Raw genomic sequence first — 246,419 nt, 5'->3', positions numbered from 1 at the left:
TTAACTCGTAAAATTGAACTTTGAGAAAAGTTATGCTTTTTATAGTCTCTGTGTTATTTTCTTTTGTGCTTTTGAGGGTGTACTTTGGAATGCTTCTCTCAGCCTCAAGAGGCCCTAAGCATTGAACCATAGCTGTACTGTAATATCTTCAGCCATAATATATGAATAACAGAATCGGAGCCCTACTGAGGCGAAGAAAATGATCAACATTAACACTGAAAAAAACTCAACCCAGACATGCTCATTGTAACACATCCTATATTTTAGAGGTTGGAGTTGGATTGCTATGAGTTAGAGACAGATTTGTTGGCAGAGGGATTTATGTACATAGGCCATCTTCTATTTTTGGACAATGCCTTTGTTTCCATGGACAGTTTGAGAGTTGATTGAACTAATGAAGTAGTTATTCTTTTAATAACTGCTCTCCTTTAATTTTAAGCTATGTCTTTGAGCTTTGCTTAAAACTGCATAACCGTATAACTCTAAAAGCAGTCACTAAATAACATAGAAATCTTATTTCTTTTGAGAGGGACTCAAAGTTCCAAGGCTTCATGGCTTTCTTGCTGCTCTAAACTTTGTTCTCTTGACACGCTGAACTGGTAGAAAAAAGTCCTGAAGGAACAACTTGCAGCCATCAAAAAAAGCACAAAATCAGCCCAAAGAGTAATGTCTGAGTGTTGAGACTTGTTGGCTCACTGGCTAATGGCAAGCTTCCTTTCCCTCTGCTTCTCTCATGACTTGCTCCTTCCTAAGCTGTCTCTGTAGCAGCAACTTACTCCTCAGATAGGGCTGTACTGGATATGGCCTAATACGGTGCCAGCAATAGTCAAAACATCTTGATACTTTAAAAACTTAATGGCTTTAACTTGCTGTTTTCTACAAATTGTCCTATTTCTTTCTTTTTTTTTTTTCCTCTCAGCATGTAAAAAATGGATTATGTACAAACACTCATAGAGTGCTTTTAAAAAAACGTTAAAATAGTTTAAGCAACAAGTAATTTATATATTGATAATTATATCTATTTCAATGAGGAAAAAAAGGAGGTGTGATTAACAGATATAGAGAATACGGAAAATACTGAAATCTGTATACAATTAATAGCTCTAAATTAAAGAGTGGGCTCAACTAATCTCCACAGTGATTGTTTTACATCTGATGAGTTTCACCAACTACAATATTTGCTTTATTGTACCTTGGAATAGTGAAATCCCATCCAGATCTGCAACTGCACTTAACATATACGCAGCACCGTGCAAACGTCAGTTTATGTCTGAAAGTGTCTGCTGAGGCCTGTGTGAGGTCTCTATGCAACAGTTCTGTTCACAGTTTATTGTTTATATCTACCATCAAGCGGATCAAACTCCAGAAAATCTACATTTTAACAATTATTTTAATCCTAACTTGAAATGGAATAAATATGGAAATGGTGATTCATTTTAATTTTATTGGCAAACAAAAAACTGCTCTGGAAAGTATATTTTGGCACAGGTTTTTCATTGTTTTAAACTGTATTTGTCTGGACCACTATCTTCTCTCTTTCTTTCTCCCCTTTTTTATTAAAGTTTAAATGTTCCTGTTCTTATTTTCATACATGAATCAAATTAGGTTTTCCATCTCTCTGAGGAGATAGGGGAAACCTTTGGTATAAATAGGCATAAAGTATATAGACTTTGACTATAGATAGATAGCTAATTACTTGTAGAAGAACTATATAGCTGGTATGCATGACCCTGTGCAGGAAATGAAATAATTACTGTCTATAATAAATGAGTTTAAATTAGAAGTGAGCTGAGTTCCCAACATTGGCATGCAATGATACTCCAGAGACATGTGTTGGTGAAATAAAAGGATATAGCCTTTGCACATTCTTGGTTTAGTGAATTAAAGAATGATACATTTGAGGATAGCAAATCATTGACAGCTCTGTGTTTCTTGTCAGTTTAATGTTCTCTTGTTTTTCAGATTTACTGAAATACATCAAATTCTGGAATAATTTTTAAGGGATACTTTAAGAATCAAACAATCTTTTAAAATCTGTGATACAATTCAGTTCCAAAAAAAGAAGAAACCACATCTTCTATGCGAATGTATTTTTAGAATTTGTGCCAGGCTTTTTATTGCTTGATCATTTTTTTCTGATTAAAGTGTTCTGTTAGAAATAGAGAGTACTTTTGGCATTAGAAAAATGAGGTTTTGGGGATTAGACATTCAGGATATTGTATGTAAATTTGTAGTCATATTCAGGATGCTATTTCATTTCTAATATGAAGATTTTTTACATAATTTCAGTGTGAGATGTGGTTACCATAATGTATAAAGAAACCTTTAAGAAACCTTTTAGCATCAATATTCAAATTAGAATCCCTTTCCCAATTGAAAGATGAGGCCCATATTGTGGTGTTGTTATTGCTGGAAGAATGATACTAGGAGATAAAACATTTACTTTGTAAAACTGATTTTTTGTGTTGGGCAAATAAGTGCTTCATTTATTTATGCTATGTGTTTTCTTCCCAGGGAATTCCTACTGAGCTAATTTGCTGTTTGCGGAAGTAAAATATTTCTCTCATATTTAAAAAGAGCAATGAATAGATGTGTTCTTGATATTTGATTCAAAGAGAAGATGCTCATTTCTTTGATGTTGAATTTCACATTTGTATTGTTTCAGTCTGAAACTTTTGGGATCCTCATTTTTATCACTACCTGTTTTTCTTGAGGCTAATGCTTTTGTTTGTTTGTTTGTTTGTTTTTTCCTGTTTTCCTGTAATTACAAATTTCAGTTATAGCTTTTCCTTTTTGGACAGTCTTTTCCACTGTGTTAAGACATTTGTGATACTTATAAACATTATGTAAAAAATAATAATAATCTATTATACAGATCTTTTGGGGCTTGGTTGTTCTGAAATAAATGTTGGTATTGATTGATGTGCTTGGATTGATCAAGTATATACTGGTACTGAGGATGAGGAAAAAATGCACTAGTAAATATTCTTCACACTTAGACTACTTGGACGTTAATGACCAAAAAGCTCCAGAGCTTTTGCAGCAATTTAAGAATATATACATATATATACTTCTTTTTATGGCCTAGGTCTTCAAAAATTCATTTCCTTTTAAAATGTTGTGGATGTAAGCCACAGCAAGTTTCAATCTATCTGACATAGCTTACTCCATTTTACAATTTTGGCATCCTCTGAGAACTTATCTTTCAGGTCGTTGCTCCTGGTGTTAGATTGAAAAAGTCTCCAGACTCCTCAGTAATGGATGTTTTATTAAAATAGATCTGTTTCACAGTATTTCACTGGTTTCTTGTTTGCATTCAACTCTGAGCTTAACATCTGGCTGCCAGATGCTAGGAAAGAATCAGTAGTTACAGGTTACATTTTGTTGTATGTATCAACTACCTTTAAAGTGAGAAGCAAATTGGTCATTAGTGTGTTAAGATTATTTACTTCAATGTGTAAAAACATCAGTTTTAAGTGCAAAATTCATCCACAAAGTAACATACTCATTTAATCTCTGAGTGTATTTACAAGAACGTATTGGAAGGGTCCACCATGCATCTTGACTTCTGCTGTCCGAGGGCACTGAACATACTGGGAAATCCTACCTACATAAAAGGTGCAAAACTGGTTTAATGATTAGTTCCTAAAAATAATGTTGACAGTATTATTTTGCTGGATATTACAGGTGGGGAGAAGCAAAGTCTTATTTATTCTTTTTCATTTACTTATTTATTAACAAATTCTGTTTAAATAAAACTAGAGTTCATTTTCCATTTGAAAACTGTTTACAGTCATACACTGTTGTACTTTCCATACACTGTTGTACTTTCCCGTTTTCTTTTATTTTTTGGATTGCTGTGAAGTCTGCCTCTCCAGCTTGTGAATGGTCCCTCTGTTCTGTGAGATGTTTACATTATTTTTCTTGCTGGTTTTTAAAATTTGTTTGTTTGTTCTTTGGGGGGAGGGAAGGTTTATTGTGCCTGTCTTTTTCTGAAAATGGGTTTCTAATCCATTATTGTATAGAAAATGATTTTGACTGGTTTCCAGGATTTGAGCAATCATGCTTTTTAAAGAGATTAAAGATCCTTTAGGTTAGTATTGAATAGTATTAAATCTTAGAGTCATAGAATCATTAAGATTGAAAAAGACCTCTAAGATCATCTGGTTCAACCACCAACCTGTCACCACTAGATGCCCACTAACCATGTCCCTCAGTATTCTTCTGTTTAAAGTAATTTTAATTTGATCATTGGACTGAGTGGAAGAAGAGTTACATGTGTCTTGATTGTTTTACAAATCCTGTTTTTAATGCCTTAAGTCTGATGCTATTTGATACCAACAAAGCCTAACCTGAAAGCATAAAGAGTAAGCAGTAATGCATTCAGCTGCTGTAGGATCTGCAAAAAAAAAAAAAAAAAAAAAAAAAAAGCAAAAGGCTGACTTCTCTTCCATACATTTAATTGTATAATCACATTTCTTATTACCACTCACTTTTTTGTCTTCTAACTACAGAAGCTTAGAATAGGTGACCTGAAGACATTTAATGTTCTCTGAAAACAGGAAGTGCCAAAGAGCCTCTGTGCTCTTTTTATTTCCACCCTTCCTTTGTCCCAGAACCTTGCTTCTCCCTCACTACTTTGTAACTACTTAAGAGGAAATCATAAATCCCTGTATTCAGTTCAGCTGTTACCCAAAGCTGAAGACTGATAAATAAGCACTTCCCTCAGTAGGCTATAATTCTCAGAATAGATGAACTCTAGGTAAGTTTCAAACTCAAATGTATTTGTCAGATAACTACCAGTCACTGATTAACCACATATTATACCTGAACACCTACATTATTGAGTCTTTGAGGCAAAATAACTTCTGCATTTTAACTGAGTGCATCAGTGTTACCCAGAAGTACCAATTTCTCCTTCTCCATATTTTAAGATATTGCTTCTTAGAAATTTACAGCTAGAACTTTTGTTGCGTGTGGTGGAGAGATTTGCTAGCAGTCTCAAAATTATCCTTTAAATGAGCTCTGGTATAGTTGTTCTGTTGCTAAAACAGACACATGTGAGTAGAAGAAATGCCTGTTAGAATGAAGTGGAGGAAATGTTTGTTACTATTGAGCAATAACAAAATAAGTTTGCTCCAGGAGGTCCTAGCTCTCATAGAGTACGTCTCTGTCAATTAGCCTATTGGAGAGTGTCCTCTGGAGCTGCATTTGTTCTTTAGTCTTTTAATAGTGAAGGAGAAAATAAACTGAAGTGGCTAAAATGTTTTTGTTAGCTCTGAGTGTATGAATGTGCTTTGGGGAGATTTTGGAGGCTGGTAAGTGGTAAAGGCAGGCAGATGAGCAGTTTTTCTCAGGTCCTTGTTTGTACTGTCTGAGGTTTACCTGCTTGAGGTTTACTTGCTCTCTGGCCAGGACTTGCATCTGATGTTTTTGGAAGTGCAGTTATCTGTTCAATTGCAGCATTTTCCATTGTTTTGCTGTTCTCTTTTTATCACTTTTTATATGTGCGCAGACAGGGCTGTGCGTGGAGTCATCTTCCTGTGATTGTATCAGCTGGAAAGGCTGCTCTGTCCTTTCACATGCCTCTAGTTCATGGGTGTTGAAAGCATTTTTTTCTCAATAACTAAAATTTCTCTGCTGTCTCCCCAGCACTCTTTTGTCTTGTTTTTAAGATGCTTTTCTATTATATTTTTTGATTTCTTTGTCCTCCCTGCTTGAGATTCTTTTCCCCTTAAACTTATCTTTTGCATCATTAGAGATTAAATTGATTGGATTTCTTTTTCAGATTAGGCAAAACAATCAACATGATCTTTCTGAGATGGAATAAGCTCGTAAGATTGATAGCATTTCCTGTTCTTTGGGTTCTTCCAGATATTTCATAAATGCACAGGGTGCCATAGGGATTCTACAGTATGTAATACCTAGTACCACTTTCATAGCTCTCAGGTGTACTAATTAGGCCTAGAGCATGAGTAGAAATACAATGGCCATGACTGATACAGTTATACTGCATCCACTATGTGTCGTCTTACGTGTAAAGCAAGCGAGTATCAATTGAATCCTGCTTAGTAAGCTTCTGTTTTTAAAGCTGTAATAAGCCTCTACTCTGGCTGTACAAGTACATAGATTGCTCCAAAAGTAATGCTGCCTATTTATTTCCATGGAAACGACAATGGACACAAAGGGCTCAATGACACTCTCTGATAGAACAAATTCTCAGGTACAAAATGCTATATGAAAATTGCACTGATTGTTCAATTACATGAGTCCAGAGCAGCAGTTTCTGTAACACTAAAATGCAAACAGATAGATGTTGGTAGTCTTGCCATTTATGATGCAAGTTCAAAAGATTGAATTGTGCAGGGAACCTGTGTGTAGGATGGGAGAAATGCAATTAAAAATTTTTAAAGGACACTGTCCACCTATGAATTTCTTTTAAGAATGTTTATCTTGAAATGAATAGGCTATAAAAATGCAAGATACAGTTTATAAAAAATACTTAGCACACAAAAAAACTTTTACATAAAAAAATTGATTTGTCTTTGATAGTTTAATCAATCTAAAGTTATGCACATGAAATCTGCTAAGTAACAGTTCTATAATGCTTGACTGGTTTTCCCTAGAATTACTTTCCCTTGGATGGGAAGTGTAAGTTGGTGGTTGGTATCTCTTGAGCTTTTATTCTTCTCTCAATTAAATAGATGAAAGCCTTCAAATGCTAACTTCATGAGTCTAAAATGAGTTAAACTACAATTCTCAAGTGAAATATTTTTGATGAGCTCATAATCTATTTGATTCAAAATTACTTCCATTTGTGATCCCCTTTTGGCACAGGTTTTTGACATCAGCCTCAAGTTCTTTTTGGTGAACATAAGTAAGAAATTTTGCTGTATTTTCTGAAAATCCTCTTCCATTTGTAACAAGCACATTGTATTCATAAGCAACAAATGAGTATTGTGTTCATTTGTTATTAGGACAGTTTGTTTTCCTTGTTACGTAATGGTTTGCTTTCCCATTTTATGATTAAAAAAAGTTTACTTTGCTGTATTTGTGCTTCCCTTCTCTGAAGACATTTACATGAAAGTCACAGTAGGTTCTGTATTCTATTTAAGCCTTCATCACTGCTTTTCTGTGAATTTCCTATAGAAAGCACCGATTTCATTTATTAAAGCTGCTTTATACTACCCATTGCTTGATATATAATGCTATAACCTTTTATCCAGATTTTCTCAGAAATATCTGAAAATTTCTCTTTCAGTTAAAAATGTTTGTTAATACTGAAACTACTTTTAGGAAAGGATGGCATAGATTAATTTAACTTCAGAAAAGTAAGAAGTAACTCGAAACTATGCATCTGTATATTTCATAGAAATATTTATTAATATTTTAATGTGCTCTAATGAAAATTACATTGGACTCATCAGTATTTCTGTTGCTTGAAATGGTCATTTTGTGATTTTTCTTATTTATTTAAATGATACACTCTTAGACTACCACTTCAGCTTTCTTTGAGTTGGCTTATTCACTCTGACCCCTGAAAGACAAAAGTGCCTTATCTGAAAACAACACCATTCTTTTTGCTTATATTCTCAAACAGTTCACTTTCTGTTGTTAGCTTTGTTGAATACTTCCTAGCCTTCTGCTTGGGCAGATAGGTCAGCTACTTCCTATTCATTTATTTCTTTCCACCATGATTTATCTATCTTTAGTGTATTAGCATCCAGTGTCAGTTTTCTTTTTCAGGGGTGAAAGGTCTTAGTTTTTAAGTATTTCTAATGTAGAATTCAATTTGTACCTTAAATGAAATTGATTTTTTTTTTCTTTACCTTTTCAGTTTTGCCTTTTCTTTTGAGATGGGAATGTGGCATTAAGAATTGATAAGGTTGTTTCATTATGCTCTGAAGTTCTTTCCTAATCTTGATTACTCATTCAACCCTTATTTTTCCTGATTTGCATAATTAAGTCATCAAAAGGCTTGTTGCATTGCTCTCTTTTTTTCCAAACTTATTTATGCATATATTAGCAGCACAGAAAGAAGCACTTTCTGAAGAACAGAAAGCAGAAGGTTAATTACTTCCTTCCACTAGAAGAAATACCATCATTTGTTCCCCCACCACATTTTTTTTTTTTTTTTGGCAGAAGGATGGTTCTAGTTTCCTTAGCCTCCTTGAAAAGACAGATACCTGGATGCTTAACTTGGGAAAATGTGGGTAGGCTTCTGCAAGTAAAAATTCTCTAAGTAGATAAAAGTGGGTGTTGATGTATTCAATATTCTTGTTTGGTATCAACAGACTTCAGCTTCATCTTATGTATTTAAATTTCTAATCCAGTTAGTGTAATTCTCTTCTGTCGTAAGTCTTGCATCCCGGTCTAAGACAAAAAATTAGTAGTAAATATGCTCTTTTTAAAAACAGTTTAAAAGTTCAAGTGGGTGGTGCCTTTTTGGGAATCAGCACTTTGGCATGCTCTGAAGGGAAGTGGTGTTTGAGGAAGCTGGGAGCCTTTGAACACAGTGTACTATGTCAGTAAGTGTGTGGCCTGAGGCACACTGCACATGCCTCTGGGAACTGGTGATATTTTCATTCGTAGTAATAGTTCAGATTGCACACTATTGTGACTGTGAACCAGGGTAAGGCAAGCTGGACGATGACCACAGAGTTAGCACAGAGGTTGGCCAGAAGAGACAACTGAGTTGTTGTTAGCTGGCTTCATGTGATCAGCTTTAAACTAAAATGTGAATGATATTTCCCAAAGTATGTCCAAGTTGGTTTCAGAATAGCTGGTGCACTGCATACCTGTGATTTGATGAAGAAATGAAGTCCAAAAAGTTAGTGCCAAAAAATTGATTAATGTTTATCAAACTCTATATTTTGGTAGGGACGTGTCTGCTCCTTGCCTGCTAAGTTGGTAGGGCAAAGGCCATACTTCTGAATTTCAGAAGCTGCTATGTTTTTTTTTATACTGACAGTCACGTAGACTGGTGTGTTGGGTGGAGAGGAACCTGATGAAGTTCAACAGGAATAAATGTAGGATTCTACACCTAGGAAGGAATAACCAAATGTGTCAGTACAGGTTAGGGGCTGACTCACTGTAGAGGAGTTCTGCAGAAAAGGACCTGGGTGTTATGATGGGCAACAGATTGGCCATGAGCCAGCAGCATGCCCTTGTGGCCAAGAAGGCTGATGGTATCCTGGGGTATATAAAAAGAGTGTGGCCAGCAGGTAGGGGGAGGTGATATCTGGAGTACTGTATCCAGTTTGAGGCTCCTTGGTTTAAGAAATATTTCTGGAGAGTGTCCAGTGGAGAGCCACGAAGATGATGAGGGGCTTAAAGCCATCTCCCTTGTGAGGAAAGGCTAAGAGACCTGGGTCTGTTCAGCCTGGATAAGACTGAGAGGGAATATCTAAAGCATGGGAATCAAGTATGTGGGGCCAGGCTCTTTTCAGTGCTGCGCAGCAATAGAACAAGGGGCAAAGGGCACAAACTGAAACACAGGAATTTCCATCTTAACATGGGGGAGAACATTTTTACTTTGAGGGTGACTAAGCACTGGCACAGGCTGCCCAGAGAGGTGGTGGATTCTCTTTCTCTGGAGATATTCAAAACCCAACTGTATGCTTTCCTGTGTAGCCTGCAGTAGGGAACCTGCTTTAGCAGGGTGTTGGACTAGATGATATCCAGAGGTCCCTTCCAACTTCTATGATTCTGCGTGTCCGTGATTTTTAGTTAATGATAGTAAGGAAATAGTTCTATGGCTTGAATAAAGGAATTGCTTGAAATTGGTAAACTCTCCATCACCAACCAGTTTTTTCACAACAGCAGGCTGGGAAGAGGGTATTCAGTACCCCCTTTACCACCACAGGGTGTTCTGAGAATATAAATTCAACATTGTCAGATTTCTGCTGTGCTTGCCCTCACCACAGATTTCTGCCATTGATTATGCTAACATTTTTTCTGTTTTGGTAACTTTGAATTAATCAAAGAAGACCTGGCTTACCTCAAAGCAGTGTCAGCTGCTCTGTGAGTAACAGAGTTTTTTATTCCCAAGTCTATTATGCTATGACCCATAAATTGCATTGCAGCTTCAATTTATTCCTTAAAATTTTAGTTTGTTCTGGAGTAGCATGCATATAAGCCTATGAAAGAAGCGTGTTTCATATTTGTCCTGTATACTCTTACATAGTATACTAGGTAGATTAATTCAAATAAATGTTCAGAATTGACATATAATATTGCTTATGATTTTTCATTCAGAATTGTAGTTTATTGCTCTGTGGCTAGAAGATTTCACCATAGTTTATGGAACAGTTAGAGGTTTTGTCTAACAAACTGTAACCACTTGCACGTCTGTCAATTGCTTTTCCTTGTTGTAAACAGTTTAAATCTTACTAGCTTATGTACATGCAGAAGTTTATAGATGTACAGTATACTCAAAAAGTTTGAAGTGTGTGTCTTTACAGACACACACTTTAAAGAGTCCTCTTTACATCAGATTGCGAAGAGCAATGGGAGTCCTGGCTGCCTTACTTTCCTTGTCCCTCCTTTGTAGAAAGAAGTAGTCTTAAATTAAATTGCTTTTATTTTTTTCCTCTTTTTCTTATAAAGTACTGGTTGAAGTCCTAGACAGTATCAAGTCAGACAAAAATGCAAGGTATCTGTGTGCATTCTGGATGCTTTCAGCACTCACTACCATTCAGCTGAAAGGCAAAAAACCAGTTAACAGTTTTGCGCCTGTGTTTTTCCTTGAAGAGAGGTTGGATTCTTTTGGAACTATGTGACTCTCATCCATTTAATTTATTCAGGATGTATATGAAAATAAAGACGTATAAAGTGGAAATATTTAAATTATGTAAGGAAGTCATTGCTGTATCTCCCAACATAAAATAATTGAAATGGAGAGGTTGAAAACGTAAATGGAGATATTATAGGCACTGTCTGTTAAATGTGAACTTACTCTGTCCTGACATTTCTTTAAGGAAGTGACTTTAAATGATGTAAATTTTATGCTGGATCTGGGCCTGACTTCAGGCTTGTTTTCTTTTACTGAAGGGCATATTTATTTAAAGGACAGTAAGGTTAGGAAAATTGTTGGACTGCTGAAACCTTGTTGCAATGGAAAAAGTATAAATCATTGAAAAACCTCTCAGCCTAATTCAGCAAAATGTGACATTAGCTCATATTCTTTTGCCAGTAAAAGCTATGTTCAGGTCAGGATTTTTTGCAAGTACGGTTACGCCAAATATTGTGTGTCTCAGCCACGGCAGAAAAAGAGTTTCGTATTTTCTCCTCTAGCTGACCTCCTGGAGGAAGACAAAGGTTCAGTTAAGTAGAAAAACCTCAAACAATCAACTGCAGAAATAGGCAGTTGTGCTTTATGCAGAAAATCAACTGTTGCTGTGGTATCACAAGTGGATCTGGACGTGTGTTGAAGCACCCCCTGCTTGCCTTGGGCTGAGTAAACCACCAGGCACTTGTCCAAGCATAGCAGGCTTGGTAACCCTGCCTAGAATTGAAAGAAGAGAACTAAATGATGAAACTTTTACTCTGGAAAGTACTTGAGCTCTGCCAAAAGTTTCTTTCCTTCCCCATGTGGAAGTAGTATAGCAATGGAATTATGTTGTCAGTGTTTGAGTCTCTGAATGGTGGGATTACTCTAGCAATTGACCCTTCTTAGTTGAGGGCTGAAGCTGTGGGCATTGTCAGGAAATATTAAAGGAGATTTGTGGCTCGCTGCTAACAGTACTGAACAGCATGAAAAACGTTTGGGCATGCTGCAGTGTGGGTTTGTGGGCCATGCCAGTGGCTGCAGTGGTGATGGGGAAAAAGAACTCAGGTGCTGCTATGTGTACTTAACAAAAGTAGAGATGTCTGGTTGGATACAATTAGCACGAATAATTCAAATTAAATAAAAGAGTTCAAACAACATTCTTATTGCAAACGTGTTGCTTTGTGTAACTTATTACAGAAGATAAAACTGTTAGAAGCTTTGAGACAAGCCAAAGAGGGAGAAACACTGTTGATGTGACCATAAAACTGAAGGGAAACCATTCTAAAAAAAGTGGTTGTCATTTTATATGCATTTTATGCATGAGAAAATTATGTTAATTTTATATTTTTCAATATCATCATTGTTGCATATATGTCACAGACTCTCTCAACCAATGTTTGTGATTTTCTGGATAAGCATGTGAAATGTGCGTAATAAAATGGTGGCCAAATCCTTTGGCAGATATGATCTCCCACAGTTTAACTTCTGCCTGAACATTCTGATTTGGCAGGATAGTGGGGCCAGTTCTAGAACTTCCCACTTCATTTTGGGTGTTCAGACTGTTCCTGCAGATACTTTCATTTGTGGAAATGTTGCGTAGGTTGGTTCAGATACGTAGCTTTCTCCCAAAACAGCTGAATCCAGTAGACTCTAGAACATTCTACAGCATAGAAACGATGCTGATTTTCACAACTGGTACTACCTGTGTAACTGGCAGGGCAAGTACTGTGATGTTTTGAATTCATTTTATATACAGTTGTGGACTTCCAATATATTATTTCTAATATCGCTCCCTCTCTATTTAGACAAGCCACACTAGCAAGTTTCCCAAAGCAAAATATCATTTCACTCATAAAAGGATGTAGAGATGAAAATAACTCTGAATTTATTATAAGCTGTTTCATTTTTGCCCTACGTCTTCAGAACTATGAAAACCTTGGACTTGCCGGGCTTTTGCAACTTAAAAGTCATCGTAAAATAGAAACCAACAAATGCCTAAACTGTGTGGGCTGTCCCAGTGGAAAAAGAACTGATGTCCAAGTAAAGCAGATTTACAGGAGACAGATAAATTTAATCATTTTTCCTTAAACTTATTCTGTCAAAACACAGATTTCCCATATTTGTCATAGAAGGTTATTAAATATGAAATAAACATCTTTTTCATGTTATCTGAAGATTTTGGCTCTGTATCTCACAGTTTTGTGTGTGTGTGTGCTATTTTTCCCTAACATTTTTGCAGCTAGCAGCCCTGAAAAAAAATTGTGAAACAACAAATATTCTTTTATATCCACACTTATCTTGAAGTAGCCCAACCTTGAAGACAGAAATGCTTGCCACAGTGACCACCAATTATTTAAGGTCATTATCTCAACCTTTGTTAATTTGGCAGTATGTTGTTCTCTATGCATATCCCTGTACTGGCTAACGTCCCATAACAATCAGAATTCCAGTTCCCAAAGTGTCAGTGAAAATGTGGGCCTTCCAAAGCCTAGTTTCTTTTCATCCTTTTCTTCAGCAATTTTGAGTTCAGCTTTCAGTAGACTTGACCAAAACCAAATTATCTTTTAACGTATGTGAAACTATTCAAATGTTATTCAGACGTCAATTTTTGAGATGTTTGTTTCTTCACTATAACATAACCTTTTCCATCTTATCTTTTTGTCTGACAGTGGATAGTATTTTTAGGTTGCATCTGGGTTGACTTATTGAGTATAATATCTTACTGCTTGAATATAGCGTCCAGAAAATGAGTTTGGTGCTAGGCTAAACAAAGTTCTGGGACGGGGCATTCAGATAATTTCACGGTGATGTCAACAGATGTCTTCTGCTTTTTTGTCAAGGTTCAGCAAAATTTCTGTATGTGCAATGAGGATCACTTTGATATTTGAGCTTTGAGGTGTATCAATGAAGGGCCTGCACCTTTCAAGGAAAACAGAGTGGCCAGTCTTTCCAGCTACAAAATTATTTTTGTTGTTGCATCTTTTAGGAACTTTATGCACTGTCCTTCCACTGGTTTTCAACTGGTTTGGTTCAGGTGCAAAGTGGAAGGAGCGTCAGAGGCATCCTCTAGGGGGAAAGGAATCTGTCTCGGTCACCATTTAGAGATTTTTTTCAATACCTAAGTTTTAGGCTTTTTGGCAGTGCAGATGCTAGTGAGTCCTTTAAGACAACAACATGTACAAACACCTTTTCTCTGTGAAATTCATTGAATTTCATTTCTGCTGCCCTTTGGTTTACCAATTCAGAAATATATGGATGAACTCTAAAGTGAACTGCCTTGTTTTTGGCAACTCTGTCATTTGATGATGACAATAATTCTGAATTATTGTATTATGTTGCATTGTGCATGAGTAAGCTACAAGTTAAAGGACTGTGCAAGCAAATTAAAACCTGATGGTTAGCTGTAAGTATGTTCATGAGAAATAGAATTACCAGAATCATTTCCTGTAAGCTGAAATTCCCTGACTTTTAGTGTTGCAATGCAAATTACTTTAGCCTAAGCTAATAAAAATGAGCAAATGTAATGAAATGAACATATAAAAACAACTTGTGGTTTAGTCATCTATGACTACAACTGAGACAGTGGTACTTACTTGCAGTCTCACTGAATAGTTTCTGTGTAGGATTGGTGAAATTTTCTAACGTAAAATGCATTGAAGATCAATTACAGAATTCTGAAACACTTGTTAATACCATCCCTCAAAGAAATGATGACCACAGCATTTTACAGGACAGGTTCTCACTCTGGCAAATGGATATAAGGAAAACTTCTGGCACTGCAGAGATTTTATGAAAAATATACAATAAACTCTGCTATGTGTCCTGGGTTGTCTAGGAAGTAATTAGAAGTTGCTATCTTTCTTTTCAACTTGATTGTAAAAATAAATGTGAAATACATTTCTATTGACAAATCCTAAGATCAGATGGGTTGCACCCTAGAGTGCTGAGGGAGTTGACGGATGTGTTTGCCAAGCCATTCTCCATCATTCTTTGGCAGTCCTGACTAACCAGGAATGTCCCGGTGGACTGGAGACTGTGACACTCATCTTCAAAAAAAGGCTGAAAAGATGATCCTGGTAACTACAGACTTATCAGTCTCACCTTGCTGTCAGGGAAGGTTATGGAACGGATAATCTTGGGAGTCATCATGGACCAATTAAAGGTCAACCAGGGGATCAGGCCCAGTCAGCATGGGTTTATGAATGGTAGATCCTGTCTGACAAACCTGATTTCATTCTAAGACAAGGTGACATGCTTAGTGGATAAAGATAGGGCTGTCGATGTTGTCTACCTGGACTTCAGTACAGCCTTTGACACAGTCCCCTACAACATTCACGTAGAGATGCTGGCTGCCATGGTTTGGATGGGCATATGTTCAGCTGGGTGAAACAGTGGCTGGATGGCTGGGCCCAAAGAGTTGTGGTCAATGGAGTTAAATCCAGTTGGCAGCTGGTCACAAGCGTTGTCCTCCACTTCTATTTAACATCTTTATTAATGATCTTGATGAGGGAATTCAGTGCACCCTCAGTAAGTTTGCAGATGACATGAATTTGGGAGGGAGTGCTGATCTGCCTGAGGGGAGAAAGGCACTACAGAGGGACCTGGATGACTGGATTGATGGGCCAAGGTAAACTGTATGAATTTCAATAGGGCCAAGTATTGGGTCCTGCATTTTGGTCACAACAACCTCAGGCAACCCTACAGGCTTGGGGAGGAGTGGCTGGAAAGCTGCCTGATGGATGGGGACCATGATGATGGACAGTCAGCTGAACATGAGCCAGCAGTGTGCCCAGGTGGCCAAGAATGCCAGTGACATCCTGGCTTGTATCAGGAATGGTGTGGTGAGGAGGACTAGGGATGTAATCCTGCCCCAGTACCTGGTACTGGTGAGGCCTCACCTCGATTACTGTGTTCAGTTTTGGGCACCTCAGTACAGAAAGGACATGGAGGTGCTGGAGCAGGTCCAAAGAAAGGCAGCAAGGCTTGTGAAGGGCTTGGAGAATGTGCCCTATGAGGAGAGACTGAAAGAAATGGGGCTGTTCAGTCTGGGGAAAAGGAGGCTGAAGGGACATCGTGTTGCTCTCTTCCAATATCTGAAAGGTGCTTACAGTGAGAGCAGGGTTGGTCTTCTCACTGGTGACAGGTGACAGGATGAGGGGAAATGGCCTCAAGTTGTGCCTGGGTAAGTTTAACTTGGATATCAGGAAACGCTTCTTGGCAGAAAGTGCTTTGTTAAGCACTGTAATGGGCTCCCCAAGGAGGTGGTTGAGTCACCATCCCTGAATGTGTTTAAAAACCATTTGGATGTGGTTCTCAGGGTCATGATTTAGTGGTGGGTTGTTAGAGTTAGGGGAGTATGGTTAGGTTGTGGTTGGATATGATGATCTTGAAGTTCTTTTCCAACCTGAGCAATACTATGAGTCTATGACTTTTTATCTAAAGATAGGGTAAGCTCAACCTCAATACCTTATTAACTGCGTTTTGTTTTAATAAAATTGTTTTAAGATGATAATTAGACTTGATTAACAGCCTTACAACAACTGTTTCCTTACATTAAACGGAGGTAAGGATGTATAGCTGAGAAATATCTTTCTATGTTCTTTCTATCCATGGTCTGTCTCCATTTTCAAGAGAAGGCAAATCTTTATTAGACCAAACTGTCAGGTTACAGCATACGGATGTATTAAAGCTCCCCTGTGTTTCTCACATCTACTTTTTTAATTCAAATATTGCTTGAAAATTAATATTAAAAGTAACTAGTGTTTATGCCAACAGATCAAAAATAGTTTTTTTTAATGCTCTTATAGATTTCTTTTCCTGCTGTGTATGATTTCCTGTCTCTTGGGCTTTTCAAAATTCATCGTCATGCATTCTATTTTCCCACCAGTTGCTATTCAACTTCTCTTTTCAGAGTGCACAAACTATCCTGTACATTTAAAGATGCAGGATTCCTAGAGGAAAAGTAGGATTTGATTATGATAGGTTAAGGCTGCTGATCTTTACTACTGGTTTCTTGACTTTGCAAGAAAATAGCAAGTCAGCTGTTTTAGTTTTTGTGATAAATCCCTGTCTACTGTCTGTTTGCCTGAGAAATATTTGTCTCTTAGAATCTCTGTATTTGCCACTAACTCTGCTATGCTGCATGCTAAAGAATAACATGATGCAGCTAGTACTGGAATCTTGTAAAATACTTTGTGTCAACCTAGACATGAGTCAAATGCTCACTTGCTGATATATTTTATTTCATTTTTTCCCTTTTCCCTCCTGTTGTTCCCTTGAGAATTATTTCATGAAATTGATGGGTGTGTGGGTTTATCGCACGAGCCTGCTGACTAAGGCTATGAAAGCTTGAAAAGCTGAATTGAGTCTATCCTTGGGGATGTATAAACTTTTTGCCACCCTCATATTTGCTAGTCACAAGAATGACATATTCAAAAGAGAAAGTTCATGGATGATGCTTTTTGAGATGCTTTGCCTAAAGATGTAACCATAACGTAAAATTTGGTATTTCTCAATAGACTAACAGAGGTTGAAGGGGAAGGATAGACTGCACAGAGCTATGTGTGTAAAATTAATTGTATTTGTGTTATAAAAAATCTATCAGAATTGTGGATTATTCTGCTTAAATGTCAGTTTTTTAGTATTTTCTTGTCTTATATCAGACATAATCAAGATACTGTGTCTGCTAGTGATTGCTTTTATTGTCAGATGGAATCCATGGCTATTGTACTTCATGAGATTTTTCTAACCTTTGTTACAAAGCATTTAAGATTAATAAAATAATCCTATTCCCAGTGTGATTTTATTTCAAATATTTAGATTAGTTTTAAACTAGAAAGAAAAATAGTGTTGAAGGGAGAATGTAGTATAGCTGAAGTTTCTTCAGAGAGAATTTGTCCATTTACATGTAATAAATGTGATTTTCCACCTGCAGTTATAGCTTATTAATGGAATTATTTGTTATTCTGAGAAAAGCTGGATTATGTGAAAATAAGCAGATGCTGAAGTGAGAAAAGACTCTAAATTAATGCCTCTGCAGAACTAAAGGTGTATAAAAATAGTTTTATTAATTAAAACTGATAATGAAATAGGTTAAAAGAGGCTTATTTCTACCAGTTATTGATGAAAATAGCTGAAAATTCACGGTGACATTAATGATATTTACTGGTATTATGTCTTTTATTGCTGAAAAGATATTGCCATAAACTTACCAGGCTCATATATGTGCTAAGGAGTTAGTTTTCCACTTGGATGAAAAGAATGTGAAGAACATAAGGTGCACTAGGTTAGCCACAGATCCTGACCAGCTTCTTGTTCCTAGTAGTGACTAGGGCTTGCAATAGTTCTTTTTTTCTTTAACTGGACTTCCAGAACTAGATGTGGTCTTGTGAAGTGCTCTCATCAGTAATCTTTTACTTGTAAGCTGTCCAAGATAAAATGATCTTAGTTAGCCATTTAGCCTCATAAATGAAGCAGCTGAGATCTTTCATTGTAGCCGTCTGTTCTTAAAAGCCATCATTTCTTTCAGTTACTGTTTCATATTCTTCTGCTCCTTCTCTATATTCCATCGTGTATGTATTGTCCCAATTTATTTAAAATACACTGATTTCTTCTGTCCCATGTATAGCTGTAATTCATTATGTTAATTCTTAGGGGAAAAAATTGCCTCTCTGTCTTTTGAAGTCAAGCACTGCCTCTGACACTGAGCCCTTGACTGTTATATGGCTTTCTTGTCCTTGTCTTTCCTTTCAAACTTGTCTGCTTCAGAGTCATCTAGGAAAGATGGAGCTGTGCAGAAAGAGGACTACAAATGCTCCTCTTTGATACTTGTCACTACATTTCTTCAAGGACCTGCTGTTTTACTCCGTGTTTATTCAGGTTCCTTAACAGATCTGATGAAGCAGTTAGTGAAAGACTGCTGGGAGTATACTTAGACCACATCACTGTTATCCACAAGTTAGCTTCTTCAAAGGCTTGGGGAGAGATTGCAGAAATGCGTTGTCCATACATTATTACAGTTCGTCTTGATTTTTTTCTAAAGAATCCTGCAGGCCTGCAATAATCCCATTCTAATTAATTTATTAAACACAAGGTCGCCTTTTCTAATCTGGTTATCAGCTATCAAGGCAATTTTGGCTATGTATAATGATTAACATTCAGCCTTTTCATCCTTAAGTCATTTCAGAACTCTTATATGAAAATAGTCTGTTTTTGCTGATTTGTTACTGCTCATTTTGTCTTTTTTTTTTTTTTTAATGAGTCCCTAATAAATGGGATTTTGTTTGAGAGTCTTCAGTGAAAAGCAATAATGAGAAGTCGTGTAGCTTTGCTGCAAAGGTCTCTAAATGTTCCTTTTATCTCAAGTATCAGGTGATCCTACATAGTGAATGGCAGACTTCCTAATCTTGATATATTTGAAGAAAGATTTATTATAAGTTCTGCTTCCATTTGGTAGCTGATCTTCAAACTCTGTTTTGGCCTGTCCCACTGTGTTTGTGTTTTCTTTTTACACTGAAATCTGTTAAATTTTTGTGTTTTCATCTGTTTAGTTTTCCTTTTCACTTAGGCATGATCTCAAGGTTTGGTTGCTTTGTTTGTTTTTTTGTTGTTGTTTTTTTGTTTTTTTTATTTACATTTTTCCTTGTTTATGAATGCAGCTTTCTTTTGCCAGACAGTATGTATAGAAGTTGTGCTTTTCATTAAAATATGCTTGTTTATGCATGTAGATATACACTGTATTGATGCTTATGGCATTGACAGTTTATGCCATGTTTTTCATCAGTTTTCTTGTTTTCTTTGATTTAAAATGTCGTTTGTGACCTTTCTAATTTAAATATATTTCCAGCCCAGTTCTTCTGAAGGTTCATGCAAAATCTGTCACTTATACAAGCTTGTTTCATTCCAGGGCTCATCTCAGTTTCTGATCAGTCTGAAACCATGTTCCATGAACTGTCATCTCAGAAAGATGTTGAAACTCTATTTCTGTTATTTCTCCAGTCTTGCCTTGTATAAACCATGCAATATCTTTCAACTGTCATTTGCATATTCTGGTAGAGGAATTAATTGGCATGACATTCTGAGGGGAACTTGGGGCAGCTTATTATGCAGCGTCAGCAGAACAGGACTAGTGAAATTCATTACTAGCTTTTAGTACTACTTAGATGTAAAGGATTTAGTTAGACCAACATAACTGACCTGCCATAACTGGTAATACACACACATTATTTACCTCCAACTGCAGAGTGGAACATAATTAAGGGCCTCAAACACTGAAGAACTTCCATGAGAACATTTTATTCTACTTGCTTTTGACTTGATTATGTATAAATTAAAATCTCTAGTATTACTGCTTGTGATATGGTTCACTGTCACTGAGAATTAAAGGAATTCTGAAAACCATGGATAGTGTAATTAGAGTGCATACATCAACACTTACTAAATAGGTCTTTGAAGCAGATTTCCTGGCGTAACTTAGTGTTGAACATTACAAAGCCTCTTGTCTTCAAAAGAAGCAGTGGAAACTGCATCCTTTATAGATTATTGTATTATTTTTGCTGATAACATCATGTAATTTGAGATCTTGAGAAACTGATGTTTTGAGTTTTGATCACAAGCGTTCCTTGTTTTAGTAGCATATTGCTAGATAAGAAATAATGAGATTGTGTTAGTCTTACTTTTTTTTTTAATAGTTTAATACAGAAACAGAAGGCTTGAAGCTTTCAGAATTCTTCAGAGACCTTCAGGTCCCAATCTGAATTTGCTGAGGTGTTAGTTGTTCATATCTTTTTCTTTCCTAAAACAGCTGCTAGTCTTTCTGTGCAGTTCCAAGTTTCTGACTACTGAAGCAGGTGTTGATATTAAAACAGTTATTTGGTCTTATAAAATAGTAGATTTTGAGTATCTCTGTAAACCTACTGAGATTACTTATTGGTTTTACTACCCATAATGACTTATTTTACAGTGATATTTATATATATTTTAATGCATGGATTGCGGAGTTACTGAGTACAAGTCTTAAAACTGAGAATACCTTGAATAAATCTTGAAATTGTCTAAGTCAGTGACAGTATCACCGTTTTTTGTTTTTGTTTTTTGCTTTTCTTTTTTGTAATAGTGTCCTTCAACACTATATAGCTGATACAGTGCGTGCATTTAAATGAATTGCTCATTTCCTACTAAATATTTTGCTATCCCTTTCTGGCCTTGGTTTTGCAATCAGACTTCCTCAAGGTGGTTGCAGCTTATTTCTTTTTAATTCTCCTTCCATTCTGATTTCTGTGAGGAGTTTGCATAAGTCTTGTCTATTATGACCTCATATGAGACACATTTTCAATGATTGTTTAGCCTAGTGACTATATTCTGGATTTTAGGAGTGGAATGCTGAAAATGTATAAACCATATCACAGTTGTTATGGGTAGTCATATTGTCTCTGAGAAAACAAAAGGCTATTGTGTCATGTTGTCTTACCTTCTGCGCATTGTAGACTGTTCAATTTTCAGTAAAAACCTGGAAAAGGCAATGATACTTCCATCCAGTTCAGTAGCACTGCAATGAAGCTCTGCACCACTGAAAACAGGATCATGAACTTACATGTGGGAACAGTCTGTAGATTAAGTTCGGACCACTCATGCTCTCATCTTCTACTTTCCCTTTGATATCTCTGTCCAGCAGGAGAAGGGTTATCAGTTACCTCTGAAATATGTACATCAGCTGGGAGCTGTTGTTACTGCTTGACTAGATCATGAGCTTTGACCCTTGGTAGAGGATATGTACACATAAGTATGAGCTTATGTGTTGTTCTGGCAGGTAGTCAGCAGACTGTGATTGATCAAATCTCCCTAAAACTGCATGTGTGGTTAGACAGCACTTGAGACAATCTGTTCCTGCCTTCTTCTTGAGCACCAGATCATCCAGAGTATTAATTAGAGTAGCTGAATCCTCCCTTGAGTGTCAAAAAGGATGTTACTCAGAGAGTTGATAGAAGTAACATCTCGGTTAATATAGATAAGCTATATTGATCTCTGGGGTGAGTTTCCTCTTCCATGATCCTTGTGTCCCTATTCTGATGTTCCAACTCCAGAGATTTTTGTGAGATTTCTGCAAATATAGAGTCTCCACATCTGTAAGTACCCAAAAGGTATCAGGACGTACTCTTGGGCAATGTGTTCTAGCTCACAAAAAAAACTTAGAGAACAAGGTCTCAAGAGGTCCTCTCCAACCTCAACTTGAGCATGAAAATGACCATGACGTATGACCATGACACAAAGTTTGTAAGAAACCTGTCACAAAATTGGGAATCCTCAGAAATTTTGTTTTGTTTGTGTCCTGCTTAAGACCATATAGCTAGCTTGTAAGATATAATTGCAGCGTGCTGTTGAAGTAACTACCTTTTAATTTTGAAGTGAACATTGAACAATGTCCAGATATATTTGGTAAAATTTCCTGGAAAGACAGAAGGCCCTATCTTGTGGAGCTGAATTTTTTAGAACTATTATTTATGAAATATTAAACAATGAACTACAGTGACTTTAAAGTGAAAACTGTCTATTGAGTTTTGTGATAAAGCAAGAGTGTTAAAAGCCAAATGCATTGCCAATATTCAAATTCCATTAAGTCATTGTTGAAACTTGCTTCAGACTTACAAATCAACGCCTATGGTAGGCTGCTGCTAGTGTATTTTCATCATCTGGCCTTGAATGTCTTATTGCATTATGTATATATATCCAATGTTTTATGAGAGACAGATATGAAGCTGAGTGATGTATAAGGAGAAGAGTTATTTTGCAAAAACTTTATTCATTTCAAAGCAAGAACTGAGTGCATCTTGATAGTTGTTTGTTGGATGAAGGCAGATGGGAAGAAACGCTATGTTCTAAAAGAGGGAAGTCTTTACTGCAGTTTGTTTGGATCGTTTTGACCTTTGGCAACATACAAGACTGATGCTTGAAAATGTTTCATTTGATTATTTTAACCATTATTTTACAGAAATCCAGAACACATATTTAATCTCTTCGTCACAGTGTTAAAAGAGGAATGCAACAAAGACAATGATGCTTTTGCCCTAATGTCAATAGAATACAGAAAGCATGAAATGAATGATCTAAATACAAAAATCACTAGAAAAGCTGGCAATCAAATGGAGTTGGTACTGGTCTTTTAGGAACGTTAAGGAAAATAGAAAACAAATGAAAAATCAAAGATTCACACTTAACTGTGGATACTAAAATTCATTTTGTATTTATCATATGAAGTGTTCATCGTTGATGATTTACTTTGTTGATTAGTTTGATTTCTTTTTTGGAGAAAGACAAAGGTGTTCCTGTTTATTTTTCTGGCTCTTTTAAAAGAGGTAACAGAATAAATTTCTCCCTCCAGAGCTACAAGCTGCTCAACAAACATTTCCTTAGTTATTTTGCTTCTTTTTTGCATGTCCACCACACAGAACTGAAGGAGACAGCCAGTTGAGGCTATCAGCCTGTAAACTGTTTGCTGGAGCACCTGTCAATTCTGTGTTTGTACAGTATAATGGAACTAATTAGGACTAATTAAAAATCTGAAGTCATACATGTGTTTACAATGATAATGTTTAAGTGTAACGATCATCATTTGGCTTTTTTTTTTTAATTTGAGATGTACTCTAAATTCTGACCTGAGGCAAACTGATACACAAAAGCAGAATCCAGGTGGTGGAAAATAATATTGGCATTAAATACCACTAAATGACAGTGTGCTTCACTCTTGGTTTTCCATAAATGAATCCAGATGGAAAAAAAAAGACCGTCTCACAATCATGAAATTTCCTGAGAATTACGTGAAGATTCATCTTGTTCTCTTGACTTTGAAGGATTTTTAAGTGAGATGTTTGATGTAGGACTTTGGAATCAGTTAAGAGTTACAAGAAATGCTATTCTTCTTATGGGCTTTTCCTATTCAGTACTTGTTCCTGTGGTCTTGCACAGAATGACACATTTTTTAGGAGGAGAGTAATAAGATCAGTTAATGTTTGCCAGGATCAATTTCCATTGCTGCTTTTTTTTTTTTTTTTTTAAATTTTTAATTTTCCCTCACTATTCTAAATTCATGGACCATCTGTTTCTTCATTCTTTTGCTGGGAATGCACTCTGAGGGAAAGTATAAGACCTTTATCGGTACGCTCCTGTTTTTATATGTGTAAAAATGGATTTTTGTATAGGAAAGTTTTAGAGGATAAATGGTTTATTTATAGCTTTTAAGGTTATCTGAAAAATATTTTTTTCAGTCAGATTTATCTTACGGTTAGTTGAGAAATAAATTTATAACATTAAAGGAGGAAAAAAATAGATATCCACTGCCTCCTCTGCATTTATATTCTTTGAGGAAAATTGTGCTTCTGTGATCTTGTGGTACTTTTTCCTGTTTTTTTTTTTTTTTTTTTGAATTGATTTTAATTTTTGTCCAACTATACCGTACTCTCCAGGAGTAAACTGAGGAATACAGATCTGAAGTTTTTATTTTATTTATTTCTGATCACTGCATTGGTCAGAACTGTAGAAGATAAAAGCATTCTCCATCTCTGTCTCTTCACACACACATGCACACACCCCTCCCTCTGCCTGATGATGCATTGAGTAACAGCTGGCAGCTTTGTTAGTTGTTTTGAAAGCTAGAAAAACCCTTTTTGTACCTTAGAGACTCAATACTATTTGGGAAATAAGCAATGTTATATGCTATGTCAGTTTATTGGCTGCTTTCTCAGTGCTCTTTTGGAAAATCCCTGTAGTCCTCATTCATTTCTTCCCACCATTCCCTTCCCCCACTTTCATCTTATGGAAGATACCTCCAGTTTTTCTACCGTCATGCTGCTTGAAGAGCTTTTGTCTTTTCACGTCCAAATGCTGTTCCCAGAGGGCCATCTAGAAACTGCTCAACCTGACTCATGTGAAACTGAGCTAAAGCTCTTCTGATCAAAAGAGTTTATAACTGTTTTTCTGAGAAAATAAAGTCTGACACTGTAATTTCCATTTGAAAACAGCTAACATCTGTGGAAAGTACATAACCAATGCCTGAGGAATTTCTGCAGATTTCAAGTCCATGTCATGTTTGACTTTTTCAATGTCATGTTTGACTTTTTCAATGTCATGTTTGACTTTTTCAATTCTTCTATAGAAAGGGAGTGGGAGGGGGGGAACTCCACAGAGATGTCGGACCAAAAACCCAGCTAGTTTTAATTTCTGCATGCACTGACAGTATCAAAGAAGCTGCCTTCTTGTCTTTCTGCTGTTTTCCCCTTTTTTTGGGAACACTGCGCTTGCAGCACATGTTCCCCTGTCACTGATTCACTGTGTCTGAGCCAACATCTTGAATGAAACAACTGAGTTAAGAATTGAGTCAGTAGATTCACTCCGTGTTTGTACCAATCCCAGGTCATTTAATGACATGTTAGATTTATTTCTTAACTTCCTTGAATCTTTTTTAATAAAATGAAGGTAAGTTTTCAGAACAGGTGACAGATGACAGATCAGTTCACTGTTAGGTTAAAGGCTTGTTACAAAAGGTATTTGTGTGTACATGTGTAGTTTCCAGTCTTTTCTGACTTTATAGTCTTACCAAGTAATATTCTTTTCTTCACAGGTTTTAACACTTCAACTTATGCTAGACTCAGAGTAGGCTATATTGCACAGACAGCAACAGGTTATAAGGTACAGAAACATGTTTCCAGTTTCATAGCTATATCAGTGAGACTTTCTATACATGTAAGAATTGTCCTAAATGATGAGTATTTCAATCCATGATCTTACTATCTTAAAACTTAAGATCTTTAAACCGCTAAGAATATAGCTTCTAAATCTCTTTAGGTTCTCACTTTTTTAACTGTGAAAGTGAAAGGAGTTTTACAGCTGTTTCAAGACCATTACTACTTGATGTGCAAGTGAAATGCTAGCAGCTTTTATGTGAAAGAGAAAGTTTTTTCCAGACAATTGGAGAGGATAGAGCAAGCCCTTTATAAAAGGGAAGGAAAGAATGGAACAAATATTGGAATTGGCTGTGTGTTTCTCTTACTGTTAATAATGAGAAGAAATTTGAAAATCAATATAATGATGGGTTGGCATATGCCAATGTTTGGTGCGTATGTTCTCAACAAGTAGGTCACATCCATGAGGGCTACTTCTGCTCCATCTTGTAGCAGATACCGGCCTTACCTAATAACAAAAATAAATAAAGAAAACCTCATTTTTTAAATATATTAATCAACGTAACTTTATTCATATTGCATTTCCCATTTGGAGAAGAGTTGGGCATCTCTGAAGTTGTCCAAATTTCCCATTTTCTTGTTAGGGACTAACAATATATGCAGTTATTGTGTGGCTTTTTGCATCTTGGCACCTAGGAGTACTATCCAGAAGACTTGTTTTCATAATGTTTCAAATTGTTCTTAATTTGAGAGTAGCTCAAATCCTCTGCATACATCTCTGTGAACTGATAGCAACGGCAGACAGGTGTCAACACAGTAATACGCTTGCTCAGAGTTCCAGTTAACCTGGTCTGCAAAGGAACCACAAATAGCTTACAAAAAGTCATCTTTTCTCTCTTGAAAAACATCCTTTTGTTTTGTGACTGATGCAGGCAGAGTATTGTTATTGAACTAGCAGTGTTATCTTACGGCTAAACAGAGGAATTCATAGTTGAAGGTCATCCGACGCTTTGTGCTCCTTAACAGCATTTTAATCTATATTCTGTCAGCTATTCTCACCTGAAGACAGAAAAACATTATTTTTGTGGGAAGATGCATTGAAAAGAGCTATGGGTTTGTGTGAATGGTTTTGTGCATTTACTTCTGTTTGGAGTAACAGAAACACAGATGCTGATCCTATTAGATAAATACTACTATCAACTCATTAAAAAAGAAACAATACAATAGAAGAAATCTTCCAAAAGTACTGTTACACTTGGCTGCATTCCAGGTTGTGTCCATGTCTCTGTATCAGTTCTCTGCTTCCACAGACTGAAAAGCTCTTGAAAACTTCCTGTCAATGTTCCTTGATGGCTTTTCAGGCACAAGCAGGTTCAAGACATTCTACATGCTACTGTTCACAAAACAGAATCCAGATTTATTAGAAAATGGTATTATAAGATTTTTAAATGAGCAAACAGTTCAGAATTCCACTTCTGTGCAATTGGTATTCTAAGATAGATCTCAAACTCTGGGAGTTTCACATGGCTAGCTGCCTTTTCAGCTTAAAATGAAGTGTACGTTTTATAGGATTTTCTAAATTGATAAATTCTATCCATAGTAGTGACTGGCAGCCACATTTCAAAGTTATTCACAATGCTCTGAAACGGATAAGCCTGGTGATGTTCACTGTAGCCTAATATAGCCAAATTCAGTCTAAAAGTTTCTGGAAGATGTTTTTAGGCCAAAGTGACTCATAAGGAGAGGGGAACAAACATGAATTATTTCCCTTCTGTCTTTGCGTACATTCATCATCTCTCTGCATCCTCGCCAAAGAAATAATTTCTTTACGCCAAGAAAATAGCATCCTTTAATAAATCTAAAAATCCCATTGTCTTTCTCCATCTCACTGCGAGACTTCTTCACTGATCTTCATGGCTGTTAACAATGTTTTGCTTTTATTACTTGCTCTAGTTATTTCCAGGGTTTCCCCTGGCTTTCTGTTGGAATGTTGCAATGATTTATGCAGGGAAAGGGAGGGAGGAGGGAAATGTGCACAGCATACGGCTGCACTGCACCTGCTGTCCCTGGAATGGGCCAGACACTGTACTGAGTCACGTTTATTTCAGGTCCCCATCTGTAGTGATGCAAAATGTATGTCAGTTTTGAATTGTACTCTGATGTTCTTGTTTGCTGTCATAATTTCAACAGAAAGCTATGAAGAGACTACAAGTGCAGGCAACAGCCTTGTACAGTCACTTCCATTGCCTTCTTTCTGATACGTGGGAGAACATCTATGAACAGAAGAGAGGTTTGCTCTTTGCCTCCATTCTGTCCTTAGCTAGCTCTTCAGTGTACTTGTGATCTTCAGTGTACTCTGCAGAGGTGTGTTGGCTGGCAACTTGGTGTAAAAAGCTGGCAGATAGATGTCAGTCTTCCCAAAGTTTTAAACCACAGTTGCATTTGTTGACCTTGAAAAAAAATGCTGTGTCCCAGGCCCAGATACTTCATCCACCTGCTCCTTCCCTCTCTCCAAAGACTTTTTGTAGAATTAGTCACTGTTGATGAGGTTGTTTGAGGTTCGACAAACGCTGACTCTGTGCTGCCTGAAAGTTGTCTCGGGCATGCCCTCTGGCGTCGAGAAGTGGCATTGCTGATATAGAGGATCAGAGTGTTAGGGGTGACAGTGTGAATCGCAATCTTTCGGTAGCAGCTGCTAAAGAAGAATCCAGAGAACAAGTCCAGGGCACAGAAAATATGTGGCCAAGTTGAGACAGAAGGAAGCATGTTATATCTCTCTATGGTGAGTTAGAGAAGGAAGTTTAAAGTAGGATTAGAATATGGCTGAACAGTGAGAAAGGGATATTGTTATTTACTGCACAGAAGTTTGTATTGCAGTGATAACTAAATCTGAGATAACTAAATCCATACCAGAAAGATGTGATGTGATATATTGCGTTCATATTCCTTTACAAACCCCGTATAGTATAACTTGGTAAGCATCAGAGCAATCAGTCATTTGTGTTTCAATGCTATCTTCAGAAGCAGATGCTCCTGCCAGTCTATGCTAAAGACAGATATATCTTATCAAGCAAACAGCCATTGGCATCAGCGTTCATGTTCTAGACTACCCTGTAATAATAGACCCCAGACTTCACAGCTGAATTCACTAATCCAGATAGTGATTCTAAGTTAAGTGGAAGGTTGTAATGAAATATTGAGAGAGAGGCTCTGTTGAGCACGGATGGTGAAGCATATCTTCCAATGCAAACTGTCTAAAATAGGTCTATCTCCTTTCTCTGGAGATAATCAAAACCCACAAGGATGATCTTCTGTGTGGCCTGCTGTAGGGAACTTGCTTTAGCACCATTGAACTTGCTTGAACTTGATGAGCTCCAAAGGTCCTTTCCAATCGTTACAGTCATGATACTGAGATTTCTAAGCTTGTTTTGAGTCATCCAGTTGTAATCCAGAATTACTTAGGGTATCTTAAAATTAGTCTAATTCCAAGAAAATGTATGTTTACTGAGATCCATTTTAATTCATGCCGTTATTGTGTTGGAGGAGCTTGTTGCATGTCTTTATGTCTTTTGCTCTTTGCTTTTGCCTGCATTTTAGCACAGACAGATACTGTTTATGCAAAAAAATAAGTATTTAAAGCACTTAAAGATATCGTGAAAGAAGAGATATGGACAGGCAATGTTTGGGACAAATGTTGAAGAGTAGACATTCCATTAATGGAAAGGCTGCATTTGTGTTAACTGTCTCAAGTGGCACAAATGTGTCGATGGTAGAAGATATGAAAGTAGCTTTCTTCAGACAGCGATGTCTTTCAGTACTCAGTAACTATACAGTGCTCAAAAGGACAGGTTGGGTTTTGCTACAGGTGTTGTATAAGGTTAGGCAGTTTATTTCTGTTAAGATGTATCAGCAATGAGGAAGACTTCACAGAAGGAGCCCTTTAGATAAGTATTTATTTATATGTATTGAGTACTTGTTCAAAGAAGCTGTCTTCTCAGCAGTGTTTCAAAATACACATTATAGCACAGATAAAATGTGTTTTACAGAATATACTTCTGTATATTTTCAGTTCATACAAAGTGTGATCAGCTAGTTGAGTGAGTGGTTGGATGATTGACATCAGAAAGTTGTGCTTAATGGATTATGATCTACCTGAATGCTGGTAAAATGGGGAGTACCACATCTTAGGACCTGTCCAGTAACCTTTTTGTCAGTGACTTAGAGGAGATAACAGGACTCTTGTCAAATTTTTCAAGGGACACAAAATTGGGACAACGTGGTAATACTCTTGAGGGCAGTGCTTTTATCCAGAGCAACCATACTAGAGAAATGGGCTAACAAGAACCTTAGAAATTTCAGCAAGCTTAGCTGCAAAATCTTCCACATGAGTGGGAATAACCCCTGCAAAGACATAGGCTGGGGTCTGACCGGTTGTGGAGGAGCTCTGCTGGACAGGATCTGGGGATCTTGGTGGATAGCAAGATGAACTGGAGCCAGCAGTGAGCTCTGACAACACAGCAGGTCAACATAGTCCTGGGCTCCTTTAAAAGGTTGCAACACAATATATAACATGACAGAAAACACACAAAATCATAGGTGATTTCAGAATTTTGGAATACTAAGAAATAATTAATAAAAGACAAAATAAAGTCCAAGTAAAATAATGCAAAAATACTAAGATCAGGGTGGAGTTGAAAATCTGGGATTACACTGATTCTCCATCTTTATATATTAAGTAATGATAATGCAGGAGAAAGTGCAGCACCAAGCATACTGTATTGAGTAATGAAGAGTGCATCAAGATAAAATAATAAACTCATTGAGAAAATAAAAAATGCCTTTGTTACCTCACTCCATGTCATGCAGAACTTTGGAGAAATACAGCCTGCTAGTAAAGATGAGTCATTGTCTGAGATTACAAGTGTCAAATGAGTGAGTGCTGGAACATTTGGTAAACCATAGAACAAATTGTCACGAGAGCCCTGCTCTCATTCTGCTCATGCCTTTCGACTACTTTTCCTCCATTCAACTTTGTCTCTGATCTCACTAATTTGATTTGAAACTCAGTTTGGGATTAGGATGCAATAATCCACTGACACTGCCGTAAATATGCTGTTAAATAGGAGTACATCTCACCTCATTTTTGACCAACAGATTAGCAAGCTACAAAGTGCTCTTGTTAACATGAGAGTTCAAAAATTAGCACCTGGTACTAAGAAAAGAAGGATGAGAAAGAAAAGCTAATTGCATCCTCTCAGAAGAGGAATGATTTTCTTTTTCCTTTCATGCAACAGCTCTGTAAGAATACTCTTTGGTACCATTCTTTTTCTGTAGGTCCTGTGACATTTGCAAGAAAAGAGACTAATAATTGAGTCATATACAAGAAAATGATAATTATAATTTACATTTATATAGCATATTGTATGACTAAGGCATTTCTCAATTGACAACACTGGTGAAGGATACAGTATAAACACACCTTATGTGATGAAAATGGGTCAAGTGTGCTAAAAGTAAGTTTTTACGCCTAGTGAACTCAATGCTCTGTTACTGTGCTTTACAGAAGGAAGAGAGGATTTCATTTTTTAAGGTTGTTTTACACATTTGCCCTGTTTTAGATTAGAAAAGTAAGGAGTTGAGTCACCTTGGCTTTGGCTTGTCAAAATAATCAGGACTGATAGATGAAACAGAACTGAGCCCAAATTTCAACAAAGGAATATTTTGTATTTGGAAACAAAATGTAAAATCCCATCTCCTGCTCTCCCCAGCCCCCTCTTCCCCCACCTTTCTCTTTTCCTTCCTTTAGTTTTGTTTTTACTATAATCGCTGGTCTGGGAACTATTAAAATAGAACTCAAAAAGCTCTGTTCTGCTCCCAGACTAGCAGTGATACCATCTTGTTGGAATCTCTGTTCTTGAGATCTGCCCCAGAGAGACCCAGTGAAAGCTGAGGTAAGCAAGTAAACGTTTGAGTATTTGTCTTTGTTACTTAAGCATTAATGTGGTGCTGAAGAAGAGGAGCTGTTAGGGGGCCAAATCTTTTGCCTTTTACGTTACTTTTCCTGAACAAATGTGATCTGTTTGAGATTTTTCATAACTGTTCTTACCTCATTTTTCTTGCCTTTTTGCTAAGATTTATCAGCGCAAAATTATCATGAACTGAACCTCCTCTCCTGATGTGATTGTAGGAGTCAAAAATGGATAAGTTAATTCCAGCGTCGTGTGGATGAGAGAATCCTGAGGAACTTCTGTGTTAGATAATTTCTGTTGTGAAGTGTGATGTACAAATTTTATTTCTGTGAAATGAAACCAGAGACTGTCTCTGTTTAAATGCAGATTGTGGAGCAGCTCTCCAACAAGAAGAGAAATGCAATACCTGAACCCAGGAACTCACTCTGTTCCTGTGGTTGTTCTTTCACAGTAGCAGGCAGCATTCAGTGAACTGCAGAAAGATTTAGGAAAGAGGAAAGCAGAAATAGGTGTGTTTTTTCCATTTGTTTCGTGCAACAGAAGTTTCCTACAAAAGGCCAGTCCTGTAAGAAAAGTAGTGTACAAAATCACTTATTACATGGATGATACAGATGGAGGGAGCACGCTGGAGAAAGAGAATGTTGTATTACTGAGTTTGGACTCTCAGAGTATGTTTGACATAAATTTATGCTTGCATCTACTTATCAATATGTAATTGTCTCTTATGAAATGCATACTTGATAAGATGGAAGGAAATGCATTGTGATGTGGTTCTTTAAATTCTGAGCTGACCTGAGCTGTTATCTACAGGAACGATCAGAGGGGAAGAGACCTGGCATCTGCCAGACTTTCAAGGGGAAGGTTAAGTGTTTGGCACACCAAACAAAGAAGAATTGTTTGGATAGTGCATAGAAGGAAGAGGAAAGGTGGAACTGGCAGCAGGGAAACAAGTGGTTATGATAGCAGGAATGGGAATTTATTTATCTCTGTAAAATGGAATAAAATCTGTGTTGTTAGATAGCCAAATAGACAGTATGTTTCACTGGGATTTTCCTGAATTGAAACTGGCCTTTTGTATACTTCGTTGAAAGGTGTTCTGTGATCTTTAAAAGGAGAGTTAGTTGGCCATAAGACAAGCCAGTAGATCCACTTTGCAGTACTAAAAAGATAGCCTTGTGTGATCCAGAATTAATTTTCCCATCCCTTCTCTTAAGAAACTACTCCATCAAACGATCAGTTTTCTTTTTTAATTCTGAAATGGAAGAAACAGAATATGCTCTGTGGAACATTTCTTTAAAAAGCCTTTTATTAAAAAAAAAAAAAAAAAAGGAAAAAAGAACAACAACGTATTTGCTTTGCGTATCCAGCTTTCTGTGCTGTCACTCGGAACACTTTGGCCACCAGGTGTGGTCAATGTTCTTGGACACTCCTATTCATCCCCATGTCCTTTTTAATATCTTTACATCTCATCCAAATTGTAGCTGCTGCATTTATCTATTCTTAGCACTCATATAAAACAACCCACGTTCAGAGTCTATATCCTCACAAAGACCCTTGTGTTAATGGTGTATGGAAATTTCCATAGGGGTCTGCCTATAACGTTGACTTCCAACTCAGTATTCCCAGGTTTGAGTTAGTAAATCAAAAAAATATTTTCTTGTGTTTTTGATGAGGAGGAGGAATGACAGGGAGCAGAGAGAGAGATCACTGTTTAGTTTAATAAATGTAACCTCTTTGGCTCTGCTTTTCCATATACAGAGACCAAATTCTTCCTTATTCATTTGTAATCTTTTTATTTTGCTCCACCCTTTTCTTTCCACCCTCTTAGTTATGGGAAGGACCAAATATTATGCTTAGTTGGCTCACCGTGGAGTGAAATAGATTTCAGTGGAATTAATTAATGGTATTTCTTTTACATTTACAATTATATAGTTAATGAGAGGGTCTGACCTCTGGAAGATGCATTGCCTTTTTGCTTTTACTGAGCGTTGTTCCCAGTGACTCAACAGCCTTGTACAAAGCAGAAAATATAAATTGCTTTTAAAGTGACAAAATCGTGCATAAAAAGAAAAGAATGTTTAGTTTTGAAAACACAAATCTTTCACTGAATAAATATTTATCTTGCCTATTTATAATGTCAAGTCAAGCGTAAGTGGTATTAATTTTGCACGAAGGAAAGCCAAGTCTAGAAATCCTAAGAAAAATCTTGAGATTGCAGAAATGTTGAGTTCAATGGAACAGCAGATGTCTGAGCAGAGTGAATGCTAATTTTGCAGGTTAAGTCCAGTTTTCTTGGATAAAGCAGTGAAAATATTTCACGGAACAGTTTTCAGTTAATAGAAGTTTTGAAACGTCTGATTTTATTTGTGTGAAATTTAAGTGATCAGTCAAGAGTCTATCCTATGAGGTGGAAGGACCCTGTGGAAAAAAAAAAAAAAAGGCACAAGATGATTGTAGGGGGAGCCTGATAATCTTTTTTTTTTTTCACTGCTAATTCTCCTTTTCCAGTGGGAGTGAATGATGTCATCCTGTCTCCTCCCACTGTGTGAACTACGCTTGTGTCAAAGTGTTGCTGCCTCTTGTCACAGAGAGAACCGTTCCCTTAAATGCAGCTGCAGTACTTTGGTGTGATACCTGTCAGAATCATTCACGGTGCGAGCTTGGGTTTGTAACCATGATGCCAAGATTGGTCCTTCTCCTTTTCTGTGGATATATTGCAGTAAACGTGGGAAGTGCTCAGAAATTGCCCAGAGGCAAGTAACTATGACAACTTTCTGGGGTTTCATTTGTTTTTCTTCTGTTGTGGGGTTTTTGTTTGTTTGTTTTTAATGCTTGTGTTCTCCATGGAACTTTGTTTTCAACAAGATAGGAAAGACTGAGATAAGTAAAAAGGTAAAAGATGATCAGTCAACAGGGTCCAAGGTCCAAGCACCAGAAAGTAACTTTAAAGCTCATGAATAAAACAATTAAAAATGCTTTTATTTTATCTTGTGACTCTATGACAAGTACTGTGAAACAGTATAACTCTATTTATCATGATTTGAACAGTGTTGTGAAGGTTTCTGGTGTAGAATCTTAAAGAAAATGTGACTTAAGAAAGCACTCTGTGCTGCTGGCAGATGATTTCAGCTCTGTCTTGAAATAACTTTTATGATTTCCATTTCTATCTACCATTAACATTTGGATAGGAAATTACTTTTATAGGTCAGACTGCATGCATTTTGAGAGAGAAAAACATGATTATTAAAGCAATTACATTTCAAACTGTTCTTTCCACATAAAATACATTCCCCCAGACCTTTGAGAATATTTAACTATTCCTCTCTCCTGGTGTCTGAAGGTACAATAGTTTTACATAGATTGTAGGAATCCTTTATCTTTTTTGCTAATGTAATCTATGTAATGTTATCTTTTTACTAGTATTTATTGCTGCAAAAAGAACAGTCTTAGCATAAAATGAAATATTTTTGTATCTAGATCGTAAAGCACTTTGTAGTACTTTGGCATTAAGCAGCACTTTCACAACTGTTTCTGTACTGCACGTATTGCTCTTGCTTTGTAAAAGTGCTTGTCTGAGTGCACTGTGCTTTGTAATGGATTTTACATCTGCAATATGCTGCAACCAGGAACAGTTAAAAAAGGAAGCTGTAGTTTAGTTCCTTATGGCAATATTCAGTAAGAAATCAGCACTTTTAGGGCTTCCTATTAGATTCTGATTCACTGGTGGGGAACCTAAAAACTTTGGGAAGAAGAGAGGTGACTGGAGAAAAGAGAGGCTGGATGTGGCTCTAGGCAGTCTGGTCTAGGGTTGGCAACCCTGCACATAGAAGGGGGGTTGAAAGTAGATGATCATCGTGGTCCTTTTCAACCCAGGCCATTCTGTGATTCTATGATTTTCAAGCTTCTGCTCCTCCCATCCTTTATTTTTTAGGTTTTCTTCTTTTTTTTCTTGTGGTGCTCTTTTGAAAGTTACTACTTCTTTTTAAGCTCATCTTCTGGAGTCAGAGTGGAGTTTTCTGCATATGGTTCATGTGGAGTAATGAACTGTGAGCAGTTGATACTGTGGAGTATCAGGTACAAGCAGTTGATAATACTGTTGTCATTCGTGTTGAATAGACTTCAAGACATGAGCTTCATCCAAAAAGCCTTCTATAAGTAAACTATTGTAGCAGTTCTCATTGCAGAGAATTGCACTGGGCAGAGAGGAATCTTCTACATATTGTCAGTTTTGAAGGAAGAAAATTTTCTGGTATTTGTCATTTTAAACAGTTTCACTTGATATTCTGTACACTAACATAGAATGATTGCTTTAAATTTACTGTAACTGTGAATTTCAGACAAAGCTATTGATTCTCTGCACTCAGTGGAAGATTAATTCTGGGGTACAATTTTTTTTTACTGTCCTGAAATAACATTGCAGAAGCAAAGCTCTGCTTGCCAAATGCATACAGCTGCAGGTGGAAACCTCATTTCATGTCAACAAAATAGTTCTTCAAAGGGTGGTGAGGTACTGGCACAGAGTGCCCAGGAAGGTGGTGGATGCCTCATCCTCAGGGACACTGAAGGCAAGGCTTGAGGGGCTCTGAGCAACCTAGTCTAGCTGTAGGTATCCCTGTTCATTGCAGGGGAGTTGGACTAGATGACCTTTAAGGGTTCCTTCCAACTCAAGCTTTATGATTCTAAAGGTTTTCCCACTGCAGTGTTAAAATATCAGCTTTTTTTTTTTTTTTTTTTTTTTTTTTGCAACTGCATTACAGGTTAGTATTTACACTGGACTGTTGAAAAATAACGAGTATGTTAGTACTTACCTGTTGTCTGTAAATGTGCAAAGAATTGTCTTTGTCTACAACACTCTTCTGTTTGGCAGAACATACAGAATGTTTTCCTAATCCAAGAGTATATTTTGATCTTTAGGTAGTTTTAGAATAAGTGGTAGTATTCTGTAAAATCCACTGAGCTCCTTTCCTCTTCAAGTCACAAGCTACTTAACTGAGGCTCCACAGTCAACTTGATAACTTAAGGGAGAATAATCTAGCTGAATTTGCTTTGTTATTATGTACAGGCTTGTGAACAAGTTCTCTTTTCATTCTTGATATTGCTTTGGAATTCATGTGCTCAGTTCTTCTCTCCAGGAGTAGATCTCTGGTCTTGTGGACTGGGATTTCCTTTTAGTGATAGAAGGTGGAAAGAACATCTTACCCGCAGCTGCAAAGGAACAGTGCCAGTACACCCCTCAGATTTCACTGACTTTCAGAACTATTGCAGAGGTTTTGTGTGGATGTGCTGTTCAGGAGGCTAGAACACGTGTGGTTCACCACACCAAATATACGTGTTTTAGCTTTCACCTCCACAAGCATTGGTTTGTGTAGAATGACAAAGAAAATGCTGTTGCTATTCTCAAATGTTCTTTGCCAATGAATTATTTTAACTACTTTGACTCAGAGGGCTGGGCAATCACCAATCACATGAAGGTCAACAAGAGCAAGTGCTGGATTATGCACCTGGGCACTAGATTCTGCACTGGGCAACCCTGGATCCGTGCACAAACAGGGGACGTGAGGCTTAAGAACAGCCTCATAGAAGGGGAACTAGGGGCTCTGGCTGTTGGCAAGTTGAATGTGATCCAGCAGCGTGCCCTGGCAGCCCTAAGGGCCAACTGTACCCCAGGGTACATCAGGTCCACCACTGCCAGCTGTGTAGAAGGCTTGTTGCATTCTGCTCTGTGCTGTGCAGCCTCCCTTCCTGCACTCGGTGCAGCTGTGGGTGAGTGCCACAGTGTCCCAGAGAAACTTTATGATGCTTCTATATGTTCTATAGTTCACATAGAAAACAGGCCTCTGTGTATTTCTGGTGATGTTACAGTGATCTCAGTACAGATGAACATTATTTGTCTGGTAACTCTTCGTCACATTTACTGTACCAAAGAACAAATGATGAGTTGGTTATAAGATGTGTCACAATTCAGACTCTTGGCTATTGTAAGATCTTGCAGGTGTAAGTACAGGTTTAATTGAAAAGAAAAAGTTGGTTGGAATTATGTTTTGCCATAAAAGCAATACCTTCTATACTATTAATGTTTGTTTTTCAGTTGCTGGAAAAGTTCTGTAGTCCACACAAGTGACATCTATGTGTGGGGTCACAAAACCGCAGAGAAGGAAATGCTGGTACTTCAGATACGTTCTTTTGTCAAGTATTTGAGCCACTGCTCCTTCAGCTATACCTAGCTTCCAGAGTTTTGTGTTTCATCAGAAAGGAAAGAGGCTTGGGCATTTTCTACTTGATGTTATCTCTTCTTTTTTCCACTAAGCCAGTGCTATCCAATGTGTAATGCTTCACTTCAGCACTGTTATACTTGGAATATTTTACGGATGTGAATGATTCATAGGAGGAAACAGTTATGGTGCATAGGTGTCACAGTTATTATTTGTCATACTTTCTCTGATTTTTATAATTCCATGAAACATTAATGTTCCATTCTCGATGAAGACAGTGCAGCCTTTCTAGACAGGAACTGATGGGAAGAAAAAGTCTTACCTTTAGAGGATGAATTAGTAAGAAGAGCATCCTGAATTTGAGAGGGAGATGGAAAAAAAGCAAAGCCACAGAATCAAGAATAAATAAGTTGCAGGACATAATCCACAAGACTGTACTGCCTTGTAAACTGTGTTTCACTGGTACCATTCCAGCTGGACACAATACAGATGTTGTTTAAGGCAACAGTTGTGGAATAAGTTCTTAGTGTTTGGTAAAACAGCATTTCATGGTTTTGACTTTGCCAGTTGACTTTCCAGTTACAACACAGATGTGCATAGAACTGCACTTTTTCACTATAATCTGTTTCTGATAGCTTTTGTATATCTTCATGTCCTGTTTTCCTTTGTTAGAGCTGAAAAGAATTTGGAGTTGATCCCTTTCTATAAACTTCTGACTTTAAAACTTTTTCAAAAAAAAAATCTTATTCATTTATTTATTTTGCTGTGTTTCTGTCCTCTGTGGTTTTCCTACTATTTGAATTAGTCATCAGGTAGACTGGAATTCAGGCCCATCCTTATTCCACTTTCCAGGAGTCAGGTCTGTCCTGTTCTGCTTTCCAGGAAACACTAGGGAAACCTTAATTCACCTCCTTCCTTGTTGCTCCCTTCTAAGGAATATACTTGAGATGCCTCATGGGACCATGTGAAAAATCCTGACTTACAGACCTACACAGGGAAAACCAGAACTTTGTTGTTTCCACAGTTGTCATCTTTGGGGATGAGTGGAGAAAATAATAGTTTTACTTTATCTTTTTGTTTGGTAAGTATACAGAAATGTTAGAAACTATTGCAGATAAAAACAAATCTTAGCTAGTGGTTATGGGAAGTATAACTGATATCCCTTTGCGAGAACACTATATTTACACTACAGTTCCAAACTTAACATTGACACTTGTGAAAGGAATGGACTAATTTAATTCACTGCTAAATTTGTTGCCTGTGCTATGTTATGTAATGCTTCTTCCTAACTAGAGATTGAACAGCATGTGTTTTTACTTACTGGTGTCAAGCAGTTAAAACAACGTTGAGTTATTACAATGCATCATAGTCACTGTACTACAACAGCCAAGTTAATCTTTAAACTTTTGTGCCACATGCAACTAAACAGCACCCCTCTGGTAGCTGTAGGGTAGAAGAACAGAAAATGTAATGTAGGAAAAAGATTGAAATGTGTTTATTTGAACATATAAGGAAGATGTTGTGTCAAAATATTTCAAAAAGAGTGAAAAGATGTGCTTCTTGTATGTTTCGTTCCCCACAGTTTACAGAACGTTGTGGGGTCTGTTTTTCAAAATACACAATGCTTCAGCCTTCAGAAAACATACTGTAATGAAAAAGAATCAGTTTGGATAAAACAACTGATTTTCTTTTATTTATTTTAATGTCTGGAAAGAGAAACGCCAAATATTTTGATCTTCGGTTATTTTTAAAATGAGTGGTAGTATTCAATTAAGAGGGATAATGATGTGCAATGATAAGCAAGATTAAATTCCACTGCACCTCTTTATTCTCCATGTCACAACCTGCTGAACCGAGGTTCCAGGGTCCCTACTACTCTATAAGAAATGGTGGAAATTTGATTACCAAATTTTCTTTCTAGTGATGCATGTACTCATAATCAGGTTTGTGTGAAATAGTTCTGTTTTGTTTAATGGTGCATCATGACAATAAACTCGTTTGAGAAATCCCGAAGGAATTCTTTATCTGGTGTAACTGAGTAACTAGGGTTTTCAGTCAGTAGAGATGTCATGGCAAATTTGTCTCCTCTTTTGTTGAAAGCGAAAACAACCCTTAAGAATTCTGGCATTGTAGCTGTTCATTCAATCAAAGATAGCTTATCATAAAGACAGTTCTGTTCTAAGATTGCATGAAAATATATCAAAACTTGGTGCTGAGTGTCAGACTTCCAAGTCCAAAGATAATCTGTAATACCAGATTTCCATTTTTATGCTGGCTCTGGCAGTGATGTGACAGTGACAGATGTGGGCGGGTTCTGCCAGGATTAAATTCCAGAACATTTGAAAGCCTCTAAAATGATCTCAGTGCTGGGTGATCTGTATAACCCTCCACTTCTTAACTTTGATTTTCAAATTCCCAAGTATCTCTTTCAGACTATTATTTTTCAACGTACTTTTCATGCCATCTTTTGTATCCAGCCATTTGAACAATGCAATCTATTTGACTCACTTGAGGAGGGTCTATAAGCTAGATGATACTGCTGCTGTTTGGCCAGACCCATCTGTGGATACAGTGGATACACACATCAGTCTGCATATCTGTTTAGAGCTGGTGCTATGGACAGTCCCTGGGTCTGATGCTTTGGGGTGTTTGGTCTTACCAGGTGTGTTCTACACATTGCATGTGGAAACAGAAAGCTGTCTGCTCGAGGGGGAACAAATGGCTAGCAGTAACCTGCCAGTCAGAACTGTTTGTGCAGGTCCTAGTGGATTTCTTTTCCTTGAGGAAATTCAAGTGCAGACTTGAAAGTGGTGGTAAACTGAATACATCTGCTGGTGTGGAATGTTATAAACTTTGTCTTTTTGTGGGAGATGGTCTGAGATGCTCCCTGGCATAGACTGCAACAGTGTCCTTTTATACTTTCTGTGAAGAAAGACAGATATCTGTGTTCTGAAAAGGTAGTGGCTCTAAACAAGATACTGTAAGGAAGAGTCCAGGCTGTAGTGAAAGAGGGCAGCCAGAAGTAGGTCGGATGCTACCCAAGCTTGCCTGGCACACCCTAGTTCAAATGGCATTGCTTAGAAACTAGGTTTTCTGTTAAATAGGCTAGGTGTATGTTCTATGAGTATGCTTTAGGAAATTATTATCTATCCTATTGTGTTTTGAGGATAGTCATAAAAATGACTCCTGGCAAGAATCAAGCCTTTGTGTAAGCAAAGACCAGACCAGTCCCTCAAAACATACTGGTCATGTCATTATACTTTGACCAGACCAACCGTAAGCCTTCACAGTTGAACAAATCAGTGTGAGATGAGGCAAAGTAAGAACAGTCAAGCATTTGAACCATCAGCTGAATTTCTAATGTTAATGAAGTTGTGATCATACTTTGGCCACCAGAAATCAGTGTTTTTGTGCTCGTTGCCTAACCAAAGTGATATAACCAAAATTAGAGGTTATACAAGCTATACATAAGGATGGTTACAGTAGGAATGTCAACTCAGAATCTTCACTACTTCAGAATTACTGGAAAAAAATACAGATAAAGAGTTGGGACGCTAGCTACTGGAGGTGATAGATATGCTAAAATTGGGCACGCAGGGCCTCATTTCAAGCCAGAGAGCTAATGGCAAAGTGGATTCTCAAAGTAGAAGGGAATTTGTAGTGTTACTTCTGCTTTTTTGTGCACTCTTAGTGGTTCACATTATTCTTGAAAACTGCTCAGGAAAAGCATTATTCAATGAAGCAGTTAGAAGCTCTAGTATTCTCTCCCATCAGAACCAGTTGTAGCATCAGTTCATAAATCTATAAACGGCCACAGAGTGCTTGGTATGAGTCTACATAATTAATGCTTTGGGAGCCTGGCCAATTTTAGAGTACTGAAGTGTGTGTGGGATAACGTTATTTTTGAGCTTGAACAGGGGAAAAAAAATATCTCCTTTTGTCAGCTCCTTGCCACTGCTCTACATTTATTATTCACATTAATTTTTCTTTCTATGATGCATAAGTCTGGAAACATTTAGAACACACAGAGTTATGCTTTGTTCAATAACAAATATGTAAAGCTATATGTAAAACTGAAATGTTGTTTTTCTGACTTTGAAATGATTCTGCCATTACCACAGTTCAAGCTTGTACATGAACAAGAAAGATGCACAATGAAAAAAATGTAAGACTTCAGGCCATATCGCTTATCAGTTTCTTTTTAAATCTCAATGTGTCTGCACAACATGTCCAAGCATATGCTGAAAATAAAAGGCATGGGTGCAATAGTCTGAAAATTAATAAGAATTTGAGTTGTGGGACGCAAAAAAGGGAAGAAAACTATTGTTTGACCAGGAAAATTTGGCTGAGTTCCATTATCTCTGGCTCACACAAAGACTGAGGTGGGTGGATTAAGTGGCACTGTACTGTTCTTTATTTATAGAGCAGTGTATGCTTGCACATGCGTGTTACATGTTTAGATAAATGGCTTCATTTGAGTATAGGAAGCATGAATTCTCTTAAGCTGATTAAGAACTGTCTTAGGTAGAGGGGAGGGGATTGAGCGTTCAGCTGGCATCAAGTCTCCATCCTTTGTCGTAAAGCTGAACAACAAACACTTTCTTTTGTGAACTTGACAGTGATATTGCACCATGAGGGTATCCCATTACTTGCTTTTAGCTATGCTATGAAAAAATTACAAGCATAAACAATGCAGAGGAACCTGAAGAGATTTTAAAAGAGTAAATGAAGAGTCTTTCACGTGGGGAAGAATAACTGCATGCATCAGTGCAGGTTTGGGGTTGACCTGCTGAAGAGGAGCTCTGCAGAGGACTTGGGCATCATGATGGGCAGCCCATTGGCAAGGAGCCAGCAGTGTGCTCTTTTGGCCAAGAAGGCCAATGGTATCCTGGGATGCATTAAAAAGAGTATGTCCAGCAGGTTGAGGGAGGTGGTCCTTCCCTTCTGCTCTGCCCTGATGAGACCACATTTTGAATACTGTGTCCAGTTCTGGGCTCCCCAGTTCAAAAAAGACAGGGATCTCCTGGAAGAAGTCCAGCAAAGAGAGACAAGGATGATAAAGGGCCTGGAGCACCTCCCTATGGGGAAAGGCTGAGTAACCTGGGTCTGTTCAGCCTCTGGAAAAGAAGACTAAAGGAGATAACCTGATTAATGTTTATAAATATCTAAAGAGAGATGGGAGGCATATGGATGAGGCCAGGCTCTTTTCAGTGGTGCATAGTGATAGGACAAGGAGTAAAGGCCTAAAACTTGAACATAGGAAGCTCCATACAAAAATGCAGAACTTCTTTATGATAAGGGTGACCAGAGCACTGAAACAGGTTGCCAAGAGAGGTGTTGCAGTCTCATTCTATGGAGAAGACCTGTCTGAATGCCCACCTGTGTGACCTATTATAGGGAACTGCTTTAGCAAGGGGTTCGGACTCAATGATGCCTTGAGATCCCTTCCCTGAGATTCTGTGTTCCCTTCAGCATTTCTTCTGGCTTGTCTAGGTCACTTTTGGTAAATATATTGCAATAAAAACTATTGGTTTTAATCTTCTAGGCTTTTATCAATCTTCCTGTACTGCTTAGTTCCAGCTGAAAAAGCAGTTGGTAAAAGCATTATTATGTTGTCAGTGCAAGAGTTCTTAGAGAACAAAGCTTCTAAATAACATAATGGATATTGTACTCCCTTCTTACTTGGAAATACTTAAAGAAATTTGTGATGAGTATCATATGTTATCAGTGTAGTTACTTAAAGGGCATGTAAGGTCATTCATAGTATTAAGGCTGAGGAGAAACTATAGAAGCTCAATCAAAGGAAATAGATGCTGTTAGTTGTGCTCAGTTTCAGTTTAGAAATCTCAGGCACTGTGAATATTTCTTGATTGATTTATTTTTTTTCCTATGGCCCGGCTTTCTTAGGTTTGTAGGTGTTTTTATGTTCATTATTATCATTTTTTTTAATTTGCTTTTGTAGAGTTTAAACCAGTTGTCAGATGTCAAGCAAAAGTGTCATGGGATAGATCATCTTGTATTTTAAAACCTCTGCACTGTGAAGTCATGAAACAGTATATATCTGCTTTATCAACTTTTAAATCAGAGAATATTCCTTGGGAATTAATGTAATCTACTCTGCACTGAGTTTCAATATCAGTGATGAAAGAGACATAGATTTCTACATAGCATGAATTTGCCACAAACAATTGGATACGTTTCTGAGTGAAGTACAAGTAAAAATGTAAAGTCAATAATGCACAAATTCCCCAGCTGATGGTTCTGAGCATATGTGTATATACCCATATCCTGCCCCAAAAATCATAAATATTTTTCTTATTAGTGATTTCTGTCCTCACACTCAAAAACATAGAGGAAGTCTGTGCTGCGTTCTGGAGACATTTTCTTGAGCTGTAGAAGCTTTCCTGTCATTGCAAACTCAGAATGCATTAACTGTAGAAGAAAAGAATCACCTGTGATCTTTCTTAATTTGGTGGGTGTGGGGTTTTTTTGTTTTTTGGTTTTTTGTTTTTTGTTTTTTTTTTTTTCTTTGCTTTGTTTTGTTTTTTAACAAGAAGCCAGATCATTAGACTGGAGATTCACCTCATCTAGTGGTGCAAGATGAGATACATTTTCCGTCTGGAAAAAACAGTATGCATTTGGAATCAGTCCTTATAGGACTCAGCTGTATTCAGCTAGTGTCTATGATGTGTGAGAGTGTTTGGTTTGGAGATGCAGAGCAGAAGTGAAAACACTTTATTAACTTTATTATCACTGCTCTGCTGGAAATTCTGAGCATGTGCATTATTATTATTATTACTGCGTCTATGTGTCTAGAAGTTTCTCAACTAAAAGGAAATAATTTCTTAAAAGCTTTGCTGATAGAATTGAGAAGAACAAATTGCAGCCCTCAAAGCATTACTAGCATTTAATGTTTGATTATTGTTTTTGGTAACTGATAAAGTTTTATAACTCTTTTGTAGTTTAGCATGCAATATACAGCAAAACCTACACTTACGATGCATGCTTCAGATATTTAATTGCTTTATTGGCTGCCTGCCTCTGAAAAATAGGAAACTTACTACAATGTTAAAACACAGAATATGCAAATGCCATTGCCAACTACATATCCAAAGCTATTAATATTTGCACTATTTGAAGTTCTGTATATCTTAGATATTATAAGACTTCGAGCAGAGAATTCAGATACTTAGCATGATCATGTGATGCTTGCAATGTTGGAATTTAAAAGCCATCATGATTTCTGAGAATGTATGATACCTTTCAGTTTTCATCATTTGTTACATGCAATTATAGAGAGGCTTATTTCAGCTTTGCACAGCATAATGAGTAACTTATAAATTACTCATTATGCTGTTCAAAGCTGAAATAAAGTACTAAAGTAGGAAGGATATTTTTATAAAATTGCATACATTTAAGGATTGTTAAATGTCTTGTGCTGCCATGGATCTGATCCCTAGATACACACTTTCAATAACTGTAAGAGCCAAATTGCACCTTTTCCTTTCTAGCTAGTTCTAATAGAAATAGATAATTACATCAATTTGTAATGGAAAAAATTGCTTCTATTGATGTATATCTGATTTTAGATACCTTTTATTCGTTCTTTTAAGAACTTGTGACAAAGGCTACTGACTGGATTGTGTTTCTCAAGAGGTAGGCAAAAGAATATTTACTGGCATATTAAAACTGAGCAGAGGAACAAAGCTTCTGAACACGTAGATGTGTCAGAAGTGCAGCAATGTCTGTCTTGTTAATTGCATTGATATTTTCTGAAGTTGATTTGCGAATATAGTTTGGTGGGCACCTGTTTCTGATTGTCTCAAACTCATTAGTCTCTGTTAAATTTGGAAGCAGATAATTATGTGCAACCCATCTTATTTTATTTGCCCAACCCAAGTTCTGTGCTAAATGTATACAAATCAAAAAACATTCTCCTCCACTGAAATTAATTTAGGTACTGCTGTGGATATTGCTTTAGAACCAGAAAGAGTATCAAGGGAGGGCTTTGGACTTCTAACCACTGGCTGCTAGTCTTTGAGCATGATTTTCCATCCACTTTACACTCTACTCATGCAGCCTTCCCTTCTTCAGTTTGGCTGCAACGATGCTTGTGGAGGTTGTGTCTAAAACTTTGCTAAGTCAAAGAAAATGACATTTGCTACTTTTACCTTGCACACAAAACCAGTAATAGCATTACAGAAGACAGCAGGATTGGTCAGAGACAGTCTGGCCATGGTAAGTTTGTCCTGGCTCTTCTGAATCTCCTCGTTCTCTATGTGCTGAGATCTGACCATTTGTTCCATATGTTTCAGGTAATTGAGTTTAGGCTGAACAGTTCATCTCTAGGATGCTCTTTTCTGCCATTCCTCAAGCAATTATAGTGTGATATTTTTCTGTTCTTACATGACAGAGGGATCTTGCCTCTCCCTGGTGCTTCTCTTTCTCTTTTTATCAGTAAATAGTCTTATCTGTTTACTGAAGATAATGTTTTACTGGATTTTCAATATCTATATGTGAGAGAGAGGAAATAAGCTACTTAGGCTTTTTTCATGGGTCACATACTCTAATCTTTGACTTCTGGATCTTGTAAAGTTGATTCATAGAATCACAGAATCACCAAGGTTGGAAAAGATCTCTAAGATCATGCAGTCCACCAATCACCACTAGTTGTCACCAAACCATGTCTCTCAGTACAACATCTAAATGTTTCTTCTATACCTCCAGGGATGGTGACTCCACCACCTCCCTGGGCAGCCCATTCCAGAGCCTGACCACTCCCTTGGAGAAGTATTTCCTAACTTCCAACCTGAATTTCCCCTGGTGCAAGTTGAGGTTCATACTTAGAATTTAATACTAAATTCATACTATAGTGCTCTGTTTAAAAGGAAAGGATTTGTGCACTGGCTAATCAGGGATGAGAGATCACTTAGACATGATGACCAGTGCATAAAAGGACTGCGTAGCAAGTTTTCAGATTTACAATTGGGAAGCATACCTTGTTGGCAATCCTGAGACTCGTAGGTTAGTTTACGTCTTGAGTGTTAACAATACGTACTGTTGTCAAATTTACTTTGTTAGGATAGTTTGCAAACATTGCTAGCTGTCTGAAAATCACTAACTGTAAGCCTCTTGCCCTTTAAAAAAAAAACAAAAACATCTGATGCATAGGAGATGAAATTAAGCTATGAAAAAAAGCTATGAAAAGCCAATAGAAAAGATACTTTCTATCTATGTTAGTTCACATTGCTTTTTTAATTCTGTAAGTGTTTTAAGAGATCCCCAAATAAATAAACACACTGCAAATCAACCTAAAAGGTGCATACTAAGAAAGAAAAAAAAAAATGTATTCTGATATACATAGTAATCATACCTAAGGAACAGATTTCAAAACAAATGCTGCACTGTGGGAATCTCGCTGCAATCTGAGTACACGTATCTGATTGGCATACAGATGGACAGTCAGCTGAATATGAGCCAGCAGTGTGCCCAGGTGGCCAAGAAGGCCAGTGACATCCTGGCTTGTATCAGGAATGGTGTGGTGAGCAGGACTAGGGAAGTCATCCTGCCCCTGTACTCGGCACTGGTGAGGCCTCACCTCGAGTACTGTGTTCAGTTTTGGGCACCTCAGTACAGAAAGGACATGGAGGTGCTGGAGCAGGTCCAAAGAAAGGCAGCAAGGCTTGTGAAGGGCTTGGAGAATGTGCCCTATGAGGAGAGACTGAAAGAAATGGGGCTATTTAGTCTGGGGAAAAGGAGGCTGATGGGAGAACTTGTTGCTCTCTTCCAATATCTGAAAGGTGCTTACAGCAAGAGCAGGGCTGGTATTCTCACTGATGACAAGTGACAGGATGAGGGGAAATGGCCTCAAGTTGTGCCTGGGTAAGTTTAACTTGGATATCAGGAAACACTTCTTTGCAGAAAGGGCTGTTAAGCACTGTAATGGGCTCCCCAAGGAGGTGGTTGAGTCACCATCCCTGGATGTGTTTAAAAACCATTTGGATGTGGTTCTCAGGGTCATGATTTAGTGGTGGGTTGTTAGAGTTAGGGTAGTATGGTTAGGTTGTGGTTGGACTTGATGATCTTTAAGGTCTTTTGCGACCTGAGTGATTCTATGATTCTTTGTCAATCCACATAGCAGATTAACAGTACATTTAGTAATGAATGATAATAACAACATGGGTTGCAAAATGGGATATCATCTCTTCACTCTTTTCCTAGAAGGAAATGCAGCTGTAGCTCCAACTGCTGTTTTTATTAAGCCTTTGGGTTTTTATTCTTCAAAAACGCATTGTTTTTTTTATTTCTTTTTAGATGAAGAGTGGATTAAGGGAATGATAATGGTAAACACTGCCTGCCAGTGAATAGGTGATGCCAGTGGTAGTGCTAAGCACATCCCACCAAGGAGCAGGTTTTAAGGAGTCTGTTTCACTAAGGTCCCCAGTTTTTTATATGCTTGTTATTATTATTTTGTTTCTAATTTATGGGCAGGGTGAGACCAACAGTATTTGAATCCCTCACCTACTTAGGCTCATAATATCATGCTGAACTTTCCCTATGAAGGAATTGTTATAGAAAGCCCATGCTTATATTTATCTGACTGGATCTAAATAACTACTTTATATGCAGTCATGTCTAAAAAAACGGATATATTTTTAGCATTTGCATTGCCTAGTGTTCTTGGAGGCTTAAAAAGGAGCTAGATCTAGAACAGCTGGGAGCCTTTCCTTCCTCCCAACAGTCTTCTGCATTTCTTCTTGAGTTTATGCAGAATCTGTCGGGTTCTTTGGCAAAGATGCAGTTTTCTTCATAGCCTAGCCTGGGTGGAGATGCCTTGGACCCATTTTCCTGGACAGGAGAGGAGCCAATATGGGAAAGACCAGCTTTTTTGGGCAAGATGCAGGCACTGTCTCGTCAGCTCTGTCTAGGTGGAGTTGCATCAGCCCAGAAAAAGACACACCAGGCCACTATGGAAAAAACAACAACAAACATCTAGTTCTGAGAATAAAGTCAGAAGAACAGTACTCTGGAGATTGTATTATGAAGTCCAAATCAAGCTCTATCCCAGTATGAATAAGTGATCTGGAATCACAGAATTGTAGTGGTTGGAAGGGACCTCTGGAGATCATCCAGTCCAGCTCCCCTGCTACAGCAGGTCCCACAGGTGGGCATCCAGGAAGATGTTAAATATCTCCAGAGAAAGAAACTCCACCATCTCTCTGGACAGCCTGTTCCATTGCTCTGTCAGTCTCGCAGTAAAGTAGTACTTTCTCATGTTCAGATGGAACTTCCTGTGTTCCAGTTTGTGCCTGAAATTGAATCTAAATTGAAATAGGGATTTGAGGTTCATTAAAAAGGTGGAAGATTATTTTTTTTTCCCCGCGGACAATTAAAGATCTTTTGTGGTCTTTATGCTACTGATTCTAAATAATGTGTTGAAAATGGTTCAACATAAAAGACATTCAGGGAGAGCTATCCACTAAAAGTGATAGATAGGCTTTGTTCTGTCTTTAACTTTTAAAATTGTTCAATTGTCCAATGATTAATTTTATTTAAGCTAAATGTTTAGCACACGCATTTTACCTTCAAGCAGAAATAAGTTTACAGACTGAGAAATTAAATGAGTGGAATTTCCTAAGTTTTAACAGAAAAATTACAGAATTGCACAGAATGGCCCGGGTTGGAAAGAACCTCAAGGATCATGAATCTCCCACCCCCCTGCCACAGGCAGGGCCACCAACATTTAATACTAGCCCAGGCTTGAGCAGTATCATACAAGTCAGAGACAGGTTGTCAGGCCTCTGTCTAAGGAATTTTTCAGATTATTCCTGTTTCCACCAGAGCTGCACACTTGGTCATTCTCAAACAAGTGTTTGTGCTTTTTTTTTTCAGTTTTGTTTACAATGTGATTTTCACAAATAAGGGGAAATGGGCTGCAGGGTGAAAGCACTTGGGCTGGACAACTGGCATGGGATCCCAAATTTAAATCTGGATTTTTTTTCAGCTTTATACCTCAAAAACAAGGATAGTTACTGTTCTTAGTCCAATAAAAATTGATTTTAAACTAAAATGTGTAAGGAACCTTTAAATTAATTTTAAACTAAAATATGTAAGGAGCCTTTAAACTAAAATGTGTAAGGAGACAGTGAAATAATGGAAATGGAAATTTGAAGAACTGCATGATTGACCCAAAAACAGATTATAGAAATGACATTTATAAAAATTTAACCTCCAAATTGCTGACAGTCTTGCCTTTATTTCTGCCCTGTTCTCACTGGTCCTAAAGTTATAGTGACCTACAGTGATTTAACTCAGCTTTGCACTCTAGTGAGTGCTGGAGAGGAACTGGCAAGGTAAGTTGTAAGAAGTATAGGTTTGCAATATGAATGCTTACATGAGACAAAGAGTAGAAGAACTAGGCTTTGAGAGGACAAATTTGCCAGATTTCCTTGTGTTTCTCCGAGAAATATCTACTACATCTGTTAAAAAGAGCATGTTTTAGATTAACGTTATCACAACTAAATACGTATTCTAACTGAAGGAAGAACTTGCAGTAATTTGACATGAGAAAGGGCACTGAAAAGGTTGGAGCTGACACTAGGTCCTCACACTACATCTCTTCTGATGGAGGTCTGAGGCAGCTAATGGGTTACTGCCCCCAAGAAACATCATTTATTCTGGAGCAGAAAGTGCCACTCTAGGTCTCTGTATCCCCCTCTGAACATAAGTTCACATTCCTTGACAAGTCTGCAGCTTTTAATCACTTTTATGATTTAAATCTGGACGCATCTAGGGAGTAGATGTAGTAGGTGGGAGTCAAGTGAATGGGGCCTGGCTCTGATCAGGAGTGCCCAGTGACAGAACAAGGGGGGCAATGATCAGAAATTGGAACATAAGGAAGTTCCATGCAACATAAGGAAGAACTTCTTTACTGTATGGGTGATAAAGCTCTGGAAGAGGCTGCCAAGAGAGCTTGTGGATTCTCCTCTGGAGATATTCAAAACCAATTTGAATGCTTTCTTCCTTGTTAAATGCAGTTTCTGAGAACAAGTAGGAGGACCAACCATTTGTACTGTGGTTGTACTAGCTGAAAAAAATTGTTTCAGCAACCAGAGAAGCTAAAGAATGCAGAATGGAGTGTGATATTAGAATAATATATATATTTTTTTATTTGAAGTTATCTTGCTACAGCCTATTATTCTACTACGTTTCCTAGTTACTTAATTACAATTCTGTATTTTCTATCGAGTGATCAAAGTTGGCTTCCTTTTTAGCACTTACCTTTTCAGAAACTTCTTAGCTCCCCATTTGCCAGATATCAGGTGCTAGTTAGACAGAATTTGTCTGGAATCTTCTTCAGTGAAATCTTTTTGTTGCTGTTGTTTATTGTTGGTTTTTGTTTTGTTTTGCTTTGTATTGCATTCTCCCTATTTTTAAATTATTGCACCTTCACAACTTAACAACCTGAATTGATCGCTAGTTTTTAGTTACCAATAAATAAATAAGCCATAATAATAAGACAAAATAACAAGATTTATTTATCCTACCTTTTAAGTACCATAGTTAAAATAGAAAATATCTGTCATTTCTGTATTAAACTGTGAGCAAAAAAAGTAGCATTTCAAAAGGAAGTGAGAACTGCTCCACAATTTATTCCTTGAATGTCACTGAAATGAACTGAGCCAATTGACTGGGGACTGGAGAAACTGACACAGAGTGTTAGGACTTCAACAAGAATTGTAATGTTGAAACTTCTTCATGACTCATCTCTCAAAATGTCCCAGTAGATCTTTGTGTAATAAATGTAGCTTTATAGGTAAGAATAGCATTGCTTTTGTTCATCTGCCTGAGCAGATTTTTTTTTTTTTATCTGCCTGAGCAGAGAGATCTTACATGCCAAAGTTGAAAGCACATGAGCTGGGTTGCTTTTGCAAATAAATTTGCGTAAGTGTGTTTTGAAAAGTTAAAGTACTGAGTGTTGACTGCATTTTTTTTCTGAAGCACTGCTAAGCCAGTGTACAGTGTTGATATAATAACATCATTTCATTGGGGAACTTAATTTGCAAAGACAAAACCATGTACAATGCTTTTAACTTGTCCACTTTTAATAAGAAATTATTTCTTACTCTTTTTAAGGGTCCATATGGCACCCATTTTCATCGTTAATTTGGATTTTGTCTCTGGAAGCAATGATGTTGTATATAATCTATGAGAGGAAAGATGATTTAATGTTGTCTACAGTTACTTGGCTAGAGGATGTAAAGAAAACCAAGACGGTTTTGCACAGCAGTATGACAGGAGGCAATGGGCACAAGCTGGAACATGGGAAATCCCACCTAAACATTAGGATTTATTTATTATTACTATTCTTGCTGTAAGAATGGTAAATACTAGAGCAGGATGCCCGAAACATTTTGGAAACTATGTCCTTAGAGGTCTTCAAGACTCAGCTGGATATAGCCTTGGGCAATCTGATCTGATTAGGTCTGCTTTGAGCAGGGGGTGCTGAAGAACTTTCCATCCTAAGTTATTACAGCATTTTGTGATTGTAGCTTAGGAGTGCCTCTTGTTAATTCTACTGCAAAGAAACAGATCTATTTTTAAACTTTTCCCTTTTTAAGCTATGTTTGATTTTGAGCCAAACAACCAATATTTCTCCATGTTTGGGAGCCAAAGAAAAAACAAACAAAAAAAAAAATAGCAAAAATAAAAGCTGCACGCTGTTAGATTATCATTACGATCTTGGTTGGTGGTACATATGGCACCAGATATGGAAAATGAAAGCACTGCTGTGAATAATTTGGAAGTAATAAGTGAGGTGGTTCTCGCAAATAGATGGTGCTAATATATTTTCTTATGGCATGCTTCATTTATCTAGCACTTAGGGAGGCAGCGCTAGGTCTTTCATTCATGCCCTCTAAAATCTTTGAAATAGAGAAAAATAAACAGCTTCAATGTAAGGCAAAAGGAATTCTGATGATTAAGCCAAATTTGCTGTAATACAGTACAGCTGTATTCACCCTTTTGTAGGGCAGAGTTCACGGCTTTTAGCTCTGCAGATAAAAATGAAAAACAAGATTGCATATGTTCACAAGAGGCCACATACACATTCAGTTCACCTCTAGAATCACAGAATAAGTGCAAGTATAATGTCTTGTCCCACCACTGGTTTTGCTAGTGAAGCAGGTGAATAGATAGCTCAAAATATATGGTGCCAGATAAATTTATTTCAAAATACAGAATAGTTACTATTTCCATTTCTATTTCATTGTTCAAGCTTGTTGTTGTATAGGCACATCAGGTTTACTTCTGAATGTGTTAGTTATTTAATTAATTAAGTTATTTAATCAATGAAGTTTCAGCCAGCTGTCAATGTATCTTCTTAAGCTGGAGAGAGAAATAGGATGCTCTTCAGCTGAAGGCAGTTTATTCGATGTGGCCAACGTACAATTTTCTGTTTGGGATAGAAACAGAAAAGAGACAGTTAATTCAAATTCCAGTCACCTCATCACCCAATTTCTCTCACATTTCTTGAAACAGATGAAAATCAAACTAGCTAGCTTTGTGCTAACTGCACTGCTATTGTTACCAACAGTACTGTAAAAATGCAATGCATTCATGGGACACATGATTCTGATGTATTCAGTTCTGTGTTGCTGAAACCAAATTTTTGAGCGGGGAAAAAAACTCCTAGATAGTTTTACTTGCTTTTATATGTTGGAAAAACTATTGTCCCCAACACTGAATTACTAAACAAATACCATTTTAATGCTACTAGTGCAGCGATGCAGTTCTGTGTTCGTCTCCTTCTCACCAGCTTTTAAACAGCAATGGAATTACTAAAATCTGTTTCTAATAATTACCCATTACTATTTTACCTTTACAAACTGCTTTGCAACTGAGATGTCTTCGTGGGATGCTACAATATCCAGAGGGCTTTGACTGGACATTTGCTGTGAAAGTAGAAATTGAAAATTAGAGCTCTCTGTTTTTCCTGTAGCTAAATATGAGCTGTAAGTTAGAACCATCTGCTAAGAGTAGGATGTGGTACCAGCACTTCTGAATTCTCCCCCCTTCCCTGTTACTCCATTATTAATTAAAGATATGAGAAAAAGATGATCCTTCTTATTAATTAGCATTAAATCTAAATCCAAATAATGTCCAGCTAAATATTTTATATATTATCTTCATTAGCTGCTCTTCCATTTTAAAGGCATTAAATAGGCTCCTGTTGCCTATTCATGACTGCTTTCATCTTTTTCCCCCATCTACCCAAACTGTTGGTACTCCCAGCTGGATTCTTCCAACAATTTGTAGCTATTTTCTTCCTTTCAAAGAGTAACCAGTGGTTGGTTTCCTTATGATATAGCAGTTTTCACTGGGCTGTCTCAAAAGTCACCCCTCTTTTAGGTGAAGCATCCTTTCACCTAGAGTTCTCTCTAACAATGAAAGGTGTTTAAGGTTTGATGTAGTTAATGTTGTGCTTTTACTTCAGTTATGCTGTTTGCTGCTTGTCATACTGCTTTTGGCCACCAATAGAATTTTGTTGAAAAGAATAATTGCAGATCAGTACTAAATTTTTGTTGGTGAGCCACAAGCGAAAGACTGTTTTTCAGATGTAGCTGTGGATCTCAGAATCTTCCATTTAGTGATGGCCTGAAGCTGAATTACTCCAGAGATTCAAATACTAAGCACCAGAGTTTCAATAATGCATGCCAAAAATGGACACAACAAAATATGTTAGAAAAATTCAACCTTGCTTTGCTCTGTGCCTGAAAGTGTTCTTTTCTGTTTGCAAGGTGTTTTTAAAATCTTTTTGTGCTGGAATTTGAGAGAATCTGGTTTATCATTCTACTTTTTCACCAGGGAGGGGAAGGGAGGAAAGCATTCTAATATCAGGATGTATCAAGGGTATTTTCTCAAAATCAAATTCATTCGTACCACAGCATGATTGTTTACCTGAGTGGCGGCCAAAATGGAGATATTTCTCAAAACAAGAATACTTCTGTTACTTGTTTAAAGTACCTTAAGATCAGCACAAATGAAACCTGTTCTGCTAATGTGCTCTCAAGAGTAATCCCCATTCACCTAGCTGGTTGCTGTCAAGTCAATTATGACTGTGCTGCTTCTGTGCTCTCTGCTGGCTACGTAGGCCTCTCTGTGCATCTCTCTCAGCTATTCATGGATCACAAATGACTAAATGGGCATTCCTCACAAAAGGTTTCTTTGTGGTCTGCTGTGTTTGTATTCTTAGAGCATGATTCTAAGTAGATTGCACACAGGTGGGCACAAAAGTGAAGAGTTGGAACAGTGTAAGATCTTCTGGAAAGATACAAGAGGACTAAGCTGTCAGCCAACGTGAGGGCTGGTCTGCTTCTTGTCAGGTTTCCTGGTTCAATCCAATGACTAAGTAGGTCACTTAGGTCACTCTTTGGATCATTTAATATGAGTTGACTGATATTCTGGTAGCAAAAAAATTAGGATTTTCAAGATCCCTTCCAACTTGGGATGTTAAATGATTCTGTAAAATAGGATTCAAGATCAGTAAGATGGGATACAAGAAATTGCTTCAAACAATGGGATTTCTTGCTTTTCCTTCTTGTTTATTTTGATCTGTAAAGTAACTTTATACTATGCATCAATAAGGAGGAAGAGGAAGAAAAGAGAAAAACATCATGTAGAAGTTGTTTGTATGGTAACATACAGATTACCATGGATTTCCTCTGAAATTTTCAGTTTGTAGTCCTGTCTGTATTGTTTTGACATCTGATAGCAAAACTTGTCAGCATTGGCCCTGGTTGCACCACTTCCATCTGTGCACATCCAAGAACTAGTCAGCCTCTGGTAGCTACCAGAGTTTGTTGAAGGGAATTCAATATAGTCATCTGAAGTGTGGTACTTCTGTTACTGATTTAGCACAGCTATTTTCCTTCAAATAGACACAGCTAAAGAACAGTGAAGAAGGCCATTTATTTGCCTTGTCCTTTGGATCTGAGAGCAAGGGAAGAAAATAGGAGAAAAGTGACCCTGTAGACATCTCTCTCAGCAAGGGGAATAAAGTAGTAATCAGAAGCTTACAGAAGGAACAGAAGATAGCCATTAGGGCATATATTGAGGATAATATGGAGTTGAGATTATAACTAAATCACCATCACCAAGGAGACAGGAAGAAAGATTTTCCCTAAATATTGTCAACTCTGACTCAATTGACAGAATCTACCTAGATTTCATCAAAGCCTTTGACACTGTCTCCCATGGAATTCTCTTGGAGAAGCCTGTGGCTTGGACAGGTACACTCTTTTCTGGGTAAAGAACTGGCTGGCTGGCTGGGCCCAGAGAGTAGTGGTGTTATATCCAGCTGGCAAACAGTCATGAGTGGTGTTCCCCAGCAATTGGTATTGGGGCCTGTCCTGTTCAGTATCTCTACTGATGACCTGGATGAGGTGATTGAGTGCACTCTCAGTAAGTTTGCAGATAACACGAAGTTGGGAGAAAGTGTTGATCTGCCTGGGGGTAGGAAGGCCCGTCAGAGGGATCTATTCAGGCTGGATAACTAGGCTGAGGCCAGTGGGATGAAGTTCAACAAGACCAAATGCTGGGTCCTGTACTTTGGCCACAGAATCCCAGGCTTGGGACAGAGAGGCTGGAAGACTGTGTCGAAGAAATGGAAGTGTTTGTTCACCCTCAGCTGAACATGAACAAGCAGTGTGTCCATGTGGCTAAAAAAGACCAATGGCATCTTGGCTTGTATCAGAAGTAGTGCAACCAGCTAAGAGCAAGGAAGGGATAATTACTCTGTACTCAGCTCTGTTGAGGCCACACCTTGAGTACTGTGTTCAGTTTTGGGCCCCTCACTACAAGAAAAGGTATTGAGGTCCTGCAGTATGTCCAAAGAAGGACAACTAAGCTGGTGAGGAGTCTCGAGCTCAAGTCTTATGAGGAGCAGCTGAGAAAGCTGGAATTGTTTAGTCTGGAAGGGAGGAGGCTCAGGGGAGACGTTATTGCTCTCTATGACTACCAGAAGGGAGGTTATAGTGAGCTGGTGTTGGCCTCTTTTCTCATACAACTACCGATAGGACTAGAAAAAATGGCCTCAAGTTGCACCACAAGAAATTCAGATTGTAATTCATGTTAGGAAATACTCCTTCTCTGAAAGAGTGGTCAGGTGCTGGAATGGACGCCCCAGGGATTTGGTGGAGTCACCAACCCTGGAGGTGTTTAAGGAACATTTAGACATTGTGTTGAGGAACATGGTGAATGAGAACTATTGGTGGTAGGCGGACAGTTGGACTGGATGATCTTGTATGTCTTTTCAAACTTGGTGATTCTATGATTCCGTGATCACCATATGAAGCTACTGGGGACATGCAACTTCGGACACTAACAAGGTTCCAAACAGTAGAAACCAGGAAGGAACATCAACAGACTTCCAAGTCATCTAATATACATCGTGATACTTAGTAAAGCATGCTACATAGCATCAAAGTTTAGGATTATTGCCTCTGATTGATAGCAAATTACATTTATTAAAATTAAGTATTCATCTAAATTCCATTTTATAGTATCTTACTGCAGAGAGGGAAGCATATATGAAAGGATAGCCTTTGTTAAACATTTGTGTTTTCCTTTTTGTGAGCCTCCTTTTCCTAAAAAGGAAGGAAGGCTTATAGCATTTGATTCAAAAATGAGATAAATAGACTTCTGCATTAAAAATTTTAATCAGCCATAAAAAAAAAAAAAGACTTTTTAAAAAATTAACTGTCTTATTTTCATTTTAAATATACAATGGTTTTGTAAATTATCCTCAGTTGGAAGAGACCCCCAAGTCCAACTCCTGGCTCCACACAGGATCTTATGTCTGAGAGCATGCTGATAATATTTTTTATAATAAAATTGCAGATAATATTTTTATATAATTGCAGTATGATGATAAGAGAATTTGTTTCCCAAATGAGGAAGGAACCACCACCCTTTTCCCCAGGATGGTGCCTTACCACTGATAATGGCAGAGTTGAGGTGTCTCAAACTACTGTCATTTCCTGGGATATGGCAAAGTTGCCTTTGGAGAATTGGGATGGCTTCCTGACTTTTTTTTTTCCTGAGTGTGTTTAGTTGATCACTCTTCAGATAAAGGGTTTAATTGGAGGAAAATGTTTCCCATCAATTTTGCTTGTATCCTTTGTATAAAGGAAAGGGGCATGAAGAGTTTGGTCTAGGTCTTTTCAGCCAACTTGCAGACAACTGCAGGATCATTTTCAGAAAATGTGGACTGTGGCCTCTCAGTAACTCCAGTCATTGTACTTTCTCCAGTGGAAGGGTAGTGGAGTGATTGCTGAGAACCAGTATGTACTTGTCTGAAGAAATTTTGAATATCAGTCTGCATTTATATATGGAAAGGAGAAAGCAGGAGGGGTATGTCAGGAGAGAGAAAGAAGTTATTGCTGTACCCTGTTGTGTAATGACAAATCATACATCTCTCATTGTTTTTCTTTAGGTTTTAGCTTCTGAAGTAAAATAACTTTATGAAAATTTTATAAACATTCCAAACAGTCAGTGTTTTAAAATGTTTCTTGGAAATTCTGAGTAATGTGTATGTGTTAGTTTAGGTGTTCTAGTTTAATTCCATCTAGAAAATTACATTTCCTTCTGAACACAACTGAAAATAAATAACTAACTGCTGTAGCATTTTTATTCAGATGTAGTTACCACTCATCCTTTAATTTTGCAATATGTCTTACTGCTATAACATCCTTACAATTTATTATTATTTTTTTCTTTTTGCTAACAAAAAGAGAATGATCTCCTGACTTGCCATTTTGTTATCTCTAGTTCCTAAATTATTGCTATAACTCCTATATTTAAAGGAAAAGATGTTTACATTTTTTCTGATTACTTCATGTACTCTTCTACAATTGTAGAAGAAGCTGCTAATGATATTACTAAACTGATGAAGGGAAAAAAGTAGACATGTTAGAAACCACAGTTATATGTAACAGCTTGCTTTCTGAAATACGCTCAGTTGCCATGAGAATCTACCTTCAAACAGCTGTTTGTTTGCATCTAACAAATGGAATGGTCTTATGTTGCTATAATGTCATATTCTGTTACTAAATACATAATTACAAGATAATACATTTTGTTCTTCCCTTATTTTTTTCTCTTTCTGTAGTGAAAAGACAGAGTCTGAAAGTTCAGATCAATGCAACAGATGACACTGTTTGCATGAGGTATCTTCGACCAAGCCAAAACACCAAACTTGAAGGTTTTGTCCTGGGTTATGGAAGCAGCTTCTTCTCTAATCAGTACATTCCTTTACCTTCGGATGGAAGCACTTACATAAATGAACTTGGTAAAGTATTATTCCTTTCCATGCTACTGTTGTCATGGTGTGGAAATAGACCAATGAAATTATGATTCTTTGGGTTTCTTAATTTGTGTTTTTACTGGGATATTGCTTTGGCTTTTTTTGTGTGTTTAAAGTTAACTTGGGAAAAATTTCAGATCACAGTGTTCCTTTAAGGAGAAAAAATAAGTTCCTGTTGTTTGAAAGAGCTTGTTACTTATATTTGAGGATATTCACTTGTGGGAATTTTTAATCCTAAAAGAATGTACTCTATTGACTGCATTACAGATGATATGAGACGATTTGCCTAAATCTACAGTTATGTATATGGGAGATGTTTATGTTTTTATCATAGCAAAGAAGCAGAAATAAAACAATTCTAAGTATTGTGTGGTTGATTCACTTTACTGGAAATGTTTATAACAATATGATGCGTTTTCTTGTAGGGGCATGTTCTAGTTGCACATGTTGCAGAATAACCTGTACATTCTGTGTCAGAAGTTACAAATAGAATTCTCTGAGTTGTTGTATGGCAGAGATTAAAATGCATTGGAAATCTTGTATCTTGTTGATTGGAATAGGAAAGAAAGCGTAAATTAGGATGTCTTTTTAACCCTGGATTGTCAGTATTGATAGAATAGCAATCCAGGAGAACTGGATCAGTTATAATTTTCTTATAAATTATAAAACATTGATTTATTAGAATTTTACATTATAAAAAATCTGTCCAATGTCTGGGAATTTTCCTATTCCTAGCCTGGAATGAATCTTGTATTACCCTTATCATTGCAATGTCAGTGACCTTTGTGTAAAAGAGAGTAGAGAAAACATGCATAATCATGGAAGTAACAGTTGCATTGTTTTTAATGTGGTAAATCAAGGTAATTCTGGATGTGTGCTCCAGGCTGAGAATTATAAGATATGAAAGGAGATAAATAAGATGTTAGACATAAAATAATTACTAAGAACCTTCATTAGATTTCTCTGGAAAAGGTTGACTTCTTCCTTTTCATGAGTTGATATTTCTGTGATCTCTTTGTGCTTTTATCATCAATACAGTGTTTGAGTTCGTAAACATCACTTAAGCTGTATGAATCTAATCTATGCCATGCAACTTTCAAAACAGCTCAGTAAAAATGATGTACTGGCTTTTCTGTAGAGGTGGGCATGAATAATATCTGCACAGCTGTCTTGCAGGAATAGTGGAAGTTACTATTTTTTACGTACTTTGAGATCCATGGAAAGAGGAAAAAGCCCTGAATGTAGTCACATGTAGATAATTTGCACTTCCCTCCATTTAATACCAGTGTTATTACCTAATGATTTGTGAAACCATATGAAAACATAAAGCTGAATGTCACCTGGAACATATTGGTTCTTGGTAACTTTCATACTAATATCTAGTGACAGGAACTGTAGATACCTTTATTTGGTTCTACAGTCCAACGGAGTGGCTAGCTGCATGCATATTCATTAAAGATTACAGTTAAGCAATCAAAATCTTCAATTAATGAAAAATCTTGAAGATGAGAAACACCATTATATGTACCTCCCTCTATTGAAACTAAAACATTTTCTTTAGTGTATCTGGACAATCCAGCACAATTTAAGAGAAAGGCACAAGTGATGAATAATACTGTCTTAATTATTTTAAAGGAGATTAACATCAAAAATGTAATTCACTCATGCTAATAAAAGTTGTCAGTAAGTTTTCTAGTTACAGTAAACCTGATTTTAAGTTCTAAATGTCTAATAGCTAAAAATGCAATCTGTTAGTACTGCTATAAGGACTAGCATTTCCAACTTGAAGAAAATGTCATCTTTGATAGGAAAGAAGGAATAAAAGATGCTAACAGTAATAGGTATATATTTTAAGTTGCAAACATTTGTTTAAAGCAATTAACAGTACATTTGTTGAAAATATTGCTTTTAGTTACAAGTTTGTGTTACCTTACGTGCTTAGTATATTTGTTCATGGGAATTTGGAAGCAGAGAACACAACATATTTGCCATTGCATTAATCCTAAACACAACATTAAACAGCAGCATTGGCTATGCTACTGTATGAATATAGAACTTAAGCTAAAAGAAGAAATGCTTGTTGTGCTTTTGGCTCTGTTTTAGGCTGACATGCAGCAGAGTTAAAGAAAAGACATTGGTGACTGGTACCTTCCACAATTTCAGGGACTGGGCGCTGAATTCACTCCAGGATGGTTCTTAGTTTTAGGAACTGTGGATAGGTTTAATTCTGTCGCTCAGAGATCAGACACTGCTTTATATGGATGCTGGAAAAACCAAGATATTGTAGAGGGGCAATATTAATATTCTCAAGACTCTTTCCAAAGATACAAGAACTCCTAGGCGATATTGTTGAAAAATCTTTGGTGACTTCTTGTGCTTCTGGCACATCTCAAGTGATGAAATTGGCCTGGTATTCTATCTTCATATTAAAACAAGGATTTTTGTTATTGTTGTTTATTTTGTTTGGTTGTTGGTGTTTGTTTCTTTTTTTAAATTTCACCCCACAGATATTTTCTGTTCTATGTTTTAGATATTCTAGTCATCTATGTGGCACTGTGCACTTTGCAAAGGATATGTTCCAAAAATTTTTCCCCACAGCAAAACGAGATAGGCTTATAGAAAGGTATTCACATTCAGTCCGGCAACTCTCTCAGTCCTCTCGTGCTTCAGCTTATCCCACTTTTACAGAAAACAGATGGAATTTACAGGTTGCACTGAAAAGTGGTTGGTTACTGTTCTTTCTGAACAGTATGGAAGGAGTGAATTCCAAATGTGAAAAGATGATGTGGCCTGTTTAGACCAAGACTAACACAATTGAAGGTTTTTTCTCACTACTTCTAGTAGTTCATGGAAAGAGAAGACCTTTCCTGATAGCTTTAGAGACTGAAGCTGACTACAACTTGAAATTGGTTTAGTTGCTGAAAAATAAAGATTAGAATTGGATATTCAAGGGCATTTGGTGGTAACCAGAAGGTATGTTTCCCTAGCAGGATAAGGAATATTACTTTAGAATATCATTTCATGATAACATGACTAGATCTGAGAGAATAGATTTAATCTGTCTATAGAGAAGTGAATCTTGATTTGATAGGATTAAAATCGTCAAGGAGCATGGTTTAAAGGGGAAATATTGGTGGTAGGTGGATGTTGAATCAGATAATCTTGGAGATCTTTTCCAACCTTGGTGATTCTGTTAACATTAAACACAAAGTCAGTAAGATTTAATTTTGTGATTTTATGAAATCACAGATGTATGTTTATATATTTTGAGGTAAATAAATGAGAATATGATTTTTCTTAGGATTTACTTCCAGGAGAATCACATGGCTTTGTAAAAAGTGTGACATCCACTTTCAGTTCACCTACTAAAATATTCAGCTCCTCCCTGGAGTGGTTCTTCTCTTAAAATAGTTTTTTTTGTTTACTTGTTTGTTTTTTCTTTCCTTTTGCATAGAATCACAGAATCATTAAGGTTGCAAAAGACATCCAAGATCATCTAGTCTAACCATCCACCTGCCACCAATGTTGCCCATTAACCATATTCCTTAGCCCTACATCTACAGACTTTCTTAAACACCTCGAGGGATAGTAGCTCAATCACTTCCCTGAGCAACCCATTCCAACAACTGACCACTCTTTCAGAGAAGTTTTTCCTAATATCCAACCTGAACCTCCTCTGGTGCAACTTGAGGCCCCTACCTCCAGTACTATCACTAGGTAAATGGGAGAAGAGGCTGATTCCCACCTTGTCACAACTTCCTGTCAAAGAGTTGCAGAGGACAATAAGATTTGCCCTGAGCCTCTTCTCCAGACTGAAGAATCCCAGTTCCCTCAGCCGTTCCCCATAAGATCTGTGTTCCAGAACCCTCACCAGCCTCGCTGCCCTTCTCTGAATAGCCTCCATGGCCTCAATGTCTTTCCTGTAGTGAAAGATCTGAATCTGAACACATTATTCAAGAGGGACAATCACATCCCTGCTCCTGCTGGCTGTAATATTTCAGATATGAGCCAGGATGCCATTGGTCTTGTTAGCTACGTGGGCACACTGCTGGCTTATGTTTAGCCGAGCTAAACATTCTAATCTTTATAACATCCCCACATCCATTTCCTATGCACAGTCTTCCAATCATTCTGCCCCAAGACTATATTATTTCCTGGGTTGTGGTGGCCAAAATGCAGGACCTGGCACTTGGACTCATTGAACTTCATCCCATTAAACTACACTAAACTGATAATTGAGCCAGCAATTGTGTAATATCATTCATGAATCAGGAATTGCCTGCAGATAGCATGTAAAAAAGATGAGTTCTGCTGGATTTCCTGAGCTTTTAATGAGCTCATGCTGGCAATAAGCTCTTGAGCAGCTTTATGCATTGCTAGACAGCTCAATTTGAATTAACCTGAAGTGTAAATGACAATGGTGAGGTAGCATTGAAATTTGGTATGAAGAATTATCAGGGTGCAAGATGTGTTTTCTTTGGTGCTGATGATACTTCACAAGCTTACATGATAGTAAAGTGACATTATTGTTGGTCAAGGAACCTAAATGGATCGTGTCAAAAGATATCAGAATTTAAATTCAGATAGACTAATACGCAAGGTGAAAAGACCCATCCAAATGCTCCGAGCTTTATTTAGACTTTCATCTAAATCTCTTCAATCTTCACAACTCACAAAGAATATTTCCTTGAGATTTTTGCACTAGTTTGACCTAACTTGGTTAGGAAGATAATGAAGTCAGTCTTCCTGAATGTATTGTTACCATTGGAGGAAACCAAAAAATTGTATGGAGACAAGGAAATTTTGTAAGAATGGATTGCAATTAGCTAAAATCTGAACACAATGCATTCAAAGAAACAGATGAGAGTTGGACCATACTTTGTTTAGTTGGACCATACTTTCTTTCCTTGAGTCCTTCAAGTCTACTTGAAGTAGACTGTGTAGTGATGAGGAGAATGTGTTGGCAGTTCTGCTTTGTAGTAAAAGTAATAATTTGTGCAAGAAATTTCCGTTCTAATATCTCCTTGAACACATTTTAAAAAGTGTAATTCAGGGATGTGTACTAGATCAGTACTTAAGCATTAATTCAGGACCTGTCACTGGTTAGAAAGCATAGTTCACAGCGTATAGAATTGTTACATTAGTTTGGATTAGCGACGTGCATTATCATTATATTTCTCAAGGCTGGTTGTCTCTCCAGGCTGTTCAGGTGGGTAATAAAGTTTATTGAATAGTTTTTTTTTATCATGAATATCTCAGAATCTTAGTCAAAAAGTTGCTTTTTTCTTTTATAATGTTGCCAAAGTACTGATTTAATTCTGTGAACTTAGCAGTCTTTGAAATGTTTCTTCTGCAGTAAATTTTAGTACACCTATAATGGTAGGTGTAGTGTGCATGTGTGTCTTTCAGGCTGTTTGAATGAAAAAAAATACTGAGTCACTGGAATAGTTCAGAGAAGTATTTTGTTTACCTGGCGATGGTTCACTGAGCTGTAATAGCTGTGGTGCTTAAAAGAAATGACGTAGATTTAAGAATATGTATTGAATGTATATGCAGGTGTGTTCTGTATGTCTTGAATGCCATAGATAGAATTCCCAGTGTTTTACAAATCCTGGTGCTTCTAGTCTGTGAACAGGATTCCCTCCTACTTCAGAGGTTATTTTTTTGAGTGTACGTGACTGTCTGAGTGTAGCGTTTTGCTCCAAACTGGCACTGCTTTATTCAGCTGTGAGTATTTAAACTTGAAAGAGCAATACTGATGACATATTGGAGCCACCCAAATGAATTATCAAAACCAAAAAATTAAAAAAAAAATTAAAAATGGAGAACTGTAACACTAAGAATTAAGCATGGATTTGTTGATTAGTAATCATCTGGCACAACTGGTCATTTTCCTATTAAGACTTAAGCCTGTCACTATTTGGATTTACGATTTGCAGTTTCAATGGGTTTGTACAGAAAAACAGTTGCGTGCCAGCTGAAACAGTCTGTTAACCATGGTGTTTGTCACTCCAACCTTAATAATGGGCGCATAACAGGTTCTAACAAACAGATCTCATCATTTAATATCAGCTCATCAAGAAGGCATTAAGTGCAAGGAACCTGGAAGATTTTGGTATTGAATTTGTAAATCTATTTCAAACTGAACTTGTTCAAGTTCATGTAGTTCTGTAAAGATTAATCACTTTTAGAATATTTTGAACTCTTACAAGACCACACATGTATTTACTGTATAATGGATATACAACTTTACAAATTTTGAAGAGTGAGTTTTGTAATTTATGAGGTTTCAAAATGGTGGTCAGAACTAAAGATATCGTATGTAGGTAATGCCTCCTATTTATTTGCTTGGAAACTACAACAGCTACAAAGAGCACAATAACACTATTTGATAGAGGGAATTCTCAGCTACAAAACGCTATTTTTCAGCATGATCACTACCATTAGCTTTTTTTGCCAGCGATGAACAAGAGCCAGCACAATGTGCTCATAAATGTTCTCACCAATGGAGGTGAACCCACTCTTTCACAGCTGCTATCACAGTGCTGTTGTTATGAATATGTTGCCCACACCACCAATCTTTCATTGGTCTGAACAGATGGAATTCAGAAGGCACCAAATCTGGACTGGACTGTGGTTGGACAGTCTGGTCAAGATTAGCAATGTATTCCATGGTCTTTAAAATGTTCTGGCACCTGGTGTTATGATGTTGCAAGCAAAAGGTTGTCTTATTCTCTGGCCTGAATATGGAAATTTGAGTCTTTTCAGGAAATCTGGAAAGATCTTCCTTTTCCAATCCCCAGATACAGTGCACATCGCTATACCCACTGAGAGCTGCATCTTGAACGTTTTCTTCAGTGGAGAATTCACATCTTGTCACTTTGTAGACTGCTGTTTTGATTCCAGCTCACAGTGATGACACCACATCTCTTCACTGCTAATGATGTGATCCAGGAACCTGTCATCTTCAGCCTTGTATTGGTTCAGTAGGTCCTGGCAAACTTGCATACAGTGTTATTTCTGTTCCTGTGCGAGAATTCCTGGGACATGTATGGTGAAAGCTTTGCAATATTTCAAGGTTGCCACCGTCATTTCCAATGCATTAAAGCCAATATTCATCTCTATACTGTTCCCTGGTCGAAACCCATAAATTCACATGGATGAGGTGACCAAGATACTCTACATTTCATGGATATGGAAGCTGTACATGGCCATCCAAAGCATGGCTTATCTTCATGTCACTGTCACCATTGCTGCTGAAACACACTATCCACTGCCTCAACGTGCTTACATCCAGTGTTTGATCTCCATCAACATTCAGTGTCATGAATGTCGATGGGTGCCATTTTTTCTGTGTGGAAGAATTCAGTGACACACCTCTGCTTCATTTTCACTTCCACGTCAGATGCCATTTTGACATCCTGCCCCTCTGTTGCCACCTGTTACATGGCAACAAAATGTGGGGGAATATTGGTGGGAAGATTCACCCTCTACAGCCATACCACCAGCATCCACCTCTGATGTTGTGGGCCAATGTAATAAAATAAGAGATATTACTTTTGGGCCAATCCTCATAGTCATGTTGTTCAGCACTTTGTGAGAATTATAATGTTCTCCCAAATAGTCATGAATGCATAGCATGAGGAAATATTACTTTAAGTTTTATTGTTTTTGTTTTATTTTAAAACAATTTTTAAAATTTATTTTAAAATATAAACTAACATATAATATTTAAGAATAGTTTGAAGTGTCACTTATTTCTAGCTTCAGGTCTTATCACACTAAGTTTCTAAGTAAGTGTATAGATTCTAGCAGAATTGTATGCCTCTATAAATATTTAAAATATGTAGTTGTTTTTTTTTTTGTTGTTTGTTTGTTTGTTTTGTTTCTATTTGAAGGGATAATTGTACTTTAGGGTTACTCTCTTTCTGTTGTTTTTTTCTTAAACACAGTCTTTCATCCATGCTGTTCTGAGCAGTTGCTTTCATTGCTTGTGTTGTATATATTAGGGGTACAATTGAAAAAACGCATTGAAAAAACAGTAATTAAAGTACACATGTAGCATGGGTATCCAGAGACATACACATAGTATCAGTCAAGTTAGTTTTTGCCATGTGTCTTCATGTCATCCAAACTGATCAGATGTTTCTCTAATGTGTTAGAGTTTGTGTAAAAGTTGGTTTACTTCATTTCATATGAAGTATTTCCAAAAGATTTCCAAACAGTTTCACAACTGACGCCCAGTGACTATGCATGCATCATTTAGACTGCCTGAAGTTCTGCTGTACATTAAAGGAAACTTAGGTCATTCTGGTAAGATTGAATCCAAATATGAAAATTCTTATCTTTGGCAGAGTTTTGTGTCTTTTATGACTATGTGATGTGATCTGTTCTGGTAACTTTTTTGCAATAAAGCAGACTAACATTTTATGGGAAGTGGTGCAAATAAGCTTAATCTGGAGCTAAGATGGAGACAGATTTTTTCAGGTAAAGGTTTAAAAAATATTTTGCAGTGTTTCTTTTCCTGTGAAACAAAGCACAGGTTTTAAAATTATAATAAATATAAATGTCAAAAAGTATGGATGATGTGATTTATATCTTTTCTCTGATATGAGCGTAATATGGAAATCATTTAACTATTGCTCTCCTTTTACATGCAACATTATTTTTACTGTAACTATCTTGAGTTTTCAGTCAAACTCAGCCCTTCAGTACAAAAGTCAGTTTTGTACAAATTTAGTTTCCTGATCTTAGATGTTATTAATAAATTTATGTTCACTGAGAGTATCCAAAACTTTCCAAGCATTTAACAGCTACATCTCACAATAAGCCTTTGGTAAAATATTTATAAGAGAGGATTATGACTGATGTGAATACTGCATGAAATTTGTCAGCCATTGTTGCTCCTTGCAACCAAACAGCCATGCAAATCTTGAATAATTTAATATTAGTCTAACAGAGTATACTGTGCTAGATGGATGACATATTTTGCTTGCTCTTTTGCAGTAAGCCATCTCTTTACTCATAAACTGCTTACAATAGGAAAATTAACATGTGCAATCAGAAACAATATATAAATTTTAAAAGAAGTTATTAATAGTAGGAGACATGCCGTTAAATGGTTCTAAAAAGTTAAAAACAAAATATGATGCATAATGCATCAACAAAATGCTGACACTATTTTGACATCACTGGAAAAATTTGCTACTAGTTAATGATGGAGGCTATTTTGAAGGGGATTCTTTTGTAGCTAAGCACTAATAGAAAAGCTGTTTGATAATATCTGAACCATCATCCTCAGAAAGATCTGATGCTGAGAAAGTCCTCCTCCTGTGGTAACATCAGCAGCCACTATGGGGCTCTGGTTATACTGAGGTGATGGGAGCAGTAGAAAAACCACCTTTCCCCACAAGTTATTGTATTCACTTAATGTGCAAGTATATTTAAGAAGTAGGATGCAGTATCCTAGCAGAATTTCTTCGTTCTGATAGAATAATCTTAAGAATATTTTATGGATATAATTTCACCATTCAGTAGGTCATCAAAATCCCACTGGTGTGTTTCATCTTGGTTGTTCATGTGTTTGGCTTTTAGGTAGGGAAGGCTGAAAGCACTGTGCAGATGAGAACTGCCTGAGGAGCTCTCAAGTTTTTCCTTTTCATCTGATCTTTCCTTATCCTTTGCTTTCCAAATAACATCCAGCTTGAAATGTTACATGTATGTCCTGCCAAGTTCACATATTTGTTAATTCTTGGTAAAAAAGAAAGGCAAAATCTTTTATGCAGAGATGCGTGATGTGTTATTCTTCCTAGTGGCTAAATATTTCCGAATGATTTTTGAGTAAACCTTGAAGAAAATGTGCCTAAAGACCCTTAAGGTTGGATATCAAATCTTCACTGAATATTAGACTTTTTCTTAATAAATTATAGGTTAATCCCAGTCTCAAATAAATGTTAAATCTACACTAATTCTTTATTCATTTACAGATGCAGAGCCACGGTATTTGGTTTCAGTGAGACCAGCACGTGTTTCAAATAACAAGAAATCTTGTTCAGGTATTTGAGCACTACTGAATCTCTTTCTTCAAGTAGTTTTGAGGAAGATAATATCCTATTTTTACTAGCTTTCTCTGAAAATGTATCTGTAACTGTAGGTAGCTTACTGAGATGCATGAGCTCCATATGTGAAAGGCGAAATGCAGACCAGTTCTTCCCAGACAGTAGTTAGTCATGAATGTGGTGTTAAAAACATGAAGGTTGTACAATGCCTGAAGACAGTTCTTGTAAAAAGTTCTACAAATGAGAATTGAAAATTGGAGTATTACAGAAAAAAAATTGGTTAAGAAGTTTAAATGCACCTGCATGCATTGGTTGAAAGTACAGATCAGATTTTCATTGTTGAGTGAAGAGATATTAAGGATCAAAAGGCATGAAAAGAAATCACTGTTTCAGTGGCTTAAACTTTTAGGGAACTTATGGTCACATGTATATTTTGAGGAAATACAGATCAGTTAGATATTTCAAGTATGAAAAAATGATACAAAGAATATATGAATTTCCTTTCATTCATTGTCTTTCATGTAACTAAGGAACTAAGGTTCTGATTGGGTTTGTAGCAGTCCATAAAGGTCAGGTCCAAAATATTTGCTCTAGATCATTTCTTCCAACTTTTTTGGATTTGTTGGAAAATCTTACTTTTGAAAGTATTTAAAAGCTTTTAAATATCATGTGAATAAAGTTGTTTTTCCACATGAAGGGATAGTTGTGCTTCTTCATTCAGAGAAAATTTAATCTAAGTATCACCCGAAATGTAAGTATTTTGAATTTAGTATGTGGTTAAAAAACAAAAACGTCCTAGATACTGACACCAATTCAGATCTGCCTACAATTCAAAAGAACAGAATTTTTGTTGGTCTTATTTTACTCTTGATGGAAAGTGCTGTCGACAGTATAAATTGTCTGTGGACACACCTGTTGTGTTAGTAGGAATCCTGCCAAGAAAACACTTTTTTTCTGTCACACTGAAAGAGGAACCTTCTAATAATCTGAATTATGTCTATACTAATAATACAAAAAATAAACATTAAAGTTTTCATAGTCTCAAAAATGAGACATAAAGAAAACTTGCAATAAGACAAAACTGTTATGATGTTTTGTAAATTAATCTTTCCTGTCCACAAAATAATAGAAAAATGTGTTATTTCTTTTTCATTTACCCTGAATCTACAAGTCTGGAAGTGAAAAATCCCAGTATCTTCCAAGGCTGAAATATATTCTGTGTAAGTTCAGGGAGGACCTAATAAAACTCCTCTTTATGTTGCCTCTTCAGCTTGACTGTGTGTCCAATACCTGTTTATTTTAAGTGCTCTACCAATTTCTGTTCCTGTTGGTTTCTAGAAGCATCTTCCCTTCCTTTCTGTGAACTTCATACTGCACTTTTTTACTCTATTCATGCTCAGTTAGCTTCAGAAAAGGAGCAGTCTCTTACTTCCAGATATTTTGCTTGCTTCAATGAGAAGCCAACAAGCAGATCAGAGACACCCTCCAACCCCATTTTTAGACAATATTTTAGAAATGCTGAGAACAGTTGACCCCTTCCCTTGAAATTCAGAAGAGTGGTGGGTCGTCATTTATTTGACTGTCCAACAGCAAAATGTTTCCCCTACATAATGCAAGAGAAACTAACTTATAATTGGAATTACATGTTTCTTACCTAGGTCGGAACAAGAATCAAAAGCCTCTGCAGCTGGTAGTTGGCACTCTCACCCCAACTTCTGTGTTCCTCTCTTGGGGCATCCTAGTCAACCCTCAGCATGACTGGACAGCAACAAGTAACTGTGCTAGCGACAGGTAAAATAACAGAAAACAGCTTTTGCAGTGATAATGTTTTAATGTAACATTTCAACCTTGAAGCTGTGCAGGTTGTTATCCAGCGTAGGTGAAGAAAAATGACAGTGTAAATTAAAACACTGCATTAGTTCTGAGTGTGAAGTAAGTTTTCTTCTTAAGTTAGTGCTTAGCAAGCCTTTACCTGTCTTGATAGCAAATTTAGTCAGGTGCCTATGTGTTGAAGTACAGATCTTACTGTTTCACCATAGATCCTTTATTGTTTTTACAGCAGTGGTCTTGGCTATACCTTTGTTTGCATTTGAATAAATTGGAAGAAACATTGTTCAATGACAGGAAATATGTTGATTTAAAGTTGGCTAAATGGAAGTAAAATATGGCTTTTGTTGTGCTTTAATAGGAGAATGGCACCCTGTTTTAATACTATCTGATTTTTACTTTCTATGTTTTGTCTTATCACTTCCCTACTTTACTGATATTTCTACTAGAGTACAGCTTTCATTAATTTTCTATTTTAAGTAGAAGTTCTCTTATATTACAATATTTGTTTTGTTGTCATTATTTAATGAATGTACAGTAGATGTGGAGCTCAGGAAGTCTTCCAAAATGGGAGTGTTAAGAAAATACAGTGCTAGTTAGCTTCAAAGAGCACTCTTAAATTTTTTGAAAACTTTTAGCATTTGGTAACATGTATTTGCAAGTACTCTTGAAGGTGCTATTTTTTATGTTTTTTCTGTGATTTTAGAATTCTCTTTGTATTCTTCCTTTTATGACAAAAGAGTATTTTGATCTTCATTTACTTCCTGTTGAACTCCATACAACTCAGCAGTGTAAAACAAACAAACAAAAAAATAATTGTGCACTACATTAAGAATGCATCTACATCTGGTTTGCAAGCATCAGCATCATCTTTCTCTTTATTGCAATCATGGAATCAAAGAATATCCTGAGTTGGAAAGGGCACGTAATCAAGTCCAACTCCAGCTCCATACAGGACCACCCAAAATCCAAAACCTATCCACAGAATTTTGTACCTTACAACTCAGATTCCTTTTCTTTTTGTTTCTGAGTTATTCTCAGGCTTGTAGCACAATTTTGAATTTCCATTTATTTTTTGGCCTTAATTTTCTTCTCCAGAAGCCACTATCAAAGTGTAGAAAAAAAGCAGTTGGATGGAATTCATCCTTTTTCAGTGTAAGATGGATGTTTTACAGTATGTATAACAAATTTCAGTAATACTTGGATTAAAGAATTACCAAACATCTCTGATAAAAACAACAACAAAACAAAGAAAACCACAGAAAACCACACTCTAATTTGGCAATGATACAGTCTGTATATTGAAAAGGAGATTAGCAAGCAGTTATTTTTTGTGCCATAACTCAGCCTTTACGTTGTACTGTTTTATTCTGGTTAGTATTACAGTCATACTTTTTCAGGGTAGTGCTGCTTGATTTAATCGAGCAATTTCAGTGGATGTGCTTTCTAATTTTATAATCCATTAGTATTAATCACACTGATTTTAAATGCAGAAAGTAATGTCTTAGTTTACTTTCGTGTTCAAAGGGCAATATATTATGAGAACACTGGATGAAAAATGTATTATGTAAATGTCAACTATTACTTTTTTTCCCCTTGTGAATATTTTTGGACTAGTTTTAGGGGGAACACCTCACCACAGAGAGATGCAGAAGTTTCTAAGAAATTTGTTGAGGCTCACTAATGAATAGACTCATGTCTATTCAATTGACTTGTTCCAGCATATATCAGAATTACAGAAACTACTTGTAAAATAAGCTTGTAGCTTCTGCTCAGAATCACATGTGGATATTCAAAACTAATGAGACTGGTTTTTTGCTCTGTATATGCTACTAATGATGTTGGTTGCTGTGTGAGGAGGAATATGTATGCATTGGGGAAACAATGAGGCTCACGTTATGTTTATTTGCTGGCTTTTCAGATATTTGATAACCCTAAGGGGCCTAAAAGAACAAAAGCAATAGTTAGTATAAGTCAATTTAGTAATTACTAACACAAATGATTGCGGTGAGTTTCTTTCTGAAGAAAAACTTGTTTTTGTTGAGCAGGTTCTACACTGTTCGCTACAGAGAAAAGGATAAAGACAAGAAATGGGTTTTTCAGCTTTGCCCAGTTACAGAAACGGTGGTGGACAATCTGAAGCCAAACACACTTTATGAATTTGGAGTTAAAGACAACATGGAGGATAGCGTCTGGAGCAAGACTTCCAATCATAAGACAGTTCTGTCTAGTAAGTGTTTTATATACATACTATACAATTATATATTGTGTAAATATTAGACATATTTATATATGTATTATCTAATAGATAATAGTTTTGACAGCATTTTTTCCTCTATTGTGATAGAACTTAAAGTAAACTACTGATCTGTTTTTCATTGTTTTAATGCCACCTGCATGCCCCTAATAAATTCTTTTAGGAATTGGTGAAAGTAGAAATAGTTTGTTTTTGAAAAACTGTTATCTACTTATTTGAAAGATGTTCTCATTTAATTGTGAATGATAGAGAATCTGCTGCAGTTTGGTAGAAGTGTAGCAGTTTAGGTAGCTACAACCAAGCGTTATCCACATATTTATACATCTGACTGGATTCCAAGCTTTTTCTTTGGGTCTAGAGTAGTAAGATCATTACTAATCAGATTTGATGGAAAGTACTATTCTTGTTTGAGTCTTCTGCTTATAAATTCAAGCTGGTTAAAAGCTAGAAAGAGCTTGTCCTATCCAACATACATCAAAATGGGCCCCTTATGGCTCTTCAGAAAAGTTCAATTCAAAGTTAATTTTCAGTCAAAGAATTATATAAATTATGTTCATAGGAAATTTACATTTTAATGTGTGCCTTTGTTTGGGTCTTCATGGAGACAGGAATGGCATTTTTGGATGTTTACACAGTTATATTTTATTTTATTTTTTTTTTAATGCAAAGTCCTAGGAAAGTGTGGGCAAAGTAACATCAAATTAACCATCGAAAAACCACATACTGTTCAAAGAATCACTGCTGTCAGTGGAAGAACTATGCAGCTGAGTTTTCCTCCTTTCAGATAAGGAAAGAGAGGAAGTTTTTTGCCTCAAAAACGATTGAACATACTCTTTCCAATCTGAGTTTTCCTCAGGCATTTAATTAAAGACATTTCTAAGCATGATGTTTGTCAGAAGATGCTTCAAACTCCTAAGCTCAGTATTTATAGCTTCACTGAGACAGGAAGAACGGAAATTCTCATAATATAGTCGTATTTATGTGAGATTTCCATCTGAAATTTTATTTTGACATCAGTTTCAAGTTGCAGGGAAGTTATTTAACTCAACATAATGAGGATAAGGGAGCAGAGCCATAGGTAGCTGGTAGCACTGCAAAAGTCCAAATACTCTATACTCAAAAACTTACCTGGACTTCAGCATACATTAGAAAGCTGTAACTTTAAGGTACCTGCCCAGTGCCTGTAGAGTCATTGTGGGAGTTCAGAACAATGCCATCATTATACCATGAACTTAATGTGGAGAATACTCTTTTCCCATACCCACCTCACAAAAATTGCTTCGCTTCACAGCATTGAAGAAGGATTAATAAATGGCCGTTTTGCCAAGGAATTTATAGAACAGGTGTTGAAATATATTTGAATACTTAACAGGGAATAAAGAGTGCGTAGTGCTTATAGTTTAGTACTGTGTTCAAGACTACGACTAAAATATGTACACTGCTATCACTAAATTTGCTGTTTATACTGAAAGTTTTTCTTATGTGCATTGCATTTTTTAACGTGCCGGAAGAATCATGCCTCAGTTAGGGAGGCATGCTGAATTGAGTTGAAAGATATGGTCCCATAAGAATTTGTATACTTTATAGGTGAGATTTCTTTTTTTCTGGAGTGTAGTCAGTGGGTGCTTCTGCAACATCTAAATACAGAGGACCTGCTCTTATCCTGGATGTCTACACTCTGATTTATTGATACAAGCACTATTCTGTTACATATCTGAGGTACTTGATTTCAGCATATGTTAATGTTCTAATCAGACAGCTGGCTGCATATTTCAGATTCAAGCTCTTCATGTTGTCAGTTCCTAGTAGGTAGATGGAGAAATTTTGAGCAGTAAATAGAGTGAACATTCTAAATTTGCAACCATCTGTCTATATAGAAGTTTACCATTAAGCACAAATTGCCACTTTTTCTGCTTTATTGTAGACTGCTTTGCAGCCACTCCAAGTCTTTTCATATATTTAGGAACGTCTCCTTCACTGTAAATGTTCTTTCCTCACTAAAGAATATATTAATTATTATAAATTGGTATTACTGTTGCATGTTCCTGTATTTGAATCTTCAGGCCAAACTTTTTATATCTTAAACATGTTGAGAGGGTTTGGGAAGATAATATTTTTTCTGATTCATGATTTGAGAAAGACATAAAAGACATGGCAAATGTTCAACATTTATTGAATGAAAATTTACCAAAAGAGATGAAAGTTAATTATTTCTGACCAACAACATGATTTGGTCGTTAAATCATTGTGAAATAATTGTCTTCATGCCAGCAGTAGATCTTGTTCCTGACAAATATTAAGCACTTTGAAAGATTCTGCATGATAGCATGTCTATTTAAATGTTGCTTAACTCATTTTTTCTGTTGATATTTTTTCTATCGCTTATTCATTTTGGATGGAATTGTGAAGATGCATATTACCTTGACTTTTGTTTATTGGTCTGTTGACTCAAAGGGAACAGAACAATGCAAAGGCAAAATATGTAGACAAATTTTGAAGCACTGTATTAGGATATAAAAGATGAGGAAAAGAGACTCTTTTTTTCTTGTATATTTTCAGTTTCATCACAAGAATCTTCTAATTCTAAGAAGAGAAAAAAGTCAAAGTGAAAAAATTTAGAGATTCCAATCCATGAGTTATTTTGATCACATATTGAGACAAAGGAAAACATGTCAGATCCAAAGAGAAGTTATATATTTGCTCTATACTGCTGGAGCTGAACATATATTTCTTTTGGATGGATACATTTGAAGTGCAAACTACTGAAGAGTTTACAGTATGCTACTTCAAACCATGAGTACCAGCCTGACAGGCTGTATGCAGAAATTCTTCCTCTTTCAAGTCTCTTCCTTGCATATTGGTGGTGTTGGTTATTTAAAAATCTGTCTTCCCCATAAAAAGCCCCCAAAGACCATTCTGGCTTTCTTACCTCTGTGGTACAACTAAAACATTTTCTCCTTGTCAAAATGCGAAGAGGAGGCTTTGTAGATCAATTAATTAATTAAAAAAAAAAATCAGGAAAAACAAGCGTGAACAAAACAGTTACATGGTATATTTTTATACATTTGAAATTTTTTCACCCTTTAAATTAATTTCCCAGCTATTGAAAAATCCAGATAAAACTTGATTTGATTTCCTTGGAGAAAACAAAAAATGATATTGTGTATTTATTTTTTCTTTCTGTAAAATCAGATAAAAAAGTAAATGGACAACTCCAGAATATGTACAAATTGGTACCTAGTACCCAGTCACAGGTAAGCAAAAACAGTATTATTTTTATATTAGTTTTGTGTTTTGTATGGTCAAATGTCTACAGTAGAATGACAAAGAGCTTATGGCCACAAATGTCAGTATAAAAAAATCTGTTAAATCTCGAAGTTGGTAACTGTGTGTAGAAATGTTTAGAAGTGTGGACTGATAAAGTTGTTAAGAATGGTAGCTGAATTGATTAGAGCTACTGATACTGCTTTAACAAAAAGATAGCCAATTTTTTCAGTACACAGATTCTTAACATTTAAATTTGCTTTCCCCTTTGTAGCAGACAAGTTTGTTAATCTGTGATATTTGTGCTGATCCAAGAATTTTCTACAGTCAACATACTTGCAAATAATTCATTTTGTGATAAGTTAGTGCTGTTACTTCATAGAGGAATCTTCTGTATACTGAAATCATTAGTCTACTCACTGAATTAATTGATCTCTCTTGTATGTGAGGCAAGCATTTACAGAACCAGAGAAAGCTGAAAAGGGCAAGTTAGTTTTCTTATCGAGAAGGGTATTCAGCTCACTAAATCCTTGCAAGTGGGAAGGTAGAATTTTTAACTGTTTCATCAAACCAATCTTATTCATTTCCTTAGTTTTTTTCTTATCCAGCACTTGCATTAACAGTCATGTCTCTCATTCAAGAGAAGATGTTTTATCTGTCAGTGATGTGAAGCCAGTTGAATACATATGCAAGAAGGTTCTCATCTCATTATGTTGTTGATTAAATCAACTGTGCTGTTTTTCCCATTGGCCCTGTAAACTTTATTAAAGATGTATGTGACAGCCTAAGACCAGGTAATACATTCTAATATCTGGTATGAAAGCTATGTTCCTTTACTCCTGTGTGTCAGGACCCTAACCTTGTTAGGACACAGCTGTGGGAGCAGATATTCTATTTATGAAAGAGAAGTCCTGAGAAAGTGAGCTAAAACAGTTTTTCAAATATTTGCACAACTTAAGCATGAAAGCAAAACTGGAGCCAACATCTTGTCTCTTTAGTCAGCTTCACAAAGCTCAGATCAAGACTGGTACGGTTTTATCAAGCTCCATATAAATATCATGGAAACATTCCACACATTATTCCAAAAATTCACTTACCACTTTCACTTAGTGGTACAAAAAACTAAGTCATAAAACTAAGCTGATGGTGTCCAACTCTTGAATTTATGTTATTAGTTCAGTTTCCACAACATTAGGTGGAGTATTTCTCAGTGACGCAATCATATCATCAGTGCAAAGCCAAAATAACTGTTATTTAGGCCAAGATTTGTTTATGCCTTGTTTTGCTCCAAAGACACAAATGAATTGTTTGAGCGTGGTTCTATTTCTTCTCTGCACTGAGACATTTTTAAAGGCTGTTTATTAAGGCAACATTACCAATCCATCTAGTCATTCTCCACTTTCAACATCAGTCAAATATCAGCTTGTGTTTCTTTTGGCAGGCTCATCCACAAAGTTTGACTAAGCTCTTGGGGCTGCATAAGCTACAACCAGAAAGGGAGGGAAAAAAAGAGACCTTAAGGGGGACAGTCATTGTTTTTCCCTTCATAAACAATGAGAGGTGGTAGGGTGGTAATTAAACAGAAGAAATTACTTTCTCTCTGATGAGGTTCCTGAAGTTTCATAATGTCACACTGAAAAATGAACTCCTCCTTGAGTTTTTCAGTCAAAAAGCATAGCTACCATCTTCTATCATTTGCAAATGTGTTCTTCCAAAGCTTATCCACTCAAGGCCAACTGTGGTGCTTGAAGAGTTTCTTCTAAATGTGTTTTAATTGCTTGTGGCTTTTTTGGTTACTGGAGTATAAGAAAAAAAGAATAAGTACCTCTAGAAGTCGTGTTGCCACGTGCTATTTGACAGAATGTTGAAGAACTGCAATACGTCATAGGTGCCATCTGAACTTACGATGTTTGATTTATAGCATAGCTTAGAAATCTGATTTTCCTCTGAAATTAATTAGTACCTTATTTGTCACCCTTCTTCATTCACTGAGTTGCCACTATGTTAGGAACTAATGTCCCTAATACCTATGGGCTTTATGTTCTCTGGCTGGAAAATACAATTAAGAGTACTATTACTAGATGATATCTTGATGTTTCTGAAATGGTTTGCTTAAGTAGAAAATTTTACTAGATATAGAAATATGTGTATTAGACCCTTTTAGAAACTAAAATTGGCAACAAAGTGTTAGATTTCAACAACAGCAATTGAAGATTGATGTAGATTAAAGTTTATGTGCAGTAGCTGCAGAACATGGATTTCATGTCAGTTATTTGTTCTCATCTGAGAGGCTAGATTTTGAATTTATCGTAATGTGTGTATAATGTATAGCATTTTATTATCACTGACATTACAATCATTCATTATTCAACAAAGAAAGTATGCTTTTGTGAATGAAAGAATCCTTTATTGGTAAAAGGACTGGTAATAATTATGATTACAAGTTCGACACTTGTTGAGGCGTGTTAGTGTTTGCTAGGAATACAAGAGCTATTTATTTTATTATTAAGGCTCCTGATGAGAAATATAGTAAAATGGACAGCTGCTTCTTATATATGCATTTATTCCCACTTGTGAGTCACATAAGTTGCAGGGTTACTTCAAAAGCTGATCATCTGAAACAGTTTTTCAATAGGAGGCAAATAAGAAAGGTAAGCCTTATTAATATGTATTAAAGGAAAAATACTGATTGACAAGAAAGGAAAATAGGAAAATAATTTCATATCCTTTGTTAAGGACAATGACTGAAAATGACACTTAGTATCAGACCATTTCCATACCAATGCAAACTTGTTTTTAGGTACAAGAAAGTAATGGCTTTCATAAGAATAAGCAACCATTGTCCATTTTCCTGATAAAAAGACTATCTTATTTCTTGAGACCTGGCTTCTTCCAGGTTCCTAAGCTTTTACAGAATCACAGAGTTACAGAATGGCCTGGGTTGGAAGGCACTTCAAGGATCATGAATCTCCAACCCTCCTGCAGGGCCACCAACCTCCACATTTAATACTAGACCAGGCTGCCCAGGGCCCCATCCAATCTGGCCTTGAACACCTCTAGGGATGGGGCATCCACAACCTCTCTGGGCAGCCTGTTCCAGCACCTCACCACTCTCATAGTAAAGAACTTCCCCCTGACATCCAACCTAAATCTTCCCTCCCTCAACTTAAAACCATTTCCCCTTGTCCTGCTGTTATCTACCCTTTCAGAGTTGATTCCCCTCCTGTTTGTAGGCTCCCTTTAGGTATTGAAATGCTGCAATGAGGTCACCCCGCAGCCTTCTTTTCTCCAGGCTGAACAAGCCCAGCTCCTTCAGCCTGTCCTCATAGGGGAGGTGCTCCAGTCCCCTGATCATCTTCATGGCTCTCCTCTGGACCCTCTCCAGCAGCTCTCTGTCTTTCTTGTACTGGGGGCTCCACGCTTGGACGCAGTATTCCAGATGGGGCCTCACAAGAGCAGAGTAGAGGGGGACAATCACCTCCCTGTCCCTGCTGGCCACCCCTCTTCTGATGGAGCCCAGGATACCATTTGCTTTCCGAGCTGCAAGAGCACACTGCTGGCTCATGTTAAGCTTTTCATCCATCAAGACCCCCAGGTCTTTCTCTGCAGGGCTGCTCTCAAGGACTGCTCCTTCCAGTCTGGATAGATGCCTGGGATTCAAGGCTTCTCAACCAGTGGTTTATAATGATTTAAATGTTTAGATGACAGCAAAAAATATATATCCTTAAGCAAATAAATCTGTCACCAAATGCTAAATTTTCATGCGTTTTCACATTAAGTAGACCAGCTACCATGCAGTGCTAAACAGACTTTAACTGATGCTGACTTTAAGTGGTGTACATTTAATACAGAGAGGTATTTTTTTTTCTGATTTATTTTTTGATTTGTTAATCAGGTATAGCTGAAAAAGGTCCACTTTTAATGTACTTAGCATTTTCATATTGATGGCATTACAATATCCCTTTTCCCCTTTTCTCATTGTATTAGCAGGCTCTCAAAAGTTGATCCTATGACATGTGGTAGAGCATACTTCTTTATAACCTCACAGATCAGTTTTTAATTTATTTTTAAAATGCAGGGTTCATTCACGTGCTTCTTATTTTCATAGTTATCAAAATCTTGAAAAAGATTCGCACTTAAGCAAAAATATCTGAGTAAAAAACAAATGCAGAGAAAAATGCAACTATTTAGTGTAAAAACTTCAGAACACAAGTGGCTTGCCAATTTGTCTTTGTAAACAGTTTCACCAAATAAAACAGCTCTTGACTTAATCTTATTTTAAGCGGAATACGCACACAAAAGTGCTGAGTACAACTGGTTCTAGAATAGTTTGTGCTGAAAAATACTATTCCCGAGAGTATAAAATTATCCTGAGACCAAGTTTGTAATTGCACATATTTCTGATGTTTTATTGCAACTAAATGTCAGTTTTTCTTAGCTTTCTGGTCTACTCCCTCGTGAGTACTCAAGAGATTTTTAAGAGAAAAAAAGATTGGGATTTCCTAAGCTGTCAAATACTGTGTTTTTATGAAGCAAAACATCCCAAACTGAAAAAGGAGATAAAAATGTTATATTCCATGTTAGCCCTTGGGAACTGAAGCAATAGCGTAACATTCAGTAAGAGCAGCCAGATCCATATCCAGTGTCAATGTGGGGCAGGCGTGGTTTTGGATCAGAGCCCTCTATTTTGGTTACTAAGAAAGTTCAATTACTATTATGGCAATTATCCCAAGGATTTTTTTCCCTTTCTTCCAGCTAACGCTAAGAGATAATAAGAAGTTGGTCCCTGTTACAATAATCAAACAAGGTAATTTTGTGTATTTTTTAGAATTCTTTTTAAATATTCTACAAGTGTCCTTTAAAATTAATGGCAGTGGAAAACTTGTAATTATGTTGTAAATGTCATGAATTTTTCCTTTTAGAAAGGATAGAACTTCAGAAAGAACTATATCCTCAAATTACAAATACCAACAATTCATGCCTGTTTATTAATAAAATAAGTTATTAATTTTCATTATGAACAATGCCTTACTTGAGTCAATGAATAGATGCCAGTATTTTTTTTTTTTTTCTTCTGCTACTATCCATTCTTTTCTGTCTCAATTGAATTGTCCAGATATTTTCGTCTCTCAGCTCAATACTTGAACTTGAAATGCAGCAGTATGGATACCAAATTTTTTATACGTGCATTGCAGATATTTTCAGTTATATCACTGTTTTAACCTCCTTTCTCCTCCCTTCCCCAGTCAGTGGGGTGAGACATCTACAACCAGCATATATGTATGTCCCTTTAGAAGCTCCTGTTTCTTAGTAGCAACTATAGTAGTGAGAGTCATCATGGTAGTGGAATTTTTGAAAATTAACTACTTGAAGATAGCTGTGAAAAATGAACTGCAGATTAAAATTTGCCAACAGAAATTGAATAATGAATCATTTTAAGTGACAACAACAGCAACAAAAGTCTTCTAAAGCAGTTCACAGTTCAAGAACAGGAGAAAAATGGGAGGTGATATGAGGGCAAATTACAGCAATTACCTATAAAATATGACTGTATTGATGCTTACTTCATGTCTGTTTTTTCCATCATGCATCTTTTCTGAAGAGATGCGAATGGTAGCATAATGAGATAGGCTGGAGGTGGATGTATGTTAAAATAAGCATATAATGTGTTTATATAAAAGATATCATGCTGACATGCTAGGGGAAAGAAGAGATGCATCTTTAAGGGGCGATGCAGAAGAAACACAGTTTGTAGTCTTTTAAACTGAATGCAAATACAGAAAAGATGAAGATGGTGTCCTCATCTCTTAGTATTAAACTGAGAGAAGTTTTTCAGAATGCTGAGATTTGTCTCAGGTGTGTCTTTGTTTCCTGTTTCAGTTTTTTTTTCAAATGATTTACTAGCATATATGTTTTGTTTTCACAGTTATTCAGAATCGGACACAGCCAAAAACTTCAGATAGTTCTTCTCTGCCAGGAGCAATTCTAGGTGACAAGAAGATTATTTTTTTTTAATTTTCCCTCTTCTGTGACTGAAATTTAGATCTGTGTAAATACTTAAAATTTTCTTGATTCTGATAGTTCTTTATATATATGAATGTATATATATATTATTATATATATATATATATATATAATGTAAATGTAGAACTGCCTGTAATAGATGAGAGAGGTTCACTGCATCTTGTGACTAGTTTATTCCTGCCTTTGGGAAGGTGTTTAATTCTTTAACTATGGAACTACTTTAAAACTACATAACTGTAGCTTGTTTGTTTTGCGTGGGTTTCAATGGACAAATGGGTGTCAAACAGGTAGTTGTTAACCACACATTTGTTGTTGAGTCTTCTTTGGCCTGCTAGGTAGTATGTTCATATATCAGTGATAATACAGTACTCAAGGGTTATATGCTTTAGAATTTGTTTGCCACTTGAATTAATAGTGAAATTGTGCTAATATATTGAGTACTAAAATGGACTAAATTGCACTCATTGCTCCAGTGGGGAGTAACAGTTACAGAACAGAACTAACCCATTTCTCAGATACTCAGGCTACACACCCACTGGTTCTGTAGGGCAGTCTGTATATTGTTCTTTTTTTTTTTTTTTTCTTGAACTAAGGCTCTTTCATCTTTCTTTGTAGTGCATCTTATTGTTCCAGGTCTCAATGAAACTCAGCAAAAACTTCTTCCTCCTCTGTCAATAGATGACATAACTCAAGTATCCAGAAAAAAACTGGGTAAGCAGTAATGAACACTATTACTGTTCATGAGCAGTATCAGTAGTTTAGGTGGTATGAGATTGTGTATACAAGAGAGAAGCCTTTTTTTTGCTATTTAACCTTTTTTGTTTGTTTGTTTATGTAATATTTTGATTGGAATTGTTAGAGTTCACTGGAATCACCTATTTTAAAACATCTGATCAGGTTTTTAAGATATTTCAAAGCCATTCAAAGGAATGAAGAAATGATCCAAAGAGAAGAAAAGGTGGGAAACTAAAGCCATGTTTATGATCCTTAGAATTTTTGTGTTGTTTTACATTTTAACTTTTTTTTTTCCATAGATACTGTCTTTTAATATTTATCTTGAAAAATGGTATGTCCTTTTGTAATAATAAGTTTTCAATGAATTTTTGCTGTATGAATTCTCATATGAGTAAATGTGAGTGATTATTTCATGGAGAGATTCTTGTAATAAAATCCATGGGGGAAAAAAAATTGTCACAAAGCAGAACATTTCAATACAAGTTTCGTGTATGTTTGATGAATATGACTGGAACCTGCAGGTTCCAATTCACTCTGAAAGAGACTTCTTGAAGTTTTTGTTTAAGATTCATAAATTAGTGTATTTATTGTGAATGGTGCTCTCATGGGAAATACAGCTATTTTTTTAAATGTTAACAATGCCCCTGGTCCATCTTACAGAGATCTCTTGAGAAGAACTCTGGAGCTGATAATTTTTGGCTTTTCTAGTCTTAGTATTTAATTTTAATTCTTAACAACTAGGTTAGATTTTCTTCCTTTCATATTTCTAATTTGTTTATTTTATTCTCTTGCCTCATTACTGACCATGGTACATTCTCAGACTGGTTTGCTTTGCAGTGAGAAAAGAACACTGCTTGTTTTTGTTCAGATGTTGGGTGCATGTAAGGGTAAAGAGACACAGCACAGTAAAATTTGAATGTGTTTGAGTAAGAATGTGTGTGAACTGAAGCTGAATTATTTGGATTTCAGCAAAGCTTTCAGTACTGTTCTTCACAGTATACTTCTATACAAAATGATCAGCATAGCTAGACAAAAACATAATGCAATGTGTGAAGAACTGGCTGATGGGTCAGGCTCAAATGATCAAAGTAAATGGGATTACAGTAGGCTGGCAGCCACTGGTGAATTTCCCCAATCTTGGGGCCAGTTGTCTTAGAAGAGTTCATCAATGGCCTGGATGCAGGACTTAAAGGTTCACTAAGTAGGGTTCAGTAGATGTGCAATAAAAGTATCAGTATGTGACTGTGGAAAAAAAAAAAAAGAAAGAGAGAAAGAAAGAAGGAAGAGAAAGAAAGAAAGGAAGGAAGGAAGAGAAAGAAAGAAAAAGAAAGAAAGAAAGAAAGAAAGAAAGAAAAATAAATAAATAAATAAATAAATAAATATAAAGGTAGTTTCAGTCATCCTGGAAGTGTCTAACCTTCTCAGTTGGGTAAGCATAGAACTTCTAAATTTAGATGCTCTAGTCTGTTTAAAAGAGCTGGTGTGATGTCAGTTTGGAGCCACTCTTCATGGTAGATTGCACACCTTTGTGAAAATAACTAGGGTAAACAAGTGATGTTTTATTTTCCATTTGTCGTGTGTTCCTTACCAGAGAACATCAAGTGCATGGATGTGCTTACACACAGGGGAATACTGGATTTCAAAGTGTAAAAGAGGAAAGTTATTGCTATCATTTATTTAATATAATTTAAATTTATAAAGTGATTGAGAAAAAGACATACTGACTTTCTTTATTATTTAGAAAAGTCAAAACAATGCATTCCGGAATGCCATATTTATTGAATTCCCATTTTTTTCTACTTATTTTTCAAAAATCTACCAGTTTTTTAAAGAATTGTAGCCCAGAAAAACAGAAAATATCTCACCCACAAAATGTATTTTCTTCTTCCTCAGTGAAAATAGAAAAGCACAGATATTACTCTTTTCAAAATGAATGTTCCCAAGAACCACTATTTTTATGTATGTATATCTGTTGAAATTAAAGGATTTTGTCCAACCACTATACTTGACAGAAATAAGGTAAAGGAACACAAGCACACATCTGTCACTGTAATATTTGAAAACTTATTTGACTGTTCTTATAAAATCCTTAGATCTATATTACATCTTTGAATTTTGAAAAGTATTTAACTATTTTAATGTTGAAATGTTAGGCAAAACTGTTTTGTACTGTGAAAGTAATGACTCAGAAAGCATTACATTTATGCTGTAAATCCTATTTTCAAAGTATCTTTTAGGAATAAAACAATATTACAAATGCATGTGTGTTTAACATCTTTAGGCAAATGCTTGTATTCTTTGTAGTAGAATTTTATTGATTCCTAAAGGTATTCAGCTTTCCACATTTATCCATGTTGGTTTACTTTGGCAAACTGAAGTGAGACAGAAATGAATCTGTAGTGGAAAAGAGCAGATGCAGATTTGCTGTAACTCTCTAATGTCTTTGTCCCTTTAGGTAAGAATGAAACTCAAGTATGGCCTGCTGAATCCAAAACACCAGAAGTTCAAGAAATCTCACCTCAGTCCCTCCCAGGTAATAAGTGTTCTATTTTCAGAAACTCTACTGAATATCTTTGCCAAAGATATAAACTGAAATTAAATTCATTTTTACATTGCTTACTCTGCAGTTAAATGCAGTAGCTGGAAGACAGAAGTATAATGAAGCTGAGTTAGTAGCTGTGAGTGATACATAGAATAAAATGTAGATAATATTGTGATTAATTTTGGAGCAAAGGTTTAGATACTCCAATTGTTAGGTTAGTAGATATTTATATATTAGAATTGTATCTTTGTGGTCTGATGGATATTTTGAAACTGTGAAAAAATGGCAAAACAAACAAGTACACATGTTCGTATTGCTATAATAGTGTTAGTTTTTTACTGAAACAGAATCTTTTTTATTTACTACTTCTTGCTTTTTCTGTGGTTTTGCTTCCATATCTCCTTTCCTTTGGTGACTGTTTCTTTTGTTTAATCTTTGTTGATCACAGCACCAAGTTCTAATATTGAAGTAGATTATTCAGGAGTTTCGTGCTTATTTACATCAAAGGATGTATTCATTGTGATTGTGGTATTTCAATTTAAAGGGGAAAATGACAGTAGGAAACAGCGAAGTGAGAGCAAATCCTTTGAAAGAAAACAGAAGTTCTCTGAGTGGAATCTATGTTTACATGTTGTCCATGCAAAAATAACCTTTATAGTTGCGCATTTAAGCCAGACTTGCGCAAGCAACTGAAGTGAGAGCTCTGAGCATCAGCCTTTTGCAAGGGCTGCATTTGAGAGACAGGATAACATTTAGACACATTTTGATTTAGGATTAGAATATATTTGATTATATTTTGTTTGGATTTACCAATTTGAAAATCACACTGGATTTTTTTTTAAAGTAAGACGTAGTAATTATTTGCTGTGAAACATTTAAAGAGTGATGCCAGAAGAGGCATCAGAATGTTTATTTAAGAGGAACTATGTGATCTCTGTCATTCAAGAAGGGAATAAAGGCGCTTAGAGTGTTTCAGCAAGCAGAACTACCTGAAAGCCTGCATGAGCTGGGCCACTCTTTCATTGCTGTAAGCCTTTGCCAAAGGGTGTGTTCTGTTCTGTGTGGGTCAGTAACTATTTTGTGTGTGTTTGTCAGACAAAAATCCCACCGTTTTCTTAATTTCAGGCCTCCCCTCCCTTGGCATGCACTTTCACAGAAAGACTAGTTAGTAAGCTCTTTGTTGCTTCATATTTTCCACTTAGGAATATTATATTCTAAGAAGAATACTACTTTGTAATGTTTTTAATTTTTTTTTTTCACAGACTTTTAAATTCTCTGAGTTGAATCAAGTGTGAACATTTTCTTAACTTGGCAGGGAAATTGTAGCTGACCAATGGTTAGAAATATCAGTGCATTTGTCTAGGACACAGAAGATCTAATTCAGAAAAAAAAAGGGAAAAAAAAAAAAAAGCAGGTTATTTCTTTTCGTAAGGGGTTGTACCAGAAATATATCAGGGTAGATTTGTGAAATAGAGAACAGACTACAGACTTGAATTGAAATGGACCACCTGTGAATCCAAGCTAGGGCTAATTTTAGTAGGAACAATTTCTGTGTTGCTGTGCTTTTCAAGTTCTTCCTCCTTCTGGCCTATGAAGGCTTCCCCATGTGCTCACATGGGATATCAGAACAAGTGAGAACACTGCTTCCATCACAATATGCATATTCAGACTGGGGAGGAAAAGAAGATCACAAATGAAAAAGTCAAGAGAAATGCTACCTAAATGGATTCTGGCTCTATTCCATGCTGTAATAGCAAACTAACTATATTTGCTTGGTTTTGTTAACCATTTGCTTTGCAGCCACCACTGAACCATCCCAGGAAATTATTAAACCCACTTCACCTAATTCCTGGGAAAAGTCGGAAGTATTTCTGAGTGAATTACTCCTTTTCCCTATTTTAAACTTTGAGGCCTAAAGTGTCTGTGTCCTTTATCTCTTTTTACAAAATTGCTTCATTTCATTTCTACAAAATTCTGTATGAAACAGAGAACCTCATTTCTTTTATCCCAGTTTTAGACATGCTCGGCTAACTTGGTTGTCAAGGGTCATGCTTCATGTGAGTGAAAACCAAATGACTTCTTAAAAAAGAAATCATAATGATGTCTAAATATCTGTATTTTCCTTTTTTGCATGGTTACATTTAAGCAGAAAGAAATGTATTTTTTGAAGCACTTCTGAGGAATTTGTTGGGGTTTGTTTGTTGCTGCTATTATCTTTCAAGGTCTCTCATGGGTGAATTTTCTCCCACAGAGTTCATAGAGATAAACTGCTTTAACTTTTCTGTAGAAATAAATCTCTTTCCACTGATGACAGTAATAACACTATAGTTGATTTAGTAGAAACTGAATTGGGTCCTAATAAAACAGCATGTATGGAGATTATAGCCTTCAAGGCACTGAAACACACTGTCCTCCAAAACAGAAAATAGTAAAAAGTTTCTAACTGTAGTAGCAGCTATCCCGCTATACTCAAGCATGTTTTCTTAAGGAAATGAAATAATAAGCTTATACATTTACCCATTCTGTTCTTGCCTGAAGCATGCTTAATGGGTTGTGAAAGAAGTATGGAGAATAAGGGGAACAAGCAAAAATAACTTCTCTTTTACTCCATTTCAAAATGAAAGTGATCTTAAACTAAATGAAGACTAAAATGTAATCCTATATTGAAGCTAATCACCACTATCCCCTGTATATATCGATATGTGCTAAATGCTGTGTAATTTGCTTTCCAGAAGGAACTAATGTTCTCACCACATTTAAGGCTGAGAACTTAACATCCTGTGTTCCACACTGTTCTTGGTTCATAATCTCAGATTTTTGCTCATATGTCCTTTACAATTGATTAAATACTAAAAGACCTCTGACAAGATAGAAGAAAGAAGTGATATTGGCTTACATACCTTAAGAATTAAATGCTATGCAAAATAGGGAGTATAATTATGCACTAGTGTATTAAAATATAGTTAGCAATTCAGTATAGGTACAGAATGGCTGTTTGATTAGCTGCCCATGCTTTACTGTGAAGGTGTAGAAGTAGAAGAAAGAGTAAAAGTCAAAAGACTGCTATATTGCTATCACTGGATAAAATGAAAGACTAAGGTATTACAGGGGAATCTTTATTCTTTTTTTTTTATTTTATTCTGATAATTTTTGTATTAGAATGATTTAAAAAATCCAGAATGGGAGAGAAAATATTTGTAAATATATTGTGTGAAGTAACAATTCTGTTATTCTGTGTTCTATGAATGAAACTTGGGAGCCTGTAGCAGTACTGTTCGAGTTTCTAAGTCTTTTTGACTAACGTTTTCCTTTTGCTTATGTAAAACTGCCACAAAATTAACCCAATACTTATGGAATTCACAAGTGAAGATATAAATGAATTATGATGAAACTAAGCTGCTGCAAAAAAAAATGCCAATCAGCTGACATAGAATTGTGGTTAAAAAAGCAGTGGGCTTTGGGCAGTAGATGAACAGAAAAGCATAGAGGGATTCAAAATTAAATAAAGCTTCTTTTTTTCTAGCTCAGGCTGAGAAAAAACATGGACCTAAGGAATTTAAATCAACGCCTAAACCCGAAATGCAAACTCAAAACATATTGGGTAACTAATTTTGCCACTTTTTACCTTCTATATACAGTAAATGTATTTTTTTCATTTTCAGATGAATTTTCTACTACAGCCCTTCTACTGAGCAGCATCAAAGGAAGTCCTAATTAAAATTTTTTGTTCCCTTTGTGCTTCCAGCATCTCACAGATGAAATGTAAAGCAGAATGGATCCAGCACTGGCTGAGCCGTGTCTGTTATGCATGATTATTGCTGGCAGTTTTGACTGGGTGTTTCAATCTTGTTTTTCAAAGTATTGCTTTCTCTGTATGTGATCTGAGTAACTCATATCAGATAAAAATTCCATCAGTAAAATGATTTTAGTGATAGAATGAAACTTGCAAACTCAATGATTTTCCTTTGATAACAGATTCATTTAGATAACCTCAACAATGATATAAAAGGAATATTTTTTTTATTGCATATGACATGCATTTGTATTTGACTTGGAGAAAAAATAAAGAGCTGTAATGTTTGGGTTTTTTGTTTTTGTTTTTTGAAATCTCTCATTACTTGAAAGATTTCTTATGTTTCTTCTGGCATTCAGAATTCTAAGTTCTCCAGTGTTGGTTTTGTTGCCTTTATTTTAATCCCAAAACTGTGCAAAATTATGAATACAAACTTCTGGCTATATATGTATACACATATTTAATTTTGATTAGATTTTCTAAATCAAAAATGGCATAAATATAGGATGACGAGTGTTAAAGGAGATGAGTGAGCTTTTTCCAGCACAGAGATACAGATGTTCCACATGAAGAGGATTCTTAGTTCTTCTCAATAATGTTGTTTTTATGTATTCCTATTGATTCATGATAATGTCATCCTCTCTTTTGTCAATTACAGTTGCAAGCAGGTTTCCTGAACATACTGAAGTTAAAACATCAATCTCACTTTCAAACTTGCATTTAATCACCTTTTAACCATAATTAACTTGCCTGTTTCCTAACATGCCTTTTAAAATGGAGATATGAAAGTGAATCAAGGTGCGTCACTGCTTAATTTCAAACTAGGTGATCATAGTTACAGATGGATTTTTATTACTGGCTTCCTCTAATTGGTGGTTCTTAATATTATGATAATGGGAAATTATGATTTTATGCAGATTCCACACATCTTTTTAAGTGGCAAAATTGCATATGTTGTTTTGTTTTTTTCCCCAGGATGGAACTCTTTATTGTTGTTATTGATAAACATCATTGGTTTCCAGAATGCTTAGAAGTCAAAATATAGTCCCATACTAGTCTGTATTAAATAAAGCCTTGATTATTTCTTTTATCATAGCTTCTAATGAAATACATCCACTTCCTTCTGGAACCAGAATCTTTGATGCTCCAAAAAGTCCATTGACAGAACTTGGTAATTATTTTGTTTGTAAATTTGAGCAAACTTCTGTGTAAAATAATCTGAATTACCTACTTTTTTTGTTTGTTTTTAACACTTCAACTGCAATAATATTTTGTATGTAAATTATTGCAACCATTAGTTTTTTCCCAAAATTTGCAGGTCACATCTTTCATTCTCAGTCTATTTTTGTTTTATTCCAGTGGCAGGTTGCTCTGAATTCATGCTTCTAAATGAAGAATTTGCTGTTGCTTAATTGCAATATTTGACAGCTCTTTTTCAAATGTGCTTGAAGGGATAGAGATTCATATTTATTTTCACTGTATTGAAGTAAGTTTGGTTAAATGTAGCTAGAGGTAGCATTAAAAATAAAAAGTCCTTTTAACATTTTACAAACAAATTTGACAGAATTGTTGTTTAAAGCCTGAAAATTACAATGGATAGGAAGTATTTTTGCTTACTAGAGAATAATATAATCCTATGTTTCTATCAGTAGTAGAGGTAAAATGATAACAGTTGAGCCAAAATACACGTTAAATTCAAGTTCTCATGTGTTCCATTTCTGCCACGTAGCAAAACCTGAGATTTAATTATGTGAGGTTGGACCCTGACATTGGATCATGTGGAGCATCTGTGCTCCCAGTGAACTCAGTGCTGAACTCAGAGGTACTCTGTGAGACTGACAGCAGGAGTCATTTGCAGGAAATTTCTCTGCACTGTGCCTCAGCATGTTGTGATCACCTCAGGTCACGAAATCAGTGGAAAAAAAAAAGAAAACTTAGTTATTGAAGCTAAAGTGCATGACCTGTATTCTGTCCTAGTTCCTCAGAAGACGTTTTCCTTTATTTTTCTATCAAGATTGTACCAGAGGGAGACATCTCCCACTATTTTATAAAATTTTTGTGTGGTCAGTGTATTTTGAATTCAAACATTTCTGAAAAGATAGCTTTGTTAACATAGCTCCACTCTTCTGATGCCTTTGGGAGATCTCTCATAGCTCTTACTATATGTAAAAGAATCAAAGGAAGCTTTTGTTGGCCAAAGTTATGAATCATAAGGCTTGTTTGTATTGTTTTCTGCTCTATCGAAATCAGTACATAGTAACCAGAAATAATATTTATTAATGTGATCTGTTGGTTAAAGGTAAATGAGAAAGCAGATTCAATATATGAAACAAAAGTCTGTTCCTTTTTTGGTCATGAATTCATATTGTCTGCATTCAGACTGAGCCCTACACCTTTTTATTTGAATATTTTTCTCAATCTCAGAGAAGATTAGCTTTAAAATCCTGGTGTAGCTACTTAAAAAAAAAATAAAATCGTACTTTTAAGGAGGAATTAAAAATGCAGATGGAATTTTTGTCTTTCATATACATTATAACCTAAGTGAGCATTAGTGACAATTGCAGCTTTTTGTTTTAATGGGAAAGAAGTGTTACTAGGGGCTTGTACGCATGGTTTCATAGGATCTGTTTCTTATTTCTTACTGTAAAACCCACACATGATGGAAGCTCACTCATGTTAGCCTTTAGGTAAGAATACCCAATTCCAACTTGATTTCTTGTTTCCATTAAAGCACACAAGCTTTCTTGAAATCACCTATAGTTCTAAGTGAAATAATTTTAAGGTCTTGTACTACTATTCATTACATCACAACTAATTGAAGATCCTGTTTTCTCACTTTCATGGTTATTTCACTGACTTCATCTTTCATACTTCTTTCATCATTTCCAATTACACCTTTCTTAAAAATAGTTCTGTATAATATAATAGGAACCAGTTGAGACACGCTTGCAAATGCTACCTCAAGTTTGTTTGTTTGGGTTATAGCTTTTTGGTTGTGTGTAGAAACCTGATTGGATTTATGCTAAAGTTTGCATACTGTAAAAAACAATTGTGAGAACAAAAATTCAAACTAAATAAAAACTTAATAGTTACAGCTAAAATTAAATTTCATGCCGTTTACAAGACGACTATTTGCCTGGATATCTTAATTTTTTTTCATGTTTGCTCTTAGCTACTCAGAGTCCAACCTTGAAATCTGTATCTCTACCTTCAGCAGATACCAGAGAGATGGAGATAGGTAATCCGTGGATTATTTCCATATTTTTCCATTATATTTGTATCAATTAGATCTGCAAATGGTAATTTTAAGATCTCCTTTAGAATCTTGGCTACCAGCACTCACATCAAGCTGCTTTTGTCTGTGTAATCATCTGAAAAAGACATTTGTTACTGGCTTAAAAACTGACCACATAAAGACGACATTGTCAAATCTTATTCTTTTCTCACTTCTTTTTGTAAAGCTGCATCTCTTATCTTCCAAAATTTAATAAGGTAAAATTCCATTCTTTTTGGCATGTGGGACTCTTACTGCAAGGTCTGAAGACTGTATTGTGAGCCATCATCTCCTGTTGTCATTACACAGTCGTCTTGCGCCTTACTTTTCATCTGTAATGCTTTGCATTAGCATCATCTGGAATTTCACAGCCTTCACAAAGATGTCTTATGCTAACTCATTAAGTCACAGGTCTCAGCAGTTTAAGCTCAGATTCTTTTTTCAGCTTTTGATGAAACGCAGCCTATTTCGTCAAGATCCAAAACATCTGGTACCACAGAAGTGCAACCCACAAAATCTGGTAATGATTTCTCATCAGATTAATTCTCTTGACAGTTAGGAATTTTCAGAAAAGACATACTGCCTCTCATTAAACAGTTTGTTCAGTTTGACATAATGAAGAATAACTACAGATATGGAAGTGTTATATCAAATTACAGGTTTCTTTATGAACTTTTATATGAAATTATAATTGAGCTACTGGTTTGTGGATGAGTTTTGTTGTTTATTTGATTGGTTGTTTTGAAAGCATAGGCTTTCCTTTAGCCTTCATATATGAATGTAGACATGCCAATTCCTAAACACCCAGATCTCAGAACTGGAACTATAAAAACATGTTACTGAAAACTGAGACGTTCATTGAATTATAGAATGCCTTGGGTTGGAAAGGACTGTAAAGATCATCTAGCTCCAAGCCCCTGCCCTGGGCAGGGCTGCCACCCACCAACTCAGGCTGCCCCTGACCCTATCCAGCTGGCTTTGAATGGTTCCAGGAATGGGGCATCCACAGCTTCTCTGGGCAGCCTGTGTCAGGATCTCACTACACTCTGAGTAAATTGGCTACTTGATGTATAGAAAATATCTCCAAATATACTACTCCTATTTTAAAAATGAGGAAATTTGGGTGTAAGAATAGGGTGGTTTTTTTTATGTGGGGCCACTGCCAGTTATCCAAAAGAAACAAGTGTATAAAGAGCCAGCTGAAAGATTTCACTTCTCTAACATGCCAACAGTGTAACGCCAGATGCATATGTTTTTGGACGAAATCCATTACTAAAGGGAAGATCACCTGGAAATGTCAGCCATTCACATGCCTGACAAAAGACAGTTCCTGTGTTTCATTCTTGCTTTGTCATCTTTTCTTTCTCCTTCTCCAGTTTCAGCACCAGGACATCCTCCTGCTTGATCCTTGAAATTCTAGACAAAGATTCTATACCATACCAATCTTCTAATTTTTATTCAATTTGTTCTCTTTCTTCTTCTCCATATAAGCTCAGAACTTCTTGTGTGATTCTGATGACAGTTTGATCATCAGTAGCATTATACATCTGTGCATTAATAATAATCATTTTGGAAATAAATACAATTGTTTTTAAGTCACAATTGATTATAGTACACTTGAGTCTACCTTTTTGGAAGACTTAATTTGTTAAATACTAGCTAAAAGTTTCTTCAGCTCATAAAAGATGGCGCTGCTGGAGATGGTTCTTGTCATTTTAAAATAATGCGACATGATTTGTGTTTTTATTTTCCAGCTTCCCGTGGCTTTCTTCATATTACTTCTACTCCTCAAACTTTTACAGCTTCAGAAATGACAGATGCTGGTAAATTACACTAATATTATTTTAGAAGCATATTTTTAATGACTTTTTTGTGCTGAAATTTTACTACTATTAGTGATTTAGACAATTATTCTATACTGCCTGTATTGATGTTGCAGTATGTGTTAGTTCTTCAAATCCTATAATAGTGTCATAATTCCTGGGACCAAGCACAACCCAGATGAAAAGCAAGACTGCAACTAGCACACAGCTGAATAAGGGCAGTATTGATCTCATAAATTCATCAAGAGAAGATGTAAATTTTGCAAGGTGGAAGATTGTTACTGTCAACTAAGATATACTTTCTGATGATAAATCTGCTTTCTTTCTCACTTTCTTTCTGTCAGTGTACATTTTCCTATACAAATTTTGCTGTGATTTGTGATTTTTCCTGTACGTTGACATAAAAACAGCAAGTAAACACATTTCAGTCCAGACCTTTCTAATGTAGCTATACTGTGGACTACAGCTGTAGGGATGGGTGTTCTACTTTCCTGAAGCTTTTGGTATGTAATGGTGCTTGGTATTTTTAGCCTTTGTTTGAACATGAGCATGTATATGCATGAGAAGTGAAAGCAATGAGAAAGAGATAGAAGGAGGTAAGGGAAAAGGAAGCAGTTGATTGTTGCAAAATTACAGTAATAAAGCTGTATTTTAAGTTCTTTGCTGTATAATAAGCTGGATTCTGGCACCCCAATACAGCTTTTGGAAGTTCAGACTTGGTGCAAAATACTAAAGCCTCCTAGTCCCAGGTAATGGTTTTAAATCAAATTAGTTAATTATTTTATATGGAGCAGGTGCGCACAGGTTGAGTTGAACACAATTTGAGAAACTGCATAGAGATAAGTGTCTTAATGAAGTGGACTAGAGAAACTTTTATCTCCTGAACCTACAGTTATTTTTCCAGAGTTTATGAAGATTTCTTATCTTCATGGAAAGATATGGTATAAATTGTGGGCCCATTTTTTTTCAGATGCTATTTAAGGCAAATCTATATATAGTTTAATAGATAGATAGATAGATTTTCAGCTCCTTTGTAGATATTCTCACATATAGGCAAATAAGAAAATGCATTTAGCCATATAGTTATTTAAAATACTCAAACTAAAACAAGGTTCATTTAAAAAAAAAAACACAAAACAAACCACATTTTGACTTCTACAGAGCAGTGGATGTTGAAATTCCTCTCTTTTCTTCAGTTCTAACCCTTTAATTTATTTACAAGCAACTCTTTCTCAGATATATTTGCATTTTTTTCCTGCAGCTGAATATACTGCTGATTTGGAGATAACCATGCCTGTAATTACCACAGAACGGCATTTGTTAGAAACAGCACTGGGTAAAATTGATGCGTTGACTTGCTTTAGTTTTAACGTCTTACTTTCCATTTTTATCCTTACTGCTGTTTTTGGAACATTTCCCTTGCTTTAGTTGTCACTGTCCCAGTAATTCATACCATTTATTTCTGCAGTTAACCAGATTCTCATCTGCACTTGTCATTCGTCTTTATAGATGGGGGATAGAGTCCTTGGGATGGGTTTTAGTTGGTTGATTTTGGTTTTCTCATTATTGAGCTTGCCAGCTGTGGGCCTACCTTTCTCAATGTTGTTTTTTTTTCCCTATGCTAAGACCACTTAACTGTGGAAGGTAATGAGGGGCTTAACATACATTTCTGTGTAATATTTCCGTGAAAAGGTTATTTTGACTGGCTTTATATTAGCTGTCACACTGTCTGCCTTCTGGATCAAAAGGTGTTATCTTACTACCTGTGAATCTTAATACATGTTTTAAGACTCTTAAACAATAGTAAGAATTCTTGGTAAAATGATTAATTAAGTGATATTTTTCTACACTGACGTGCTCACCAACCAACAGTTTGTGAGACATTCTCATTCCTGGCTAGCTTGCAAGCAGATTTCTTTCTGCGTTTATTTTAGCATTGCAAATTTTGTCTGCTGAGTCATGTCCTCTATGTAGTAGATCTGAGGTAAATAAACCTATTAGCAGACAATTACCTTTTCAGATTTAGATGAAACTAAGCCTCTTTCTTCAAGATCCAAAGCAGCGTGTCAGAAATGCTTCCAATCTCAGCTGATAATGATATCATTCTTCAGTGTACTTCTGACTTGTAGGCAGTCTTTCAAAAGTCATAGCAATGTTTCGTTAAATAGAGGGTTGATTCTGCTTTGCCATTTTAACTGAGGAATGCACGCTCCCCCATGTAACTGGGAGTGTTTTGAGATCTGTTGTATCTGCTAGAATTTTTCAGGAATTAGTGGAATGGAAATAGTGGAATATTAAAGTGATATAAAAGTAAATTTTTAAAATGTTTTTAAACAAGTAGCAAGACTGTGTCCTTCACTTTTCTGTAAAGGATTTTATAACCAGGCCTGTTATTTCAAATGGTTGATACAAACCTACTCCTTTTGTGTATTGCATATGCAACAAACGTGTCCATTGGTGGAAAAAGCTTTAGCTACTCTTAATATCCCACAAGGTTTAAAACCATGGGAAAAAAAAAACAAAAACATTTACTGATTTGGTTAGTGGCTCATTGCATATTGCTAGAATTTTATGCAGAAGAGACCTGAACTCAATTTTTCAATTCCTAAGAGCTAGGAATGTCTAAATGTCCCGGAGAAATAACTATTACCAGCAATTTCTTCAGGTTTCTGCAGGCTTGAAAGCTTTCACCAACAGTCTTACCTATCTTAGAAAGTGAATGAGGCCAACAGTATAACAAAGAGGTGCAATACACAGAGAGTAGATTTTCTACCACATTACATAGTTTTATGTATTTTCTCTGTGCAAAATTAGAATGAGAGTTACAGTACAAGCAATTCAGTTTACTTAAGTCAGTTCTTCAGTGAGCTGTCAGATGACAGACCATACAAGTATAGGTGGATGAAAAATGTCCTGAGAACTCTACAGAAAAATGGCCATTGGTCACTTGTTTGCTGGCATCTCTCTGCTGAGACATTGAGCAAGCATTAATAGAGCTCAGAGCTTAATGTTACTGAACAGCAAAATTAAGGCTTTGGAAGATTCTAATGAAGAGTAAGATCTGATTTGAAATAGGTAATATCAACTGTGTCACTGATTTAGGCCAGTCCCTTATTTATAATAAAAAGGAGATTAATATATTGTTAAGCTTCTCAACCTCTCCAAGTCTGTTTTCTGCTAGATATGCCTAGTTCACTAGAATGTTAAATGTTTCCAATCTATATTAACTCAGTTGAAATACCCTAATTTAAAAGTGAAATAATACAGTAATGAGTGCACCTGTTAATGTAAAATAGCAGAATGTAATATGCCCTTCATATATTGAAAACTCCATACTGGCACTGCTTTGAAGAAAATTGCTCATCCCTAGAATCTGAAGGCAGTTCTCTGGTTTGATCTTAGCTACTCAGAGGCCAAAGCTGAAGCCTACTTCTCCATATGTTGCAATCCAAGGAAGAGTGGAGGGTAAATACAATTTTTTCTTTTTGATTTTTCTTTTCCCCTTCCATTACTTCACATCATTTTCATCTGCTTTGAGCAACGCCAAGGTTTATTATTGTAGCCTGTCTTGCAGAAACACTTGTCACTCTAGCTACGTGATTCTGTGGTTTAAATCCATGCTTTTCCCATCGCCTGGAAACCATTTTTCTGCGGGGACATTTAACAAAAAGAATCCATCACGCCATGCCTTCCTTCTCTGTGTGTCTCTCCATGCGTTTTTGTTGTTGTTGTTGTTCTGAAACTACTTTCTAGAATGCAGTTTTCCAATATGTCAGAAGCGTACCCTTACTGCTCCACAGGTGTTGCTTAAAGACACGGGATAGGTGTCCCAGAACTTCCTTACGGGACACCAGTTATTCTTTTTTCCTTGTTTGTTTCAGTAGCTTGAGCCCTTGAGTTCTAGTTGGCTGAGTAGGCATGTTACTCATTGGCCTGGAGACTAACGCAAAGGGAGAACTGGGATTCTCAGGTGTAACGGGGAATGGTGAGGCCTCCTATGTGGCCTGTTTGGGGAAGATTGCGTAGGTATCTCAAGATCATTTCCCTGTCTGATCGTAGCAACCCAGAGACGGGGCCCGGACTCCACCTCAACTGCTTCACCGAAAGCCATGAGGACTATGAAGGGTAAATAACCTGCAGTTCCCTCCCTGCTCTGAGCATTCGTGCAGTGCTTTTTTTTCTGCAGACGTGAGCCCGTTTCACATGCTTACCGTCCCGAGAAAGGGGCCTGTGATGCTGCCGGTCTCTTTTGGCTCTTGAGTCGACATTGCTCCATTTCTAATCTTTCTGATCCCTTCTGGGAGGTTGCCTACCCTACAGGCTTCATGCATTCTTAGATTTACTCTGTTCTCTTGGGCATACGTGTAGCCCTTGGACGACAGGGTTGCATCATGTGGGGGGAAGTAATGCTGTAACGTGTGTGTAATGGAAGCCTGCTTTGAGCCAGGCTCGGTCTGCGTGTGTATGGCTGCATCTTGATATCACTCGTGTGACTACAGCCAGTGTGAGGAGCTGGTTTCTGAGAAGGTGATTTCTGTGTTTGATCTTAGCTACCCGGAGACCAAGGCTGAAATCCACCACTCCTTCCTCCCTGACGACCCAGCAAACTGTGATTGGTAACTTGCAAACATCCTCCTTTTTCTCTTCTCTCTTGCTTCTCTCGCTTCCATTTCCACTCCATGCCCCAACACACCCAGCATCATTCTCATGTTTCTTGGAGCATCTGAAGATTTGTTGGTGAGCCTTGGCTTGCAGAAACACCCGCCACACTTGTTACGCAGTTGCATTGTTTGAACTCATGCTTTATTCATTGCTTGCCAGCACAATCTGTGGGGACCGAATGACAGCTTCTTTAGAGGGTGTATTATTGTACCTTGCCTTTGGTACCATTTCACTGCTCCCTTTCATCCTGGGAGCAGCCTTCCCTGGTGAGCTGCACGCAAATGAGACATCGCTGCTCAGAAACCAGCTCCTTCTGTGTGGATTCAGGCCAGTGCAAGATGGCGGCACTGCAGTTCTGCTGCCCTTTTGTTTCCTTTTCCAAGGGCGCAGCTGTCGTGTTCTTCTCCACTGACTTTCCAGGTGGTCAGCTGTCCGCTGTGCATGCTGAGATGCTGTCACCACCTGGAAAGGAATGCTCTGCTTTTCTGCTGCTGTTGAGGTCGCACTAGGGCTTGAAAGACGCTGCCTCTTCTCACCTTTTGGTGAAGCGCAGCACGTGCCTTCTGGCTTTGAGAGACCTGATGGTGACGCTGGCCTTGTCTGTTCATGGTTTTTGCCAGTCTAGAAATGGAGCAAAATGGAAATTTTTTCCCCAGATGTTGTTGTGTTTTTAGGGGAACTTATTTTGAGCCTGCTTTGAGTGGCACATCCATGTGGAGGTGAAAGTGCTGTCTGTGAAAATTGGTGTTTGCTGAAGGCACTGGCTGTGACATTTGGTGACAGTGTGGGAGTAGCTTGTGGTGGCTAATTCTATAGTATTGTCAGGTGTAGAGGTCTGGGCATGTGAGCTGGCAGTATCCTGACCCTTGGGGTTATTAAGCATTTCGTAAGCAGTGTGTGAATCCTAGAAATTTGAAATTGAGTGTAAGGTAAACTTATTTGAAATCGTAAAATGTATATGTTTGTCTCTGCTGACAATATTTGTTTCTCTGCCTTGTGATATTGCCTAGATCTTTTTTTACATTGTTTTCTCCTTTTTATATGTCAGTGTTCTTTTAGTTTCTTGTCATCAGTGAATTTGGAAAAGCCTTCACTTTTATGTGTTACAGAGCTCATACTGAATACAAACATGATGCAGCTGTGTTAATACTCCATGGGTGGTACTGTCAGTTATCCTGCCTCTGCATTAATGCAATGTTTTTGTTTCCTTTTCAAGTTGGGAACTGTATTCTATCCAAGGTCATTTCAGTCACATAAAGCTATCTTCATTAGATGGAAAAATTTCAACATGTAGTCAGGTGTGGCTTTATTGCTCTCTGTGGTGTGTTTTGTCAGAACTACCATAGCTTTATCCCTCAATGTAAAGAATCGGACAGTTTAGGCTTCTTATTACTTGTTATTTAACTTGAAAAGGTCATGAGTTTTCCTAGCAACAGGAGCACTACTTTTCAGTTTTTCATATACCACTATCCATAGTCAGTCCATGTTTCTTTCATGCTGGCTGCGTAATATTTCCTGCGGAAAGTCAGATTATAATCTCTTTTTTTTTGTCTATTTTTTCACTAAAATGTAGTCACAACAACTTAAATATGTTTTTAAGCTGTTTTCCACTAAAGAATGATCTTTTTCAGTATTTATATTAAATTATCTTTATGGCAGCTGGGTGAAAATACTATACCGGGCTTGGTTATGAATTTAACCATCAGCAAAAAGGGTAACCCTACCTTTGATACCTTGTCTTCTAGAAACAACCTGCTTCACTGTCTTTTCTCATTTGATGTTAGCTATCCAGAAACCAACTACAGAACTTTTTTTGTCTTTTATGACAAATACAAGGACAATGCTGGTTAAATAGAATAGATTCAATAATTATTTATGTTACTTTGGCATCAGTCAGAAACTTACTTAAGCATACTGGCTGCCAAATGTCTGCAGTAAGCTTTTTATTAAATCTTTTATATCAACTTCTGTGTAACTTCCCATACCATTGTTACAAACATATACAGTCATATATTTGCCAACAATTTCTTTAAATTTTTTAAGATACTGCTCTGATTGTATACATTTTAGAAATGAGAAGAGAAAGTGTAGGATAAAATTTTTAATCACATGACAACTATATAGTTGTATGACCCAAGTCCTTTTATTAAAAAAACGTGTCATGCCTTAACTATTCTGAAGACTATCTGCTGTCTAGCCTGCCTTCTACATCATCATGAACTGCATACTGCTAGTAAGGCAATGTAAACTGTCTAGTTTTGTGAGCTCACCTCACTCCACACCTATATTCTCTTTTCAGCTTATGATGAAATGATGGAATATAGCCCACTTTCTCAAGATTTCAAACATCTCAAAAAAATAGTATCCTCAAAGTGCCATCAGCCTTATTTGGTTATATGTCTTGAAAACTTACTTAGACATTTTATAAAAAAACTGTATTCATGTTTTACTATTCCATTACTTTATAAAGAGAATATTAAAGATAAATCAATGCAGCTTTCTACCAGGGAAGGTTGCAGTAGACTTAATGATGTAGACGAGAAACCACTGAAATTAATTTTATATAACAGTACTAGATTTTATTATGTTGTTTCACAGAAAATTTTCACAAACCAGGCTGCGTAGTGTAGATGAACATACAGAAAAAAATCATGTGGAATGATAGTGGCTTTACATGGTTGTCAAATAAGAAAGATATGTTTAAGTGGATTTTGTGGGAGAAAGACCTAAGCCCAGTATTAGTCAATTATTTTCTTAATGATACAGCTGACAAAATGGAATCAATGAGTATTTGGCTTGGTAAATGACACCAAGCTGGGAGACATAGGAGGGTAGGATATGCTTCCTCAAGGACAATCATTTGCCATATGCAGGACTAATCAATTGTATAGTTGCGTGATGGAGAACCACAATTATTCAGGAAAGGATCTTTTCATTTTTGTTAATCAAAAATGTGACTGTGCCAAAAAGAGAAACGCTAGAAAATTTTTCACAGTAGAACAACAAACTACAACGTACAAGTAGACAAGTACATTTTTGTGCTTCAAAAAAATATGGTGTATACCCACTAGAGTGGTACAGAGGGTACCAGCAAAAGTGAGTAAAAGGTAAAAGTCTAGAGGATGCAGCAAATAAGTGAAGATAGAGTGAATTCTGGTTGCTTAGTTTGCTTGAATGAAAAAGGCATCAACATGCAGACGTATCTCTGATTTATTTGTGTTTTTCCTCTGCAGCTGTTAATAGTGCTGAATTGGAAATATTTGTTCATCCAAATTCCATAATATCACATTTGTTGCAAACAAAAGTTGGTAATGGTGATATAGTCCCTTTTCTTCTTTAATCACTATTTGATTTGTACGGATTTTTTTTTTTTTTTACAAAATCTGACATACTGGATGTCCCTACTGCCCCCAGTTATGGTGGGTGTTTTTGATTCTGTGATGCTGTTTTAGGTTGATATTACATGCTTGTATTGGGCAGTGAAGCTGGAACGCATTTAAAAATGCAGGCTAACAGGATTTAATGTGCATATTGTGTCTGCTTTGGTGTACAAACAAAAATAGTGCTTCTTGTATTTACTCCATCTCTTTGCCTAGAGGATGTCTACAGGTTTTTCACTGGGCCAATTGTGTAGGGTTTCCAACTTGTGTGCTTGAAATGATGTTTTTAGGTGGAATTTAGCCGTGATTCATCATTTTATGCCTAATTCCTAATGTGAAAGCATGCTATATGAAATTTTAAAATCATATGCAAACAGCTGCCTTTGTAGTAAGTGCATCAAAATTAGAGTGTGTATAAAAATAAATAAATACAAAGAACAGAGTAGGCTATCACAAATACTGCTTAATAATGTGTATACAGGAAACCTTAAGGAAATGCAGACTTTTGGCTTTGCTGACATGAGGCCAAGGGCTTCTTCATTTGAAGACTAACTTCATTTAAGTTTTCAAGATTGTTTTCATATTTGATCTTAGCTACCCAGGGACCAGTCCTGAAATTCACATCTCTTCTCTCCAAGGAAACCAGAGAGCATGTGATATGTAAATACCATATAATTCTGTTAACTCCTCTATCCCTTTTCATCACATGGACAATACTGAGATTCAAACACATTGCTTTGAAGGCTACTTGATGTGATGCTTTTTTTTTCTTTCCAACTCATCCATTTCAGTGCAATCAATTTTATTGCAGAGAATACTTTCTCAAGTCCATTCAGAAGTATTCCACCAAGCATGAGATGCTGAACTGATGCTACTTTATTTCATGCTAGCTTCATTATTTGTGTAGCACTTTATTTCACAGCTATCTTTAAGGCTGCTGGTACCTTGCTTGATCACATCAGTGTTGTCTAGAACTGCTCGACAACTGCTCTGAAGTCCATTTTCATTTTAACTCTAGATTTTCTTTCAGCATTTGATCGCAAGCAGCCTGTTTCTCCAATACATGAAACATCTACCATCCAAGAAATGCTGTCATCTGTACCTGGTAATACTTGAACATATGATTTTTAAATGTTTAAACAGAAATTATTGTACTTGATTGTACTTCTGGTGTATTATAAGTTAACATGAATTAGAATAGCTGCAGAACCGTAGTATTTAATTTGTTCTCTCTCAGGCTAACTTAGGAAATTTCGTATGATGCTGCAAAATAGTAAATATATTGCTTTGGTCTACATTTGGGCTGTATTTACAAGTCTGCATTGTTATGCATTATGATAATAGGCTTTGGCATGTCTTATTACATACAGTAGCGTTCTCTTTCTCATATGCAATACTGCAGGTGTGTTATAGTGTTAATAGTGTTAATATAAATACAGTGTTAAGTTAAATAAATATAGTGTTAAGTTAATATAAATTATGTCAAAATCCATTATCAAAATTATTATAATGGTTGAAAGGGTTGATTAAGTCCTGTAGAAATAATAGTATCAATAGCAAGCTGACAGTGATTTGAGCAAAATAGCATCATGCATGTTGTTTGTGTCAGCTAGACTAATGTAAACTCTTTACATGTTTAGTAAGTTTTGGCCGATGTGACCTGTTCCCTTAATCCAGTATTCTTTGTTTGATGAAAGTGTTACTAAATCTGCAACGCATTAGTAGTACAACATGAAATGAAGCAAATGAGTCTTTACTTATGATGATACTGATCTGAAAATACAAGAAAAGGTACCCTAAATAAGTTTGTGTGATTATCCAGGTCACATGGAGACAAAGAAATGTGCAGAGTTCCATAGAGTGGAGAACAGATCCTTAAATCCTTTCATTCAAATATCTTCAAAGCACTGATCTAAGCTAGACATTTTGATTTGCTGCCAGTAAGTGAGATAGCATAGGCCTAAAGCTGATAGAAATTAAAACATACTTATCAAATTGTTGCATTGCTTGAGTACAACTTTTTGAACAACGGTATAGAACTGTAATTAAAAAAAAATATGTGTAACAACTTGATATCAAGCTGGCACTTCTGTGGTGGATATGGTGTTGTCAAACTCTCAAAATCTGTTATACCCCACTCCAATAAAATTAAACTGGTTAAGTAACATACTCTTGTTAAACTACAGTAGTTGATCTGAAGTACATGTATTTTTCCTGTTCTTCCTTATGAGCACTTATTCCTTAGAATTCCTTTTCTACCTTTTTCAGAAAAGAAATTAAAGCTTATGAATATCTTGCAGAACAAACTGGGACAAATGCAGTTGTATCAGTGCTTGAGTTTCTGCTTGTTTTGGTGTGTCTATATAAAGAAATTTTCTTTCAATAATGACAATCCCTTCCAAAATCCATTTCGCACTGTTGCCAGAACTCTCTTTCATGTGGACTAAATGTGCATTTTTAGGAAAATTTTAGCAGCTGTTCAGTTGCCTAGAATTACAAGCTAATAGCAAAGGTTGTAGATCTAAACTGATTAAGAATTTTTACAATCAAGAATTGAAGATCACTTACGTTTTATGCACTTATTCTTTGAAGATATTAATATTCATCACTTACCATGACTTTCATACTGAGCAATAATTTATGCTATTCTACCTAAGCAAAAAGGTTAAGCAGTTGTTGTCTATATATTGACAGAGTAACGCATCCAAGTTCCGCTCTTTTATTTTGTATGTTTGTCTATAAGGAAAATTACACTGTATTTTTTCTAAACCAGATGGTAGGTAGGATTCCAGCACTTAAAATGTCTAGGAGAGTGGATAAAATCATGTCTGGCCTAGTCTGACCTAGTTCATCATTTTAATAAAATATTAATATTTCTGTGAATATTTCTGTGCAAAGTCTCCAATTTCAAGGAGAGTTTAAAATGTGATTTACTATGATAGTAATGATTTGAGATTATAACAGTTAGCATATACAGTTGTTTCTATTTGAAGGAACCTCACTAAGACCTAAGTAACCTAGTTATTTTTTTTCCTTTTTATTCTCAGACATACAGTTTATTAGACACAATGTTGATATTTGTAAGGGTGATTGGGAATAAAGAAGTCTAATTTATTGTAAAGATTAAATAGTGGTCATTTCCAAAACATGTCACTGTATTTGATGCAGGCAGAAATTTAAAATTCTAGCTATTAATTGATGAAATTTTAATTTATAGTTTGATTATTTATTTGACAATAGAAAACAATTTTAGGGAAAAAAAAAATCCACAAATAAAATGCCGGTTTATTTGATTGTGATTAAAATGATGTATTCCTATGTGTGAAGGAGTAATTTAGCATTTCAAGACAATTTCCATCTCTGACCTTAGCTTTCCCAGGATCAGACCTGGATTCAACCTCTTTTCCTTCTCTGGAAACTACAAGAACTGTGATGGGTAAATACAGATTCCATACAAACATCTAACATTTACACAGAAGATAAATATGAAAAGCATAATTTTAATTTTTGGCAAAACTTCTCCTCCTTAATGTTTATGGCAGTGCCAATTCTGTCAGTGATTTGACCAGTCCTTTATTTATAATAAAAAGGAGATTAATATATTGTTAAGCTTCTCAACCTCTCCAAGTCAGTTTTCTGCTAGATATGCCTAGTTCACTAGAATGTTAAATGTTACCAATCTATATTAACTCAGTTGGGCTATGCTGATTTAAAAGTGAAATAATACAGTAATGAGTGCACCTGTTAATGTAAAATAGCAGAATGTAATATGCCCTTCATATATTGAAAACTCCATACTGGCACTGCTTTGAAGAAAATTGCTCATCCCTAGAATCTGAAGGCAGTTCTCTGGTTTGATCTTAGCTACTCAGAGGCCAAAGCTGAAGCCTACTTCTCCATATGTTGCAATCCAAGGAAGAGTGGAGGGTAAATACAATTTTTTCTTTTTGATTTTTCTTTTCCCCTTCCATTACTTCACATCATTTTCATCTGCTTTGAGCAACGCCAAGGTTTATTATTGTAGCCTGTCTTGCAGAAACACTTGTCACTCTAGCTACGTGATTCTGTGGTTTAAATCCATGCTTTTCCCATCACCTGGAAACCATTTTTCTGCAGGGACATTTGGCAAAAAGAATCCATCACGCCATGCCTTCCTTCTCTGTGTGTCTCTCCATGCGTTTTTTTGTTGTTGTTGTTGTTCTGAAACTACTTTCTAGAATGCAGTTTTCCAATATGTCAGAAGCGTACCCTTACTGCTCCACAGGTGTTGCTTAAAGACACGGGATAGGTGTCCCAGAACTTCCTTACGGGACACCAGTTATTCTTTTTTCCTTGTTTGTTTCAGTAGCTTGAGCCCTTGAGTTCTAGTTGGCTGAGTAGGCGTGTTACTCATTGGCCTGGAGACTAACGCAAAGGGAGAACTGGGATTCTCGGGTGTAACGGGGAATGGTGAGGCCTCCTATGTGGCCTGTTTGGGGAAGATTGCGTAGGTATCTCAAGATCATTTCCCTGTCTGATCGTAGCAACCCAGAGACGGGGCCCGGACTCCACCTCAACTGCTTCACCGAAAGCCATGAGGACTATGAAGGGTAAATAACCTGCAGTTCCCTCCCTGCTCTGAGCATTCATGCAGTGCTTTTTTTTCTGCAGACGTGAGCCCGTTTCACGTGCTTACCGTCCCGAGAAAGGGGCCTGTGATGCTGCCGGTCTCTTTTGGCTCTTGAGTCGACATTGCTCCATTTCTAATCTTTCTGATCCCTTCTGGGAGGTTGCCTACCCTACAGGCTTCATGCATTCTTAGGTTTACTCTGTTCTCTTGGGCATACGTGTAGCCCTTGGACGACAGGGTCGCATGACGTGGGGGGAAGTAATGCTGTAACGTGTGTGTAATGGAAGCCTGCTTTGAGCCAGGCTTGGTCTGCGTGTGTATGGCTGCATCTTGATATCACTCGTGTGACTACAGCCAGTGTGAGGAGCTGGTTTCTGAGAAGGTGATTTCTGTGTTTGATCTTAGCTACCCGGAGACCAAGGCTGAAATCCACCACTCCTTCCTCCCTGACGACCCAGCAAACTGTGATTGGTAACTAGCAAACATCCTCCTTTTTCTCTTCTCTCTTGCTTCTCTCGCTCCCATTTCCACTCCATGCCCCAACACACCCAGCATCATTCTCATGTTTCTTGGAGCGTCTGAAGATTTGTTGGTGAGCCTTGGCTTGCAGAAACACCCGCCACACTTGTTACGCAGTTGCACTGTTTGAACTCATGCTTTATCCATTGCTTGCCAGCACAATCTGTGGGGACCGAATGACAGCTTCTTTAGAGGGTGTATTATTGTACCTTGCCTTTGGTACCATTTCACTGCTCCCTTTCATCCTGGGAGCAGCCTTCCCTGGTGAGCTGCACGCAAATGAGACATCGCTGCTCAGAAACCAGCTCCTTCTGTGTGGATTCAGGCCAGTGCAAGATGGCGGCACTGCAGTTCTGCTGCCCTTTGGTGTTTCCTTTTCCAAGGGCGCAGCTGTCAGGTTCTTCACCCCTGACTTTCCAGGTGGTCAGCTGTCCACTGTGCATGCAGAGATGCTGTCACCACCTGGAAAGGAATGCTCTGCTTTTCTGCTGTTGTTGAGGTCGCACTAGGGCTTGAAACACGCTGCCTCTTCTCACCTTTTGGTGAAGCACAGCACGTGCCTTCTGGCTTTGAGAGACCTGATGGTGACGCTGGCCTTGTCTGTTCATGGTTCTTGCCAGTCTGGAAATGGAGCAAAATGGAAATTTTTTCCCCAGATGTTGTTGTGTTTTTAGGGGAACTTATTTTTCTTGAGCCTACTTTGAGTGGCACATCCATGTGGAGGTGAAAGTGCCGTCTGTGAAAATTGGTGTTTGCTGAAGGCACTGGCTGTGACATTTGGTGACAGTTGGTGACAGTTTGGGAGTAGCTTGTGGTGGCTGATTCTATAGTTTGTCAGGTGTGGAGGTCTGGGCGTGTGACCTGGCAGTATCCTGACCCTTGGGGTTATTAAGCATTTCATAAGGAGGTTCTGATTTGAAGATGTATACAGGTTGATAGAATTTTGAACATTATGCTTGCAACTGAGAAACTCACCTTATCTTGTTTTTGGTGTTTCTTTTTACTGTGTTAAATGCTATTATAAGATTTAAAATAGACATAGATAAAATAATCTTGACTAATAAGCAAATAATTAAAACCGCCTAAAGCTTACCGATATTAGATTGTTATTTCAAGCTGATTAGGTATCTTAGAGCTTCTTTATTATATTCTCTGATAGATGCATATTCATATCTTCTCCACTATTTTTAAGTGCCATTATAAATCTCTTTCTTATAGTTTAGTTATTTTTTCAAATTTATTTTGTATGTTTGTATCAGTGCTTGTGTATGTACACAGAGTATTTACATAGATTATAGAGAATTAAAACTCACTGAGAAAAGCTTTATAGAAAACATGGCACTCAAATTAAGTCCTATTTATTTTTTATTATTTTATGTTTATCATTTTTTATTTTTTTTGTCCATGCTTTGTGCTTACAGATCATTTGTTAGAAAAAAAAAAAAAACACACTATATTTTCTGAGTTGCATTCAGTCATGTTGACCATGATGTATAAGGTAATAATAGCTTTGGTTTGCTGCCACCTCAGTTGTCACTTTATCTACTAACTTCAGTTCCCACTTTAAATCAAGACCTCCATTTTCAAGGTAAGGAATGCTTGTTGTGGGTGGACATCTGCATTGCACACTATGCAAAAGAGAAAAATCTACGTATAGAAACAATAATTATACATAATATTACCTTCTTTGTTTGTTTTAATAGCTTTCAATGATATCCAGCCTGTTCTTTCAAGCCCTCTGACACCTAGTTATCCTGTTTTAGCAGATACTGAACCAGGTACAACAATCACTGTCTAATTCTTTTTAATCAGTACTCAGACCATGATCTAAAACTCACTGAAATGACTGTACTGATGATCTTCATTTGGATTAGACCTCTGACAGTTGAAAATTTTAGTTTAGATTGCTGGTAGTTGTTGACATTGTTCCTTTCTCTCACTTAGGATACTTATGGCAATTCATAGTCTCCTGATGTGCCTTCAGTATTTTGAAAAATATGCCACAAATATAACTGAGAAAAGAGTTTTTATTGTCCAGTACAGCTGATATGAATACTATGATGTATGCTATAGGCTGTCTTCTACTGCTGACATCTTGCTGAGAATATTAAGGAGCGTGTCTTTTTAATGACATGAAATAGGGTAACAGTCATGGACACTTAGTGCTTTTGGACTGAAACCATAGTTGGATCAGTTGTCAGCTCTCAAGTCCAATTTTGTATAGTTCAAATGTCTTGACTGATTGATTGTTCAACGTGTCCTCTTCAATAAATTGCTACATTTTACATTATACCATCTTTCTTATGTAGTGAACCAAAACTCAAAATGTGCAAATGCTCAACTTCAAAATCTTACTTGACAGTGATTAAGACCCATACCAGTTGCAGTAAAGGCAGGAAGAAAAGAACATCCATAATTTCTGCATGTCACAAATACAATGATTTATAGTCACTGAAGCTCTATGCAGTTCAAAAGACTGAATTTCTCTCTAATATGTACTGAACTGATAATCTGAAAAATGTCCAAGCATTAGTGAAATGTTTATGTTACTCTTATAAAAACAAATTTGTTTTTGCTTATGAAGCAAGAATTTCTTCCATTAGCTCTTTACTGTCTTATGACTGTTGCCATTTCTTCCAACAGCAACAAGTGAATCCATTCTGGAATCTTTCACACCTAAAACTTCTCGTCCTTTTCAGTGGCCAAGGGTAACATTAGGTAATGTTGTTTTCACCCAGTGAAAAGCTTTTGAGCCCATTCATCACATATGAATGCATTTCTTCCAGCACATCATTTCACATGCATAAAATTATTGTTCTTCCCGGTTATAGTCTTGTTCTGCCATTGTCATTAGACTGACTCCTTTTGATATATTTCTGTATGGGGACATAGTTCTGAGCAGTTTTACTGCCCATGGAGCAGTAAAAGTCACCTCTCAGTAACTTGCATGAAAAAGTTCATCATCCTTTTATCAGTAAGCTTTATCTTTTTCCATCACGCATACGCATGTTCTTTCTCTCTGATATGCAGAGCCTTCATAGAGAAATTTCAGTTGATTTGAAGACATACATTTCTAGTCAATGCACAGCATTTCAATATCATCTCCATTCTGCACTTCAAACTCTAATTTCATCAGATGGCTTTGATGTTCCATGCTGAGTTATCCTTTTTTCAATGTAAATTTGTGGCATGCTGTTTGTTGTGAGAAACTCTTGTTAAACTGAGTTGCAAACTGAGCTCTTTCTTTCAGCTCCTAAAGAAATACCACTTACTCCTAAACTGAAACCGTCTGCTACCCCAGGAGTACAGCATGTGGTAACTGGTAACTGTGCACACCATTCTTATAAGCTGATATATAGAAGCATGTTAGCTAAAAATATTTCACCCAGACTTCCTAAAATGGACAGAAGCTATGCAGTGCACAAACATCTTGAGTAATTCATCATTCTGAAATTAATCATTTGATGTTGCGTAACAAAAGAAATGCGAGTTAAGCTCATCAGTTTGTTACACAGTTGGGTCTAATGACAGAAATATAAATATGGTCTCTGGTTTTGTAACGTAATTTAAATGAACGGTGGGGAAAAACTTCTATTATTCTGTTGTCTCTGTTGCCAATTGCCACCTCCCATTTCCATGCAGACAAGGATGGCATCTTTGCATCCTTGCATATGGCAAGGATGGCATCTTTGCTAATCACAACAGCTTGTTGATTTGGAGTAAAGTACTTCTCATGTGATTGGTAAGACCTTCCTCAAGGAACTCACTGAAAAGAACTGTGACTTCAGGGGAAGTAGGAGAGCTACCTCAAAATAGAAGGGAAGACTTTTATATATGTGTGAGAAGATCATTCTTTGGCCATAGGGGCATTATTACAATGTGGTAATATTTTTCCTTTTCTGCTTTTTGATAATATATATATATATCCCTGTAGTCATTTTCTTCTGATTTGGGGTTAAGGGATATGAGCTTTCCTTCTTGAGTATTTCAGGTACTGGACCAATAAATAATATGGTGTGCTAGAGCTTTACAGTGTTTCTGTTCTTGTATATCAACAGGCATAACACTAAAAGTCAGGAGTTGCCTTTGATGTCTTATGCATGCCTTGACTCCTAGTTCTGACTTTAGATTTTCAGCAAGATTTTGGCATTTAGAAGTTGCTTCTTCAGTACAGATTTTCTGTTATTTTTTATGGAACAAGGTCTTTTCTTCAGTCACAGTCTTCATCTGTTCTTCCTTACTTTTCTCCCATAACTTTCAAAGAAATATGTTTTTTTATTCAAGCAAGCAATGGGTTAAAAATACCCTGACAGCACAAATGTAGGAAAGGAGCCTCAGAAGCAGATTCTTACACAAAACCCTAAGCATACAGGGTGTAATTTCATAGGAAACCAAGCTAAAGGGAGCGTAGGATGTTGTACATAAGATCAGAACTCATGCATGCTTATCAGGTCTATTAAAATAATTTAAAGAGTCAGCTATTGGAATTTTAACGTTTTTGATCTGTTCAATTTCACTTGATTTTTTTTTTGTTTTCTAGCTTCAAAACCCCCACTTCCAGAGCCTAAAACTTCTCAGACTGTTGAACAACAAAAAGCAACCTTAGGTAATACATACTTACTCAGCTGTTGGTAAATCTTCTCTGCAGCCCAAGTCACAGCTTGAACTCGATTACTTCATCTCATAGCTTCTTTTGTTTGTAATCCATTTCTTTTAGAGAAGAAAAAGTTAGGAAATAATAATTCTGAAATACATTTTTCAGAACTTAAGAGAAAAAGTAACTTGAGGTTTTTTGTGACCTTACTAGTTCGATAGTACAGTAACATTTTTGGAGAGCAGAATATCTTCCATTTTGTTGGGAGTGTTGCTAGTACAGCAGCAACACATTTTACCCTCAGAAAATCATTAGAAATTCCTTAGAATCATTACTGAAAGACTAGGTAGAAGGTCAGTGTTATGACTGTTAATCCTAGAAATCTCAGTGAATGATTTCTGTGGCACTATGTGGATATGTTAATTCTGCTGCTCTTTTATGAATCCTTCATGAATGTTTGGCGTCAGAAACACTTCTCAGCCACTTCACATTTCTTGCTCTAGTCAGTTCTTCCTGTACCATATGCTTTTCTAGTGTGTCTACTACCCTGAAGCATTTAGAAACTTCTTTGAAAGGAGTCTCATTGCACTCCTTTATAAAAATGAATTAAATTACTTACTATAGTACCTGATACCTACTTTAAGCTTTATTTGATGTCAGATTAATGGTCATTAGCTAATTATACTTTCAGCTCATAGAAGTTCAGGGAAAAGAACACTTCCAGATTTGTTTGCTTCTTTTTTTTTTTTTTTCCATTTAGATGAAACTGTTTCTATTTTATTAACAGAATGCAATGAATACAGTTGTGCAGTAACTTTCTTTTGTATCACTGCATTAATTCTTCTCCTGCTCCCTTCCAGTGATTTCATTACTGTTGAAAATTGAGACTATTTTTGCAGATTTTGTTTTGTTTATGTTTTGATAAAATTGACCAAGAGGATGAATTATTTTTCCTCCTACCTATCTTACAAAAACAAATTTGATGTTCTAATGAGGGAAACACTTTGATGTAATTATAAGGTGTAATTGCATCTCTTCGATTTACTTACTGACTTTTGGAATGATGAACAAGCAGGCTTTAGGGGAGGATTTTGTGAAGCCTTTTTAGATTTTGCCATTTGCTTTTGCTCCAGTTGCTATTTATTGCTTCATTTCTGGCTTGGAAAATGTGATTCTTATGTGACACAGTAGAAAGAATAGTCTTATAATCCAGAATGTTTTTTTCAGCTCCCAAAGAAGCAAAACTCACACCTTCTGCATCTAAACCTAGACCACCTGGCAGACCCAGAAAGCCACAAATTAAACCTGGTAATTAGCTTCCATACCAAACATTTACTGTTCCTTATCATTTAAATAGTTTTATATACTTCAGTTTAAATTCATTTTGTGTGAAGTTCTGCACCTTAGACTCAGAAAAAAAATAGGCAGTGAGGGAAGCTATGCTCTTTTGAGGAGGTTTTTTTTTGTTTGTTTGTTTGTTTGTTTTTTTATTCAACAACAAAAAAAATGAAGTAAAGTCAAGAGACTTTTAACTTTAGTCTTGTATCTCAAATCACCAAGCTGCATGGCCTTGTGGAAACAAATTGTTTTGCTGTTTTTCATTTCAAAATGAAGTTTTCTGACTTAGTTTGACACCGAATCTAGAAGATGCACATTCTCTTTCATTGCTGATGGATGTAGCATTTTACCTAGAACTGTAGGATTTCTATTGATTCAGTGATCATTAACTCATACATAGACTTATCTGAAACTGTGGAAATAGGAATGAAATGCTGTTCTGGAATTTAATGAAGGCATATTTTATGGTGGCAAATGAAGCCAAAAGGTACCTGGCCTGCCCAGAGGCTGAAGAATAAGTGAATAGTTTTGCATGGTTTATACTGAAGTTCAAAAAGTGTGTTGTGAGAATATGTTACATAATCAAGGAAGATCTTAGTCGGTTTTTTTTTTTTTTTTTTTCCAGATTCCAAGTAAATTAATCCCTGTTATTTTTGCTCATAAAAAGATTTATTCTCTTCAGACCTAATAATTCCTTGTGAAACTTGTTAAATAAATGATATTTATGTCTTGGAGGTTTCTCAAATTAATATGCATACTTATTTTTTCATTGTGGTTACATCTCCTGCAACATTTTTAGTGTAGAAATTCAGTATTATAATCATACAATCAATACTGGAATCATTAATTTCATCTCTGCCGTATATGTCTATGTATATCTGAACATAGACATCTTCTCTTGAAATGACAGAGAAAAAACTTATTTGGAAAATGTTGAATAAAATTGAATAAATTATGTTGTACCACCAACATAAACCCAGAATATTGATGTTTCTACATCAGTGGTTGATTGCTCTGAGCTACTATATCACTATAGAGAAGGCAGCATGTTTCTGTATTTGTACCTATGCTTCTTGTCTGTCATTTCTTTGTTAGTGATCAAATTGATCAATCCAGATGGAATCCTAAGAAACACCACTCTTTATTCACTGGTGTTTATTTTGGAGAAGAGTAAGGGTAGATCTCTACTCTCTACAGCTACCTGAAAGGAAATTGCAACAAGGAAAGTGCCAGTCCATTTTCTCAGATGATGAGTGAGAGGAAATTGCATCAGGAGAGGTTTAGATTGGATATCAGAAAGAATGTCTTCATGGAAAGGGTGGCCAAGCTTTGGTAGGTGCGGTTCAGGTGTGCAATGAATTCCCCATACCTGGAGGTATTTAGGACACGAGTGGATATGGCACTAAGGGAAATAGATCAGTGATGCAATTTGGTAGGTCAGATTGATGGCTGGACATGATCTTGGAGGTTTTTTTTACAACCTAGATGATTATATTGTTCTATGATCATAATTAAGCCTGTGACTATCCTTTCGTGAGAAGATATTTGTTACTTTGGCTTGTTCTGAAGAGACAAATGTTGATATTCAGAAATTATTATCTGAGGCATAAAATATGTAATGCATGGAGATTACATGGCTTTTGGTTAGGTGACTTCTGAAATACAGTCACACCAGAGAACCATGCCTTCTCTGACTATGAATTTTTTTCTAAAATCTTAGTGATGTCTGTCATATTATTTTCTATCCTTCTAAGTTTCAGGTTACTTGCCTGCTCACTGCCAGTAACCTGGTAAATAGTTTAATAATATTGAGGGTAACGTGCCAAAGTCCTATTGCACTGTCTGGGAGTTTTATTTGGATGTTCTGCTTTCAGAAAGGTCAGAGAAAATGAGAGCATTAAATTTTCTCCAATCTTATTCCCTTTTCATCCTTCTTCTGAGAAACATCATCTCCCAACTCTACCTTTTCTTTTTACCTAGAAAATTTTACATCAAATGTGAATTGTATATCTATTAATGAATTTTTTAAAACTGCTGTAGAAGAGCATCCAACTCTTTGTTTATCCCTTTTGTCAAGGGATAAACCCTCTGCTTGTTTTAGCCAATTATATCTCATATTAAACCCAGTGCTCCAATTTTCTCTGCTTATTCACTTAAATGACTGAAGGTTGTTTTCTAAATTTCATTTATTCATCGATGAATGTGTATCTTTTATGGGATACCACTTACTTTCAGCTAAAATACTGATTTTTACAAACCAGTTTTTTCCCAGTACCCAAAACCATATTCCAGTGCTTTTGTAGGGTTTCCTGGTTTCTATTACATTCTTTCTACCGTTGTCAACAAGTTTGTGCATTATTTCTTAATTGATCCTGTATTATTAAAAAGCTTAATTGTCCATAGTTGAAAAAAAAGTTGATTTGAAGGTAGGCAGTACTGTGGTGTTGTATCAGCAGCTGCTTTTACACTTATTGGTGGAGTAATTTTACATTTTTTTGTAGTACATTCCATACTTAACTTTTCACGATATTTCTGTTGCAGTGGTGGAATCTATTACACTTAGAGTTGAGCCACCAAGGTCAACAATAGGTAATGGTACTTCTTTGGCAAGCTGTAGTTTTGGGGGTCTTTTTTTGTCACAGAAAGTGGCACCAAAGTTAATCATCTTATGCTTTAAGATTGATTCATTAAACTTCATTTTTCTTCTAGGTATTTCTTGTTTGGTATCCATGTCTGTTGGTCATATTGCTCGCTTCACAATTGGAATGCCTACATTTTGAGAAAAAGAGGCTTGCAGCTTTGAATGACCTTTGTCTTGATTATGCTCGTCTGTGTCAGTCTCAGCTTTTCATCTAAAAAAATAAAAATCTGGGCTTCTGTAATGACCAAAATTCCTTTATCTTGCTTAGGCTGTTGTAAGCACATGGGTATTATTATCAGACTTTCTTTGCTGTTTCTTACAAAGAGAATTCTCTGTTGCAGGTGTGAGCGTTCTGTGTTTGTGTGTTCAACTCGATATCAGATGTTGATTGCTCAGTGTATTAACCAACTTATTACCCACCTTTTCTCTTCCAGCTCCAAGGGAGATTCCTCGTATTCCTTCTAAACCTAAACCTTCACCCAAACCTCATATTCCACAGGCTGAAGATGGTAAACTGCTTTGTGTGATTATTTCTAACACAGCATATATTAGATTGAAATGTATTTCTGTGCAACTACGTATTTATTTGAACAAATTTAATCATAATCAGATTCTTTTGTGCTGTCTATTCAGTGGTATGTTTGCAATTTTCAGAAATAGTAACAATTTTATTTTTAAATTCATGCTATAGAGCTAAAGTGTGTGATAGCACAATATGCAGTAACGCTTTTTAACAGCATCCAGAAAGCAAACAAATGTTCTCCAATTCCAGTTTTGTATATAAACAGTACTTGAAATACCACACAAAGGAGAGAATTTTCTATCCTTAAAAAGCCAATTTCTTAATAAGTTAATGATAGATATTTGGATATCTCACTACAGCCAGTTGGAGAACTAAGCTCACACTGAAGAAGAGTTTCCTCTTTCACTGCTTATTTTCTCAATGACTTTATTTAATATAACAGTTTTTGTATGAGGCAGTACATTACCATAGAAATAATACTAACTGTAAGTAGGGTTATTCTCTTAAATTTTCAGAACAGCTTTTATGTTTTGTTTTTCTTGATACAGTCCTGGAATCTGTAACATTTAGAACTGATCAACCAAAGCCAACAATAGGTAACAGTTCTACCCAAAGTGATCATCACATTTAGAATACATATTGTGGCTACTTGGTACAGTACTCACCCACACTGCTTTGCATGGTTAGAACAAATACTCAGTAGATGTCTAGCATCACAGGTACATCTTCACTGTATTTCACTGTCATGATTTTTACTATAAAATTTCATCCTTATGTAAGGTGATTTTTTTGTGTTTGTGATTTTACACTAACAATTCATATTCATCTTGCTTGGTTTTCCTCACACAAATTTGTTCTGTAAAGCAAATGGCAGCACCACAATTTTACTTCGATTGTGTTTCATTATACTTAGTTTGTGTCACATACTTTATCTTTTCTGCTAGTCTCCAAGCCAGACATCCATCCTGGCCTTACTTCTCTTGATTCTATTACAGAGGTTCCCCACCAGCAGTATTTCTTTGTGTACCAGGCATTCATACTTCTTCATTATTTGTATAAGCTTTTTGTGTATCCAGATTCCAAAGGCATGTGTTCGGGGCTTCCTTGTTGGTTTTGTGAGTCGTTGATTTCTTGTTTATTTGTTTGTTTGTTTGAAATGTTATACTTTCTGACAGTCTTCTGTCAGGAAGATATTAAAAGTTGCATTTGTTTTATTCCAGTTCCAAAAGAATCACATCGTATTCCTTCCAGACCTAGGATACCACCAAGCTCAGAGGTGCCACAGACCAAGCCTGGTAAGTACGTTGTTTCTTTATTTTATCTTGGTATGTGTATCCTACAAATTGTACAGTGATCAGCAGAGTTTCAGATCCATATTTATCCCTTGGGTGTGTATCTTGGTGCGTTCCTTGAAGGACAAAATCCAGTATCATACATCATAAGAAGTGGAACCTGTAAGCAACCTTGTAAGTTTAAATTTTCTATCTTAGTTCGTTCTTACATTTTAAGTCACTGCAACATTGGGCATTTTCTTTGCAGTCTTCAGTGAAAATAGCTCTTCTCAGTTTGAATTTGGATTGGTTTGGGGATAGATGAAAAAGAAAGTGTCATTGCAAAGAGGTAGTGGGTTTTTTCTGTATTTCTCAAACTGAGTACATGTATTTTCTTTCCTAGGCACAATTTTATTTTATTCTTTTCAGTTACTTTTGCAGAATCTTTATTTTGTCTGTGCACTTAAGAATGTGCAATATTTTTCAAAATGTTGCTTACACAGTTTGATATAAAGTAATATATGACCATGGCCTAATCAAGAGTGGAGGAAGAAAGTTAAACAACTCAATTGAAAGTTAAACAATTCCTGCAATTGCAGGAAGTACTGTAGTGAGTTGACCTTGCCCATTAGCTATGGTTTGCTCACCACTTTGACCCACTGCAGGTTTGAGGAAGAGACAGAAGGAAAAAAAAAAAAACCAAAAAAAAACCAAAAAGAACAAAGCAGTGATTCAAGGTAAAATGTAAAAATGAGAGAAAAAAAGATAAAAACAAGAGATGCAAACACAGTCAGTCACAAACCTACTGCCAGAAGACCAACACCTATCAAGTCCACAAGCAGTGGCTCCTTTGAAAAACCTACCCACCAATTTTATTGTGACATTAGATGACATGAAACGGTCCTTTGGTCAATTTGGTACAACTGTCAAAGCTGTGTCCCCTCCCAGCCTGTTGCCTAACCTCAGCCTACTTTTCTGGGGACTGTGTGAAAAACAGAGAAGTCTTTGACGCTGTACAAGTTCTTTTTTAGGATCTGCTAAAACATTGGTTTGTTATTAACACTGGCTTGGTCAAAAATTTAAAAAAGAGCACCTCAGGGACTGCTATGAAGAAAATAAACTCCTTCCCAGCCAGAGCTAGTGCAAGTATCCAAGGTATTCACAGCATTAGGTGGTGCTGCTGGGAAAATGGGCAGAATGATGAGGACTAAGATTCATTTTTGCCCTGTTAAGTCTGCACCTATTGTTTGAATTAAAAAATAAAATTAAGCAAGAAAAGTGTGCAAACTTTAAGATGGAACACCACCCACAATTTCTTTGTGGCTTATTACAAAATTTACAGATTTATGTTCAGAGCTCAGATCTGTATTAGAGCTGAAGGCAATTTTTGAGTTGCATAATACTGTTGTGTTTGAGTTTCAAGGAGGAGAGGCCGTCTCTCACTAGCCGTAGGAGGGATGATAAGATCATTGTGGAGGTGCTGCCTGCAATGTTTTGATTGTTCTTACTAAGAGTTATTTTGCTGGTTTCTAACGCAGCTCTGGAACCAATTACGTTTAGAACTGAAAAACCAAAGTCAACATCAGGTAATGATACATTCTTATTTGTATACGCACATTGTTTTTCTTTTACAACAGAGATCATTATAAGTATACCTGCAAATAAGTTTAATAAATGAATTTAATAATAGATTTAATAATTTAACAGTCAAGATTCTCTACCTCTTTTCATTTTTTCTTCAAAGCATTCAAGAAGGATCCTCATGCCTATCAAGTTTTTAAGCACATAGGATAGGGTAATTTCCTTTGGCATTTAAAAAGGCTGAGGACAGATCAGAACAGGATCCCAACTTACACAGTTATACTGCAAAGGTGACACTGTTCTAGTTAGTCACATGAATTGAGTGAGCAATGCTGCCTGCTCTCAAGTTTCTTTCTTTTCCATCCCCTCCAGATTTTATAAATTCATTCACGGAATTCTAAACAATAATTCTGTTTCTCTTAATTATCAATTCCACTGCCAAAACAAAATCATTTCAGTGATCTTTGGGATATATGAGGCAGAGCCAATTGACTAAGGCATTTTTATTTGCTTGAATGTGGTACTGAGAATTATTCTGGTACAATTTCATTGCAGCACAGTGGTGTCTTTGTATTTGAAACTTCTTCTATTCAGTAGTTTACCTTCTAAATAGAAACAATAATTCTGTCACATGATATGTCACAGAGAAGTATCTTCTCTACAGCATGATTTTGTTCCAAAACAAACCCTTCACCTCTTTTACATTGTTTCCATACAAGTATGGTTCGTTCAAATCTTTGCTGTATGTGTATTGACTGTTATAGATTGCAGTGAACAATGATGCCTCTGAAAATGTTAACACATTGTAACCCAGTTTCTTTCAGTTCCTAGAGAGACACGTTATGGGCCTTCCAAACCCAAAACATCTCCCAGTCCACGTGTTCCTCCAACCAGAGCAAGTAAGCTTCTCAGTATTTTGCATTTTAGCGTATGAAAGTTTTTGCAGTTTGAAAATTGACAAAATATATGAATTTTTTGAAAATACACAAATCTTTATTGAACAGGGTGTGTTTTACTGTTGTAATGCTATAAAGCTGTCCTAAAGCAAGACAGATATCTGTGTGTATCAGTAATTTGCATGAGGGTTGGGGTGTGGGGGTTAAAAACTCTTATATAAAGCCCCTGAAAGTTGGAAAACTTGGGTCTCAATTTCCTTAAGGTATGAAAGAAGTACCTTTATTTTCTCATTTACAAGAACAAAATTACAGTACTTTCTTGTTCCCCAATCTACACTTTGGGGATATCTCTGTCCATTTGATAGTTAGTGGTAATTTTCCTCGTTTCTACTTTGACTACTCGATCGTTTTTAATGTAAGATTGATCTAAGCAAGCAATAGATTTTTGGAATATGAAACACTTGAAGTGCAGCTAGGAAAACTGTTAGAACTACAACAGTTTACTCTGTGAAAAGATCTGTTTGAGATAACTGGGATAAGAGGAGGGTTAATCCAACAATGCACTGTAACAGTCACTTTGTAGTCTCAGCACTAACATTTACTTCGTTGGCAAGAGGTTTCTGTGGTTATTAGCAAATGGAAAAAATACTTCCTAAAATTTTTTTTGCAGAAAATTAATGTCTTGTAAGGAATATCAGATACACTTATGATTCGTCATTATCTTCATTACTGTGTTCAAAACTTAGCTCGTCTTCACAGGTCCAAAAGAAAGTCGACGAGTTACTTCCAAGCCCAGAACATCACCAAGTCCAGATTTACCACACACAAAACCTGGTAAATAGATAAATGTTTTGTTGTACTTAAATGTTCAGATTTTCTTTGGGTTGTCTTTTCTCAATGTGTCAAGTGTTGATTAATATCTCTTAATATTGCAAATATATAGATTTTCTAATGAGCATTAAATATACATGTTTAAAGAAAGAGAGAGCTGATTTAAATATTTAATTATTCAGTTTTGATGAGTTGTATATGCTTTCCAATCACACGACAGTTGTCGTTGATGAATAATTTGTATAGAAGGTTAAACAACATACAACCATTTTAAGAGTGTTCTTGGAAGAAATCTCCCCAGTCTTCTTTTTTGATCTGGTGTGTCCTCGTGGTGGAATTAGATCCTTAAAAATATACCTGGGTGGGATTTATATGTCAGTGAACTACCAAATCTCCTCTTTAACGTATAACGGTTCTGAAGATATCAGTTGGAACTTCCTTTATAGGGAATGTATATTCACTATTATTTATTCCAATTTAAAAATAAATTAGTTATAGGGAGTATTTTTACCCTTTTAATTGTAGTTTCTGCTAACTTTGTGTACATTCTTGTTTTTGTGAAGTACTGGCACATATTATATTTACAGCCTAGCAACCAAAGACAAAAAGGCAACTTTGGGCTGTTCAGTATTATTTTTTTTTCCCTGCTGTTCATTGACCAAAGATTATGGATTATTATTCTGTTTTTTACATTATTTGTTTGTAGTTTTGATTCGTTTACATAATACTATTCTGTTCCAGGTATTCAAAGATTCCTAGCTGTGTTGTCTTCACAAAAATATTCTCTCTCTTCCACATTGCAGTTTCATTCTGTGGCTATCGCAGTTGTCAGCTTTGTAATACAAATGGAAACATCTCAGCTATGGCTGTCTGTGTTCTTTACAGATTTTTTTTCCTTGGCTCCAGATGATATTTTTCTTACTTGATCACTTTTCCATGCTTAGTTTCATTCATGGTTGTCTTTTTCCCTTTAAGTTTCGGCACGTCTCATCTCTAAATTTTTCAATCACTCTTGCAAAGATCTTGCTTTTCCTTGCAGGTATTGATTTCTAAAGAGCACACACCCTTAAAACTGATCTTTTCTTTCAGCTCCTAAAGAAACACAACAAACTACCTTTAAACCTAAACCAGCTCCCATTCCAGATGCTTCACAACGCAAACCTGGTAAATTGTCTTCCCTTTTATCAAGCTATGGTCAATAACTGAACACTGGCTTTTGGGAAGGGTGCTGGTGAAGAGTTCTTAGCAGTACATTTGCTGCTTTGTACTATTCTAGCTTAAGAAACAGCTGCAGTACTGTGGTTAACTCATAACCACTGTTGGAAACAGCAACAGTTCCAGAGTTGATTTTTTTTTAATTGGTATTATGTGGGCATTACCAGAAGAAACAGTAATGACCCATATATTGTAAAGAATGATACAAAGTTATTAACAGCTTGCATCTCAGCAACATTTCAGTTATTTGCATCATGTATTTTAAGGTATTATGACAGAAGCCTTTTGGGACTGTTGCAGTGCTTTCCCTTTATATATAAGCATTTTCATCCAGATGAGGCTAAGACTTCCCTTCTGTTTTACTCCATTCAGGACATTTTTCATCATAAATCTGGCTAACTTGTGAAAGATGATTACTGCTTTCACTGAAGGGCTGCAAAACAATAACAAAAATGGAACTCTTCATAACCAAAAATCTTGGAGAGGATATGTCAGTTACTGTTGTAAAATGCACCTTTCCTGCTGTATATAGCATACTACTGAAAGTTGCTTTTAAGGAGGTAGAGGGGGGAAGGGAAAGTATCTTCATTATTCTGAGCATTTATCCAAATTTTTTCCAACAGGAATCATTCCACCCTTCCGTGAACCTGATTCTGCTATGATTCCTCAAATGCCTGAAAGAATAAAACCAACACTGGGTAATTGTGTATTTCATAAATAATTACTTTATTTTCCATTTTTGCTGGGTAAATAGTTGTGCTTTGCTACTGATAGCGGCAGTAACACATGAACTAATTTAAAATTTACTTTTGAAGGTTTTTTTCCTCATCTTCTAGCCATTCCAGTCAGGAGGATATAATTCCTGCAGTTGTTACATATTCTCCTGTAAAAGGAGGTTTTATTTAAAGAACAGATAGTGATTCCTGACTTTTCTGCATCTAAGGTATGATGCTGTTATCCTAAAATACTGCTCTGCTTTACTCCTCATTATCTAATTTTACAGAGAAAACTGCAAGAAAATTTTAAGTGTCAACTAGAGCACAACCTGCATCAAAGTGTACCAGCTACATGACTACGTGACAAGTCAAACACCAGTTCTTAAAACCATCTTCTCTTTTACCTTCTAGTCATCTCTGTTGGGAAAACTTTCTTAAATATATTTAATATATTAATGCATTATCCTCATAATTATTTTTTCTTACTTCCCAGATGTGAACTAAATAAGGGTGAATTAATCAAAGCAGGAGTGGGCAGTAGGAGTATTGCTTCAGTAATTGTTGCTAAGAATGAGTTCTGTGTCCCCACTTTCAGAGGAGATGTTGACCAAGATTTTATGAGAATGAAGTGGCATCATTATTGAAGTACCAACAGCCATTCAATAATCTTTGAAGTTTTCTTCTTTGATGGAAAGGAATTCAAAAATTCTTTTCATCATAATCAAATTTTAATATATATTCCCCCTATACATTGATACTTAGATTAGTGTTCATTTGATATCTTTACATATTTTTATAAAGTTTATGTGCTTTTTTATACACATCTGGGGACACATGATACAATCTTTATATGCAGAATACATGTGAAGAAGGTCAAGGGTAAGGTAGATTTTTTTCTGAGGACCTCTCATATTGCTCTGGATCATAGACTTTCAAGTGTTTGCTGTAAGTGCTAAAATACCTTTTGCATTAAGTGATCATTGCATGACAAGAATTATTAGAATAGAAAAGTTCCTGTTGGAAGGGATCTTTACAGATTATTGATTCCAACTCCCTGTCACTTCAGGGCTAACAAAAAGTTAGAGCATGTATTATTAAGGGTATTTTATCCAAATGCCTAATAAGCATGGACAGACAGGAGGCATCAATCACTACTAACGTGTGTTTTTGCCCTATTAATTTACTGAATGCTGATGTGACTGCATATCCAAAGTAACAAGTACACATTTAATTATTGGGAAGTATGTCTGTACGAGTGGCTGTTTCATTTCTTTGCAGAAATTCCAACTGATAGATTTTCAGCTTTACACTTACACTTCCTTGTGTTCTATGATGTTCCTTATGCACTCTGAAAAGAGTCAGGTTTTTTGGTTTGTTTCGTGGTGGGTTTTTTTTTCCTTTGTTTGTTTATTTAAAAATATTTGATTTATTGTTTGGGGTGTTTTTTGTTTTTTGTTTTTTAATTTCAGCTGCAACTGAAAAACAATTCATTCATACCAAACCAAAAACATCTGAAAAACCAAGAGTGCCACACACCAGACCTGGTAATAAAGTCGTCTTGTAATTTTGTTGTTGTTGTTGTTTGAACTTAACCGTTCTTTCCCTCTAGCCTGAGTTTTTGTGCTTTTTTTTTTTTTAATCACAAATATTCATACCTGTTTTTGTGCTTAATCAAATGCATTGTCTTTAAGTCAGTCAATTCAAAACGTCAAAACTATGAGTCCAAGCTACACTGCAAATAATATTAGTATCCATAGTCTAGCATTGGAAACATTTTTCCTGCTTTCTATTACACTCAGCAAGTGATGACTGAAATGTAGTAATTGGAGTGCTGACAAATTTCAGTGGCTTGAATGCACAGTTTTCTCTTATAATTAGAGAGGCTCTTTGTAAGCACATTTTTCCCCCATAAAATTCTATATTACTCCTTTGAAATGTGCTTATACATTCAGCAACAGATGTGTAATACTGAAATGAAGTACTCACAAAATAGTTAAGGTAGCCCTTGTCTCTTCCTGCTTTTGTTAAAAAAATTGATGTACACGAGAACCTAATAGGAAAATACTCTGAACAGTTGATTTTTAAGATATTCTGTTACTCTTTAGTGTGGGATGTTTTTCAAGTTTTACAGATAGTGAAAATGTAATTTATTTCCATTACAGATTAATATTTTAATATTTAAATATAAAAAATATTTAAATATTTTTAATATTTTAAGCATCTCCACGTTTTCTCCCTTAACAGCAGTACATCAAACAACCCCACAACCAATTATCACAAAAACTTCCACCACCACTGAGCAGTCAAGGGCAACAATGGGTAAATAAATTTCCTTAATCTTAAGATGCAGACATTTAAAATTTTTTGAATTGAGAAATTTCTAGAGAATGTGCTCATGTGTTATTTTATGTAACATCATGCCACTGTCCTTCATTCTGCTTACGCATACACACTTCTTGATACAGATGAGTCTCACTTCTATCCTATTCAGAAGCCTTTATCAATTGCTCAATTAAATTCCATGGTCTAATTTATATGTTTTTTAAGGGCAAGAATTTTAGCCATTGACTCAACACACTCTACAGCTCAAATCTAGATATTTTCTGGGTTTTGAATAGCCATCTTGTTTCAGGTTCCAGGAAACCATGGAATTGTTACTGTCTTTTTTTCAGGCATTTGAGGCGTGTATTTTTGGTGGGTGAAATATGGTGTTGAATTGTGACTCCTAAAGAATACAGTAATAATATTTTTCCTTTCTTTCAGCTCCAAAAGAAACAATGCTCCTTCCTTTCAAACCTAAATCACCTGTTGAGACAGAAGTACCACAGAGTAAACCTGGTAATTAAAAGTTTTTTACTTTAAAAATGTTACTGTTGTACTATCTTAGTTATAATTTTTGCTGCAATTCCTTACTGCAGTGATATGACATGCATGATATTTAGAGAGAAATTAGCATCATTGTTCAGCTTGTAGTACATCAATGGATTACATCAAAAATAATGCCCCAAAATTGCCTAAAATACTTGGGACACACAAGTAAAGATGTATTTTCTAAAGGTTTATTTTTTTAATCAGTGGATAGAAGGCATTTAATATATGAGGAACTTGACTAATTTGAATGAGAGTATACTACTGTAGCTGGCTTCACTAGGTTTTTTGGTAAGTCTATTACGGAAAATTAATGTGCTTTATTTTTGCAAGTGCTTTTGAAACTCAGGCTACAGAATCTTAGTCGAAGATAGATGATAAGAGTGTAAGTACTGTCTTCTGAGTACAGTAGAGATCCAAAGTTATAATGAAACATATATCAACATCACCCTTTCTGTGAACTATTTCCATAAAAATGACTTTGTAGAACAGTTACAACACAGAAAGAAAGTAAGGGAAGGAGTGACAGCATGATCATAAATCTTAATTTTTCTTAATCTGTAATTCTCAACTGTCTCCAACTAGTAATACCTTTTTTTTAGGTAAGTAAGTTGATGAACAGTTTCATCATTCCCCCCTTCCCCCTTTTTTTCCTCAGAGTTCTTATGTAACTAGAAACAATTTAAGTACCATTAATTAAAAGAACAGCACATATATTTTGTTGTGAAAATCAAATTGAACAGTCCAGCAAAAAGACTTATTTTCTAAAGGATTATTTTGAAAGACTCTCTGTAAGTAAATAAGCTAGATTCTAAACCTCAATTGAACCTATTTCCAATCGTATAGTATTTCACAAGTATCATATTTTGGCACCACTGCATAATCTGGTTTAATAAAAGAATTTTAGAAATCACAGCTTAAGTGGTTATATTTTTTCCTTCTAAAATTTAGTTCACTTTACTGACCTTTACACAAAATAAAGGCTCCTGTTATCATGAAAGTTGATAAAAATGAGTGGCACTATTTGGACATCACTCTTTATACTAATAAGTAGGTTATTTTCCAGCTTCCGTATTCTAATGTTATTTCTGAAAGAAGCAAAAACTCATATAGGGTGTTTCTGCCTTCAAGTCCCTCCTTTTCATCCAGTAACTTAGATATTGCTGACAAAATTTTGTCATATCTGAGTCAGGATCATAGAATCATATCATAGAATCATTGAATGGCCTGGGTTGCAAAGGTCCACAATGACCATCTAGTTTCATGCCCCCTGCTATGTGCAGGGTCACCAACCACCAGAGCAGGCTGCCCGGAGCCAAATCCAGCCTGGCCTTGAATGCCTCCAGGGATGGAGCTTCCACAGCCTCTCTGGGCAACCTGGTCCAGTGTGTCACCATCTTTTCACCAGAAAAGAATGCCTTAAACATAAATGTGTTAGGAAAGCACAGGTTAGCGTCCACCATTAGGATGCCTGCTCTGAAGCTGAAGGCCCAACAGAACACTTCCAGTGTCTGGCTGTCAGCATGAAAATACATCCAGGTTAATCAGAGCACATACTTGTTTCCTGTCATTCAAAATGGTCTTAGCAGATGTGTAGATAAATTTTCATGAAACACACAGATACTTAAGTAAATCCAACATCATTGATTTCATTTCTCACAGAGCAATGTTTTATTTCTCATAGCTCCAAAGACAACACACCTGGGATCAATTAACCTTATAACAGTTCATGTTGTTGATGGGTCCAAAATGACTTTGGGTAATGAAAATATTACGTCAGATTATTTTTTGTTTATAACTTTCCTTTCTCTGCTTTTCTATATGACTAAACTTACACTTTAATCAACAGAAATATCTTAAATATATCTTTGCCTTGTTCATTTGTTAGTCTTACTCCAGTGCATGTACAAAATATTTTTAATTTTCCAGGAACTTTCCTGACATTTGGTTGATATTCCTTATAGAAATTCTCATATATGAGGAGTCATGTAAAAAGACATTAGCTGCTCATCTTTTCTACTGTCTTTTGATTTATTAATTGTGTATATCTTCCCAGTCTTTAAGTCTTTGCATGAAACACTGAATATCAGCCAGGTTTCTATCACTGACTTGTTTATGGTCTGCACTCAGTTTAAATTTCTCTTCTACCTGTGATGTTTAAAATAAATAATTTGCATTTGATAAGCAATAAAATCTCCTATTTCAGTTCCCAATGAAACGTATCAGATTTCACCCAAACCCAAAAGTGCTCTCACAACTGAAATTCCATGGTTGTATACAGGTAATTCTTATGACTTTCTGTGTTGCATTGAGTACCTATAGCTGTTAAGTAAAATCAATATGATTTAAGATTTAGTGGCTTATTCTTGTTACCCCTAAAAGCTTTTTAAGTAGTATTAGTTTTGTGTGTCTGATCCTCCATTCAGTAGTTTCGCAAACACAAATGTAACTGATTTCCACATTTTTCTTTTCCAAAATTCTAGATCTAAATTTTTGAAAAATTTCCCAACAATAACTGTCAAAAATGAGTAATACGTTCTTTCCACAAGAAATGTTTTCTCAGACTCTTCAAGGAAGCTAGAGAAAGTGATGTTGATAGAATTGTTTTTAGACTCAAATATCAAATAGCTAGCTGTATTTATGTAAAAGACACTTAAAGTTACTCAGGTCCATTATTTGGCATGAAATGACAGTGACAACTGCTTACATTTTTAGCTTTCAGTGAGATTCTCATACATACTGAAATAACTAAAATGTTGAAAGTACTGGACAAGTGAAAGGTGACAGCAGGAAAAGGTTGAAGGCTTGTAATTTTAACCTTGATGATGATGCTATGTTCTACAGCTCTGTATACTGTCTGCATTGAATGCTTTCATTTGTCTTCCCAGGAATATTTCTATATTTCTTGTTTTGATCTGGATATTTGATTTGGGGAGATTCAGTTCGGTGTTTTATTTTGAGGTTTTTTGTTTGTTTGTTTTTTACAGAACCTAATTAATGTCTTAAGGCCATGGATACCTTGCAGAGCTAACTCTGTATCCATATACAGTTGGGTAACTGGCTGTAAATATTTTATATCTTTTCCTAAACCTAAACATGAATGTAACTGGTCAGACTGCATGATGGAGTAATCTGACCACTAAAGAAACTAGCATCTTCAGCGTGCATTTTGGATGGGAACTTACAGAATTCTCATTTGTCCATTTTGCTATATCACATTGGTGCATGGACCATTTTTTTATGGCAAATTACGCTGCATTATTGATGTTGCTTTTACACATAGTATTTAAACTGAACTTTATTTCTTTTTAGCAGGACATAAAACACGTCTCACTTCTTTAAGACCAAGGCCATCTGATAAATCACAGGCCAGACCTGGTAATAATTATTTATCTATTTATTTATTTATTTATTTATTTATTTATTTATTTATTTATTTATGGGAAGGAGAAAAACAATGATTATTTAATGAATGATGTTCACCTGTTCTTAGATGAATTTTACATATTGCTGGGAAAAAGGCATGTTTTTTTTCCAATTAATCAGTTTGCAGATAAAGCCTTTCCAATGTAGGAAAAGAAATTGTACATACCGTCACAGCAACTGCTACTTATTCTTCTCTAAAATGTAATTGTTGCCATCACAAATAAGTCTGTTTGACTTGGTTTTCTTCTTATGAAAACTTTTTTTCTTTTTTCTTCTTTTTCTTACTATTTTTTGGTTTTTGATTTGCTTGTTTGTTTGTTTTAACTTCTTCTCAGCTCTGAGTAAAACCACAGTAGCACCAACTAGAACAAAAGCACCTGGGTTGCCAAAGTGGATTGTGCCAACAACAGGTAGAGATATATATATATATTTTTAACATATTAGAATTGTTACTTAATGAAATAATCTTGAACCCTGCAAAATACTTCATTACATTTGACCCTAAATCTTACCAACTGAGCAAAGAGAAAAGAGTTTTGTTTTCTTTCAGAAGATGACATCTTAGAGACTCTCTTTTTGAGAATAGAGAATTTTATTTCTTCCACAATGAAAACAGTATGTTATTTTCTGTAGTTAGCTGATCAGAATTCTTTAACCTCTGGTATAAGCTGATCAGAATCCTTAACCAGCTTGTAAGAAACAATAAGTTTTCAAGTTTACATTTAAACATTATATCATTATTTTGTTTTTCTGAAGAGTACATTTGTTACTTTGTTGTTTTAAGACCAGTTTGGACATTTTACTTCCATACTGAGCAGGCATCACTGTTGAATGTGCTCCAGTTCTTCTTCCTGAGCATACACATTAGCATCAATGCAAAGCTGTTTCACCCCATGCAAAATGTGCTTGGCAGCTGCAGGGCCCAGATGATAAGCTGTGGAATTTGTTCTTTCCAGCAAAAGTGCATGGGACTGCGGTTGGTTTCCTGGCAGGCTTTTAATTCTCCTGGCTAGCTGTATAGGTAGCTGTTATGCCAGCTGGTTAACATGACTGTGAGAAAGGAGCAGGGGTTGCACCTTCCTGACTAGCATTCCTTTTTATTTTTCTGCCATGTTTTAAGCCATTTTAAACCAATTTTCTACAATTTAGTTTTAAAGACATGGATTGTTGTATTTGTTTCCGAGTATGTAATATACCTTACCCAAGCATTATCTGGTTTAATCTTTAGCATTTAAAAACTTCTGGACAAAATTCAGCAAACAAAGTTTCGGCAACATTTTTATCCTCCTTTCTGAGAGACAGTTTTCAGGAGAACAGACAGCAACTTTATGCTCTACTTGGTTTTTATTTTTGAAACTGTGAGTGTATAGCAAAGTTCTACAGGAATTCAAATATTAAGGTGATGCAGTACTGGGGAACATGGTTTAGTGGGCAGCATTGGTAGGTAGACAGTTGGACTAGATGATTTAGAGGATTTTTCCAACCTTAATAATTCTATGATTGTATATGCTCTTATTTTTTTATCAACAGCCCTTTTTCTACTTCTTCCCTTCTAATGGCATTCCTGCTTTTCAAGATGCATTGGTTAGTTTTAAGGTGTTTCAGACCTCATGCGTACTTTAAGAAAAAATAAAATTGTAACCTAGAGAAACATGGATACGCATTCATCTAACAAAATTATTCTCAGTTCTATTACAAGTTTGGATGGATGTGATAAGTTGAACTGCTTATAGTATGCCAGCTTGCTTAACACGAGTGCTATGATAAATACTGAAAGCTGTATGACATTGCAGGTACTTTGTGTGGAAAGAGACAAACTTAAGTGATTTTGAAGAGCATTAAAATACTCAACATTGAGATTTTTGTCAAAAGGTCCATGTTGTCACTTATTTTTCATTACTGTTTTACAGACCTAATGATAGTGCACGTTTCTGAACAAAATGTTTCTCCTGCCATCTGGAATGTTTACAATATTTTTTTGGTTGCTAGCTGATACAACTCAGAACAGATTGTGATTCTCAATTATATAGTAAAGAATAGAGGCAGGCTTTTTGAAGACACAAGTGCAGAACTAAGTTAGACTTGTAATAGATACTTGGGTAATTGGATGATTTTGTGAGATTAGGCAATGTGATGATACATTTTGTTGAAGCATTTGTTGTAGGGTGAAGTTAAGAAGCTAGTATACTTTGTCTGATGCCTGTGCTGTGCAAGATTTCTTTTTCTTTTTAAAGCTAACACTGATGTTCTCATACACCTTCCTCAAATACCATTCACATCGATTAGTGCTCTGGTGCTTTGTAAACCTGAAGACCTAAATAATTAATCACTTTAGTTACCTGAAGACAAATTGCAGTTATATCAAAATCACACAATTCATTTAGGATTTTCAATCACAGGGACCAGGAGACCCACATCTTGATACAACTTACTTCAAGTCTCATTATTTTAACCCGTAGTGAACCATTTCATGTTTCCATACTGCTACTTTACTCTGTGAGGAATACTGAGACTCAGTCATATTTTTAGAGTGCACACTTTCTATCCAATTCTATTTTTACTGTGGATTTCTAAGATACACTTAGCATGAATAGTGAAACAGTAAAATATATTTAAAAAAAAAAAAAAAAATAGGTTCTTCATACGTTGAAATACTAGTGTAGTCCAGTAACAAGCTGAATACTGGATTATAAAACTACAAAAACCTTTGTTGAAATGCTTAGATCATATAGGAATAGGCTATCAAATTTGATCATTAATCTCTCATTTATTTTCCTTTTAGATTTCAAGGTTTTCACTCATGTCACGAGAAAGGGTGAATTTTTCACAAATGTGATGATCACAATGTGTCTTCTCAGTCTACAATATTAAGAGATTTTCATAAAGTAAATACACCTATAAGGAAGGTTATCCTATGAATGTCAGCATGTGAAACAGTTGATCTGTACTAGGAGAAGTTGCATTGATCTTTTTAATGTCATTTACTTTATTTATATTTTTAAAGTGCTAATATTCGTTTTAAGTAGGACATTCTTCTGTATAAACTGAATTTTATAGACACTTTGCCTGCAGTACTCCAAATACCGATTATGTTTTTTCTGAATTCCTCTGGTTATTCAATATAGATGACAACTAAAGACATTATTTTTGAGGAAAAGAATTTCATCATTTACAAGAACAGACATTTTATTCGGTGTGCTGAAAATCTGAAATGCTTCTTGTACTCATCTTTCCACTTATAATTTTGGTTTACATCATCAGTTCTCCCTTAATCTTATTTCCTATTTCTAAATATACTTTCATCAATGAATAGTTAAAGAGTAGACTCTCTAGATCAAGACTGCTTTCTACTTATTTGAATAGAAAAATAAAATAGATACAACAAAGGTATAACTAAAAAATAAACAGTTTTGCACTTCATATTGGGTAGAGTTTGAACATATACCATGTAGAATTGTTGCATGAGTCAGTGCTGCCCTATAGAAAATAATTCATTCCCCTTCCCTTCATAGATGACATATATACACCTGAGGATATTGCCAGACATATTGGCATGGATGTAAAAAAGCCTTTGGAATACATTGACACCTGGGAGAAGCCATTCTCTGGTAAGATTAATTTAAAAAATGATATAGAGATTTCTAATAGCTATGAAAAATCAAGACATTATCTTTTCTTACATAAAAACACCTCCACCAAAGAAGAGAAAGTAATTCTTAATCATCATCATTCATGCATATACTTCTTACTTCAGGATGGTTGTAAGAGATAAAAATGAGAATATTTTGTGGTCTCTTCTTACTCTCTGGCACTATGTTTGCAACTATAAATTACCATCATCACTGTTTGTTATACCAATTTTACCAATTTGGTCAAACAGCCACAGTACTGTAAGCGCTGATTATTTCCATTCCTATATGCTCTGTATAGCAAGGGAGAGTAGATAATCAAATTACATTCCCACTGATAAGAAGGCTTTGTTGGATACTAGGATAGTTAGGAAAATTAGAATGAGAGGTATGTTGCAAAATGCCAAGGTGGAGTGAATTAGCTTAAGTTTCTTTACATGTGCTCTACCAGTCTTATCACTTTTAATTCTCTTGAAAGAGAGACAATTGTATTTTCAAAACATTCAAAATATTTTAACTGAAGATATGGGAAAACGTTATATGTCAATTATCAGAATTTGGTTTCTTCAGCCTACCTGGCTGTTTCAGCAGAATATCAGTCTTTAGACATGTCAATCCAAACAGAGATTTTTCATTTTTTTACATTAAAGTAGTATAGGATAATATAACACTAATAATAATTCACTTTTGCTACATCTTGCACTTCAATCTGAGGACTGGTTTTATCAGTTAGAAAGTACAGAAGTAATGAATCCTGTATGTAGGGTACTGAAGAAGTTTCTAACTACACTCAGATATTGTTTACTGTGGGAAGAAGTATCTCATTGGCTGCCAAAAAAAGAATAGTTGATAGAAATGAGACTAACTACACATAAAATGAATCTTCAAAACATTTGTACAAAATCCCAGAGGAGCTTTATTTTATCACTGGTTTAAGATACCATAACACACACTTTCCAAAGAATGCAAGGCTGAAAATACAACTGTATTTATTTTCATGCTTCATGTCTTTGCTTTTGCTACTAAATCAAACGTGAACCAGTATTTCAGATGTCAGAATATGACTTCTATTGTATTTTCTGATTTTATTGCGTTGGAGGTTAAATAATTAATGACAGTGTCCTCTTATGTCATGCAGTAACTACATCACCTAGACCTCAGCATCCTCCTATACCTCCTGTCAAGCCTACACCTATGCGAAGGAAGCCTCTGCCTCCAAACACTGTGACGGGTAAACCAGGCATTCCAGGTATCTCAGCCTTTTCAGCATGAACATTTTATGTGTTACTTAACTCACTATCTATGTACAGGAGAATTTTATAGTATAAATTCTTTCTTACATTAGATGTGGTATCTATAGAAACCAATTTTCTTGAAGAGCCTTGTGTCTTTTGTCTGAATATACAAATTATTTCTATGTAGGTATAGATATATTTAACCTTATTATGAAACTCATCCACAGTAAGGGAGATAAGAGCAAACCAGCATCAAATGAGCATAATAAAGACATCCTTTAAATAGATCAACGATAAAAACATTTCATGTCTACTAATAGCATTTGCAGTTATTTAATGTATGTATCAGATGGGAGATATCAGATATTACTCTTCAATACATACCCACAGCTGATAATTTATGAAAAATTCTGTCCTGAGAATCTGGCACATGCATTAACCACTGCATAGAACTTGAGCTAATAGGCAGCCAAAACTAATTTATCTGGGAGGTAAAGGAATAGAAGTTAGCGCATGTACAATGAGTTTAGCTTCATTTATGTGTAACAGTATTCTTGCTTCTCAGTATCATTGTTAGAGCATGCAGAATCTTTTACATTTCCTGTTTCATTTTAGTTTTATCCTGAAGCTAATACTCAGTATCATTCTGTATGTTTTCTCTGTGGATTTTGAAATTAGAATCCAAAGGTTAGTGTTAATTCATCTCACTCTGCTTAGCATCATAAGTAATACTCCCCTCCTCATATTACTCTTTTTATTTCACTGGAAATATGAAGGTCTCGGTTCTGCTTTATTAATCATTTCATTTTATTTGTTTTGTTTTATTTCATTTGGAGGATCTGTGTGCTATTAAGGCAAGAAAGTCGTGAATTTTTTTCTCCATTTTCTTGAAAGCAAAGACCACCTTTCTGTTTGGGTCTGTCAGGGAAGACTCTTTTGTCTTCTATGTCCTTTGCTTATCTACAAAAACTAAGCTGATCCATCTCTGTGGACATCATTGTGAGAAAGCTTACCCCAGTGGGTAGCCTCATGGTGGCAGGACCTAAATAAATCTTTAATATTTTGTGCAGCAATTTAGAAGTAAAGATCTCAAAGACGGTTGAAACAAGCTGTGTATCTGCACAACAGCGGAGCTAAGCAATGTTGTGTCTGCACTTCCTGTTTATTGGTGGTGTTTCCTCAGTAATAGCTAAAACAGAACATTAGACCTTGTCAATCTTAACATGTAGCACACAAAAAAATCTGCCTCGATGCATTTTCATTTGCTTGTAATGGGATCTATTCTTATTTTCTCCATTAAGTCTCTAATTCATCTAACAGCATTTTGGAATTCCACCTTTTTTTTCCATACACTAGTGGCCAGGTTATGGAGTAGTCATCTGTTGTCATGTCTTCCTAGACATTCGAGACAGAATAAATTGGTTAGATGACCTGGACCTTCCTTGTGAGGCTAGTAGTAGATTTTCCTTTTTCTTTGTTTCATAGTGTTTATTCAGCTTAGTTTTAAACATCGTTTAAGTTTCTTTCAGTTCTCTAGAGAGGTTGTTCCACATCATTAACAGGAAAATTTTGCTTCAATGTTCCTCTTGGATTTTCCCTGGCGTAATTTTGTTCTGTTTCTCCTTCTTATTAACGCTGTGATTAATTCCTTACTTGTATCTTTCTTACTCATCCACTAGATGAATGTTATGAGAAAGTCTATAGGCAGACATTAAAAGTCTCTTAGCTGTGTTAAAAAAAAAAAAAGTATTTGTGGAATTGGACTGAAGTGAGAAGTAAGAATCTAAAATTTCCACTGTCCACTTTTATACTACCTTCATTTTCTGAACTTAATTCATCAACATTCTGCCTTCAGTCACCATGTTGTGTGTCATTCTGCCAGTGAAGGTGACTACATTATGCAGTTTGTGGATTTTTGGAGGTGAGATTTCATAGTCACAATTGTCTGGGAGGTTTCTGAATGTCAATTACTGACTTAACTCTTTTGTCTTGTAAAGAAATGTGCTCTTTTATTCGAGAAACAGAATGTTGGTTATTTTACGACTTTTATCAGTGCTTTATAGCCAGGTCATGTTCTAGCTAACTAAAGTTCTTAAAGACAGTCTCCAAATAGCAAAGAATTTTATTACTAGATTTCAAGGATAAGTTATATTGGCAAGATGGACAACTCAGAATTTTTTTAAATCCAGCTGGAAGCTATTGAGTAAGTTTTGAGGGGAATAGTTTTAATGAAAGTATATACCCACATATTTTATAAAGTAGTCATCAGAAATAGGAATTCTGTTGAGAGTGAAATAGCTTTTTGATTTTCTGAATAGTGAATGCCTTTTTGCCATAAGCTCCTCTTTCTGTCACCATAGCTAAAGCAGCTGGACCAACAATGCCCGTGAAGACAGGAGTGCCATATAAGACACCAACAGCTTTTGCAACTCCAGAGTATTATGGTAAGTATAACACAGACAGTTCTGGACTCTTGTTTCTTTGTTTGTTTTCTAAAATGCACATAAGTTTCCTCTTTTTTTCTTGTTTCCTTTTCTTGAATACACTGATCCACTATATATTTAATATAAGAAGTACTCTATCTGGGATGATTCTGATTTCTGTTTTGCCACTTTGACGTCTGTAACTTGACTGAATTCATATCGGTATCTTCTAATATACACCTTTGTAAAGGAGAACATGATGACTCTTCTGTCTTGGTAGAAATCAATACATGCTAAGCAGGACTTCAGTACTATTTGGAGTCTACTTTTAGTCTGTGAGATAAGTAAGTAAGACGTTCCTTTTACTGAACATTTCATCTTGTATAGGATGTAAATTAAAATTGTTAACTTGACAGTGGCAAGCGCTCAAGGTGGTTGTGGTATCCTACTACCTAAGATCAATATGTTACTATCTAGATCAGAAAAAAAAAGAATGCAATAGGATAAACATAATGATCTGTTGTGAATTAATCTTTCATAAAATCATGTGGGAGTAAGCTACAAGTGGAGGAACACTTCCAGGAATGATTTAAAATGCCAGAAGAACTGTGAAATTCGAGAGTTCTAACACTGAAACTTAATATTTATTGCAAACTGAGTCATAACTGTGTCTCCTTACAGTTGATGCAACTGTCTTCAGTTCAAGCCCTACATCAGAAACAGATTCTTCAGGCAAACCAAGGTACCTAGGTAGGATTTTAAAAGCTATGTTATTTCAATTTGGGGAAATATGTGGAAACTGTCTTTAATCAAAATTATCTTGTTTGATTATTTGAGGGCCAGAACTTCATTTGATTCTTTTCCACTTCAGTCAAATGAAAAGGCTCTATGGAGAGTCAGAATCACCAGCCTGTTCTTGGCTACATTTTACATCTATTCTGTTTGCTTCCATACTACAGCCTCCTACTTTGCAGTCTAGCAAATTTGAATTTTAGAGCTAATGAGTATTTAATTGTAAATTTCAGTAATTTTCTTTTCCAAATTTTCATGCAGAATGCAAGACATTTGTCTCAGATTTTCTCCAAAGTTTGATCCTGCACTGCTGAAAATGTTTGAGATTCTGGCAGTTTCTAGAAGCTGCAAGTTAATGACTGAATTACTCTCTACTACACATTGCTCTTGCTGGTGGACTAATGGGCATTACATCTTTGTATTATTGTAGCACTCAAAAGTTGCAAATGAAATTGTGGTGTCTCTTTGCTGTAGAGAGAGTACAAGCCGTTGTACTCTTCACAACAAAAATTAATTATTTCAAATTGTTTAATAGTGCGTATTATTCACTAGTGCCTGCAGAGTAACTTTTCATCAGCAGCGACCATGGGAAGAGAGTGAAGAGAGTGCAGATTTCGTATCTAAAACAACCAAATAAATAAGAAAAAATTATAAATAAATAAATAAGTCAGAGCGGCTTAGAGAGAGTATTGCATATGTAGTTCTTAATTCTTAAAATTCTTGTGGCTGATTTTGACTTGTGCATATTTTTGCTATAGTCCCTGAACTGGAAGTTGCATAATGGGTGGAATTGCATTGATGTTTTATTAAAACATCAGTGTTTGTACTCTGTACTGAATAATAACCTTTTCTTATTGCTTTTAGCACCCCATGTCAAGTATATGAAGAAAGATGATGATGTGCCTTGCTCTATCACAAGCTCTCTTGAACATTTCCCTCAAGAAGAGGCTGGCATCAAAGAAGAACCTACTCGTCCTCCACAGAATCCTCCAACCAACCTCACAGTTGTGACTGTTGAGGGCTGTCCAACTTTCGTCATATTGGACTGGGAAAAACCAGACAATGATACTGTTACTGGTTGGTTTGATTTTTCGTCTATTTTATCAGATTACAGTATTTCTAGCTTATTTTTATTTGACAGTGGTTTTATACAATTTAAGAAAATACTGTTATTTGAGAGGGGGTTTATGTCATGCTACTGTCTGTCAAGCATGTGTCATGCTTGTATCTGCCAAGTATTTGTAAGAAAATGCTAATAGATTAGAACAAGATTTTCTCAGCTATATCACTGGAGTCTGTGATGACACAAAAAGATGCTAAGAAATATGACTGTATCTTCCCTTCATTTCTAACTTTTCTGTTTACTGTAGATAAGCAAAAAATCTACAAGCTTTCTGGTAAGACCAAATCAAGAAGTTGCAGCAATGCAACAGTACTCTTTATTATTTAGTTACATACACGTGATGGAGACATCTTTTGTGCTTTAAGAATTTTTTTGATTAGTGAATCAGCGAGTCAAACGTAAGCCAGAATGCTTACATCATTCTAGTAGGTCAGCAGAACTCTGCCACATATTACCTGCAGTATCCACCATAAGGTCAAGTTCTCTCTGTTTAAAAGCATCTGTCTATCTTTTCTCATTTGTAAAAGGTTATTGTATTGAGAGTAAACACTTTGTGAGGCAGGCATGAATGAGTACCTAGACAGGTAAGCATGTAAGGAGACCACTCATAATTCTTCCATCATCTTCCGTATACCAACACAAGCTGACCAGATTTGAGCATTTGAGAAGAATTTATGGTTCCTCTGTCCTGTCAGAAAGTGACTTTCATTTTTACCTCTGACATAAAATAAAATTTTCATTTGCAGTATCACTGGTATGCCACTACTATGGCCAGACAGATTTGACTGTGTTGCTTTATAAGAGAGTAGAGCAGTTAAAAGTAGGAACTCTGCAGAGCAAGACTTGACCAATGGCCATTCACTTTAGAATATAAGTGGGATGTTTTCAGATGTTGCTCTATATGCCTGTCATGAGAGATTTCAGTGCAGAGGTATAATAATGACTGTCATAAATTCTATTTCCCAAATTAATCCTTTCTTGTTCCTCTAGAAATGATTACTAGGTTCAGCCTCCATTCTTTCTTGCTCTTTCCACAGTTTTGGGAAATAACAAATGCAAATTGAATTAGACACATTAAACAAAAATTAACCTGCATCTTCTCTTCTGAGAAACAGGAAAAAAGTTGCCTCTCCTGATGAATGAAAAGGGGAAAAAAATGTCTATAGGCTAATATAAAGTATCAACAAGAGACAGGAATGGCTACCTAACTTGCTGTGTTGTGCTGGTAAAAAAGAAGTGTGAACCTATTTGTAACCTAAGTATGAGGCTGAGGCTCTGTGAACAGTTCCCATTCTAAGCAGTACTGCAGTGCCTCTTTTTGCTTTCCTTTGTTGTTTTTGTTGACATTTGGAGGCTTTCTCCACATACCTAACCTTAGTTTGATTCAGATATTCACTTAGTCTGCATGTTTTCTTGGAAGCAGGCCTGCTGTTTTTCTTGAACGTGTCATACCCACTGCAGCACAACCAGTTCAATTAGAGAAATATAAAAATATTTACATTATAGCTGGGAAAAAATGTCAACATGCATCATGTAGTGATGAAAGCAAGGCCTGGTTGCCACATAAATACAGTCTTATTTCCTTTCTTTTTCACATTTGCAGTGAAAACAGAGCAAGCAATGCACACTATATTTTATAAGTCTTTAGGTGGAAGTGCTTGCTGTAATCACTGTTTGTAAAAATTAACTTTCTGTGAGATTCTTCTGGAAGACTTCTCTGAGACATCTGGCATAACCCTCTTTGTTCTGAGAATGGAGATTAAAACTTTCTGCAGAACATACAAATAGGATTCATTTTGTTTCACTGAGATAAACTTTAGTTTTCATTCTACTTAGCTTAATTTCCAGAAGTAACAACATTCCCATAAATACAATTTTGATTCTTTTAAAATTCAATATGTGTAACACATAATGTTTGAACTCTGGTTTACAAATACTCCCACTGAGTTTGTCTCTTCCATTTTAACTTCAAAAAAATAACTCCATCATTGACTCATCCAAAGATATTTTCTGAATTCAAGAGAAGGCAATGAATCCCATTTTTTGAAAAAGGTGATTATTTCATGTTGGCACAAATAGACATTACTTCCTTAGACAAACAAATCAAATTTTCTGTCATCTCTTTTTATTTTTGTATTTTATGCATGTTTTCTTAATGTTCTGATTTGGGCGTCAGATTTTTTATTTTTTTTCAGGTAGAACTGTGGAAACAGTGGTGTAATTTTTTAAGCCCTTTTTAAGAAAGAATTGCTCTGGTTGACCTTTAGCTAATGTATTGCATGAGGGTTTTCATCATTTTGGTTATTACTAAAAACAAAATTGTACTTCAGTAATGGAAAGGTCTGACAAATAATACCAAAACAGTGATCAAGCTTACCTTGTTGTTTTCATAAAGGCTGCAAATGTCAGGGACCAAGACATTTTTGCTGGTGCTCTACTAGTCTGGTTGTGTTGCCTCCGTGATGTAGAGCAGCATATTTTCTAATCCACTGAGATTCATTGTTAGTATGTAGAAACAACCAGGTGCTGAATGCATTCCAGTAATTCTTTGTGTGTGTGCGTGCAAGCACATGCCTATGCACACATTGTTTTATGTTTTATTTTTCAACTTGAATGAGTTAAAAGTTCAAATCACATGGTTTTTTGCATCTGAGCTATTCATTTCTGCAGGTCTCTGATTTTGTTTTTAAAAGGCAGTGGTCTTCTGCTCTTCAGTGCTGTCTTCTAGAGGAGCATTTTTGAGTATGGAAAGTTTGAAATCTTCAGCATCAGCAGTAATTCTTTTCTTCATGCTGATATTCTGACATACTCTTAAACCTATTTTAAAGTTTAATTTTGCTCCATATATGCTCCAAATAATGGAGACCATTTTAAGATATGATATAAAAAGACCCCTTTGAAACTATTATGGCAAGTGATTTAAAATCCACATGTGCGTATATATATGTAATTAACAGGACTGAATGACTGGCTTAGAGGCTTGGAATTTTAGAATACCAATTTTTTAGGGATGCTTTGCACTCCCACTTAATTGTATCACCTTTAAATAACTTACTACAGTGTTTTCAGTGACTGCTTTTTGCAAGAAGTGCAAAGAAAGACAGAGCTGCATATTCACAGTCAAAATTAGATCAATTCATTTCTGTATTTGTGCATACGTTCATTTTCACGCACTACTAGGAGAGACAGAGAGTCTGAAAGTCCAGCAATACTTGTGAGAATTTTATTCCTTTTCAACACTGAATTTCATTGCAGATAATGTTTTATCTTTCCATGTTGACAACAAATGGATATGCTTGTACGGAGAAATTAAGAAGGAAAAAAAAAAAAGCCCTACAGCTTGCTAGTATTTACTTAAAAACTTGAAAATTAATAGTATCATGAGAGAAAAAAACAAACAGGGAATGAAGTAGTTTTGTAGGGTTCATAGATAGTTCCTGTATTCATTTTCACAGTATAATACATGCTTTATTCTACCGTGCTATAGATCTAAATTACACATGTTTTTTGAAAATGTTCTGCTATGCTAGCTTACAATTAGGAAGGCTGAACTTGAGGTTATAGACAATTTTTAGGAAGAGAAAGTAAGATCCTGAGAAGCTGTGAATTTCTTAACAGGAAAATTAGCAATATACCTCATGTTTTCATTAGGAGAGGCAGTCATGAATCATGTCAGGGGATGCAGATAAAGAGAGACTGTGTCTTGGACTTAGCTATGGTTTCTTGAAGTGTTATCTTCTTCCCAAACACCTGGTGTTACCTCCCTACTCAGAGCATGACTTGTTCTTGGTGGTACATACCAGTTGAGAGAAAAATAAAGTAATAAGCCTCTATAAGTAATATAAATACAGAAATAAATTTAAACAAAATTATTTAATTCTAAAATGACATATACCCTAAGTGCACAGCCAAAATTAGTTTCCTGTGGAAATCTTAAAAAAATTAGCTTTGTCAAGGTTTAAGCATTTAGAAACTGTAATTCCATTTTTGATTCTTCTTTATTCAGACAAAAGGATATTTAAACTTCTTTGTGTTCAGAATTCTGTTAGTAGTGTGCCTTTGCACAGAGATGAGATGTTGAATATCCTCTGTCCCTTAAGTGAATTATGAGAAAAGATGAGGGGCTAGATGCTCATCAATGTGTAATTGGAACTCTTCAGGAATTTTTCTAGCTGTTTTAGAATAGTGATACCCAGACTTGTTCACATGAGACGTCCATGCAGCCTGTTAGACAGTGGACGATGAGAAAAAGATGAGAAAAGAGAAAGCAATAAAGATGCTCAAGGTAGAGCTATTATTTAAGCAAATTTCTCTTTTCTGTAATTTTGCAGAGTATGAGGTTGTGTCAACTGAAAATGGAGCGACTGATGGTGAAAAGGAGAAGTCAATTATCACTACAAATCAAACTCATTCTACTGTGGAAAACCTAAAACCTGACACAAGGTAATTAAATAAGAATATTTTCAAAGTTAATTCAACTAATCTAGACTGTCAGCTATCTGCTACGTCGAATGAAAATGTGTTATATGTATAAATGTAAGAACAGTTACTTCAAATAATATATATACATATAATGTATTGGAGCAAATTGGTTTTAATCCTGCTCTGATAGGAAAAGGTATGCTTATATATTGCTTTCTTTTAACAGATAAGATAGTTCTGAGGAACGTTTAGGAAATTTCTGATAAAATATGTATGGTCTGAGGAGAAGGGGAAAAAACACAACCAAAAGTAGTGTGGAAATCTTAAAAATTTAGCTTCTTAGTTTGTCCTGTGTTTCTGTTGTTCATTTATTGCATTGTAAGGTTAGTGAATGACAAGTGTATTTTCCTGTAATATCGTTTGACTATGGTAATCATATTTTCTCATCACAAATAGACTCCCCTTTTCTATTACTATCATTATATTTGTAATACAGCACAAAATTCTTTGCAGAACCCATCACAAACCTTAACTTTTAGGCAACATGGATTAATTTGTCACACTGGTTTTAGCTCACCTACTTGTGACCGGCAGCTTCCAGAAGGAGGAATAAGGAGCTGTTGCAGAAAGTGAAAAGGAAAGGAAGTGGAAAAGAAAGGCCAAGCAAAACCAAACAATAAATAAATAGATTAAAAAAAAAAAAAAAAAAAAGAAAAAATCCAACAAGAACAAAACTTTGCTGAGAAACTCCAAAACTCAAAAAATGGTTAGAATGCTGATAATTGCAATTTCCTCTGTTATTTCCTAAGGGAAATTATTCTGTTATTTCCTGAAGTCACACTGCTTGCCAAAGGGTGAATTGCCAATATGTTGTTCTGTCATTTATGTTAGCAACACATCTGGTGCAGGAGACCAAGCCATGGTTTCCTCCATTTCATCAACTGTGGAGTCTCAGATGAGACAAAGCAAAAGATCTCTGGAGCTGAAGAAAGACAGTGGGCACTGCTGTTTGTGCTTTCACATCTATTTTAATCTCTGCTTTGGAATGAGGCAGTTGCATTCTTGAAAACTATCTTTAGACAACTGTTTTGGTTTGGTTTTTTTTCAGAAAGGATATGCAAGATGGAGGCAGGCAGAATCAGCTAGAACTCTTGGAAAGGTCATAAGGAGGACAGGAGCTGTGGGAAATAGATAAGCTGGTTTATTTAACTTTAATTTGTAACAATTCTGTCAGTACCTATGAGAAACTTGGGGCTTGGGGCTTGAGGAGCAAGAGCAGAGCAGAGACCATGGAGACCAGCTGTCTTTTGTAGTCTTTTGTCTTTCGTTAAAACAAGTTTAATATGAGATCAGCACCAACTGGCAGAAGATGTCTTAGGATAAAAAGGGTACCTTCACCCTGATGAGGTGACGGCTATAATCCCCACTCCCACTCTAAAAAGCAAAAGGCAGCAAGTATTTCTGGATTCAGGAAGCCATCGTCTGAAATTGAAAATATTTTATGTGAATTGCAGTACTGCATGTTCCTTCGGTCCCACAGGATTTCATGGAGGTGAAGTCGTCAGTGCAGTTCTGTTTGATTAAATTCCAGTTTCAAAATGTGTGTTCCCTAATTTTGAAGACTCAAAAGGACACGAAGTTATTACTGTTGCTGTTTGAATCCAGGCTTGTTGGCACATTAAGTTCAGGAAAAGTAAGAAAGTCATTGAAGATGATTGGCATGTAGACAGTGTCATTGTTGCAAAGAAAAACATATGTCCACACCAAAGGTTTCCTATCTGTCAGGAGCTGATTGCTCACTGATTATGTAAATGGCCTGGTGGGTAAAGGCAATTGAAAATAGAAGGGAGAGACACACAGTGAAACACAGCTGAATAAAGTAATTAACAGAGTCCCTGAAATGTCTGCAATTTCATCAAGTAATACATTAAATCCAGGAAGTGGATTTTTCCATAACTAGCTTTAAAAGAAAGAGCTGTAGAAGGGGTGGAGCTGGAAAAGAAACTTGGAGGAGAAAAAGAAATCCGTCTTGCAAAGGACCAACATTTACAAAACTACCAACAAGTATATGGAAAGAGATGCTCAGTAGCATAAAGTGAATTAGCTAGGAAAGAACCTCTTGGCCCTGAAACTCTTTGGAGAAGCTGACGAGCTGAATTTGAGATTCTAGTTTTTCCAACTTTCCTGAAGCCATCAGTGATGCTGTGTGAATCCCATATGCTGCTCTGAAGATTCAGTGCCTCCAGAGCTGAGGAAAGTTCAAGATTGATCCAATCTGGGCAGATCTAAATTGAGAGTTGCCAAAAGGAGTAAGAATGACTGTGAATGTTGAATCTCAGTCTCTGTGAGTAAATTTTAACCAGAAACTTCCTATGGCAGCAGAATTACAGTTCAAGTCTGTGATTCTCCAGATGTTTAGTCTTGAGGAGCTTTACACGACAAAGATGGTCTGCAGCCTCCCTTGTCCTGTTGAGGTAAAACAGATAGGATATGCTAATGCCTGGCCAGAAGCTAAAGAATTAATTGCCAACATCCAGGAGGAGCAAAGTAACATGAACAAATCCTCAGTGCAAAAGGGATTCACAGAGCAGGCAGCTGTGAAAAACTGAGTGTATCTGTGCCTGACAGATCGTGGTGTTCCTTTTTTCTGTTGCATTCTTCTTTCAAGTAGATCATGCTGCTACACCTCTGGAAAGCTCTGCAGTAAGCCAGGCACCGTTCTTGAGAAAGACAGCTTTTACAGATGAGGAGATAATGGCCAGACCTGAACTATTTAAGAAATTTGGACTGTGTTAGGAAGACAGTTGCAATGAGAGACTGTCAGTCTCTCTTGAAAAATTGCTTGTGCGGTTGCAGCTGTCAGTAACTATAAAGTGGAAGTTAAACAGGATACAAATTTCTCTGAAAAGGAGGATTATTATAATGGCCATTTACCTGAAAAGTGACTAGATCCAGAAAAAATAGTTTTACCAAAAGAGAAATGGAGCTCTGATTATTAGTGCAGTTATCAGCTACTTGTTTTTTAGACATTCATACCATCTTAATATGGAAGTGAAAATGAATCTTCATAGACATACAGCAACTTATGAGGGCTACTTCTAAATAAATGAAGTTTCTGGCAGTTTGTTATATTTCCTGTTTGTCTTATAACATGTATGCCAACCTTATTCCTTCTTGATCACAACACATCTGGACTTGAGAGTAGAAATTAAAATCTGTCAGGACAAAATGTGAGGACATATACCCTTTAAATAAACTTGAGGCATAGTCATTTGCTTCCCACACAAGTGCTTGTTAAAAAAAAAAGACTTCTACAAACTGCTGTACAGTTTGATTTCCTTGGAGCATTAAGATTCCTGCACCTTTTTCCAGAAAAAAGGGAACTTTATATCTATTCCATTCTCTCTTAGTAAAGCATGCCTGGCAGTGGCATTTATTTAAAGAGTTTTCCTTATAGGACAAGTATGTCTTTTTCACCTGGAGATTTGCCAAACACAATGCTTGAGGTATTTCACTATCACATCTAAGAAAGCTGCTGTTCGTCTTAGCAACCTGGAAAGTATTAATTGTGATTTACATTATTTGGTTGGTCAGAGTTCTTGAAACTGCCACTCCTCCTGGCATTAAGCTGTTATCTGGCTCCAGATACTCTGGATCTAGATTTCTATTTAGTTTCATCAATTATTTTGCTTTGAAATATCTCAAAACATGTTGTACAGCTATGTAATGCAAGCTAAAGGACTATGGATAATTCTTACACAGAGATTTACTATGGAATCATAAAATCATAGAATGGTTTGGTTGGAAGAGACGTTTAAGTTCACCTAGTTCCAACCCCCTGCTATAAGCAGGGACACCTCCCCCTAGACCAGGGTGCTCAAAGCCCCATCCAGCCTGGCCTTGAATGCTTCCAGGGCAGGGGCATCCACAGCCTCACTGGGCAACCTGCTCCAGTGTCTCGCCACCCTCACAGTAAAGAACTTCTTCCTAATACCTAGTCTAAATCTACCCTCTTCCGGTTTAAAACCATTTATCCTTGTCATGTTCCTACCTGCCATTATCATAAGTCCCTCTCCAGCTTTCCTGCAGGTCCACTTCATCTAATTGTGCTCGAAGAGGAAATCTTTCTCTTATTCTACAAATGTCTTCTGCTTAAGAATTTCTGTTATAGATGTGCTTCTGTGAGTTAATAATCAAATATACAACTTTATACTGAAGTTAGATTTTATTATCTTTCACATTATTTTCCAGAATTTTAGAATAGATCCAGGTCACATTTCAGTCAGCCCTCTGTTCATTGTCACACACATCACACCAAATTTTCTGCAGCTTTTACTATCTTTATCCTTCAATTAGTCCTTCTCATTAAACAAAGCAAAATAGCTCAACACCATTCATCCTCCTTTCTTATAGTTCATTCAAGCAGTGAGTATCTGTGAGCTTGTTTGTGAACCTCTGAGCAACGTCATGTAGCTTTTAAGTTGGCTCTGTAATGAAAAGAGGCCTGGATCAGATAGACCTTCAGACCTCCATTCCAACCTGAATTATTGTATGATTTTTTCTTATGTGAGTAATTTCTGATCTTGTTAATCTTAACTTTGCTCATATTCTTTAATGCAGGCTGAGATATTTTTGTATGTTAAGGCAAATATCATTTATTTCTTAGCAAAGAAAAAAAAGAGAGAAAAGAATGTTCTAGTATGAACTATGTTGTCAGCTTAATATTTGCCCTCCAAATGGAAAATTTGCAGATTTTTGAGAAGTGCACCATCTATTCTACTTGGAAAACATCCAAAGCCAAACCACAAGATTTATCATTTTGGTCAAAACAATTTCAGTCTATTTTCCAAGCAGTCATTTGAGGAGACCTGTAACATTCCATCTAACTTTTCATACAGATCTCATATATTTGAGTTTGTTTACAAGACTGCCCCTGCTGGAACTCTTATTTTCACCTGCATACCCTGAAGCCCATCTTTGTGCTTTTTGTCTGTTCTTAGTTTTACATTGCCCTTAAATAAAGGAAGTACTGCAGTAATTTCTCCTATGATAATAGTCAAGCAAGATCTGCCAAGTGAGCATCTAGCAAAGTAAGCTAATTATTGTTTTTTCAGTGTTTCCTTAATTGAGATGTTTGCTTGTAATCAGCCTAGAAAGACCTGACGTAGAAATGGGCTTAGTATGATTTTTGATTCCTTCATTTTGTCTCATGCGTAGTAACGTTCATCTCCATCCTCTCCATCATTAAGATCAGCTTCACTTTTTAATAGATCTTTCCTAACTCAAAATATTAAAAACAGATGTTGGGGTTTTTGTTTGGGTTTTGGTTGGTTTGGTTGTTTTTTGTTTTGTTTTGTTTTTCTTCCAGTTTTACTTTCTCATTTCCAAAGGAATTTTGCCTTTATTTTTTTTTAATAGTTTTCTAACTGCTTAAAATTGATCTAATTTTTCTAGCTCTCCACATCATCTGATCTGGTTTCATTTTTACTTTCTGGTTTCTGCTGGTTCTCCTGCCAAAATATGTCATTTTTGTTTATCTTTGCCCTATCTTGAAATATTTTTATTTAAGTTAAGGGTATATTTTCTCTTTCATTCTGATGGTGTGTTTAAGGGCAGCTAGGTTCATAGAATATGTCAGTAGTGTCCAGGAAACTTTGCAGCACTAATTACTATACAAGCTTTCAAAAAAGAGTCTGAATATTGTTGAAAACAAGTTCTCATGCATGTTTGTATTGGCAGTAATTAGAAGGTAATAAAGGAAAATATGAAGACTGCAGTTCTGCTGTGTTAGTCAGAGATGTGCCAAAGTTACCCTGGGGAAATTCAGATAGTCATTAAAATAGGGGGTGTGTCCCCTCAGTCTGTTGGTGAATGATTTTATTCCAAAAAATATTATTAATTAAAAAAAAAGGCTGTGATGCTTGCATTCCACAGGAAAAGGTCCTGATCTTTTCCCTGGTTAAGTAGTTTGATAATTTCAAATATACTTTTCTCCTTTTGAAGTACATTTGGAGGGGTCTTTTTGGACTTTTGGTTTAGATTGTATCCCTAGGTAAAGTATGTTTCCAACCATAAGGTTTCTTGAGGAATATAAATAGCAGGGAATGTAAACGCAGGAGAAAAAAAAAAAAAACTAATAAAAATAAACACACATAGGAACACCAACAAATAAAAAAAAAGAGAGAGAGAAATTCAAAACCATGAAGTAAACTGTGTAGGATATATATAGGATATATTGGTTCTTTTTGGTTTTTTTTTCATGTTTAAAGGTATGAAACAAAAAAGAGAATGTCCTAATTTATGCAAAGGTCATGCTGAGTATGTTTTCATACCTCTACTGAACAGTAGAATCGTAGAATGTTTTAAGTTAGAAGGGATCCTATATATCATCTGATTCCAGCCCCCCCCCTGCAGTGGGCAGAGACACCTCCCACTCAATCAGGTTTGCCCAAAGCCCCATCCAGCCAGGCCTTGAACACTTCCAGGGATGACCACTTCTCTGGGCAACCTGATACAGTGCCACACCATCCTCATGTTTAAGAATTTCTTCTTATTATTAATCTCAATCTAAACAATGAATTTAAATTGTAACCCTTTGTCCTGTCACTAAACTATCTCATAACAAATCCCTCCCCAAGTTTTTCCCCTTGAAATATTGGAATGCCTCCACATTGGAAGGTCTCCATTATAATACTGAAAGGCCTCTGTATTAAGGTCTGCACAAAGCCTTCTCTTCTCTGGGTTAAATAATCCCAACTGGAAGCCAGAACCTTTTTGAAAGTTTATAGTATATCCATACCACCTGCTCATGTCATTATCATTATCTAGGTGGTATTGCACTTAGTCAAAATGTGCTAACCACATAGAAGAGAAAAATTTCATGATGCATATAGATAAGTTTTTGTTAACAGCAAGGGTCAAAAGATGAGAACTACAGTGAAACCTGCAATGCTGTTAGGATAGGAATATGACGGTAACAGGGAAAAAAAAAATGAACAAACATAAGAAAAAGCCCTTTTTGTGCTATTTATCACAAAACTGATATTTTTTTAACTAAATTTCTGTTGATGTCACAGTCACTTGTAAGCACTTCTCTTTTCTCTTGGCCCTTCTCCTAGCCTGGTTAAGAGAGAGACTCCTCAAACAAGCTAAGCATCATTTGCTTAAGGAAATGTTTCCTGCTGTTAACCTAGTTTTGTTTGTTATGTGTGATGACACAGCAATTCCAGTGCATTCTCCAGAGAAAAAGAAGCTCAGTACATTGAAACAGTCCTGCATGATTGTTATTTAACCACAGGCACCTCACAGCCTGTTGACCTTATATCCCAGGACTGTACTTGACTTCTCCAGTCCTCAGCATTATGATGAAAACCTTTCTTCAGATGTTCTCTGTTCTGCAGTCTTCCATCTTCTCCTTTTGCATGATTTGAAAAATGCACTAACAGTTACATCTGCCAAGGTTCCATGTGGAATAGTGATTTCCTATGGTGGAAAAATGTGCTCTGCACAGTAATTACCGTTGAGTCAAGTCCATTTAATCTGTACAATGACTTTTATTGTCTTATGCAGTTTGGAAGGATTTGGGAGGCCTAGTCCTCCCCCAAGTGTGTAAGACATCAGTCTTAAAGAGGTTTGAGGTGTGAGAGATTCTAGACTGCTACATATATTGGGTAGCAGAATATTTGGCATCATGGGTGCACAGATATAAAGATGGAATAAAGGCTGCAGTTTCTCATGAATATCAAATCTAGCTATGATGTAGGCATGGGATAATCATTATACAGCTTTCCTATTTGCCTTTCTTAACTTTGCCCTACATACTTTCTTGAACCTCTAAGCAATTCTCCCCACACTTGTAGCTTGTGCTGAAATGCATAAGATTGCAGCAAGTAAGCACCCGTATTTTTACATATTTTTATATTCATAGAATCTTAGAATAGCTTAGTTTGGAAGGGACATGAAAAATTGTCTAGTTCCAATCCTTCTGCCATGGGCAGGGATGTCTCCCACTAGATTGGACAGACAAGAGCCCCATTCAACCTGGCCTTGAGCATTTCCAGGAATGAGGCATCCACAGCTTTTCTGGGCTGTCAATTCCAGTGCCACACTACCCTGTGAGCTAATAATTTCTTCCTAATGTCTAATCTGGATCTACCCTCTCTTAGTTCAAAACCATTACCCCTTTTCCTATCAGTACATCCCTGATAATGAGTCCCTCTCCAACTTTTCAGATCTTCCACCTGATGTGCAAAAAGGGAGATTTCATTTGGTTTTCTATGAAGAGGGCCACACCATGACTTTAAAATTGCTGTCAGATCTGTAAACTCTATCACACCATAAGCTCAATCCCAATTCTGGGATTCTCATTTTGTTATGTTTTTAGTCTATTAGGGCCACTAGTCTATTAGGCCCTTTGTGTCCTGTGCATCTCTCTAGCTGATAAAAAAAATGTTATATATTAAAAGAGGTTCACTATGCAAGCACCCAGAGCATATGAAAAATATTTGTAACTGACATGCACAGGGTAGATTATTGCTTCTAACTCAAGGGGAAGGCATGAGGAGGGTGCTTTTGACTGGTGTTGACATGCTTCTGATCACAGTTCTTTGGCACAGTGAGAAATTCCTTGGTGCTGCCAGCCTGCAGCCCGGAGAGGGAAGATCATAGCCATGTCTAGTCTCCACTCTTGTAACCCTCTTTTCTGCCTTATCTGGCTGGTGTCTTCTGTACATCATTTTTAGTATTGCGGCTAACTTTGAATCACTGTTTACCCACAGCGTCTCACTGAATGTCGGCTGAGTTGCTGAGTTAGCATTTGGTTGGTTCCCAGCCTAGCTATGTGGAAGAGAAATCATGAGATAACTGCAGTATAGACTGGTGTTTCGAGGTGATGCTATGAAAATATAAGGTGACATTGCACAATATGTTCCTATTATTTCCTGTATTTGCTGTTAACATATACTTAAGTGACTGGATCCTCACCTTGCATTTCAACAATGGGCTCATCTGTTGGTGGTGGTGAGACTGGGAGATATTGCATTGGATTTGTGTTCTTATGAATTAAAAATGTGCAAATATATAGCAGTGTGCTTTACTCAATCTCTCCTTATCAGATTGTTTCTGATCTCACTTAAACTGCTCCTTTTACCAGAACTGAAATTGCACATGCAAGAGGAGACTTAAACCAGTGGTGCATTAAATCAAACATTAATAATGTTTGTGCAAAGAATTATGGAAAGGGTTGGTAAAATACATGTTCAGAGAGGCTTTGAACAATTAGGGCAAAGAACACCTCAGTGTTTTCAAAGCAAGAAACAACGCCCTTGTGTTCCTCTCTGAGAAATGAATAGCACCAAGGTGTATGTTGGCAGATTGCTTGCTCCAGAATCTGAGAAAACGGTTGGTTTGCAAAATTTTAATTCAGATGTGTTTTTTTTATTCTTCAGTTACGAATTCCATGTGAAACCTAGGAACCCCCTTGGTGAAGGTCCGAGTAGCAATGTTGTGGCTTTCAGTACTGAATCAGGTACGGACTTCCAAAGGTTTGACTGTAATTTTATTATCCATGGTTATGAACCAACTTTAATCCATTTCTTTGAGATATAAGAAAGGTTCTCTTACTTCATTTTGTGAGCTTGATCTTGCTCTTTCTGATCTCCAGATTGGCTTTTTACTGCTCACCATTAGTAATGGCTAGAAGGTGAGGGCATAAGATGGCCGTACTAAGGAGAAAAAGGCAGGAACACAGAGATCTTCTGGTATTTCCTGTGAAGAAACAAACTTTAAAGAATGTTCAGTCTTTTAAGATCAGTTAAAAATACCAGTTCCTGGTATTTTTATACTTATCAAACTCATTCATATGTTCTAATGGGGACATAAAGTTTTTCTTTGGGCTACTGTGTTTATACACAACTTGCTACCTGTTCAAAATGCTGCTGTGTAATAAATAATGATATCTTAAGGCTGAAAAAATGATCAAGCAGTAATAGTTGGAACAGTTGGTGTCCCAGTATGTCTTCTTCCATCCTGTTTACTCTCTTGTGAAAACACTGAAGAGGTATACACAAGTCTGTTTTGAACACTGGCTCATTCTCAAGCTTAACTCCTGTCTGACTCAAAGGTGAGAATCAGAGATTGCCTTGTTTTCTGTATTTCAACTCCCAATAAGGCTAACTCCAGTAGACATTAAATAACACTGCACAAACTAGGTGTCGTCTTTTGTGTAAAAGTAGTTTCTGTTTGATAGTATTTAAGGACCATATAAATAAAAAAATGGGTTCAACCTCTTCGAAAGGACTTAATCTGTATTTTGAGCCAGGTGTAATAATATAATAGTCCTGGTCTAATGCTCACTGATGGATGAGAGTTTCAGTTGAGCAAGGGATTAGGCAGGGAGGAGCTCAGACTAAGCCACACGTATTTAAAACCATGAATACACTCCTTGTAGTCCTAGATTGTCAAAACTGAATTAATGTTTATGCCAGGTGCAGTTTTCACAAATGACAAGGCTTATGTTCTGTCTCCTATTTAGCTTGGCCAAATGAAGCATTACATTTTATTTTGTCTTAATTGCACACATCCATTTCTCACATTTTGGGCGATCATAGCCAAGCCTTGAGTGGCAAGTGTAACAGAAGTGTTGTTTTTTTTTATTTAAGTATAGGGACTGAAATTAAAAAAAGAAAGAAAGAAAGAAAAAGAAGTGCAGTAGAATTGAATTTTACAGGTTTAAATTCCTGTTTTCACTAGAACCTGGTTTGAACACAGAGTCCCATAAGTAAAATTTTTAAAAGCACATTGATGCTGTAGTTTCACACAGTGACGTTTAAATTCAATAAGAAAGTGAACTTTGCTTCCAAAACAATTTCTGTTTCACAGCATGCAGCCTATGTCAACAGTAGAAAATCACTTGATAATGCTTTTCCATTCGTATAATGGGAATGTTAATTTTACAGTGTCTGATTGAATGTTTGTTTTATTTCCACAGCGGACCCAAGAGTGAGTGAACCTATTTCAAGTAAGCCTTATATAAATTATTGTGTCTTCTGATCAGGAATTTTTTCAGAAATAGTGCAGTTTTAAGGGGGATGGTGGTGGTGGTGGTGGTCTGTACTGCACCAGTTAAATGAGCTATGGAATCAAATAGCTTTTGCACTTGAATTAATTCTTTCCACCCATATTCCTTGTCAGGACTGCATGCCAGGCTGCTTGTTTACCTGAGCAGAATGCAATCAGTGTGATGTGATGCTCCCATGGCAGCTGGGATGGCTTCAAACCAATGTACACAGATGAGCCAAAGATGGCCTCATATTTTCTCAGTTTTGTCATTAAATCAAAGGAAAGACTCTTCAAAATGAATAAGCTATTTCACACTTTTTAAGTGACTTAACAGAACTTGGAGGATACTATTTATCTGCCATTATGTTTTTTAAAAAATTTCTGCTTCTGAAGGGCTGCTCCTCCTCCACTTACGCCACTTGTAAGATTTGCTGTCTTCAGCAAGAGGTGGACTGAGCTTTGAAGAACAACAATGATCCATTCATGCAAATTGAGCACTTTTTGCATTTGTAATGGACAACACTTTGACAAAACTGAAACCATTTATTTTCACGTGATTCATAACACTTTTATGTATTTTTTTCATCACACGTTTTGCTGCAAGTTGAACTTCCTATCTTGATTTCACATAGAAACAATGACTGCATCACATACATTGTAAATAATGTTTTGGCAACACAAGGAAGGACATTGTTCCTCTAATAAGTGAGAGCTCCCAACTGGCTTCTCTGACACAGAAAGCAGAAGCAGTTCACTGCATCAATCATAGCTAAGCACTCAGTGCTTCCTTGATATAGCTTTCATGCTCAAAATGCAGGTGACAGGTGATATTAGTATATTTCAAAATGTTTTCTGCTCCATCAAGGTTTCTATTTATTAGAATATATTTGTTATACATGATTTTATATAAACTGCCATGCCTTAGTATCTTTCTTCCTCTCATGCAGTGGGAAAGGATGCTATCTGGACTGAAATCCCATTCAATTCTGACACTTACTCAGAATGCAAAGGGAAACAATATGTGAAAAGGACCTGGTATAAGAAGTTTGTAGGTGTGCAGCTGTGTAATTCTTTAAGATACAAGATATACCTCAGCGATTCACTTACAGGTAAGAGATAAGTCAGTGTTGTTCCCATTATAAACTCTTCAAAAATACGAAGAACTAAGAGGCTTAACAAGATGGGCACCGTTGAAGTGTGATTAAGTATGATTAATGTAATTCCTAGACAGATTAATCATAAATGATAGTCTGCTTGTGTTCAGTAGTCATTGTTTGATACTGAGTTTTCAGACTCAAGTGTTACTTCTCCATGATCATCGTCTGATTTACAGCACCTGTTGGTATCCTGGGGGATCTTACAGAAAACTGATAAATAACACGTCTGACAGTCAATAGCTTATGCTATAATGGCACCAAATCTGTGTTTAAATCATAGCTTGGAACTGTTCTTAGTAGAGGATCAGGGCCTAATTTTAGATCAGGGTTAGAGCGCATTCATTCCCATTCCATTTCATAAACTTCTTGTTAATTTATTACTATGGGACTTACAACTACATTACTTCAACTCTAGTGGACAAATTTCTCTACCTGCTTTGACATTTTTGTTTTCATGTTGCCCATTTTTGATTTTGATCTCTTGTTGTCACCCTTCTTTTTCTTATGTTTTTCTTATGCTTTATTACTAACAGCAGCCTCCTGTCCTTAGTTTCTCAGGTTCTATTCAGTGTCCTACGATCATTAGCAAATGAGGTAGTTAAGACCTGAATCAAGTGACATGTCCTGTGTTTGAGCTGGGGAAGAAGTCTGTAGTATTGGTTTTCAGTTGATTGATAGCTAAAAGAACTTTGTATCTCATGGAGATTGCAAAAGGCATATCTGGAGATATTTTAACTCATAATCCTTTCAAAGTTCCTGGTTTCCTTCTGTATGAAATCTTTTCTTGACATCTCCATTATGATGGCTTTAGTATAGCATCCGGAGCACAAAGAATGTAAAAAAAACCATATATGGGTAATGTGTCAGGGTGTAAGTTTGACAGACAGTATGTCCATCACATTGGAATTAGATAACTAGGAGAGACTGATTGAATCATCTTCCATAACCTAACGCTGCCCCATCTTTGAGCTCAGCAACTCGCAACAGCATGGCTCAGTGGTCTCTGTGTGTGGTAACAGGGAGTGAAAAGGGAAACAGGGACCGTAAGACAGCCTGTGCCAAAGTAGCATTAAGCTGCCATCACTGTTTCCCCATGAGTAGACAAAGAAGGAAAGCCCAGTCGTTAATACTAAGTACAATACCTCATGCGTAAGTAATACCTTGGCAATTATGTGAATAAAAAGATGATTTTGAACAGAGGTATCATTCATTCAGCTGTTGCTGCACTAACCAGCTATGATCGAATGACAGAAGCTGGCAATGAGGCGTAGTGTATCACACAACCAGCCAGTAGAGGAAACGGCAGTGCTAATTTAGCAGGACTATGCTGTAGCTCTAAATCAAAGGAATTAACACTGCAATGAAAGCTACTTCAATCTTAGAATAAAAGTGTAATATGCCAGGAGCCCATTTTCCTATTTTTGTTAGATTGGTTTTGTTCTTGCTGGAAGGATGGCGATTTAACTTGGCTGGGGAAAGATCATGACAGCCACATTGTATTCATTATACTTGCTAAGCTTGGTTCTTGTACTTGAATTCTTAGGAACAGTGCTGACCACTTGTTGCAATATTTGAAGGAACTGAAATGTTTATGTAGGAGGAAAGCTGCTCTGTGATTTTTTCCCCACCAGTCTCCTAAGTGAGGCTGTCATGGCATGGACCTCCATATTACAGAGGGATAATTTCCAATCTGAAGCCAAATTCTGTTCTGCATTTTACTGTCATACCCTGTCCCATCATGTTCCCAAGCCCAGCAGAAGTGTATCTGCTAGCACTGCCAGCTCTGCAGTGTTCCAGGAGCAAAAGGTCTTTATTATGCTGAAAGTATCTCCTAAAGCTTTGCTGTTGAAGCAGCAAAACGATCTTGAAATTTGGGTGTATTGTGGACACCATTGCATAAGGCCACCAAAAACTGAACCTCTGCATGCTTGTTTTTAGTATGAATTTATACTTCCGTTGTTGCAGAAGTCACAATGTGTAGAATAAAAATAGTATTTAATTTTCTTAAGAGTATCACAAGGGAGCTCTGAGAAAAACTTTATGCCAGAATTACTATCCCCAAAAGAGAAAGACAAATCTAGTAGTCTTTTGTTAGCAAAATGTTTAAAGTGTGTTCCTTTATGGAGGAATTGGACTGTACGAATTTAATTGATAGTCACCAAGAATGCTGCTGAGTGATGTATAGCAGTTGTTTGAATTGTGCATAAGTTATAATGTGGACTAGAAGACCGTGTGTATCTGAAAGTTACTGTTCTTTTGTTAGCCATAAGGTATCTGCTTTATTCTGTCCCTAGTGAAAAAAAGCTGATCCATGTTACACATGCCAGGACTGTTCTATAAAGCAGCATCTACTGCTGACCTCATTTAACAGTCCTCCAGAGCAGTCACAGTAAACATTCCAGAAAATCAGGCCACCTAAAAAAAAGCATTTATTGGGTAGAAAAAGATAAATTCTACGTGTGATGTTCAACAACCATGGAAAGAAAAGGCAAAACAAGAAAAACAGCCATGCAGTTTTGGGCAGCCTGAGTGTTCTGAACTTCAGATCAAAAATTTACCAAGAAGAACTCCCACTGACCAATTCTTGCATGGAAAAAAATATGCTTGCAGCCAAAGCTAGACAGTAATAAATTATTTTCTAAACCTAGACCGTCAAGTGGAGGTGAGAATTTTTGGCAAAGTATTGATCAGACCACAGACTACAGAAACACGAGAAAGAGTGAATTTATTGGTAGGCTGCTAGTTTATTAATTGAACTTCAGGGAGTAGTGTGAGCTACCTCACCACCTGTCACACAGCCAGGTGGGCACAGATTCAGGGCCACAGGAGACCCAACATCTAATGAGCAACTGGACATTGTGCTTAGCTTATACCCAAGCACTAAGCCTTAGTTGTCACCTTTCCTTTCAAAGTCACAGCCTGAGGCTGGATGTGTCATGAAATGCTGTGAAAGGTCAGATAAAATGCTGATCTTATCTGAAGATGTTTCCTGTCTAGGCCTTGGAGGTGAAGACAACATGTTTTCTTCCATCTTTTGAACAGAACTTTGCAAATCTTCTTGCAAATCTTATCAATAAGTAAAAACCTCTGTCAAAACTCCTTCACTGGGAGTCCTCAATAGGTTAAGGACAGCCTGTAATGTCAGCACACACTGTTTGGTACTTATGATCTTACTTTCTGCTCAGTCACAGTCAAGGGTCCTGTTAAACAGCCCTGCAAGGAACTATATGGGCCCATTTCACTTTCTGAATAAGTAGTTACTACACCAGGGTCATACATTAGTTAAGGGATATCACTTGCACGTACAAGCTGTAAAGTTTTAGAACAGGGTTTGCATGTGTCATGAGGTGGGCTGTAAAGACTTCCTCAAATATTCTCAGGACTTCCCAACAGAGAACCAAACCTGCCCTCTATTAACATTGCTAGCAAAACTTACCTCATTTTTTTATACAATCAGAATGAGGTTCTAGGTAGTAACAGAATTTTGCTTACTGTATGAAAGTTAAGGAGGGGAAAAATACATCCAGGCATGGATTTTGGCAGAGTGGGGTGCTGCTGTCAACAGCCATGAGTGCTGCGCTTGCACTACACACTTAACGCTCTAATTACAGCAGCAGATCCTGAGAGGTAAAGAATGGTTGCATTTGCTTTGGCTTCCCTGCAGAGCTAAGAGTATCGATCTCTGGTGGGTGGCTTCAGCCTTCACTAAACGGGATTTGAATTTTCAACCTTGCTGCTTATTTCCTTTTAGGAAAATTCTATAACATAGGAGACCAGAGGGGCCATGGAGAAGATCACTGCCAATTTGTAGACTCGTTCTTAGATGGAAGGACGGGACAGCAAGACGATCTACCAGTCAAAGACGGTAATTCCTTAAGAATGTCACTGTAGCAGTCCTTGGCAATTCCTTTGTTTGTTTCTTTTTCTTGCCAGTGAATTGAGGGCCCACTGCCAGGGTGGGCAATGAACAAGGGCTGTCGGCTCTGCAGGCAGAGGAGATGAGAAATTGCTGAAGATGAAAATTGTGGTTAAAAAACATTACATGAGCCAGCAGCGTGCTCTTGCAGCCTAGAAGGCCAACTGTATCCTGAGCTGCATGGCAGGGGAGGGGATTGTCCCTGTCTCCTCTCTCCTCATGAGACCCTAGCTGGAGTACTGCATCCAGGTCTGGGGCCCCAGGCACAAGAAAGATGTGGGGTTGTTAGAGTGTGTACTGAGGAGGGCCACAAAGATGATCAGAGGGCTGGAGCACCTCTCCTGCAAAGACAGGGCTTGTTCAGTCTGGGGAAGAGAATGCTTTGGGAAGGCCTCATTGTGACCTTCTAGTACTTAAAAGGAGCAGCAGGAGGGAAATCAACTTTTTACCTAGGGTAGGACAAGGGGGAATAGTTTTAAACTAAAAGAGCAGAGATATGGATTAGATGTCATAGGGAAATTTTTCATTGAGACTGTGGTGAGGCCGTGGCACAGGCTGCCCTGAGAAGCTGCGGGTGCTCCATCCCTGGAGGCATTCAAGGCCAGGCTGGATGGGACAGCCTGAGCTGGTGGGTGGCAGCCCTGCCTACAGCAGGGAGGTTGGAACTGTGTGGACTTTAAGGCTGCTTCCAACCCAAGTTGTTCTGTGATTCGATCATTCTAAGATGAGCCATGACTTACTTAATAAAGACCATTATGGCTCAGGTTCTGTGAGGTAGTAAACAGCCTCCCTCCTGTTTAAAACATTCCAACAGGTTATTCACATTTGGTATTGCATATTTAAACCCAACTGCAATTTTCAGTTTGCATAGCGGCATGAAGCGTTATGCTGAAACTAGCAAGGTTAATGTTAGGTGCTGTAAATCATCACTTGAGCATCAAACAGCTCTGTTTAGTGCTAACGAGAAACTAAAAAGTTATAACTGGAAAATATAATTCATGCTGCAGTAATTCTGAATACACTAATTCAAGGTGGGTGCCCAAAACGCTGGTCTGGTCTAAGGGGACGGGGTGTGGATGTCCTACAGACAGCCGTGACTGCTCTGCCTATTTTTTCACGTTCCCCAGGCTCAAGTGTAAGCAGGTTCTGTCAGCTGAGCCTCCGCCTTGCTTGTTTGCAGCATTACCACTGCAGTGCGTTCCACCCTCTTGTAAGAACATCATCTGTATTAATACAGGTGTGAGTGCCGAATGAGTAATGGAGTATTTGGATGAGAAAAAAAGTCGGAATAGTTTTCAATATGGTATTGCTGTGTTGACCAGACCTTCACGTATGTAGTGTTTTGTTTGTAAAACGTCTTGCCAAAAGGCATGAATGCATTGTGGTAGGTGTAGGTTAGGGTTAGGGTTAGGCTTTACTTCTTCCTCAGTGTTCCACACTTGTAAAGGAGTTTTGTTTGAATAAGGAATTGTCTGAATCCAGTTCAGCATGGTCAGGACAGCTGCCTTCTCAAGGCAGAATCTCAGATTCACTTATTAAAAAAATATATATAAATGTGAAATAAAAAGCTGCCTACCTTGTAAGCTTATGAGAAACGTAAAGCCAATTTGTTTCCAGCTACTGGATTTAGCTGGCTAGATTCATAAGCTGCATTCATTTTTAGCTTGAAAACCTAAACAAATACAAGTACAATCCACCAACGAAAAAGAAACTGAAAGACCAATCTGCAGTTTGTATTTCTAGTACATGACAGGAACAGAAGAAAGAGCAGGCATATGTTGCTGCTCTCTTCCTCTCTGGTTGTGGCAAGACAATTCAAACCAGAGTTAATGGTGTGTATTTTGACCTGAAATGCAGGAAAGGAATGATGGCTGTGGCACATTGTTAGCCATTAATGGGATGATATGCAAGCTCCATGGGGAACTCAGAAGGTATTTTCTAATGGCTTCCTGCAAACAAACTCCGTTCTCTGTTCTAGGATTTTTCAGGGCAGTTCGTCAGGAACCTGTCAAGTTTGGAAAAATAGGTGGGGAGACTCACATCAACTACGTGCGCTGGTACGAGTGCGGAACATCAATTCCTGGGAAATGGTAGATGTCATGGGGACCTGGTGAAGAGACCCAGCACCAAGCACCCTTGCGAATGCCCCAAGCAAGCTCAAAGATGGGAATGTATGGTATGCCTGTCACTTACACAAGTTTGCTGGCGTGTAAGATTTATGCAAGTCTAATGCCAATACTGCATTAATTGTGTAATAGCGTAGGCTGCTTACTGTAGTTATCCAGTTTTACAAATTTGTCTTTAGATTGAAAAAAAAAAACACAGGCTAGGGACACGGTGTAGGATAATGTATAGGGAAGCTGGCTCCCTATTCTTGAGGTATGGTTTCTAAGGTATTTTAAGAGATACGGTGTGTATATTATTTATCACAATGTTGTAATAAATGTTTAAGGCACAGTTATGGTAAAAGTTGGTCATGGAATGCAGTATGTGTTAGTTTTTAAATATTCACTGGTCTTGTAACGTAAGTGCCATAAGCTATCTGCCCAGGTAAATCTGCCGTGTTTCCCCCATCATAAATTATAGAAAAGTCCCCACAGGTTTTAATAACCAGGAAACTTGAAGTGCTTTCTCCTTACACGTACGAACAGCCCATACTCCTGCCCGAACACTGAGTTTTATTGTGTGTGAATCTTTGAATGATAGAGTTTGTGGTTTTTTCCATATTTGTTTCCAACTGCAAGTTTCACCTCCAGCAAAACCTTCAGTATGGTCAGCCCGTGGCTATGGAGTTAGAAGTGCTGCAGAGGTTAGTGAGGCAGTGGTTTTTGTTCCTCTAATGAAAGCAGGCAGGTACACGTGTATGTGGAGAAACATGAAACTGGTCTCCGTTGCTGTGGCGTACCATAAAAGTGCTGTTTTCAAAGACTGAGTGGTTCAGAAATGAGATGTATGTACGCTGCAGGAGGGTTTGGGACAATAAGTGAAATGGGAAAAATAAGCGGTCATAATGGCGTCATCAGTCAGATTTGGTTTATTAAGAATGAATGCTTTAAAACATTGCTCATGGGGGAAAAAGGGGAAATAGTGATAACTGAACTTTTAAAACTGCTTTACGGCAATTAAAACCTCTCCCAAAGCTACTTGTTGTACTGCTTGAACATTTATGAACTAAATAAAGAGATGTAGGTTTTTTTTAAAAAAAAGGTGTTATTCATTACATTACTAATGTATTGAAAAATATGAACAGGACACCCAGATATATATATAGTAGAAATAGTCATTTATAGAAAATGCCTTATAAAGTACATTGCAGGTACACTGTACTCCTAATAAAATATTTTTTAATCAAGTGTTTCTCCTATTGTTTTACATGCAAGCAAGTGCTAGTTTCTGTGCCAATGGCTGTGGCAGAAGGGGGTCCTGTGGAAGAGGCCCCTGTTGAATAGTTGGGTGACCACCTGATGTGTTAGGGCTGAGGAGCAAGCAGCAGCACTGACATTCCACGGCTTCCTGATGTATGTGTGCCTGATTAGGAGAGCAGTGACACTTAGGGATGTGGAACGTAGAAATTTTTTCAGCTCCTGCTTTATTTCCTAATTTGTCTTGATGAGAGTTCAAGCAACGTGCTGCTCCATTTCGTGGCTTTATTCCCTCCTCTCAGTTTTATGTATTCCTAGAATCCATAAGACGGAAAATATTAACTAAGAGAATGTTTTGCCCTTTGCTGTTTATATGGTTTATTGAATTCTTTTACAGATTTCAATCTGCTTTTTCTTGGCTCAGCACTGAGTCACTGGGATCACACTCAGATTTTTCAGGGTGGCAAAGGACCAGTCTTAAGTTGTTCCCCTTTAACAATTCTTTATTAAAATATGGCTTCATCTTTTAAGTAATGAACGCGTTCTCCTTCTCCCCTTGTTTAAGTATTTTTAATTATTTAAGGGGTTAGTTCTAAGATTCTATATGTTAGCTTTAGCTGTATTTGGGAAAAGTTACCTGACAATTAGCAACAGCAAACAGTGCAAAACCATCTGTATGCATGGTGGCTGCAAGAGCTTTACAATGGGTTTGAAAGGGAAGATAACAAGGAGTGGAACAGCACAGCTGAGTTACAGGGACAAGGTGCTTGTGGGGGGCCTAACCCTGCTGCACACTTGAAACCTTATGATGATGAAGGCAATAGGAAAACTAATGGTAAATACTTCATAGGAATTAAGGATTTATCCTCCAGGAAGATGACAAGACCAGCTGCCCATCTGAAGTGTCTCGACACCAACACACACAGCTTGGGAAATAAAGAGGAGGAGTTGGAAGCCACCGTGCTACTGTAAAAACCATGACATAGTTGCTGTCACCAAAACCCAGTGGGATGATTCTCATGTCTGATGGCTAAAAGCTGCTGAGAAGGAACTGATGAGGAAATAGGGGAGAAAGTGCTGCCCTCTACATCAATGGAGGAATAGTGTGTGAACAGCTGTCCCTTACGAATGACCACAAGCAAGTGGAAAGCCTGTGGGTGACAGTTAGAGACAGAAGTAACAAACGGAGACTTGTGGTTTGGGGGTTCTTACCTGATTAAGGGGAGCCTGGTGGTGAAGCATTCCTCCTCCAGCTACAGGAGACTTGTGGTTTGGGGGTTCTTACCTGATTAAGGGGAGCCTGGTGGTGAAGCATTCCTCCTCCAGCTACAGGAGGCATCGTGTTTGCAGGCTGCCACCCTGTTGGGAGACTGCAACCACCCTGACCTCTGCTGGGAACGTAGCACAGTGAGCTGTGAGTGATCCACAATGCTCCTGGAATGTATCAAGGATAACTTCCTGAGCTGCGTAATAGCCCAACCAGGGGGGATGCAATGCTGGACCTGCTACTCACCAACATGAATGAACTGACTGGTGACATCAGGACTGAAGGCTGCAGGGGCTGTAGTGACCATACAATGGTGGAGTTCACACTCTTAAGGGATATTGGACAGGCAAAGGGTAAAATCAGGAAGCATGATTTTAGGAAAGCCAAATTCCAGCTCTTCAGGTAATTAGTCAACAAAACCCTCTGGGAATCCATCAAGGACAAGGGAGTAGAGCAGAACCGGCAGAATCTTAAAGAAATTTTCCTTGGTGCACAAGAGTTCTCCCTCCCCAAGTGTAAGAAGTCAGGAAAGGAAGGCAAAAGAATGGCATGTCTGAACCAGGACCTGCTGGACAAACTGAAGAGCAAGAAGAAAATGTACAGGCAGTCCACAGGTACCCTGGGTGGAGAGTAGAGGTGCTGCTGGGCTGTGTAGGGATGGGGTCAGGAAAGACAAAACCCAAATGGAACTGGACTTGGCAAGGGGCACAAAGAAAGGCTTCTGCAGGTACATCAAGTGGAAAAGGATATCCAGGAGTATGAACCCTCCTAGTGACACATAGAGGCAGGCTGGTGACAACAGACAAGGAGAAGGCTGAAGTATTCAAGATCTTTTTTTGCCTCAGCCTTCACTGGCACCTGCTCTACACCCAGCCTTGGAGCAGATGGTTTAGAAGTTGGGATCTTGGGGAGCAATCCCCTTCCCGCTGTAAGCAAAGATCAGGTTTTTGACCACCTGTGTTATCTGAATGTCACTAAGTTTATGGGTACCAATGAGATGCATTCCAGAGTCCTAAGGGAATTGACTGACAAAGTCACCAAGCCACTCTCAATGATATTTGAAAAGTCATGGTGGTCAGGTGAAGTTCCTGCTAACTGGAAAAATGGTAACATTGCATCCATTTTTAAGAAGAGTAGAAAGAATGACCCAGGGAACTACGAACCTGTCAGCCTCACCTCTGTTCAGGGGAATATGCTGGATCAGATCCTCCTGGTAGCTGTGCTAAGGTACATGGAAGAGAGCGAGGTGATATGAGATAACCAGCACCTCTCCTACGAGGAGAGGGTGAGAAAGCTGGGGCAGCCCAAAGAGAAGGCTCCTAGGTGACCTGAGAGCAGCCTTTCAGTATCTAAAAGGGGGCCGGCCTCGTAAGAAAGAAGACAACAGATTCTTTATCATTGTTTGCTGTAACAGAACAAGGGGAAGTGGTTTCAAATTGAAAGAAGGGAGATTTGGACTGTATACAAGGAAGAAGTTTTTTACAATAAAAAAAAGGGTCGTGAGGCATTGGCAGAGAGATTTCAGATGAAGCTGAACAGGGCTCCAAGCAACCTGATCCAGCTGTAGATATCCCTGTTCGTTACAGGGGAGTTAGACCAGATGACCTTTAAGGGACCCTTCCAATTCAAATGAGTCTGTGATTCTATGTCTTGGGAACAGTTCTCCATTTACACACCTAATGCCACGTGCCCACAAACGTGCGCACCGCTTATCATTACCCAGGTCTCTGTCTGCACACTGAGCATGGTGCACACTTGTTATGTAGTTTTCTTGTTCTGCACTACCTAGACTTTAAAATCAAGACTAGGCACATAATAGATTCAGGGATTTTTTTATTAGCTTTCCATGTGAGCATTACAATTTATAATACATCATATCTAGTTTTTACCTCCAAATTAATCTAATTTAGTAAATCATGTTATTAGTGGGCTAAACTTCCAGCTAGCATTTTAATATCCTTCAAACGAGGCAAGCTAGGATGTCAATTGATCACTTGACAGACACGTAGGTAGTGTTCCCAAACCACCCCAGCCCCAAATTAAACTAGGAAGCGGATACAATTCAAAGCATGAACGGCTCGGTCGCTCCTTCCCTCCCCCTGCAGAACTAATGAACACTTACAGCGACTCTTCTGCCTCGGGACAGCTCCAGATCTCGGTGGGGACGGCTGTCGGGCCACAGCAGCCACCACCGGGCACTCGGCCCTTACCGGTAGCCAGGCCCGGGCTGTGCGTAGCCCTGGGGCCCGAAAGGCGGCCGGGTGCGGGCGTACGGGTTGGGCCCGGTGGGTGGTGGCGTCATGGTGCTGCCAGGTGGCGGGGTGAAGCCGGGCCGTGGCTGGAAGGTGCCGGGCGCTGCCTGGGCACCGGGCGGGCCGCTGTACGGGGCCGGTTGTGAGGCCTGCGTGGTGTAGGGCTGCGGGGGGAAGCTGCCCGCCGGGTACTGCTGCGGCTGCTGTGCTGGCAGCTGCTGGGCCTGGCCCTGTCCTGGGAAGGCGGCGGCTGGGGCCGGTTGCTGGCTGTAGGCTGGGAACTGCTGCGCCGGCTGTGAGGCGGCCTGCTGCGGGCTGTAGCCGGCTGTGGGAGGAGAGACGTGGGGTAAGGCATGGCATGACACCCAGGGCACGTGCACAGTGACCGCGGTGATGGCAGAAGTAGCACGATAAGCACAGACAAGCAAACGTAAAGAACTGCGAGTTTTCCTGCTGTAAACGCAGCCTGGTATTCCCACAGCCAACAAGAAATTTAAAAGACGGACAAACAGCATTTTACCATCACAGCACATTAAAAGTAAAAAAAATCTTCCTTGACAAACAAGGCAAAAATGTAGCCTTTTTCCCCCCAAAAAACCAAAACCAAACTGTCATGAAAACACAGTTAGTGCTCAGTGCACTTAAGTCAGTGTGTTGGTTACATCATAGATGCTTTCAGTTCTTTAAAAGCAGATTTAAGTTCAACAGAAATTGTGCAGAGCAGAATACTTGAGTACAAAACTCCCACTGAAACATGTCCCTACTTGGTGTTTCTGCATAAAACCAGCTTCCAAAAGAAATTTCTCTTGTTGAAGACTTAAAATAGCATTAATTCCTTTTACGAAGAAAAAGCTACTTTTATCCATCACGAAACACACCTGCAGCTACTCGCAATGAAACCTCTCCATTGACTGGAATCCTGTCAGCATTAAACACCAGACACACAAGTTATTAAAAGTGCACACAGCCCTGAACAGAAAGAGCAAGGATCGAAGAATGCACTGCAGTATATTTTGAACTCACCTTGAAACTGGGACTAAAATTTACTCATGAGACAAACCTTGTAAGGCTGCATGTTCACTACCATAAGCAAATCTTCTTGTCTAGTAGAGCTACTGGGCAGAGTGGGAATGGATCCTGCTCTGTGGGATGGGGGTTCTGGAGGTAATCCTCATGGGCACAACAGCAACAAGCAGATGAATAACCACTTCCAATGGCAGCTGTCAAAAGGCCCTCACAATGAGACTGCTTCTGACCGATCTGATTAATCATGAAATTTTGGGGTTTTGGGAAACCTGACAAGCTCCATATAATTTCTGGCTATAATGGTTTCTTAATGGAGACATTCTAAGAACTGGGGACGCAGAACTCATTTTGCACTATAGATACTGCAGGAACTGCAGTAAAATAACAGTTTAGATCATGGTGGGAAATGATTAGTACGTAGAAGGAAACTTCTTTAAGCCTAACTTCAGCAGAAGAAACTGGGCTGGTGGCAGTCTGTCATGGATGTCTAACTACATAAAGCACAGGAACAACGGATGTGGCACAAACCCTCCATTTCAAGTTTTCTAGGATTCTTATCCAAGATAAACATGGGAATGTTTTCATAAGCCACACAACTGTTCTCATCTACATCAAATCTGATGCACTTCCACTGTATACACTGTGGAGGGGGAAAAAAACAGTGATGCAGGCTGTTTTCTGAGGCACTTAACAGTATGGATGCCTTTGCTTGTTTTAAGCAATCTTGGTTGAACTCTGACATGACAAATGCTTTCTATCTTCTTCTAAAAGCCATAAGCAATTGGAGATGTACATCCATTTTTGTACTGTAACACACGCTATCTATTATTAGATGCCAGCCTCTGCTGAAGTAAATAACTAGAAATTCTGAAGTCAAGTTTATTTTGGAGACACACAAAACCTAGAGTTTTATATTTGCAGACACACCGCTAATGCACTAAACATGGTCTCCTGTCAAAAGCAGTAGCTCCTTTAGTTGAGGCATCTTTGCTAGAATGCCAAGATGCAGACCTCAACCCTAAAGACTGTTCAGGCTTTATTTCACCTACTTTTCTACCAGTGCATTTGTCTGACAGGTGGGTAAAAATGAAATACCAGAAGTGCAACTCTAGTAGAAACACTCACACTGACAGCATTTGCTAACTGGTCATTTTTTAATTGTGCCCATTTCCCTCAGAAGCGCGTTTGAGATGCTCAGCACCCTGAGCTGGCCCACACATTCAGGACCCACAACTCAAGGGGCCAGGCACCAGTGTAGACATCCCCCAGCCACACCACAGTTTGCAGGAGCTGCTTACCTGGGTACTGCACGCCGTACTGCTGCTGGGGCTGCGCCTGTGGCTGCTGGGCAGGGTAACCCGGCTGCTGGTACTGCTGGTACATCTGGCCTGGGGACAGAGAACTCTGTTGGTTGGGAGCTGGAACCTGAGCTATATAACAAAGATTAGATGCACGACATCCTAGCGGTTTGAGTTGCAGAAATAACATGTACAAATCACAGATTTTAATTTCTGAGCCGTGCCATTCTGAAGATGGAACTAATAGTCCTAATTTGATGTGGGGGCCGCTATTTCAGGGTATGCCAAGAGCCATATACCTTAATTAGCACTACACTGCTGTCTAACAGAGCAGGAATCTTTACATGGCTTGCTAACTTCTCCAGAACTCACGCTGTAAATTAAAGTACTTCAGAAGTTAAACATGTCCTCAGATTGTCTGTTTATAATAGTTTTTAAAGACTATTTCTGTACAAAGTACTGTAGCAGTGGTACATTATTTATTCTGACCACATTTTCTAGACAAGTCCTCCATCTCTTAACATCTGACTCACTGTAAGCCAGGTTTTCTTAAGAGTCCCAGGAGTACAGCCCCTGAAACTAAAATAAAACTGTACATTCTTAAGGTTGGGTGATTTTTCCTAAATTTACTTTGTTCATTTTCTTGGCAAGCAGAGGCAGAATATTTGTTTTGACTTAACCTACGGGCCCTGATTAGGTTTTCTGCTTCTGCTGTTTCTCGTTTGAATAACATGCACAAAGAACAAAACTAATTATCTGCCAAACCAAAGCTTAGCTGAACTGGAGCAGACTCAGAGACTTCACTACTATAAAGTGTTACTGTATCATCAGTCATTCTGCAAAGACCAGGCTGTATAAATAGAACTGCAAACCCTATCGTCTGAATTGCACTAAGACAGTAAAGGGAGCTCTGCTCCAAGTCCTCCCACATCCCCATACGTGCTGCTTCAGCAGGACTCCTCCTTTCCTTTTAACTCTGTGTTAATTGCAGCTCAAAGCAAAAGTGTTTTACATTCCCAATAACCCTTCAAAACTTTATCTGGTATACAACTGTTATGAGATGAAGAGTGCTGAGCAGAAGGACTGAAGAGAATGCAAAGCACATAACACACTTCTTTGTTGTGCTGAATAAATTCAAACTGGTGAATGCTTGAAATCTTTGATTGGGGAGAGGCAAGCCATTCAGTAGTATCAGCACAGAGATTTAATGACCTTCACAAAAAAAAACAACTAATAACCAATATGATACCTAATGCCACTTTTAAAAATCCTGGGTTTTAAGAAAATCTTTTAGAAGATTTTATATATATCAGACATTGAATATTATTATAGCTTTAAGTCATAAAAATAACTATTTTTTCATTTATATCCCTTAAATAGTACAAGAGAAATAAGGAAAACAGGCTGAAAGCAGCAAAAACAAGCTGTTCTACTTCAACCAACAGCTTTCATGCACAGACCTAACTACAGGTTGCTCAAATACTCTGCACAGTCACAGTGTTATTGATAACCACCAGGAAGGGATTTCAAGTGACTATGGACACTGTGGTCACTGCCTCCAATGTCTCTTATACCTGTCTGTTAGATCAGTAAAGAAAATAGCAGAGGGTTTTAACTTGTTTCTGCATCAAAATACAGAAACGTCTTTATAACATACTTAGTATGGAGGGACAAGCAGCAAAGCAAGTCATGCCACAGCTGTGTCTAGAACTAAGCAGGTGTGAAGGCTCAGTGCTCTTAGAAAACATGAACTGAATATTGAAACTTCCCAAGTTACATCACTACCCTTTCAAATGGAGCTACTGCTCCACCTGCCGACTGTATGTTGAATGACACGTGGGAAAAAAAACATTCTGCCTGATGGGAATTTGTAACTGTGTACTGACTTTGGGCCTGCTAATTAGAAACCGCAGGTACAGAACACACAGATTCAGGCAGCAGCACTCCTGTCAAACAGCAGAGAAGGTGCTCCTCACCTTCCACCTGCTGACCCGCCTGTGGCTGTGCTCCTGGGTACGGTGCCTGCTGGGGCTGCACACCAGGAGGATGGGCTGCAGAAGAGGAGGAAGCGATGCTGTCTGGTGTTCCTGATCGTTCTTCTGCAGGGGCACTGGGTGGGCCTAGAGGAGAGAACAAAATGCATTAAACTAAATGAAGACAGAGTTTGAATAGCAAGCCCACAGCCTTGCAAAGTTTTTAATATTTCTTCCAGTTTTCTGTAGATTTACCTTTGGAAGTATATATCTGCACATCTCAAGTCTATCTTAAAAATATATGGGGGAGGAAATTTCCCATCTCTCTCAAATCAGTCATTCAAATTTCATGCTCTTCCACTTTGTGGATAAAGCCCTCCATAACAACACTGTTTCTGCAGCTTCAGGCACTCACCCTGCACTTATGCTCCAAAGACTTGCTGCATTTGGACAGAATGCACACCTAACGTACCTCATTCTTCTTCTGCACCCAGAACGAAGGTGCAAAGCTGCAGAAAATTATTCAAATGCTGTCATGTTTTGCTGTGGCTTATATGGGCCCAGGCAATGAAATGTTTTATCAACAGTCACACAGCGTGTGAACAGAACACCTCTAAGGGATATCTTAGATTTGCAGACCCACACAGGATACAGCTGGTGTCAGTCTGAAAGCAATTGTTTGCTTGGAGAACTATGAAAGGATTCCAGCTACTAGAAGCACCCAAAAAAAGCGTGGAGACAGAGAATTCAGTTTTTATTTAAGTTAATGAGAAGGTGTGAAATAGGCACGTGAACAGGCATGGCATACTACAGTTAAAGTCAAAACACTTTGTTAGAAACAAGGGAACTTAAACCCAAATCTTTCCAGCTCTTAGGTTTATGAGTACAACATATGATAAGTCACTTTCAAATACATGCATAGAGTTAAACAAGATATTAGACTTTCAGTAGTGAATTTGCAGAATGATAATTGTATTTATGCATGCAACAAGCATATAATTGCATTTTCACATTACCCTTACTAGGGGCAAAGTAAATCAAAGCTGCCCACTTCTGATTTTGGCTTTAAAGCTAAAATCCTGCAATTACACTTGTAGTAATGTGATATCTCAATATCCTGCTTAAATGGTCCTTTATGAAGTCCTTTGTGCATTCAAAGCATAGCCAAGTCAGTTCATCCTATCAAAAGAATTTTGGAGATACACAGATCTTAAAGTATCACTGATGCTACGATGAAAGCATTAACTGACAGCGAAGCTTTGTACCCAAACAGAAAATCACTCCTTTAAAAATAAGCTTTAAAATAAGCTCAGTTGTACTTTATAGTCTCATATAACAGTTGATCACTCAGAAGTAGTTCACTGTAAGTTTTCAAGAACCATCAAATCTTTACCAAGCATGTGAAATAACCATACTGTGACATACTCAAAACACTACATTCAGGAAGAGATTGCTCAAGACCATGCGAAATCATATAAAGACCACATTGGTCTAAAGTGAATATGGCAAATCTTGTTTATAGTAGGTTTTTCAAGTAACAATGTTATATTAAATTTTGTCAGTGTCAAGAAAATCCTGTGCAAAGTCATTTCTCTGTATTCTACATCGCACTCCCTGTTACATCCTGTAGTTCTTTTACAATTTCAGCTATCTTATCTTAAGCTGATTGTATTCAGTTTAGTATAAACTGCATTTAAATGTTTTGCATTCTCCTATTAGTCATACCAGTACTAATAACCATGCAATTCTCCAAGAGCAATCATCATTCTGTTAAGATTAAAAAACGCTGTCACTGTTTACTTTTGAAATGCAAAAGAGAAAATATGGGGTTATACAAACCATTCTGACAGACTCAAGGAGCAGAACACAAGCCAAGAACCTAAGGTGAATCGCAAGATCGATCCTTAAGGCCAAGCAGTGGATCCCATTCTTCCATCACTGGCAGTTACCAATTAAGTTACTGTACATTAGTTATTTTAGTACTAGCTTTAATTAGTTGAAACAAAAAAATAATGAACTATTTTTGACTCCAAGCTACAACATCAAGCTACAACAGCAACATTTTGGCACTTGTATACAGAACTTAGCAAGCCCGTTTACAATACCTTGGTGCACCACACATTTTAGAATTCTGAAAAGGAATAGTCAATACAGAATGCAGCTTAATACATCTAAAAAACAAATGCTCTGTTGCAAATCAAGCTTTATGTAATCATTTATTAACAGGCTTTGCTTTCTTTTTCATAAGACATATTCTTACCTGACACCTGATCATCTGTCAAGCCAAATGCTGACATGACATTCTTGCTGATTTCATCCTGATTCTTTAGTGGATCGAATGCAGACATGCTTGCTGCTATAACTTGAGTGGATGGCTTAACATTAGAGTCAGCAGCAGCAGGCTTTTCTTCCCTACCATCCACAGCATCTACGAAACAAAATGCCCTGGTTTGAATTCTCAAAAACTCAAAAAAAACCAACCTGCTGAAAGGCTTATGTTAGAACAATGTGATTAATCAATGCTGTATCTGAAAATGTGATGAATCACAAAGCTGAGGTCTCATTGCATAGCGAAGGATACACTGACACTGGAGCATCAGATCTCTTCAGTCTGAAGTTCAAAGGTTCCCACTACAACAAATTGTTCTGGTACGATTTGCTAACTGAGAATTCTAAATTAAGAATGCATATAGGACAGCTTCCAATTTATTATATTGTTTCATGAACTGTAGATCTTGTTCTGTTCCCCTCCTCCCCCAGTTCCACTATCCACATTGATGGATGAAGCTCATAACCCTGCAGAACTCATTCCCTCTGAAGCCCCTTATCTTCCATGGGGCTCCACTTTCACTGAGAAACAAACAAGTGCAGGTAGAGTTTAAAGTGGCTGTTTGCTCTCTATGATCATCACGCTAATCTCCTTCCAAACAGTTTATAGCCCAAATTCCCAGTATTCCACCAAAATTAGTCACTCCTTATATTGTAGAAGAGGGGTTGGATTTTTGAAGGTTTTCCTGTTAAAGTAACAAAAGCAATGTTTCTTAAAAGAAAGGATGGAGCTGCTAGTTCATCACTTTACTTGGAACTCTGTATTCCATTATTCTTCTATGCTAGGAGATCACTGTCTCAAAACTGGGAGAATACGAGTTCCTCCCCCATTTCACCCCCTCCCCCATAATCCTTTCCCACCCCTATTCTGCACCCTTGTGCTGCTTACCCTGAGACAGCTCTGATGCTGGTCTGAGCTCAAAATGTCTGGATTCAATTTCCTAACCTGGCAAAAGAAGTGAATATAATTTTTGCTGAATTAGCCTTTTACTGTTCTAGTGACTCAAACCTGCTTAGCAACATGACAAGATAAGCACCAGAGCTAGCCCAAAGTAAGCAGTGGGAGTGCTCAGCTGGGAGCAAGATCTTCCCTCTTCAGCAACAACATACTATTAATTTAGCTGGAAGCCCTGTCAAAAAGCTGTCCCGACTCACAAGCATTAGTTACAGCGTTTACATACGTGACAACAAAAATCATACTTGGAGGTGTTATTTCTAAGTTAACTTACTGCTTTACTTCAAATAAACTGAGACAGATTCTGCCTCTAAAATAAATGAAGCATTAAAATTAAGCAAAGATCAAGAATGATCACAACCAGTACTCGAGACCTCATCTTTCACTCTGTTAAACAGCACACATCCCTGCAAACCAAACCCAAAAGTCTTTGCCAGACTGCCTACCACTTTCAGGCAGGTTGGTGGAAACCCCTGGTTCAGTGGGTGGCTCTAAACAGTCCAGTAAGCGATTGACTTTATTGCGAAGTTCTATCAGCTCTCGACGCAGGTATTTCACCTGATTGGATTCTAGGGGTCTCGGCTGTCCGTTAACTGCAAAACAGCAATTACATACATTTACGACTGTAATAATGTGTTGATATTCAGTTTAAAATTGAAAGAAAACCAACTAGGCGTTCCCAACTTCAGAATCATCCTACTTTGTGTAGCTTGGAAGTGTCACACAGTGAGTAAACACAGGCTAAACACACTCTAGAGTTTATTGTTCCTTTATATAATCTCATTTTAGCCTGACACTACTGAGAACCAGAACTGCAGAGTAAATCTTGCAGTAAGTTTCTGCACTGCTTACTCAATTTCCATGACTATACCCTGAACAATACAAAAACCGTATCTGGTTGTGGAAATCTGTCTCCTCTTAGGCTGTGCCTTTAGAACTAAGGCAGCACACACAACACTCAAATTCTCAAAAACTCAAAAAAAAACCCATGCATCTCGAGAACAGGATCAGCCTTCCAGATAAAATCTGCCTGCTATTCTGTGGAACTATGTGCAAAACTACCAACAGCAACCTGAAAATAAAGAATTATTTTATCAAAGGCAAAAGGATAAATGTTAAAATCTATTATACTAGAAGCATTTGATGTTATTTTTAATAGTGTCCTAGCAACACTGCAAGTTTATCATTAAAGTTTCTACATGCCCATGAAGAAAATCCCCCTACACAAAGGTTAGAGTGGAAGATAATATGGAAAATAACATTACAGTAAAACAACTGACTCTTTATTTTTGTATGCCAGTTAATGTAAGCCACCTTATAAAAACTGAGACAGTTTCAGTTTCTCCGAATTCAGATATCATGTGAAAGAGCAAAAGAGAAAACAGACGTCACATATTAATCCACTGTTTGTAATTTACTGATTTCATTCTTCCAACATGATATAAACCAAAAGTCATAGAATAGTAGAATTAATCATAGAATGGCCTGGGTTGAAAAGGACCACAATGATCATCTATTTCAACCCCCCTGCTATGTGCAGGGTCACCAACCAGCAGACCAGGCTGCCCACAGCCACATCCAGCCTGGCCTTGAATGCCTCCAGGGATGGGGCATCCACAACTTCCTTGGGCAACCTGTTACAGTGCATCGCCACCCTGTGTGCAAAACTTCCTCCATTAGTGTCTAATGTAAACCTCCCCTGTCTCAGTTTAAAACCACTCTGCCTGAATTTTAATAAAGGTTATTTAAAAAAAACTTATGAACCGCCTTATACACTTACCAAACAACGTCAGCTTGAGTATCCTGCTGCACTGAATTGCAAAGGAAAGATCTGAGCTATCAAAAATTGTTATAAGATCTCCATCTGAAAAGAATATTTAAAAAGTTACATTAAAGCAAGGCCTATTCACCACTGAACTTAATGTTGGGGCAGAAGTGTTACTTTATTTCTATACAATGCCATTCCCTATTTGATTCCAAAGCTACTAGGAAAGAGGCTACCAATTAACATTATCACTTACCCTACTCCATTATGTGTATGAAGAGAAAACTGAAAACATAGAGGTAAAAACCAAAGGTTTTGCTCTGTGGTTACGAAGCAAGACTTAGCTCTGTGCTTCCTAAGCTACAATCAATTAGAAACACTTACTGTTGATTTAAAAGGCATTACAGTAAGTTGGGTCAAAAGAAATATTTATAGAATGAGGAACTCTTTCCAAGAAAAATAAAGTCCTCTAAAATATTTCTTAAAAGCATCATCACAACAAAGCAGCAAGTTAGACTTTTGCAAAACACAAAAACATACCATTTTAATGCCAGGACCAGTGTCCAAGAAAATTATGCACAGAAATTAAGGCAGAATTATGATGGCTTCAGAAGACGGCCTACTGTGGTTAATGAGATAAAGACTAGTGCCTCTCCAGGTTTGGAGGATAAGGATCTCTGAAGCAGCTGGACCGGATGTATTTCAATCCTCATGATTGAAGCAATCTTAAATAATGACCTTAGCCTAGCTAAAACAAAGGGAAGAAAAGCACTGACCTCATACAGCAATCAAACTGAACTCCACTCTATTATCTCTTCCCTCAAACATTGCTGATGAAAATGTATAGCTTCTAGTGGTGACTATGTTGAAAAATAGCATTTTGTAGCTGAGAATTTGTTCTATCAAATAGTATTATTGTCCCCTTTGTTAATGCAGCCCAGAACACAGTTGACCTTCTGGGCAGCAAGTGCACACTGCTGGCTCATGTCCAGTCTCTCATCCACCCGGACCCCCAACTCCTTCTCTGCAGGGCTGCTTTCAAGGAGATCTTCTCTTAGGTTTCTATGGAATTAAATAGGAGGCATTACTTTCAGAGTAACCTACATATATGTGGCCCTAGATGATTCTTCTTCACTCAGTGTAGCCCATGCAAGCTGAAAAGTTGGACACTCACGATCTAGAGCAACATACAATTTCCATATCACAGTGGAGAAGTAGTATATTCTGAGACTGAAAAAGCTAAAATTAACAGTAGGAGGTGTCTAGGCTGTTACAGACAACTGAAGAATGAAACTGCAATTACAGGGCTCCACTACACACTGTTATTTTTTCAAAATAGAAAAAAAAGACAGAGACATACATAAAAACAGAACACTATACCTAAAGAGCAAGCAAGAATGCAAAAAAGGGACAAGATGCTCTAACTTCATGAGAAAGCATTCACACACTTTCTTTTACCTTTTCCATTCCAGAAAGGAAAAATAATATGTGATAAGACTAAAAACAAAACTACTGCAAATCCACATAGCTTTTTCCTACTACACACCAAGATCTCCAAAAAAGCTCATAACTGTATATCATTTTTTATGAGAAGTAGTCTCTCTCAAACCTTTATAAAACCGAAAAACTGTCTCTGAGTTATTCAAGAGTAGAGATGTACGAACAAAGGTTACTTTACATTTTAGGTCCCACAGACAGTGCTAACGCCATTAAGAATGAACGAACCTGCAGTGACACAGCACTTCTATTTACACATCCCGAATAACATCCCCTCTGCCCTCTCTTCCACACTGACATTCTAAGATGAAAAAACCCTCAGGACCACAACAATCACTCCATACATCTCAAACAATCCATTTTGCATACTGTGAAAGTACTGCATAAAAATCACTTTTTAAGTCTAAAGAGAGCTTGTGTTAAATCATGCGTGTTAATTCAACTTTCACCCTTCAAATCCACTGTACCACACAAAAAAACTGGTTCAATAGGTAGCTAGCAGAGAAATCTGAAACAGCATCAGCAAAAGAATGAACTTTCAGATTGCTGATATTCCAGAAATGCTCCCAGAAATACTATGGTAAGACAGCATAACCACAAAAGATAGATTCTACTGATTGAATCAAATCATTTTAAGAGAAATATCCACATTTGCCAACAGTATTTTGGACAACTTTGTAAAGGTGACTTGCACAGTTTCAGTTCTGTGTAGTTTCTGGACAAATGGTATCAGAGCAACAGTAGTAATTACACTGCAAAAGGTAATTAAACCTTACCTTCATCTTTATATTTTATTGTGACTTCATCGTTGCTCAGAAGTTTTCCTCTAAAAACTCTTTGCATCATTAATACTAACTCATCATAGGTGATATCCTCATTATGGATAGGAATTCTCCTAATGTCTTCACCAAGCTGAGCTTTTATGATCAGCTTCCCACTTAAGTCCAGCTGCCCATTCATGGTGGATTCTTTGTCACCTCCAGACCTGTTAACAACAAAAACATTAAAAACATACTTTAGAGAACTAAATTGCTAACAACTTAAATGTGTCTGATGACAGTTCAGATGCTTTCCATGCTCTAAAAAAGAAAACCTCTTGAACCACCTAGAAAACCACTCTCAAACACATTCTACGATGCACCAGTTTCTCAAACAGTGAAGTAGATCATATGCTTTCTGAGCTCATGGGCAAAGCACAGGTAGCTGGAGGGGACACAGGCAGGATAGCTGATCCAGCTTGGCCAAAGGGATGTATGTCCCACACTGCATGGTGTTGCACTCAAAAAAGGGGTATGTTTGGAGGGAAAGCATTTGTCTTCCCAAGAAACCTTTACATGTGGTGAGCTCAGCTCTCCTATGGTTAGATTAGCTTAGCCATTAGGTTACTGAACACCCATCTGCCTGCTGATGGGAGGTAGTAAATGAATTCCTTGTTTGCCTCGCACATGACTTTATCTATCTTTATCACAACCTATGAGGTTTCACACTTTTACATTTGTGATTCTCTCCCCCATCCCACTTGGGGAGGGATTAGCAAGTGGCTATGTGCCACTCATGGTTAAACTACAACAATCTTTTTGGGACCCAACCTGGAGAACTAAGGGTTCCACAACAGATGAGTGTGATGAGCGTAGTAGACTAAATTTATGGATATTACAGCTGTTTAGCTGCTAAGTGCTGTGATTCTATGAAGTGACAGGCTCCTGTGCTTTTTCACAGGGATAACTTGTGTAACTGTACTTCAGAGTCCAGCACTTCCTAATGGCTGCTTTTGTTTCTGACATCTGGTCTACTCCTTATCATCTTGCTTTACTGTGTCTGGGAACATTCTGGAAGCAACCATGGTCATGAACCTGGGCTGGAGGACTGCAAAGGCATCACTGTTGTCCCCATGCTGCTCTACTGGATAGGCTGCGACTTCAGGCTAAACTCAAGACAGAGGAACTACGACCTCTGCATCAGCCTGCACAGGAGAATGTGCACCCTGAAATGCCCATGGCCATGGAAATGTCCACTCTGGAGCAAGCACACCTCAAGGCATGCAGAAGCCTGTGTTAAGTAAACCTTGCAGTGCCCGTGTCTGCAGACAAAACCATGCCAGAATACTTCAAAGCATTTGTGGCTGTGGATAAGATAATGATACAGTGGTGTCTGAAGAGATCACGGCCAATGAAGAGACCGTGACAGGGAAGGTATATCTCAAAGTAACTACAGCTGTGGATAAATCCATGCTGCAGCAGGTATACCACTGAAGAGGCTGTGGCCCACTACAAAGCTCACATCAGAAAAGGCAAACCTTGAAGCACCTTCGGCCAGAGATACGTCCATGACACAATAGGTAGACCTCTATCTACTGAAAAAGCCCAGGCTGGAGCAAGGGAAAGAGTATGAGTTCACTTCAATGTTAAATCCTAGGCCTGGTGAAAAAGGACTCAGGATGGAGGTTGTAATGGATATGCCTTCAAACTGTTGAGACCCATTATGTGTGTTAAAGAAGATACTATAGAAGGAATCACACAAACAAGATGACAAGCCACACGAGAGACAGTATGTCTTGTTCACTGATGTCTTAGTGTGGGAAAGCATCAGAAATGGAAGGCAGCTGTATGGAGTCCTGTGCAACAGGTAACAGAAACTGCTGAAGAAGTCGAATTAATTTACAGAAGTGAAAACCATCTAAGTTAGCTTTAGATATTACCAAGTGAGAAAAGTGGCCAGCGTTCTACCTCTATACTGACTTGTGGATGGTAGCAAATACCCTGTAGGGATGGTTACAGCCATGGAAGCAGAACACTGGCAGTACAGAGGCAAACCTATCTGGGCTGCTGCACTGTGGAAAGATATTGCTATTCAAGTAGAGAATATGGTTGTAAAAGCACATCACATAGATGTCCTTGTACTTGAAGAAAACCAAAACAATCAGCAGGTTGCTAGGATTGAAACAGCCACAGCAAGTGTCATGTGCTTACAATGGTGGAAGCAACTAGATATCTAGTAACATATCGTGTGCCACATGCCACTGCCCAAAACACTATCCTGGGCCTTGAAAAGCAAGAGTGGCAACATGGTACTCCAGAAGGAACTGAGTCAGACAACAGGACTCCTTTCCAAAACCACCTTATAGATACCTGAGCCAAAGAGCATGACACTAAGTGGGCATATCACACCCCCTACCTGGCATCAGCCTCCAGGAAAATCAAATGATACAATGAGCTATTAAAAACTGCACTAACCGCAATGGGTGCTGGCACATTCAAACCCTGAAGCGCATGTTTAGCAAAAGGGATCTGCCAATCAAGCTGGACCTTCCCAGTTAAAACTCCCACATACTGTATAAGGAAATAAAGTTCTTCTGGTGCACATGAAAACCATCCTGGACCAGACAGCCATGGTTACTCCTGCTTCAGACAAAGGCAAGTCCATTCATAGGACTGCTTTTGGTCAAGGACCTGAGTGTTCCTAGTGGGTAATACAGAAGGATGGAGATGTTTGGTGTATACCTAAAGGGGAATCTTATGTTGAGTGAGAACAGACAGTAATTTAAAATGGGTGATGTTACTTGCTATATAATACTGTATATGATGTCACCAAGATTAATAAATTTTGATGGAACTGAGAAAAGTGCAGCAGTGATAGAACTGGATAAGCACAGCCAGAACTGGCTCCAGCATTCACCACCATACACTCTCCCGACCTGAAAGACTGTTATGGCAGATGGAACCTAAAGTCATGGACAAAAGGAACACAAGGTACATTTAAGATGGATGGCCCATAGACTAAGGGAACAATGTGTGTGTATACATTAAAATATAGGAAAGGTGGTATTGATTAACTGGGTCACGTTGCCAAGTATGTGACCAGAGTTCAACATAGTTGGTATAGTATAAAGGGAAAATACTGTTCTGGTTTCAGCTGAAATAGTTAATTTTCCTCCTAGTAGCTGGTACAGTGTTGTGCTTTGGATTCAGGATGAGAATAGAATAACACTGAAAGCATACTAACGTTTTAGTAGTTTGCTTTGGATAGCCAACCCAACCTGGCGAAAAGGGATGTTGTGCTCAACAATAAAAACTGAGAGAAAGGAGTAAAGCTCGGGGGGGAGGACATTTGGAATGATGCTGTTCGTCTTCCCAGTTAACTGCTACATGTGATGAGCTATGCTTTCCTGAACACTTGCCTATTAATGAAGCAGGAAGTAGCAAACTGATTTCTTGCTTTGCTTTGGCTGCGTGTGGCTTTTGCTTTACCTAGCAGAACGTCTTTATCTCAAACCTCACATTTTCCTTTCTGATTCTCTCCCCGCTCTCACCTTTGGAGGGTAATTCAGCAGCTGTGTGGTGCTGAGCTGCCTGCCAGGGTTAAACTACAGCAAAGAGACAAGCACCTACTGAACAAAACTCATTCTCTTAAAAGAATAAGAGGCAGGTGGATACAGAGAAATTCAGCCTAACTGCAGAGAAAAGGGACCTGTTATTCACACAGCAAGGTAGCTGCAGAGACACTGATGAAATGGTGAAGTTCATAACAGTGTTAATGTCTGCTACTGCATTATACACAACTTACAAGCCTTGACTACAGGAACATCAACTCTGTTTCAGTTCTACTTTGTTTCAGCAGAAGTTGGTTTTAAAAGGTTTCTTTGCAGAAGGCTTTTCAGAACAAAATTAGCATAAAAAATTAAATAGCATCCATACACAGGTCTTCTTTCATGATTTTTACTAAGCACGCATTTAGCGATACGGTTACCTTGTCTGTTTTACTGATGCTGGCTATTGGTCAAATCTCCCACCTCACTTCAGGACAGAGTTAGGATAAGCCGCCATGCACTACCAGTGGCAGAAAACAGGAAGCTGCATCAGAAAAAAATAAAAAAAGGCCTTATTTACTGTCAAACTTCCTTAAACACTTCCACTTTAAAACATTTTAACAAATTTCCCAGTTACAAAAATTCATTATTTTCTCATATGTAACAATCACGTTTACACTTCTGAGTATGGTGCAGTCTGAGGTTCAACTAAAACAATCTTGAACAACAGTTCTAATTTCATAGTTGAGGAAAGAACGGCGTTCCTTTTTTCTAAATTTTTAACTGCATGTAGGAGCAACGTATTCCTTTTTTAGGAGGATAGTGATCTTCCCCACTGGTCTTAAAACGCTCACTTACATGGCCTCCAACTTAAAACCCCAGGTAAAGTTTTATTAATTAATTAAATCTAAGTTAAACTTACATTGATTTAGCACTATGAAAATCTAGAAATCCATTTCTGGAGCCTCTGTAGCATTAAGTGGTGCATCCTCCAGGCAGCACCAGGAAAGACTACTTACCAGCAGTAATAGGGTAGTAATGCGACATTCCCACAAGCAGAACCACCACACTGGGCAATTTTACATTACACACATTAAGCACAGTGCTTAAAAATACTATTTGCCCCCAGTCCAGCTTAAAAGTCTGTTTTTTCTACTGAAAAGAGTGCAGTGAGCTTTCTGACATTCATGCAGTCCTTCTCTTATTACACAAGTTCATCGTCCAGAGCCAAAACATAGTGATTTAGCATACAAACTAACTCAATGAAAACATAATTCTCTCCCAACTGTTTCAGGTTCAAAGACGGGCAACAAGGCTTGTGAAGGGCCTGGAGGATATGCCCTATGGGGAGAGACTGAAGGAACCAGGGTTTTTCAGTCTGGGGAAGAGGAGGCTGAAGGGAGACCTTACTGCTCTCTTCCAATACTTGAAAGGTGCTTACAGCAAAAGCAGGGTTGGTCTCTTCTCACTGGTGACAGGATGAGGGGAAATGGCCTCAAGTTGTGCCAGGGTAAGTTTAGGTTGGATATCAGGAAACACTTCTTTATATAAAAGGTGGTTAAGCACTGGAATAGGCTCCCTGGGGAGGTGGTTTAAAAACCGCTTGGATGTGGTGCTCAGGGACATGATTTAGTGGTGGGTTGTTAGAGTTTGGGGAGTATGGTTAGGTTGTGATTGGACTTGATGATCTTGAAGGTCTTTTCCAATCTGAGCGATTCTATGATTCTATGTTAAGGGTACTCCACTCTACACTTTCCTCTGTCTCATCGCACGTGGTTAATCTCTAACACTCACGATTTGAGTTTTAGACAATTTGATGGTAAACAATGGGGAAAAATGTGATCCTCTCACCCCTATGAAAGTGGTCTTCCCAGCTCTCTTCTTCCTGCTCAGCTCGGGAAAGCTGAAACAGACAGACATGAGGAGCACAGGGCTGACGCACAGCACAAGCAAGCCCAGGAGAATGGTAAAAGCCTGGTAAAAGGCTGGTGACTGCTCCCCTCCCTCCTCCATAGTACAAAACATCCACCTCTGCAAAAGGCTGGGTTCACTGCTAACAGGGTGAGGGTAAGGCTGTGGCGACACACCAAGCAGGTGAACAGGAAGACACTGCTTTTCTGACTCCTCACGCCCACTTTGTGAAATCAGTAACACGCAGAGATGGGGCCATTCTTGCCCTGATCTCGCTACAGCTCCAAGTACAGTTTAATGCCCTGAACAAATACAGAAAATGCACCTACAAGAGGATTAAGAGTTCACTTAGCTTGCACCTCACACAGCTTAAACATCACAGCTGAGCACTGATTCGGCTTCTTTAGCACTACAGCACAGTTTGAAACTGACAACGGTAAGAACAGAACCTCATCAGCCATTCTGCAGCCACATTTCAGGGGACACACCTGAGCAGCTGTGGCCTTTGGAATGCATCACTTGTATCTCTGTGCTTGCTGCTGCAACATACTTACATGATTACACTGTCTTACTCACCGACATCACGCACAGAAATACACTGCACGTCTAGGTAAGAATAAGAAAAGATAACAGGAAAACACTAAAATGCACTTTTTTTTTTTTTTTTTTTCCTTCCCCCAAGTGTTCTCCGCTCGGCTCGGCGTGAAAGAAAGGAGACTCCCAACACCGCAGCCGTCGCAGAGAACCACCCGAAACGTTTCAAGCACAGAATCGCACAGCGTTCCGGCTTCCCTCCCTACAACGTGACACAGCTCGATGGATCACCGCTCCCCAACGAGGCAGGCCCGGAGGAAGCAGCGGAGCCCGCCGACGGAAGCCTCGCCAGCCGCCGCGGCTAAGCGCGGGCCGGGGCCTCCCTGAGGCGCGGCCGGGGGGACGCGAGGGGTCTCCCAGCCCCTCCGCCAGGGGCCGCGGAGCCCCCCGGCCCAACGCCCCTGCCGCCAACGCCCCCACCCGCCCCGCAGCGGCTGACCCCGGGGCGACGAGGGGAAAGGAAGCGGGTGGGCCCGCTCTCTTACTCTGGCTCCCGCGTGGTCCCGCCGGCGGAGGCCCAGACGCGTTCCGAGCCCGGACGCGACCGCAGCCACCCGTACGTGGCAGGGGAGAGAAGGGGCGGCCGGAGCGCTGCCGCTGCCGGGCCTGCGCGCTGCGTCCGCATGCGCACTACGGCCACCGGGCCGCCCGGGGACACAGCGCGCATGCGCCGAGCCGGTCGCCGTGGCCGCCGCCACGCGGGGAGGGAAGGAGGTGGGGTTGTGCTGCTGAGATGGCTCGGTCTCTGGTATTCAAAGCCAGGCTGGATGTGGCCTGGGCAGCCTGGTCTGGTGGTTGGCGACCCTGCACGTAGCAGGGGGGTTGAAATAGATGATCGCTGTGGTCCTTTTCAACTCAGGCCATTCTATGATTCTAAGAGCTGCTGTGGACCTCTGAGATGAGGAGCAGATCCTACTGTAGCTACAATGGTGGGAAATGGTGGTTCAGCCAGAGCAGAATGGCTTTGAAACATGTAGGATGGCAGTGCTGGGGTGGAAAATCAGTCGTGAAATACCACCCTGCTCGTGGCACAGAGCCACCATCCATGGAGAGCCTTGCCTCCACAAATAACTCGGAATCATTAAGGTGGGAGAAGCCCTCTTAGACCATCTTGTCCAGCTGTCAGCCCATCCCCACCATGCCCACTAAACATGTCCCTCAATGCCACATCTGCACAGCTCATGAACACCTCCAGGGATGGTGACTCCACCGCCTCCCTGATAGCCTATTCCAATGCCTCACCACTCTTCCTGAGAATAAATTTATCCTAATATCCAACCTGAACTTCCCTTGGAGCAACTTAAGGCCATTCCCTCTCCCCTGAAATTGTTGCCCTGAAGGGGCGACTGGTAGCCATCTTGGCCATAGTGAGCATGAAGTACTTGAATTATAAATCTTTGATGGCAGGAGGAAAACTGCCAGTGAAACTTCAACCATGGATGTTCTCCATATGGGGAGAACAGACTTCAGGCTGCTGAGGGATGTAGTTGACAAGATCCCTTGAAAAAATGCATCTGATGTTAATGGGGTCCATCACTGCTGGTCACTTTGTGTGTAGGCAAAGAAAGGTACAAAAGAGCTAGATAAAGCAGTGATGCAAGAGGCCTGGTAGATAAGTACGAGAAAATAGGAATAATTTGGCCATTTTCAGTATAAACAAATATGTATGATCTCTTTAGTTTTAAAAACATACGAAAGAGGCCTGGAAGACAAGACCTTTCTGTCCATTACAAATACAAGCTGTCATTTTTCATACCAGATAATTCATAGAATCATAGAATGGCCTGGGTTGAAAAGGACCACAATGATCATCTATTTCAACCCCCCTGCTATGTGCAGAGTTGCCAACCAGCAGACCAGGCTGCCCAGAGCCACATCCAGCCTGGCCTTGAATGCCTCCAGGGATGGGGCATCCACAGCCTCCTTTGGCAATCTGTTCCAGTGCCTCACCACCCTCTGAGTGAAAAACTTCCTTCTAATATCTAACCTAAACCTCCCCTGTCTCATTTAAGACCATTGCACCTTCTTCTCCTCCAAAACATTCCTTTGATAACACAGGAGCTTTTTCCCTGTGTTAACAAGGAGAAACTTCCTGAACTTAAAGCACACATATCACAAAGAATACCAAAGTTCACCACATTATTAAGATTAATATATTCCACCTGTATAGATAAGAGTCGAACTGTTGAGCCTACAAGAATCAAGCATATAATCTGAAAAGTCTAAATTTTGCTTTGCTTCAATTCTGCAATTAAGATCCCCTGGATAAGAAAAAAAAATAATAATAATTTATAATTTTCAGTATTTTTAATGCTGAAAATGTTTTCTGTTAGTTCTGACATCCTCAGTATTTTGCTCTAAAATGTTTTGCTAGTATCTGAAAACATTCAAAACAGTATGTTTGATGCGGTTAGTTAAAAGTCAACATTTCATCAATCCAGTATTATATATTCTTCAGTTGTAGTTTTTGTGTGTGCGTGTTTGGGTTTTTGTTCATTGTGTTTTTTTGTTTCGTTGGTTTTTTTTGTTTTGTTTCTTTTTGCTTTTTTGGTATAATATTAAAATAATGTATTTATTAAGCTTTTTAAAAGTTCCCATTCTCCAAATGGGATTTGGAGAACAATTTTTGTGGGGGGAAAAAAATCATAGACAAGAAAGTGCTATTACTCTTTGAAGGAGACACCTTCACAATATCCAGCTGCTTTTGATGGCATGATCTAAGATCATCCTTCCTAAACCATGTTATAATTTCTAAAATACTTTTTCTTTAACAAAGTTGAAGGAATCAGCAAAGGCAGGCGTTACAAATTGGATTTATAAGTATATGATATGCAACCTGAAACATACTTAACCTACCCTCCCCCCACATCACCCCCCCCCCCCCAAAAAAAAAAAAAAAAAAAAAAAAAAGTATTGATTACCTTTCCTAGATAAATTTTATTGACCTTTGGCTTTCTGGAGCAATGGTGATGAACTTCAGCCTTGTATCTGATTGCTGGCTCTTTTGGAGGCTTATTAATGGGGGAGGCTGGCTATGCTTCTTCAAGCAGGTTATGAAAAACTCAACATGTTCTTTTTTTTTTAAAAACCAGAGATAGCAAAGCATACAAATGTACTTGAAAAAGGTTATAATGTTTTTTAAAATTACCTGTCTACATTTCTCAAGCTTTTTTTTCTTCACACAGAAGAGAATGAGATGTATCAAAATATTTACTTCTTTGTTTGTTCTTTACTACTTGTTTGTTAGACAAGAGCCCCCTCTAAAGTGGGCTTTAGAACTTCGCTCAAGGTCACAAAGGGAGAAGAGCTGCTTGTTCCTCTGCCAAACTCCCCATGACACCAAAGGACAGAGAGACAGAAAGAAAGGTGCAGCCAAAAGCCAGAGTGTGACTGAATGCTGGCTGAAGTACCCCAGCTGGTATCTGGCAATACCTGTGTACTTCCAAAAGGGAAGTGTCCTAACGTAGGCAAATGCTTGGGGTGATGTGAATAGGACCTAGGTTATATATTTATAAAGAATTTCTTTCCTAGCTTGTTTCTTCAAGTGCTTAACTTTTTTTTTTTTAATTATTTTTATTTTCTCATATGAAAACAGAATATTTTGTCTAACTAGTATTTAAACTGAAGAAGTTTCAGTTGCAAAATTTTAAAATATTTTAAGATACAGATTTTCTCCTGTAAAAACAGTTGTAAACTCAAGATTTTATGGAGGTAGTACGTATAGCTTGGACTCAGAACCAGTAAAAACTGTGCCTGTAAAAAAAACTGTGCCGGTAAAAACTGATTTACCTTCTGGTTTCTTATTAAATTAAAATTGTTCTTACAAAAGGGAGAGAAGAGCTACATTACATAGGCTAGGTAAACATGTAGAACTGGTCTGAGAAATGAAAAAGACATAAACAGCAACTTCTGTATGTCTGTACTGTAACACAAATCTACAGTAACCTCCTTTCAAAGACCTTCCTCCTTTGCCTGCAGTGCAAGTGGTATCAAGACGTACCATTGTGTTACCTCTGCACAATCACACACATGCAGTTCTGCTTTTTACTCCTACTGTTCTTAAAATCTATTCCAAGCTACCCGCAGTTGGAACAGTATGTTCGTCATTTGAGATACCAGTGAGATCTACATAAAGCAAGCCGTGAAAAAAAAAAAACTGTAGGATTATATTTAATATATTTACAGGTTTCTAACAGCCATTAGGGAGAGTGGACAAGGAAATATTTTCTGTAGAAATTTCAGATAATCTGAAGATTCCTTGGGAATGCTTTGCAGGCTGTGATTTTGAAACATGGTAAATTTCTGAATGCAGATAAAATTCTATCCCTGGTAACCTCAAAACAGAAAACACTTCAGAAACTTTTTTCTTGAAGATTGGTGATCTGAAAGTGTACAGAATACAAATCTGAAGTCCCTATGAAAAAAAAAAAAACAAAGGCACAGCATTAAAGTTTCGTTGATAAAACTAGAAGAGATTAGTTAGTATTTTTTGACCTGAAAAAAATATCTACAGAATAGTTTTTAGCAACCATTAACAATGACATTAATACTTTAAAATACAAGTAAAATACCTCTCTTGGGCAGCCTGTTCCAACACCTCACTACCTTCTCTGTGAAAAACTTCCCTTTGACATCTAATCCAATTTTTCCCTCCTTTAGTTTAAAACCATTCCCTCTTGTCCTACTGCTATCTACCCATGTAAAAAATGTAAAAAAAATCATTGTATCCATTAGTATAGTAATAATCATATCAGGAATTTTTTGCAGGGAGAGTTTGCAGATCTCATCCCTGCTTGTATACAGGGTCTCAGTTTTCAGTAAATCAAGATGACAGTGAACAACTTCAGATTTGGGGATGAAGGAATTGTGGGAATTGTCACATATGTCCAGTTAGCTGTTTTGCAGAAAATATTTACTAATATATTAATGAAGTATCCACTATTTCATGTACTTAATATGCCTTATATGAGTACAAAGCCAAGAATTCTTAAGGTCTGTGTTACTCCTAGGGTGAAACAAGGAAGATGCTTTCCTGTAGGCTTTTATTCAGAATCACTTTGAAAGTTCTCAAGGCATAAATCTCTAGTTACTTTCCTGGGATGCTTTTCTACAGCTGACTAGGAAGTTTTTTCCTGATATTCACTCTGAATATCACATTGCTTTGGAGACCAGAAGGATAGCACCCCTGTCTGAAAAAATTCTGAATCTGCATTCTACCAGGTCCTCCATTCTACCACCATTCATTCAACAAATGTATCAGAGACGGGTTTTTTGTTTGTTTGTTTGTTTGTTTTCCACTGTCTAAATTGTTAGTCTCAGAACTGCTAGATACTTTACCTGTGTAGCATTAAAAATGCAGAACATATAGCTGAAAAATAGATTCATTTCCTCCTGACTTATTAGCATGAGGTAGCCAATCGTCCAGGTGATTCCAAGCACCACTACTATAGAGATAGTGGCAGTCATCTTTTTCATGAGTGAATCCTTTTTATTCCTAGAAAAACACACAAAAAAAGTTTCTTCTCCATATAATTTAATCTATTTTTGAGTTTAAACTTTCTATTTTACTTACTAAGGACTGTATTGCAAATATCTGTTACTCAGCTAAGTTGAGAACATGTATCTTACTACATTTGTTTGGGGTATCATCCAGGAAATAAATCGAGAAAAAGAAATCTGCCCAAGCTTGTATGAATAATCTGTCTTTGGAATATCTAGTGTAGCTGTATGTTTCTTTGATTAAAATGTGAGGTTTATCAAGGCAGCATGAAACACTGGAAATTAGGAAGTTAGCTATGATAAGCTTTTTAGAATAACTTCAATCCTAATGTTCACAGTTTTCAGTATAAGAATTAGCTTCCATTGAAGTGTGGATATCCAGTTTTTCTTCAGCCCATGAGGAGTCAGAGAGATGGTATTTCAGTCTACTCCAACTATTAAAATTGTATGTAAAAGGAATGAAGTGCAAAGCTTTGTTGAATAGGTTAGTTCTTCGAGATTAGTAAACAGTAAAGCATAACCTTCATTGAAGCCAAGTTGAGTAACATGGCAACCAAAACCAAAGTGATGGTGGCTAGGGGGGAAACCTGCAATGTGCTCATTTATGTAAATGAGAAAATTCTGACCCATTACAACAGTGGAAATAACTCTCTAACTTTAAGTGTACATTTCTTTAAAACAAATGATTTTCTCAAAAATCTGAGTTTGTAACAAGAAAGTCTGAGCTCTTAATAAGAGATTGAGGAATATATTCTGAAAGATCTGAGGAATTCTATGACACCTCACCTTGTCAGATTCTTGTTCTCCTTCCATATCACAGTAACAATGATCTTGATGAAGATGGTAACGTTAAAGAAGAGTATGAATGCTACTGGCAAAAGGAAGGACCAGAACATGGGTTTTTTCATGCTGAAATTCTGATTTTGATCCAGGGCTGCAAGCCAGCAACTTTTAATACAAAGAGAGGCAGTTTCAAAAGATTTGTTAGGCACATTGTTCAATACACCAAAACAAAACCAAACTGTTGGCTATTTTTCATCCTGAGGGACCCCATAGGGCTTTCTAGCCCTAGCCTGTCTCTGAAAGGCAATCATTCCTCGACAACGGGGCTTTCAGACATGTTTCTTTGGGAAGTGCCAGTGATTTATCAAATAAACTGCAGAGGTAAATATTACAGAGTGGCTTATAGCTAACCAAATAGGTATCTGTCTCCATATACAAATTTAGAGTAAATATTATAATAAATCTGAAGAGCAAAAGGGAAAACTTTACGGACAGAGGTTGAAACAAAAGCGGGAGCAGATTCAGGAGGGTGAGGTTTCCCTTCAATCATATTTTCTTCCTTTTTTTCGTTGACAAATAATTGCAAGCTAGATGTCAACACTCTCTATATCAGTGCAATGAGATGACCACCACAGAATCATAGAACGGCTTTTTCTACCCTTATATAATCATGTGGAAGGGTGTCTGTATTTCTGAAGTAAGTGTTTTCTCTGTATCATACACTATCACCAAGGAGCACTGCAAGTCTATAGCCTGCTCTGGGGTGCTGGCATCCAGATGAATGCAGATATGAAAAACACACGGTATTAAGGCATATAGTTACACCCACCAAAAAGATTTTAAATAAATCAAAGGACTACATTTAAGTACTGAAATGCAGTTACGCATTTAAATGAAGGTCTTCAATTTCAGTTTCTGTAAAACTGTCTACAAGTCTCATTTAAAGCCACAGGAGATCTTGCAGGAGGATTCAGGGCAGATATAAATCCAGCATCCCACATTCTTAGTGAGGAAAAGCTGCAATTCCTTATAATGAATGTTAAGTTTGAGTGAAGAACTTTGCTTTTTTCTTTTAGTAGAGGCACTTAAATATACAAAATAATATACAAACAATAAACCTGGAAAGGTATTAATAATAAACCATCACATAAGGTATACGATAGCAAGTATTGTAATGACACACAAACTTACAATTCTTCCTGTCGGTAGTTTAAAGCTTTCCCTTCTCCATAAGTAGCTCCAAGCGTTATTGCAACTACTACAGCAGGGACCCCTAATTAATAAAAGAGACACTGGCTTGTTATTTTCAGTTGCATAGATGTGCCTTATCTCCATTCTACATAAATAACTTCTTGCCTACTCCCTCTTTCAGCCCTACTGTAGATCTGCCAACTATTGGCTGTGCTCTCAAAGTCTGAAAAGCAGTGAGTCAGAATTGTGCTTTCAGAAGCACGAATAGTATCAGGACAATGAAGAACCTAATGCTGGATGACAGTGATGTGTGGCCAGGCAGCTTTCACTGAATGTTTTCTGACTTGCGTGTGCAGTTCAAATTCTAGAAGTTTTAGAGAAATTGTCTCTGCCTCCACCCAAATGCAAAAAATAGTAATAAAAAAAATCAGGATCTAAGTTGACTTGGTAGATGCCATTAGAAACAACTTACCATACATGCTGAATAGACAATGTGGAAATGGCATATAGTCTTGTGTATTGTATTATTTTTACTTTATCTCCTGGGCATCTAACTGCATTCTTCAGTCCTTCAAATAGTTTCCTTTCAGCCTGCAGTGCTGCTGCTAATTGCTATTACTTTTTTAAGAATGCACTCTTATTAATACATAACATTGTATTATTACAAAATGTTGATGCATAATATTAATATTATTAATAATATTAAGTAAATAATTAATATTAATAATAACATTACATAATGATAATACATAATATATAACAAATTAAGTCAGCCCATGCTTTTGGATGTACGCAAGGCTCTGGTGGAGGTCATGAGACATCTCAGAGAGAGCTCAATGAAGAATGTGAGTCTACATATACAATCACTGTATCTGAAAAAAAAAAAAAAATCCTGTAGTTGACAGAAACTGATTGTTGAATGCCTTGATTATTGTAAAAATTTTTCCTACATGCAATAGACGTATGTTGCTGTGCTGGTGAATGAGCTCTTGTTTCCAGTGCTGTATCAAGACAGTGAAAACAAGCTTAGCTTATAGCAGTTGAGTAAACTGTAACAGGGGATTATTTATTAAACCATATTGTCTAAACCAGAGATTACAGTTCCTCATTACTGATCTGCTATTTTTTACCTCTCTCTGACTGTACTATGTACTGATACTTTGGTAAGAGTTGGAAATATTTACAACTTTAAATCTTACCCCATCCGATTGCTGACATGGTTACAATGAAGTGTCCAGGAAAGGGTTTCATGGTTCTAAGCAGCAGTAAGTACAGTTGTGCAGAATTGAGTGCTGTCCACATAAATGTTGCCAACAAAAAGTAGTGCAGCAGGACAGCCACAACCATGCACCAGGCATTTGCAGGAGGATCTACCACATCAGATGTGAGTATGGTATTAGTGGTGGTGTAGGTATTGAATTGCTGGTTATTTCCACTGGTATCACTACTGTCATTCCTGGCATTTTGGTTTTCGATTCCAGAGATGAAGATGATATTAAAAATTAGCATGGAGGAACAGAGACTCACTAACATCCACGTTATAGACGACTTTCGTGTTTTCCTATATATAGGAAGATATTTTGGAGGAAAAAAAAGGAAAGCAAAATAAGAAGGATTTTAAAACACTTCTTCATTCAAGCTGACATTAAAAGCAAGGTAGAGTGTGCAAGCCTTAACATACAAGCCTTAACAGAGAAAAAAAACAAACAAAGTAACTTGTCTGCAGAATTCCACACTGCAGTTACTCTTGGACAACTCATCTAATTCATCAGTTTGATCTGATTTTAACTAGAACAGAGATGACCCAGCACCTTCTAGGAGTGGGCCCATTCCAAAATTATTTGGAATGCATTTAATTTTTTTTACTTTTCTCTTTTTAGAATCATTTTCTTCGGTGTTCAGAGGTGAAATAGCATACGACAAGCATTTGTAAACAACAATAATAGAACTCCACTTCCATGTTCTGTCTAATAAATGCATTTAAAAAGCAGAATCTGGAAGCTCCTAAAATCTTAAATATGACCTTGATGGAATTACTCCAAATTGACATTCATTCAAGCAAGATGAGAGTTCTTAATCTATAATAGCTACAGCTTTGTTGGCACGACTTTGCTCCTTGCTCAAGGAGGAATCACATGACACCATTAGTTCCAGATGTGTCCATCTAGAAAATCTGTGATAATTGTGTTTGAATGAAATAATTCATTACAAAACTGTAACACAAGAAGCATACATAACCTGCATTGCTATATATTCATGATGCCTTGAAATCATCTGTTTCATCCAGACATTTTATAAACATCAGACAACAGAGTACATAAACTATCAAACAATAGGAACAGAAAGCAGAGAAATGTTTAAATAGGATAGAAAGAAGAGAACCTTAGGAGTGATATATATTTTTCCACATGACCACTAAAAATTAAAGAGAAAAAAGAGCGGACTGAAATGACTAGCACTAAATGAAGATACCCATACAACAGGCATATTCATAACTAGTGAGAAGAAAGATAACTGATCAGACATTGTGTGCAGTAATCAGGCATGGGATGTACAGGAATATAAGAAGCGGGTAATACTGGTGATGAAAGATTATTTCACATTTTTAAAGTAATTAATGAGAACAAATGTGATCCGCACCTCACTGTGTGGCATGGATCAATGTAGCAATAACACAGCTGAGGGTCTGTATTGACAAGTGACCGACCAAGGTAGTGACAGAGACATCAGAGAGGCAAGGAACATGCTGTTATTACACAGCAGTAATAGCAGACCACCACTATCCCCATGGAGACTGAGCAAATGTCATGCTAATACATAATTCAGAGATCACATTTGTGGTCATGATCATGGGAGACCACGGTAAAAGGATAAACCCTTAAGTTGGTCCTCAGTAGCACACAGTGCCTGCTTTATTATCTTATAACTGGTGAGCTGTCCTGTAGTAGCAGTCCTGCCATGCCTAGGTTGAACATTTGTGTTGGAAAAATAGAAAACAAACCATCCACCACAGTTAGGTGGCATGCCATAGCTTCTTGTGTATAGACATCTCATAACTTCACCAATCAGTAAGATACCTTCCTAGGCTATGCAAAACAATTAGATTGTTTTTTAATACTGTCTGCTGATCAATAATATTGCAATATGTTCCAATCTGGATTCTGTCTCTGTTTTCCCCCAAACTATATACAGAGCAAAATATTATAACTTAGCATAAAATACAGTTTCACATCTTCAGGCTTACCTAGTGAATATTTGAAACAAAATGGTAGTGGTGAGACCAGCAATGGACAATCCAACACCAATGTAAGAGATATACTCCAAAGGCCTAGCGTATTTATATTTGATCTGAAAGGCCTAGAAAACAATTTGCATCAGTTGTAAGATAAAAAGATATCATTTTCTTTGTAAACTTTGTTTCTATTTGCACACAGAAATGAAAATGTTTTAGTAAAGCTATGACTGTTGCTAGCTACTGCCAAAACTTCCAGATCACATAAAATTATTCCTGACATCAAAACAAGAGAAGCTTGTGAAGAACTGCAAAAGGAGATTTAAGAAAGCCAATCAAATGTTCTGCAAAATAGCAATTGAATTATTCATAAAAAGATGTAAATCAACATAGATGGAAAAGAATAGCTTTAATTTTTCATACTGATGTGCATTCTGAATTTTGACTTCTGAGGTTAAGGTCTAAAAGAAGATGTTGTGAGGAATTCTAAATCAAAACCAGCCTTTGTATAGTGTCAATAAAGCAGTGAGCAAAATGTAAATGTAGTCAGAGAAGAAAATACTGTTAACTTTGCTTAAATGAATGGAAATCTTATAATATAGTCATTTTATGCAAATAAGGGCATGCATATAAAGGAAAACAAGTAAATATTATAAATACGGAAATGCTGTTCTGTGAAGGCAAAGTAAAAAGAAACTGAAATCCTTACACTCGGAAAGTGAGTGACCACCAGTGCCTGATGCTGCCCAGAGAGTGTTCAGAGAAGCAGAAGCCAATACTGGCAGAATAATGAATGATGGAGACAGTTATACCCAAATAGTCGTGTAGGTATAAGAGAGCATTATAGAAAAATAAATGGCAGTAGGTCTAATATTTACAGATGAATTGTTGCTTGTGAACATATAAGCAAAGTGCCAAGTGCTTTGAGCTGTTTGCTCAGCACAAGGTAGTACCACAGCTAACACAGATCCCAAGGTACTTTTTTGTTGGTGTCAGGACACCTTAGTTTCCAGACATTTAACAGTAAGCTGCAGTAGCTCAGGTGCAGAGCTGGGGGCTACCGCAGCATGAGGGGAGCCACCACTTCCTTGCAGGTTAGGTGCAAAAGCAGGTGGACTTAGCCAGGCTTTATGCCAGACAAAGCCAGGATGCACCCATACCTTTGGCCTTCTATCATCCTGGGGACTGTACGTCCCAGTTTGCCAGCACTGCCAAAGATCAGAGACAAATAGATACATCTTCAGCTGCTGTTCCTTCTAGCTCAGCATCCTCCAAGCCAGGGCACTGCACCCAAGCCCTTGTAAGTCAGAGAACAATTGAAAACCAATAATAAAAGAACTACCACATCAGACTCTGCCCATTCGGGAATAATTAATGCCCTACCATCAAAACAGCAAAATTAGTAGTGTGATTGCACTTGCATCTCAAGAATTGATCTCTTCCTTTCATACAGCCTGCAGTGCTCCAGTCGTTGATAGCATAGTCCCAAAAGACACAGGCATGATCACGCAGCTGAAGTTCGGACGTGTTGTACTATGGAATGGGGTTACAAGAAGAAAAAATGGGCAAGAGAAACACAAACAGATATGCACCAATGTAGAGACAATCTTTTGAAAAGAGAGATGATAGCTACTTAGAGATTTCCTGGCTTTTCAGCAAGCATTATGAAGGATATCAGCAATAGTTGGCTTTTTGAACTCTCAATGTCCTTTCTCAGTCAAGATTGCCAATGAAATTTCTATGAATAATTCAGATAAACGTCCACAAAGCACTAAATAAAATTCCAAGAAGTCTGCATAAGCCAAGCAGTTTTCAGATATTAGAAATTTTAAATTACTGCCAATTGATAACTGCTGAATTCACACTGTAAAAGGAATAAAATATTATAAATTCTGCAAACCATTCCCCACCCTCAGCACATGGCTTGCTCACAGTCATATGTCAACCTGCATGCTGTATTTTTCAGACAAAAGACAAAACACTTCAGCATGTTACTGCAATTTGAACTGTTTTTTAAGAAGCAATAAACAGCTTGAAGTGCAAATAAATATTAAAAGTAACCTTACTAACATTATTTGCAGTTAAATGAGACATAAATGTAGGAGTAAGAAAAAAGCATTTTTCCACATAACAGACTGTTTCCTAGAAGACTTAACAGTACAGATCTATAATGGTGATTACTGATCTTTCGTACTCATGTGTTGAAGGCTTAAAACCTTTGTCACGTGACTTAGATATCTTAAGAAGAAGCAGTAACATCTGGAATAATTTCCTCATGTAGGAAATTATAGAATCATAGAATGGCTCAGGTTGGAAAAATAACTTAATCATCTAGTTCCAATCCACCTGTTGTGAGCAGGGCTGCCACCCATCAGCTCAGGCTGCCCAGGGTCCCATCCAAAGTGGCCTTGAATGCCTCCAGGGATGGGGCATCACAGCTTCTCTGGGCGGCCTGTGCCAATGCTTCACCATCCTTCGAGTAAAAAATTTCCTCCTAATATCTAACCTGAATCTCTGCTCTTTTAATTTAAAGCCATTCCCCCTTGTCTTATCACTATCTACCCATGTAAAAAATCGGTCTTCCTCATGTTTATAAGCTCTTCAGAAGTACTGGGAGGTCGATATGAGGTCTCCCCTGGAGCCTCTCTTCTGCAAAATGAACAAGCCCAACTCCTTAACCTTTCTCATAGGAGCCCTTTTATCATCTTCATGGCCCTCCTCTGGACCTGCTTCAACAGCTCCACATCAGTCTTATGCCTAGGGCCACAGACTTCATCGCAGTACTCTAGCTGGTGCCTCACAAGGGCGGAGTAGAGGGGGACAATCATCTCCCTCTCCCTGCTGGCCACTTCCTTTTTGATGCAGCCCAGGATACAGTTGGTCTTTTGGGCTGCAAAAGCATGCTGCTGGCTTGTATCAAATTTTCATCCACCTGGAACCCCAAATATGAATCCACCAAACTCTCTCAACTACTTATTGCCACAAAAAAAGGTGGTATGCCATAAAAACAAATAACAACAATAAAAACGCACTGACATCCTCCCTCCCACAGTGCAAACAAAAAAAAAAAACAAAAACACAACAACACACTTTTATATCTTTCTGAGTATTGAAGACAGGTAGTAGGATAAGGACAGCCTCTGGTCAAACTAAGCATGTCATTTCAAACAGAAGCTTACCTTGGGATTGAAGGCTATTTCAACACCACTGGCTCTTCTGCCATCAATATTGCCAGAAATAATTTGTTTAGATAAATTACTGCTACTCCTATAAATCCTTGACTGGAAGAGTTTGTCATTTTGATAAAGGACAAAGCCAACTCTGCCATCATTTGACGAACCTTCGCTAGGCAAACAGCAAAGAAGATTATATCAGAGAAGCTGGTGCCTTAGAAGAAGCCTATTCTATGCTGCTTCACATATCCAGTATTTACAGCAGATTTTTGTCAAGATATTTAGGTAGAATCCATTTCAGATGTAGAGAAGAGTTTCTTTTCCCATGAATCTCAAAAGATTCATCTTCAATTTTTGCTGCAGTGGAGTGTGAAAATAATTTCTCCTAATGCCATTTCTGAGGAAAAACATTGACAGTGAGGATAATATCCTAAATCCAGATACATATACACACTCAAAATGACCAGGCTTTTTGTATTATTATATAATAAATAGTAACAACAGTGACATTTATAACTGGTAGGAAGTCATAAAATAAAATAGATTGGCTGCTCTTCTCACTTCAGACCCAGTTTTTGGACTCTGTTTCTTTTGATTTAAATTACTAGTCTTAATTTCCGCTGAAGTAACAAAGCAAAAATTGTGTTTTATATAACTGATTTCATTCTTAGCTTTCTACTTTTTTATCATGAAAGAGTAACATGACTTTATAGCTATGTCACAATTGTGCATTTAATACTGAATATATATATATATATATTTAAATAAATAAGCTGTAAATTCAGTTGAACCCTCTTGAGAGAAGTGTTACAGGCATTGTGATAAAGACTTTGCATGATCACAATGGTTTTCCACAGGATCATTATCTACATCAGTGAGCAGAATGGATGGTGATCTGTTAATGAGCTCTTCTATGTTTGTTTTATTCTTGTTGCTGTGTATGTGAGGCTACCTTTATCTCCTTGACTCTTTTCTAACTCAGACGAAAGGACTGCATTACTCATTTCCCTGTGGGCTGGTATATGAATGGCATTCAGCAATTTGATGTCTAAGTGTTTCGCAAATTTCACCTTCATTATAGTGTTTTGTTATGATGTCTAAAGTTAATTACTGTCACTAAACAGAGAGATTAAGAACAAGCCTGCTGGTTTCAGATACCTAGTCTGAAACTCCTGCAGTTTTAGCACGACATAGTTGCAGCTGTACATAATCAGTGTTCTGCCAAATCATACACAAGGAACAAAATTGGATATGCAAAAAACAATTGTCCTGTAACTGGCAGCCAGGTGTTGTGTGCCTGGGACTGTATCCTGCCAGAGACTCCCACTGCAGGTTAACTCAGCTTTAACCCTTGCCACCAGCTTCAGTGGTGCCTCCAGCTTTCAGGAAAATGAGGAACTATACCTTTACAAGCACTGCAGAGTGTACACAGTGGGCATCTGGAAAAATCCTGCGTGCCTTTGAATACCATCCAAACACAAAGATGTGAGAACAATATGTACTGACACCTGACAGTAGCAATAATTTTAGTTGAAATGGCTGGTGACTTTGGATTTCAGACAAGGTACGTATGTACTAGATTTTGAACTTTATGTCTACAGAGATTTGGTCAAAGATTCATTATGTTCTGAATTTTTAAAGAACAAAAAAGTGGGGAAAACAAAACAAAACAAAACAAAACAAACATGAAAAGCTTTGTGGCCATTACAGGTACATCTTCATTAATCTATAAATAAGATCACCTAGCTCGTTTGATATGTGTGTCTTTGTGCTATTATATATGGTACCAACATGCATTAAAACATTGTTAGAAAAAGTTTACATTCAGGTTCAATTTTTTTTTAAAGTTATTTCCAAAGCATGTTTTTAGGGAATATTCATTCAAAAGATACCAGGTTCAGGTTTCAGCAGGTGAAAGAACTTACTGTTACTTATAATATTGAGCAGTATCTGGACTTCAGTACTGAGTTCACTAGTAAGCCCAGGGACGTTTTCCTGTATTTCTAGTTTTGTTGATGGAAAATATGACAGGGTTGTATCTAGAAAAATTAACAATATCTGCATTAGAATTTATGGTACATACCTCTTTCTGCTTGTAAATCCAACAGCGTGCCCAAGCTCACCTCTCTGTGCCAAAAACAGAACTGTAGAGGAGTTCAATTTCAGTGGAACAGACTGGACTGCAACATTGGGTTGAGTGACATTGCCCATCAAAGAAAATTCTTCCATTGTTTTTGTGAGGCTGCAATAAAATAATGAGTGGGAATAAAGTCACCTCTAGTTGTTACAAGCAGCCATAGGCTCAGCTCCCTCTCTGATTTGACTCTCTGACACGTCAGGTAGAGTGAAGAAGCTGTGCGTGTTCTCTCTAAGAACAGGGGAAATCCTGTACTTTTGAAGTCGACAGAAACATTGCTTTCTAACATCAGGAGAAGCAGAATTTAGTCATACATGCACCTGGGAATGGGGGCAATGTGAAATCTGGCATACAGTCAAGTATAAAACAGCTTGTTAAGTAAGTCAGAAATTTCTAACAAGCGCAGGAAGTTGCTCCTTTGTGGAGAGTGTGTTGGTAGCTTTCTCTTTCCACATGCTACAAATTGCAATAATACTTCAGACTTCTGTGAAGTGCAGTGAAATAAAATGGAAATGTTTTTAAGTGGCAGAATACCAGCTAGTAGGTTAGTCCACAATGTAAGCCCCTATCCATCCATAGGTAGTATTGTGAAACCCAAACAATTTGCCAAAACTGCTGATGACAACCAACAACCAAATTGGAAAATTCCAAAAGTCCCCACTTCTCATTCCCTGTCCTCATTCTTTATCCAAAGCAGAAAAAATCAGCCAAAATTGTTGGTGTAAATTTACTGAAGTAATCAAATTTTACATGGAGTTGAACACTGAAGAAGCTTTGGTACCTTCATGATGATTTTCATTCTGAAACACAAGGGAAAATGCTATTTGCTAGATCTAATCAAAAAGGGCAAAGGCTGAGGTTACCTTGCTGTAACATTGACAAGATTACTGTCATTGAATTCTGTTTCGTTGGCATCCAGGAGCTGACTTACTGTAGTTAAAACTGCCACAGATGCCTGAGTCAAGAAGGAAAAAAAAAAAAGAAAGTACTGTTCACAAGCAGTTAAAATAAAGAATCCCTTGTTCTACAGTGAGTGTCCAATTTTTTTGCTTCCCTGAACCACACTGAATGAAGAGGAATTATCTTGGGCTACATATAAAATACATAATAAAGTTAATGTATATAAATATAAAAACTTTATTAAAACTTAATTTTTTTATTAAAACATTAAAAAAAGAACAACAAAAACATAAAACTAGGGGGTTGGCATGTATGTAATCTACATAATGCACTGGCAAAGTAAAAATGCAGTAGAAATCCCTTGAAAATACATGCTGTGGAGTAAACAAAATAAAGGGTGTAACTAGAGAGAATACAAGCTTAAAGTCAATGGTTCATATATACCACACTTTTATTAACTTAGGGAAAATTAAATGATGAATTTAAACATCAAATGATGCTAGTATTAGAATTCCAGAATATGGGTCAGTCCATACAACTGATAAAACCAAATTTACATTCTGCTTTGGGAATCGAAGCAGCACTGAATCCACAAAAATGCACTCAGGGCCACTGAATCACTAAATGGCAAAATGGATGCCTTTGGTTGTGTTGTTATGTAAAGTTAATTGGAAGCACACTGGAGAGAGTTACTTGTGCTGATGGAGGGGAGAGAGAATCCATATCCCAAATATTAAGCCATAAAAACTTTTTTTCTGTCCTATTAATGCTCACCTTAGAATCTTCTGAAACATTTGGTTTTCTTAGAATCTGCACTGCAATATTCGCAGCAGTAGAGATGTCCTGCGTTGTCAGTCGACTGGGAATGGAGGTAAGGATCTGAGTATTACTTGCAATTGCTGAAACATTGCTGATGTCTGAAGTTTCCACCTACCAGGGAAATGCCATTCAGCAGAAAGGAAATAAGAAAGGAAAAAAAGAGTTAACATTTTCATAACATTCTTACATAAAATCAAATTATGCATGTAGAAAAAGAGGAGTCTGACCATGTCTTTCTCCACTTCTTCCTAGCAGGTGGCTGCAGGCAGTAATTAGACCTCCTTGAGCTTCTGAGTTTGCAAACTTCTGTTTGCCTTTCACTATCCCTTGAATAACCAGAACTGGATTTTTTGAAAAGCCATCTGAAGAACTTAGAAATGCAATTCAGAATTGCAATGCGTCTTAGCACAGCACTCATAAGCTGCAGTGAGGACATAGTCCTCACTTCAGCACCTTGTAGGGCAACAAATAGGAATAAATCTAGAAAAGGAAAAAATATTCTAGCACTGGGGTAATAACAAGAATTTTTAGAAGCTCTGGATGGATCTGGATGGAATCTGTTTGTCACTTTAATGTGCAGGGCATAAACGTCCGTAATATCTTAGGCATGCAAACACACAGACACAAAATAAGGCATTATCTGTATATTACATGAAGGCATAGCTAGGTGACAATAAGATTTAAGGGTGTGGAGAATGTGCTAATCATCAAAAGAATATTTTTCATAGGTTATGGAGATTGACAGTGCACCAAATCATACCTTTTCTAAACCGCTAAGCTGTCAAAATCAAGTTTAATTAAATCATGCAAATTTGAAGAGTTTCTACAACTCAGAGTAGTAGGAAAGAAAAGTTAATGTCCTGCATGGGGAGGAAAGAGTTCTTTATCTATAATTACCAGGGAATTACTATTGATATTTGATAACATCAGGATGTGCACCATGTACACTGTGAACACGTATGCCACTGTTCTGAATTGTAGCATCACTTTGTATTCATAGTAAATATTTGCACTGACAGGAATAAAACCCTTTTAAATCCGGCCTGTGGATCACTAGGATAAACATCTCTTTGGACTCCTAGTGTGCCATCTTCAGAACCTGGGCTGGCCTAGGTTCACTAGATGGCAGTACAACATAAAAAATCATAACAAAACTCAAAATCACTGATAGCAGCAAAACAACTTTATTTTTGCAACCAAATACATACCTGTATCTTTTTAGTATTATAAAGCTACTACTAATATACATATATGTTGCTGCCCAGAGAGGTTATGGAGTCTCCTTCTCTGTAGATATTCAGCAAGCTTTCCTGTGTGACCTGCTGTAGGAAACCTGTTTTAACAGGGCGTTGGACTTGATCTCCAGAAGTCCCTTCCAACCCCTACAGTTCTATGGTTCTATGATTCCATGATTCTGTGATATTATTACAGAGAAGATTTTACTTGTGATCCATTTAATGAAAGTTATACACTGGGAAATTATCTTAGTCTGAAGGATTCAAGCAAAAAAAAAAAAAAAAAATCTAATGAATAATCAGCTCTCCTAGAACTGTAGCTGGTTTCTTTTTCTTTTTCCTTTTTCCTTTTTCAGTTGGAACTTGTAGTAAGGAATAGAAGAGTAGAAGCAGAAGAGGAGCAGTTGCTGTCTGTAGCATGCATTATTGTGTTCAGTGCCCTATGTTTTGGGCACTGGTATGGTAGAGCTAAGGCTTAAAGCAAAGCATAAGAGTTTATGGTTTTATCAGGAGCAGCTTGTCATTCATCAAGTTATTGAGAAACAAGAGTGTTTCATCCATGCTCAACTTATCATGGGATTGAATGGTGAGGCTTTGCTCTTAATCCTTCCTAACAGTGTTAGCACCACTGTGTTCTCCCACTGGTCTTCTTGAAATCCCTTCCAGTTTCTCCTTAGTTCAATATCCTGGGTCAGCATTGCTTCTACACTGAGGTGTTTGCTGTGATATGGGAACCTGAGAGAGGAACTTCCAGGCTGGTTAGGTAAAATGAAGTGGGATGCTGTATTCAGGCAAAAACAAGCAAAATTAAATAATCACAGTTGGAAAAATGCCATTTGCAAAACAGACACATCCCAAGAATTCCTCTGCAAATACGTTCATAGTTCATTTTTCTGTCTGTAAAGTTTTAAAAAATGTAACACAATCACACACTTCCTGCCTCAAGTACCTATTGCATTTTTTTTAATGTGATGCTGCAGAATCTCTGTTGCTCTTTAAAGAGCATGCTAAGATATAATTGAAGATTACCTGTAATGCTAGAGAGTCCAGATTTTCGTTACAATTCAGAATACTGGGAGTCTCTAAAACTGGAATTATTCCCTTTCTGGAACACAGCCGGACTGCAATTGAAGAGTTACCTGTAATTTTGTAAAAAACATTCAGATATGCATTTCATACAGATGTGGTTGCTTACATGCGCATGACTTCACTGGGAATTGAAATTGTACACACAGTGGGTGTGACTGTCTATCTGGTGTTATTTGCTGTTTGCATATAAAACATTTGTCTCTTGGGATTACAAGTGTCCATCAATCATTGTTCTTTTTCAAACATATTTTGTACTCAGACAAAAACTTGTCAGAGTTGCCAAAATTACTCTTGCCAGATTCAGATAGGTATTAATATTCTAGAGCTATAGAAACACGTCTTTTAAACCAGAGACAGAAATCAACACTAAACCATCTGAGAAACTCTTTATCATATCTTGAAAAACATATTCCAAATATCATTTAAAAAAAAAAAAAAAAAAAGGTCTTGTGGAGATCCATGCAATAGATACTCCACTGAAAGGTCTTGAAAGCTGGTATGTGCTACTGGAGTACTCTGTACTTTCCAGAACTCTTCTGTGAGAAGCCCAAATCTTGCTTTTTTTCCTGATTTAAGTGATACCAAAATGCAACCATGCAACCACAGTTCATGGAAAGTGCCCTGAATCCTAATGTTAAGTAGTAAATTATAAACAGATAATCCTTCTATCAAACACTTGTTCTTTAGTGACATGAACTGACTCTCAGACAGGTTTTGAACAGCATATATATGTGTATCATATCAATTACATTTGAGGCATAAGACTGTGAGGATAGATTAATGCTCCTGCTGTCTGAGCTCTGCTTTAAGCAAAAATCTCTGATCTCCTGCTCTAATGAGTTATATCTTTCACAAACCTTACATTTGCCTTTGGGAAGTGAAAGAAAGTGAAAGAAGCAAAAGAAACACATACCATTCACAGTATTAGGTCCACACTTCTCTTTGGAGCTGCTGTATTTACCCACTAAAATCTTTTCAAAAGTAAGGTTTTTTATAACGTTTTCAGAAACATTCATTGTGTAAATGCTGCCTTCACAAAAGTTAACTGTACAGAAAGAAAAAAAAAAAAACAAAACATATTCTGATCAAACTTTTTTAAGAGATAGAGCAATTTTCAAAAATAAAGTGTTATACATAGACAATAGAAACTCATTGAATCTTTTGCCTTAAAAGAAATAAATGACTGTTAAAGCAGTTAGATAAATCTTACCTAAAACCAAACTGCTGTAAGAGATCTTGAAGTCACCAAAGACATAAAAGCCCATAACTTTTACTACCTGCGCTATTTTCACTGCCTTAGCCCTGGTATATTTGAAAAAGTTGATAAAGCTTTACTCTCAGAATCTTGCTACCTAGGCATTAATTAGATCTGTAACTTAATGCCACAGAACACAGCAGGGGGGGGGGGGCAAAAATCCAAATTTGCTGCGAATAAGACTCCAACAATTAATGGGGGACAGTCTTTGGTGACTGAAACATGATGTCTTAGACGTGGTTGCTGGAATGGGAGGTGGTGGCTCAGAAAGGCCCCTTCATGTCACCCCCCAAACCCTACACCTTTGCCAAACACTTCATATTGGCTGCTTCTACATGCAGAATGAACTTAGTGGACTGTGGCCTGACCCAGTATCACAGCCTATTGCATCCTAATTTCATGCCACACTGATATAACAATGCAAATTGACCTTGCAATGTTGCAAGTGCTTGAAAATATACCACAGCATGGTCTTAGGATGTGCAGCATCTTGTACTTGCTAATTTTTGTTAGTTGAGACCACATTTCAGGTGCTTGTGTCCCATTAGCAGGCATTAGACAAAGAAGAATATTTATGGTCCTGAGAGGGCTCGGGAAACATGGAGCCTCTCTCCATGTCCTGGCACTCATTTCCTTGCTAAGTCACATAACTTTTTGTGGATCTGATTTTCTACAGGTTCTGCATTTGCTTAACCAGCAATCTCCTTGTCTATACCCATGTCCCAAGTGCAGAGATCAGCATTTGCCTTTGCTGGCTACTGTGAGGCTTTCCCTGGATTTCTCAAGGCTCTTCTTTATTGAACTGAGAACTAAATGGCCTTAATTTGCACCAAGGGAGGCTCACATTGGGTATTAGGAAAAATTTCCTCTCAGGAGGAGTGGTGAGATATTGGAACAGGCTGCCCAGGTATGTGGTGGAGTCACCACCCCTGGAGGGTTTCAAGAAAATGGTAGATGTGGCACTGATGACATGGTTAGGAGGGATGTGGTGCTGACAGGCTGATGGGTGGACTAGATGATTCAGTGATTTTTCCAAACTTAATTACTCTATGATTCTATGAGGTTCTACCATTAAGTGTGTCAACAATACCTCCACATCACTGCAAGTTTAATATTGCTCATGGATTTGCTGAGAGGGCATTCTGTACCATTATTCAGATTGTTTATGAAGATATTGGGCAAAGCTGGCCCTAGAATCAACCAGCAGGTTGCCTTAATTTTTCTGTATGTCAGTCAAGCCATTGATACTAGACTTTGAGCTCAGCCATTTAGTTAATTTCAACACAGCAAATGGTCCATTCACCCTACTTGTACGTTATCACTTACCAAATGAGAATGCTGAGGAAGATAATACCAGATGCCTCGCTATACGCAAGATGTCTTACATCTCTCACTCTCCATTGTTTACAAAGCCAGCTATTTTCTACTGAAGGCAGTCAGGTTGCTCAAGCTTGAATTGCCATTTGTAAAACCATACTCATTATTCCTAATAATTCTTGTCTTTCACATGCATGAAAATAGACTCCAAGAGAATGTAGTCCAGAATCTTCTACGGTCTGAGGAGAAACTGACTGGCTTATGTCTTCCAGAGTTCTCTTTCTTTAAGGATGGGCATAATGTTGGTCTTTTTTCAGTTTTCTGTAGTCTCTCCTATTCACCATGGTTTATCACAGGTGACAGAAGCCCCACAGTGACATTAGCTAGGTCTTGCAGCACTCTTGCATGAATCCTGTCTATGCCTGTCTATGCATTTGAATACTTTTGTGTTGATGCTGCCTTCCTTCTGATAATGAAACCCAGGAATGGGTTGCTACATTCGTGCATAAATGCATATACATTCATAGATGAATTTAAGATTTATTTTGTGTCATTTCAGTTATTCAGGTCTGAATGTGTTTTTGGCTGGTTTGTATACGTACTTACACTACTTAGTCTTTGACTTATAAGAAAGAGTTTATCTGAAATAAAACTATTTGGTGATTTTTTTCCCCACTGATGCAAATCTCAAATTATTGCAAATATTCTGAATGTATAAGTAAGGTTGGTCCAGAACTAAACAGAAAAATGATCAAGCAAACGAAGTAGGAACATTCCACACTCTTGATGCTCCACTGGGCGCCCGGCCCTCACCATTATGTCCTACATTCATCTTTTGATTCCCAATACATAATATACACATCTTTATTTTGTCAGTTGTTAGAGAGGAGGCAAATGTCATGGATAGTTGGGAGTGGCTAGGAAGGACTGACAAGCAAGTTGAATTTGTCAGGAAGGGAGAATAACAGACAGATGGGCACTATGAACTTTTACAATTTACAGCAAATCAAATACAAAATACCCCTAGGAGTGGACATAGGAAATTAGAATTAACATCATGATTTGTGTCCAGTGCTGAAATTCCAGACAATTTCTCTGAACTATTTTGCTCAAATGTTCCAATGCATCATGAACCCATCCAACTTGTCATTGTTTGCTGGCTGCTCTAACCAGTTTTGTCACAAGGAAGCAGTACGGCAGACCTGAAGTTTCCATCCACCTAGCATCCTCACCAAGAATAGTTTCCTGGATAAGCTGCAGATCTTGCAGCATCCATCTGAAAAATAGAGTGAGTTCATTTGACAGAGGTACAGCTGCACAGTTAGCCACGTGGGAGCCTATCTGCATGTCAGAGTGACCACAGTGAAGGTTGTAACCTCCGAAAATGTGTGCTGGTTGGTCTTACCAGCCCTGGTGATCATCTGGGAGCACCCCCTCCATTTACACCAGCGCAGAAATGCTGTGCTGTGGCAGAGAAGCCTGAAATGGGAGGCAGCCAGGCCAGTGCTACACCGGGTGTCAGAAATCTGACTCACCCAAAACTTGTGGCTGTGGTAGCAGGAACTGAGGATACTGCAGTCCCCTCAGTAGTGCAGAGCTGAATAGTGCCCTCTTGGCACCGGCAAATCCAGAGAGAGCAATACTGGCCCCTGAGATCTGACTCAGATTTTCAAGTCACTGTGATGTTCAAACAGAGGAATTCAAACAAAGGCCAAATTGGCTAGAAATAGACCACAGACAGCTGAAACCCCTAATATCTTCCCCAGATATATTACTCATTCAAAAGAGTGACAGAAGTGGGTGAAATATACAGCCTCACTGAGAAAGACGAACCACATCACTGCTTGCACGCCTGACCCTGCTGAGCAGGGCTGAGGAGACAGGAGAGGAGTCAGCTGCTTCCAAAGCAGAGGGAACTGCAGACATAGCACCATTTGCTGGTGCTGCCTTGCTTGTACTGACCTATGTCACAAAATTGTCCAGTCCACTCGTCGGGGCATACACAGGCTCTATCCTGGCAGAATCCACCATTGAGGCAGAAGCAAGGAGGTACCACAGGTCCTGTAGTTTCTGTGTAAATAAATTATCAATATGTAGATACACATAAGTAAACATAAAATATACATGTATATGAATAATTTGATGAGGGGAAGTAACAAATATGATGCTGATTTATTTGGATCTTCATCTAAAAAATATTTCATTCTGTGATCCACAAGCTAGCACATACTCAGCCACTGGTTTGTCTTTATCTCCAGTAACAATGCTGTGAAAGTGTAGTCAGAGCTTTCAGAAATTAATCTGCATTCCCACAAAGACATAGGCCAGAAACTGTTTTGTGTAGCTGCCAGAAGAGCAGGAGCAGTATGGGCCTCCAGTCTGCAAGAAGCTCAAGCTGTTGAATATGTGAAAAGCCCAAATTGCTTCTGCAGGGTTTCAGAGGAACAAGGGGGCAAAAGAGGACCACAGATTCCCCAGACTAAAACTGGTAACAAGCAGATGGATAATCAGACATCCAAGAATCACAGAGAGATATTCTGATTTAAGCCAGGAGCTATGGGATAACACAGATGAAAAGCCATGCCCTGGTCTCAGCCACAGCTTCTATTCACACTCTAGGACAGGTGCCAATTTTCACTCTGTTTTTTGGCAAGAGTAGAGGGTTTTGTCTGAAGTAATCATTGCACAGGCTGCTGTAGCTTCGAGAAACAAAAAAAAAAAACCAGCATATATGCAATAGCAGTGAAATTGCTGATCTCAGAAACTTCTGCATATGCCATGATATTGGCAGTGTTCAACAAGCTCTGGAAAAATGTAGGTTTCTCAAAAAAAGACACTGGAAAATCTTGAACGTCTAAGGAGTGTTCTGCAACAGATAGTGCAGTAGAGAAGCTGTTGGTGGACCTCAAGCTTTGAGAGATGGCTTGACGACATGGGGAATTCCCCACGAACCAAGACTTCCTCTCAGTTTATCTCACTCAGTCCAGAAGTGGAGGGTGGAGTTTGGAGTCCATCTGTAACATTCACAGTGAATATAGTGCTCTGAGGGCACTTTATTCCTTGAAATTTTACAGAAAGATGAAGCTGAGGCCTACCAATGGATATGACATTTTAGTGTCTGTGTTTTGAAATGCTGGCAAAGGGAATAAAGACAGAAAATGTAAAAGTTAACAGTGCTGTCAGGAACACGTGTGCTATTGTATATTCCTCATGTTCTCACTAAGACTGCTTAATTTCTTACATTTTAGTGGGATTCATATAATTGGAAAATTATTGCAAAATACAGAGGATATGCCACGTGGCTGGGGTAATTCAGTTCTTGGCAAGCATTGCTCAACTCTTGCTCATGTTGCTGCTATTTAGTATTTGTATTTCAGTCTGCCTCAGCTATGTTTCAGCCAGATGTCTATGATGCTAGCGGAATAACATCTATGGGCAGCTAGGTAACGTCTCCACCAGCCATCAGTCATCCAAAACATATGGTTTCTCCACTGGAAATCTTACAAAAAAGGAAGAGAAACTCATGCAGCAATTGAGATCTTGATGGCTCCACCTCAGCATTTGCAAAGAAGGGCTCTGCGAGGGCAAATTGGGTAGATGTTTGAACTGCTCATGCTCCATTGCCCTTTTCTAGGGCAATGTAGCAGAGAAACACTAGGCCTTACAGTAGGATCCCTTTAGGCCTGGGAACTCACAAAATGCCTGGGAATCTGTAGCACAGCTCCAGGCCTCCATCTTGTTTGGTGAACTTGTGCCTGAAGTAAACATGGTATACAGAATCCCTAAAAACAAAGCTGCAGGAGTGCTGCCTTGCAAATACATCAGATTCTGGGCTGCCTACAGGAGAGTAGGGGAAGGTGATCAAGCAGGGCAGCCTTGGGCTGGAAGCACTGATGGTGGTACTTCTAGTGCCAAGAAGGCTGTCGGGATCTAACCTTCATAACTACCCTCCACGCAGTAAAACACTTAGGCCTAAATAATAGTGGCATTGGCTTAAAAATATAGGGTTCTTCTGTTTTTATTTTAAGTTTCAGAAAACATATCCTTTTTATTTGTCTTTGGCTTTTAAGTTTTGTGGAAATTAATCATTTCAAGAATAACATTGATTTTGACTGTATATATATTTAAATCAGAACTAAGATTCTTGCATCACACTACGTCATAAAGAACTTTTTATTTTGTCATGTTTTGTTCTTAAACCAAACATCCCAGGAACTGCTAAGGCTGATAATTGCAGTTAAAGTTTGGAGAAAGAAGAAACACTACTCCATCTATGCACAGCAGGTGCTGCATCATGTGGATATGAAGATATCCTCCATCCTTGAAGCAACTGCAGTTTACAAGTAATTACAAGTTAAGTAATTAATATTTATTTCTGTGTCATTTTGTGTGTTTAGGTGTGTTCCCTCCCTGCAAACATCTGATAAATTACCTGAAGCAAATATAACCTAATGAGAATGTATACTTTTCTCTGTTCCTTCTCTTAGCCTCCAGTTACATCTGACTTTTTGCTGAGCAAGCAGCAAGGAATAGCTGATTCTTTCTATGAACTTTATTTTTGTATGTGTCCATGCATGAATTTGTATCATATCAATTTATCGAGTATTCTGCTGAAAGGAAGCCCTGGCAAATTTTCTGCTTCAAGTTCATACAAGGAACTGTTTTCAGAGAGTACAGTGACCTGATTTTCAGATATAGAATATGCAATCGGTGTTTCCTACATTCCTTCCACAAAGTTTTCTATAATGCACATTGTAATAATGTCATGGACAGGTGCTATACAACATGTTTTGTTTATATGATGTTCCTTATCTTGTAAAGCTAGATAGTAACACTTTAAAGCATGATTTACCAGCCTAGAAAGAGATTTGATTCTATCTTTTGAAAAGTAGATCAGATTTATACCAGAAGAGTAAAGAACACTCAAGACAATTCTCCAAAGCTATGTCAGAGAATTAATTAAAGAAGATAGATATTTCCACCTAAAAAGCCCAGGGCAGGGATGAAGCTAACAGTAATCATGTTTAAGCACTTCAGAAAAGGCAGAAGAAAACAAAGAGCTTGGATACAGCTCAAATGGTGCTGTATTTCTTACCTTTGTGAAACCTCACAACAAGCTGCCAAATGCACAGGGAACAGAGGGTCACAGTTACTGCACAGCAAGCAGTCCCAAGCAACACTCTCTCCCAGTGGAGTGAAGGCATGTTGCAGTTCCAAATGTCTGCTCTGCTATAAAATTATATTATACATCCATAACCTCGTGATGGATAAACCATTAACTGCTACTTACCTACCACTAGAACTTTAACCGTTTCGGTTCCATTTAGGGGAAAAAAAAAAAAACGAAAAGCACAGAAACACACAGATTTGTAGAAAAGTACCAAATAATTATTTCAAACATTTTTCACACCACAAAATATCTCAATTATCAAGACATTATATCTCAAGTATTCTTGTTGCTTGGAGCAGGCACCCAGCTATGCTTGTACTAACAAAGCCAGATCCCATTTGCTGTGTGTGTCAGGCCCACAGCCATACTGGTGGACCTCTCCTCCCTCCCAACACAGCACCCCAGTACACATCAGCAGGGCTTGATGGTCCCCAAACGAGGGGTCCATGGTCCCAGGACACTGCCTGGCATGGCTCTACCTGTGCTGGGCAGGGTGTTAATACCAGAGGCCTGTCAGGGCCACTACCAGAGTGCTAATAGCAGGGAAGCCAGAGGTCTGAGGGGGGAGGCTGGAGAGGGAGAGGAGAAGGTCTTCCCCTGGTGAGAGGTAATGGAGATGGAAACACTTTATTATAAGTGTTTATAATAAACACTTTATTATAAGACTTTATTAGGGCTGGCCAACAGCAGGCCTTGGTGTTTAATTTCAGGAGAGTAAATGGCACCTCCACGCCGTGTAATTGGGACAGGTGGTGAAGTAGAGACTATTCAACAGCTGCCCCTATCTCTGCGCAGGCTGGTAGCTGCAAACCACTGCACAAGGCTTGTGCCCATCTGACAGGGGTTGAGGCCCTGGCACACCATGGTGCAACCACCAACAGTTAAATAAGAGGAATACAGAATCATAGAATCTTCTGAATTGGAAGAGACCATTAGTGATCATCTAGTACAACTCCCCTGCAAGGAACTGGGACACCTACAGCTAGAGGAGGTTGCTCAGAGCCCAGTCCAGACTGGCATTGAGTGTCCTCAGTGATGGGGCATCTATCACCTCTCTGGACGACCTGTGCCAGCTCCATAACTGCTTTTTAAAAAACACACACACACACACACACACACACACACACACACACACAAAAAAAAAAAAAAAAAAAAAAAAGCCACCTTTCTCCTTATATCCAGACTAAATCTCCCCACTTTCAGTTTGAAACTATTTCCTCTTGTCCTGTTGGAACAGATCCTGCTAAAGAGTCTGCTTCCTTCTTTTTCATAGCCTCCCTTTACATACTGAAAGGTCTCTGTCAGGTCTTCCTAGAGCCTTCTCTTCTCCAGTCTGACCAACCCCAGCTCTCAGCCTGTTCTTGTAGATGTGTTCCATCCCTTGGATCATTTATGTAGCCCTCCTCAGGATGTGTTCCCCCAGGTCTACATCTCTCCTGTACTGAGGACTACACATCTGGATGCAGCGCTCCAGGTGAATAGAGGGGTATGTGGGTAGTAACCTCTCACTTCTCCCCATCTGAAATAGAAGTGTCATCTACCTTATTCTTGAAGGGATTCCAGATGCAAACCATGGTGTCCCTTGGGGAGAGCCTCACTGCATCATCTCTGTGCATCTCCTCCATTAAATGAGGAGGCACTGAGGCAACAAGGAATAGAACCTGTGTCTTTGGGCTTGCAGGACATCTGTCTCATTCAGATAGAATGAGAAAGGGAAAGAAAATTCTGGAAAAACATGCACAAAAAATGTGAAGAAGAAAATTTACAACTCAGGAACTGCTAAAACCAAAATTCTCTTCATGCTATCATGTCTCCTACTGACAAATTTAAAAGTATGATGTTAATGTCACTGTCACTGTCAAAAAGAAGAGGCAAGCAGAGCTATTTAAAAAAAATGATTCAGAATAAAGACTGACATTTTTTTCATTGGTAACCAGTGAATGAGTCCCTGGTACACGAGCAGGAACAGCGCCCTGCTTTTACATGGTGTTCTTCAGCAGCTCTTAGGAAGGGAAGGGGGCTTTTTAGGCTTCTTTGCCTGCAGAAGCACTTTCATCCCAAGTTTAGAAACAGGTCTCAAAAAAAGGACTTGTGTAGAGCCAGTGAGAGCAAGGCAGACATAAATAGACAGGGCATTCTGGGGGGAAAATGAGTCACAGAATAGTCCAACACGGACTTAACCTATATTCAGTATAGACCCAACTGTGAGGATTGTTATTAAAAGCATACTCAGCTCCCACATCTAGTGTCCTTTGCTCTTAGAAGTGCTTCCGTGTGATAGCAAGGGCCTTGTGTACTCACAGAGATAGCAAAGCAGGAAAGAAATAAAAACTAAATTCCGTGTTTACTAATGCTGCCTTTACTGTTCAGTGAAAATATCATCTCTCCTTCATTCCTTTACATATCTGATATCACTGTATGTCTTTGAGTGAGATGTTGTCTCTCTACCATGATTCCAAAATTTTGTCTCAGGTTGCAAATGAAGATGGTTTGTCAGCTGGGAAGTGGTAGGAGAACTATAGGCTGAAAAGATGGGGAGCTTCTAACTTCACCAGAGCTCTTTATATAAGCCTCAATAATCAAACAATAATGGCATAAGGAAACAGATGGCAGAATTTAAACAAAAATACATCCTAGAGGATAGTATATTTTATTTATGAAAACAATAAACTTTTCTTATATGATAGAAAAATCAAACTGAAAGAAAACCTTATTACTTGCAAGTTTGTATGTGACACAGCTGTGGGAAGACAGAACTGTTCTTGAGTGACTGGATGTGTTTCTTCTGCTTCTCTCCATTTCCTTTGAGACTTAATTGAAGCCAGATGTTTCTTATTTCCTTTCTATTTTTTGTTTTCAAGCCCAAATAAAGTGCAGTGCCAGCAGTAAACACCATCTTTGACATTTTTTCATGTGTCAACTACATCTGGTTGAATCACAGTTACAAACAAGTAAAACTCCAGCAAAGCAGTGCAGGATTCTATGATTCTATCATTGTAGGATTTCACTCATGCTGTCATTCAATTGTTAAGCAGGAACTCAGCATCGTTGCTTTTGGGGTTGCATACAGGTGCCATAAAAACCCAGAGTGTATCTGGGAACCTCATTCCACCTAAACAGCACTGGAAACAGACTAGCTAGAGGAAATTTCTATCTGCTCAGTTGCTAATCAGTTGCATGGATCTTCTTTAGAAATGCAACCTGTTGTCCTTTTCTTCTTTCTCCCTTTCATAGATGCAACAATTTGCAGACATAACCATCTCATTTCATGCCCTTGCAGTGATGTTGACCCCTTGGCTAACATCCCTTTCAGAATATCTTATTAAAATGCAGTAGCCCTTACACAAGAACTTTTTTTTTCTGAATAAAGCTCCAAACCATGATGTTGTATTTGTAATTATGCTTTTTCAACTATTTATTAAAATGTATTTTTATTCTAAGAAGTGTATGTAGTGTCTTACAGAAATCCATAAACTGCAATGATTTCACATCGAGTTGCTAGAAATTACTATTCTGAAAGTCATTTGAAGACTAGTAATGCCCTGTTCGACAAATATTAAGCTTTTTCCACATATTTTGAGCAAGTACATATTTTACCTAGAACAGATTTTAGAGGCAAGTGCCCAGCAGTTTTCCAGTCATTCTCCTCCCTTTTAATGGATGTGTAGTCCTTGGGAGTACTTGAAATTCAGTCTTTATTCTGCTATTGCACATACTAAGAGACTTTTTGGATAAATAACTATTCTGTTTTCTTCCGTTAACTTCTGCAGCCCTAACTCAACTGCCATAGACCAGCAAAACTGAACCATATAGGGGTAGTACATTAAAGTACCAGATTTACCAAAGCTTTCTGTTACCTCAGTATTTAGGATGAAATCCCCTGCACTGCCAAATTTACTCTAGGTGGGCTGTCAGAGTAACATGCCTATCTATCCCATCCTGCCCCATAATGATTATGTTTTTCCCCTGAAAGCATAACAGACATCTCAGATGAATAAACTGATTTTATTTAAATAAAATTACAGGCATATCTTGTCGATTACACACTACCATATAGTTTTTAAAAGACACCAATATTTAACAATAATTTAAATTCTTCTGAGAGCAGCTACCTTTTCTGAGTGGTGTTTGCAAACTTGTCAGAGTTCCCTCACTCACTCAGTTCCAGCAAAATCAGACACTAGTGAAATGCCAACACTTGTACCCTTTCCACCACAAAGGCGCCCTCCTGTTCTTGGACATCTGTTTTGAATAACACTTGAAAAGACTGAGTCAGATGTTCTGTGTAATGAAAACCCACCCCTGAAGTGCTTGTTTCTGTCCTTTGTGGTACATTATGCATAGAATCCCACCATAACACTCTACATATTAAAAGCAAATCCAAGAAACTGCTCTTTCTTTAAGACTTCAGTACCTGTTTTACTTGCATTTCTTCAAGTCTGGTAATACAATGCCACCTTCTTTTATACAAAGAGAGGTTTTGGAAGCAGTACATCCTATAGTTCTTGGTAATAGACTGCACTCACTTCCACTTCAGGTTTCTTTTAGGGGCACCTTTGCTAAGCAAAGCAGCACCACAGCTAGCGTGTCTGGTGGTCTCTGATCATTTACAGAGAATTCACCAGAGGGGAATATGAGGAGATGCAGGAGATACCTCAGCAGGCTGAGTTCTGCTAAGGCTCTCGCAAAAGAAAACAAGCAGACAGACAAACACTGTTGAAATAACATCCAGGCATGGACAGGGACAAAGCTGAACTCATGAAGCTGAGGTGGTCCCAAGAGGAAAAGTGGCAGCTGGCGGCTCTCCTGGCCGTTAAGTCTGAGTACTGGCACTTTCTGCTTCTGAAAAAGCAGGATTTTGCCAAACAGCTTCCATATTCACAGCTCGCTCAGGTGACTGAATCCCATGAGGACCTGTCATTTTGCCAACAGATTCTGGCTCATTGAGATAGACTTTTGTAACATTCCCCAGGTTCTCTTCCATAAGTAACCATCTTTTCCATTTCCCAGCAATACAGAAGCTTTACACCCCAGCCACGTAATGCAATGAGTGAGTACTAAGTTACAGCTGGGTGCAATGATATGCTGCATTTGGCCTAGGTAGCCCCGATGCTATTAGCAGTCAAGCTCCTTAGCAAACTGAAGGATCCTTCCCTTTATGCTCACAGAAAATTTGACTTTAATGAAACTGCAGTAATGAAACTCAAGTCTTAGATTTTGAGAAGGAATTAAATATCCATTCCTTCAGAGTTTACAGTAAAACTGCTGCAAAAGCGAGAGCTACAAAAATGACATATTAATCTACAGTGATGTCCTGAGACACTTTGTTAAAGTTTGCCAAAATCTCCAAGGCACTTCAGAGAAAGATAGTGAAGAGGAGCAAACAATAAGAAAAACAGTGATATTAGGATTATGTATTTGAAGTTTCCTAGTCTACATTTGTAAACACAGAAAAGTCTGGGAGCCAGCTAGTTTTACATCCTGATGTAGATTCAGATAGATAATCTGACACTACTTTCAAGTGTCATGACACGTGGTGAAGAAAGATCTAAAATAATTTAGAAAAGGACCAACTGAACTCTTCTAAAAAGACATATCAAAACTCAGCCATGTCAACATACTTTTTTTTTCCTGCTTAGGATTTCACTTTAGTTTAGAGATACAGCACCTTGATATTTGTACAGTATTAACCGGGCTTGTCAAGAAAAGCACCAAAGAAACTTGCACTGCTTCTGTCTATGAGGAGAAAAGTTCTTTCTCCTTCAAAATAAATGACCCTGTTTATTTTAGAAAGGCACTGATGTTCTAAAACTCAGCATTAACAGCACATGCAGCTAACAAAAATTCTCTTTGGAAGAGAGGAGACAAAAGGGAAAATCTTACAAATGAAGTAAAATAGCTTTAGAAAAAAGCATTTAGTGCTTTTTTTTTTTTTTTTTCCTGAGTCCTGATTTCCCCTTGAGCTAAAAACTATGTTTTTGCTCATCTTTTTAAGCAATCAGCTTACCACAATTAGTAATTTTATGTTACTCATTCTTCTGGTGAAACTGGAAACTGGAGGGGCCAGACCCTACAACTCTCTCTTCCAGAGCCCAGTGCTACATTCCCTCAGGAGAATATGGAAATAGCAGAATAACAGAACAAATACTTCTGCAGCACCAAACCCAGTATATTATTTGAACAGAACTCCTGCATCAGCAACTAGAAAATAGTATTTTTAGGTGGAATGTTCTAAATGCTAAAAGCTATTTTCCAGGATAAGCGCCTCACCACAGCTGACCATGCATCATCACCCATGACCATCAGCACGTCTCCTGTCATCAGACCCCTGGAAAATTGAGCATATGCTGCCCTGCTGCAGAAGCCCGGTTTTGCAAGGTATCAAGAGAGTAAGAGCCAGCTGCAGGAGTTAGCCCCACGGGGGCAGTGTGCTTACACACTCACTCTTCTACTGCCTTCTGCCACGTATCAGTTATTTTGCTATTGCAACTGTTGAGGTTGGAGCATGTCCCAAGTGAGACTGAGTGCTGGAGAGGGCACCCTGGGCCTGGCTGCAGCTTTTCCAGTGGAAAAAATAAACGCAATTAAAGAAAAAAAAAAAAAAAAAAAAAAAAAAAAGGAATTTTTTTTATTATTATACAGAGAGAATAATAGCACTTAGCCAGCCGGGCACAGAACCACTCTGAAGGAAACCTCTGCCCTCACACTGATCACTGTTTTGCATTGCATAGACTGCTCAGCGTTTGTGGGAAGAGGTGCAAACCCATCTCATCCACCTCACAACCTCACAGTTCAGTATCACCTAGTCCAGATCCGGGTGCTGGGTACAGATGTATGTTTGTCCCCAAACCTTGTTGAAATTGCACCAAATCCCACCTAGGGGAAGGAAATAGACTGGGGAAAGGAACTGCTTTTTTGGCCAGGGGCTGATGCAGGACGACTTTATGGGAAAAAAAGCTGCTTTATGTGCTGGGGAGAAACAGAGTAATGCACTGCCTTTCAAAGCCAAATGATAGCAAAGAGGCAAGACTGTCTAGGCAAAGGAAGAAACTGTGGTGGTTTTCATTTACTGTACACCCCTCTGGTCCTCCTACAGAAGTTTAGGAGTGAACACACAGCACACTGTTCAAGGAAATGCTGAAGGGCTTTGCTGTGAGTAGTTCTTTCCATTTAACATAAAGCCACAAGCAAAGATGTGAATTTGTTATAAAAGACAGCTGCAAGGCTGTGATTTTGTATGTTGTTCTACTCTCTTCCAGGTCTGCAAATTTGTTTATGCACTGTGCTGTTTGCAGTTCAACAAACACACTTATTTGGACACCCTAATTGTGGAAACAAAACCATTCGTTCAGCAGCAGATGGAAAACATTTTGCTTAGCTTTTAATGAGTCTAACACACAGACTTGGTAATGCCACCTCACTCAAGTGTCTAATATTAGTCTGTTTTTCACTGAGCATGTGATAAGCAAGGTACTAGTGGAAACAACACGAATCAATACCAAGCTTATCCTCCACAAATAAAGATCTAACTGTGTAGATGTAGACAATTCTTAGGTGATGATATTTCCATTGCAAGCTGTACCTAAGAGCAAATAAGATGGTAAACAAGTCAAGAAATGAGGTATCAGTTAGCCTAATGGTAGAGCAGACAAAGTAGTTGAGCCATATTCATACTAAATTTCATCTTCTGACTCCTGATCTCGTTCAGATGTTTTCAATAATCCCATTTCCATGGACTGTGACTGCTTAATCTTTGACCGGACTGCCCTGGAGAAAAAAAAAGAAAGGCTTGTCATAAATATTAGGAATCAGACAGTGACTCAAAGACTAGCATGGCCGCTTTTAGAAGGTAAAAAACTATTCAACTCTTGCATCAAGTCAGGGCATTCAGATGATTGATTTATTAAGACCTGTAACAGGCCACTTCTGAAGACACCGTGAAGAGGATCAGGATAATTTTTACAACAAAGTTCACACAGCAGTCAGAATTCTGTCACAATTAGCACTGGGAAGCAAGGAAAAGGGCTATCTTTAGAGGATGAAACTGGCTAGTGAAAAAAAGAATCAGGTCTGGTCAAAGGAAAGTACTAGCAGTGAAACCTGACCAATCATCTTCAAGTCATTAAGCCTGTTGTTAAGTCCACTTGGAATTGGTAAAGACAAGCACTGAAAAGAGAGAAAAAGGTCTCCCCAGCTTCTAACTCACTGCAAGTTATGCAGTTACAAATGTGGAAGACTATCAGTGCTAGAAGCATTATTCTATCCAAACTGTATTTGATGAATGTTTTTCTCCTTTCTGCTGAAGCAACTAGTCACATTTTCCTCACTGATTATCTATAGCTAATTTCATTTTACTTTCCAAAACAATTAATTACTTTGTGGAACCTGTTTGATGTGCTGATAAAGTCTTCCAAAAATAAAGCTCCTGGTAAACAAACAGGTCTTCATAGCTTTAGACAGTTTTCAGTTAACTTACCAGCTGACAATTGTGTAGTTCACTGCAAGTATAAGAATAGCAAAAGCATAATGCCAGCAATAGCACATGGTCAGGAACATCATATTGGTATGATCCATTTGATTCCACTCTGGGCTCCCATTTGGAGGATAAAGAACAAAGCCAATCTGTAATAAAATAAAAGATATTTAGCAGACGTCAAGTGATGTGTATGCTATGCTGTATCATATATTATGCTACCCATCACACAGCAGACATTTCATTTGCTTATAGTGCTGATTATTAGAAACAGATTTGCAGTCACACTCAGATGGGATGGATAATTTCACAAAGCTTCTGCAGAAATGCCTTTGAAGACACAGAGCCAGTTTCAGATTCCCTCTGCTCTTGCTCAGAGAGTGATCAAGTGGTCCAACAAGGCTCAGCACAACCAGAACCACTTGTAGTAAGGAAAGGGGATAATTCTCAGCCACATGTTTTACAAACTACAAACTCATCACCGTGCAGAAAACACACCCAGCCACTCGCATGTATTCTCAACAGTGTTCAGGAATATGTTAAACAATTCAGAAGATGAATAATAAATCAATAAATAAAGGCAAGCCCTACATCTGCTTCCATCTGGAAAAAACATCAGGTTTTGAAATAAAGTAAAAATCCAGCTTTCTTACCCAAGGCTACAAACTTGTGAGAAATATATAGCTGATTTGCTTAGCCGGAGCTGGGGAAGACCAAATTCATATCATTCCATAAACTAGAAAATTAGTAACCCATGTCTGGTGAGGGGTCAGACCTTACCAGCACCACTCCTCTGTACTATATGACACTCTTCAAAGCTCAACCATTTAGTTGAGGATTTGGGAACTGGGAAAAGGGGGAAAGGAAGAAGGAGGGGAGGAGAGCATTTTGCATTTACATGCTGAGAATTCAATGAATGAAGGTGTTGATGATGCAGAAAGAAAACTCCTTTACCTTCTACAGATCTTTCATGCTGCAGCCAGTATGTGGCTTTTAGTCACACATACGGTTGGAGTCTAATGTGGGTGTGAAAAAAAAACGCACTTAAAACGCTTGTATTTTTTAGTTCTTCAGCTTTTACTTTGAAACAGAAAACACACTGTCTCTGGAGCTAAAGAAATAACTAGTTTTAAGGTTAGACTAGATAGACAACAAAGAATAAAAGAGTGCAACTAATTCCTCTTTTGTAAAGCTTCCTAAATCAGTGAGGAAATGTTTACAAAAAAAAAGAAAATAAAGCACTGAGTGCTGCAGCAGCGGGCTCTTGAGTTCACTTATAGAAAAATACTACCGTTTAGGAGGTCTGTCTTCCTGCCAAAGCAAGTATTTAAATGTTTGATTTGGTGCTGAGTGTCCAGTTCTCCAAAGGAACAGCAAACGTTTTTATTCATCGTGTCTGGCCAGCATATAAAAAAGAGAAGGCTGTCTAGACATGCCGGAAAGAAAAATCACTGTAGTGACCTCAGTTCTCCACTATAAGATCAAACTCATGGAGTCACCAGCACTCCTATTGCTCTGTTATAAGTTTGCAACAATTTATGAGATTCCCTCTAACAGCAAAGGGATGCTATGAAATATTCATTAATCCAACAGAATCCCATAAGCCAACGGATGGCAGCTACATCCTGAAGAGTCGTTGCTGGACAAGTCTAAAACGTACAGGCTTAGACTGTTACTTCCCCTGCTCACGTACTGGAACACTGGAGAAGTTATAAACTGTATAGTACCTGATAAGTGGGAACTGGGAGTTTAAATACCTTTTGAATGGAGGTTACCACTGTTGAAATGTTTTTAGAATGTAGAAAGAGGCAACCTGCCTCAGTGCGTGAAAAATCATTTGTGCCTTCATTCTTCTTCATGGCAGGGCAGTGGAGCTGCTGGCCTCCCCTTTACCGTTCTCCCTTGGGCACTGACCACCTGTTCCCACAGCAGCAAACATTGTGGGGTTGTAAAATAGCTGCCATTTGGCTTGCAGATTTGGATAGGATGTTACAGAGATCAGAGGGGACGTTTAATGACTATAGCAAGGGAGAGCTCAACAAAACCACCTCAGTTTTTGTATTGATTCAAATAAAAGACAGCAGGAGTAAAATGGCCTATTGTCTGCAAAATGCCTCTTTAAAGGGACATTAATGGTGTGCTGTTTTCCATGAGTCCTTTGAGGTTTGTATTTAAAAGGCATATTATATCAGCTTTCAAACACCTGCAAAGGGGTAGATGACTAATGTTGGTGAAGACATTCCCAAGGCAAAGCAGTGACCCACCTGCCAGAACCAGCTGCCTTGTAATATGCAGAGGCTTGTACGGAGCATCTCAAGTACAATACTGCCACGGAAGAAAACTTCCAGAAATATGCAAATAGCACCTCCAAAGATAGCATACAGCAATAACTGATGAACGTGAATATCCAGCATGGCTCTCCCATGAAGGTGATAGCAAAAAAGAAAACCTGGAATAAATTGAGTAGTTTAAGAAGTGTAACAAGAGGGATATCTTGTGCTCACAGAAAGTAAAAATTGACTATGTCTGTATTGCAGTTCCAGTGCATGATCTGCTGTGCAGTAGAAGCACAAATGCTGGCAGCATACTCTCTCAATACATACACTGAAGCAAATGCCTGAGCTACTGAGCACTTAACTAAAATATTCTCACAACACTCCTATTACTATCTTAGTAGCTTAGGAAAGCAGAGGTGAACCTGTGTGCTGCAGGACCATGCTTTTAGGCTGCAGTGTGGACAAATCCTTAGCAGTTTAAGGAGAGCAGGAATGCTTGGTTTTTTGTTTTTTTTTGAAGGTTTCAGGGTGTCTAATGTTCATCTCTCATAGAGTTCATTTGCCAAGGCTGAACTGAGAATCCCAATAAAAGGGCTGATAGGTGTGTGCCAGTTTCACAGGCATCTCTGCAGGGAAAAGTAAACTCACCTTCAATAAAAGCTGCTAAGGAAAGCATCATCCTGTCCATGGCCACTGGCAGTGCATTAGTCCCATGAGCCACGATATCAACCAAGCCTGAAATGCCGTAAAACAGATACATGGTGGCATGCTGCCAGTTCATCAAGTGATCCCAGTGCTTTTCCTCGTAATTATACAACTTCAGATGAGGTCCGTCAGGAACAAACTGCTCAGCCACCATTCCTGCACATGAAATGAGAAATATTGCTATTTGTCCCAGTGCTTAGGATAGAGACTGATGAGAAGGCTTTTTACAAACAGAGGAGGCAGAAATATACACTAATGCAGCCGCACAGTGTCAGACATCTGGGTCCAGTTTCCTGGTCTGCTCCATGCTATTGCTGTGTTTTTCTTCTTTCTTCCCAGTTCGCTCATTTCCAGTAAAATTTCTAAGCTGTTGTGCAAATTCAAATGGAAGCACAGAGCCCTCAAAGACATTAATATTCTATACATTTTCAGGGAAAAAAGGCAGTGGGTAGAAGAGAGGGGAAATAAATTTATTTGCTGAGGGGAAGACCACAGAGGAGCTCAAGCATATATTAAGCATCAGACAATCCAGAAAGGAGAGAGCCACAGGAAGCCAGGCTTCAGCTCCACTCCTGATGGGACTGTTTGCATCCTGCAGCTCCCAGTAGTAAAAATGGATGTGGCCGTTATGTGCTTTTTCTTCTTTTTATTTTTAAACGATTGCTATCGAATAAATTTTTCAGCTGTCTTTCCCAGTGTTTAAAACATGAGTTTAACACATGCTGAAGTTCTCAAAAGAAAGACTTCCCGCTTCAGTCCCCGCAATATGCAGGATGGCAGAGTTCAAACTCTTAGTTCAAAGGAGATCTTTATGATAAAACCATAAAAGGAAATCCTTCCGCTGTGCAGTGCTATTAAAGGTCCCATGAGGACATATACAGAATTAGTATCTGTATTGCTACTCCATCATTTTCCTTACTTTGGCCTCTTGTTATCTGGCTAACTGAACAGTGCTTACAGAACTAATGCAGAGTTTTTTCACCTTTCTTTCGAATTTTCCTAGCATAGAAACAGCAGTTCTCATTCCTTCTGCTGCTTTAAGTGCTCATCCTTGCCAAACTTTCTCATCCACATTTCTTACCGGAATTGAAATTACAACCAGTTAAGCTGATAGCTTTTCTTTCCATTGGATTTGTGTTTTAGTTGCTCGTCTTCCTCTAGACACTGACTGGGACGTTTGTAGGAAAGATGCCCTTACCCACACCTCAAAGTGAACATTATTATTCAGGCTTTGATAATTTTTTAAAGCATATTATATTGTAATCAGAACATCACTTTAGTGGTACTGGTACAGCTCCCAGAGGGGAAAGGAAAGCAATAAAAAGGCTTTGGAACAACATATGGGGATAAAGCCTGGATTAGACACTAGGGAACTTTGAGATTTAAAGAAGAGTAGATAGATAAAATAGAGGCTTAGTAATAAAAATCACAATCTTTTCCAACTTGAGGCCCACATATGCTGAGCTCCCCATACCCCTCACTTAGTTACTTCCCCAACAAAGGCAAATGGCTGCTGTGCAGCACATTCAGATCCAGACAAGGCCAGGTACTTCCAAGTCTCTGCACAGTCCTCTGCATGGCCCCATTGGTATATTATGCAAGCTACTTTGCCTCAACATGAGAAACAGGACCCCTGGAACCAAGAAGACCTGGAGTTTGTTCTTTCTGTCAGTATTTTCACTTTTTGATGGTGTTAATAAAAAGTATTTGCATTTATACTTTATATCAATAGCTCTGAGGAGCCTGCCAACATCTGAGAGCCGGCAGGCCATCTGAAACCATTCATAGCAGTGGGCTGAAATGGCTGGATTTAAAAAGAGCTAAGCAGTGCCCTACTGCCTGGTACTAACAGGCTGCACATGAGGGCCTCTTGCCTAAAATACCTTTGCTCCTTCCCTGAATCAGTGAGCAGCACACGGACACCCAAATGGACCACATCTGAAGGAGCTAAGAGATCTTACAGAAGCTCTGTAGAAGAGTTATATGTAGAAGAGTGCTATAGATGGAAACCACGCTATAGCCATAATGATGTAATTATTAATGGACGCTTCACTAGTTATGAAACACATAATATTCAAAGGCCAAGGGGAATTAATTAAAGCACCGATTCTGACCCAAATGACTATCAGAAGATTCCAAAGAGTACCTCACTTTTTTTTTTTACTGAGCAGAACTAGCATGTATCGATCTGCTGCCCTTTTCAGAATGGCATCCTCTCTTGAACTCAAGACAAAAAATATGTCAATAAACCTGTTCACAATGCTATCCTTCCTGCACCACTAATTAAAAACAAAACAATAAGTCAACAACAAACAAACAAACAAACAAAACAGAACAAAATACATTTTGTCAGAGAACAAGCTTTGGAAAAAAAAAAAAAAACTGTTAAAAAGAACAGCCTTTTGCATTTTTATTTTCTTTGTCAACTCCATCCAACTTACCAATCAGGGCAAAGACAGCCTTGATGATGCCCTCAACAAATTCCAGGCGCTGAAATCCTGCCCTGGAGCCCAGGTAGCAAGCACTCTTGTTCTTTCGACAGACATACTTCAGGGGGTACTTCACTGACCACCACAGTCCAAAAAGAAGGAAAAAGCTTCCAGGGAGTGCATGGCCTTTGAAATTGCCCATGGTTTTCTATTGTGCAATACCTGAGGGTAAAAAAAAGAAAGAAGTGGATTGATTATTGGAAGGATTAGTAGGAGAATTTTGTGAGTTATCATTTTAACTGATGTCTGCTTTGATCAGAAGAGTAACTGAAATAAGCACTCACACTATTTAAAAACGCATTTGGGTGCTTGTCTCCCCTGGCTGCTCAAGACATACAGCCAGTCTCCAAAGTTTCGCAGCTTTGCAGATCAGAAGTAAGTGACCCAGCTGCAAAGGTGCTGACCTGAAATGCAAAGCTGGCAGCTGATGAGTTAAGACAAAAAGCAGTTATGATGTACAGTGGCACGCTGTTAGTCTCATACTAGTGAAACACACAACACGAATATTCAAAATTTGGCTCCTTCACCTTCAGAGCATTGTATGTTTTTCTGCTCCACAAATCAAGATAATGCCTGACAGAGGGGAAAATGTACTGTGTACAGATCTTATGGGTAACCACTTACTAATACACAGTTTTGTATTTCAACCCAGATGCCTCGTGAGGATTTACAAACATCAAGTGATACTTATCAAGTGTTTGATAGGTAAATTATGTACCCTCAGCTAGCCACGCTTGCCCCATCAAGTACACTGAGTTGAGTGATAAGGTTATGCTTCATCAGTGTCACACAGATGTTTAGTGGCAGCATCATTAAAAGGATCTAGTAATTGGGGTCATCATCCCAACTTCCAGGAGAGTTAACGTGGATCCAGTAGCTTCTTCATGAAAATTACAGCTCTAAGATCAGACTGCATTTTTTCTTTAAGCTTTTATAAGCCAAGTTACTGTGCATGACTCAAAGGCACACAAAATCTCTGCATAGACAACCTGTAATCAAGTAAAACCACTTAAAGAGAATTAGCAAAATGTGCTTTCTTTTATTATTATTGCTTACTTAAAAATCTCACCACCACACTACACCAGAGCCATCCAGGCATCAACAGAATACAGAGGATCTTTTTTTCTTTTCAGTAAGTATTTCCTATGGTCAGTTCTGCATAAGAAGTTTTAAACTGTGGCTTGTGGCCCATGGAGTACTTGCAGATGCTTCACGTAATGCTGCCTAGTCACGTAGTGTGAGCCCACTCCTATTTCTGGAAGACAAATTCCACTTAAAGAGTTATTTTTCTATTTATTATTTTTAGGAAGGGGAAACTTTTCCACATACACAGATCCTACTGTTGCCATAGGACTATTATGTGGTTGCAGGAGGAGAGGTGACCTATACACAAAGGAGAAGGGGAAAAAAAACAAGAGTATTTCACTCTCTTCTCATTGAGAAGAAAAGTAACAGTGATGGAAACATCCATGCCCACTCACAAAACGCTAAGTCGAGCTCTAAGCCCCCCCAGTGCTCAGCACATCACTGATGACAAACCAGCCTGCTGGGTTTTTACCTGCGTGTTTTATTGGGATGTCTGCAGATGAGGACAGCCCTGTTGCCAAACAGAGGTTTGGTTGTTCTAAAACCAGCTGGCCCAAATGGCATTCATGTCTTTTCAGACACATCAGGTTTTTTTCCTTCTTTGAATTAATGTAAGAGGAGAGGTGAATGAAATGGCCTTTCCCCACCCTATGTCTGTACTCAACGAACACCATTCATTAAAAAGGTTTTTTCATTAGATATTTTATTATTCATCATAGGTGCACAGCATTCAATGGAAAGATGTACTTTGCACCACTCATCAAAGCGAGACACTGCATTACAAAGCTAAATGAAATCTATGGAAATCCAACCTCCGGAAGATCACAGCTGCAGTAAGTTCAAAGAAATAACCGTGCATTAGTGCAGTTTGTAGTGCATAGTACATGAAACGTCAAAGGTAAATCTCAGTCAGTAGACTGAGTTAATAAATAACCTGAGTTATTTAGAGCTCTAATACTCCAAGGTTTGTCTGCCATAAATCTGGCTTATCCATCAAGATATTCTGTTCAAAACTATTCAAAACAAGGAAAGGAAGAAAGTAAGGAAAGGAAGAAGGGAACAAGAATGATGAGTGCAGCAGCTACTTCATATCCAATGAAAACAAAACAGAACCAGAAAAAGAATAACTACTGTAAGCAATACAATTGATTATTACTAGTTTAGGGGAGTGAAATCTCTGGTCTGAGTTCACTCAGAGACATGGGGACTTGTTTGTATATTTTATCCAGAAAGAGACACATCAGTTCTTCCAGCTGCATGCTGGGGCTTTGTATAATGTCAAGGGCACTGTGTATAATGCCAGGACCCACAGAACCTGGCAGGATGAGAAGCGTACAGCCATGGCAGGATGCTACCTTCCCTGCTGTGGGGACCAGAGGGAATTCAGCAACCCCCTGTGCAGCCCATCCCAGTAATCGGTCTGAGGGTTTATTTTCAGAGTCTTATCCAATAAGTTAGCAAATAAACCACAGGAGAGCTGATGTTGTGAGGCGTGCACGTCCCAGAGCTTCTTCCATCCTCAGTAGTGCCAGGGCCAAAGCTGCTGGCATAGCCCCTTATTTCTAAGTGCTACAACCACACTCTCATTTGCCAACCCTTCCCTAGAGCTCAGCACTTGCCAGAGATGCAAGCAGAGAGGATGCCAAGGCTGCCCTTCTCCTGGAGTGCATCAAAGGAGGGTTGGCCAGCAGAGCGAGGGAGGGGATTGTCTCTGCCCTTGTGAGGCCCCATCTGGAGTACTGTGTCCAGGTCTGGGGCCCCCAGCACAAGAAAGACGTGGAGCTCTTGGAGCAGGTCCAGAGGAGTGCCACAAATATAATCAAAGGGCTGGAGCACCTCTCCTATGAGGAAAGGCTGAGGGAATTGGGCTTGCTCAGCTTGGAGGAGATAAGGCTCCAGGGAGACCTCACTGTAGCCTGCCAGTACTTGAAGGGAGCTTGTAATAAGCAGGAGGAGACCAACTCTTTACTGAGTCTAATAGGGATTAGGATAAGGGAGAATGGCTTTAAACTGAAAGAAAGGAAATTTAGGTTAGATGTTAGGAATAAATTCTTTACTCAGAGGGTGGTGAGGCACTGACACAGGTTGCCCAGAGAGGTAGTGGATACCCCATCTCTGGAGGCATTCAAGGTTGGGTTGAGTGGGGCCTCGGGCAGCCTGAGCTTGTGGGTGGCAACCCTGCCCACAGCATGGGGTTGGAGCTTGATGATCTTTAAGATTCATTCCATTTTATGGTTCTGTGAGTCTCACCCAGGACCCAGTGGTCCTGTGGTGCCAGGAGAAGAGGAGGAAAAGATAACTAGTCACAAGGACGGCAATGGAACAGCTGTTTAGGTAGTTTCCAAGTACTAAACACTAGACAATGTTTCTGCAGCTGACTCGAATAAGGAATGAGAGTAATTTACAGCTACTTGTGACTGCGAGACACATTTTTTTCCCCACACATGTGAGCCCAAAGTATCATTTTTCCTGCAGTAATCTCAGAAAGTTTTGCATGATTTAAGCCTTTCCAGAAATTACATGCTGGGTGGTATTGCAAAAGTATTTTTACACTCAAACTTTGCCAAGCAAATACAGGTTGTCGATGGCAGCCCACAGATTCCGCTTCTAACTGTAAATGCTTTGTGTACCCTGGGTGTTCATTCCCCAGCTCAGGCTGCACCTTTCTCCCTGGGGTCAGAAGGGAATGTGGCGATCAAGACGGAAGGAGGGAATGAGCAAGCCAAGCATGCAAGAAGTGGTATGCATTTTCTTGGGTATTGAAAGCTGCCTTTCTAGCCTGAATATTATCTCACTTATGCTAGTAGAAAAATGAAAGGAAGGTGAGAAAGAGACCTTAAAAAAAAAAAAAAAGATTCAAACATCCCCTGACTTTTTGGAGAGGAAAGCCTCATAACTTTTACAGGTTTCACTCGAGATCTCTTGAGGATACAATGTGGGGACTGAGCATAACTTGGAAACTGTATGGAAAAGTAAGCAACACCACTTGGCTACTGCTGCTCAGTCACTTTCTAGAGAAGTAGACAGATTTGCTTTTCTTCCCTTCTCCATTTAAAAATCCAGAGCCTGGGGCAGGATGGCCTGCACAGGACCAGGCTGCACGCACCCACTCACTCAGAACTAGCAGCATGCACGCAGCTACCCTGCCTGCACATTCTTCTGTCACATCAGCATGCCCTGTAATTTCCTGTGTTTATCAGGCCCTGGAGGATGTTGAAGAGGACAGTCAACCAGAAACAATTTTTTTCCCCCAAATGACAGGAGTTATGAGGCCATTCACTCTTCTGCAATGCTGCAGAACTATGTGATAACAGAAGTTAAAACAGAATATGAAATGTTAGCAAAGTTACTGCAGTGGTAAAAATGAAGTGTTATTTTTTTTCCCCCACAGATTAGGAAGCAGATAGTGTGGCATTTAAATTATTTGAAATGGTGTTTATTCATCCACAGTGCCCATGGTAATCAATCATTATGTCAGTAAAAATAATGCACACTGATAAGAGGAGGAAATAACACATTGCTAGATACTTCCTAGTCAATGCATAAATCCTGATCCCCCAGCTTCTAGTGAAAACTGAAATCCAGCACATTCTAATGCATCTGACATGAGCAAAATCCCAGACAAATTTACTTGAAAGCAAAGATGCATTCACAATGCAAGTGCCTTTTACCCTACAGCCATTAAACTGCAAACATTACAAAGGGTCATGCTGATCTGGAATTATCTGTAATTATTTTGTTTGCTGTATACAATACTGATTTCACGTCAAGGCTAAAAGCATTTCAGCAGCTACAACCCCAGGTTCCCAGATGGGATTGCTACCTCAAAATTAAACTTACGCTAAGCATTGCATATATGAAAGCAGCACTTGAGACTTCTTGAAGTGTTCAAAAAAACAACCCTACAGCCTTAATAGATATGGTTTAAGGAGGTGGAAGATAAAGAATTTTAGGTTAAAAAAAGTGTTCTGAGTAGCTATCTTTGAAATCCATGAGAGAATTCACACCTTGCTTGAATTTTCAGACCCAGAAGGTAGGGGTGAAAAATGAAAGTTCCAAAGCTTCAGGGATCAGAAGTCCATATACTGACCTTAGACTGGAGGAATTCCAAGCTAGCATCCCTCACAGGGCTGGGCTGGGCCCACAACCCAAACTACTCTGTTTTTTTCAGTACCTCCTGTTCGACAGCAGCTCCTCCTTCCACAACACTTGTCCCTCTCAGCCTGAGCGCTCCATGCTGTGTTTTTTCACTTCTCGTGACCCTCCATTTTTTGGCTTTCTTTTCCTTCCTCTGCATGTTCTGCTGACTCTGTTTCTGCTCCCATACTCAAGCAGTTCATCTCAGCGGTTACCCGGGGACAATAAACATGCCGTAACTATCTTACCATTGGCTCTCCACATCAGAGCACTACTTCTCTGGGGATATGAAACTTTTAGAATCCAAGACTGCCAATTTGATCACACATAGTCCATTATTTCCTAGCACTGCTAGCACGAGTAGATACTTCCCTGCCTTCCCTTCCCTCATCTCTGCTCCAATGCACAGTTCTTCCCAAAGGATCAGACTGGAACCATGCCAAAGAGATTGCTCCTGGGTCCCCAGGACTTTTTGCAGAATATAACTCATGGGTGTCTCACCTATTGACTTGCCTGGGCTGCACTGAGTGAAAAGGAATTGTCTTGGACTGCAAATAAAATACGTATGTTGCTCTGAAAGTAATACTTCCTATTTATTTCCATAAAAACTATAACAGATATAAAGAGAAAAATAACACTATTAGATAGAGAACATTCTCAACAACAAAACATTATTTTTCAACATCATTAGCTACACATTTTTGCCAGCAACGAACAAGAACCTGCATGATGCGCTCATAAAAATCTGCACCAGTGGAGGTGATCCACTGTCACCAGTGCTAAAACACACTACCCACCATCTCACTGTGCTCATATCCACTGTTCGGTCTCCATCAGCATTCAGCAAGGGTCAATGAATGTCAGTGGGGGCCATTTTTTTTGCACACTGAGGAATTTACCAATGCACCTTTGCTTCATATGCACTCTCATGTCAGATGTCATTCTGTCAGGCTGTTCCTTTGCTGCTATCTGTCACACGGCAACAAAATGTAAGGGAATATTTGTGGGAAAGTTCAACCTCTACTGCCATACCACCAATATCCACATCTGATGTAGGCCAACATCATCAAATAGGAGGCTCACAAATGTACATATTGCCAAAAGCGATAACACGGAGAAGGCGCGACTGAAGCGAGGAATATCTTTCTCTGGTAAGAGAGGGCTTATAAAAGTCCAGTAGAGAGATACGATCAAACTTTTGAGTTGAATGTCTGATTCCATTTGAAAATGTGCAGATAGTATGATTATGTTGACTAAAATGGAATTGCAAATATACCACAAAATTGATGATTTTTTCAGCACTCTTGAAACCTATTCTTAAATCCCTGTACGACAACAGAATGCACATCTGCGTATTATTCAAAGGGTTGTGTTCAGCCAACGTACCAAAATGTGGAACATTTTTTGCCACCATTAGGGTCAGCACTGCACTGTGCCCCATGTCCCAGTTTCAGCCCAGAAAATGCCACTCACACAGTGCTGTGTGGTTGTTGTGAGTGATGGGTGCGTGCCCAGGGCTGGGATGGGCCATTCAGTGGGGCAGAGCCACTGCCGTGATGGCGTGGGGCAGGGAGCGGCTGCAGGGCAGGATGGGCCAGGCCATGGGCTGCTGGTTGGACATGCCTGCTGTAACTCCTGGCTTCTTGTAGTTCCAGGTGTGTTTACCTACATCCTTGCTGCTTCCTGCTAGACATGCTAGAAAAATACCAGGAGATCAAATGTTTGTTGGATCAGCTGGAGACTTAGAGCTGAAAGCCCAGCTCTGGAGAGGAAATGTAATAAAACAAGATTTGGTTTACATTAGCATCTCTTCTATGGAACTGCTCTTACAGCATCTTAACAATAGAAAAAGGTTCCAGCAGAACAGTGTAAGAAGACAGCAAAACAGTCGAGACTACCAGATGGAGATAAATATTTGTGATCCATACTAGTTACCATCTGGACTGTGAAGAATCCTGTCTTTGGTGCTTACATAACACTTTGCAGATTGCTAGAAGTTGCTGTGATGATTTACGTTTCCAAATACTTATTGAAGAAGTATCCATATAAAAAAAAAAAAAAAAAAAAAGGGATATTGAGAAAATTTAGGGCTTGAGCTGTCCAAAAAGGTATTTTCCACCTGCAAGTATGCCAGGTCTGAAAGAAAAGAAAGTGAGGAATTCTTTGGAGAAGAACAGATTTTCAGGTATCAAAGACAGGGCTTAGTATGATTGATTATCCTTGTGTTGCAGGGGTTGTTCCCTTATGGTAGTGAGCAGTTACTGGGGGAAAAGGCATTAAGGTAGCACTTCATTTTGTAGTACTAGTTGCTAGGGTGACCAACGGCTTTGAATGAGAAACTTGAATGAGAATATTACTAAGACTATTTTAAAGAAACATGGTAAGCAGAAGTGTCATCTACTGTGAATGCTGGTAAGCTTTCACCTGAAGGACAGCATCAAGCTGACAAAAACATGATGGAGCTGACATCAATACATGCAAAAGTACTAATAAGTTATTGATGGTGGCACAGGTGGGACTCAGTTTTCATACCAAAACCCCACAGCCCAGCTCCGCCAGGCACCACGCAGGTGGCCCCTCCAAGAGGCAAGCTCCTCCTGTACCCTGTGAGGGAGGAAACTGGAGCACAGCGGCACGTGTGTTCTGTGTGCTGGCTTCTCATGGAAATTGCTGATTCCTGTGAGACACAGTCTCTTTTTCCTGCATGCATGATTTCTGAAGGTATTTCATTACGCGATTCCTCACCTCCAGCCATTCTGCCTGTCTGTGATGTATGGGCCCCTGCGTGAGCCCCCAGGGGCTTCAGCAGGGAAAGGCAAACAAAGCGATTTCAAATACATGTTTAAATTTCATGGATTCGGACTCTGTAACCAATGATACCTGAGAGCATGGGGCTTGCAGAGTTGTGTTGTGATATGAAGGAAAAAAAAAAATAAAAAGCTTTCTTGCGAGTAATTCCAATAAAGCCAAGGAATGGAGGGATTTGCATTAAGAGCTTTGCCTTCGCAGACTTGCCTTTGTACCTGGAAGTTTTTCTCTGTAAGCCATGAAGAGATGTACTGCTTGTCACAAGGGCAACCAAATGCACTGCCTCTACCCACTACTGCTTGGGAGAAACAGGCTTTCAACAGCAGAAACGTGGATGCAAAAGAAAAACACTAATGAATGAGTATTGGCAAGGTAGTCAGTAACATTGGTAATATTTGTCCAAGTTATCCCAGCTAGAAAAATTAAAACACCTCATAGAAACAGGTACAGGCTGTCATTACAGGATCACCTTCATTCACTGGATGGGAATCAGCCAGAGCTAATGCAACATCATCAGGGAATGTAATGAGTCCTTCATAATGCAGAACTACAGCAGCAGCAGCCCTCGCTGTCTCTCAGCTGGCAGTGGAGAGGGCACAAGCAGGGACACCGATGCTGAGCAAGAGTTTTGGGATCCCAACAGTCCTGCAACTCTTCTAAAATGACTGGCATTACAGATGCTACATCTACATCTTAGAAATGGTTCAAGTGTTCAGTCACGTGAAGAGGTTTTAAGAATTTTGCTCTAAAGCAATAGCGCACTAAAATGTTAGAGCAGGTCCTAGTTCAGGCATAAATGGATGAGAAGGGACTTAGGGCACCTTCTTGTCATCTAAGGCACAAAGCAGCGCCAGCATGCAAGGTCTGGCTCATGCTGCACAGTAAGAAAGGAATGTGACAGTGCCATGCTACTCACTTCAAAAACAGATTTTTTAAAAAGCAGTGTTATTTACAATCCCTGGTTTTAGGAGCTTGCCTGACTCTCACCAAATTAGAGAAGATCAAAGCGACCACCGCTGCCCACCACAGCAGTGTGTGAATGCATCCAGTTGCACCTCAGAAGTGGAGCACAAGCCAGCTGACAAGAGTTCTGGCACCAAGAAGAGCTGATCCAGGTTGCCCAAAGAAGCTGTGGTGCCCCATCCCAGGAGGAAATCATGGCCAGGCTGGATGGGGCCCTGGGCAGCTGAGCTGGTGGGGGACAACCCTGCCCATTGCAGTGGGTTTGGAAGTGGGTGGGCTTTGAGGTCCCTTCCAACCCAACCATTCTGTGATTCTATGATTTCTGTCTTAAGCCTGAAAAGCACAAGTCTCAATTTTGTGCCGCCACGCTGGCTGTCTGCAGCACCATAAGATGGTATTTCCAGGCAGATTCACTGTGCGAGAGCAAACAGAGAGCGGCTCAACCAAACACTGGCATAATTATTCATGCTGCTCCTCGAGATTCATCTGGCTTCTCTGCCCCTGCAGATACTTCTACCCATAGCTGAGAGCTACCCATTAGCTCTGAGCTACTTCTCCGTAGCTGAGAGAAATCTGTTTGATTTACTTGTGTTTGTAAAGAGAAAGATACAGGAAACATCCACATAAACAACACTGAAAAGTTGCAAAAAAAATTTTGAGCCAACTTTGGAAAGGCAACAGCAGTCAGTGATGAGTTTTCATATCAGACAGATGCTGAATACATTCCTTTCGCAAATGACAAAGTACTTATGGTGATGTATGGAACAGCACACGCTGCAACTCAAAGAGGACAACAAAAATAGCACTATAAGGCAAAGCAAACAAAGTTACACACACTGGAGAAATCACAAGTCTGAGCTATATACGTGCATAGTAATCCTCAAAGAACCCGTTCGAAATAGGAAAAAAAAAGCATACTTTTTCAAGCAGTTGTACATTCAGTTCCTGAGCTCTGACATCTCCAAAAGCCATTTCTCAGAAGGACAACACAACGCTGGATACCCAGTCAGCCTTAAACGCTGTTGGGCGAACAGAACGCGATCCATCGCCGTAAAACCGAAACGAAACGCAGCGGAGGCAGAGGCTGGAAAAGTTTTCCCGAGCTTTGCTCCGTTTCGAAAAGGAACCGAAAAGCTGGCTGCGAGAACCGAAGCGCGGAACACCGCGCTCCCTTACCTGCGCCGCCGGCTCCCGCGTTGCCCCTCGGCGCCGCCGCTGCCGGCCCGGGCTGCCCCGCGGGAGGGCGCCCTGCAGCTGCCCCGGCAGCCGGCGGCCGTGGGGGGCTGGCGGGCTCCTCCCCACAGTCCTCGCCCGACGCCGGGGGCTTCGAGGAAAGAGGGAAGGGGCGGCCCCGGGAGCGGCGGGCGTGGTTGGCGAGCCTGCACGCAGCAAGGGGGTTGAAACCAGATGATCGTTGTGGTCCGTTTTCAACCCGGGCCATTCTATGATTCTTTGATGACGGTTTTCTCAGCGAAAATAGTCACTCGTCGCTGTAGCTCCTGTAATTACACAGGAATGTACCGGCAGAGCCCTGAATCCAAAAGAAGAGTGTCCAAAAATACTGTCAGAATGATGCCACAACTTGTTTACAAATGTCTTGCCGCTGTAAACGGTGTTATTGACAGTGCTGAATCAATCACATCACTCTGATGCACCTCTTGCACCACCAGCTCAATCCTCAAATCTTACAATCAGAAAAATCCTCCTTCGAGACATTTGCCAGGAGGTTGTGACAAACACGTCTTTGGGCTCTGATCAGCCTTCCTGACCATTCCGACCCATGCCAGCACCAAGCTCCTCTGTTGGCAATCTCTGAGGCACCTGGAATGGCCAAGCAGAATGTTCCCCCTTAGCTGTTAGCCGTAGCTAGGGACTAAACCCTGAGGCTCCAGCAAGTCCCCTAAATTTCTGCCACGCACCGTGAAAGCTTTTTGCCTAGAGGAAATAATGGATGAAATGAACTCTGTGTAAAGATTAAATCAGATTAAGAACGCATTCTTGTTTGATGCCAGTCATAGAATCATAGAATGGCTTGGGTTAGAAGGGACCTCAAAGATCATTTAGGTCCAACCCCCCCTGATTTGCACTTCATCTTCTCAACCAGCTCTACCCATGTTTGTCTCTTCAGAATCTAGTTACACTTTCACTCTCAGATAAACAGTATTACAGCAAATACCCTTCAGCATCTGGCAAGCAGATGTCTTTGTAAGTTGGGTGATGTCACCAGTACAGAGAAAGAGCCAATGAATATTTTCCAGGAGGACCACCTCTCTCCAAACAAGGCTCAAGAACCCATCTTCTGTGGCTGCTGCTCCTCCTTTCTGGTATGAGCAACTTTTGCAATTTTTTTTTTTTTTTTTGGACAGCAGAATGCATCTCGCATAATGGCATTAATTCCTACCTAATGGATACTCTTCTTTTGCAGAAGAGATCCAGTTGGACTGAACTAAATCAGCAAATGAAACTCATAATCGTAATTATCTCTTTACCCTAGGCTTGATGTGTTTGTCTCAGCAGTGGAGAAAAATCACTTCCTGGGATTCCTCATTTCCATCCATTATTTAAATAACATGAAAGTGATTCTAAATAACAATTAGTATCTCCAGTGTCAAAAACTCCAATTACAAAACTCTAACTGGAAGAAAGTCCTGCAGGGATTCTACACATCTACAAGGATGATTACAATGTGCATTAAGGTAATCACAGAGAAGTAAGCGTGCAGTGCTGTTAGTGACTGCAGGAACAACAGAGCATTTGTCAGAGCTTTTTTTTATAAAAGACCAACCAACAAGAAATCAAGGATTAGGATGCTGTTCCAAATGCATGATGCAAGCCTGGCACAACTGTGCCCTCCTCTAGCTGAAGGAATAAGAGCATCTACTCATATCTGAAAGGGTTGGTATTTGTTGATAAAATGAGACAAGAACATTTGCCTTGCTCAAGGTAGATTCTGAGAACCAATACAAGGGCAATTTCCTTAAGGAAAACTTGAATATGTAAAAATGGAATAAAATAAGTGAAAAAGACTAGTTTGGTTCAGATTCTGTTTTCCTTTCTCTCCAGGATTGCTTTCCACAATAGATTTATAAATCTATATAAGAGACAATCTAAATTATCAATAGATTCAGTTTACTACCTTGTAACTAATACTCTATTTAATCCATTCTATTTTTCTTCCTCTCAGTATGTCCATAAGCAAATGAACACTGCCTTTACATGCTCAATATTGTATTGAAAGTTAGGCCTCTTCTAGGAGAGATGACCACTCACTGCTTGAATAAAGTGGTTTTGAAGTGATTAACACAGCTTATGCTCTCTGTTAAATGACCGCGTAATTATAGAATCAGAATCAGAGAATGGCCTGAGTTGAAAAGGACCACAATGATCATCTAATTTCAACCCCCTGCTGTGTGCAGGGTCACCAACCAGCAGACCAGGCTGCCCAGAGCCACATCCAGCCTGGCCTTGAATGCCTCCAGGGATGGGGCATCCACAGCCTCCTTGGGCAATCTGTTCCAGTGCATCACTACCCTCTGAGTGAAAAACTTCCTCCTAATATCTAACCTAAACCTTCTCTGTCTCAGTTTAAAACCATTCCCCCTTGTCCTATCACTAGACACCCTCTTAAATAGTCATACCCCCTCTTGTTTATATGCTCCCTTCAAATATTGGAAGGCCTTGATGTGGTCTCTCCGGAGCCCAATTCCCTTGACCTTTCTTCATAGGAGAGGTGTCATGCATCCTCTCCAACATGGTAAATCCTATTAACTTGGTAAGAAGAAGATATCAAATAAAGGCAGATAAAACCTATGACTTCTAAAACAGAAAAGCAAAATTATTTGACCAGTTCAACCCAGGTGCATTCTGTATGTCTGCCCATCTGACAAACTCATTATTTTCATATGCCCTTCTATCCTCCTGTTTTTGACTGGAAAATTCCTTCATAATTGGGATCCCTCTTTTCTTGCTAGTCAAAGGGAAAAGCATCCATAAAAAAATATTAAGAAACATACTTCAAAAAAATATCCATTGGCCTTAAGTCCCTAAAATGCTTGGCAGAGTAGACTTTCTTGTGGCTGTTTAGTTGGTTGTTTGCTGCTGATACTGAGTCCTGCACCTGAAGCAAGTCATAAAACATTTCTTCAAGACTAAGTGTTATGGTATGAATTTATAATTAGTCCCTGAATAACCTTTCAGAGAAGTTATCTAAAGAAAGCATTGCAAGTTCAAATGTCTGTGGCTTTGAGACCCACAGGTCTGTTACATTGCTCTTGGTGCTGTGCCCGGTTTTTTGTTTCATCAGAGTTATCAGAGGTATCAGGCATTTATATCCACCACAGTAAGAACTCTCCTCTGTACTTTGCCATTTGCTCATTGCCACACATCTGTGCCTCGGTCCAAATGCATTAAAGACAAATTAGAGTTACACATGTTCTAGGATTACTTTCACACTGCAGTTTGACCAAGAAGGCTCACAATCGCCCTTAAAGGCATCAGAACCAGTTTCAGCCTGGTCATTTGAAGCACACAGCTCTTTCAGCCACTGTCACCATGACCACAACTTTGTATTTCTCTTTTCTGGGCAGCCTGGTCTAGCGGTTGGCAACCCAGCATGTAGCAGGGGGATTGAAACTCGATGATCATCGTGGCCCTTTTCAACGCAGGTCATTCTATGATTCTAATCCTGCTCTCTGAGCTGCTTTCTTCAGGGCTCTAGTAGCTGCAGGCCACGTCTTTGACCTTTGCTCTCTCACTTCAGGCAGCCACCCTCATAGCTGCCTACCTGCAGGGAAGAAGGCCATGTCCCAGCATGGCTGCAGAGCAGACATCTACGCCATCCCAGCCCTGCACGGCCTGTGCACCTCCTGGGCCTGCTCCAGTCCAGCACAACTGAAAAACATTTCTGTCTGAAAACAACCCTGAAATCTTCAAGCCCAAGATTTGCTCTCTGTCAGCATCTCTGTAAGAGCACATCTAATTTATAGTGGAGGAAATGTAGCATACAAGTGTAGCTGATACAGATAAAGCAATCCATCTCTAGACACAGTGCACAGAAAGTTGAACGAATAGTTCTGGCCTTGCAAAGCACATGTGGCGGTTGAATAAAGAGCAAGTGCATACATTGGCTATGCCTTAAGAAAAGCAAACATTGACATACTCTTTTCATTACAACTTGTTGTGAGCAAAATAAATGAGAACTGAATACAAAGACTCATTTTATAACAGCCCAATTTTCAGAGGCCTGCTAGGGATATTTGCTCTTGTATGGACTGAGAAGGCACAGATTTAAATCTGTAAAGTTTAAAAAGGTTTCTAGGCCTAATTCTGCCATCAGTAAAACATGTGGTTATGTTATACACAGCATTTTTAAAAAGATTGGCTTTAATTGTTATTAATTATGTTGTCGTTACTGTTTGAAGTACTTTTCTTTTTTATATATTGCTCGTAAAATTTTGTTAGAGTTTTTTTGTTCTATTTTCGAGCTTGTGTGCTCTCTGGGCTTTAACCAGCAACTTGCCAAGCTCACTTCTGCCATATATAAATGTATACCCCTTATGAAAGCCTTCCACATAAAATAATATGCAAAACATATTGCTTTTTAAGCAATGTTTTTAAGAACAACAAGTAGAAGGAGGAAATGTCATCGTACTCCTACATGCATTAACAAAAGAGCTGCAGTGACTGCAGGTGCAATATCTGAAAAAATCCATAGATCATACATAATTAGCACTGTTTCAATGTGCTTATAGTCATTTGAATTAATCTAACAATTTGACATGTGTAATTTAACACAATAAAGCCAAACATGCTAACAGTAAGAATTTTCTATATAGACTTCTCCACTTCCATATATTGAAGATTCAGAACGGAGGAATCTGGGAAAAGCAGAAGCACTGTAAGAGAACACTTTGCACATCCTGAATATTTTACTTCTCATAATCTCAGTAGTTGAATATTTGCACTGACACTGTGAGCTGTACAGTTGGGTTCTTCTACAGCACAAACACGTATGCAAACAGTGATCCCTATCTGAACTTCACGGATAAGGAATCTTTGCTTTTCTTGTCATAAATCTGCTGAATGAGAGCAAACTTGATTTCTAAAGCTGCAAAAATTTGAAAATCAGCTCTAAGAAGAATATTTCTGATTGGATGTGTCTTGGATGATTGGATGTGTCTTGTAGTTGAACTACACTCCCAGTAAACAGAGAATACCTGTATGTGGAACTATCATGGCAATTCCAGTATCAATTCTGCAAACTCATGTCATGGTTTTAGACTAAGATGGGGGAGATTTAGGTTAGATATTAGGAGGAAGTTTTTCACACAGAGGGTGGTGACACACTGGAACAGGTTGCCCAAGGAGGCTGTGGATGCCCCATCCCTGGAGGCATTCAAGGCCAGGCTGGATGTGGCTCTGGGCAGCCTGGTCTGCTGGTTGGCGACCCTGCACATAGCAGGGGGGTTGAAACTAGATGATCATTGTGGTCTTTTTCTACCCAGGCCATTCTATGACTCTGTGATTCTATGATTTCTTTTCACTGCTCTTCAGCTTGCAAAGCAAGTTATAACTCAAAGGTAATGTCAGACAAGGGAGTTCTCATCTATTGTACTCACTCAGGGTCACATACCAGGCAAAGCCAAAGTTTATCAGTTGTTGCAGAAGCTGGGATGTGGAAATACTAGACAGGACTTTCAGAAAACAAGGGACAGCTAATGAAAGAAACTAAGACTATGGAGAACTAGAAACTGTCCCAACCACTGTTAGGTTCCTGCAGTAAAGGCACCCAAGAAAACCTTATGAAGAAACCAGCGGTTCTGAATGCCACACAGTTCTCAGGCTGTATGGTGGTAAATAGAGAAATGTAGGCAAGGAAGTGCAGAGACCAGCGCCATTCCCAAACACTGTCCTTCGTTTACACTACATGAGGCACTAGCCCTGTGGGAAAAGTAGTATGCAGTCAAATGATTAAATCATGTCATATAACACATGTTTCACTGGGGGAAGAGGAGAGGGGTCGGGCTAAACTGTAATCTGATTTTTCTTGTTCTTCAGAGTTTAACGTTGTGAACCTAATGGTGTTCCTTTGACATTTTTTATGATGCAGTTTTGTCTTCCTCATTGTTTTGCTAATTTCTGTTCCCTCTGTCTCTCTGACTCATGTGCTGTTCTCTGCATGTAGGTCGGGTGAGTCAGGAGGGAGGGCTAGCGGGGGGGAGCATGTGGGGTGAGCAACACTCTGGACAGAGACACTAGGAAGGAGCAACAAGAGGAGAAAACCTGCCAGCTGAACAGCGATATGAAAAGCACCAGCTGCAGCCCAGGCTGTGGGGAAAGAGAGCGAGAGAGAGCTTTTACTGGAGAAGGAGTAAAAGCGAGAGGAATAATATTGGGTGGAAGGTTTTTGTGGAGGGGGGACAGGCTGGGAGATCAGAACCCTGTGTTGCCATGCAGGTATTACTTCCTGCGGTCTGTCCTTAGGTTGTCTGGCTTGCCTTCAGTCTCCTTTGTGGCTGTTACATATCAAACTTTTGCTCTCCCAAAGCACCTCTTTTTTTTTTTTTTTTGCCCAGATCCTTGTCCACCAAGCCAAAACTTGCAAACCAGAGCCAGCTCTGTACTCTCTTCACCATGCTCCTCCCCAGTGGTGTCCTATTCAGAAGGTCCCATTCAACCCACCAGCTCCAGCTCCTTACTCCTGGACTCACTGTCTCTGCTTTCCCAGGAGCTATGAAGCAGCAGCTGTATAGCATCAGTCAGCTCTCCTTCATCTCTGCTGTAATCCATTACAGTCCTGTTAGTGCTGATGAGGCTGCAGGCCCACCTCCACCTCCCCGCTGTAGTTTCAAAATGTCCATCTGTCTGTCTGTTAATAGATGGCACAGTTGTGCGATATACAGCTGAATGTGCATTGGAACTCACAGGGCAACGTCAGGCAACCTGATTGCAGGCATCTTTTTAGAAAAAGAGGATGGTAAGGAAGGAGGACAGTGAGAATGAGAAGGCTGTTTGGAGGAAGGAAGCTGAGGGAATGCATAGAAGCATAGGGAGAGTTTGAAGGAGATTTTGTGGTGAGGAAGAGGAAAGGGGGAATAGAAATCCAGCCTGCAGCACATTTCTCATGAGAGGTGCAGGGGCACAAACTTCTTGTGTGTCTCTCTATATATATCAGGTATATATTTATGCAACACAGATGTAATTATAGTCAGTATGTATCAGAACATACGTACATAGATGAGCACACACATATATATGTTACACGGTAACATGAAAATGAAATCATCAAGTAATTTGAAAGCTAGTGATTGGTGTAAAGGAAAAAGAGTGAATTCTGATTCTGGATCTTCTGCTGAAGTTTCCTACCAGAGCATCCTCTTTCAGTTTAAAAGGAAAGAAAAAAGACTCTACTATCAGCTTTGTTTCATTTTGAAACAAACTTCTGGCATCGCACACAGTTGATCTGTCAGAATAAAGGCCAAACTGGCCATGCCCTGAGGCAAGAATTTCCCAAAAGTGGGTATTAGAATTTGTGTATTTAATAGTGAGAATACAGACAGTAAAACCAACCACTGTGAGTACAGGTGACACAGACATTTTGGCCTAGAGAAGCAGCTCTTCTCATTCCTGGAGATGGGCACGCATTGATCCCAAGGAAAGCAGGAGCCACAGGGTCCTCTTTCCCTTTGTAGGGGCCCTTCTGGGTGTATGTTGGTGGAGAGAAAAATGAAGATGAGAAGTGTGAACTATGTGCTGGAAACAGAGGACAGTTTGGGACATGCCTGCAGAGAGGAGCTGCCAACTACTGACTGAGATACACAGGGTCTCAGGAACCAAATCAATCCCTAACACAAGACTGAACTTTGCCATGGATTGCGGTCTGTATTGATTTCCCTCATTTCAACAAAAGTTATATGTCAACCAGGAAAAATTTAACCATATAGTCCTTTGCTCCTGGTAATGTTTTTTCTCCCACTGGCACTGGAATTGATTTTAACCTCATACTCATTCTTGGTGTGAACTGCAGCATATCAGCTGAATTGGTATTGATGGGCTCCCTCTACTGGGAAATTGCTGTTCATGCTTTCTATAAAATAATTTTTAAACAATGTATTTGCTAATGCATATGCATTTTTTAATTACAACTGTCCATAGAATTGTAAAAATATTTCAACCTCTTCCCTAAACACTGACATGTTTCCATAACATGCATGGACAGAAGGAGTTGGGTGTTGGTTTTTACCTTTAGAGTTGGTGTCTGAAGTCTATAGAAAGACACAAAACTTAGAGTAACCTTGTAATGGATTACTTCATTGAGTAAAGTTTTCTTTCTTTTTTCTTTGTAGGTGGAATCAAAACTTGACTATTTCCTCTCTGTAGTTCTAAAGGACCCTTTGTTCTTGGCTTTTTCATCACAAATGACAGAAGTCTGTGACTGACATTGTACAAGCACATGGACACGAACTGTTGAACAGGTTGATTTCCTTAGCAGACACTTAGAATTACACTGTTAAAAGCAAGTGGAAAAGAGTGCTAGCAAATAGGAGCTTAAATGTTATGTTATATTAACAAAGTTACTTCCCAGGAAATGTGATGTATGCTTCCATAAGAAATAAAAATCCTTGGTCTAAAAAAATGCCCTGAGTCAATGATACTAAGTAAACAAGAATACTGCTATTAGATGAAGCCCTGTTATCATCAGAATATCTTACGCAAGATCCAGAATACACAAAATCTTATTTTATGTTTCTCAGGAATGTGCTGTGTTCAGTACTTTCAGTTTGTTTGATACCAGACCAACAAATATTGAAATTAGGGTTTTGTGTTTGAAGTACAGCTATCATCAAGGACACCATCTGTATCACCTAATTTACCTCTATGGAGAGTGGTGAACCCTCTTACACCAGAAGTTAAATGAACATTTTGATTCCTGCCTGCAGTGTCAGCTCAGAACCATAGACATGCAAACACCCAGATGCTCACAGCTCCTTTGGAGCACTGGTATTTCCCTTATATACTAATTCAGTCATAAAAAGAATGACACACAATGGCTAGAGCAGTGACTCCAGCATGGCCAATCATCTTTGGTCTTTGCATCAGTGCAAAATTGCCTAAAAACCGCTAATGATCGTACTGAGGATTCCTCTGCCTTCTACATAGCTTCTGATAATGAAGGATTGGTGATGCTTCTCCAACAAACATAAAGATCACTTTCAGCCACCACCATTCAAGGTTTAGTCAAGGTCTAGAGAAACTCATATATAAAACCCGTCTACTTTCCACATAGCAAGCTAAAGAAAAAAAGAGCCCTGGAATTTTGTCACAATACTTCCCTGTGAAAACTGTGCATACAGTTCAATTCTATGTTGATGTCAATTCTCCGGTGATCGTGGCAAATAACACATGGATGCAAATCTTTCTCCTTTAACTAAAGAAAAATTGTTATCAGTCTTGAATGGTCTCAGCTCAGAATTACTTTTTGTTAAGTAATCAAGTTGCTGAGCAACCTAAACAAGCAATAAATATTATGAATGATGTTTGGTATCTGGATTATAATAGAATCATAAAATGGTTTGGGTTGGAAGGGACCTTTGAGATCATCTAGTTCCAACCCCCTGCTATAGGCAGGGATACTTCTCTCTGGACTGGGTTGCTCAAACGCCCATCCAGCCTTGCCTTGAATGCCTTTAGAGTGAGGGCATCCACAACCTTACTAGGCAACCTGTTCCAGTGACTCATCACCCTCATAGTAAAAAAAATAGGAATATTGTGTCAATTCCATGTAAAACAGCAGAGTAAATGAAAATCAACCCCCTACTATGCTATATGCTATCATGAGGAAGTATATTATAGCATTTGCTTATTGACAGCTATCTAAACCTCTGGTACAACTGGCAGGGAAGTGTCTATGAAGTCTGTGTGATTTCGGTACTTATTTCTCTATGCTCTCCAGGGCTAGATTTTGGCTGCATTATCCTTCTGAACATAGTTCAAGACCTGCTTTTTTTTTCAGTGGTTTGGCAGATGGCTGTAGAAGTTCAAGGTCTCACGATTGTAAATCATTTCTTCGTCAGTAATTCTGATCATCAGATTTGATTATACCTGTATTTAATGTTATATTTTTCATGTTCAGAGACAGGGATTTTGCCTTGAAGATGCCCACCTCAAAGATCAGGTAATCACACTAGAAGATCTCTTCTTACTCCTCTTAGAAAATACTGTGCTGTAACTGGATCTTGCTCCTGAAATGCTTGTACATACCCAAGCCCTCACATCCTACAGGAGCTCTTACCAGTTAGCTGGAAGCAGTGGGAAGGATCCACAAAGAGTTATTGTTTACCAGAGCATTGTCCCACCTTGAACCACAGCAAGTTCAAAATGTGCTTCATGGGCCTCTGGGCCAGGTAAGTTTTCAATAACAGCCCACAGAGGAAGTGAGCAGCCTACTTCTGCTGCCTACTATTCCACTCTGTTTTAAAAATTTTATATGTGTTCTATGTTACCTGTTACTCAATATTCTGGAAAACACATTTTTGATCCCTCTCTCTTTGCTGCCTGCTAACTGATCTTCTTTGTATACAAGGTTTGGATATTGATCCAGTTCATAGCCATCCCACTCCTGGAAAGAGCAAAAAAGCATGTGAGAATGAAAGCCCTCTAGAGTACTTCTGATTACTTGTACATCCCAGTTCCATTTGTTCCGTCTGTTAAAATAGAAATATCAGCCATGCTATCCGAAT

General features: G+C 38.0%; 4 protein-coding genes across 27 annotated transcripts; 1 reads left to right on the top strand and 3 right to left on the bottom strand.

Annotated features, from left to right (window-relative positions):
* The first annotated feature begins 4,699 nt into the window (after positions 1-4,699).
* On the top strand, positions 4,700-162,738 carry ABI3BP (ABI family member 3 binding protein). 23 transcript variants are annotated; one of them, XM_090151557.1, is made up of 56 exons: positions 33,990-34,165; positions 58,794-58,973; positions 68,975-69,043; positions 70,705-70,837; positions 72,922-73,103; positions 76,323-76,384; positions 81,150-81,201; positions 82,321-82,383; positions 83,034-83,129; positions 85,609-85,686; positions 89,219-89,296; positions 90,585-90,659; positions 92,661-92,726; positions 93,208-93,282; positions 94,517-94,585; positions 95,847-95,921; positions 97,988-98,050; positions 98,645-98,710; positions 99,136-99,201; positions 103,658-103,732; positions 105,998-106,063; positions 106,492-106,554; positions 107,151-107,216; positions 107,642-107,707; positions 109,459-109,533; positions 110,399-110,473; positions 111,006-111,077; positions 112,296-112,361; positions 113,577-113,657; positions 116,229-116,276; positions 116,763-116,837; positions 117,400-117,447; positions 118,072-118,146; positions 119,661-119,708; positions 120,528-120,602; positions 121,359-121,433; positions 122,520-122,594; positions 123,269-123,343; positions 124,831-124,905; positions 125,606-125,680; positions 126,125-126,199; positions 127,914-127,988; positions 128,436-128,510; positions 129,542-129,607; positions 129,991-130,065; positions 133,168-133,263; positions 134,423-134,533; positions 136,880-136,963; positions 137,624-137,692; positions 138,599-138,811; positions 143,189-143,300; positions 152,726-152,805; positions 154,267-154,296; positions 155,285-155,446; positions 159,246-159,359; positions 161,389-162,556. In XM_090151557.1, the coding sequence occupies exons 1-56, from the start codon at positions 34,087-34,089 to the stop codon at positions 161,502-161,504; spliced, it is 4,629 nt and encodes a 1,542-aa protein (XP_090007683.1). In that variant the 5' UTR covers positions 33,990-34,086; the 3' UTR covers positions 161,505-162,556. The 23 variants fall into 23 exon arrangements, with proteins under 23 accessions (XP_090007633.1, XP_090007628.1, XP_090007683.1 ...); XM_090151507.1 differs by lacking the exons at positions 33,990-34,165; positions 89,219-89,296 and adding an exon at positions 4,700-4,762 and having other exon boundaries at positions 161,389-162,736; XM_090151502.1 differs by lacking the exons at positions 33,990-34,165; positions 89,219-89,296 and adding an exon at positions 31,320-31,394 and having other exon boundaries at positions 161,389-162,736.
* Positions 162,739-166,101: 3,363 nt separating this feature from the next.
* TFG (trafficking from ER to golgi regulator) lies at positions 166,102-184,583 on the bottom strand. Of its 2 annotated transcripts, none has more exons than XM_090151561.1 (9): positions 184,430-184,583; positions 181,880-181,983; positions 177,910-178,118; positions 175,652-175,735; positions 174,318-174,464; positions 172,849-173,016; positions 170,592-170,735; positions 168,616-168,747; positions 166,102-166,616 (listed from the first exon to the last, which is right to left on the bottom strand). In XM_090151561.1, exons 3-9 carry the CDS (start codon positions 178,091-178,093, stop codon positions 166,246-166,248), a joined length of 1,230 nt encoding a protein of 409 aa, XP_090007687.1. In that variant the 5' UTR covers positions 178,094-178,118; positions 181,880-181,983; positions 184,430-184,583; the 3' UTR covers positions 166,102-166,245. The 2 variants fall into 2 exon arrangements, with proteins under 2 accessions (XP_090007687.1, XP_031469066.1); XM_031613206.2 differs by having other exon boundaries at positions 168,616-168,705.
* A 3,550-nt stretch (positions 184,584-188,133) lies between these two features.
* ADGRG7 (adhesion G protein-coupled receptor G7) lies at positions 188,134-211,778 on the bottom strand. The gene is made up of 16 exons (XM_031613074.2): positions 211,670-211,778; positions 208,537-208,644; positions 204,916-205,047; positions 203,943-204,052; positions 201,634-201,789; positions 200,823-200,914; positions 199,946-200,064; positions 199,748-199,861; positions 197,829-197,989; positions 196,033-196,182; positions 194,662-194,774; positions 192,617-192,978; positions 191,418-191,499; positions 190,230-190,391; positions 189,282-189,438; positions 188,134-188,358 (listed from the first exon to the last, which is right to left on the bottom strand). Exons 1-16 carry the CDS (start codon positions 211,776-211,778, stop codon positions 188,134-188,136), a joined length of 2,352 nt encoding a protein of 783 aa, XP_031468934.2.
* Positions 211,779-215,693: 3,915 nt separating this feature from the next.
* TMEM45A (transmembrane protein 45A) lies at positions 215,694-235,950 on the bottom strand. Its single transcript, XM_031613115.2, has 6 exons — positions 235,858-235,950; positions 225,640-225,849; positions 223,142-223,354; positions 222,482-222,666; positions 220,221-220,366; positions 215,694-219,511 (listed from the first exon to the last, which is right to left on the bottom strand). Exons 2-6 carry the CDS (start codon positions 225,827-225,829, stop codon positions 219,418-219,420), a joined length of 828 nt encoding a protein of 275 aa, XP_031468975.1. The 5' UTR covers positions 225,830-225,849; positions 235,858-235,950; the 3' UTR covers positions 215,694-219,417.
* Positions 235,951-246,419: the final 10,469 nt, after the last annotated feature.

The sequence above is a fragment of the Phasianus colchicus genome, chromosome 1 (genome assembly GCF_987193195.1).
Source record: "Phasianus colchicus chromosome 1, bPhaCol1.hap1.1, whole genome shotgun sequence".
Classification (NCBI taxonomy): Eukaryota; Metazoa; Chordata; class Aves; order Galliformes; family Phasianidae; genus Phasianus; species Phasianus colchicus.
Note: the sequence above shows the minus strand (reverse complement) of the source record. Positions and strands in the feature narration are given on the sequence as shown.

Coding starts and splice junctions, on each gene's coding strand:
- TMEM45A (XM_031613115.2), bottom strand. CDS start 225,829: ATGGGCAATTTCAAAGGCCATGCACTCCCTGGAAGCTTTTTCCTTCTT. Junction 220,367..222,481: donor AAGGCAGCTGGTTCTGGCAG/GTGGGTCACTGC, acceptor ATTTTATTACAG/ATTGGCTTTGTTCTTTATCC. Junction 219,512..220,220: donor AACTACACAATTGTCAGCTG/GTAAGTTAACTG, acceptor TTTTTTCTCCAG/GGCAGTCCGGTCAAAGATTA.
- ABI3BP (XM_090151557.1), top strand. CDS start 34,087: ATGATGCCAAGATTGGTCCTTCTCCTTTTCTGTGGATATATTGCAGTA. Junction 124,906..125,605: donor AGTGCCACACACCAGACCTG/GTAATAAAGTCG, acceptor CTCCCTTAACAG/CAGTACATCAAACAACCCCA. Junction 154,297..155,284: donor AGTGAGTGAACCTATTTCAA/GTAAGCCTTATA, acceptor CCTCTCATGCAG/TGGGAAAGGATGCTATCTGG.
- ADGRG7 (XM_031613074.2), bottom strand. CDS start 211,778: ATGCCTTCACTCCACTGGGAGAGAGTGTTGCTTGGGACTGCTTGCTGT. Junction 208,645..211,669: donor TGTTGTGAGGTTTCACAAAG/GTAAGAAATACA, acceptor TTATTTACACAG/AAACTACAGGACCTGTGGTA. Junction 201,790..203,942: donor TGGACTCTCTAGCATTACAG/GTAATCTTCAAT, acceptor TTTCCCTGGTAG/GTGGAAACTTCAGACATCAG.
- TFG (XM_090151561.1), bottom strand. CDS start 178,093: ATGAATGGGCAGCTGGACTTAAGTGGGAAGCTGATCATAAAAGCTCAG. Junction 175,736..177,909: donor AATAAAATATAAAGATGAAG/GTAAGGTTTAAT, acceptor TATTCTTTTCAG/ATGGAGATCTTATAACAATT. Junction 168,748..170,591: donor GGCGGGTCAGCAGGTGGAAG/GTGAGGAGCACC, acceptor TTTGTTATATAG/CTCAGGTTCCAGCTCCCAAC.